The sequence below is a fragment of the Coregonus clupeaformis genome, chromosome 7 (genome assembly GCF_020615455.1).
Source record: "Coregonus clupeaformis isolate EN_2021a chromosome 7, ASM2061545v1, whole genome shotgun sequence".
In the NCBI taxonomy this organism is placed as follows: domain Eukaryota; kingdom Metazoa; phylum Chordata; class Actinopteri; order Salmoniformes; family Salmonidae; genus Coregonus; species Coregonus clupeaformis.
This window is the reverse complement of record NC_059198.1, coordinates 71,247,117-71,456,314: the sequence shown is the minus strand read 5'-3', so window position 1 is coordinate 71,456,314 and position 209,198 is coordinate 71,247,117. Positions and strand designations below refer to the sequence as shown.

The following is a 209,198-nucleotide window of genomic DNA, read 5'->3' as shown; positions in this document are numbered from 1 at the left end:
GCTGTGAAAAAGTATTTGCCCCCTTTCTAATTTTCTCTACTTTTGCATATTTGTGATACTGAATGTTATCAGATCTTCAACCAAAACCTAATATTAGATAAAGGGAACATAAGTGAACAAATAACACAACAATTACATATTTATTTCATTTATTTCATAAACAAAGTTATGCAACACCCAATTCCCCTGTGTGAAAAAGTAATTGCCCCCTTACACTGAATAACTGGTTGTGCCACCTTTAGCTGCAATGACTCCAACCAAATGCTTCCTGTAGTTGTTGATCAGTCTCTCACGTCGCTGTGGAGGAATTTTGGCCCACTCTTCCATGCAGAACTGCTTTAACTCAGTGACGTGTGGGTTTTCAAGCATGAACTGCTCGTTTCAAGTCCTGCCACAACATCTCAATTGGGATTAGGTCTGGACTTTGACTAGGCCATTCCAAAACTTCCAATTTGTTGCCTTTTAGCAATTTTCATGTAGACTTGATTGTGTGTTTTGGATCATTGTCTTGCTGCATGACCCAGCTGCGCTTCAGCTTCAGCTCACAGACGGATGGTCTGACATTCTCCTGTAGAATTCTCTGATACAGAGCAGAATTCATGGTTCCTTCTATTAAGGCAAGTCGTCCAGGTCCTGAGGCAGCAAAGCATCCCCAAACCATCACACCACCACCACCATGCTTGACCTTTGGTATGATGTTCTTACTGTGGAATGCAGTGTTTGGTTTTCGCCAGACATAATGGGACCCATCTCGTCCAAAAAGTTGACTCAAGTTTGCCCAAAAGCACCTGGATGATCATCAAGACTCTTGGAAGAACGTTCTATGATTCAAAAGTATAACTTTTTGGACGACATGGTTCCATTGTGTCATCTGTGGATCTGTTGGGGCGGTATGCGAATTGGAGTGGGTCTAGGGCAGGGCTCTCCAACCCTGTTCCTGGAGAGCTACCGTCCTGTAGGTTTTCACTCCAACCCTAATCTAGCACGCCTGATTCTAATAATTAGCTGGTTGATAAACTGAACCAGGTTAGTTAAAACTGGGGTTGTAGCGAAAACCTACAGGAGGGTAGCTCTCTAGGAACAGGGTTGGAGACCCCTGGTCTAGGGTTTCAGGCATGATGGTGTTAATGTGAGCCATGACCAACCTTTAGCTCATCTGGTAGGCTCGCGTCACTGGGCAGCTCGGGGCTGGGTTTCCCTTTGTAGTCCGTAATAGTTTGCAAGCCCTGCCACATCCGACGAGCGTCAGAGCCGGTGTAGTAGGATTCAATCTTAGTCCTGTATTGACGCTTTGCCTGTTTGATGGTTCGTCTGAAGGCATAGCGGGATTTCTTATAAGCGTCCGGAATAGGTCCCCGCTCCTTGAAATCGGCAGCACAAGCCTTTAGCTCAGTGCGGATGTTGCCTGTAATCCATTGCTTGTGGTTGGGAGATGTACGTACGGTCACTGTGGGGACGACGTCATCGATGCACATTTGATGAAGCTGGTGACTGAGGTGGTATACTCCTCAATTCCATTGGATGAATCCCGGAACATATTCCAGTCTGTGCTAGGAAAACAGTCCTGTAGCATAGCATCCGCGTCATCTGACCACTTCCGTATTGAGCAAGTCACTGGTACTTCCTGCTTTAGTTTTTGCTTGTAAGCAGGAATCAGGAGGATAATAGAATTATGGTCAGATTTGCCAAATGGAGGGCAAAGGAGAGCTTTGTATGCATCTCTGTGTATGGAGTAAAGGTGGTCTAGAGTTTTTTTCTCCTCTGGTTGCACATGTGACATGCTGGTAGAAATTAGGTAAAACGGATTTAAGTTTGCCTGCATTAAAGTCCCCGGCCACTAGGAGCGCTGCTTCTGGATGAGCATTTTCTTGTTTGCTTATGGCCTTATACAGCTCGTTGAGTGCGGTCTTAGTGCCAGCATTGGTTTGTGGTGGTAAATAGATGGCTACGAATAATATAGATGAGAAATCTCTTGGTAGATAGTGTGGTCTACAGCTTATCATGAGGTATTCTACCTCAGGCGAGCAATACCTCGAGACTTCTTTAATATTAGACATCGCGCACCAGGAGTTATTGACAAATAGACACACACCCCCGCCCCTTGTTCTTACAAGATGTAGCTTCTCTGTCCTGGCGATGCACGGAAAACCCAACCAGCTCTATATTATCCATGTCGTCGTTCAGCCACGTCTTAGTGAAACATACGATATTACCGTTTTTAAGCAGTATATCCTTCTCGTCAGACTCATTAAAGAAATAATCTTTGTCCAGTTCGAGGTGAGTAATCGCTGTTCTGATGTCCATAAGCTCTTTTCGGTCATAAGAGACGGTAGCAGCAACATTATGTACAAAATGAGTTACAAACAATGCGAAAAAACTAACAAAATAGCACGGTTGGTTCAGAGCCCATAAAATGGCAGCCATCCCCTCTGGCGCCATTATTATATCGCCTGTGATGGATCCCTGGCGTACACCTATCCAATATCTAATCCAAGGGTGTCAAACTCATTCCATGGAGGGCTGAGTGTCTGCAGGTTTTAGTTTTTTTCCTTTCAATTAAGACCTAGACAACCAGGTGAGGGGAATTCCTTACTAATTAGTGACCTTAATTCATCAATCAAGTAGTACAAGGGTGGAGCGAAAACCCGCAGACATTCGGACCTCCGTGGAATCAGTTTGACACCTGATCTACTTCAAGCAAGGGAGAAAGGATGGACTTTTAAGGATTTCAATTGAACTACCCACTCTAGAGTAGGTCTACTCCACCTTGACTCATCCTCTACTGTAGCATTCTAAACAGTCAGAAGGGGCCTGCTGTGTTTGCATTAGCAGAGAGCACTATGATTATGGCAGGCGCTCCGTGCTCCTTAAAGTGTAATGAGAATTATAGTTGGGCTTCACACGCAGTTTGTTCCCCATAGTCGAGACTACTTCTTCTGGTCGCCCAACCATGTCGCAGTACAGGTGAGCGACGACACTCGGCCTACATGTGTAAACCCCATTAGCCGAATTCGAGCTGTTTTGCTGCCGTATTGTAAGTAACCCTTTCCTTCAAATAAGTTTCCATGTATCCTGTGAGTGGGTCGTAGGCCTACCACTATAAAAGCGTAGGGAGGTCTTCCTGTTACAACAGTGATTATAATGGAGTACAGGATGTGACAGTTTGAATCCAGGTCTTGGATTAATCTAGGTGGGGCTGCAGAAGTTCCAAAGCGTGCTTCCAGCAGCTACAGTACACTCACATTTGTCATTGTTTTGGTTAACACATGCCCCCAGTCCAACATGGCTGTAGTAATATGCTATTGGAATAAAAGGCTGGATGGATGTAAATGTTATTAAAGGGATAGTTCATCCAAATCACAAATGAGACATTGGTTTCCTTACTGTGTAAGCAGTCTATGGAAAATTTATGACAGCAATCAATGCTTTGGTTTTATTTTCCTGTTACAGGGTAAGGAAAACAACGTCAATTTGTAATTTGGGTGAACTTTTCCTTTATGTTACAAACGCTAGAAAAACTGCCATGGGGGTTGAATTGGTTACATTTTGGTCAGAAGTATAACTTTAATCATTACTTTCTATGCCACAAGGTACATCACAAGTCTGTCTTTGGCTTCCACAATATGGCTGAGTTTACACAGGCAGCCCAATTCTGATCTTTTGCCCAAATATTGGCAAAAGATCTAATCTGATTGGTCAAAAGACCAATAATTGGGCAAAACATTATTGGGCTGCCTGAATTGGGCTGATCATTGCTGACCATCCAGGACACGTTGCTGTGCAAATCAAACACACTTGGTGCAGGGTGACATTTTGTGTGCAACGCAGTGGCTGCGTTTACACAGGCAGACCAATTCTGATATTTTTCCACTAATTGATATCTGACCAATCCGATCAGCTCTTTTGCCAATAATTGGGCAGAGTATAAGAATTGGGCTGCCTGTGTAAATGCAGCCAGGGAGGAACATCTCCTATTCCAGCCACAGTCTGTACTTGAACAGTCACCAAGCCCAGCTCTAATCGGACACAGGTGGTCTATGGTATCTTTGTATAAAGTATTCAATAGCATTTGCAGTTTGGGCTGCTCCTGGCACTCTTAAAGCACCACTTGAGACCTAACCTCATTCAGTCCTCTCACACATGGAAAATATTCAAACACTTGAATAACAAATAAGGCAATTTACTGGAAAACAATTGCTATTGTACCCACAAATTATTTATCCATGTCCATTGTGTGCCTGGATAAGCCAAAACATATAGGTCTCAAATGACACAGTCTGAACATCTGTGTGAACGTGACTGCTGTTTGCTTTCTCAGGAATGGGGAAATGTGGGGATTTCATTCACACCCATACAGTAAGCCAGATATCCAGACAAACTGACAGTGTGCCAGCAATAATAGTGGTAGAACTGCATGTACAAGTGCTTGTCATCACACTGTCTGTCTGACAGGTGGTGAAAGGGCTTGAGTTTTGCCTAGGGGGGAGACGGAGGACTGGACGGCCATGAACAGCTGAAGGACAGGCAATTCTCCCTTAACACATTCAGGTTAATCTCTCTCTCACACACACACACACACACACACACACACACACACACATACACACAAACACACACAAACCTGTTATTGACAAAACTTTCATTAAAACTTACTATGAGTCACACAGAAACGCCTAACCCATAATGCATGACTATTGAATATATAGTCTACAAAACATTAGGAACCCCTTTCTAATATTGATTTAGAACCCACTTTTGCTCTCAGAACAGCCTCAATTCATCAGGGCATGGACTCTACAAGGTGTCGAAAGCGTTCCACAGGGATGCTGATCCATGTTGACTCCAATGCTTCCCACAGTTGTGTCAAGTTGGCTGGATGTCCTTTGGGTGGTGGACCACTCTTGATACACCCGGTAAACTGTTGAGCGTGAAAAAAACAACAGTGGTGCATTTCTTAACACATTCTAACTACCATACCCCGTTCAAAGGCACTTAAATATTTTGTCTTGCCCATTCACCCTCTCAATGGCACACATACACAATCCATGTCTCAATTGTCTCAAGGCTTAAAAATCCTTCTTTAACCTGTCTTCTCCCCTTCATCGACACTGATTTGAAGTGGATTTAACAGGTGACATCAATAAGGGATCATAGCTTTCAGCTGGATTCACCTGGTCAGTATGTATTGGAAAGAGCAGGTGTTCCTAATGTTTTGAACACTCAGTATATGCCTTAGTGGTTAAGGCCTGTGTGAGAATGAATACACTCTGTTGTATCGTGTGTTTTTGTTTTGATTGTTTCTCATCAGATGTCTACACATCCAGCTTATCACGCTTCATTATGTTTTCTGTAGCCTCTCCCAAGCCTCATGTCATCCCTGACACACACATCATCAATAACATTCCACCATGACAGTTTCACTGCAGGAACGTGCGTGGGCCAACAGGAAAAGAGATGTTTGAAGAACATGTAGGGGCTGTCTGTCTGTCAGGCTTTTGTCACATCTAATTCCCATGTCAACGAGCAGACCGGCCCTTTTGTGTGGCATGGCAAACAAATCTGTCCATAGGGGGATGCCCCTTTTGACAGAAGTCAAGGGTCAGATGAATAGAACGATCACCCCGGAGCTGGGAGGATGTTAGGGGACTGGAGTCAGCATTGTGGCCCCTGGACATCCGTCATACCTCCACCACTGTCTGTCTCCCAGGGACCAGGGCACGGCAGGTCAGGGAAGTCATGTGACCTTTAAAGGGGCATGTTTAAATCAAATTTAATTTAATAGAACTTTATTTATACCACAATGGGCAATTGTACTAGGTAAAGTTCCCAAATGTAAAAAAAAAATTATGCATGCAGGACTGTAAGTCGCTTTGGATGAAAGCATCTGCTAAATGGCATATTTATTAAAGTTGTGTAACGATCCCGGCAGTCTGAGTCGGGTCCTGTCTGGTGACTAGTTTTTCCTGTTCGTGATCTCCAGTTTCCCGAGGGTTCGGGAACGCTCCGGGGAGCTCTCTTGTTTTCCGCACCTGCATCCCATCAGCAATCTGCACACCTGGTCCTGATCATCACCCTTCTTAGGCTCTGGCCAAACATCCAGTTCCTGCCGGATCGTTAGCCATGAACAGTAGGTTTATCAGAGTATCAGTCCTAGAGCTTCTAGCGTTAGTTTTGTTGTTTTGTACCTTGTTGGTTTATTGTTGACTTACCTCCGTTTTTGTTCCATCTCCAGTCACTCGTCCGGAACCCTCACCCTACCTCTGCCTGATGGTCGGCGGCTGCCGAGCCATCATTGGACCAACAACTGCACCCTCAACAACTCATCCACGCCGCCCGCTCTGTTCCCTGGATTATCCTGCACCGTTTTTGAATCTGTAATAAACCCTCACCTTCGTTCAACTCTCCTTGTCCTGGTCTGCTTCTGGGTTCTGTCTGAGGGAACCGTGACAGAACGATCCGGCCAGTAATGAACCCAGCGGACCTGGACTCTGTTCGCCATGCCATTACCCATCAGGAGAAGATGTTGGGCCATCATAGCACGGTACTACAGGAGATCGCGTTGTCAGTTCGGAACCTTTCTACCGGTCTGACGGAGGTCCAGAACCAACGCAAGTTTCCGGTGGAGGATCCACTACCGGTTTCACCCATCTCGCCTGCCGCTTCTGGAGCTGTGTCCTTCCGTGAGCCCGAGGTTCCGACGCCGGATAGATATGAGGGGGAGCTGGGAAGATGCCGTTCCTTCCTTATGCAGTGTGGATTAGTGTTCGATCTACAGCCCAACTCTTATGCCACAGACAAGGCTAGGATAGCCTTTGTGATTGCGTTGCTGCGTGGTCGAGCGCTGGAGTGGGCTTCAGCCGTTTGGGAACGACAAGACCCCTGCATGGCTTCATACCAGGGGTTCACGGCCGAGATGAGGAAGCTCTTCGACCATTCCGTCCGAGGAGGGGACGCAGCTAGGCGCCTGTTTTCGCTTCACCAAGGAACTCGCAGCGTGGCCGACTTCGTGATCGAGTTCAAGACGTTGGCGGTGGAGAGTGGGTGGAACGAGGAGTCTCTGCAAGCGGCCTTTTACCAGGGTCTGTCGGAGCAGCTCAAGGATGAGTTGATCTCCTATCCGGAGCCTAGTGACCTGGACAGCTTGGTAGCCTTGTCTATTCGGGTGGATAATCGAGTCCGAGAGCCCGAAGGAGGGAGAAGCAATGGGGTCCGTCCAATCGATCAGCTTCTCAGTTCCCAGTCGGGTCGGGTGGTGGACCAGAACACGTCGATCATTCTCCACCACAATGGATTAGTGGAGAGGTCCTCTCTCCCCGATTCTGAACCCATGCAAGTGGGGCGGCACGGGTTAACCAAGGAGGAGCGTCAACATAGACGTAAGACCAACTGCTGCCTCTACTGTGGTAGCTCGGGACATTACATCTCCACTTGTTCCCGGCGGTCGTCAAACTGCCCGGCTCGCTAAAGTTGGGAGGACTTTTAGCGAGCCAGTTTCAACCTCTCAGTACCTCTGTCAGACCCCGTTTCCCGGCTACCCTTGTGAACAGGAATCAGAGCTTAGCGCTTAACGCTTTTATCGATTCAGGTGCCGATGGAAGCTTTCTTGATGCCGAGTTGGTGGAACAGCTGGGGCTTTCCAAGGAGCAATTGCCGGAAGCCATTGAAGCGACCACTCTGAACGGCAGTAGTCTGGCACGTATCACGATGAGGACTGAACCGGTTAAGATGCGGTTGTCGGGGAATCATTCTGAGATGATTTCATTCTTCATTCTGCCGTCTTCCCATGTTCCTCTGGTCCTTGGATACCCCTGGCTGAAGGAACACAATCCCACGTTCGATTGGGTGACGGGCAAGGTAACGAGTTGGAGCCTTGATTGTCATGCTAACTGTCTCAAGACTGCCTGCCCCCATTCGGTTCCCAGTCAGGTGATTGAGGCTAAACCCCCAGATTTGTCCCTGGTTCCCGAGACATATCACGATTTGGGGGAAGTTTTCAGTAAGCAGAAGGCTCTGTCACTCCCTCCCCCACCGACCATATGATTGTGCCATCAACCTGGTTCCTGGAGCTGTCTACCCCAAGGGAAGGTTATACAGTATCTCCCGACCTGAACGTGAGGCGTTGGAGACCTACATCAAGGAGTCCCTAGCTGCTGGTCTCGTTCGTCCCTCGTCATCACCCCTGGGGGCAGGATTCTTCTTTGTGGGTAAGAAGGATGGCTCTCTTCGACCGTGTATTGATTATCGGGGGTTGAATGACATCACGGTCAAGAACAAGTATCCCCTGCCCTTGATGAGTTCTGCCTTCGACTCCTTACAGGGTGCTACGGTGTTCACCAAGCTAGACCTACGCAATGCGTATCACCTGGTCCGGATCAGAGAGGGGGACGAGTGGTTGACGGGTTTCAATACACCGATGGGTCACTTCGAGTATCAGGTGATGCCGTTTGGACTGACCAATGCTCCAGCGGTATTCCAGAGTATGGTGAACGACGTCCTGAGAGATATGATCGGTCTCTTCGTGTTTGTTTACCTGGATGACATTCTGATCTTCTCGAAGGAACCTTCCGACCACGTCCAGCATGTCCGGCAGGTTCTGCAGCGATTGTTGGAGAATCGCCTGTTCGTGAAGGCCGAGAAGTGCGAGTTTCACGCCCACACGACATCCTTTCTCGGGTACATCATCTCCAGGGGAGAGATTAGGATGGACCAGGAGAAGGTTAGAGCGGTTCTGGAATGGGCCCAGCCCGGTACGAGATTGCAGCTCCAGAGATTTTTGGGGTTTGCGAATTTCTACCGCAGATTCATCCGGGATTACAGCCGTGTGGCCGCTCCATTAACTGCCTTGACTTCCAGTATCAGGACCTTCAAGTGGAATCCGGAGGCGGATCGAGCGTTTCTGGATTTGAAGAGGCGATTCACCAACGCACCGATTCTCTCTCAACCGGACACGGCCCGTCAGTTCGTCGTTGAAGTGGACGCGTCTGATGTGGGAGTGGGCGCCATCCTGTCGCAGCGATGCTCCACGGACAGTAAACTCCATCCCTGCGCCTACTACTCTCGTCGCCTTTCGCCTGCGGAGAGGAATTACGATGTGGGTAACCGGGAGCTTCTCGCGGTGAAACTTGCCTTGGAGGAGTGGCGCCACTGGTTGGAGGGGGCGGAGCAACCGTTTATTGTCTGGACTGACCACAAGAATCTTGCTTACGTGCAATCGGCTAAACGTCTCAACTCCCGTCCAGGCCAGGTGGGCGTTGTTTTTCGGACGATTCAAGTTTGCCCTGACGTTCCGACCTGGATCTAAGAACGGCAAGGCGGACGCCTTGTCCCGGATGTTCTCCAAGACGGAGGAGAGTGGGTCCAAGACCGAGACAATTCTCCCCCGGAACTGCGTCGTGGGAGCAGTTATGTGGAAGATTGAGGAGGAGGTGCTGGCGGCCCTTCGGACTCAGCCCGGTCCCGGTAACGGTCCACCCGGTCGGTTGTTTGTGCCTGAGTCGGTTCGTCCTGCTGTCCTCAAATGGTCCCACGCCAGCAAGATGGCTTGTCACCCTGGCGTGGCTCGGACAATGGCGTTTCTTCGCAGACGTTTTTGGTGGCCTGCCATGGCCGAGGATACTCGGGGTTTTGTTGCTGCCTGTCCAGTGTGTGCGCAGAATAAGAGTACCAATCGGCCCAGCTCTGGACTACTTCACCCCCTTCCTATTCCCCGGCGTCCATGGTCGCATCTGGCCCTGGACTTCGTCACTGGGTTGCCCGCTTCTGAGGGGAACACGGTCGTTCTGACTATCGTGGACAGATTCAGCAAGTTCGCCCACTTTGTGCCAATTGCCAAGCTTCCCTCTGCCTCGGAGACGTCCGAGATCCTGGTTAGGGAGGTTTTCAGGGTCCACGGTTTGCCCAGTGATATCGTTTCCGACCGTGGCCCTCAGTTTACCTCTGCTGTCTGGAAGTCCTTCTGTTTGGCCATTGGAGCTACAGTCAGTCTCACATCTGGTTTTCACCCCCAATCCAATGGTCAGGCGGAGAGAGCCAACCAGAAGATGGAATCCACGCTACGCTGTCTGGTCTCTTCCAACCCCACCTCCTGGGTCTCTCAGTTGCCTTGGGTTGAGTATGCCCACAATACTCTCCCTACATCTGCCACTGGGATGTCTCCCTTCCAGTGCCTGTATGGCTACCAACCTCCCTTGTTCCCTTCTCAGGAGAAGGAGCTCTCAGTGCCTTCTGTTCAGGCCCATATTCGTCGTTGCCACCGGACCTGGCATCGGGCCAGAAAGGCACTCCTTAGAGTTTCGGACCGGTATCAGCTCCAGGCGAATCGTCGCCGGATCCCCGCTCCCACCTACACCATCGGAGATAGGGTCTGGTTGGCCACACGGGATCTTCCTTTACGGACTGAGTCTAGGAAGTTGTTACCGAAGTTCATTGGTCCGTTTGTGGTGGAGAAGGTGATCAATCCAGTGGCAGTTCGACTCAAACTACCGAGGACGCTCAGAGTCCATCCCACCTTTCATGTCTCCTGCCTCAAGCCTGTCTTCCTCAGTCCTCTGTTGCCTCCTCCGCCTCCTCCTCCTCCTCCTCGGATGATCGGAGGTGGTCCTGCCTACACGGTGCGTCGCATCATGGATTCCAGACGGCGGGGCCGGGGTTTCCAGTATCTCGTGGACTGGGAGGGGTATGGTCCTGAAGAGAGGAGTTGGATTCCGCGGCGACAGGTCCTAGATGCTGACCTCATCAGTGATTTCTACCGCCTCCATCCTGGCGCTCCGGGAGGTCCGCCCGGTGGCGTTCGTCGGAGGGGGGTACTGTAACGATCCCGGCAGTCTGAGTCGGGTCCTGTCTGGTGACTAGTTTTTCCTGTTCGTGATCTCCAGTTTCCCGAGGGTTCGGGGAACGCTCCGGGAAGCTCTCTTGTTTTCCGCACCTGCATCCCATCAGCAATCTGCACACCTGGTCCTGATCATCACCCTTCTTAGGCTCTGGCCAAACATCCAGTTCCTGCCGGATCGTTAGCCATGAACAGTAGGTTTATCAGAGTATCAGTCCTAGAGCTTCTAGCGTTAGTTTTGTTGTTTTGTACCTTGTTGGTTTATTGTTGACTTACCTCCGTTTTTGTTCCATCTCCAGTCACTCGTCCGGAACCCTCACCCTACCTCTGCCTGATGGTCGGCGGCTGCCGAGCCATCATTGGACCAACAACTGCACCCTCAACAACTCATCCACGCCGCCCGCTCTGTTCCCTGGATTATCCTGCACCGTTTTTGAATCTGTAATAAACCCTCACCTTCGTTCAACTCTCCTTGTCCTGGTCTGCTTCTGGGTTCTGTCTGAGGGAACCGTGACAAGTTGTGTGTGTGCAAATACATGAAGTTAATACATTAATCTATAACTTCATTCAAGCATACAGTACCAGTCAAAATTGCCAAGAGTGTGCAAAGCTGTCATCAAGGCAAAGGGTGGCTATTTGAAGAATCTCAATTATAAAATATATTTTGATTTGTTTAACACTTTTTTGGTTACTACATGTGTTATTTCATCGTTTTGATGTCTTCACTATTATTATACAATGTAAAAAATAGTAAAAAATAAAGAAAAACCCTTGAATGAGTAGGTGTGTCGAAACTTTTGACTGGTAGTGTACATTCTGGATAGCCATCAATATGATCATTGGAAAGAATAGTGACATTTTACCGAAAAAAACGCCGAAAGTACATTGTTACGTATGGATGGTCTCGTGAATCGAACCAACTACCCTAGCGTTATGCTCTATCAACTGAGCTACAAAGGAGCATAAATTAGAGTAAAGTTAGAAGAATCCCATGCCCACAGCACAGCAGACCTAGGCAAGGCAGCTGAGCTGAGGCAGTTCCTTTCATTGATTGATATGAGCCCTGGAGCCGGGGCAGCAGAGGATGGTTCATCAACTCAACATTGGCCCCTTTGTGAGCGCAGAGCGTCTGGGCGACCATGCTACTAAATGCAGTGTTGTTGTTTTTCATTATAACAGTTATATCTTATTATATCTCCGCTTACCAGATGTCTTTATGGATGACATGTTTGCTTCCCCAAGGCATTTAGGCTGCATCATTTGGGCCAGCAGGTGTAGGCTGTCATCGTTGATTTTGATGGTCAAACATACATTAGCCTATATAGTTCATTTGATATTTTTCGCTCACTGTATTTCCCGTTTTATAGTCTGGGATATTGCAGAATGGAAAGTTGCTTTGCTGGAGAACGATGACTTATATTTCCATCTTCTATATGAATAAATGTGTTGATGACGCTGTGTGAACAAAGACATTGTAATGGTTTGTCTGTGCAAGAATGAAAGAAAAGTTAACATTTTATGACAAAAAGATTTCCTAATATTTCTAGACATCACCATGATTCTAGTTGCCTAATTGGCTGACATCTCTGGAATTCAAATGAAATATTTTTAGGCAATAACACCGCACCCATGCATTAATAACGGTGTTATTATATTGTTCTCATATGTCACGGTTAACCCAGCCCTCTTCTGACCGGTAGGATTTTTCCTGTCTGCGCATGCCCAGTGTGAGCTGTGTGTGACCACCAGTTCTCCATCTCCTCAACTGTTCGGCCTGTATATGAGCGGATCACCGGAGAGAGCCGCATACGCTGATGTAGCGGACACAGAGGGTCTCATGGAGCTTGTCAAAGCGGCAGTGTTTTATTTGTCTTTTCGTTCACAATGCACTTTAGGATTTCAATAAGATGTATGTGTGTTTTGAGATAGTGACTTTTCTTCTCGCCTTCAACTTCTACGATTTGGTTCTTACTCAGGGTAAGTCTCCGGTTCGTTTTTCTTATTTCACGAAACATTACATACAGTAATTGATATGCCTGTATCTCTAAGTCAATTGTTGTGCCCTTAGGGTCTGTACATGATTCAAAACATGCAAGGTATACAATGATAAAGTTCGCTCAAGTGAGAACAAATCATTGTAGGCGACTCAAGTTTTCACTGCGCCGAGTTTTAACTTGTTGATTCACTTCCACGGTACGCATCCTGCAGTATGAGACCAATCAGCAGCCAGCAACCGTTGTAGGCTAGACTGTTTTATGAACAGACCAGATCATACTTTGTGTTTTCTAACGGTACTTTGTATTGGGACGGTTTAGGGGACATTTTTCTAGTGTTTTGGAGGGAATACAGTAGTGACTGCCCATATAGGTTTCCATTGTGAACATGATATCCGTAATTTTTCTCCACATTGTATCACGCTGGTTTCTTCCTCTCGTTTCTGACACATTGTATCACGCAAATGGGGAGGGTCCCTTTACCGGTGAAGGAACAGTTACCAGCCATAGCTTGTTGTGTAGACTATTATGTTCTGGTCATGACATTAAATAATTTAATACGTGTTATATTTGTTTCTCTTCGGTGTCTTAGAATATTCTGTTTATTAGGCTATAGTAGATGAATGCTCCTACAAGAGCACTAGCTAGATATTGTTGATGTAAAATCTCAACGTTTTACTTATTAGGTAATAACATGGTTAAACATTTGACACAACATGAAATGTAGCCTAAATCAAATCAAATTGTATTTGTCACATGCTTCGTAAACAACAGGTGTAGACTAACAGTGAAATGCTTAGGCTACTTAGGGGCCCTTTCCAACAATGCAGAGAGAAGAATATAATACATCATATAAATATAATAACACGAGGAATAAAACTGCATAGGCTACACAATGAGTAACGATAACTCGGCTCTATACACGGGGTACCAGTACCGAGTCCTATGATAATGATGAGCTGCTAATCCTTCACACCAGTCAATTAGCAAATACAGAGGTGTTTAGGCTACTTAGGCTACACTTTTATTGGTGTTAGTCAACTGCTCTTGACTTTGCTTTCTCATGCTAATGATTTGGCAATAGTGATTGTTTGTTGGCATTTGTCACACTGTTACAATTTGTTAACCAGTTGGCGCACCCCCGTTTCAATGTAACAACAATGTCTAAATGCAACATTGTAGGCCTACCCTTCTCATCAATAGTCATTTGGCTACATCATTCATTGGTACGGAATTCCTCAATCTTTACGGATGGAGTTAGGGTGGCAGCGGCAGCTATAAATTCGCATCTACCATGTGAGGACTTTGATGTTGTGAAAAGTGCTGTTTGTCCACATGCGCTCAGGATGTGGATTAGTTCGCTTAAATATCGCTCTAATCTGTCACACTGTGCATTGAACATGAAAGACGAGGCATTGCTTAGAACTTCAGTTAGGACCCACATTAGCCGGGTGGCATTATGAACTGAAGAGCATAACGTAACCTACACACATGGACCGTTTTGTGAAAAGTTCTACAATGGGAGTGATAGTGCAGGCCTCGCGCCTTGGGAACATCTGGGAAACAAATTTGGCCCCAATCCTGACCACTGCCGCAAGATAACGGTTTTCTCATTGTCCCACTCCCTCAGTTATTTCGTGTGAAAAATTCCATTAATGTTTTTCTCCCCACTTAGCTGAAACTACCTCTCACTTTCCTTTTTAGTTTATTTTCATGTATGGGCTATTCAGGCTAGTCATCCCTGTTTTAAGGGTATGCATCTGCAACCAATTTAACCTCTCCTCAAAGTAAGGCTGGTTTAGGAACATGAGGCAGAATAGAATGCATGGCAGTCTTTGCATCATCTGAAATGTGTGTCATTTCAAGCATGCATGTTTTTTTGCATCAAGCCCACAAATGTAGTTATTGTTTTGTTCTAAACAAATTAAAATAATAGGCAATGGGTATCATCATTTGAATGCAATGTTTTAAATATGTGATTATGTAGCCTACCAAAGCTATTAACTTGGTACGTGGTTATTGAACTGAAATAATGGTATTTATTTTGATCTGACTCCAATAATTGTTCATTTAGGAGAGTAAAGAGCATGTTTGCAAGAACATTGGTTGACATTTTATGTTTCAGATCTGAGACATAACTGAACAGTTTAAGTTATTAGATTAGGCTCTGTAAAACACATGTACTTATGTTGACACAACATTGAAGTTGTTACATTAAGGGCTACCATAAATGTAATGATTGCCAAATTATACCTGAATGTGACTGGGGAATACTACATAGGCATGGTTCCATTTCTGTGCCAACTTCAAATACCAATATCTGACATAGGATCAGTACAGGACTCACTTGAAAGTTACACACTATTAAACTCCATACCCATTTGTATAGCAAAAAGGCTGGTTTTGCATCTCATCAACAAAGGCCTATTCTTTATTTTATTTTACAAGTAGATTGGATTTTAAAGACTCTCTCATGCTCTTTGCCTAAAAGTGTGGTATTTCTTCAGAGGGAGGTGAGAACTTGGTTAATTTCAATATGTCCAAACTGTGATGCGTGGGATAGAAGGAGTCAGGCGCAGGAGAGTAATACGCATCCAAAGAGTTTATTCCGTCGATAAACAGTTGCGCAAGCATGCGACAACAAAACTCAGGCACAGGGGAAATATCTACCCTGGCAACAACAAGGTAAGGGTAGCTCAACCGAGCTACACACAGCTCACTACAAACAATCACCCACACAGACAAGGAAGCAGAGGGAACACTTATACAATGACTAATTGGGGATAAGGACCAGGTGTGTGTGATTAATTAGACAAGACAAGTGGAGTGATGATAAATGGATCGGCAGCAGCTAGTAAGCCGGTGACGATGAACGCCGAAACAAGGAGGGGAGGCAGCCTCGGCGGAAGCCGTGACAGTACCCCCCCCTTGACGCACGGCTCCAGCAGTGTGCCGACCCCGGCCTCGGGGACGGCCAGGAGGACGCGGAGCAGGGCGAGCCAGATGGCGACGGTGGAAATCCCGTAAAATGGAGGGATCGAGGATATCCCTCACCGGGACCCAGCATCGTTCCTCCGGACCGTACCCCTCCCACTCCACGAGGTACTGAAGGCCACCCACCTGACGCCTCGAATCCAGGATGGAACGGACCGAGTACGCCGGGGCCCCCTCGATGTCCAGAGGAGGTGGAAGGACCTCCCGCACCTCAGACTCCTGGCGAGGACCAGCTACCACCGGCCTGAGGAGAGACACATGAAACGAGGGGTTAACATGGTAATCAGGGGGAAGTAATAACCTACAGTGGGGAGAACAAGTATTTAATACACTGCTGATTTTGTAGGTTTTCCTACTTACAAAGCATGTAGAGGTCTGTAATTTTTATCATAGGTACACTTCAACTGTGAGAGACATAATCTAAAACAAAAATCCAGAAAATCACATTGTATGATTTTTAAGTAATTCATTTGCATTTTATTGCATGACATAAGTATTTGATACATCAGAAAAGCAGAACTTAATATTTGGTACAGAGATCATACGTTTCCTGTAGGTCTTGACCAGGTTTGCACACACTGCAGCAGGGATTTTGGCCCACTCCTCCATACAGACCTTCTCCAGATCCTTCAGGTTTCGGGGCTGTTGCTGGGCAATACGGACTTTCAGCTCCCTCCAAAGATTTTCTATTGGGTTCAGGTCTGGAGACTGGCTAGGCCACTCCAGGACCTTGAGATGCTTCTTACGGACCACTCCTTAGTTGCCCTGGCTGTGTGTTTCGGGTCGTTGTCATGCTGGAAGACCCAGCCACAACCCATCTTCAATGCTCTTACTGAGGGAAGGAGGTTGTTGGCCAAGATCTCGCGATACATGGCCCCATCCATCTTCCCCTCAATAAGGTGCAGTCATCCTGTCCCCTTTGCAGAAAAGCATCCCCAAAGAATGATGTTTCCACCTCCATGCTTCACGGTTGGGATGGTGTTCTTGGGGTTGTACTCATCCTTCTTCTTCCTCCAAACATGGCGAATGGAGTTTAGACCAAAAAGCTCTATTTTTGTCTCATCAGACCACATGACCTTCTCCCATTCCTCCTCTGGATCATCCAGATGGTCATTGGCAAACTTCAGATGGGCCTGGACATGCACTGGCTTGAGCAGGGGTCCTTGCGTGCGCTGCAGGATTTTAATCCATGACGGCGTAGTGTGTTACTAATGGTTTTCTTTGAGACTGTGGTCCCAGCTCTCTTCAGGTCATTGACCAGGTCCTGCCGTGTAGTTCTGGGCTGATCCCTCACCTTCCTCATGATCATTGATGCCCCACGAGGTGAGATCTTGCATGGAGCCCCAGACCGAGGGTGATTGACCGTCATCTTGAACTTCCATTTTCTAATAATTGCGCCAACAGTTGTTGCCTTCTCACCAAGCTGCTTGCCTATTGTCCTGTAGCCCATCCCAGCCTTGTGCAGGTCTACAATTTTATCCCTGATGTCCTTACGCAGCTCTCTGGTCTTGGCCATTGTGGAGAGGTTGGAGTCTGTTTGATTGAGTGTGTGCACAGGTGTCTTTTATACAGGTAACGAGTTTAAACAGGTGCAGTTAATACAGGTAATGAGTGGAGAACAGGAGGGCTTCTTAAAGAAAAACTAACAGGTCTGTGAGAGCCGGAATTCTTACTGGTTGGTAAGTGATCAAATACTTATGACATGCAATAAAATGCTAATTAATTACTTAAAAATCATACAATGTGATTTTCTGGATTTTTGTTTTAGATTCCGTCTCTCACAGTTGAAGTGTACCTATGATAAAAATTACAGACCTCTACATGCTTTGTAAGTAGGAAAACCTGCAAAATCGGCAGTGTATCAAATACTTGTTCTCCCCACTGTATATGTGACCTCGTTAACTCTCCTCAGGACTTTGAACGGCCCCACAAACAGCGGGCTCAGCTTCCGGCAGGGCAGGCGGAGGGGCAGATTCCGGGTTGAGAGCCAGACCCGATCACCCGGTACAAAGACGGGGGCCTCACTGCAGTGGCGGTCAGCGTTGGCCTTCTGACGACGCACGGCGCGTTGGAGGTGAATGTGGGCAGCATCCCACGTCTCCTCCGCGTACCGAAACCAGTCATCCACCGCAGGAGCCTCGGTGTGGCTCTGGTGCCACGGTGCCAGAACCGGTTGGTAACCTAGAACACACTGGAAAGGCGTTAGGTTAGTGGAGGAGTGGCGGAGAGAGTTCTGGGGTTATTCTGCCCATGGCAAGAACACCGACCACTCCCCCGGCCAGTCCTGGCAGTAGGACCGCAGGACCCTACCCACGTCCTGATTTACCCGTTTCACCTGCCCATTACTCTCGGGGTGGAACCCAGAGTTCAGGCTGACCGAGACCCCCAGACGTTCCATGAACGCCTTCCAGACCTTGGACATGAACTGGGGACCTCGGTCAGACACTATATCCTCTGGTACCCCGTAGTGCCGGAAGACGTGAGTAAACAGGGCCTCCGCAGTCTGCAGGGCCGTGGGGAGACCGGGCAAAGGAAGAAGGCGGCAGGACTTTGAGAAGCGGTCCACAACGACCAGGATGGTGGTGTTACCTTGGGAGAGGAGAAGATCAGTCAGAAAATCAATGCGTTGTGGAACTGGTAACGGTTGTAGCTTTCCCGCTAGGAGGTGCCTAGGTGCCTTATTCTGGGCGCACACCGAGCAGGAGGAGACGTACACCCTCACGTCCTTAGCCAAGGTAGGCCACCAGTACTTTCCGCTCAGGCAGCGCACTGTACGACCGATACCTTGGTGACCAGAGGAGGGTGACATTTGTGCCCAGAAGATCAGACTATCACGGATAAGAGCAGGCACGTACTGCAGCCCAGCTGGACACTGCGGTGGAGATGGATCTGTGCGTAATGCCTGCTCTATATCCGCGTCCATCGCCCATACTACCGGCGCCACAATGCGGGAGGCCGGGAGTATGGGGGTGTTGTCTCTGGGCCTCTCCTCTGTGTCATACAGCCGGGACAGTGTGTCTGCCTTCACGTTCTTCGTACCCGGAATGTATGACAATGTAAAATCAAACTGGGTGAAGAATAGGGCCCACCTGGCCTGGCGAGGATTCAGCCTCCTCGCTGCCCGGATGTACTCCAGGTTATGGTGGTCCGTCCAGACGAGGAAAGGGTGTTTCGCCCCTTCAAGCCAATGCCTCCACACGGTCAAAGCTCGGACAACAGCCAACAGCTCCCGATCACCAAGTCGTAGTTCTGCTCCGCCGGGCTGAGTTTCTTCAAGAAGAAGGCACAGGGGCGAAACTTGGGTGGCGTGCCCGAGCGTTGGGATAGGACAGCGCCCATCCCTACCTCGGACGCATCCTCCTCCACCACAAACAGTAGTGATGGATCGGGGTGGGCTAGTACCGGAGCTGAGGTGAACAGGCCCCGCAGTCTCCTGAAGGCCAGATCCGCCTCAGCAGACCAGCGGAGCCAGGACGGCCCACCCTTCAACAGGGATGTGATGGGAGCTGCGACCTTGCCAAAGCCCCGGATAAACCTTTGATAGTAGTTGGCAAAGCCAAGGAATCGCTGCACCTCATTAACCGTGGTTGGAGTCGGCCAATTACGCACGGCTGAAATGCGATCTCCCTCCATCTCCACCCCTGAGGTGGAAATGCGGTATCCAAGAAAGGAGATGGACTGCTGGAAAAACATACACTTCTCTGCCTTAGCATAAAGGTCATTCTCCAACAGTCGGGCCAGCACCTTGCGAACCAGGGACACATGCTCAGTGCGAGTAGCGGAATACACCAGGATGTCATCGATGTAGACCACTACACCGCGACCAAGCATGTCCCGAGGGAGCATTCATCAAACCATAGGGCATCACCAGGTATTCATAATGACCTGTGGTTGTGCTGAATGCTGTCTTCCACTCATCTCCCTCTCGGATACGCACCAGGTTGTACGCACTCCTGAGATCCAATTTGGTGAAAAGCGCGCCCCATGCATCGATTCAACCACTGAAGGAATGAGGGGGAGATGATAACTAAATCTGATTGTCTCCCTGTTCAGTGGTCGATAATCAATGCACGGGCGCAGACTTCCGTCCTTCTTCTTCACAAAGAAGAAACTTGAGGAGGCGGGTGAAGTGGAGGGACGTATATACCCCTAATGCAGGGACTCAGTGACATATGTCTCCATAGCCACCGTTTCCGCCTGTGACAGGGGGTATATATGACTCCTGGGAGGTACAGCGTCTACCCTGAGATTTATCACGCAATCCCCCGCCCGGTGAGGTGGTAACTTAGTCGCCTGCGTTTTAGAGAACGCTTGCGCCAGATCACGGTATTCGGGGGGAATGCGCACGGTGGAGGTGCTATCTGGACTTTCCACCGTGGTTGCACCAACTGAAACATCTAGACACCTACCCTGACACTCACACGACCACCCTGTGAGAGCTAATACCACAGGGAAAGCAGGAGATTCAATAATCGAAAAAATCACCTGCTCAAAATGATTCTCCTGGGTGATCATGGTGACTGGTATAGTGACTTCCATAACAAATCCGGACCCTAATGGTCGACTATCGAGTGCTCTGAGGGGACGTGGAATGGAGAGGGGAACCAATGAAATGCCTTGACGGCGTGCGAATGCCCTATCCATAAAGTTCTCAGCTGCGCCTGAATCGACTAGCGCCTTACACTGGGGAACTACCATGTGATCGGGAAAGTGGATAGGTAGGGTACAGTGCGCAACAGAGGGCTCTGAACAAGTGTGGGTGTTCGATACCTGGGGTGGTGCGTGAGTGCCCTGCCTGCCGCCTCCAGGCCCAAAAGAACGTTGACTACGACGTGTGGTGGATTGTCCCTTCGTGCCACCAGAGTGGCACTGTCGCTGTCCTCCTCCACTCTCTCGGCCGGTGGCTCCACCCACCTCCATCGGCTCGAGGTCCGAGTCTTCCGGGGTTGAAATGGACAGACCCCTACCAGGACGTCCTCTGGCTGCCAGCCAGCAGGTTGTCCAACCGAATGGCCATGTCCACCAGTTTATCGAAGGACAACATGATGTCCAGGCAGGCTAGCTCCCGTCGGATGTCCTCCCGCAGATGGCACCGGAAATGGTCGATCAGGGTCCGCTCGTTCCACCCGGACCCCGCTGCCAGCGTCCGGAACTCCAACGCGAAGTCCTGCGCGGTCCTCGTCCCCTGCCTCAGGTGGACCAGTCGCTCACCCGCCTCTCGACCCTCGGGTGGGTGGTCGAATACCGCCCGAAAGAGGCGAGCGAACTCCCTGTAGTCCTCCAACGCGGCTCCTCCTTCGTTCCACACCGCATTGGCCCACTCCAGGGCTTTCCCACAGAGGCAGGAAACGAGGACGGACACCTTCTCCCGCTTCGATGGTGCCGGCCTGATGCTGGTGAAGTAAATCTCCAATTGGAGGAGGAATCCCTGGCACAGCGCCGCTGTCCCCTCAAACGCCCGTGGTTGGGATATCTGGATCCCTCCTGGTGCTGGAGTGTAGGTGGCTGGATCCGGTTGGCCAGCTGGTCTCGACAGATCGGGTCTGCTCCTCTCCAGGCGTTGGACGACCTGAAGAACCCGATCCATCGCTTCCCCCAAGCTGGCCAGCATCGTGGAGTGCTCCTGGACCCGTGCCACTACTCCAGGCATGCGCTCTTCTCCCGCTGATTCCATAGCGGGTGGGTGATTCTGTGATGCGTGTGATAGAAGGAGTCAGGTGCAGGAGAGTAAAAGCATCCAAAGAGTTTATTCCGTCGATAAACAGTTGCGCAAGCATGCGACAACAAAACTCAGGCACATGGGAAATATCTACCCTGGCAACAACAAGGTAAGGGTAGCTCAACCGAGCTACACACAGCTCACTACAAACAATCACCCACACAGACAAGGAAGCAGAGGGAACACTAATTGGGGATAAGGACCAGGTGTGTGTGATTAATTAGACAAGACAAGTGGAGTGATGATAAATGAATCGGCAGCAGCTAGTAAGCTGGTGACGGCGAACGCCGAAACCTGCCCGAACAAGGAGGGGAGGCAGCCTCGGAGGAAGTCGTGACACAGACAAACACACACATACTCACACACACACACACACACACACCACTTCCCTCACTCCTCTTTCCCCTCTACCTGGACATATGCAGTTCATTATCTTTGTTCATACTCTAATTGTCCGCCCCCCCGCCCTCCCCATCCCTCCACCTCAGATGCATGTTCCCCAGTGTGTGTGGAGTCAGTGGTGGGATAGGCCGGCTCTGTGTCCCTTTTGATTTTCCTAATTGAATATGAAAAGAGGAGTGGACCAACTCCTTCCATCTGGAGGTTGGAGTACTATCAGGGTCTCAACATCTGTTGCTCCACACAGACTGATGGTGTTCAGGTGCTCCTCCAGGGGTTGGAAGAATGTACAGCGCCCTACGTGAGCTGCACACCTGGAGCGCACATGGACCTGCTGGTCACACTGGCTATCTTTACGTAACCACAACCACAGACACGTAGGTGTACTACCTCCATGTGATGGTAAAATAGTCCAAACCTTAGACACACTATGCATGATTATGTGCTATATGTAGATAATGTGGAGTCAGGCATGTACAGAAATGTTTTATATGATGTTGTTCGCAAATTATAGGTCAGGAGCACTTACTGTTGGGTCTTGGCTGAATTTTTTTGGGTTGTGGTGGGCCTTGTGGCTCAACACATTGATTGTGTTCGTTGAAATCCAGAATCTGGTTATATGACCCAAAAAGTTGGTCATCAATCATGGCCAAACATTAAGGAACCACCATGCTATGGCCATGTTTGGAGATAAATACTAAAAAGGCCTATTGTTTACTTTTTGAAGATTGTAATGTGCCAGCAGCAGTGTAATTGATAATTGCTTTATTGCTTGTTTGTTGCAATGAGGTTCCTAAATGGGAGTGTACTGGGGTTGATGGATTCAAACTGGACCCTGGTGTCGATCAATCATGCATCCAATTTTAGCTCTGAGGCTGCCCATCACCCTGTCTCTCTATTCCCTTTGGTTGTTTTATGAGTCCCTCAATCCTCACAGATGTCATTTAAAACAGCTGGAGGAAGATATTAGTGATGGCAAGAACTTTGTTTTAGATATCTAGCACTTCATCCATCATCATTTATCTCTTTAGAATATTGTGTGAAGAGTTTTTTTGAAGTATCTTCAATGGAGCAGACTTTTATAGATGCAAGAAACAATTTATGGCCTTTGATGTTTTCACGCCCCGAGTACATTCTCTTCTTTAGCTGGTTTCTTATGGATCTTGCATGATGGAGGGACACAGATTTTTGTCAAATAATTTGCCAGCACACTTCGTATTTTTATTTGATAGTTGTTTGTCCATTTGCCTTTCCAGTTACTCTGGGAAAGACACTTCAATGAGGGAATCAAAGAAACTCATTTGAGCATTAGTCAGTTGAATAAATACAAGGAGGTTATCTATCAACCATTGATGAAAGAGAGTTTGGCTTCCATGGATGAGGGGTTATAATAATATTCTCTATTCATTCACTTGTTCATTTGAATAATTTCTCACGAGTTTGCTGCTCCTGGTCATATAGCCTATTATACATACACTGAACAAAAATATAAACGCAACATGTAAAGTGTTGGTCCTATGTTTCATGAGCTGAAATTAAAGATCCACAAATTTTCCTTACGCACAAAACCTTATTTATCTTAAATTTTGTGCACAAATTTGTTTACATCCCAGTTAGTGAGCATTTATCCTTTGCCAAGATAATCCAGCCACCTGACAAGTGTGGCATAATAAGAAGCTGATTAAACAACATGATCATTACACCGGTGCACCTTGTGTTGGGGTCAATAAAAGGCCACACATTTTGTCACACAACACAATGCCACAGATGTCTCAAGTTTTGAGGGAGCACGCAATTGGCATGCTGACTGCAGGAATGTCCACCAGAGCTGTTGCCAGAGAATTGAATGTTAATTTCTCGACCATAAGCTGCCTTCAATGTCGTTTTAGAGAATTTGGCAGTACGTCCAACCGGCCTCACAACCGCAGACCACGTGTATGGCGTTGTGTGGGCGAGCGGTTTGCTGATGTCAACGTTGTGAACAGAGTGCCCCATGGTGAGGGTGGGGTTATGGTATTAGCAGGCATAAGCTACGGACAACGAATACAATTGCATTTTATCGATGGCAATTTGAGTGCACAGAAATACTGTGGCGAGATCCTGAGGCCCATTGTGAGGCCCATTTTTTAAAAGGTATCTGTGACCAACAAATGCATATCTGTATTCCCAGTCATGTGAAATCCAAAGATTAGGGCTTAATGAATTTATTTCTGTCACGATCGTTCATTAACGAGAAGGACCAAGGCGCAGCGTGGTAAGCGTACATACTTTATTTAACGTACTTAACGACAAAAACAACAAACAATACGTGAAGTCCTGAGGTTACAACAACACAAACCTATACGGATCAAGATCCCACAAATACTAGTGCAACACAGGCTGCCTAAGTATGGTCCCCAATCAGAGATAACGAGCTACAGCTGCCTCTGATTGGGAACCACCCTGGCCAACATAGATCTAAACGATCTAGAACGAAAACATAGAAAAACTAAACATAGAAAAATCCACACCCTGGCTCAACCTTTAAAAGTCCCCAGAGCCAGGGCGTGACAGTACCCCCCAAAGGCGCGGACTGCGACCGCGCCACACAAACACAAGAGGGTAGGGGCCGGGTGGGCATTCCGCCTGACCACCACTCTCTCTCCACCCCCCCGTTGCGCCCCTGATCTGGTCTGGCCCCGCTGGCCGGAGCTGGACTGGACACCGGTGGAGCGGATTGCTCTGGCTCCGGAGTGGAGCAGCTGACCGTGCCGGACTGGACACACGCACCACTGGCTTGGTGCGGGGAGCAGGAACGGGCCGGACCGGGCTGACGACGCGCACCACTGGCTTGGTGCGGGGAGCAGGAACGGGCCGGACCGGGCTGACGACGCGCACCACTGGCTTGGTGCGGGGAGCAGGAACGGGCCGGACCGGGCTGACGACGCGCACCACTGGCTTGGTGCGGGGAGCAGGAACGGGCCGGACCGGGCTGACGACGCGCACCACTGTCTTGGTGCGGGGAGCAGGAACAGGCTGGACCGGGCTGGCGACGCGCACCACAGGCTTGGTGCGAGGGACAGGAACAGGCCGGACCGGGCTGGCGACGCGCACCACTGGTTTGGTGCGAGGGGCAGGAACAGGCCGGACCGGGCTGGCGACGCGCACCACAGGCTTGGTGCGAGGACCAGGAACAGGCCGGACCGGGCTGGCGACGCGCACCACAGGTTTGGTGCGAGGGGCAGGAACAGGCCGGACCGGGCTGGCGACGCGCACCACTGGCTTGGTGCGTGGGACAGGAACAGGCCGGACCGGGCTGGCGACGCGCACCACAGGCTTGGTGCGAGGGACAGGAACAGGCCGGACCGGGCTGGCGACGCGCACCACTGTCTTGGTGCGAGGGGCAGGAACAGGCCGGACCGGGCTGGCGACGCGCACCACTGGCTTGGTGCGAGGGAAAGGAACAGGCCGGACTGGGCTGGCGACGCGCATCACTGGCTTGGTGCGGGGAGCAGGAACGGGCCGGACCGGGCTGTGGAGGCGGACTGGAGGTCTGGAGCGGAGAGCTGACACAACTCGTCCTGGCTGAATGCCTATTTCCACACAATATGTGTGAGGCATCAGCACAGGACGTACAGGGCTGTGCACTCGTACTGGCACTACAGCACGTGGCACTGGCGCAGGATATACGGGACCGAGGAGGGGTACTGGAGGCCACGAGCGTTGAGCCGGCACACCCCGTCCTGGCTGCATGCCCACCTTAGCACGACACGTGCGTGGTGCTAGCACAGGACGTACAGGACTGTGCCGGAACACTCGCGGCACAGTACGTGGCTCCGCCAACCACCCTTTTAGCCCCCCCCAAAAAAAATCTTGGGGCTGTCTCTCGGGCTTCCTCCCCGGCCGGTACCCTCTGCGTTGCCGCTGCTCCTCTCTGTAGCGCGCCTCCACAGTCTCAACATGATCATTACACCGGTGCACCTTGTGTTGGGGTCAATAAAAGGCCACACATTTTGTCACACAACACAATGCCACAGATGTCTCAAGTTTTGAGGGAGCACGCAATTGGCATGCTGACTGCAGGAATGTCCACCAGAGCTGTTGCCAGAGAATTGAATGTTAATTTCTCGACCATAAGCTGCCTTCAATGTCGTTTTAGAGAATTTGGCAGTACGTCCAACCGGCCTCACAACCGCAGACCACGTGTATGGCGTTGTGTGGGCGAGCGGTTTGCTGATGTCAACGTTGTGAACAGAGTGCCCCGTGGTGAGGGTGGGGTTATGGTATTAGCAGGCATAAGCTACGGACAACGAATACAATTGCATTTTATCGATGGCAATTTGAGTGCACAGAAATACTGTGGCGAGATCCTGAGGCCCATTGTGAGGTCCATTTTTTAAAAGGTATCTGTGACCAACAAATGCATATCTGTATTCCCAGTCATGTGAAATCCAAAGATTAGGGCTTAATGAATTTATTTCTGTCACGATCGTTCATTAACGAGAAGGACCAAGGCGCAGCGTGGTAAGCGTACATACTTTATTTAACGTACTTAACTGTCACGGTTCAGACAGACGACAAGAGGACCACAATTGCGTCACACCAGAAAGTTTATTTAAACTTAAGGGGAAAGGGATGTAGGGAGTGAGTGAAGGCTCCAGGGGTTATCCCGTCCGATGTGCTGGGTCTGTGCCTCCCCCCAGTGGCAGCGATGCGTCCGATGACGCCGGTGGTTGGTGGTCCAGAAGTCCTGGGGGGGGGGGGAGGAAACACAGACACAACGGGGCGGAATGAAACCAGGCAGCAGTACAGTTCAAGGGCAATCCAAAATACGTAGTAGCAAGGCAGAAGGCTGGTCAGAGTTACCGGGATTGAAGAGTAGTCAGGAGTCGTAATGGCAGAAGCAGGTCTGGATCTCCTGAGGCAGAAGAGTATCCAAAAACCAGGCAGGTCCGGGGTCACAAAACCAGGGTGAGCCAGAAGCGCGAGCAAACAGGTTCCGGGTGTGAGCTTTGCAGACGATCTGACAAAGGAGAGCTGAAAGACAGGGCTATAAATACTGGGAGAGGTTAGTGGGTAATGCAGCGCAGCTGGCAGAGTAATTAGAGCCGAGCAGAGCAGGGACAGGTGGAGCTAGTTAGGCTGAGTAGAGAGAGAGTGGTGAGCAGAGTGGAAACAACTTAAGGTGGTAACCCAGTGGAGTGAGAGGGCTCATGACAGAACCCCCCCCCCAAGGGACGGCCCCAGAAGTCCCAAGAGCAACACCACGCCGGGCGGGAGGAGGGGAGCCGGAGGAGGGCTAGAACTCCTCCGAATGGTCCGAGTGAACGTCCTCATCCTCGGAGGAAACCGGAGGGCCGTGGTCGGGAGATGGGACAGGTCCCGAGACCGGATCAGGCACAGGACAGGAAGCCGAGCGGGCAGGACGGTTAGAGACCCCTCTGGGGCGGCCCCTACGGATTGCAGGTTGATCAGGATGCCGTTGGTGGAAAGCGGTGATGAGAGTCCTATCCACAATCCGACTAGCTGGCACCCAGGTCCTTTCCTCAGGTCCATAGCCCTCCCAGTCAATGAGGTACTGGAGACCCCTACCCCTCCGTCTGGACCGAAGCAGGCGGCGGACGGTGTAAACCAGACCACCATCGACGAGCCGTGGAGGAGGAGGACAAGGCGCAGCAGGGACCAGCGGACTCCTGGGCACAGGCAGGGGCTGCAGCAATCCGGCTGGGGGCTGGCAGGACGACTTGTGTTGGTTGCAGATGGGGCAGGCTTGGACGAATTCCCGTACATCCTTCCTCAGAGAGGGCCACCAGAACCTCTGGGCGAGCAGGTTGTAAGTGCGGGTGGAGCCAGGGTGACAAGCTAGGCGGGAGTCATGTCCCCACTGAACGACCTGGGACCTCAGGTCTTCGGGGGACAAAAAGGCGGTCAGCTGGGCAAGTGCTGGGACCTGGCTGGTTACGGAGAGCCTCCAGCACCTGTTCCTCAACAGCCCAGGTCAGAGCTGCAACGATGCAGGGACTTGGCAGAATCGACACAGGGTCCTTGGAGGGGTCAGGAGCGGAGTTAGTAGGTACTGGCCGAGGGGGTAGTGCGGCGGCAAGCAGGCAGGTTCGGTGGCAGTCCTCTCCCCACTCCCTGATCACCCCGGTCACCCAGTCGAGCTGAGGGTTGTGCCGGGCGGAGCCATGGGTAACCCAGGATGAGGGGTTGGCCTGGAGAGGGGAGCAGGTGAAACTGGATAGTTTCTTGATGGTTTCCCGGACAGACCCATCGAGACCGGGGCCGTGACATGAGTGACCGATCCGAGTAAGTGTCCGTCCAGTGCCCGGGCAGGAATAGGAGGTGTCAAACGGAGGTTCTCCAGTCCCAGTTGGCGTGCCAGCTTGATGTCCATTATGTTGGCTTCGGCGCCAGAATCCACCAGAGCAGCCAGGGTGTGAGTTGAGTCAGGGAGGCGGAGGTGAACTTGCAGCAGGGGTTTGCGGTCGGAGGACTGGATGGTCATTGAACTCAACCGGACTCCCCCTATGCCCGGTGAGCTTCGGCCCTTTAAAGGGCAGGTTCCCACACGATGTCCATCACCTCCACAATAGAGGCAGAGGTTTGAGGTGAAGCGTCGCTGGCGCTCTGCAGGAGTGAGAGAGGCTCGCCCAATCTCCATAGGCTCAGACTGATCAAGCTGACCTGGGTGAGTGGCAGTAGATGACAGGAGCCCAGTCGGATCTCTCCGAATGCCGGTAGTAGGTGGACCTTGGCGCCCCCTCTCACGACGACGGGTCTGTATCCCTCTGTCGATCCTGACAGTCAGTGCGATGGCTTCATCAAGAGTGGAAGGCAGTTCATGGGAGACCAACTCGTCCTTGATATAGTCAGCCAAACTATGGAAGAACGCGTCCACCAACGATGGTGTGTTCCAAGAACTTCGTCTAGCCAGGGTTCGGAAGTCGATGGAATGGTCTGCGACTGTACGTCTGCCTTGTCGAATACTGAACAGTTCACGAGACGCCTCTGCGGTGGGGGAATCCAGGTCAAACACCTTCAGCATCTCCTCAGCAAACAGGTCGAAGGTTGCACATGCGGGGTTTGACGTTCGAACTCTGCTGTTCCCCAGAGTCGAGCTCGGCCCGTCAGGTGAGTGATGGCATACCCAACTCTAGCCCCCTCCGTGGCGAAGGTCCTTGGCTGCAAGGAGAACTGAAGTCGGCAGCTAGTCAGGAATGGCCGGACCTGGGTTGAATCGCCGTTGAACCGCTCGGGGTTTCCAATCTTGGGTTCGGAGCAGCGGCTGCAATGACCGGGGCAGGTAACTCGGGGGCAGGGCTGGTGGGCAGACTGGCTGGGGTCAGGTTGGTGAGGAGTTGAATGATCATGGCGAGTTGTTGTTGCTGCTGCTGGGACTGCTGCTGGTGCTGCTGGACCTGCTGATGCTGTTGGTGGCCGACCTGAAGCAGAGAGGAGATGACGCCGCTCATGCGGCCTAGCTCTCTCTCAATGTGTTCCAGGCGTAGCATGGCGGTGGGTTGCTCAGGCTCTTCGGTTTCCATGTCGGGGGAAGTGTGCGCTGGGTCCATGATGGTCAGATCGTACTGTCACGGTTCATACAGACGACAAGAGGACCACAATTGCGTCACACCAGAAAGTTTATTTAAACTTAAGGGGAAAGGGATGTAGGGAGTGAGTGAAGGCTCCAGGGGTTATCCCGTCCGATGTGCTGGGTCTGTGCCTCCCCCCAGTGGCAGCGATGCGTCCGATGACGCCGGTGGTTGGTGGTCCAGAAGTCCTGGGGGGGGGAGGAAACACAGACACAACGGGGCGGAATGAAACCAGGCAGCAGTACAGTTCAAGGGCAATCCAAAATACGTAGTAGCAAGGCAGAAGGCTGGTCAGAGTTACCGGGATTGAAGAGTAGTCAGGAGTCGTAATGGCAGAAGCAGGTCTGGATCTCCTGAGGCAGAAGAGTATCCAAAAACCAGGCAGGTCCGGGGTCACAAAACCAGGGTGAGCCAGAAGCGCGAGCAAACAGGTTCCGGGTGTGAGCTTTGCAGACGATCTGACAAAGGAGAGCTGAAAGACAGGGCTATAAATACTGGGAGAGGTTAGTGGGTAATGCAGCGCAGCTGGCAGAGTAATTAGAGCCGAGCAGAGCAGGGACAGGTGGAGCTAGTTAGGCTGAGTAGAGAGAGAGTGGTGAGCAGAGTGGAAACAACTTAAGGTGGTAACCCAGTGGAGTGAGAGGGCTCATGACACTTAACGACAAAAACAACAAACGATACGTGAAGTCCTGAGGTTACAACAACACAAACCTATACGGATCAAGATCCCACAAATACTAGTGCAACACAGGCTGCCTAAGTATGGTCCCCAATCAGAGACAACGAGCTACAGCTGCCTCTGATTGGGAACCACCCTGGCCAACATAGATCTAAACAATCTAGAACGAAAACATAGAAAAACTAAACATAGAAAAATCCACACCCTGGCTCAACCTTTAAGAGTCCCCAGAGCCAGGGCGTGACAATTTCAATTGACTGATTTCTTTATGTGAACTGTAACTCAGTAAAATCGTTGAAATTGTGGCATGTTACGTTTATATTTTTGTTTAGTATACATATATTTTCATATAGTGCTACATACATTATGTTTTCATATGTGCAGACATATATTTTCATGTAGTGCATACATATATTTTCATATAGTGCATGCATATACTGAGTGTATCAAACATTAGGAACACCTTCCTAATATTTCATATACAGATGTATTCCAATATATTGGCAGCCTTGCACTTTACAATGGAGTGCAATGGAGTTCTGTTTCCCCTTCTCAAAACGGGTTAATGGCGATTTTTACCCTGGTGGCACCTGCAACTTACCACAAGTAGGATAAATTACACTTGCAGAGAATCACTTGCCACCAACTTAATGAATTAGAACTTTGAATAATTTAGTCCAGGCCATGTTTTGACTTTGAAGTGAAAAATCTAAATTTCAGTTTAGATTATAATTTTTTGGGTCCTGAGCATTTGTAAATCAAACAAATACACATGTTAACACCAACGTTTTTTTCAATTTAAACTTATTTTAAAATAAATAGTGACTTGTGCATGGGTGCCAATATATTTGACTACATCTGTAGTACAAAGGCCTACATATCTTTTTAGTGAATCAGGACACAGAAATAATTTTGGTGTGAGGAAACGTTGGTGCCTCTAGTTTCTCCCCCATCTCTTCACAACACACTGATCCATTAATGCCTCCCTGCTTATGTCAGATCACAATTTATTAATGCACAGGAAGTCACCTTTGACCCAGAGGCATTAAACTCTCGCCTAAAGGGTTCAGGCTGCCAGAGAGGAATGCAGGAGCAGCCCAAACATCAGACAAGAATCCATGACTATTCACCATTGTGTTTGTGTGTGTTTATAGCCCCGATGGTGAGAGGAGGACATCCTAGGACAATAATAGGATAGAATATGAGATTAGAAAGTTCATTTTTGTCTGTTTGCTATATTATTGACATTTTTGGCTCTGAAATTGAGAAGTTTGATATTGTTTGAGTTGTTTGGAGAGAAATGACACAGAGCGAAAGACGAGGCAACCTCCACAAGAGCGTCCGCACAGGAAGCGGACTGGCAGGAAACGCGGAGCAGTTTTTTTGGGGCCCCGCACATTGACATTCCACACTTCATCAGCGGCTATACGCTTCAGCCAGGGCTAGCGCTGCTGCTATTTCCAGCTTTGTTTGTCATAGCATAAATATGACAAACAACCCCTCTCTCTCCTTTGAAGCCCGCCGTGTGTTTTGTGGCGAAATACGGGAAACGGCTTTCGTCGGACCGTAGGACGGCAGCGAGCAGAAAATACAGCCGTCCCGGGCCGGCCCGCATAAACACACTCTCTAACAGCAGGTAGTCTAGCGATTAAGAGCATTGTGCCAGTAACCAAAAGGTCGCTGGTTTGAATCCCTGAGCTGACTAGGTGAGAAATCTGTCGATGTGCCTTTGAGCAAGGCACTTAACCCTAATTGCTCCTTTAAGTCGCTCTGGATAAGTGTGTGCTAAATGACTAAAATGTAAAATGTCTAACTGTTAAAGCCTGAAGCTGCTTTGTCAAATCTCAGAGCCTGTATTCGCAGCATCTCAGAGTTGGAGTGCTGATCTAGGATCAGGTCCCCGATGCCTCATTCATTGTTATCTAAAAGGCAAAACTGACGTTGATCAGCACTCCTACTCTGAAATGCTTTGTGAATACGGGACCAGATATACAGTAAGCTAAGCAGAGAAAACAGCTGAATGAAGCAGCTGAACCAACCAAGGCCTCGGCCAGCCCACTAGATAAAGACAGACACAACACAACACTGGCCTGTCTCTGTCAGTGGCTGATGCCAAGACTGCAGGATCAAACCGATCTGTGGTGTGGACAGAGATATTTACTCCAACCACACAGGGCCACACAGCTACTGAACTCACACACACAGTTACTACAGAGGCTTGGGTGAGCACCATAGACATATAACACAGGGTTTGGCAAACACCGTTTCAGATGTTGACACCTAAAGACAAGAATGTCAATTGGATTGTTATTGTCATGGAGCTTTTGGAAGATAGTTTGCTGAACTCTAGCTACAGCCCTGGGCGAGGTTAGTTAATGTAGCTGTAGCCAGTCATAATAACTTAAAGATGGCCGTCCCACATTGCATGTCTATCAGCGTTTTATTTGACATATTTTACATTTCAGACAAATGTGGTGCAATACTGTTAAAAATGACTCAGCGGTTTGTAACTTTCTCAGTGGGACCTGATACTTACTGAACTATTGTAATGGCAGTTTCCCTCCTTACCCTCTCTGTCCTCTCTTCTTTCCTTCCATGCCTTTGTTATTAGCCGCCAGTCTGTGCATTTTATAGTTGGAATGTCAGGCTGCATCTGCTATGAGTGCTAAGTGCTGTGATCTTTCAGGCCAGTCATACGGTACATGTCCCTTTTTATATGCGTAGCGAGGCAGGAAATGGGATGGGTATGTCTTGGCAGATGTCTCTGTCCCGCCGATGAAAGCGGCGCGTCTGACATGATTGATTCCCGCTCTCGAGTCATGAGGAGAAGTAAGGGGCATCACACTGGGAGAAGAAGAGGCTGCTTTTGAGGTGTGAAGTGTGTGTCCCTCATGAACGTGCGTGCACACACTGACAGATGGGGTTGTAGGAGATACTGCACACACTTGCTCTCTCACTGTATTTATTTAATAATAAATTAATAATAATATGCCATTTAGCAGACGCTTTTATCCAAAGCGACTTACAGTCATGCGTGCATACATTTTTGTGTATGGGTGGTCCCGGGGATCGAACCCACTACCTTGGCGTTACAAGCGCCGTGCTCTACCAGCTGAGCTACAGAGGACCACATTTATCTCTCTCTCACACACTCACACACACACACACACACACACACACACACACACACACACACACACACACACACACACACACACACACACACACACACACACACACACACACACACACACACACACACACACACACACACACACACACACACACACACACACACACACACACACACACACACACACACACACACACACACACACACACACACACACACACACACACACACACACACACACACACACACACACACACACACACACACACACACACACACACACACACACACACACACACACACACACACACACACACACACACACACACACACACACACACACACACACACACACACACACACACACACACACACACACACACACACACACACACACACACACACACACACACACACACACACACACACACACACACACACACACACACACACACACACACACACACACACACACACACACACACACACACACACACACACACACACACACACACACACACACACACACACACACACACACACACACACACACACACACACACACACACACACACACACACACACACACACACACACACTGCCTGCATGGCCAGTAGTATGTTTCTCAGTCCCAGTGACCTGTTGAGTTCCAGTGTAAGGGTTCACTCATTCCTCAGGCCTTTACAGCAAACGGGACCCCCTAGCCCCCCTAAACCTGCCACAACATAGAGTGATGTGCCTGTCACCCACCCACCCCAGATGACTACCCCTTAAAAGCCCTTTCAACAGTCACCACCTCCATTGTGTTTGTGTAACCCTTCGATGAGGGACCATGTGTGTTCCCTCTGTCCCCTTGACAGTATGGATGGATTACCCACCACACCAGGCCCCATACCGACTCATCCCTTATCTCCTGGAGTTGAAGATAACTGTGTGTGTTGTGACTTCCCTCATGCTGTGCTCTCCTCTCCCCCATACAGTGCAGACAGACCAGACTCATTCTCTCAGAGCTGACTACATACATACATACATTGAGGTAGCTTAGTGGTTAAGAGCGTTGTGCCAGTCACCGAAAGGTCGCTGGTTCTAATCCCCGAGCTGACTAGGTGAAAAATCTATCGATGTGCCCTTGAGCAAGGCGCTTAACCCTAATTGCTCCTGTAAGTCGCTCTGGATAATAATAATAATAATAATAATAATAAATACCCAACTGGCTGTTCTGGCTGAGGAAACACTCTGACACCAATACAGTGACTGGAAAGTGTTGGGAAAACATGCTCTACTCTACTATTCTCTACTGTCCTTTTCGGTCTTGTCCTGTCCTGTTACTGTACATTATGTACTGTCTGTCTGTCTCTAGGCCTACTATGCTCATTAGCAGCTCCTGGGGCCTCTGACTCCCAGCTCTGTGTATTGCTGATGAGCTCTCCCCCACTCCGCACAGCCAGAGCCTGTCATTGTCTATTAAAGGACTCGCAGCGGGGCTCGACGTGCCTCACTGGCCAATTCATTCCTCCTCCGACCTCCATACATTGTACAACCTCATCGCACCATGCCCCCGTCCACTGCTGGCCCATTCATCCCAGTAGAAACATAAAGATAACAATGTCAACAACAAAAAAAGATAATGCACGAACAGTGCACAACTAGTGCCGTTGCCATGGCTTTTATCAACTGCCTGCCCTTGGCAACAAGTCATTTGTTTGGCCTCTCTCTACGGGGCGAGGAGTGAAAAGGGGGGCAGGCAAACAGCCGTAAGGACACAGGCGGAGGAGGAGGGCTGGAGGCTGAATGGTCCACTGGCCGCGCCAATTGTGTCATTAAAATGGCAGCTCGTTAAGAGAGGGGAGCGCAGACTGGCGGTCGCGACAATGCAGGCTGCTGCAGGGCTACTCGGGTTGGGTCGGCTGAGGCTCGGCTCTCTCCCCCTGCTGGGCTGCTAGCGGTTGCCGGCTAACGCTAACTCACTTTAACGAAGGATGACTGAGGCTGACGTGTTCCACACACGCCCAACCCTGTCCAGCCCAGCCCAGCCTGCCTCCCTCCCTCCCTCCTCTCTCCTCCTAAATAGCTGGCTGGAATCTCCTCCCTTCTATCCTCTCCACTCTCCCCTGTCCAGAAAGGTTTGCCATGTTAACCCTTTACACTTCTGGGAATTGGCCTATATGGATAGGGCTAAATTGAAATGTTTCTTACAGAAGATATATGAAATGCATATGTATAAGCATGGTAGCAATTTAAAGGGAACAATTAGGAGATTATGGGAAAATTATTAGACCAAATATGAGGACACAACAGTTCACCTGACACAAGACTGAATCCAAACATTACACTGTTGATTTTATGGGCATTTTACATTTACTATACTTTTCGTTGAATTTGTTGATAACAAAATCTCAAAATACGCTGGATACATTCAGTAACATGATAACAGTATGTGGGGTAGGCACAACATAAAGCAAATAAAATGACAAGGGTTTGAGTGAGAGGACTAACTGGTGTCTCCATGTGGCCCCACACCTCTCCAAAGTGTGCACAGTTCCTAAGTCATTTCAATGCACTTTTATGACTCAAAGAAGAGTCTTCATCTATAAGTTACTTTTTTGAGCTCTCCTAGCTGTGCCGTTGAGGAACTAGAGTAAGCACACTTGTAGTTGTTTTGTTTGGAACACAACCCTGCATCCCCGATATCACACAATTACTGTTATTGTTTACGCAATCCAAAAACGGCCCATTATAAATTACAAAATGGGTCAGGTAGGCATCATTTGAAAGACTGGTCTATTACCAACATGACTAGCTAAGTTATAAAATACGATCTGACAGTATTAGGCTTTCACAGGGCAATTCAGAGAAACAGATCGTAATTTTGGTGCACATAGAAAGTCATGCGTGCATTCAGGTGCGTGTTCCGCGGCAAATATTCTTCACAATAGACAAACATAGGCTCATTCTGTTCAGAAAAACCCATAGAAGGGTATGACGCCATGTAATCTTGTAACTGTACATCAAACATTGTGATCATAAATGTTGACACTGTATATGACATGAGTTTTATGATATGGAAATGTGAAGTGCACATTTGGACTCTCGGGTGTTTGGCTTGCTTGTATGACATCAAAGCGGACGGGGGCAACTTCTTGTCGTGTGCGGTTCTCAAGTTCAGAACAGTTGTCAGTCAAAACCCATACAGCGCTGTGAAGTGCAGAGCCTGAGCTCTGACGTCATGTATAGCATGTTACTGTACAGCCACTGCGTTCCAATTTAGGCGCTTATCAGTGCCCAAATCTGCAATTCTCAACTCGTATTCGGGTAGGAGTGTAAAGGGTTAACGACACCCCCACCCCCATGTCCTCTTGTCTATGGTGGAGAGTCATGTCTCTGGCTATGTGTCAGTTGAGACAGGAAGAGAGTAACGGAACAGTCACCACCGTGGGGATACTGTACTCCTCCACTGTCTCTCCCTCTCTTTCCTCTCCTCTGCTCTCCTCTACTGGACTGGGGAAGACAGAGAGTCACAGACACAGGGAGCCAGGGAGCCGAGGCCTGCTCTTCCTCACCACGACACCACGTCGGTCGGGGCATGAATGAATCCAGAGGCTGTTGTGGCGGCTCCATCTATGTGGAAGCCACGGGGCCACAGGGTTCCACAGCCCCATATTGTAAACTGTCCCTACTCCCTCCATCCCTCCCTCCCTCTGTCTGGTTCTCATTCCCGTTTGATCAGCTTTGCCGGGGCTGTCAAGTGCCGACCCTTTTAAGTTTTTTGCCTTAATTCCTGCCAGAGTTCCCTTTCTCTGCCTGTATCTCTCTCTCTGTATCGCTCTCTCTGTATCTTTCTTTCTTTCTTTCTTTCTTTCTTTCTTTCTTTCTTTCTTTCTTTCTTTCTTTCTCTCTCTCTCTCTCTCTCTCTCTCTCTCTCTCTCTCTCTCTCTCTCTCTCTCTCTCTCTCTCTCTCTCTCTCTCTCTCTCTCTCTCTCTCTCTCTCTCTCTCTCTCTCTCTCTCTCTCTCTCTCTCTCTCTCTCTCTCTCTCTCTCTCTCTCTCTCTCTCTCTCTCTCTCTGTCTCTGTCTCTGTCTCTGTCTCTGTCTCTGTCTATTTAAATATTTAAATATCTAAACATCAAATGCTGCCTTTTCATGTAACTCACGCAAGAGAGGAGAGCCGGGACAACATGTTCCTTCCCTTCGCTGCAAACAACTTTGCTGTGTGAAGTAGTTTGGGGAACAAGGCGAGAGGTGGGGGGGGGGTTGTGTGTGAGGGGTCCCGAGGGGCTGGTCCGTAGGGGGGCTGGTGGGTTGAGTTAGCGTGGGAGGGGGGCATTAAAAGGGTTGGGGTGGGAGTGTGTACTGAGAGAGAGAGGTTGGGGGGACTTGAAGAGGGGAATTCCTTTGATGTGGCTTGTGGGTGGCATTATTACTATTCCTCTGAAAACAGGGACACAGTAGCAGGGCTAGCTCAAAGTGCTAGCACATGTTACTGGGTTTAAAGAAAAGGAGAGAGAGACAGAGAGAGGTTGAGAGAGAGGGAGATAGAGAGTCAGAGAAAGAGAAAGTGAGTCAGCACCCAGAGACGCCTAGCTCTCTGACTCACTAAAAGGGGCCTTATGGTCGTGAGTGGCTAGAGAGAACACCAAGTCCCTGCCTACCTCTAATGACAGACCATCTCTGTCCAAGACCACTGAATCGCCAATCCACTTTATTGCACTCACTCACGCTCTGCAGTTCTATATATAGTTCATATGACCTGTTGACATTTCTTTTCTGTTAAGAGACGGCATGGTGAGTCAGTGTCAGCTACATAGTTAACCAACATGATTCAGGCCGGGGCAAGGTTTGTTTGTGGTGTCACTGGTGTGGTTTGCCGCTAAGCTGTTAGCCAAGCTCCCCTCGTATGACCCATGTCTTCCTCTTTGGTGTGTTTACTCCCAGGCCTTTATAGCCTCCTAATGAATATAGTGTCATTACAAGCCAATGGAAACCATCGCAACAACATGACAACAGCTTTTGTTTAGCGTGGCCTGTGAGACAGGAATGCTCTCTCACCTCAGAACAACAACAACGTGACGGGTGCGCAGAGAGAACACTAAGGGATGTCACACACTGATGCACATAGACACACACATAAACTCTCTCTTTCTCACACACACACGCGCACACCAGCACACACACACGCGCGCGCACGCACACACACACTTTAAAGGCTACTGCTGGGGGTCAAGCCAGAGAAATCTGTGTCTCATTACAAAGACAACTAGGATGGTTCTGGTTTCCATCAGACCAGACCCAGACCAGGACCCTACCCAGACCAGACCCACTCGGATACATCACAGACGGTCAACGATGCAGCACTTAGACCCTGAAACACTTTCATCTCCACAGACAAACCGCTGTGTTTGTTGTTCCTCCTTTAGCGTGTCGCCCGATACGAGATCGACATTAAGAAGACAAAAAGTTGATGAAAGGATTGAGCTTGGATCAGACATAAATGGAAGAGGAGGAAGAGAGGAGGAGAGGAAGATCACGTCTGGGCCGAGATGAAAGAAAAAAAGTTGGAGAGAGAGAATTCTGATAATTATGACATTTTCTCAAGGAGCATAAACAGATTATAATATGTTTTTGTAAAACCCTTTTTTCCCTTGTTGTGTTTAGTATTTGTAAGGCTAGAAGTCTGGTTTGAGCATGTGTGTGACTTTCCTCCATCCAGTCTTCTCTCTCTCTCCACCCCCTCTTCTCTCTCTCTCCACCCCCTCTTCTCTCTCTTCACCCCCTCTTCCCTCTGTCTCCACCCCCTCTTCTCTCTCTCTACACCCCCTCTTCTCTCTCTCTACACCCCCTCATCTCGCTCTCTTCACCCCCTCTTCACGCTCTATTCACCCCCTCTTCTCTCTCTCTCCACCCCCTCTTCTCTCTCTCCACCCCCTCTTCTCTCTCTCTCCACCCCCTCTTCTCGCTCTCTCATCCCCTCTTCTCTCTGTCTCCACCCCCTCTTCTCTCTCTCTCTCCACCCCCTCTTCTCTCTCTCTTCACCCCCTCTTTTCTCTCTCTCCACCCCCTCTTCTCTCTCTCTCCACCCCCTCTTCTCTCTCTTCACCCCCTCTTCTCTCTCTCCACCCCCCTCTTCTCTCTCTCCGCCCCTCTTCTCTCTCTCCACTCCCTCTTTTATCCCCCTCCCCCGCTTCTCTCTCTCCACCCCCCTTCTCTCTCTCCACTCCCTCTTATCTCTCTCTCCACCCCCTCTTCTCTCTCTCTCCACCCCCTATTCTCTCTCTCCACCCCCTATTCTCTCTGTCTCCACCCCTCTTCTCTCTCTCTCCACCCCCTCTTCTCTCTCTCTCCACCCCCTCTTCTCTCTCTCTCCACCCCCTCTTCTCTCTCTCCACCACCTCTCCTCTCTCTCCACCCCCTCTTCTCTCTCTCTCCACCCACTCTTCTCTCTCTCCCCCCCCTCTTCTGTCTCTCCACCCCTCTTCTCTCTCTCTCCACCCCCCTCTTCTCTCCCTCTCCACCCCTCTTCTCTCTCTCTCTCCACCCCCCTCTTCTCTCTCTCTCCACCCCTCTTCTCTCTCTCTCTCTCCATCCCCTCTTCTCTCTCTCTCTCTCCACCCCCTCTTCTCTCTCTCTCTCTCCGCCCCCTCTTCTCTCTCTCTCTCCACCCCTCTTCTCTCTCTCTCTCCTCCCCCTCTTCTCTCTCTCCACCCCCCTCTTCTCTCTCTCTCCACCCCTCTTCTCTCTCTCTCTCCGCCCCCTCTTCTCTCTCTCTCTCCACCCCTCTTCTCTCTCTCTCTCCACCCCCTCTTCTCTCTCTCCACCCCCTCTTCTCTCTCTCTCCACCCCTCTTCTCTCTCTCTCTCCATCCCCTCTTCTCTCCACCTTCTCTCTCTCTCTCTCCACCCCTCTCTCTCTCTCTCTCTCCACCCCTCTTCTCTCTCTCTCCACCCCCTCTTCTCTCTCTCTCTCCACCCCTCTTCTCTCTTTCTCTCCACCCCCTCTTCTCTCTCTCCACCCCCTCTTCTCTCTCTCTCCACCCCCTCTTCTCTCTCCACCCCTCTTCTCTCTCTCTCTCTCCACCCCCCTCTTCTCTCTCTCCCCCCCCTCTTCTCTCTCTCTCCACCCCCTCTTCTCTCTCTCTCTCTCCACCCCCTCTTCTCTCTCTCTCCCCCCCCTCTTCTCTCTCTCTCTCCACCCCACTTCTCTCTTTCTCTCCACCCCCTCTTCTCTCTCTCCACCCCCTCTTCTCTCTCTCTCCACCCCCTCTTCTCTCTCCACCCCCTCTTCTCTCTCTCTCTCTCCACCCCCTCTTCTCTCTCTCCATCCCCTCTTCTCTCTATCCACCCCCTCTTCTCTCTCTCTCTCTCTCTCTCTCTCTCTCTCTCTCTCTCTCTCTCTCCCCCCCCTCTTCTCTCTCTCTCCACCCCCTCTTCGCTCTCTCTCTCCACCCCTCTTCTCTCTCTCTCTCCACCCCCTCTTCTCTCTCTCTCTCCACCTTCTCTCTCTCTCTCCACCCCCTCTTCTCTCTCTCTCTCTGGGTTCCATTAAGCCTCATGTTCTGTCAGCTATATGTCCTCAGGTCATGGAATTGAGGTTATTCACTTTCATTTAAGACCTCAAATGTCTCTTTTGACAGTTTTTTTTCCATTTACCAGAAGAAAGCTTTCATTGACCTATCATATAAACTTATTTTTTTGTATGGAACTGAATATTGTGTATGTTTCCAGTCTTGAGTATCTTAAGATGTCCTGACAAAAATGATGCGGTAAATTTCATTGTTTCATGCTTCATTGTTAGGCTATTGATGTGTTTGCGTTGGTTACATTGGGGCAGAAGGTCTTGGTTAAGCAGAGACCAAAGCTTTCTCAAGAAGACACTCTTGTTGCTCTGAAAGGGTAAAAAAAATAAGAGCCTAATCCAGATCTGTTTAGTCTGCAGACATTGTTGACCAGACACACAAAGGATGAAATAGGTGTATTGAGACAAATACATAAGCTCAGCTGTAATACCATTATCAATCTATCACTCCAGCCCCAAAGCAGAGCTGTGTTTTTAAGCCACTGTGAATCCGTTATATTCATGGATGGATTTCAAGGTGCCACCAGCCTGGAAAGTCTCTCCGGGTTTGCCAGGGCTTAAGACGAAACAAGGTGGGGGAGTGAGTGAGTGCTACTGTATCAAAGCAAAGACTAACTCCGCAAAGACTAACTCCTCTGTGTCTGTCTGTCTGTTTCTCCTCCACAGATTCCTCCTGCTGCCACCATGCTGCAGAGCTCACACCATGTAGGGAAGCATGCGATCAGGTAAGGGAGGCCACAGACTGAACACACACACACACACACAGTTTAAAGTAGAGCACAAGAGTGAGAGAACTTTAGCCCCAGAACAATGGTCTCAGTTATATTTGTAGCTCATAAATAACGACTATTTGATGAAGAGCACTGAAATGTATTTTTTTCTCTCCTTTGAAGTGTAGCGATGAGCGCTAGAATAACAATTCTGCCTGTCTCCCATTTGAGTTAGGAGCAGGTGAGGGGTCAATCTTCTTTTGTTCCTCTTATGCCCTCTATCTCTCTCGCTCTTTCTCTCTCTCGCTCTTCAGATGTAAGATCTTAATTTGATCACTCTTTTGTTGCTGAGAATGTTCCTGCACGGTAGGAAATGCAAACTTTTCTAAAGTTTGCATTTCCATTTTGAAATTTCAGACTTGTCCTAACGAAAAATGTATCAATCCCTACAGAAATGTCCATTAATTATAATCCACATAATAATTCAAATTTCCTGTTGCTGCAGGATTATTTTCCTGCTGTAGCAAACTGGCTCAAATTAAGATCCTACATGTGTATCTCTGCATCTTATTTATTGTAGTGAAGGAATCTGCCAAGGCAGAGCACAATTTCATGGATCCTTGCCTTCTGTGTCTCACTAAGACATGAAAGAGACATCTGAAAGGCTTTTTCTTTTTTATGGAATCAAAAAGGGCAGACCCCTAGCCCATTTCAGTGGGCTATTATTGGTGGTGTACCACCAGCACCACTCTCCCCCTCCCCTTTACAGAGAGAGAGACTCATTGATGCTGTAGTGTTGAACCACACTCAGCAAGGTCGCCCTGTCCCCAGCACTGCACCTGCCACTGGGGGGATACAAATGATAGAGAGGGGAGAGAAAGTAAGAGAATGAGGGACAGAGAGAGAAAGATGGGGGGAGAGGGCAGAGATATAATGTCCGTCTTGTTCGCGTCCTTGCAAGCTGCTATGTTTCTGCAGAGAAAATGTTTTTTTCAGGGGTGTGCCACAGGGCTCCGTGTAAACACCGTTCCATTTCTTCTTAATGGATGACTACCTCTTTGATGAGGGGAGGCCTTCAGTCTCTGAAAGGACAAGGTCATTAGTCTTTGGATGTTTCTATCTGGCATCCCACATTTAATTATCTTTCAAAGTTGGAGAGAGGAAGAGAGAGAAGTTTTATATACTGAACAAAAATATAATATAAATATAAATGCAACAATTTAAAAGATTTTACTGAGTTACAGTTCATATAAGGAAATCAGTCAATTGAAATAAATGCATTAGGCCCTAATCTATGGATTTCACATGACTGGGAATACAGATATGCATTTTTCCATGTGTTTGATGCCATTCCATTTGCGCCATTCCAGCCATTATTATTATCCCCTCAGCAGCCTCCTGTGCTCTGTTCACAATGCTGACATCAGCATACCGCTCGCCCGCACGATGCCACTTGGTCTGCGGTTGTGAGGCCGGCTGGACATACTGCCAAATTCTCTAAAACAACGTTGGAGACGGCTTTTGGTAGAGAAATTAACATACAATTATTTGGCAACAGCTCTGGTGGACATTTCTGCAGTCACCATGCCAATTGCACGCTCCCTCAAAACTTGAGACATCTGTGGCATTGTGTTGTGTGACAAAACTGGACATTTTAGAGTGGCCTTTTATTGTCCCCAGCACAAGGTGCACCTGTGTAATGATCATGCTGTTTAATCAGCTTCTTGATATGCCACACCTGTCAGGTGGCTGGATTATCTTGGCAAAGGAGAAATGCTCACTAACAGGGATGTAAAAAAATGTGTGCACAACATTTTAGAGAAATACGCTTTTTGTGCATATGGATATTTCTAGGATATTTTATTTCAGCTCATGAAACATGGGACCAACACTTTACATGTTGCGCTTATATTTTTGTTCAGTGTAAATGGCCTGGGTACACTCTTAGAAAGGTGCTATCTAGAGCCCTTTCCACAGAGGGTTCTATATGGAACCCAAACTCCTGAGTGGCGCAGTGGTCTAAGGCACTGCATCGCAGTGCTAACTGTGCCACTAGAGATCCTGGTTCGAATCCAGGCTCTGTCGCAGCCGGCCGCGACCGGGAGACTCATGGCGGCGCACAATTGGCCCAGCGTCGTCAAGGGTAGGGGAGGGAATGGCCGGCAGGGATGTAGCTCAGTTGATAGAGCATGGCGTTTGCAACGCCAGGGTTGTGGGTTCGATTCCCACGGGGGGCCAGTATAAAAAAATATGTATTAACTAACTGTAAGTCGCTCTGGATAAGAGCGTCTGCTAAATGACGTAAATGTAAATGTAAAATGTAAAAGAGTTCTACCTGGAACCAAAAAGGCTTCTCCTAAGAGTGTAGGTTGTGCGTTTCCATGGCCCAAGCGAACCACGCCTTTGTAGTGTTCTGGAGATTTCTTTGATTAACGGCCAAGAAATCACCGCTCGACAGCTGCTTTTGTTTTTGAAGGTACAGATCTTGTGAATGTTGCGACTGTATGAAATTACCGTCCGTCAGTCCCCAGCGTATACCTCGATTTATTTCACCTCACAAATAAAGACTGTGTTATTAGTTTCAGGTGATTTATTCCATGTGCACTTGTTGTTCTGCGTAGAATGTTGAGTAATGATGATAAACGGTGATAATGCAGGAACAGAAAGCAGAACAAGCCAACTTTATCACCCTGGTTAGAATAAAACAATAGCAGACACCTGGTGATGTAGATGTCAGTATCACAGACCAGTCAAAGGGAAGATGCGGTTCAACAGTTTGGTGCTGAACTCCGCTTTAGTGTAGAAATACTTTACTGTACTCTACTACTACTGCACTCTCTACAACATATAATGCATAACCTCTCACGCTGAAACCAACTGTTGTCTTTTTTTGCAAAGTAAAACAATGAAGGAGTGAAGGAGACCAACCAGAAACAATATCAACTCCCAACTCCCATCATTTGTTTAGTCTTTTAGATTGCTCTGACTAAGTGGCTATAAATCTTCCAAAGCTAATTTCATGACTGTGCACTAAGCTAGAGAGTGTTGGCAGGCACAGGATTCTCCCAGACCGTGTGAGAGTCAACCAACAGCTCCTCACCCTGTGTTGATAACGCCACAGTTGGCAGCTGTCATTGGCCCTGTCATGTTTGTTTTATGTCGCAGGGTCACACGACCTAGAGAGCCACGCATGAGTGTGAATAGTGTTAAGATGAACTCTTCTGCCATTTGGGGATGATATCTAGTTTTCTCAGGCAAATGTTAGTCTTGTCAATAGATTGAAAAGTAAGGGTAAGCATACCAAATGGCTGTTGTTGTTACTATACTGTTGTTACATGAGCATGCATTTTACTCAAGATAGATAATGAGCATTTAATTATACAAAAGTTGTTTACCTAGATTACAGAGGTTTCAGATAAAATGTTTATATATATTATTTTTTTTTAATTGGGGGGGGGTAGGTCAGCTTTAATATTGCAGATAGATTGTGACTTCCATCAATGTAATTGTCTGCATCATTTCCAATCCCACGTATTATTTTGTTGTAAATATATATATATATAAATTATATATTTTTTCCTTTATTATTTTCCCCTAACCCTACCATCCCTCCCCTAATTGGAGTAAACTAATGGACAACAACACTTAGGCTTCTACTTCCAGCTTATACATACTATATACATTTTATGGACACAGTATATTTTACAATAGTTATCTTTTATTTGTTTTTAGTCCCGTCCTTCAGCTCCACTCAACCCCTCCCATCTATCTCTGAACACCATCCAGTTTTGATTTCTATTTGCCATATATTTTTCAACTGTGCTGTGATGTTTCACAAAAGTTCTGAACCTTTCTATTCTCATAGATTCTACATATTGTAAATTAAAGAGACCATTTTTTGCTAATAGTATTATTATATTATTGATCGATTGACTATGACTTTTTAAATCACCCAGCAGTGCGATTTGCAGAGTTAGCTCCAGGTAAATGTTGCAATTCATCAGCCATTCCTGAACCTGCGACCAAAAACAAGCTACATATGGACAGTACCAAAACAAATGATCTAATAATTCTGTCTCTTCGCAGCAAAATCTGCAGAGCTCGGATGGTTGTATATATATATATATATATATATATATTAACATTCTATTGGTTGCAAGAATTTTGTATAATAATTTAAATTGAAAAACTCTTAAGTTTTGAATCCGGCGTTGTTTTGTGTATCAGTTCATAAACCATGTGACATGGAATCGGTACATCGAAAATCTCTTCCCAACTATTTAGCAATCTATATTGCAAATGTTTGGACATTGTTCTTGGTGAAAACATGTTTTTTATTCATTATAACACACTGGTTTCTGTTTCCAGCTCGCCACCATAAAAAGTGAATCCCGTTTGAAGCACCTACTACAGCGACTACCAAGCTACTGCCCTGAGTCTATGGTAAGTGCCGATTTCTGATCTACAAATAGTCTTTGGTCAAATGCGTCTGTAATAAAGTCGGCTATGAAATCTTTCATTACGACACAGGAAATGTATCGTGGCCATGGCAAAGCTTATAAGCATTAATCACAAGTCTATTGCACCTGGTTTGGCTACAAGTATAAAATAAGTATCAAAAAGCGGAGCTTGAAACCAGGCTTAACGCTCCCCACCCGCCAACGTAATTACAAACCCTAATGTTTTTGATCTGCTCGAAACAGCCAATTAGGAACCAGTCTGTCATTAGCTAGAGTTAAGTACTTTATTTTATTTGCACACATGTCCTGCACTAATTTGTTAAAATGGATCAGATTTTTGGATTTTGGAAACGATTTCACCAGCATATTAGCACTGAAGTTCCAAGGTTCCTTTTACTCTAAGAACCCACAAAACATCTCAAAGCGGTTCTAAGGGATTGTTTCTAAGGGAATGTTTCTTGGCTCTGTGAGGTACAGTGGGGAAAAAAAGTATTTAGTCAGCCACCAATTGTGCAAGTTCTCCCACTTAAAAAGATGAGAGAGGCCTGTAATTTTCATCATAGGTACACGTCCACTATGACAGACAAATTGAGAAAAAAAAATCCAGAAAATCACATTGTAGGATTTTTTATGAATTTATTTGCAAATTATGGTGGAAAATAAGTATTTGGTCACCCACAAACAAGCAAGATTTCTGGCTCTCACAGACCTGTAACTTCTTCTTTAAGAGGCTCCTCTGTCCTCCACTCGTTACCTGTATTAATGGCACCTGTTTGAACTTGTTATCAGTATAAAAGACACTTGTCCACAACCTCAAACAGTCACACTCCAAACTCCACTATGGCCAAGACCAAAGAGCTGTCAAAGGACACCAGAAACAAAATTGTAGACCTGCACCAGGCTGGGAAGACTGAATCTGCAATAGGTAAGCAGCTTGGTTTGAAGAAATCAACTGTGGGAGCAATTATTAGGAAATGGAAGACATACAAGACCACTGATAATCTCCCCTCGATCTGGGGCTCCACGCAAGATCTCACCCCGTGGGGTCAAAATGATCACAAGAACGGTGAGCAAAAATCCCAGAACCACACGGGGGGACCTAGTGAATGACCTGCAGAGAGCTGGGACCAAAGTAACAAAGCCTACCATCAGTAACACACTACGCCGCCAGAGACTCAAATCCTGCAGTGCCAGACGTGTCCCCCTGCTTAAGCCAGTACATGTCCAGGCCCATCTGAAGTTTGCTAGAGTGCATTTGGATGATCCAGAAGAGGATTGGGAGAATGTCATATGGTCAGATGAAACCAAAATAGAACTTTTTGGTAAAAACTCAACTCGTTGTGTTTGGAGGACAAAGAATGCTGAGTTGCATCCAAAGAACACCATACCTACTGTGAAGCATGGGTGTGGAAACATCATTCTTTGGGGCTGTTTTTCTGCAAAGGGACCAGGACGACTGATCCGTGTAAAGGAAAGAATGAATGGGGCCATGTATCGTGAGATTTTGAGTGAAAACCTCCTTCCATCAGCAAGGGCATTGAAGATGAAACGTGGCTGGGTCTTTCAGCATGACAATGATCCCAAACACACCGCCCGGGCAACGAAGGAGTGGCTTCGTAAGAAGCATTTCAAGGTCCTGGAGTGGCCTAGCCAGTCTCCAGATCTCAACCCCATAGAAAATCTTTGGAGGGGAGTTGAAAGTCCGTGTTGCCCAGCGACAGCCCCAAAACATCACTGCTCTAGAGGAGATCTGCATGGAGGAATGTGCCAAAATACCAGCAACAGTGTGTGAAAACCTTGTGAAGACTTACAGAAAACGTTTGACCTGTGTCATTGCCAACAAAGGGTATATAACAAAGTATTGAGAAACTTTTGTTATTGACCAAATACTTATTTTCCACCATCATTTGCAAATAAATTCATTAAAAATCCTACAATGTGATTTTCTGGATTTTTTTTCCTCATTTTGTCTGTCATAGTTGACGTGTACCTATGATGAAAATTACAGGCCTCTCTCATCTTTTTAAGTGGGAGAACTTGCACAATTGGTGGCTGACTAAATACTTTTTTTCCCCACTGTATAATAGTAGTTGTACTTGGAGTGCTGCAAAAATGTGCCTTCCACCGCCTGTCGACCTTCATGTTACGAAATCTTCTTGGGTTTGCCCATTACAAATCATGTTTATACTTAATGTAAAGATATTGCTTCTCTCCGTCGGCCTCGCAAATTATAGTGATGCCTCCTGACAAGCGGCTCCTCTCTTCACGAGCCAACTGACATGAGTGAGTGTTTACACTGACGTACAGAGCTGAACCTCAGACAATGTCCAGTTTTTAAAGTTGATCATCTTGTTTAGGGCTAGAGAGAGAGAGTGCTCTCTGAGCCACTCACTACTCCTTCTCCATGCATCATATTCTCTATCGGGAGGAGCCTGGGATGTTTGTGTTTATTACTGTGTGTTATTTATCCCACAGAATGTTACCACAAAGCTCTTATGATTTTATACGTCTCTGTTGTTTTTTCTGCTGCATGAATATATTTTTTAATTAGACTGCAGTAATATAAAAAATGCAATGTTCTCTATGAAATTCAATAGCCTGTTGTTTCACGCAAAGAGCCAAGAGTTCTCTGAGGCCATTTTTTGTAGCGCTGAAAAATATTTGGGGACAGGATTTCTAGAAATGCACAGACATCCTTACTTTTACAAACCCCCGACAGAGGTCTTCCATGTGGTTCATTCATGCTCACTTATGTTCAACACAAAGCTCCTTCCTTTGTAATTTGTCCCAACTCCAGAGAAACGACGGTATGTCAAAACAACCTGTCGTTCTGTTATGAACTGGGCATTTTCATGGCATTTTCTTCTCTGGTTCTCTTGCTTGTTTTGGCATTGGTCCTCTGTTTATAATGCTATGACCTTTCTCTCTGTTTCACAGAATGAGCTTTGGATTTGCATCAACTCCACACTACCTGGTAAGATCTGCGGGCAGCGGTTCAAAGGGATACATTGCTGTTACAGACAAATGTACCTGTCAGAACATAATGCCTCCCAGATGCAAAAACATTGTTGATCCTTACCTACAGACACACACAAAAACGCGCACGCACACACACACACACACACACACACACACACACACACACACACACACACACACACAAAAACGCGCACGCACACACACACACACACACACACACACACACACACACACACACACACACACACACACACACACACACACACACACACACACACACACACACACACACACACACACACACACACACACAGCATTGCTTAGCTCAACACTGTATACCCATTGAGCCGACACTAAAAGTCCATTTAAGTCCACAGTTTAAAGCCAGACTCAGTAAGTCTCATGTACGTAATTTGTGTTTATGAAATATCAAACTGTCGGGGCGACAGTTTTACTTGTTTGTTAACAAACCCAGGCAAGATGTCATAACATGCTCTACCTAAGATTTCTCAAGCGGCCGCTGGGCCAGCTGCCCTTTGATCAGTATCAGACAGCTGGTGTTCTCATTTGCTTGTAGCCTACAACTTGCATGTAGGTTACTCTACTGTATTATAAAAATGAGTCAGCTATGAACGTTACAGCAGTATAATGTTATTCTAATGAACATAGACAACAATATACTGCGCTGCAACGGTAGGCTATATAGCGCCATTATCTGCTTGATCTCTTGCTTTTGCAGTGCAAACACCCTCAGAAACTATAGGGTTGTTATAAAAGAGATCATCCAAGAGGAAAACAACCAGCCAGCTAGCAACTCCAGCAAAGTTTGCGAGTAAGTGCATGAACGTTTATTTGGCTGTAGGCTAATCACACACCAGTAGGCTATGCACATTGCAAGCAATGCGTGTGTGAAAATATCTATTTGTTAGCCAGCTAAATTAGCTAGCTTGCTAATTAGCTTCACTTACCAGCAGACAGAGCTGGCTTTTGTGATTTTTATTGGCACTGTCCACAGTGTCCATCATGCTAGCACTGGTCATGCTGAGGAGTCTAAAATATGGTCCAACTAGCAAGTGGTAAACTAGGAAAATATTCCCAATCTATTGCTGAATGAAAATTGCCCACAATTCCAGTTTCATTCAGAAGCTCATTCTAGAAACATCAAATAAACTTTGTAACGACAGACCCGCCGGTGTTTTCAAATCTGCGCTCCTACACATCATCAGCTGTTGCACAGACAGACAGCTGCACAGACGGACTGACAGCCAGGAGCCAATATTACCTTTACGACACGCATTTGTCAGCTAAATTACACTTTTATTCTGTATCATTTAACTCTCATTCATAATGAGAGAGATACACAGTAGATAGGCCAATTTGTATGTATTGTTGATGTGTTGCTGTAGTCATGGATGGATCAGAGGAACAGATAGAATGTACGTGATAAAAAAAATCTATATGCATCATAATTACCTGGAGAAATCTGACCTGCAATTTGTAAACAAAACTGCTGTACTTATAATTAATAAAAACTTCATTTTAATCCCTTTGAAGTGACACAAATGGCCAAATAAGCTTTCATCTATCCATTTTGAGATATATTAAAACTGGAAAAAATATATATTTTATTTGGGTCTGGCTGAGTCTGGCTTTAATATGTTGCCCATTAAAAAGTATACATATTTTGCAAACCCCCACTAGAGGATAAAGTTAACCCATGCTTTTATTCTGATAATGCTACACCCAGCAAGGTTTGTGGGTAATGGTGGCCATTTTGGTTTGTCTACAGGAGCGTCCAGGAAGTCCGATGGTTGGGTGGGCCTTGGCTGCTGTGAGCTGGCCATCTCGGTCGAGTGCCGCAGGGAGTGCAAGCAGGTGAGAGAGGAAGTTAGTTTGGCCAGTTATGACCTCATCCATATGGTCTCACCTAATTCCTCATTCTCTGACCCTATAGGCATCATCCAAGAACGACATCACAAAAGTATGCAAAAAAGACACAGAGGTAAGTAACACAAGGTCATGTATTGTGTAAAATAATGTGCTTTGTTTAAATTGAGCAAATGCTGTTGACTCTGAGAGACTGTATGTATTCTCTGCTGCTTTTCCCTGGCCTTTCCCCTGGACTTTACAAGATAAAGGCAGTGTTAAGTCTTAACGGTCCATCTCAGTATCGTGCTCATCCCCACCCCTCTTTATGAGGTAATTTCCTGTCGTTGTAGCACTCTAGAGGGAGGTAATTATCTTAGCTCTGATTGGAGCCGCTCTCGTCAAAGGAAGAGAGGAGTAAGCTCATCCAGTCCTGCTAAGAAGACTTAGCTTAGCTATTAGCTTAGTATAGCGTAGGCTAGCGATGTGCTAGCAGAGGTCTCCTTTCATCTGGCTCACCTCCTCATTCCAAACAAACAAACAAACAAAGCGGCGGGCTTAATGTTTGGTTTGGACCACAACCACAACCAAACTCCCCCCACCAGCTTTAATTAGGCACTGGCCCCTTTCATCTTGCCCTTTCATGAATCCTTGAGAGGGGAGCCAAAGCACGCAGCAGCACTGGCCTTTATGTTCCTCTATAACGTTGATGGAAAGAAGCCAGTTAGTTTTCAGATGGAGTTTTAACAGTACTTAGGACAGGACAGTTTTTATGTATTTTAGTAAATGATTTTTTAACCCTTATTTTACCAGGTAAGTTGACTGTAAACACATTCTTATTTACAGCAACGACCTGAGGAATAGTTACAGGGAAGAGGAGGAGCGATGAATGAGCCAATTGGAAGCTGGGGATGATTAGGTGGCCATAATGGTATGAGGGCCAGATCTGGAATTTAGCCAGGACACCGGGCTTAACACCTCTACTCTGACGATGTGCCATGGGATCTTTAGTGACTACAGAGAGTCAGATCCAAAAGACGGCACCCTACACAGGGCAATGTCCCCAATCATTACCCTGGATACCCATTTGATGAGAGAGAGAGAGCGAGAGAGAGAGAGAGCGAGAGCGAGAAAGAGGGGGGAGAGAGAGAGAGAGAGAGAGAGAGCGAGAGCGAGAGAGCAAGATTGTTTATTATCTATTTCACTTGCTTTGGCAATGTAAACATATGTTTCCCATGCCAATAAAGCCCCTTAAATTTAAATTGAGAGAGCGAGAGAGAGAACGGTTGGTGTTTTCATTTAGGGAAAGGTCCAGAATATTGCTGAGTGAAATGTAATGAATAGAGCTGACACAATAATGTTTTTTCAATTATACTTTTGATCACCAAAATATTTTTCTTCTCATTTCCAGAAACCACTCTACAGCTGTATCATCAAAAATGAGAGTAAGTTTCCCAAATCTCCATGACAAGCTGCTAGCCCAAGTCCACCAATCAGAGCGTGACTTTCCAGTGTGATGCACTGAGAATTAAACATGGAGTCAGCTCGGGGCCCTTTGACCTCTTTGAGGAGGAAAAGAGTCGCCACTCTGCTTGACGAGCCGTGTTTACGTGCCTGAAAGGCAAGGTCTTGACCTTTGGTCCGCAGAAATGATTTCATCTGTCACGGAGTCAGCCAGCTGATGAAACCCTTATTTGTATTCGAAGCTGCAATGCGGTGGTGTGAAACTGCCTGCAGACAAGCCCACCACAGACGTGACAGACATGCCTTTGGGCGATTATGAGGATGTGAGGTCTTGGACTTCCCAGAAGTCTAGCAACTGCAGATAACCCCCAATGTTCACCATGCATATTTAATCAGACTATTCTCTAGGAAATCCTGGAAGTCTACTCTATTCTACTCTAATTCAGCGAAGAAGAATTCCTGATGCTTGAATGTCGATCGTTTGCAATGTCTGTCATATATTTTATGAAGCTAAAGGCTATTTAAAGACAAAATAGTCTAAATAGCCTTTATAATAATAGTAATAATGAACTATTTTCTATTTGATTCTGTTTACAATTCCATTGAAGTGAATGAGTGATGGAAAGCATGTTGTAACTGTGTTGTCTGTCTGTGCTGCCTCAGTGGGCTCGGTATGCTGCAGCTACGCAGGGAGACACACCAACTGCAGAGAGTACTGCCAGGCTATCTTCCGGACAGACTCCTCCCCCACCCTCTCTCAAATCAAGGCCGTCAAGGAATACTGCCAGAGCATCAGCCCCGAGCTCATTGGCTGTGTGGGCAACTACACCAAGTCTTACCCTATTAGGAGCCCCATAGACAGTGAGTATTTCTAATACTGACCTATCAGGAGCGTCGTAGATACTGAGTATATCTCATACTGACCATATCAGGAGCTTCGTAGATACTGAGTATATCTAATATTGACCTATCAGGAACTTCGTAGATACTGAGAATATCTAATACTGACCTATCAGGAGCTTCGTAGATACTGAGTATATCTAATACTGACCTATCAGGAGCTTCGTAGATATTGAGTATATCTAATACTGACCTATCAGGAGCTTCATAGATACTGAGTATATCTAATACTGACCTATCAGGATCTTCGTAGATACTGAATATACCTAATACTGACCTATCAGGATCTTCGTAGATACTGAATATACCTAATACTGAGCTATCAGGAGGTTCGTAGATACAGAGTATATCTAATACTGACCTATCAGCAGCCCCATAGATAATGAGTAGTCTTATACCCAAATAATTGCCCAAGTAAATGCCCCTCGGGAATAAAGAATAATATATTTAATTGAATTGAAATACTAATCTATCAGGACCCCATTTAATATAGCCAGTGTGTATCTTATGTCTGTGTTGCCTTCCTCCCATCACTGTCTATCACTAAGTGTGTCCGTCCATCTGTCTGTCCTTCCAGGCCTGTACTGCTGTGACCGGGCCGATGAGCCCCACTGCCAGGTGGCGTGCCGGCGCATCCTTCGCACCATGACCACGGAGCATGAGATCATGGAGGGCCTGATTGATGAGTGCGGCAGCCAGCCACTGCCCCAGGACCCGCTGTGGCAGTGCTTCCTGGGCAGCGCCCACCCCCCCACCAAGAGCGAGACGGAGACCTCCCCCACCGCCAAGATGGACGGCGCCAAGCTACACTGCTGCTCCAAAGCCAATACCTCATTGTGCCGGTTAGTTGGAGTCATTGTACTCTGATGAGATGCTTATAATAATAATATGCCATTTAGCAGACGCTTTTATCCAAAACTACTTAGTCAATTGTACGAACATTATATGTATCAGTGGTCCTGGGAGTCAAACCCCCTATCCTGGCGTTACAAGCACCATACTCTACCAACTGAGCTAGCTACAGAGCCTTACAGAAACCACTTGAATTTCAGGTGAACATGTGAAGTGTTCCAAAAACACATTTTCATGTAATCACATATGGCAACACGTAAAGCAACATGTGATAACATGAATCTAAACATGTGAAAACATGGTCACATGTGAAGTGTTCCAAATACATATGTTTTCACGTGTTTTTTCTGTAAGGGGAGGACCATAATATCACTTCTAGTCATTAGAACTGATTACAGTTACAGTATAGTGCAGAAAGTGCCTTACATTGTATGCAGGTAACTTCAACTCATAGGGTTGGTTTCCAGGACACAGAGAATCTACATTGAAAGTGATTTAGTCCGGGAAACTGGGCCATGGTATACAGTGTTGATATCCAGTTGAGCTGTGTAAATATTGATTGCATGTGAACTAGGCACAGTTTTCTACTGATCAAAATTAACAGGAAGTTTTAGAACACCTACTCATTCAAGGGTTTTTCTTAATTTTTCTTAATAGTGAAGACATCAAAACGATGAAATAACACAATCATGTAGTAACTACAAAAGTGTTCAACAAATCAAAATATATTTTATATTTGAGATTCTTCAAATAGCCACCCTTTGCCTTGATGATAGTTTTGCACACTCTTGGCATTCTCTCAACCAGCTTCATGAGGAATGCTTTTCCAACAGTCTTGAAGGAGATCCCACATATTTACATTGACATTTTAGTCATTTAGCAGACGCTCTTATCCAGAGCGACTTACAGTTAGTGAGTGCATACATTTTCATACTGGCCCCCCGTGGGAAATGAACCCACAACCCTGGCGTTGCAAGCGCCATGCTCTACCAACTGAGCTACACGGGGCCTGACCACTTGTTGGCTGCTTTTCCTTCACTCTGCAGTCCAACTCATCCCAAACCATCTCAATTGGGTTGAGGTTGGGTGATTGTGAAGGCCAGGTCATCTGATGCAGCAGTCCATCACTCTCCCTCTTGGTCAAATAGCCCTTACACAGCCTGGAGGTGTGTTTTGGGTCATTGTCCTGTTGAAAACAAATGATAGTCCCACTAAGCGCAAACCAGATGGGATGGCGTATCGCTGGTTAAGTGTGCCTTGAATTTTAAATAAATCACAGACAGCAAAGCACCCCCACACCATCACACCTCCTCCTCCATGCTTCACGGTGGGAACCGCACATGCGGAGATCATCCGTTCACCTACTCTGCGTCTCAGAAGACACGGCTGTTGGAACTAAAAATCTCAAATTTGGATTCATCAGACGAAAGGACAGATTTCCACCAGTCTAATGTCCATTGCTCGTGTTTCTTGGCCCAAGCAAGTCTCTTCTTCTTATTGGTGTCCTTTAGTAGTGGTTTCTTTGCAGCAATTCGACCATGAAGGCCTGATTCACGCAGTCTCCTCTGAACAGTTGATGTTGAGATGTGTCTGTTACTTTAACTCTGTGAAGCATTTATTTGGGCTACAATCTGAGGTGCAGTTAACTATAATGAACTTATCCTCTGCAGCAGAGGTAACTCTTGGTCTTTCTTTCCTGTGGCGGTCCTCATGAGAGCCAGTTTCATCATAGCGCTTGATGGTTTTTGCCACTGCACTTGAAGAAACTTCCAAAGTTCTTGGCATTTTCCGTATTGACTGACCTTCATGTCTTAAAGTAATGATGGACTGTCGTTTCTCTTTGCCTTTTTGAGCTGTTCTTGCCATAATATGGACTTGGTCTTTTACCAAATAAGGCTATCTTCTGTATACCACCCCTACCTTGTCACAACACAACTGATTGGCTCAAATGCATTAAGGAGGAAAGTAATTCCACAAATTAACTTTAAGAAGGCACACCTGTTAATTGAAATGCATTCCAGGTGACTACCTCATGAAGCTGGTTGAGAGAATGCCAAGAGTGTTCAAAGCTGTCATCAAGGCAAAGGGTGGCTACTTTGAAGAATATAAAATATATTTTGATTTGTTTAACACTTTCTTGGTTACTACATGATTCCAAATGTGTTATTTCATAGTTTTGATGTCTTCACTATTATTCTACAATGTAAAAAATAGTAAAAATAAAGAAAAACCCTTGAATGAGTAGGTGTGTCCAAACTTTTGACTGGTACTGTATATATATATATATATATATATACAGTGGGGAGAACAAGTATTTGATACACTGCCGATTTTGCAGGTTTTCCTACTTACAAAGCATGTAGAGGTCTGTCATTTTTATCATAGGTACACTTCAACTGTGAGAGACGGAATCTAAAACAAAAATCCAGAAAATCACATTGTATGATTTTTAAAGTAATGAATTTGCGTTTTATTGCATGACATAAGTATTTGATACATCAGAAAAGCAGAACTTAATATTTGGTACAGAAACCTTTGTTTGCAATTACAGAGATCATACGTTTCCTGTAGGTCTTGACCAGGTTTGCACACACTGCAGCAGGGATTTTGGCCCACTCCTCCATACAGACCTTCTCCAGATTCTTCAGGTTTTGGGGCTGTCGCTGGGCAATACGGACTTTCAGCTCCCTCCAAAGATTTTCTATTGGGTTCAGGTCTGGAGCCTGGCTAGGCCACTCCAGGACCTTGAGATGCTTCTTACGGAGCCACTCCTTAGTTGCCCTGGCTGTGTGTTTTAGGTCGTTGTCATGCTGGAAGACCCAGCCACGACCCATCTTCAATGCTCTTACTGAGGGAAGTAGGTTGTTGGCCAAGATCTCGCGATACATGGCCCCATCCATCCTCCCCTCAATACGGTGCAGTCGTTCTGTCCCCTTTGCAGAAAAGCATCCCCAAAGAATGATGTTTCCACCTCCATGCTTCACAGTTGGGATGGTGTTCTTGGGGTTGTACTCATCCTTCTTCTTCCTCCAAACACGGCGAGTGGAGTTTAGACCAAAAAGCTCTATTTTTGTCTCATCAGACCACATGACCTTCTTCCATTCCTCCTCTGGATCATCCAGATGGTCATTGGCAAACATCAGACGGGCCTGGACATGCGCTGGCTTGAGCAGGGGGACCTTGCGTGCGCTGCAGGATTTTAATCCATGACGGCGTAGTGTGTTACTAATGGTTTTCTTTGAGACTGTGGTCCCAGCTCTCTTCAAGTCATTGACCAGGTCCTGCCGTGTAGTTCTGGGCTGATCCCTCACCTTCCTCATGATCATTGATGCCCCACGAGGTGAGATCTTGCATGGAGCCCCAGACCGAGGGTGATTGACCGTCATCTTGAACTTCTTCAATTTTCTAATAATTGCGCCAACAGTTGTTGCCTTCTCACCAAGCTGCTTGCCTATTGTCCTGTAGCCCATCCCAGCCTTGTGCAGGTCTACAATTTTATCCCTGATGTCCTTACACAGCTCTCTGGTCTTGGCCATTGTGGAGAGGTTGGAGTCTGTTTGATTGAGTGTGTGGACATGTGTCTTTTATACAGGTAACGAGTTCAAACAGGTGTAGTTAATACAGGTAATGAGTGGAGAACAGGAGGGCTTCTTAAAGAAAAACTAACAGGTCTGTGAGAGCCGGAATTCTTACTGTTTGGTAGGTGATCAAATACTTATGTCATGCAATAAAATGCAAATGAATTACTTAAAAATCATACAATGTGATTTTCTGGATTTTTGTTTTAGATTCCGTCTCTCACAGTTGAAGTGTACCTATGATAAAAATTACAGACCTCTACTAGCTTTGTAAGTAGGAAAACCTGCAAAATCGGCAGTGTATCAAATACTTGTTCTCCCCACTGTATATATATATATATATATTCAGGTTTTTCCCACAGTTTTCAGATTTCAGATTATTACACATTTCAAGATTTACAATTACAGATTACTTTATACAGTTAGATGGGTCAGAAGGTTAGGTACACTCAAAGTCATGGAGATTTTTACGTTGTTCAAAGGTAGTGTTCATTTGAGTCTGGTTTTACACGCTTGGGTTGTGTGTCTGTCTGTATGTTTAACTCGGTTTTCTCAACCAAAAGGGACATGTGTCAGGAGATCAGCACCAATTGGGGCACTCAGACATGGCAGGAGTTTGACCAGATGTGCGAGTACAACTCTGTGGAGACGGACCTGATCACCTGTTTGGCCGACGTCAGGGAGCCCTGCCAGCTGGGCTGTAAGGACCTGGCCTACTGCACCAACTTCAACAACAGGTGTGGTATATACCTAGCTACTATACTAGATAATATACCTACTATACCAGTTAATATAACTACTATACCAGTTAATATACCTACTATACCAGTTAATATACCTACTATACCTGTTAATAATATACCTACTGCACCAACTTCAACAACAGCTATATAATATACCTATCTACTATACCAGTTAATATACCTACTATACCTGTTAATATACCTACCGCACCAGCTTCAACAACTGGTGTGTTATATTACTAGGTAATATACCTACTGCACCAGCTTCAACAACAGGTGTGTTATATTACCAGACAATATACCTACTATCAGGTGCGGACTTTGCTATGTTTCAGAGTTTTCAATTGAAATGGGCCCCTACTGACTGTCACTGTACTATTTTACATTTACATTTTACATATTGGTCATTGAGCAGACACTTTTATCCAGAGGCTGGCAGACTGCTAGCAAGCTGGCAGACCATTTCAGCCAGCATGTACAGTGTCTTCAGAAAGTATTCACACCCCTTGACTTTTTTCACATTTTGTTACAGCCTGAATTTAAAATGGATTAAATTGAGATTTTGTGTCACTGATCTACACACAATGCCCCATAATGTCGAAGTGGAATTATGTCTTTAGAAATGTTTACAAATGAATTAAAAATGAAAAGCTGAAATGTATTGAGTCAAAAAGTATTCAACCCTTTTGTCATGGGAAGGCTAAATAAGTTCAGGAGTGAAAACGTGCTTAACAAGTCACATAATAAGTTACATAGACTCACTCTGTGTGCAATAATAGTGTTTAACATGATTTTTAAATGACTACCACATCTCTGTTCCCCACACATACAATTTCCCACACATACAATTTTCTGTAAGGTCCCTCAGTCGAGCAGTGAATTTCAAGCACAGATTCAACCACAAAGACCAGGGAGGATTTCCAATGGTTCGTAAAGAATATAAAATATTCCAAAATATGCATCCTGTTTGCAATAAGGCACTAAAGCAATAAAGCAAAAAATTAGGCAAAGAAATTTACTTTTTTCCTGAATAAAAAGAGTTATGTTTGGGGCAAATCTAACACAACACTGAGTACCACTCTTCATATTTTCAAGCATGGTGGTGGCTGCATTATGTTATGTGTGTGCTTATCATCGGCAAGGACTAGGGAGTTTTTTTAGGATACAAATAAACTGAATATAGCTAAGCACAGGCAAAATCCTAGAGGAAAACTTGGTTCAGTCTGCTTTCCAACAGACACTGGGAAACAAATTCACCTTTCTCAGGACAATTACCTAAAACACAAGGCCAAATATACACTGGATTTGCTTACCAAAATGACATTGAATGTTCCTGAGTGGCCTAGTGACAGTTTTGACTTAAATCAACTTGAAAATCTGAGCCAAGACTTGAAAATGGCTGTCTACCAATGATCAATAACCAACCTGACAGAGCTTGAATCATTTTTTAAAGAATAATGGGCAAATATTGTACTATCCAGGTGTGCAGAGACTTACCCAGAAAGACTCACAGCTGTAATCGCTACCAAAGGTGATTCTAACATGTATTGACTCTGGTAGTTGAATACTTATCTCAAGATATATTAGTGTTTTATTTTCCATTAATAATAAAGAGTTCGCATCTTTCTTCTTCACTTTGACATTAAAGACTGTTTTGTGTAGATCGTTGACAAAAAAATGACAATTAAATCCATCTTTATCCCACTTAGTAACACAACAAAATGCGGAAAAACTCAAAGGGTGTGAATACTTTCTGTATTATTATTTATTATTATTATTATTATTATTATTATTATTATTATTATTATTATTATTATTATTATTATACAGTTGCAATATATGACACTCTTAACAGATGCTTTTATGCATACATTTTTGTATGAGGTCCCTGCGGCAAATGAACTCAAAACCTTTGCATTGCTAGTGCCACGCTTTTACGAACTGAACCACACAGGACCACACTGTACCACACTGTACCAGACCTACAATAGGTCTACAACAGGTCTGGTACCTACTATACTCTACTGACTAACTCAAAATCCAACATTTACAATGACTGCATACATCCAAAAGGAGTCTGTAGTGCTCTGTTGCATTGATGGGCCTTCTCATTTAGTCACATATCCAATTTCAACACAACAAGCTGTGTAAAAGATAAAAGCAACCCCGGGATATGACAATGAGTGTGAAAAATAAAAAGAACACGTAAAAGTCTAAGTGAGTCATCTCGTTAAACCAGAGTGTAACTCACAAATGGTCGAATGGTGAACTGGCATCCTGCAAACACGTCCTCCATCACCTCAAGCATTGGGCTGGTCTGACGCACGCTAGGCTAATATGATTTATTAGTCCTGGAGTGTCCCAGGAAGGTCAGGGGAGAAGGCAAGGGTGAGTAGGGAGGGAGTGAGTGAGTGAGTGCATCCACCCCACCCTTTTCCCCAGCCCCGTGGTTGGTGGGTTAGTGGCCTCCATGCATAACCCTATGTGCCTCTCAAAACCCAAACTGGAACCAACAGCCTTGTAACCACATTAAATAATACACTGCAGTTAACACAATGACATTGGTGCGTTTTATGTATTTATCTTTCTATTTAAACGTTGGTTGTGAAATGAATTGCTGTGTCTAGTCGATCCCATGCTAGTCATTATGGCTGGCCAACTGGTTGGGGCTGGGTGAAACCAAGACCTCTGGGGTCTCTTCAGAGAGACAATGACTAGTTGACGACGATGTTGCTTTATAGGCTCTGTGAGTGTTGTGGTCGCCTTCCATGACTTTGTACTATGTTGTTTGGAGGTCACCGAGAAAGAAGGAGAGAGAAAAGGATAGAGAGAATGTGTGTGTGTGCGTGTGTGTGTATGTGTGTGTGTTTAAGACTGTGTGTGTGTGTGTGTGTAAGACTGTGTGTGTGTGTGTGTGTGTGCGTGCCCGCCTGTCCACAAATCTCCATTCCACCACCACCATCCATTTGCTTTGTCCGGTTTCAAAAGCATTGTTTTTCGAGGCTGAAGTCAGGGACAGAGAAAAATATGATTGGATACTAGGGGATCTGAAGGACGTGAGCTACAGACTTAAATTTAATCTCATTGCTTGACCTCTCTTTGTCTGTGATATCGTTTTCTATATGTCTTTGTCGGTTGACTGTATCGGTTACAACACAATAATAATGATAACCATAACAACATGATTATCATAAAACATACTGTATCAATGCTTGAATTGCAGCCCAGCAGTCAAAGCGATGTAATCAATGTTCAATCAAACAAAAAAAGTCACCAAAACTTCTCATGGTAGGCCCTCTTAGAGAAGATTTGGAAATCCCAAGTATTCCATGTATTATTTTCATTGGAGAAGGTCAATGAATTCCTCTTTAGATGATGGCACCGCTGCTCCCCACTGTGGGATTTAGAGTTCAGACAAACAAACGCTAGCTCTCATTTCCTTTGAAGGAGTCCCGGGGCCATCGTACGAGAGTCTTCCCCCCCCCCCCCGAGGGGTTCAAAAGCTGGGGTGACCAGCGGCGTGGGGGCACAGTCGCAGTATGGAATTAAATAGGGCTGGAGGCTAAAAATACTTTGTGACCTCTGTCTGTCTGTCTGTCTGGCTATCTGTCTGTCCATCTACTCATCTGTCTGCCTGTCTGTCTGGACAATATTCTTATCTTGGCATGGCCCAGGGCCCACCAAAGCCCAGGGCAGGAAGTCTCAATCCACATGCCAATCATTCTGAGAGGAGGGTGGGAGAGGTCGGCAAAGCTAGAGAGAGGGAGGTTGGGAGGATAAGAGTGTGGGGGAAAGAGGTAATGTATACAAACCCAGGCCCTAGGATGTTGACTCTGGTTGACTCAAGTTATTAAGAAGAAAATATTGAGTTATATGAGGAATAGCTGACTCACGGACTGTATTGAGCCTGCATGGTGAAAATGACATTTATTTAATAACTATCCTAAATACTTATGCTTTAACTGGAGCTACTTTCCTTCCTTTCCATCTGGGTGGTTTTCAATGTGTAGAGAGACATAAAAGAGAGAGGCAGAGTAGGAACGAGTCACTGTAAATAAAAGCGAAGAGGTCATGAAAGTTGTGGAAAACCTCTGTGACCATTACCCACTACCCACCCATGGGGTCACGTTTGGTTCATGACCTGGAGCTGCGGTAAGGCTGTGGTCCCTCTGCTTGTCGTCAAGACCTCACTTTCCTTCCCCTCTCCCCTCACTCACACACACACACAGACACACCAGAGGTGTGGACTCCAGTCACATGACTTGGATTCACAAATTTGATGACTTGAGACTCGACTTGATATAAAATAAAATAACTTGAGACTTGACTTGGACTTGGACCATCAAGACTCGGGACTTTGACTTGAGACTGATTACTTGAAATTATCTGGCCAGGTTTTCTAATGTTTTGACACTCATTTTGTGGCACAGAGTCGCCGTGGATTACTCTCCACGCAGCCAGAGCCAGTAGCTTGCAAAAAATGGGCTAGTGAAATGCACACTCGGTCCTCTGATTGAACCAGCAAACTGTCAATCAACACAGATCGGGTGAGCTAGTGGTTCTCTTTTGAGCGGTGCGAGTATGAAACTGAATGGGAAGAATACATATTTTTCATAGGCCTACATATTTTAATAGATTACATAGGTAGGCTATAGTCTACCATTTGTATTTTATATTTATACACTACCGGTCAAACGTTTTAGAACACCTACTAATTCAAGGGTTTTTCTTTATTTTTACTATTTTCTACATTGTAGAATAATAGTGAAGACATCAAAACGATTAAATAACACATATGGAATCATGTAGTAACCAAAAAAGTGTTAAACAAATCAAAATATATTTTATATTTGAGATTCTTCAAATAGCCACCCTTTGCCTTGATGACAGCTTTGCACACTCTTGGCATTCTCTCAACTAGCTTCATGAGGTAGTCACCTAGAATGCATTTCAATTAACAGGTGTGCCTTCTTAAAAGTTCATTTGTGAAATGTATTGCCTTCTTAATGCGTTTGAGTCAATCAGTTGTGTTGTGACAAGGTAGGGGAGGTATACAGAAGATAGCCCTATTTGGTAAAAGACCAAGTCCATATTATGGCAAGAACAGCTCAAATAAGCAAAGAGAAACGACAGTCCGTCATTACTTTAAGACATGGAGGTCAGTCAATACGGAACATTTCAAGAACTTTGAAAGTTTCTTCAAGTGCAGTCGCAAAAACCATCAAGCGCTATGATGAAACTGGCTCTCATGAGGACTGCCACAGGAATGGAAGACCCAGAATTACCTCTGCTGCAGAGGATAAGTTCATTAGAGTTACCAGCCTCAGAAATTGCAGCCCAAATAAATACTTCACAGAGTTCAAGTAACAGACACATCTCAACATCAACTGTTCAGAGGAGACTGTGTGAATCAGGCCTTCATGGTCGAATTGCTGCAAAGAAACCACTACTAAAGGACACCAATAAGAAGAAGAGACTTGCTTGGGCCAAGAAACACGAGCAATGGACATTAGACCGGTGGAAATGTGTCCTTTGGTCTGGAGTCCAAATTTGAGATTTTTGGTTCCAACTGCCTTATTGCATAGTTTTGATGTCTTCGCTATTTTTTACTATTAAAATAGTAAAAATTAAGACAAACCCATGAATGAGTAGGTGTTCTAAAACCTTTGACCAGTGGTGTACATTTGCCTATTCGATCTGGTCACTAACATAGGCCTACTGCATTACACCAAATTATTGTCTCAAAAACATCTTATCTGTGCTTCAGAACCGAAGAGTTGCGCGTCCTGACTGTTGACCATTGACCAGTCATCAGCTTTGGCGCACATATCCAGATTAGTGACCAAAAAGCACTTGTTTTCTCCGGTTATGCCGGACAGAAATAGGGTAGGCTACGTTTATATTATCCATATAGAATAAAGTTTAGCAATCTGCTACGGATGCTTTTTGCCAGAACAATAGACTACATGGCAATTTCATTGATCATTTTCATATTTCAGATAGACCTAGTTTGGGTTATATACCTCAGTTCTGCTTACTGGCTATGTCTGAAGAGAGTTGTAACATCGCACTGCCTTCAATACTTATGGGATGAAGATGTAACATTCTGGCGAATTTATTACGATATTTGTGAGGAAGAAAAAGGCTACAGACAGACCATGCTTTCCAACCTCCGCCGCATACAGCGGATCATCAACCTCCGCCGCATACAGCGGATCATCAACCTCCCACACATACAGCGGATCATCAACCTCCGCCGCATACAGCGGATCATCAACCTCCGCCGCATACAGCGGATCATCAACATCCACCGCATACAGCGGATCATCAACCTCCGCTGCATACAGCGGATCATCAACATCCACCGCATACAGCGGATCATCAACATCCGCCGCATACAGCGGATCATCAACCTCCGCCGCATACAGCGGATCATCAACCTCCGCTGCATACAGCGGATCATCAACATCCGCCGCATACAGCGGATCATCAACCTCCGCCGCATACAGCGGATCATCAACCTCCGCCACATACAGCGGATCATCAACATCCACCGCATACAGCGGATCATCAACCTCCGCCGCATACAGCGGATCATCAACCTCCACCGCATACAAGTAGGCTGTATGATCATCAACCTCCGCTGCATACAGCGGATCATCAACATCCACTGCATACAGCGGATCATCAACCTCCGCTGCATACAGCGGATCATCAACATCCACCGCATACAGCGGATCATCAACATCCACTGCATACAGCGGATCATCAACCTCCGCCGCATACAGCGGATCATCAACCTCCGCTGCATACAGCGGATCATCAACCTCCACCGCATACAAGTAGGCTGTATGATCATCAACCTCCGCCGCATACAGCGGATCATCAACCTCCGCCGCATACAGCGGATCATCAACCTCCACCGCATACAGCGGCTCATCAACCTCCGCCGCATACAGCGGATCATCAACATCCACCGCATACAGCGGATCATCAACCTCCGCCACATACAGCGGATCATCAACCTCCACCGCATACAAGTAGGCTGTATGATCATCAACCTCCGCCGCATACAGCGGATCATCAACCTCCGCCGCATACAGCGGATCATCAACCTCCACCGCATACAATTAGGCTGTATGATCATCAACCTCCGCTGCATACAGCGGATCATCAACATCCACCGCATACAGCGGATCATCAACCTCCGCCACATACAGCGGATCATCAACCTCCACCGCATACAAGTAGGCTGTATGATCATCAACCTCCGCTGCATACAGCGGATCATCAACATCCACCGCATACAGCGGATCATCAACCTTCGCTGCATACAGCGGATCATCAACCTCCGCCGCATACAGCGGATCATCAACCTCCGCCGCATACAGCGGATCATCAACCTCCGCCGCATACAGCGGATCATCAACCTCCGCCGCATACAGCGGATCATCAACCTCCACCGCATACAGCGGCTCATCAACCTCCGCCGCATACAGCGGATCATCAACATCCACCGCATACAGCGGATCATCAACCTCCGCCGCATACAGCGGATCATCAACCTCCGCCGCATACAGCGGATCATCAACCTCTGCCGCATACAGCGGATCATCAACCTCCACCGCATACAAGTAGGCTGTATGATCCTGCTTGCTCTGGACTCTAGAGACATGACATCCCTAGTTGATCATGACTGTTAAAATCAATGACTTTCAGCTCAAAATGCAGGTATAAAACGCAGTTTATATCTGTATCTTGCATTTTGAAAATGCATCACCATTTATGGATGTAATGACACATTAATAGTCGCGGGAAGTAGGGATGCTGAGGGTGCTGCAGCACCCCCTGAAAAATTATTTTTTCACAAAAGTAGTGCACTGGGCCTTTACTATTAGCGGACTGATATAGCTGTCTGTAGCATGCCGCCATCCAACACAAGTCATTGCATGTATAGGTTTTTATATTTTACTTGAATTGAGACTTGACTTGAAAAAACTTGTGACTGGACTTGACTTGCTTTTAGAATGCATGACTTGGACTTGACTCGAGACTCGACCCATTCTACTTGTGACTCGACTTGAGACTCGGACCTTGTGACTTGAGACTTGCTTGTGACTCGAATAATAGTGACTTGGTCCCACCTCTGACACACTTACACACACACAAATAAACACACACACACGGCAAGGCAGCATGAGTGGCCAGTGGGAGGTTTTAAAGGCTGTCATTAAACCAACCACTGGCTGGAGATCAGCGCTAGAACACATCCAACCTCAGCCCCGGAAATATCCCTCCCTCACCCAGTGGAACCTACCAATCACCCAGCCCACACTGGACATATATGAATGACACTTCCTCCCTCCCGTAGATCATTAAAGAAAATAGTCCTTGCCCCAGCAACAGGTTTCCTCAAGAAGTAGTGCTTCTCAGCCCCAGCCGTTGGTCTTTTGTTCCTGGCTTGTATCTGGGATGTTTCTGCAGTGACTAATAGTAGTAAACCGTGGCAGTCCGGCTGGCCGGGGTGTGACATCACCACAGCCACATCCATGTGCTGTTGAGCTGTTGACACAACATCTGGACTCACAGGGCAGAGTGAACGTGCAACCCATTAGACAGAGAGAGGCAATGTTGTGTGTTATGTTTTGGTGTATGTGGACATTCGTTTTTGTCTTCTGTAGTAAGATTCACTTTGTGATTCACTTTGTGTCCATGTCCTAACCTCGAGTCTTGGCTCCCCTTCCTCTGCGGAAGCATAGTTCCCGCTCAGCCCAGTCAAAACTGTTCGCTGCTCTGGCACCCCAATGGTGGAACAAGCTCCCTCACGACGCCAGGACAGCGGAGTCACTCACCACCTTCCGGAGGCATTTGAAACCCCACCTCTTTAAGGAATACCTGGGATAGGATAAAGTAATCCTTCTACCCCCCCCCCCCAAAATTGTAAAGTGGTTATCCCACTGGCTATAGGGTGAACGCACCAATTGGTGAGTCGCTCTGGATAAGAGCGTCTGCTAAATGACGTAAATGTGCCCTTGAGCAAGGCACTTAACCCTAATTGCTCCTGTAAGTCGCTCTGGATAAGAGCGTCTGCTAAATGACTAAAATGTAAATGTAAATGAGTCGAAGCTACCTTGCACCCCTCCCAAAAATGTTACCCAATCCTCTGTGTTTCTGAATACATTTGTATTCATTCTGATAGGTGCATAGCTCTATTGAGTACATCTGCTAATTCTATAACGTCTCCCTGTCTTATTGACTCCAGGCCCACTGAGCTGTTCCGTAGCTGTAACGTTCAATCAGACCAGGGCGCCATGAACGACATCAAGCTGTGGTCCAATGGGACGATCAAGATGCCCTTTATGAACATCCCCGTCCTGGACATCAGGAAGTGTCGTCCGGAGATGTGGAAGGCTGTGGCCTGCGCCCTGCAGATCAAACCCTGCTACAGCAAGTCCCGTGGCAGCGTCATCTGCAAGTACGTACCCTCTGACTTTGGTGTAGTTTCCCAAACCCAGGTTAAGCCAACTCCAGGACTAAAAAGTGTCCATTGGAGAATCCCCATTGAAAGTGCTTTTTAGTCCAGGGATTGGCTTAATGTGGGTCTGCTGCTAATGCGTTACCATTTATCCTGCCTTTGAGAGAACATTCTATCTTGAAATCACCCACCTGGTAAAATAAAGGTAATAAATAGTTAAATAAGTACATACAGCATCCCACCTTCACCTTCAATCGACTCCCGTTATCAAAGTAAAAAGTCTCCCTCAGGAAACGACCGCCAAAGTACCAGCTGGAACTAAAAACCACATGAACCAAATACAGGTGATCTCATATAGAGCACTCTGGTGATACAACATGTAGTTAGACAAACTCAGGGTGGAGGATGTTGTGGTTTCTGCACGGCTTGACTCACTACCCTACCTCAGGTTATTTATGAGCAGATCCTTTGACTGAAAGCAAATCTTTTGATTGGAGTTTTTTCCCCTGAAAGCAATCACACCTGGGTTTCTGTCAGGCTGAATGGGGTAGTTAGCATGTTAGCGACTGTGGTTAACACACCAGTGTTTACCTGTACACTAGGCTAGCCCTCAGGGCTGTAACAGCCAATGTATGTGGAGGCCTTGTCAATGTGGTCAGGAGAGACGTTCCAGCTGACAGGCTTTATTCACAGGCGCTACACGTGTGTGACAGTGGCCTTTTGTTGCACCTTTATTTACATTTGCATTTCCAGGGGGAGCCCTTGGGCAGACACACACACACACACACACATATATAGACAGACAGACAGACAGACAGACACACACACACACACACACACACACACACACACACACACACACACACACACACACAACACACACACACACACACACACTCCTTCATTGTTCTGGAGGTAGGGGGGATTAGGCCTCCTCACGCTACCCCTTTCAGAGTCATTCTTCCTGGGCTGCTTTGGGATGTCAGGGGGCCTGTCTGGAGCTCTGTATCCCCCGCCCAGCCTCTCCCTCCCTCTATACCCAGCCACAGAGGACAAAGACAGGATGTCAGTGAGCGATGGCAGGGCAGAACCCCACATACATCAGTCAGGGTTTAGATTGGCATGTTGTATTGGCCCTGTCCAGTACAACTAAACACTGTGCCTCCACTGTTCATGTCTGAGCAATAAATGTGTGTGTCTGTGTGTCTGTGTGTGTGTGTGTGTGTGTGTGTGTGTGTGTGTGTGTGTGTGTGTGTGTGTGTACAGGAGTGTGTGCATGTATGCTTATGCCCATGAACAAATAATCTGTCTCTTTTAATCTCTTAATCTTCGGCTCTCGTTGAATGACATTTCTATCACACATAATTGTTTTGTCAATCCTATTTGGCTCAGTGTGTGGAATGCCAGGTGTACCATACTGATTACCTGCAATACAAAGGTACGTTATTACACTAGCCCACTCAAGGCAACAGAAACGCAACATGCATTCTTAGCTCAGTGTGGGTAAGAAAAGCTGAGACCGCAATAAGGACTAGAAAGGAAATTACACCCCAGGATGGCAAATCAACGGAGCAGACAGACGGTTGGGAATGTAACATATGGGCCAGTGGCAGGGCTGAGAGCAGCCAAAGTCACTTCAAACACAAGTCCAGCACTTTAATGTCTGCACCTAAGCTTTCCCGGCACGAGGAGGATGCTGTGCGATGTATGCAGGGAATAGGAATCTATCTCGTGTTTCGTCTGAGCTCACTTTCAATAATAGCCTTCTGCTGTGTCCGTCAAGCCAGACGATGCTACAGTACGTCTCTGTTTAGAAAATGTGACCTGGCTAAACTCTAAACTGGGTTAAGGTTCAGCATCTTTAAACTGTTTGAAACTGTTTTTAGATAGTGTGTTGCACTGAATGAAATCATTCACAGTCAAATACTAACTAGAAAGGAGTTTCAAGTTACATTGCATACGTTGCTGTAAATGTTGCATAGCCTTCGATCATTTCGAAACATCTTGCAACGCTGCAATTAGGGTTGCAAAATTCAGCGAACTTTCAATAAATCCTGGTTGGAGGATTCCTGATTGCCTGCTTATTCCCTACTGATTCCGGGAAAACCAGGGATTTTGCAACCCTTGTTTCGATAGTGAATGTTCCTCACCCTGTCCTTCACTGGCTGTTTCCCCTGCTTTTGACAAACCTTCAGGTCGGATTGTGTAGACATCCTGACACAGTGTGGCGACAACAAGCGCTTCCACGAGGGACAGACGGCCGAGCGCATCTGTGAGATCCTGTCCCCCATAGACGACCCTGAACGCTGCATCCCCCTAGAGAGATACCTCAGTGAGTGGGACTGTGTGTGTGTGTGTGTGTCTTTGAACAACTTAACACTGTTCCCTTACCATTACCAATTGAAAGGACTAATACATTTACATGATTCATATTCACACAATTAAAAGTTTGATTGTTGATTCAGCATTTGGTTAAGTCCTTTCATTGAATGTTGATTACACATGCAAGGAGTCCAATTATTACAAGGAGAAATGATTAATCTCAGAGCTGATCTCTAAAGCTTAAAATCAAATTGCTCATTGGTCTCCACACAGCTCCTAGCTCCCTGGGTAACATCATAGAGGAGGTCATCCACCCTTGTAACCCCAACCCCTGTCCCAGCAACCACCTGTGTGAGGTGAACAGGAAGGGCTGCCAGCCAGGACAGGACTGCCTGCCCTACTTCTGTGTGCCTGGTACAGTATAACAATATACCATACCTCCATGCAACCCATATCCACTGTATATAGAGACACACTGTTTTGAGCTTGTTCTACTAAGTAGTATTGCAAGGTATACCGAAACGTCAGTACTTTTTCGATACTACAACATGAAAAATGATTTGGTAATAGAATTTTGTTACTTTCGTTTCTTCTATCAAATGTGTCTCACCGACTAAATGTATTGAACTTATTAGAACATTCATTAATTAGCCCAAGTTTATCATGACATGAATAGAATGCTTCAGTGATTCGCATTCCCTGCAGCTTTCTGACCCAGATTATAATTAATAATGGACCTTTTTTGGATTGCGTAAACAACAACAGTAATTGTGTGATGGCGGGGATGCAGGGTTGTGTTCCAAACAAAACAACTACAAGTGTGCTTACTCTAGTTCCTCAACGGCACAGCTAGGAGAGCTCAAAAACAAACACCTTATAGATGAAGACTCTTCTTTGAGTCATAAAAGTGCATTGAAATGACTTAGGAACTGTGCACACTTTGGAGAGGTGTGGGGCCACTTGGATACACCAGTTAGTCCTCTCACTCAAACCCTTGTCATTTTATTTGCCTTATGTTGCGCCTACCCCACATTTTCCAGGAATATTGTTATCATGTTACTGAATGTATCCAGTGTATTTTGAGATTTTGTTATCAACAAATTTGACGAAAAGTACAGTAAATGTAAAATGCCCATAAAATCAACAGTGTAATGTTTGGTTTCAGTCTTTTGTCAGGTGAACTGTTGTGTCCTCATCTTTGGTCTAATAATTTTCCCATAATCTTCAAATTGTTCCCTTTCAATTGCTACCATGGTTATGCATATGCTTTTCATATTTCTTCTGTAGGCCAATTCCCACGAGAGTAAAGGGTTAAGTTAAGGTTTGGTGTGGACTTGTGTCGTTTTTTCTATTTAAAAAAGTGTGATTTTGAGAGTGAAAACCGCCCCCCAAAATACGGAAAAACCACAGTCCTTCTTCCTGGTTTCTTCTTTCAGTGGCATTGTTTTGTTATCGAGTATCATGATACTAAACCTGGTATTGTGACAACACTGCTGCTAAGAGAAGGCAATGTGTCATAGCATACCATACCGTCCTGTGCCCCTAGGAGGCGCCTATGTCCACTGTAAATACATGTATGTGTGTAGACATGAACAGTTAGTCTGACTGCACTGTGTTCTGGGTGTGTGTGCAGGCTGTAAACTGGGCGAAGCCTCAGAGTTCCTGGTCCACCTGGAAGCCCGTATCCAGGTGCCTATGCGTAATGAGCAGGCGGGCTGCTTCGAGGTGTGTACATGTGGACAGAGTGGAAGGCTGGAGAACTGTGCCGAGATGCCCTGCATAGACACCTCCAAGACCTGCATTGTTGGGGGCCAAAGAAAAAGTAAGCTACCGCTCCCTCTTTTCACTGATGGGGTGGCAGGTAGCCTAGGGGTTAAGAGCATTGGGCAGTAACTGAAAGGTCGCTGGTCGGAATCCCTGTGCTGACTAGGTGAAAAATATTTCGATGTGCCCTTGACCAAGGCACTTAACCTCTGGATAAGAGCATCTGCTAAATGGCTAAAATGTAAATATTGTTCTAAATGGCTCAAATTCATATGACACTTTTCAGTAGGTCTACTATTTTAAAAGCACAAAGCACTTTACATTGTGTGAGGGTAGTTTTATTTGCCCCATTCACCACCAATGTGTAGCATCCATCTGGTTTTTAGCTATAAAGGAATGATTTAGACATACATACATTGGGCAAATTTTTTGTTATACGCCTGAAGCTGACAACTTTGACAGTTGTTGGACCACAATTGTGTTCAGCAGGCATAAAACAGGAAAACATGGAAGCACAATACCTGAACTCAAAAAGGAACCCTTATTTTTATATTCCGCATCAAAACATTTTGCTACCGGTGCCCTGCTGAACACAACCCAGGAGTTGACTTGGGACTGGAGAGAGCTCTCTGTGGATGAGTTCTTGGTGCTGTTGTGCCTGGTTGTGAAAGTAAAATGCTTCCTGTAGTGTAAACATCACTGCCACTCTCCTTCTTCCCCTAGTAGCATGGCAACACTACATTAAAAAATAAGTTTAAAAAATAAGGCACCAAACCAACCGCATGTTGGTATTTCCTTCCCGCGGTCTCCCTCTTGCCGCCCTAAATGTCAATACTGTGACTTGAAAGGAGCATGCTGCCAGTCTCCTCTCTCTCTCTCTCTTCTCACACACACACACACACACACACACACACACAAACACAAACACACACACACACACACTCTTCTGTGAACAGCAGGGAGGAATTCAGCATAGAGTAACCACTTCCCCCTCTAGGCTACACATGGCCTTAGTCTCTCTGTGATGTTGCCCCCTAGTGGCCTTGTGACTGATCATATCCCCATAGAGAAACAACACTTTGAACAACAGGATTGTCTTTCATATCTAGGTTTTATATTTTTTCCCTTCCCCCCTTTTTTTAATGTACCGGCTTTGAATCTACATTTGTTTGAACCCAAATCAGTTTATTGCTTTTGCTTTTATGTTTGTTTTCGCGCCGCTTCAAAAGGGGGGTCAGACGTTTCAGCCTTATTTGACACAGATGTGGTTTGCCTGAGAGTGAGAGCGGTGGGGCTTTGGAGTGCTTATATCCAGAATTAGGAGAGGAACATGAAGTAATCCTATAGGTAAGCCTTAGTTTAGTTAAAGATAGTTTTTTATGTTTCAGATCCTAAAGAAATAAAGCTCAACCAGGACAGCCCAAACCCGAGGGTTGCTTTATCTTCTACAAAGTGTCTTGTAGATGTGGCCTGTGTGGTCTAGCGGTTAGAGCCGCAGACCCTGGAACACACATACTGTACCAGAGTCAGCATGGTTAGAAATTCGACCCATGCCCTTCTGACTCGCAATCTCTCCATTGTCCTATTTGTTCAATAAAAAAACGACTGACCCACTCCTTTAAAGAAAAATAGTATATTGTAGAAGGCAAGTCTCCTGAGTGGCGCAGTGCTAGCTGTGCCGCTAGAGATCCTGGTTAGAATCCAGGCTCTGTCGTAGCCGGCCGCGACCGGGAGACCCATGGGGCGGCGCACAATTGGCCCAGCGTCGTCCAGGGTAGGGTAGGGGAGGGAATGGCTGGCAGGGATCTAGCTCAGTTGGTAGAGCAAGAGCGTCTGCTAAATGACTAAAATGTAAGTCTGATATTAGCTCCCAGGGCTAATACTCTAGGTTTAATACCCAGTCTGTTACATTGGTGCCATGACCCAGATCACATAGTTTAAGTCTATCAGCTGCTGGAGGACTCAAAGTGTCAGATAACAGTTACATTTGCAGCCCTATAACCAATGAAATCAGACAAGGTCTCACATGGTGACGATGTGTCCTTGTCCTACAGACCATGGGACGTCCTTCAGGGTGGACTGCCACCCCTGCTCCTGCTTCGCTGGAGAGACCATCTGCTCCACCCGCCAGTGCCTCAGCGCCGACAGCTCAGACGAGGACCGCCGCCGCTTCACAGGTGTGTGTATGTGTGTGTGTGAGAGAGACAAAGAACAGTGTGTGTGTTGACGGTTTTATTGCTCTATTCTAATGTTTTTTTTCCTGACCCTGAAAGCATTTTTCTCTAATTGCTCTCTCTCTGCCCCTCTCTCTTTCTTCTCCTCTCCATAGGGCTCCCATGTGGCTGCCCTGACCGCTTCGTGCCAGTGTGTGCCCGTAACGGCCGCACCTACCCCAGTGCCTGTGTGGCCCGCTGCATGGGCTTCAAAGACAACCAGTTTGTGTTTGGCCACTGCCGCAGCAGCGAGCCCTGCTCCCCCAACCCCTGCCAGAAGAACCAGAGGTGAGATACTCCATCACTCCTTCCTTCCCTCCTTCTTTCCTTCAATCATTTGTTCATTGGAATAATCACTGATCCAACACAATTAGATTGGTGAGTGCAGAGGTTCCACTACGTGCATGCCATGTCCGATTAATGATTACTTCAAGGAAGGGAGGTAGGAAGGATGCATTTTCAAAGCATTCCATACAGCCTTAGTGGATAAGACTGGACACCTTCACTCTAGAGGATGCTACATCTCTCCTAACAGAGGCCTTGAGCCCTGATCCTATTCCACCTCAGTCGACTAGCAATGTTCCCTCAAATTTTTTTGGGAAACTGAGCAAATGTCAGGTCTGCTGAGCGCAAACTTGAACGTTGTGAAAATTCTGTGCAATTTCCAGTGCACGTTTACTGTGAACACTGAGGCTGTACCGCTTTAAGTTACAGTTTTAAAAGTGGCCAAGTAGGCTACTGTGGCTATCTGATCGTAATGTAGGCCTACCAGAGTGGCCTACCATCAAAAACAATGGAGAAAATGCATCCCATAACATTTTAATATGGAAATAGCTGTTCTATCATTCAGCCTACAGTAGCAGCCAATGTGTGGTGTTCAAAGTAGGCCTGAATTCCATGCAGGGCTTGACATTAATCTGTTTATCCACTTGTCCTTCAGACAAAGAGGCGACTGAAAATGTTGTTGTGTTGTTTGATGCAAGAAACCACTTATTACAAAATAAAATGCATTATTATTCCCATACCATTATTACAGAGAATCAGACAAATTATGCTACCCTCTGCCTATTGGCTATTTAGCTTATTCAAGCCTGTCTCAAAATACAACACTGCAAAAAAAAAGCTCTACCTGACTTGCTTTTCAAAGATGTCTAGAAATGTTCACATTTTGTGCTCTTGTAGGAAGCAATCCCTCCCCTATTGCTGACTACAAATTATCTATAACTGGGCTAATAACTTAGTAACTACTGTAGCAAAGGCTATGAACAAAATGTCCACACATGGCTACATGCAGCTCTCACTTTGATCTAAAAATAAGTGCATCTACTCACGACTGCTCATGCTGTAAACACAGCCCAGTTCAAAGTGAATGACACAGATCCATATACAGTTGAAATCGGAAGTTTACATACACCTTAGCCAAATGCATTTAAACTCAGTTTTTCACAATTCCTGACATTTAATCCTAGTAAAAATTCCCTGTCTTAGGTCAGTTAGGATCAGCACTTTATTTTAAGAATGTGAAATGTCCGAATAATAGTAGAGAGAATGTTTTATTTCAGCTTTTATTTATTTCATCACATTCCCAGTGGGTCAGAAGTTTACATACACTCAATTAGTATTTGGTAGCATTGCCTTTAAATTGTTTAACTTGGGTCAAACGTTTCGGGTAGCCTTCCACAAGCTTCCCACAATAAGTTGGGTGAATTGTGGCCCATTCCTCCTGACAGAGCTGGTGTAACTGAGTCAGGTTTGTAGGCCTCCTTGCTCCCACACGCTTTTTCAGTTCTGCCCACAAATGTTCTATTGGATTAAGGTCAGGGCTTTGTGATGGCCACTCCAATACCTTGACTTTGTTGTCCTTAAGCCATTTTGCTACAACTTTGGAAGTATGCTTGGGGTCATAGTCCATTTGAAAGACCCATTTGCGACCAAGCTTTAACTTCCTGACTGATGTCTTGAGATGTTGCTTCAATATATCCACATAATTTTCCTTCCTCATGATGCAGTCTATTTTGTGAAGTGCACCAGTCCCTCCTGCAGCAAAGCACCCCCACATCATGATGCTGCCACCCTGTGCTTCACGGTTGAGATGGTGTTCTTCGGCTTGCAAGCCACCCCCTTTTTCCTCCAAACATAACGATGGTCATTATGGCCAAACAGTTCTATTTTTGTTTCATCAGACCAGAGGACATTTCTCCAAAAAGTACGACCTTTGTCCCCATGTGCAGTTGTATACCATAGTCTGGCTTTTTTTATGGTGGCTTTGGAGCAGTGGCTTCTTCCTTGCTGAGCGGCCTTTCAGGTTATGTCGATATATAGGACTCGTTTTACTGTGGATATAGATACTTTTGTACCTGTTTCCTCCAGCATCTTCACAAGGTCCATTGCTGTTGTTCTGGGATTGATTTGCACTTTTCTCACCAAAGTACGTTCATCTCTAGGAGACAGAACGCGTCTCCTTCCTGAGTGGTATGACGGCTGCGTGATCCCATGGTGTTTATACTTGCGTACTATTGTTTGTACAGATGATCGTGGTACCTTCAGGCGTTTGGAAATTGCTCCCAAGGATGAACCAAACTTGTGGAGGTCTACAATTTTCTTTCTGAGGTCTTGGCAGATTTTTTTGATTTTCCCATGATGTCAAGCAAAGAAGCACTGAGTTTGAAGGTAGGCCTTGAAATACATCCACAGGTACACCTCCAATTGTGCCAGAGTTACATACACTCAATTAGTATGAGTGCCACTAGCAGTAGACCTCCAATTGATTCAAATGATGTCAATTTGCCTATCAGAAGTTTCTAAACCATGACATCATTTTCTGGAATTTTCCAAGCTGTTTAAAGGCACAGTCAACTTAGTGTATGTAAACTTCTGACCCACCGGAATTGTGATACAGTAAATTATAAGTGAAATAATCTGTAAACAATTGTTGGAAAAATTACTTGTGTCATGCACAAAGTAGATGTCCTAACCGACTTGCCAAAACTATAGTTTGTTAACAAGAAATGTGTGGGTGGTTGAAAACGAGTTTTAATGACTCCAACCTAAGTGAATGTAAACTTCCGACTTCAACTGTATGGCAATGGTCTATTTGCATATAGGCCTACTGTAGCTCTGATTGTTTATGCCGCGCCGGTCTGTGTAGAGTACGGGCTGAGTCGTATGTGTCAATGCAAAAGAATCCTACTCCGATGCGTTCTGTCTACAACAAAATCGCTTGCATAGTTTGGTTTGTTTCGGTATGTTGCATTGAAAGTGGCTAATATGGCGTTGATTCTATCACAATTGCCACAGTAAAGGGAAACATTGATAGTGTTAACAGGGAAAACTCTAGAACAGTGGTCACCAACCTTTTCTGAGTCAAGATCACTTTCTGAGTCAAAATGCAAGCCGAGCTCTACTGCTCAGATTTTTTTTCAACATTACTTTAAAAACGTATGCATATGCAACATTAACCAATTAAAAAGAGTACTGCAGCAACAAGGTTTGTGCAGTAAGCTATAGGCCCAATACATTATCACTGCATATTGGCTTTGCTTGAATTGTTGTTCGGGCCAGTTTTTTAAATTATATTTCAAAATTTGAGGTAGGCTATATGATCACACGGGTAATAGATCCATTGTTGTATTACTTGTGAGGCACAGCTGAGTGACAATACATTTAAATAATTTGTTTTTTATTTTTATTTTACTGGGCTGATGGTGCCTGCATCTGATGGTCAGTCTCAGCGGAGGGAGAGAGCAGTAGACTGAGGGTCCGCCTCTCAACGTCCCTCTGCTCTCCCTTTCCTCCACTGACACTGACCAAAAAGGGACACCGTCTTCCAGCTGATGGCGAAACTCGAGTCGCACCGCATGCACAAATTCATGTTGTTACTCCTATGAACAGAGAAAGTGAAATATTCCTCGAAATGAAAAAAAAAACAAGCCGCTAATAATAACAACAATGCAAGCCTATTGATACACTTTCCTATGCATTCATTACTGCTGCAGTGCTTGTTGTAGCGCTGAGTGGAAGTAGGAAGAACGCGCATTTTATGGCTTATAAAAGTGTTGAATACAATGTGTTGACAGTGCTGAGTAAGAACTTAAATATGAACTCACTCATAAAAACAGCAGCTCTTTGCTGTATTCGTTGACAGTCTCTCTCTAGTCATGGTTTTAAACGTTTTGAAATCTCACAGTATCCACTTTGCTGTAGCTTTCTTTTATGTCTGCTACGTTACTGCAGACATGGTAATCTGAGCCATTCAATTGGCCTGCGGTAGGCCTATAGTGCACTTGATTTGCTCTCTGGGCCCGCCGGGAAGGCAGAGTTTGTACCTTCAGACACATGACATGGTTAAAAATGGCAAGAGTTTGCCTACCCAGCGAGCAGGGCTGTTGAATCCGGTGCACCTACCGCAAACAGCCCAAGACAAATAAATTATTGTTGGGTTTTTTACAGAAATGTTTGGCGATCTACTAGAAATGCCTTGGAGATCGACCGGTTGGTGACCACTGCTCTAGAAAGTTGAGTGAAGTTCAATCTCGTGCTTCGCTCTGTGGGCTAACATTTCATCTGCTTGGCAGTCTCGGGGCTACTGCGCGCCTCTTAGAGGGAACATTGTCGACTAGTGTTATTTCCTCTCTTGATAAATCCTCTTTTCCTGCACCCTTCACCCTTCCCCTCTCTTCTGCTTTTTCTTGAAATCCCCCTCCCAAACTGCTTCGTATCCAGCAGTGACAGAGAGTCTGGTTGTTTGTTCAGGTGTGGCCAGGCTGTGTGTCCCCCTGTGGTTGCCGGCGGTAACTGTGTCATAAGGCGCGCCTGTATGGGGTTTGTTGTTGTAACCCTCCCCTCCGGAATGGCCTTGAGCTCCCAGAGCCCTGAGGATTACTCCTTCTTCCCCAGACAGCATCATCCATCTAACATCACTCCCTATTCCCCGACAGCGTCATCCATTTAATATCACTCCCTCTTCCCCGACAGCGTCATCCATCTAACATCACTCCCTATTCCCCGACAGCGTCATCCATTTAATATCACTTCCTCTTCACCACACAGCATCATCCATCTAACATCACTCCCTCTTCCCCAGACAGCATCATCCATCTAACATCACTCCCTCTTCCTCAGACAGCATCGTCCATCTAACACCGCTCCCTCTTCCCCTGGATGGCACAATGTTAGGACCATAGAGATCCTATTAAATTACTATTATTATTATTATAATTCCTAATTAGAATTAGGAATTGGTTAGGACACGTTCCCTAACTGCACATTGTTACAGAGGACACACTCGCTAACCACACGTGGCTCCGTGTTAACTCCTATTACTACTAACATCAGAGCCAGCCCCCATTTTACCCCCCTCTTCCCTCCACACAGTAAAGACTCATGTGTTTTGGCATCCTTCCTTATGTAATGCGCAGCACAGCAAACCCATTCCATAAAGTCTCCCCTTGGCCGTCTGTTCAAAGACACACAGAGTTGGTGGGCTCTTTCAAACGTTTGTTATTTTTCAGCAAACAAGGCGATAAAAATCTGATTGGGGCTGAGATACGGAGGCAGGGATGGTTACCTTGGAGATAGGTTGGCTGGGTTGGAGAGAGAGAGAGAGGGTCCCTCCTTTTCTACCTCAACTTTTGCTTGTTTTGTACAGTCCATCTCTATTGTGACCAACAGGGCAGGGCTCATTAGGTTTCATAGATTTTCCCATTGAAAATCAGCATTAATGTACTGATATAAAAATGTCAACACATTTACTACATTCACATAAAGATTGGGATTATATGATAATATAATGTGTTTTTTGTTTTAAAAAAGGAGTAAATGGTGTAATTCACATGGTAAAAAAGCACTGCTGTCTGCAATGAGAATAATACACTATTAAGGTACACTACTTCATAATAATAATAAGGAACATCAGTGCTCAACTCAAACCAAAGGATCTACACTACATGGGAATAATAGAAAGCGATAGCTGTAATGCGTCCATGTTTTTTACTTCTACTGCTTAAAACCTACTTAAAACAATGACTAAATTAACCCCCTTTCCTCTCCTCCTTCCATTGGTCCTCAGGTGCATTCCCAACCATAGAGTGTGCCTTACAGACATGATTGACTACCCCTGTCCCCAGTATGAGTGTATTGGTCGTCCCTCCGGCTGTGACAGGATTCACATGGACCCGGCCTGCGACACAGACAACGTGGAGCACCCCAACCTCTGTCAGCTCTTCCAGATGGGCAAGGCCCTGGCCTATATTGGCCACTGTCAGGTAACAGCTAGACCAGGAGTATTTAAATATGAAATATAGGTCCGGTCTACTGCTGGTTTTCTGTTCTACCTGATCATTAATTGCACCCACCTGTTGTCCTAGGTCTAAATGAGTCCCTGATTAGAGGGGAAGAACGAAAAAACGCAGTGGAACTGGCTTCGAGGTCCAGATTTTAATATGAGGGAGCTAGACCCTGTCCTGTATGGATCATTGTCGGGTAACAGTTTGACAGTTAGCCAAAGCAACTTGCTGAAGTAGAACATTTAAAAGTCATTCCCTGTCTCAATCAATTTATCTGCTCTCCAAGCTTCCATAACATCTACACCAACATGCGCTAAATTGACTGTAAATGTTGACAGTGTTTAAAGGCTTTTGGACATTTCAATACATATAATTCATTTGTGATGAAAAGGCATGTCAGAACTCATAGGGAGAGGTAGCAATAGGTAGCATTGTAACACCTGCTAGATAGCATTAAACAGTCAGCTATTTGAAAATCAGCCTGAAACTAAATCACCATACTGGAGGGAGCTGCACAGTATTTAGTCAATCACACAGAGATAATCCCTGTTTTTAGAGCCTCTGAAAAGCTTTGCTCTGTTTGTGTTCGTGAACACTTAAATGGAGAGCCTGCTGACAGAGGTAGGATAACACATCCCAGCTTTTGCAACACAAACACACACACAAATACTCAAAATGTGCATACCATACCGTCAGTAACTGATGGAGTATTTATCTTTTTGCCTTGACTTATGAGAGGAGGCAGATATCCCAGCCCACCAAAAGCTGAAATCCCCCATGGTATTGTCTAATCAACTCATATGTTGCATTTAGGTTCTTAGTCTGCCCATACACTTAGACATATACATCTCCTGTGTAGGACTGTGCTTGAATATGATATAGACAAAATCCCCCCATGTTTGTGTGTGTGTGTTTGTGAAAGTGGAGAATTCAAGTTGAAAGTTGTATTAAAGTGGTTTGTTAGTGTTTAGGGCCTGGTAGGATCATGTTTCTCCATTGCGGTCGCTCGCAGCGTCAGCCTGATGGCGTCTCGCCTCGGTAGGCCGGATTGGGTTTTATATCAGTTTAAGGCAGACGACAACCCATTAAAAACCCACTTCAGTCCTGGTGTTCAAGTCGCCAAACCAAGAGGCACGCAATCAGACCGTTTGCATCGATGTAGGAGAACTTAACTGCCCTCCCCCTCTCTGATAATATTGCTGAGATACAGAGCAATTCAAAGAAACCAAATACATCTGGTGTGATATATAAACAATGGCCTCCCTAGGTAACTAATTGGAGTAATTTACCTTGAGTAAGTTTATCTGGATGTGAGTGATGTATTATGAAGAGTAGGAAGGTGACGTGTATTTACATTTTAATATATGATATTTTCCACAAAATACATTAATAAGGGCTGAATCCTAACTCAAACTTTCTTGTGTCTGTGTATGTGTTTGTGTTCTGTGCAGGACGCCTGTAAAAAGGCGCGGCCTGTGTGCGGCCACAACGGCGAGACGTACAACACAGTGTGCGAGGCCTACTCGGACCGCGTTGCCGTGGACTACCAGGGGCGGTGCCACGCCGTGGGGGCAGTGGCAGAGTTTGCCTCTGACTCAGGCTGTGACATGATCCCCTGCCCCGCCCTGTCCACCCCGGGCTGCATCCCTGTCACACCACCCGGTCAGTACAATAAAGACAGAAATGATATAATATCTCATGTTTTATTTAATTCTGTGGTCAGTACACTCAGTGGCGCAACCACATTCACTTTGACATATAAGTCTTTCATGTTATACTGAGGATTTTTCCCCACAGGAACACAAATCTTATTAAGATAATGTTGTGATTGACTCCTAACCTCTGACCCCTGACCTCTTGGTGGTAACCCCTCCTATCACAGGCGCCTGCTGTCCTCTGTGTGCGGGCATGCTGCAGATCCTGTGGAACCAGGAGCAGATGAACAACTTCGCTAAGGTCAGCGTCTTCTGCTATGCTCCTCACTTATCTGGGTCCCAGGCTGTGTTCCATTTCAGAAAAGTTGTCCCCTTCCCTTTCACTCACTCACTTTTCCAACCAGCTGGCTGGTTTGTTGTATTTGTATGGATTTTAACACTATAAAGAGGATTGAAAGGTTCCCTGTTGTATTATATATTATATAGAATTCAATTCTCAATGTTGAAAAATGACGAACAAATTGTTTTGCTGCATATCTGAATCTAAACTGTGGACACTCCTTTGTGGATTGGAGACAACTGTCTACGTATAAGTAGGGTTGCAAAATTTAGGACAATTTCAATAAATTCCCTGGTTTTCCAGAAATCATTTTTGGAGGATTCCGGATTTCCTGCTTATTCCCTCCTAATTCCCAGAATCCTCAAAATTGAGATTTAGGAAAAACGTAAAAAAGTTCCCGACAATTTGCAACCCTAGGTATAAGCAATAGCTCCACCAAGTGCAGTATGCTGTGTGCAGGCTTTTGTTACAGCTTCTACACACTAGATTCCGCTAATCAAGGGCATAGAATCAGGTATGTTAGAGCAGGGCTGGAATAAAAGCCTGCAAACCCAGTTGAGTAGGTCTCCAGGAGAGGGATTAGCCACCCACTCTGCAACGACGGTTGATTTTGTACTGTAATGACACCAAATGACCACTAGAGTGAGGCATAGATCCAAAATACCAAGCATCAACATCACATGTCTTCCTCTGGAATTCTTCGCAAGTTCGAAATTACTTGGTCGGGCCACAGCTTAAGAGCAAATACCCAGAAATACCTTGTATACATGCTTATAACAGCTAATAAGCTAAAACAAACATGACATTCAAAGCAGATTAATTATAAACCTGGGCTATTAGTCTAATCTCAAACATTTTATTAACGTTAAGTCTAGACCATAAGCCTGCTAATTCCAAACAAATTACCTTTGGATTTGGGGCTAGACGACATGACTCACTCAGACAAGCGATGGATATACACATCATAGTTTCCCAACCTATCCTCCATATTGGTGTCAAACATTCCATGACAGCAGGCACTATACTGTAAGACATTCATTGCACTTTCAACTACTGTTCACAAAGGTATTTCATGTTTGTTATTAATTGGGAATGAATAACATGTGTTTACCACATACAGAACAAACATGAATAAACCTGCAGTTCAGTTTTCCTTTATCTGCAATGAATTGAATCTCAAACTCCTCCCCCTCTGGCTCTGGTTCTGTGCAACTGTGTATGTCCTCCTGGTTTGGTGTTGCAGTTGAACAGGAAGCAGCCAGTGACGGTCCATGACATCCTGAGGATCCTGCGTCTCCACATCTCCGTGCCGCAGTGTGACATCTTCGGCTACCTGAGTATCGACTCAGAGATCATCATCCTCATCGTCCCCGTGGACCAGCAGCCCACCCCGCTGCAGGTACACACACATACGCAGACACTGAGCTAGCTGGTTTGCAGTGCACGCTAATAGCATTCAATCGGTGATGTCACCAGCTCTGAGACCTTGAAGTAGACTTTCCCCTTGCTCCACAAGGGCTGTGGCTTTTGTGAAGTGAAAGGTAACGATGCTTTGTGGGTGTTCAGAGGGTCCCTGGTTTGAGCCCAGGATGGGGCAAGGAGAGGGACGGAAGAAACAGTGTTACAGGTACACCCGGAGACAGACAGTGGTACACTTATAGAAAGATTTTGCACAATTTCACTCTCACACAAACACACGCATGTTGCATGCACACACTCTCTGTCTCTCTCTCTCTCTCTCTCTCTCACAGAGACCTGTCGACTGTCCTTCATTCACAATAGATAAGCCTGGTTCTCTGGCTACATGAGCTTCCTCTCAGAATGACAACAGTTGATTCCCTGCTTGTAGGGCTATTCTTCAGTGTTCCAAAGCCAAGTAGTGCACTATATAGGGAATAGGGTGCCATTTGAGACACATCCTTTGTTTTACTTCCTGGTTAATGCATGACCTGGGGCCCAATCGGCATAGCATACAATAAACCTTAGGGCCAGATCATCCCATCATGGTGTTGTGAGCGCTTTTGTTTCCTACACAGAACTGAGCCCTCTGTTTCTCCACCCCCATCCTCAACCCACACTCCCATGCTCTTCTATGAGCACAGTGGATTTCACAGTGATTACAGCAGAAGAGAGGAGGCATTTGTTAACAAGCTGATCGCTCACACAGAGGATGCCCACAGGGCAGTGTTTAGAGACATGGGATATTCCGTAATGGGGGTGGAGGGCAGCACTGGTACTCGGAATGCAAAAAAAATTAAACTTTTGTGATTCTTTTCTCATAGATTCTGAAAAGAGATCATGGTTATTTTGATTTATATTGTGCTTATATCTCAAACTCAAAAAATATGTTTGGTGGTAACCGTTTCACCACCAATGTACCAGCTGGTGTGATGCAGGACCGCCTATTATCTCTCTCTCTTTCTCTCTCTCTCTCTGGGTCCTCCTGTTTTAAATGTAGTTCAGATAACATGTTTTGACATGCTTGTGGTTTGTCTGATGGGGTTAATGGAGAGGAGCGTAGTGAGTTGTGACACAGCCTGTAGACCAGCCTTCTGATGGCTCTGTAGGGAATATGAACTAATGGTTCAGTCAGACAGATGTCCCAGGGGTGTTTGTTCAGTACAGTGAAATGTTTGAATAGAGCTGCCTGAAACAACTCCCTATTTTACATGAGAGACAATCATATCTGTTCTGCAACAATACATCCATTGCTGTCTGTATGTTCTGTAACGTTGGGCCCTCCTGAACAGGGACTTTATCGGGAGGGCACAGGAGTCATAATAAACATGTCTGGGCCAATATTTCCCTGTTATTTATTCAACTGCCATCTCCAGTTCTTTCTAAAAATTGGTTTAATTTCAATGACTAAGCTGGATAAATAAAGGTTAAACACCAAGATTTTCAAAACGCCTCATGAGACCAGAGACTGCGATAATGAACGAGAGACCCAAACCCCCTCTTACTGAGGGACTAATCAAAGTCCTCTCTCAGAATCTCTCTCACTCCACTGGGACAAATCATCCGATTTCTCATCACTACCATCTAGGGTGAAACCCCCAATTAAGTTATTTTTCACACCCTTTCCACCCATTTTATTGCTATCTGCAAAAACAGCCCTGAGCGATAATGATCGATGCAAACCGGCAAATGGAGGTCACAGCCAGCCTTGCATCATTCTCTCTATGACTCTATTCATAGAAACTATTTGTCATTATGTGGGCTTTTAGGTGGTTCGTTAGGAATGTTTCATACACAAATAAAGAGCCTAGTTTGTCACATGTTTGTACCAATATAACATGTTTGTATCTGCCATTTTCAGAAGGGAATAAAGATACAAACAAAACAAAAGTATAAAAAACTATGGGAGGAGGACTGTGTGTCTGTAAACTTCACCTGATCATTGTTTGTGTGTATCCCGTCTCAGATTGAAGCCTGCAGTATGGAGGCGGAGAAGATCGACTCACTCATCAACTACGGTAGCCCCACCCTGGTCTCCCATGTTCCTCTGTCTGCCTTCCTCACCTCCGAGGTCTCCATATCCACCATCAGGTCTGCGGGCCACGCCAACTCCACACCCTCCTCCCTGCCCATCTTCTTCTGTCTCGCCCTGGGCCTCTTCTTCACTTTAGCACCAGGCCTGCCCGAGGCCTAGCTAGCCTCTACTAGCCAGCCAGGCCCCGCTGGCAGGAGACTGGGTGTGTTGCAGAGTATTCTGACCCCTTCTCGGGTCATTGCCTGACAGGAAGCATCAGCCTGTAAAAGCCTTGACAATCAATCCTATTAACTCTACTGCACCAGCGTCAACACAATCATGGACGAGAACCTATGAGATGAATCCTAATTGAAAGAGAGAAGTGGAGACACAATCACATTCCAGCTTTGGTTCCACAGAGCTCTATATATCGTTATAAGGAAGATGAGTTTTTATCACACAGTGTTTTGTATCCGTTTTATACTGCAACAGTAGCTCTCTCCTCCTCTAAAGCTGTGGAGGGGTGTGTGTGTGCGTGGGAGTGCGGGCGTTTGCCTGCGTGCGTGTGCGCGCATGCATGCATGGTGTGTGTGTGTGTTTGTGTGTATGTATGTGTACACACACGTGTTTGTGTGTAACACAGAGAGAGAGAGAGGAGCCAGGTGGTTGAGTCTCAGAGGGGGAGTCAGGTCTAGATGTCAGACAGGTGTGCTCCCAAACACTGATATTTGTCCCGACATTTGTCCCAGATGGTCTCAGAGGTCTAATTACCCCCCCCTCTCCTCCCCTCTCTCCCACTCCCGTTTTACATTTGTAGGATTGTAAATAGAGAGCGAGTGGAAAGGTGCTGACTGAGACAGTAATACTGGAACGTGAAACAGGTCAAAGGCAAGCAAGCATTCCCGCTCCGTAAGCTGAAAGACACACAAAAGGGATTCTAGTTGTTCCTCTAGTGTAGATAAGATATAAAATAAGGAACGACAGCCATGTTTTTCATGAAAATGACAATCATCACTTTACCCATGATGCACATGGGTAGAATAAAAAAACTAGCGACAACATGCTTTGCATATAGTTCCTATATGAAGTAAATGCAATAAACTTTATAATGTTGATAAGAATTATTCCGAAATTATTCCGAAATGTTCTATATTTGAAATAACAAATGGATCGAGATGTGATTCAATATGTGCCATTTTCTAAATGTTTTATTCTTGCATGATGACAATTATGAAGTGTTTTTACTCCAGAATGTATTGTACTATGTTTGTCCTGTCCCCACGTTTGATTTTATGTTGTCTCTATGCCTACGCAACACGAAGTGTCCCCGTTTTTTACAGTATTATCGTGCTAGGCAGCTTTGTAGCAGCAAACCCTTTTCAAGGGTCCTTGTAGTATTGTTTCCGAGTGATTTAAACTCTGTTTTTTGTTGTTTTTATGATATCAAGTGTTCATATTGCCAATGTTTAGAAAGAGTATAGCTGTAGGCACATAAGCATTACGTTAATCATCACTGTATTGCATCATTGTCTCGGTGGAGATGGCAGTACTTGCAATGTGTTTGTAAAATGCCAACAGAATGCATATTTTATTAAATATAAAATCCTACAATCAAACAGAAGGTTGCTTGTTGTTGTACATTTCATTTTAAAGATTCCACATTGAAGCAGAGTGCCAAATAAAATATATTGTATCAATCCAGTCACATTAATATGCTGTTCTCAATAGAGCATGAGAACTGAAAGGACACTGATAACGTTAAACTTTTCATTATCCTCAGACTATTGCTCTTTCTCATTTCTCTTCTTCATCCTCCCTCCTTCTCAAAAGGCGTTCCAAGGTCCCTCCTCTCAAATGCGTTGTGAGCAAGAGGCAAGGAAGGAGGACACAAGGAATCGAAGGAAAGACAATTGAGAAAGAGCCAAAGCCTTCCACTACTCTCCTCTAACATGCAATGACATACCATCACCACAAGGTGGTGTCTGGCTCTGACACAGCCTCTAAGGAGGTTGAGTGCCGTAGATAGTGACCTGTAATGATGTAGTACTCTCCCACAGGGCAGGCTGTGAGGGAGTAAGGAAACAAGTGTCTACTTCCTCAACATTTCCTAAGGCCCCTCGTATGTAGTGCTCCAGAGAGCGGATGTGGAAGTGGAAGCCCCTAGTGCCTGATAAAGGCCTTGGCGGCTCCCCTTTGATCCAACATTGATTTACCCGCTTAACTATCCACTGTGTAAATAATGACGATGAGAAGCCCTCCCCGGGTCCTCCTCTCTCAGTGTGTGTGTGTATGTGTATGTGACCTGCTCTTGAGAATTTGGGCTGGTGTGTGTGTCTGCTTGAAATGTGTTAACCTTTTATTTAGTGGGATGAACCAGATGTAGAATTGCTTCCTAAAACGTTTTTCCCTGATCCATTGCTGACCTACCTAACCTCAACACTCTTAGTTAAAAGCCAGTGGCTAGTACCTATTGACCATACAGTAATGTGTTGTGATGAGTAACGACACAAATCATGAGCTGGCTTGGGGAGTCGTGATGTAGATTCCAGTGGGGTCTAGGGAGGAGTGGAGATGAACTTGCCTTTCCAGGAATTTTCCTGAATGTGAAATCCCATTGAAGAAGCCTGAGCACCGGCGCCTGAGAATGTCTTTGGTTAATCCCTCAAAGGGAACGACCATGTGAACGCCTAACTAGCCTGCACCCAAGTCGCCAAAGACCACATCTGGAGACTCCTGGCTCTCTAACTCTAGCTTTTAAATGAACCTGTTGGCCTACTGCACGAGTGGGAACTCATCCGTTCTCGCAGGTTCTGTAAAGCAGTGTAGAAAGATGTTGTCCTGTAGTGCACTCTATTAAATTACAGCTAACAGAATTGATTCGCTACACAGTCACTTTCCTTTCCTCCGTGCTTATGATCGTAATGGATTCAACTAATGTACAGTATCTGCTTTCATTTACAGGTCCCAAGGCTCTTTACATCACTCATCACTGTATTTCACTGACATAACAGAACCCTTGGTATTTTGGTATTTTATTGCGATCCCCATTAGCTGTTGCGAAAGTAGAAGCTACTCTTCCTGGGGTCCACACAAAACATGAAACATGACATAATACATCCCATCTGGTTTGGGCTTAGTGGGACTATCATTTGTTTTTCAACAGGACAATGACCCAACACACCTCCAGGCTGTGTAAGGGCTATTTTACCAAGAAGGAGAGTGATGGAGTGCTGCATCAGATGACCTGGCCTCCACAATCCCCCGACCTCAACCCAATTGAGATGGTTTGGGATGAGTCGGACGGCAGAGTGGGAACTCCTTAAAGACTGTTGGAAAAGCATTCCAGGTGAAGCTGGTTGAGAGAATGCTAAGAGTGTGCAAAGCTGTCATCAAGGCAAAGGGTGGCTATTTGATGAATCTCAAATATAAAATATATTTTGATTTGTTTAACACTTTTTTGGTTACTACATGATTCCATTTGTGTTATTTCCATAGTTTAGATTTCTTCCCTATTATTCTACAATGTAAACTATTGTAAAAAAATAAAGAAAAACCATTGAATGAGTAGGTGTGTCCAAACTTTTGACTGGTAGTGTAGCTCCAAACAAAATGTTCCAACCCTGGTTTATATGAGGCCATAACACTCTCCAAATAAGTAAACACCAACACATTCAATTTCATGGCAGAAATTATAATTTTTTTAAACAGAGAGAGTGAGTCAGGGTTTACTAGTGTTCTTTTAAATGGCTCCTGTGTTGATTATACTCCACAGAATGCCACAGTGTCTTTGGTTTACAGGTGACAGGTTGGAGACACGGTGGTGGTGGCAGGCCCCTCTTTAAGTGGTAAATGGGAAGTCACCAGCTGTTCAGGCAAGTATATCCAGGATCCTGCTTGGGAGCCATCTGTGCGCCCAGCCCCACATCATTAGTGAAAGAGAGTGAAAGAGGACTGTAGGCTGTGAGGACCGGATTAATATTTACACCTGTCACTCACTCCTGAGATCCCCCCTTCCCATCACCACCTGGCCCTGTTTGTTCCTCTCCCTCTCTCTCACTCAAATGTAAAAGTGTGCCCCTTTAAATTGCCACATTATCGCCACGCATTGTCACAGAAAGAAAAGGAGACACAGGTCACGTTTGAATACTCTGAAAAAGCACCCTTCCTTCCTTCCATTCTTCCTTCCTGACAGAGAGAGACTGTTATCAGTGCTCCACCAGCTTGAGTCAACACATTGCTAATTTGCACCTCCACCTATCTGTTCCTCCTATTTACATGGCCATGTGTAGTTTCGTCCCACAACTAGCCATTTAAATTAACATTTATATGATCAATTTTGACTTTGACTTTTAATTTTACAGATGGCATTAATTTTAATGGGTAGTTGCGGGACAAAGCTAGGACATGAGGTGCAGTTGGTTTCCTTTCAAAGCGAAGAGTTGCGTTAACCACTTCAAACTGAGCCAGATACTAGATACAGAGACTTGGGTGGAGGGCACTGTATGACTAGATACAGAGACTTGGGTGGAGGGCACTGTATGACTAGATACAGAGACTTGGGTGGAGGGCACTGTATGACTAGATACAGAGACTTGGGTGGAGGGCACTGTATGACTAGATACAGAGACTTGGGTGGAGGGCACTGTATGACTAGATACAGAGACTTGGGTGGAGGGCACTGTATGACTAGATACAGAGACTTGGGTGGAGGGCACTGTATGACTAGATACAGAGACTTGGGTGTATGAGGCTATTTCTAATCAACCCTAACATAGTTTCTCAAGAGAAGCAAAAACAAAATCAAAACAAAATCAAACCATGGGAGCTGCTCAATTATAAGGATGACGTTATCTTCTCGGCTTAATTGCCTTTGTGACTCAAAGTGTTGATGCAATCCCTTTCCTGTGTTCTAATGAAAAAGTAGCAGCAGTCGAATCTGCCTTTGGATACCTCCTTGGATAAATTTTAATAGATTATAAAAATGGGGCCAGTCTCTCTCTCTCACTCTCTCCACTGTCAAACTAACACAAATCAAAAGGCTGCAAAAAAAAAATAGGAGGAAAATGCAAATTAGGGATTGGGGAGGAACATTTTTTTAAACAAAAAGGGATAATACAATTACCCCTCCAGGGCTTCTTCTTTGTAAGGCCTCACAACAAACGATGTGTTGCGGAAATAAGACACCGATGTGTGATGAATAATATCAAAGTGAGTGTGCCGTATTGTATTTGTATTGATGTAGCTGCGTTAGCGTTAGGTACAGTAAATCTGCAGGCTTTCAGCTTCGTTCTCCCTCAGCAGATGAGCAAGTAACCTAGCTGTTCCTGAGGCAGGGAACAAACGCGCACCACTTTTCATCAAAGGTGAATCTCAATGATAAGCTCCACTGTTGGTTTATTTGATAACTTTAGTGTGCTCTTTCCAAAAGGAACTCTGGAAAAACTTGCTGTATCTTGGTCTGCACACCAATGTGCAATATGGATAACAACCCTCTTAGTTATTTATGAGACACAATCATGAGCTTCAAATGTGTCTATTTTTTTTATCCAAAAGAAAAATTACTATAGTATACTGTGGTATAAATTCTATAGTATTCACTGTAGTGTTTTTACAGAGTATTTTTGCAGAGAATACTGTAGTATTTACTGTAGTGTTGTGGACATGATTGTAGTATAGTGTAGTATTTACCATTTTTTTGCAGACATTACTGCAGTATTTACTATAGTGTTTTGGTTTTATTACCTTTGACATAGCAGTGGGGCTTACTTCTTGATGAAATCTACTGGACAAAATATTCATGTTCCATAACCGGTAGGTACAGTCGGAAGTTTACATACAACTTAGCCAAATACATTTAAACTCTGTTTTTCACAATTCCTGACATTTAATCCTAGTAAAAAGTCCCTGTCTTAGGTCAGTTAGGATCACCACTTTATTTTAAGAATGTGAAATGTCAGAATAATAGTAGAGAGAATTATTTATTTCAGCTTTTATTTCTTTCATCACATTCCCAGTGGGTCAGAAGTTTACAAACACTCAATTAGTATTTGGTAGCATTGCCTTTTAATTGTTTAACTTGGGTCAAACGTTTCGGGTAGCCTTCCACAAGCTTCCCACAATAAATTGGCTGAATTTTGGCCCATTCCTCCTGACAGAGCTGGTGTAACTGAATCAGGTTTGTAGGCCTCCTTGCTCGCACACGCTTTTTCAGTTCTGCCCACACATTTTCTATAGGATTGAGGTCAGGGCTTTGTGATGGCCACTCCAATACCTTGACTTTGTTGTCCTTAAGCCATTTTGCCACAACTTTGGAAGTATGCTTGGGGTCATTGTCCATTTGGAAGACCCATATGCGACCAAGCTTTAACTTCCTGACTGATATCAGGAAGACATGATGTCTTGAGATGTTGCTTCAATATATCCACATAATTTTACTTCCTCATGATGCCATCTATTTTGTGAAGTGCACCAGTCCCTCCTGCAGCAAAGCACCCCCACAGCATGATGCTGCCACCCCTGTGCTTCACGGTTGGGATGGTGTTCTTCGGCTTGCAAGCTGCTCCATTTTTCCTCCAAACATAACGATGGTCATTATGGCCAAACAGTTCTATTTTTGTTTCATCAGACCAGAGGACATTTCTCCAAAAAGTACGATATTTTATCCCCATGTGCAGTTGCAAACCATAGTCTGGCTTTTTTATGGCGGTTTTGGAGCAGCGGCTTCTTCCTTGCTGAGCGGCCTTTCAGGTTATGTCGATATAGGACTCGTTTTACTGTGGATATAGTTACTTTTGTACCTGTTTCCTCCAGTATCCTCACAAGGTCCTTTGCTGTTGTTCTGGGATTGATTTGCACTTTTCTCACCAAAGTACGTTCATCTCTAGGAGACAGAACGCATCTCCTTCCTGAGCGCTATGACGGCTGCGTGGTCCCATGGTGTTTATACTTGCGTACTATTGTTTGTACAGATGAACATGATACCTTCAGGCGTTTGGAAATTGCTCCCACCTATTTCGATTTTCCCATGATGTCAAGCAAAGAGGCACTGAGTTTGAAGGTAGGCCTTGAAATACATTCACAGGTACACCTCCAATTGACTCAAATTATGTCAATTAGCCTATCAGAAGTTTCTAAAGCCATGACATCATTTTCTGGAATTTTCCAAGCTGTTTAAAGGCACAGTCAACTTAGTGTATGTAAACTTCTGACCCACTGGAATTGTGATACAGTGAATTCTAAGTGAAATAATCTGAAAAACAATTGTTGGAAAAATTACTTGTGTCATGCACAAAGTAGATGTCCTAACCGACTTGCCAAAACTATAGTTTGTTAACAAGAAATGTGTGGAGTGGTTGAAAAACGAGTTTTAATGACTCCAACCTAAGTGTATGTAAACCTCCGACTTCAACTGTAGGTAGGTAGGTAGGTAGGTAGGTAGGTAGGTAGGTAGGTAGGTAGGTAGGTGGTAGGTGGGTAGGTGGGTAGGTGGGAGGGTCTCAATGGAAAGTTCTGCACTTCTGCTCTTTTCTATGACCTGTAGGGAACACAATAAATGGTCTATCCTTGGCATATAGGTTCCTCACTTATGGGTGGCACAAATTGGGATATGGGGAAGGGGAATGGGCAGGGTATATGCAAATTAAATACTCTAGTATATACTGTAATATTGCCTAAGCGGATAACATACCACAGTGGACAAAATCCAAATGGCGGTGCATGGGGGGGATTTTTGGGGACCAGGTCACCCCCACCAAAAATAGGATTGGCAGATAAAGGCACCCAACCATTCCTGGCCTGTGCTGGCACCACACCATTCCTGCCACCAGAGCCTGGGCTGTTTCTGGTTAGATGACTCAAGGAGGGTACACAGTCCTCTCTGCTCTCTCTCTGTTGGGCAAACACTGGCCTGCCGGCTGTCGTAATATCCAAAGACCAGCGTTTTCACGTCGATTCCCCTTTGTTTGCTTCTTTTTTAGGAGGGGGTTAATGTATGCGTCTGTGGGGGGATGGGTGGCACTGAGTATTCAAGGTACACAAGGCTCAGACAGAGATCAAACAATGGACCATCATTAATCTCTTTCACCAACCACAGGTACGGGAGGGGAGGTCAGGGGCTTTGTCCTGTAGAGGGGTGCAGCCTGAGAGTGTGTGTGTGTGTGTGTGTGTGTGTGTGTGTGTGTGTGTGTGTGTGTGTGTGTGTGTGTGTGTGTGTGTGTGTGAAGGGTGGGGGGGGTGTCCAGCCAGACACAAAAACAGCCACTCACATCTGAGGCCAGAGCTAATGTCATTGTCTTTGAGGACAGCACCCTCAATGTTGGCCCATTGTTCATGTAATTGGAGAGCATATGTTTCCAGTGACAGTGTAACATGTTCTCAGGCCAATGGTTTCTGAAGTCATAATGCTTATTTTCAGCTTTCTGTCTGTTCTAATGAATGCACATACAGCCACAAAGTGACTATGGTCTGTCTGTTAGGTCTTTTTCGCTTTTCATGATTTGCATAGAGTAATGATTACTTCAATATTAAACATAATAGACTCTGATCTGTCCATACTGAAACAATAATTGCTTATTGTTTTGGTAGCGCACATAATTATGCTTTTAGATAACAAGAGTTATGAATCTTTTCTCAGAAAACTGTCCCTAGAGTTCTTGTGTGTCCTCACGACTAATTGATCAAACCCATTATAGAGCATGATTCATGAATGTACTCCAATTATCCAAATGTCATAGTATTTTTTTAATGAACAACATGGTTTTGATGAGTGGATTGCCAAGTCAGTGTTTCAGTTCTATATTTGGTTTATTCAAAGAAGTATTGGCCACAACCCTGTCTATTCATGACATGTTCATGCTTAACATTACTCAAATTGACACAATAAGCCTATCCTGCTGTAGGCCTCATTTAGTCATTTTAATTTCACCATAAGTGCTTTTTGCCTATAAAGACAAGCAAGTTGTAAAACTTGATGCGATAGGCTTGTATAAACTACACCGTATCGGTTAATTTAGTTAGTTTGAAATGATTTAATAAAACTCAGTCGCAAAAAAAATATTAAATGGAGAATTCTATGAATTGTCAGTAAATGTTTACCACCGCACGAGAAGGCTTGCATGGTCTGGGCGGAGTGTGGTAGCGGTCCCAGCCAATCAGACAGTTTTTTCTCAACCACGGAATATCGACAGAAGTTGAGACAGGCAGTCTGGAGTAAGTCTGAACCACGATGAATGCAATAAACCGTTGTCTCGTGTTAATAGTCCTGTCCATTGGGACTAGGATTGAAGAAAATGATGGTAAGTGAGCGAGGCTATGTCCTGCCAATTGTTTTTTTCCTCCAATATGTTCTGGCCACGAAGTTTGATTTCGGGGCGTCCGTTGTTGCTCTTTGTTTCAAGAAGCGCCAGCCTAAGACTCTTTCAAAGATGGCGCAGGTCAAAGCAAGCTGCGCTGTCATTGGAATGTTTATTGTTTAGAGAATGTATGCGAAAAAAAAGAGAACAAGAGGAAAGAGCTAAATGTCTCATGCACCTCGGAGGGCTTCGGCTTTAGTCCAGGATCAAAGCGGGATACACTCTGGTCAAGTCATTTGCAACCTGCTGTGCTCGAGCTTTGACTGATTTAAGTTAGATAGTATTTCTCATTTGAGAAAATACAAAGTTGGCATCCTGCACAGCTGTTTGTGTTATCGGCCTTAATCATTAATTTATTGTGCTGGACACGGACAGAGGAATGTACTGCGTGCTGAAGAAAGCCATGGCCTGGACAGTCCTGCCATGAGGCTATGTTTTGCATTTGTGTCCGTGTAACTAAATAGTCGCAGCTACTACGTTAGCTAACTAGCTGTCTATTTTGAGGGAGGATTCCCGTTAGATATCTACAAATACTTGTTCAGTCAACAGAGAAGAGATGGATTTGGTTTAATTTGAAACCTAGCTATAGTGTAGCTTTCCAGTTGGCTATAACTCATCTTCTATTTAGCTTGTCTTTTATTGTTGCTACAGTATGCATTCGCTAGTTACTCGTGCCTTTCTTGTAAAACAGATAGCTACGGTTTCAAAGGTGTTGACAGTTAAGTTAAAAGCAAGCTAGCTAATGCTAGTGACCGATCAAGGGGCTATTTAAAGTCATGCTCATTTGTACGAAGTTGCTCTCGTGTGAGCTTTGCTGAGAGCTGAACTTGCAACATTTTGTTCCATTTGCTCGTTCCATTTGACTTTCATCTCACTCGTGATGATACAAAATAGCCACTCTTTTCTTGACACACAAAGAACGAAGCAGTAAGCGATTGCTAGCAACATGTGGCGCAAAGGTTACTCGGACACCCCAAAGATAGCTAATATAAGGTAAATGTACTTCACCAAACATATGTGTAACAGCTAATCTATTTCAATTTGTTGATCAGTTTTATGAATTTTGCTCGAAATTCTAGACAAACTGAGCTACAACTATAGCTAGTGTGCTGGGCAGCTATCTTGCAACATTTGCCAACCAGCTAATTGAACATCGCGAGACAACCCACAATAACAAAGACTTTAACACCCATGTCTATGCTTTCTATATCCCTAATGTCGATTATTGTACATTTCATGACGGCTATATGGCTGACAGCATGTATTCACGCTTTACATGTTTCACGAGACTCTTGATTTCCTTCATCCTAAATATCGTTTTTGCTGCTTTGTTGAAAAAACGACTGTTCTTTGTATGAAAGTCAACCTGTGATTACCACAAACTTACTTCATTCATTATTACATTTTTACAAGAATATAGAATGATTCTGCTGGTTTGGAACCTCACAATATTCCTTTGTGTGGATGGAGGGAGAGTCGATGCAAGCATGAATACATCTCAGATCACAGTGGTTGTATCTTGATGATGTAAAGAGAACCATTGAGGTAAAAGGTTCTGATATGTTTATCCTGTGACCTTAAATAACCTTATTAATACTCAATTGGTATGTCGACCTGCAGAGGATTTGTCAATTTTTTTGAAATACCACTGACATGCTCTGGTGACATGGGAGCTGAAAGGAGGCAGGATAATTTGCATCAGAATGTAATGAAATCAATAACCTTGACGCGTATAATGCCACTGCTAAAGGAGCAGACCACTTACTCTAATTGAAGGTGTTGGACTTCTGTTTGTTTTTTCTACACCCATAAGAAGCTTAGCATTAGGCTATCTGTGCATTTTGTGGAAGTGTTTTTGTGTAAGATAGGGGATGAATCCTCACTTCCACACCCCAGAATATTTGATGCCGTCACCGCTGTCATCAATAATTCACAGCTTCAAGACAGACCAGATATGAAATAGTTCATGTAAATGCACACACTATAATTGTACATGTCCTTCGGCTTGTTGTGGATAGTAGCCTAGTGCTCACATACATGCTGTCGGTAACATCTATGACTCTCTGAAGTCAGACAATAATCCATCAATTGTCAATCAGATTGGTCCTCCTACCCATGCTGTTTACATCATGGGACCTCTCTAAACAGACTACAATTCCATCACCTTTATTTTAGATACATTTGTAGCTACATTGGATGGGATGTTAGTCACAAGCAGTTCATTTCACATCATCTGTGGAGACAGCTGGTGTTTGACCTTTGCATCCTCCGGTGACCTTTTGCAAACCTCATTACTGTCCAGCACAGAGCTCCCATGGTGCTCAACACGCTCACAGAATTCTGTGCGCCGGAGCCCCCTTTTCATTTTGGATCTGCATAAAACTTGCATTGCTTGCTCCCTGCAGACGGTGCAAGAAAACAGCACATTTTCGTCAGGGAAATAAAAAGATGTGCAGCTTAGTTTAAGTGACATCTCTGGGGTGCCATGTCTGAAAATAAGACTACATCAAAAGCTCTAACTGCCTGTGTTACCATGTCCACGCTGCGTCAGAATATCAAGTGGGGGATCAACTCCAGGCTTCGAATGACACAGAGCAAGACTTATGAAGCTCTGTCACATCATAACCTTTTTCCCCTTTCCCTCTTCTCTGAACCTCTATGGACAATTACAAGGCCCACGAACAGTGAGCTCCCCCCACTAGTCAAAGAGGGGTGTTTGCTACGGTCAATACAGTAACGCTGCCTTTTGGTCAGAGGAATCTGAAGCATCCGAGACTGCCTGTTGTCCTGGCTTAAGGAACCACAACTAATATGAGAAGTTGTCTTTGTGCCAGCTGTGATTGGATTCAGGGGCAGTGATGCGTTCAAACGGCCCCACTTTCAGCGGCATCGAGAATTCTGCTGGGATTGTGGCTTTTTAAAGAACAGAGTGATAGACAGCCCTATGATGTGCTGGGCTTTTGGTTTAGTTGTTTTTCTACTTTCTTATCCCTCCAATTGCCTGCGTTTAGGCTTACAGGTTTTGAATAAATGTTGAGGGAGCTGTGAGCATTCTTTTTCAGTTAAAATGCTCTAGCAATTCTGCCAGGAAGGAAGTACATTGAGCCTTCTCCTCACGCATTTCCGTTGGATATAGTCTAGGCCTACCTGTTTTTGTAATCCCTATTAATCTGTTACTACCTTTCTCTCCCCCAATTGCTCTACAGATACTCGTATCAAGCAACTCTATGCATTGCTTTTATGTCCTTTATGTCCTTAATGGCCTCCCGTCCTGGATTAAAACCAACCCGTTCCCTCAATTTCAGAAACGGTCAACTGTGTACATAGCCACATGAAACAGTAGCTCCACCGCACTGAGTAGTTCAATGTTTATCGTACTCATCTGCCTCACCTGCCTTGTCTCACCACTAGCAGTGTTGTAGCATAATTATTTTGTCTCCGGGTTTCTTCAACTTTCGTCAGTCTGTGTGTTTCTGCCCTGCAGTAACCTCTGTGTGGAGGCTCCACAGAAGAATGTGTGTCCAGTCCAGTGTGTGGCAACAGCCATTTGGTTAGCCTAATGGCCAGGGTGGGAAATCAACATTTTGGTCCACCAGCCACTGTGGCAGGTTGATAAAAAAGTGGCTGGTAGAATTTCATTTTCCAGCCAAAATATTATTTTCTTGTCGTTTCAAAAACAATACATTTATTACTAGTAAGAAGTAATGGGGTATATTGCTTCAATTCATTTTTGTTACCTGTGTATTTTAACCAATGAATGTTAAAATTAATAATTTTGATACAATAGTAAAAACAGATAAACAGTTCTACAACTGAACATCAAGAATCAACAAAGTGCCTGACCTGACACAATGCTGTACAAGGAGTACATGATGTGCTCCTAAGTACAAATGTAGAAGCACACAAATACATCTAGGAGAACATTGATTAAAAGGTCATGAATAAACGTTTTTGGGAGTGATCCATGCTCAATGAAGCACAATCATTAGGTGAGAAATGTTTTCAGCTGGCACTTTAAGGTGGGCTTTCCAAACTTTCACTCAGGCCCCCCTTCCAGGATTGGGGAACATCCCATGAGCACAAGCACTGTTCATGACACAAACTGTTCACACTCCTCTTGTTGGCGGAGAGAACATTTTTCAGGTTTAAAGATTATTTCCTGCAATTCTACCCATTTTGTCATGAGGTGCAGATAAAACCCTAGAGGGGCGTGCCCCCAGTTTGGGAACCACTGCTTTAAGGAACAGACCATTACAATGGTAACTTGGGCACTCGCTTGTGTGTGATTTACATTTGTCATTTAGCAGACGCTCTTATCCAGAGCGACTTACAGTTAGTGAGTGCATACATTTTCATACGGCAGGTTTACGACTCCTCCCTGTGCCTCCAAGAAGGCTTGGTTCGCTGGGTATTTATAAAGAACACTTAGTCTTGTGCTCTGACACACCAGCAATTAGTACAGCCTCCGGCAAAGAGAGGGACGAAAAAGTTAGCACTTCAGCATTGACTGGTACTCGCTGTGCGACTCTTATTGCTCCTTTGCCGTATGAAGTCTAATTAACACGTCAGGATAGTAGCAAACATCAGCAGAAATGCCATGGGCAGGCCAGGCATACACAAACAGACTTTTCAAATGGCTGTGAAGAGGCCTTGCAGGCTTGTGTATATATCTTGAACACTGTTGTAGGCTATTGTACAAGATATGGTCGCCCACAAACCCATTGCAGTATTGATAGTTGAAAAGTAGGCCTTTTTTACACATTGTTCGGATGAATGTGTTCAACCATTTATGCAGCAATTATGCTTTTTAAACACATTTAAGACATTGTCCAATCTCTTAATGAAACTAGATAATTGTGTATTTTGCTGTCAAATGTTATTGCTGTGATTAAAGCCTTTAAGCTCCATGCTCAGACTTGTAGCCCTTACCTGCTAGTTGTAAAATGTCACCAAATCGAGTAAGCCGCAGCAGCAACAAACCCATCTAAACCAGTTATTTTTTAAATTCAAGGCCAATTGTGTTTTTTTTTTTTATTCATTATGCAGATCCTACTACCTTGAGGTATTTTGTGGGCTATTTTGCGAAAACATTCATTGGTAACCGACTGTCACATCCCAGTGAGTCAGTGAAGCATCTGAGCTGGTAGAGCTGAAGGTCTCTGCCGAACAGCTTGCATCAACGGGAGACGCTTTCTCTTAAATCAACCTGATGCATATTCATAAGAGGACTCGTTCAGCCATTCTCATGTTTATGTTGAATGTCTGCTTGCTGGGAATTGGCCGTTAACTGTATTTAAACTCACTGCTCCCTCGATGCATCTGTGAAAAACGGCGTTTGACTTTTTATTTTGACTTGCTGTTTTAACCTACTAAGAATAATATTCGTAAATGATCATATAACCCATTTGTTGTGACACGTAGGTCTAATTGAGAGAACTAACGGATGTGCTTAAACGCTCCCTTTTGCCTCCAGTTCCTTTTTGAGAGTCCTACACCCTAAGCTTGTGCGTTTGTTTCTGCTTAAGCAGCCAGACAAAGCTGTGTATTTGTCCGTGAGGCTGCAGGGGGAGGTTCTGGTCTGTGTGGCGATGGTCTGAGAGGACGGTCCACCTCACCCATCCCCACATCTGGTCTGGACAAAAGCCCTGCCATAATGGAGGTGACGGGGGGAGGGCCGGGGAGCGGGGCAGGCCGTGACCTATGGAAATGACCCTGGAGAGCAGTGTTCGCTGAATAAGGGGAAAGAACAAACTGGCTGATTTTCTAAGGAAATTAGTGGGGGCAGGGGAACGTGCAGCCTGTATACTTGTGTGTATATGTACTCTTGCCAGATGCGTGTGTGCACCCTTTACTCCACGTGATACCTACATGCTGTGCCACACCACCTTTCAAGGTAACGCTGTACGGGGAGCCTACAGGGATTGCAGTTGCCAGGAGACGGGAGTAATTAATTTGATTGTGCATGAAGGTGAGCGCGAGCTGGAGTGAGGGGTAGCATTGATGATAGACCCACGTGACTTCGCACCACACCCCCCCTCTTCACCCTCTGCCACTCCTCTCCACCTGGCCTAGGGAATTAGTTGCTACTGCTTATTATCTATCCTGTTGCCTAGTCACTTTACCCATATTTACAGTGAGGGAAAAAAGTATTTGATCCCCTGCTGATTTTGTATTTTTGCCCACTGACAAAGAAATGATCAGTCTATAATTTTAATGGTAGGTTTATTTGAACAGTGAGAGACAGAATAACAACAAAAAAATCCAGAAAAACGCATGTCAAAAATGTTATAAATTGATTTGCATTTTAATGAGGGAAATAAGTATTTCACCCCCTCTCAATCAGAAAGATTTCTGGCTCCCGGGTATCTTTTATACAGGTAACGAGCTGAGATTAGGAGCACACTCTTAAAGGGAGTGCTCCTAATCTCATTTTGTTAACTGTATAAAAGACCTGTCCACAGAAGCAATCAATCAATCAGATTCCAAACTCTCCACCATGGCCAAGACCAAGGAGCTCTCCAAGGATATCAGGGACAAGATTAAAGACCTACACAAGGCTGGAATGGGCTACAAGACCATCGCCAAGCAGCTTGGTGAGAAGGTGACAACAGTTGGTGTGAGTATTCGCAAATGGAAGAAACACAAAATAACTGTCAATCTCCCTCGGCCTGGGGCTCCATGCAAGATCTCTCCTCGTGGAGTTGCAATGATCATGAGAACGTTGAGGAATCAGCCCAGAACTACACGGGAGGATCTTGTCAATGATCTCAAGGCAGCTGGGACCATAGTCACCAAGAAAACAATTGGTAACACACTATGCCGTGAAGGACTGAAATCCTGCAGCGCCCGCAAGGTCCCCCTGCTCAAGAAAGCACATATACAGGCCCGTCTGAAGTTTGCCAATGAACATCTGAATGATTCACAGGAGAACTGGGTGAAAGTGTTGTGGTCAGATGAGATGAAAAAATCGAGGTCTTTGGCATCAACTCAATTCGGCGTGTTTGGAGGGGGAGTAATGCTGCCTATGACCACAAGAACACCATCCCCACCGTCAAACATGGAGGTGGAAACATTATGCTTTGGAGGTGTTTTTCTGCTAAGGGGACAGGACAACTTCACCTCATCAAAGGGACGATGGACGGGGCCATGTACCGTCAAATCTTGGGTGAGAACCTCCTTCCCTCAGCCAGGGCATTGAAAATGGGTCGTGGATGGGTATTCTAGCATGACAATGACCCAAAACACACGGCCAAGGCAACAAAGGAGTGGCTCAAGAAGAAGCACATTAAGGACCTGGAGTGGCCTAGCCAGTCTCCAGACCTTAATCCCATAGAAAATCTGTGGAGGGAGCTGAAGGTTCGAGTTGCCAAACGTCAGGCTCGAAACCTTAATGACTTGGAGAAGATCTGCAAAGAGGAGTGGGACAAAATCCCTCCTGAGATGTGTGCAAACCTGGTGGCCAACTACAAGAAACGTCTGACCTCTGTGATTGCCAACAAGGGTTTTGCCACCAAGTACTAAGTCATGTTTTGCAGAGGGGTCAAATACTTATTTCCCTCATTAAAATGCAAATCAATTCATAAGATTTTTGACATGCGTTTTTCTGGATTTCTTTGTTTATTCTGTCTCTCACTGTTCAAATAAATCTACCATTAAAATTATAGACCATTTCTTTGTCAGTGGGCAAACGTACAAAATCAGCAGAGGATCAAATACTTTTTTCCCTCACTGTACATATCTACCTCAGTTACTGTTACGAGAATTTCTATCTCTAATTCAACCTAAGCTTGAAGGTCCACAACCCACAAGGATTATCTGTAGCTTTATTCATGGAGAGCTCTGGCGCCCAAAACACATACACTCCTGTTTTATACCTCGACACACAAAGGCACCCTGCTCCGCCCACCTCTAGGAGGCCCCCTGTAACCCGTTTCCTCAGTCCCCTTCACCCTGGAATGTTTAGTCCCGCCCCCCTCTGTTAGTAGGTTGACAATACATTATAATTCTAACACAGTTCACACATTTATACTGTATTTGGGGTGAAATCCTTTAGTCATTATTCTTAAAATACAAATTAATCTAACAGTTACCTCGTACCGCTGCACATCAACTCGGTGCTGGTACCCCGTGTATATAGCAAAGTTATTGTTACTCATTGTGTAATTTATTCCTCGTATTATTTTTCTATTTTTCTGTGTGCGTTGTTGGGAAGGGGCCGTAAGTAAGCATTTCACTGTTAGTCTACACCTGTTGTTTATGTTTTTATTTGAGCTGGGCTACCCGAAGGCTGGCTGGGTGAGGCAAAGCACACATACCCCAGCCACAAGCTAAGCTATGGATCAAAGCAGGTTACATTAGCCTGTGTGTGTGTGTGTGTGTGTGTGTGTGTTTTTAAGGAACAGCAGCGACTAAGACAATTTACATAGTAGCGCAGAGAGGATGAGGTGAATTGAGTTCGCACCGATTTGGCAACGAGTGTGATACTCAAACATTAGTCACATTGTGTGTAGCATGCTGACCCATCGCTCCACACGCGACACACCCTCTCCGATCTCCAAATGCGTTTTATCTTGCCCTCAGGTTTAGCCTTACTATCGACAGGTGTGTAACCTAAGCTTATGCTCATACCAGTAGGGCTGGCACAATTACAGTATAACCGACAGTTATGGATGAAGACGTCATGAAAATATAACAACAGTCAGACAGTGTGTGTGGAACGAACAGCTGAACAGGCATTCGTGTGATTGAGTCCGTTTCTGCTGTTACATGGACTCTACAACGTGATAACTTTGTTGCTCCTTGCTGAAACAAGCAAGGTGTTGTAGAAAACAAGTCTTCGGTTGCCTAGGCAACACTCCCATCCCTGCAGCAGCACATGGCGAGGAGAAAACATCATTATTTTGTTGCTATTTGAACGGTTATGACGGTGACCGCGGTCATTTGGCTGCCGATTTTAACTTGAATATATGTAACTACATTTGTGCGAAGACTGATGCTTTGTTTGCTGTTGTTTTAACCCACACGATTACACCAAGGAGAGTAATTAGTGTAGCCTAATTATTTATTTGAAGGAGGAAGTACAGGGCACCCTAAAACCAAACACCTTGCGCTTCCCTCCCTACAATACGGCGACTGCAGGGGGCACAGTCCAGTATTCAAAATGCATATGGCTACTTGACTTAGCTTTGCACACAGTAAGAATTGTTCAAATTATATTTTACAGGAGATGCGTTTTGAAGTGTTTATAGGTGATGATGAAAACCCATGGCGTTAGAATAGGAACATTTTATTCAAGCATCTAGTGCGAAGTGCTTTTGCTATGATTCCGCCACAAAATATAGCCTAGTTGTTTTGTGGTGAAATGACAGTCTCCTTTCCCACCGGCATGTAGAAGACATTTGTATTTCAAAGTGCTTAAAAGGTTTGTGAGCTCAAAAGACCAGCGCTTCAGTTCATTGGAGCCTAATCTCCCATGCAAAGAAACACTTCTGCCTGTAATCTTGTCATGTTTTTTTTTAGGCCTCTCCAAACATTGCTGAATCTCCTTGTAGTTATGACACTCATTAGCCGGAGAGAACTCTCAACCCCAGGTGAACATGTTTCAAGAATAGTGAGCTGAAGTAAAGTAGGCTATGTATAACTTCAGTGTTTATCTTGATAGCTAGATCTGTCTTGGTGCTCTCAGCAGCAGAGGGCTGATGCCTGACCAGGTTGGTCGGCGCTAGGGCTGGTGCGGTGACCATATTACATCCACACCGGCAGTCATGACTGCAGTAAAATTCCACGTGACCGTTGAGTCACGGTAATCTCCTCTTATGCACTCTGGACATGCGTTGGTAGTACCCAACTTGCTAACAACCATCAGGTCCTAATGGCCTGGTACTCAAGGTTCTATTGTCCCTCTAACCAGTCTGACATCAATACAAATGCAATTGAAAATCACATCAAACACTTATCAAAACAGTATCGTGCTTTTAAAACTCACCTCGCTGTGATGATCAATTTGAAGAAAGAAGTTCAACAACAGGTTGAAACGGAGTGTAAAACATGGTTGTTGTGGATGTTGTTTCAAAGTCTAACACAACGAAATGGACAGTGCTTTCTAAGGGGATGATTAATAAAAAACAGCCATATGCATATTTGAGCTTATGCATACGCAAAGGTTTATGAGCACAAGCCCCCACCCCTCCCAAATAATTGGTGTAGCCTATACTCCAAAGTAAAACAAATTAGAGGCCTTTGTGGACTGTATTATGCATACTGGATTGCATGATTTACCTTATGCTACGCTCCAACATTTCTATCCACCAGCCTAGTCATTTTAATTGGGTGACACATTACCTTTAGCTATACAGAATATTTTTCACCACCATGCATTTCCATCTACTCCTCTCTCTCCTTTATTCCTTTCTCGAGCGTGCAGAGGGGCTGTCAACAGTTTAGTGAAATAAGTTACGTTACTATTGAAATAAGTTACGAAAACATGTTACTATTGATGTTCCCGAACAGATTTCACTTGTTTTCCCAAATTAAGCACTGGGTAGCTGCAGGAACAGGGTTGGAGAGCCCATGGAATACGGAATATCACCTGTCGCGCAGCGAGAGCATGCTCCTCAAACAGTGGTTGATGCGTGGAATAAGTGTTCTTATTTATTTCTCAGCTGCTCATATTAAGTAAACACAGTTCCATTATAAAACCGAAGTAGCCTACCCTGCATCATTGAAAAACGGACAAGTTGGAAAACGTGCAGCCTCCATTTGCTATTTGAGTGCATAGCCTACGGATGACATTTGTTTTCCCTCCTGCTCATTTGATAATGTGCCATTCTCAATCTAAACTAATTTTATATACTATTAAAGACAAGATTAAATTGAGAATAGTCTGACATGCTGACCGTACGCACGTGCGTGTTGATTTTTTCCACCCACACCAGACGCGATCAGGACATGCAGGTTGAAATATCAAAACAAACTCTGAACCAACAGGTCGAAAAGCATTAAACATGTATGGCAATTTAGCTAGCTAGCTTGCTGTTGCTAGCTAATTTGTCCTGGGATATAAACATTGGGTTGTTATTTTACCTGAAATGCACAAGGTCCTCTACTCCGACAATGAATCCACAGATAAAATGGTAAACAGAGTTCAGGCTTCTTCTTCTTTGGACTTTATATGGCGGTTGGCAACCAACATTAAGATGCATTACCACCACCAACTGGACTGGAGTGTGGACCTCAGTTTATCTTTCAATCAGCCACGTGGGTATATGCTCCTAAAAACCAATGAGGAGATGGGAGAGGCGGGACTTTCAGCGCGTCAAGCGTCACAAATAGAACCAAGTTCTATTTTAGCGACTGGCTATGCAGACGCACGCGAGCAGTGTGGGTGCAATGATTGAATAACATGTATGTGTAAATGTATTTTGCAGCGCACGCGACGCAAGCGGTTTGGTCAGCAAGTGATGGGTGAAAATATGATCACTTGATGAGAGAACCGCTGTGCAGCCTGAGGCAAGGAATAGAGCGCATGCTTATTTTTTCTCGACTTTCTCAAATCATGCAGCCCATATATGTTTTCATTTCTAAGACAGTCTAAGGTTTTTATAATTCCCAACTAAAGTTGCCAAATAACTCTAAATCTAGCATATATGACCTGTTTCAAATGATCACTTTTACGCTCAACATAGCCACTTAATATGTGTGCACACTCGGTCCGGAATGGGAAAGATATCCTTTTTATTTTATTCAGCTAAGTTCAATTATATTCTTCTTACTATAAAAATAATATAAAATAATGTCACAGGACTTATAAGCATACCTTGTCAGCCAAATGAACAAGCCTACAGCCTATGGCATGGCGCATAGCCAGATAACATACAGTAGGCCAACTCATATTCTGTTTTTCTGAAATACATTTTCTTCATATTATAATGTTTCTTTAGACCTGACTAAAATAAATAATGGATTAATTGTAATGGTGTATATTACATGTATTTGTTTTATAGATTTTTTTTTAATGTAGATGTTCCAAATGCGGACATCACCGGTTGTATGCAGCTTTTATGCTTGGAGGCCTGGAGATGCTAAACTTGTTTATGTTAATTAACGGTCAATTACTGCAGACTTTTGCATGACAATAACCGGCTGACAAAATGTCTTGACCGCCACAGCCCTAGTCAGAGCCGATGACGCAGAAAGCTGTCAGTGGATTGTCAAGAGAACCCTGAGATTAAAAAAGAGCATTGGTACAAGAACCCCTGTAATTACAGGCTAGGCTGACTTGAAGAGAATGTCCTAAAAGAGAGTTAAAGCCACAATCTGGAAGATGGGCTGCATGTCAGTAGTGGACCATTGACAAAAATGTAACCAGTGACACCCCATGACATGGTCACATTCCAATAGCTCTTGATTTACATGATATACTGCATCTGTCAAGGAATAATATTCCATGAGAGCAAGGTGACTTTTTTACTGCATGAGTTACAGTTATAGTTATAATTTGTTTAGTCTCATGACTGTAAATCTTACTGCGCTTTAATGACTGAAGGAAATGCTGACAAAGAACTTCTCTGCAATTTGCAGGTAAATTCAAAATCTGCTTTATACATGGGTCACCAAAGACCCACCATTTTATGCTAGAAAACACTCTGGCTATGGATCGGCGCAGTCGATACACCACAAAAAAATGAGCAAGGAATCATTTTTTTCTTATCTCCTCTGCTCTCTCTCTCTTTGCTGCTGCATAGCCATTGAACGGGCCGCTCTGCTGTTGAGTGCAAGATAATTCAATTACTGCATTAGAGGTCTCCGAAGATGTGAAATCCAATTGCCATTGATTTCTGAAATATGAAGCGGTTGTCTTTTGCCTCGCTTTTTGCTGTGCACCGGGTATTAGATTAAACTTTCTACCGTCCGTTTCATTTGCAGCCTCTCTGGGGGCTCGTCGGTGCAGCAGGCACTTGAAGCCTGGTCTTGGCAAACTCCTCTCCCCCTCTCCTCTCCCCCTAATGCTGTTAAACAATTGCTTATTTAGTCGTATCAGATTGTGCTAGGCCTATATGGAATGAAGTTAATTGGAGGCGTTGGAGGACTTCAATGACTCCTCATGATATGGCTCACCAAAATGCCAGTGTAATTTGCAAAGGTCTTTGTTGCTCAAATTTAACGGGGGGGGGGTTCTTGATGACCGCATGTTGTTTCATTCAAATGTGGCGTCGCCCTCCGAAACAAGTTAACCCTCTGCGGCTCGCTGTTGACAGGCATGGACCCTTATCAGTGTGAAATAGGATCAACTTCGCACATTCTCAGCTTTATCTGGAATAATGATTTTTCAGTGTTGTGTTGCATAGGAAGGAAAGAGGAGAAATCCCTTGATTTGGTTCTGACAGTGAGTGACCTGAATGGCCCTAGGCTAGCCTATCCTAAACGTCCTTGCTGTCTGTCAGTACATCTCATTTGTACCTGGAGAGACCAGACGTTTCCTCAGTGCCTTCTACCTAGGACCAGCCCCAGGACCAGTCATGGCTCCACAGTGCAGACACCTGACGGCTGGTGCCCACTTCACCTGTCAGTCTGCTCACACACAGTCCTGTGCCCCAGGCCTACTACCCAGAGGACCACAACACTGGACGTTTTGAGGATGGAGAGAAGTCAAGAGTGTTTTGTATCGGGTGTTGTCTTCCGTGAAGGCTAGGACTGTCTCACACAACAGACATCTTATTTAACTTGCCAGTTCTTTCAATCGGTCCTACCGTCTCTTAGTAACAGTTGGAACATTGATGTTAATGTAGTAGATCAGCGTTTTGGTTTTTGCCCTAACACTTCATGTCATCTGTCCACTCTATTTGGGTGGTGGCGTTCGGCACTTGGCAGACTTCTCAGTTTGCTGACCCCTGTCCAAAAATGGTCTCTTGGCTTTGGGGCTCAGGCAGCAGTCCTCCCCGAAACCATTTTGGCCGTGCTCTTTGGCACTGTGATGTGACTATGCCAGCCTCCCCAAATATACCCCCTACCCTCATTTATCATCCCTCTGTCTCTCTTTCTCCTATCTTCTCACTTCTCCCGTGGGCCGGAGGGCACTTTCTTTACTTTTTGCCCTAATGTCTCAGGCAGCCTGTATCCAGCCACTCTCTCTCTGGGTCAAGGCCAGCATGCTTTAGCCTCAAGTCTCTTACACAGTCCACCTGCCTATGGTCTGGTTCAGTCGCCTTAGCGGGTTTAAGGCATGGTGGATGACTGTTGTTCCCTCTACCTAGTAGTTAACAGCGCTGAGACCGTGGGCTGTCCCCTGTGTGCCAGCTCCCTCTCTAAGTATACACTGCTGATAAATTAGGTTTCTTCTCTTCGGAAAGTAGAAGTGAGCCCACGCTGCCTTATTGGCGATGCAAAACTAAATTTCCACTAGACAAAATATCCTCTGGTGAAACCATCAATAAGAGATTAGGTGTGACGTGCCTGGGCCGGTACTCAGTGTCCCTGATCTCGAGGGCAGGCTGTGGGCTGAATCGTAAAGCAACGCACCACCACGCCCCAATGGGTACTTCGCTGCTACTACTCCAGCATAGCTCACCTAGAGAATCCTTGAAGCACCTAGCAAATGGGGTTGTGTTAAAACTCCCACTGTTTGAACACATCATTTTGTTCTATAGGTTGTTATTGAGACCACACAAGCCAGGTTTCTTATTTGATTTATTAGGATCCCCATTAGCCGACGCCAATGGCGACAGCTGATCTTACTGGGATCCAACACATAACAAAAAATACATTACAGACAAAATAATTTACAATTTACTTACATTTAAAATGTAATGTGTGTGGTTGTGTGTGTGTGGGTGTGTTTGTTTAAGTACATGTTATGTCAGTACATAAAGTGCCTTCGGAAAGTATTCAGACTCCTTGACTTTTTCCACATTTTGTTAGGTTACAGCCTTATTCTAAAATTGATTTAAATTAGTTTTTTTCCCTCCTCAATCAACACACAATACCCCATAATGACAAAGCAATACGTTTTTGAAAAAATATGTTTGCTAATTTATTAAAAATAAAAAACTGAAATTACATTTACATAAGTATTCAGACCCTTTACTCAGTACTTTGTTGAAGCACCTTTGGCAGTGATTACAGCCTCAAGTCTTCTTGGGTATGACGCTACAGGCTTGGCACACCTGTATTTGGGGAGTTTCTCCCATTCTTCTCTGCAGATCCTCTCAAGCTCTGTCAGGTTGGATGGGTAGCGTTGCTGCACAGCTATTTTCAGGTCTCTCCAGAGATGTTCGATCAGGTTTAAGTCCGGGCTCTGGTTGGGCCACTCAAGGACATTCAGAGACTTGTCTCGAAGGCACTCCTGCGTTGTCTTGGCTGTATGCTTAGGGTTGCTGTCCTGTTGGAAGGTGAACCTTCGCCCCAGTCTGGGGTCTTGAGCGCTCTGGAGCAGGTTTTCATCAAGGAACTCTCTGTACTTTGCTCCGTTCATCTTTCCCTCGATCCTGACTAGTCTCCCAGTCCCTGCCACTGAAAAACATCCCCACAGCATGATTCTGCCACCACCATGCTTCACCGAAGGGATGGTGCCAGGTTTCCTCCAGGCGTGACGCTTGGCATTCAGGCCAAAGAGTTCAGTCTTGGTTTCATCAGACCAGAGAATCTTGTTTCTCATGGTCTGAAAGTCTTTAGGTGCCTTTTGGCAAACTCCAAGCGGGCTGTCATGTGCCTTTTACTGAGGAGTGGATTCCGTCTGGCCACTACCATAAAGGCCTGATTTGTGGAGTGCTGCAGAGATGATGGTTGTCCTTCTGTAAGGTTCTCCCATCTCCACAGAGGAACTCTGGAGCTCTGTCAGAGTGACCATCGGGTTCTTGGTCACCTCCCTGACCAAGGCCCTTCTCCCCCGATTGCTCAGTTTGGCCGGGTGGCCAGCTCTAGGAAGAGTCTTGGTGGTTCCAAACTTCTTCCATTTAAGAATGATGGAGGCCACTGTGTTCTTGGGGACCTTCAATGCTGCGGACATTTTTTGGTACTCTTCCCCAGATCTGTGCCTCGACACAATCCTGTCTCGGCACTCTACGGACGATTCCTTCGACCTCATGGCTTGGTTTTTGCTCTGACATGCGCTGTCAACTATGGAACCTTATATAGACAGGTGTGTGCCTTTCCAAATCATGTCCAATCAATTGAATCTACCACAGGTGGACTCCAATCAAGTTGTAGAAACATCTCAAGGATGATCAATGGAAACAGGATGCATCTGAGCTCAATTTTGAGTCTCATAGCAAAGGTTCTGAATACTTATGTAAATAAGGTATATCTGTGTTTTTATTTGTCATTTGCAAAAATTTCTAAAAACCTGTTTTGGCTTTGTCATTATGGGGTATTGTCAAATCAAATCAAATTTTATTTGCCACATGCGCCAAATACAACAGGTATAGATAGACCTTACAGTGAAATGCTTACTTACAAGCCCTTAACCAACCATGCAGTTTTAAGAAAAATAAGTGTTAAGTAAAAATAAAAAATAATTAAAGAGCAGCAGTAAAATTAAATAACAGTAGGGAGGCTATATACAGGGTGTAGATTGCTGAGGATTTTCTGTTTTTAATCCATTTTAGAATAAGGCTGTAACATAACAATGGGGGGAAAAATCAAGGGGTCTGAATACTTTCCAAAGGCACTGTACGCACAACAAGTAGGTATAGTGAACATTACTGATTTAATGCATGTTGGTAGTACTCGCCTTCATTTAACCCCATATAGAAACGCTCATCAGTATGCATGGTCAGGTGCAGCATTGCTGGTCAGGACCATTTGCATACAGAGCTTCTAGTCTATACCCTCGGTGCCTGGCTGTCATGTGTGCTAGCTCATGTCTAATCAACATGCAGTCCAGGAAGGCAGTGAGAAAGGAGGGGCAGCTGAGTGGGGGGAGAGAGGAGGGCAGTGGAGTGGGGGATGGGGAGCTGTATGGATCCACTGTTCCTGGCCCGCTGCCAACAGGTCATTTTTAACAGCAGTCTGGAAAAACAAGGGGACCTCAGAGCGCGAGATGGAGAAGGAAGGGGTAGAAGGCTCAGGTCTACCCTGAATTTGAAACCTGTCTGGAATCCATTTAAGTGCACTAGCGACAATCCGGCTAGCGAGGCTACGTGCAGGGTGGCTGGCCACTCCTCTACCATTGTACAAGTCCTGTGCTTAGTCAGGAGGTGCTCTCATGCTATGCAGCATGTTTCTGCTATCAGCACATTCACACTTAGCTGTTCTCCTTTGGTTGGTACTTTAGACAAGGAGTTGTCAGGCTGATGTAATATATTCATTGATTTTGGAGGGTAGTAGGGTGAATTACTCATCAGCCCGGATGTGAGAGGTAATGCCCAAGCTGTCTGCTTGCTGCTGCCTCAGGTAATGATTAGCAGCGCTTGTCTTTTAACCGGCGGTTGCTGAAGGCGGGTTAATGCGCCATGGGAGACGGAACGAAAGGGGAAAAACAAGGAAGGATGTACCTTCTCTACTTTTCTACTGATCAGACAATCTGTTTCTCACTGTTGTTCTGCTGGCTCATTTGCATATTATTTTGATACACTAGATGCACACGCTGCTGCCACAGACTAAATTGTATAACCAATCGGAATGGGATATTAAATCCTGGCCTCGGTGCAAATGTGAATGCGTCGGAACTCCCGATGTCGATTACACCAAATTAATTTCATGCCCCCTGCTCAAGTATTGACTCGAGCGCCCGGGCTTGTCGCTAGATCTAGCCTATTTGTTCACCCCTCTTGCTTCTGTCTCTGTCGTCACTGTTACAAGAGGGGGTGCGGAGGGGACGAGGGACGGGGGGAGATTTTAGCCCCCTGACTGCTTACTGACAACTATGCATTGTTCGTGCGTTGCCTGGTTACGGCATGCGTGTGGATGGTCTTTTTAATAGATTTAAGGCTGCGGCTTGGGGCTCTCTGGGCGCTGGACTAGTGTGTGGAGGAACGTGGTGGGGCCACACAGGGCAGCCTCACTCCAGACATCAGCCTCTCTCAGCCTCCCTGCTTGCTTCTCTCTCTCCTCCCCTTGCGTTAGGATAAGCCTCTCCTTGAATACTAGAGGCTGATGACTGAAAACGCCCTTCTCTTTTCCTCAAGTCCTCTCTCTCCCTTTCTGTGTCTGTGCTCCAACCCCGTGCCAGAAAGCATTCTCTTGGCACCGCCTCTATGCTAGCAGGGGCTCAGTGACGGAACGTGTATTTACATATTTACACTCTTCTGGCCTCTCCCTCTCTCGCTCTTGCTTTCTTGTTCTCTCACTCTCCTCTCCTTCACTCCCTAGCTCAGCCAATCAGAGGTGGATTGTGCAGAGGCCCTCTTCCAAGTCCCCTTTCTCTCTCTGCTCTGGATACGGTGTGTTGTGTTCTGTACCGCTGACCTCTCCTCTCCCCATTTTCTCCTCCACGTTGAGGTTCTGTCAGACTTTGCCTCTCCTCTCTCCCCCACTTCCCCCTTTCTCTCTCTTTCCCTTCTGGGTCAACGAGCGCTGGATGAGATGTCCCTCATTCCTCACACAGCATCGTTGGTTCCCTTCCCTTGTCCTAGCCCAGGCCAGCTGAGTGAAAGAGCCATCTCATCCATCTCTGATGTAGGCTCCTACCCCCCTCCTCTGCTGGAACTGTCCCCCTGGCCTCAGCACAAACAGGCCTGTGTGTTAGTGTTTTCACACCACCTTCTTGTTCCCTTATAGGGACTTGAACGCCACAGCCGCTCACTCTCAATAGCTGGAAGAGATGGAACTATACTAACTACACAACAACTCTGGTTCATGTTTAGTTAATCTTCCAAAAAGCATGTTTGATGCTGATGTCATTGACCATGTGTTGGCCCATTGCCTCAGGTCATTACACATGGCATTGGGTTTTTAAATAACCTTTAAATATAAAGGAAAATTGCATATTTTCTAGTTTACAGAAAATATATGAGAAAAAAAGGTTTTCACTGGGATGTGACACATCTTAACCGTTGTGGATAGTTTTGTGGAGCATATCCTTAATGTTTGATCTGAGTTGTCTACCAGAGACTGTGACTAGTCCCTACAGTAGCTAGCCTCCATGTTACAGCCCTGTTCTCTAGTACCGCTGAACATGCTGCCTGGTCCATGAGCGAAGCAACGAGGGAGGGAAACTTTTTCACATGCTGCTGTGTTCCGGGACAGTGGAGGCCTCAGCACATAGAGCAAGGCCCACAAACAAACAAACATGTGACTGGCCACTGCCCGACACAGCCAAAAGAGAGCGAGAGAAAGGAGAGAATGAAGAGGAGGATGGAGAAAGGATATCAGTTGGCAGCGCTGCCAGGCAGTGGGTAGTGCAGGGCTCAGTCATTCAGGCTCTGCTCTACTCTGCTCTAGGGCAATTGTGGAATAGTGGGGAATCAGAGCTCTAGAGCAGGGGTGTCAAACTCATTTTAGCTCAGGGGCCACATGGAGGAAAATCTATTCCCAAGTGGGCCGGACCGGAAAAATCATGGTATATATAACTTAAAAACAACAACTTCAGATTGTTTTCTTTGTTTTAATACGATCAACATACAACATAAAGCTGGAGCCTGAGGACAGTGTGTCCAAAATAGTACAAGCACAACATCACTATTAATCATAAAACACGTCAAGTTTATTTGAAAATTCTAAAGAAAAAGAACACACAAACACACAATGCCTCAGTGATTAACAGAACTGTTTCACAGATCACAGAACTATATCAGGGTGTCATTTCTCAGGCAGAAATTTAGATACAAATAATGAAATCCTGTTCCCCAAACAAGTGCAAGAACCACAGAGTCAAGAATAGGTTAAATATACAAATAAAATCAATTAAAAACAATAGCACATCAACATAAAAACATAAAGCTGGAGCCTGAGGACAGTGTCCAAAAGCACAACATCACTATTAATCATAAAACACCTCAAGTTATTTGAAAGTTCTGAGGACAAAGAACACACAAACACACAATGCCTCAGTGATTAACAGAACTGTTTCACAGATCACAGAACTATATCAGGGTGTCATTTCTCAGGCAGAAATGTAGATAAAAATAATGAAATCCTGTTCCCCAAACAAGTGCAAGAACCACAGAGTCAAGAATAGGTTAAATATACAAATAAAATAAAATCAATTAAAAACAATAGCACATCAACATAAAAACATATAAACATAAATCTGAAAGCGTTGCTCAAACTCCCGTAACAGTCCCGTTATTTTATCTTTGAACCGCTTCATGTCTGCCACATGTTGGGTCGCGCACACATTTTTCAGACAGGGGAAGTGAGCTGCATCACCACCGGCAAGTTGCGTCTCCCACAATGACAGCTTCAACTTCAAAGAACGTATGCTGTCATAATACTGCGTGACAACTTTGTTGCGCCCTTGCAGCTGTTTGTTCAAGTTATTCAGGTGCTCTGTAACATCCACCATAAATGCAAGGTCCGGCATCCATTCTGCGGAATGAAATTCTAACACTGGTTTGCCCTTTTCTTCCATGAACTGTTCAATTTCTTCTCGTAAATCAAAGAAACGCCTCAGCACAGCACCTCGGCTTAACCATCTTACCTCAGTGTGGTATGGCAGGCCATAGATGTGGTCTTTCTCTCTGAGAAGGCTGTCAAACTGACGGTGATTCAGGCTTCTGGATCGGATGAAATTAACAGTTTGGATGACCACCTTCATGATGTTATCCATCTTTAATGACTTGCAACACAAAGCCTCCTGGTGCAAAATACAGTGAAAAGTCAAAAAATCACGTCCTCCATTTGCAGATTGCACTTTCTCTCTGAACTTTGTCACAACGCCTGCTTTTTTCCCGATCATTGAGGGCGCACCATCTGTAGCCAGGCTGACAGCGCGGGACCAGTCCACTCCGACCCTGTCCAGCGCGCTGACGAGTGCGGTAAAAATATCAGCTGCTGTCGTTGTATCTGTCATCGGCACCAACTCCACGAACTCCTCGGTGACGGTCAATGTGTCATCAACTCCGCGGATGAAAAAATGGCCAGTTGTGCAACATCTGTAATGTCCGTGCTTTCATCAATTGCAACCGAAAACGCAATAAATGACTTTACTTTTTGCTTCAACTGGCTGTCCAAATCCACTGAAAGATCGGAAATCCTGTCTGCAACTGTGTTTCTTGTCAGGCTGATATTTGCAAAAGCCTGCCGCTTTTCAGGGCACACAATCTCCGCTGCCTTCATCATGCATGTTTTTACAAATTCACCCTCACTAAATGGTTTTGAAGCCACTGCGATTTCATTAGCAATGAGGTAGCTAGCTTTCACTGCAGCGTCACTGATGTCTCGGCTGTGAGTAAACACAGACTGCTGTTTCTTCAGACCCGCCAACAGTTCATTCACCTTCTCTCATCTCCGCTGTCCTTGAAAGTTGTCATATTTGTCGGCATGAAGACTCACATAGTGGCGACGAAGGTTCTATTCTTTCAGCACTGCAACATGCTCTGAACACACCAAACATACAGCTTTCCCATTCAATTCCGTGATTAAATAGGATGACCATTTTTCTTGGAACACTGCACTCTGCGTCCACTTTTCTCTTTTTTGACAGAGACATATTGGGGCAATGAGGGTGCCAAAGCACATAATGTTAAAAGTAGAAGCCGTAATAAATATCGCGGGCAAAACAAAGTAGCTCATTGGCTGCACGTGCTTGACCTACTTGCTCTGCCCCGGTATAAACAGTTTGCTTGCTTAACACAATTGCTATTGCGCCATCCAGTGGACGCAATTGGAACAGCAGTTTATTTTATTGAAAATTTGCAGCGCATTTTTATACTTTACAAAAAAACTCCACTCTTCTGGGAAGGCTTTCCACTAGATGTTGGAACATTGCTGCAGTGACTTGCTTCCTTTCAGCCACAAGCATTAGTGAGGTCGGGCACTGATGTCGGGCGATTTAGGCCTGGCTCGAAGTCGGCGTTCCAATTCATCCCAAAGGTGTTAGATGGTTTGAGGTCAGGGCTCTGTGCAGGCCAGTCAAGTTCTTCCACACTGATCTCGACAAACCATTTCTATATGGACCTCGCTTTGTGCACGGGGCATTGTCATGCTGAAACAGGAAAGGACCTTCCCCAAACTGTTGCCATAAAGATTGAAGCACAGAATCGTCTAGAATGTCATTGTATGCTGTAGCATTAAGATTTCCCTTCACTGGAAGTAAGCGGCCTAGCCCAAACCATGAAAACAGCCCGAGACCATTATTCCTACTCCACCAAACTTTACAGTTGGCACTACGCATTCTGGCAGGTAGCATTCTCCTGGCATCCGCCAAACCCAGATTTGTCAGTCGGACTGCCAGATGGTGTAGCGTGATTCATCACTCCAGATAACGTGTTTCCACTGCTTCAGAGTCCAATGGTGGCGAGCTTTACACCACTCCAGCCGATGCTTGGCTTTGCGCATGGTGATCTTAGGCTTGTGTGTGGCTGCCCGTTTCTTTTAATCTTAAACTCCCTAGTCCTCGCTGATGACGAGCATACCCATAACATGATGCAGCCACCACCATGCTTGAAAATATGAAGTTGTACTCGGTGATGTGCTGTGTTGTATTTGTCCCAAACTGATAGATGAATTTGTATGTTTAATCATTTATGATTAAAACCAGAGCCTTACAACCTCTGGTAATGATACAAGCTTAGGTTGAATTAGAGATAGAAATTCTCATGACAGAGTGGTCCTTCGAGCCGGATCTTAAATACGTCTTTGTCGTTCTAAGAACACCGAAACCGTGCACGGGCGGATGATTGCATCCGTGGAGAATAGTCCTGGCCTTCGACGTTAAGGTTATAAACAGGCCGGTGATTACTCTTATGAACGATAAAGACGTTAACGAGTTTGAAAAAGCATTTAAATCCAAACTGCAAGGAAAAGGTCAGTAATTTTTATTCATGGATTTTGGTGAAATGATTTGAACTTGTATAAGAATAAGTAATTATTGTGAAGGGCAGAGAATAGTTACCAAAATCTCAAAGGAAGTAATAATTATTACTAAACGGGGAGGGTCCGTAATTGACCCTAGGTAAATAGCTATTACCAAAATAATCTAGTCCGAAATGACACGGGGTGAATGGCCATCACCAATGTAAACTAGTTTTTATTGAGATTGTACAGGGTACAGTGTTACGATAAACAGGGAGGGGGATAATTTTTCGTCGTGTGCTATGGATACATTAAACAGGTCAAAAGTCGCGTAAACAACTGGGGATTTGCTATAACTCTGTCTGTTTCATGAAACTGGAGCAGTTACGACCTCTAGGTTACAAATAGGTTTAGCAAATGATTGTATAATGTTGTGTACGTGTGAGACTTGAGAATCCATCGGAATACGTGATAATTGTTTCAAGGAAGGAGCTAAAAATAAGTTGCATGAGAAAAAATGGTTATCGACCCCTTTCATGAAACTGGAGAATGGGAAAAAGAACTCTGGGTTACGGGTGGATAATTTTAAATGGTTAATTACAAAAGCAGATCATACATTGGCTCAAGAGACGCACTAAATAATAGCTCCTAGGAGAATAATTCTGGATTGAATTATTACTAAAGGGGGGGATTTCTTATTTTTCCGCCATGGGAAATAAATCTTCTAAAGAGGTCAGAGAATTAACGGGGGATGAAAGATATATATGTTAGGAAGAGATTGAAGAAATATGTTTTATGGATCCATTTGGGAGAAGAGGTATAGATTTATTGGGCATCTAGATTAAAAGTTAGAAGTTATGATTAGGCAGATGCATGTAAACTGTGGAACGGATTTGAAAAAACAGTGAGGGGAGGGGCTAAAGACAGCGAGGGTTTCTTTTTTAAGCTCGAAGGAGAAAGGAAGTGCTTTAACTGTAACAAAGGAATATTTGGCTAAAGTGTATGGCCCCGTGTAGATACTGTAGCAGAACAGGTCATAACCATCGTGACTGCAGGGGTAAAGGAAAGGGCAGTGTCGGAGATAGGACAGTCTATTTTTTGGTTCAACTGGTAAAATGTTTGAAAAAATGATTCGTGTCGATTAAGAATTGGCTAAAAACACCACGAAGCGATTATTTGAGAGGTACCTATAAAATTCCAACGATGCATATGTATGAACTTTCTCACTCAAACGTAGACGTACGTCATGAGTGAGAAAGTAGAGAATATTTACATTTGCATTTTTGGTCATTTGGCAGACGCTCTGGTCCGGAGCGACTTGCAGGAGCAGTGGGGGTTGGGTGCCTTGCTTGGGGGCACATCGGCGGATTTTTAGCCGGCTCGGGATTTGGAGCCGGCGACCTCGGTTACTGAGACGGTGCTCTTGGTTACTGGGCTACCAGCCGGCGGATATGAGTTTTTAAGGTTGTGCCGTTGTTTGATTAGGTGATAAGGTTATGTGATAAGGTTTAATGGGTAATCGGACCATAACTAAAGTGGTTATAGAAGTAATGTATAAATAGTAGTGTTGGGCATTTGAATGGCATAAGGTGAAATATGTGTGTATGAGGGAATTCAACGGCGGTTATGAATGATAACCAGATACTACTTAGTATTTGGTTGGTTAAATGCTGAATAAAAGATTTGAGGCGTGGTTATGGGGTAACTAGGAAGACGCACTTATTCAATGGGGAATATATGGTGGATTCCCCAAAAAAATTAATTAGTTTCGTTACGTGAACAATGGGATATCGTTTTTACTATTAGGATGATGGATTGAAAAAAACATTGATTATAAGTATGAAGTTATTAAACAATAGGTTTACATTTTAAGAACATCAATGCAATAAGTTGCAATGAGGAAAGGAATAGTAAATTGGGGAGATAAAGGGGAAGCAGTAGTGAAGTTAGGCAGTATTTAGGTCATAAAAGGGAGCTACCAAATTAAGTTGAGCCTGGCTATCTTTGATTGTTGTTTTTCAATTGGGTTTTTCAAATAAAAAACAACACACCCATCATGATGTTTATAAAGGGTTTTTATGTTGAATTTAGGGGATTTTCAGCAGTTCATGGGTGGTGTTTGCTATGCTGTGGGATGGAATGGTTTGTTGGGTGATATTTGAAACTAAATTGATGCAATGAGCTGCAGTAATCAGAAGCAGGTACAATCCAAGGTGAAACAGCTATTGCATAGATCATTGATTTAGCAATAAGATCAGGGAGATAGGGACTAGATGGGGGGGGGAGCTTTTTGGTGATGATGGACTGCTGTAAAGCTTGGGTACTCCATTATGTACTGCATACTGGTAAATTAAGTGATCTTATCTATGGGAAGGCAATGGCAGCCCATGGTAAAATCATTTGGAACTCTAAGGAGGAAGAACAGTTTATGTTGTTGCTCTCTTCCCAAACAGTCTTAGCTTTTTATACATATATCAGGGATGTTACCCAAATGGTAGAGAGTAAAGAGGGATATGACATTGGTCGTGATTTAAAGATGGTAAGGTTTTTTTTGGTGGGCTATTAGATATAACTGGGTTAATCACGAACATAGAGGTTTTTATTCTTTGTTGCTAGGCAGAAGACTTAGGTGACCTAAATATGGACTTGTCATGTCCAACAATCAGTCTTCAGGTCAAGCCCGGGAGAGCCGGGGTAGAACAGAGTTTGAACTAAACATAAGTGTTTTTACAAGATAAGAGATTGATTGATTGGATTACTAATTGATTCTGAACTGAATGAAAGTCGAATTTAGCCGCCATAAAGACAAAGGAAATGGGAGGAGCAATAAAGAAGCAAAAGACAATCTCAAAAATGAAAGGCATGGCAATTGGTTGATAAATTACCTAAGGGATTGTTTAGGTAGGTGGTAATATTGAAACATAAGCAGAACTATGTCAAGAGGGGGGAAGAGGCTAATTGTAGGATTAAATAATATACGAAGGAGAGGACAAAATACTTTTTAAAAAAAACATTTACTTTTTAAAAAAAACATTTTTTTAGATACAGTCTAGAAAGAGAATGCAGTCAGAAATTGTTAGATTAATCTGAACATGTGTGAAGATAGTTTATTAACCACACCCGTATGTCAGAGGTTTTGTGCCCCACAGGTGAACTAAAGGAGAAGGTGACCCACTCTATCTAACCAGGTGACTGGTGAGCATCCATAAGATCCCATTGTATTTATGTTCAGCTCCCTCGGCGGATTGTTCCTGGGCTCAGGTATTTAGAGATACTGGGGGACGGAGAGATGAGAAGGGGTGGGGGGGCTGGACGTCCAGATGGAGGATAAGAAGGTATAACGACATCCCCATGGAGATAGTAGTAACAATAGTAAAGGTCACTAAAGAGGACATGAAAATAACTTACTGGGCTTGCGCAGACGAATACGGACGGGATACTTGTCTAAGATTACATTTGATGGAGTCAAAAGATATGGAGGGCACAGGTATTGTCATTAATCCATTAATAGCAATAGACAGAGTAGATCAGTCAAGGGATGACGGAGTCAATTCGACTAACCCGTCCACTATGAAAGATTTTCTCCTCCAAGAATGGAACCAAGGGGAAGTGGAGGGGGTCCCTGATGAGAATATCTGGTTAAAGTGGATGAAGTACACCGCTAGGTCCTTGGGGGACACCAATTGTTATGCATGCTCCATTGGGCGACCGACAATGTTGACCGCCCCAATGCCAAAGGCAATGTTTCCCTGTGTATTAGACCTGGGGTCCAATCAAAAAGAGCCCAATTGCACAGGGATTGGGCTGGCAAAGTCGACTTACTCGGCCAGCCCACCTAGATTCACTTTAACTCCTGGCGAATACCAGTGTTACAGACATAGAAATGGCACCTGTAACTTGGGTGATTTTAATGGCTAAAAGGAGAAAATTAATGTGACTGATTTAGATAAGGAAGGGAGGGGAAAAATTAGGAACCTTACCATCCCTCTGACTGATGTGTGGTGGGCATGTACTAACAAAGGGAGCATTCGACAGACATTACATTTTACATTTTTTTACATTTTAGTCATTTAGCAGACGCTCTTATCCAGAGCGACTTACAGTTAGTGAATACATATTTTTTTATACTGGCCCCCCGTGGGAATCGAACCCACAACCCTGGCGTTGCAAACGCCATGCTCTATCAACTGAGCTACATCCCTGCCGGCCATTCCCTCCCCTACCCTGGACGACGCTGGGCCAATTGTGCGCCGCCCATGAGTCTCCCGGTCGCGGCCGGCTGCGACAGAGCCTGGATTCGAACCAGGATCTATAGTGGCACAGTTAGCACTGCGATGCAGTGCCTTAGACCACTGCGCCACTCAGGAGTACTACCAGAGGGATGGGTGGGTACTTGTGCACCAGTATTGTTGGTCCAAACCTGTAAGAATTAGTCATCAAAGACCAGTGACAGGAAGAATAATCAGGAGGAGGAGAAATATAGGTCAGGAAGGAAATAGCCCAATTTGGATAGATGGTATAGGCATCCCCAGGGGTGTTCCAGACGAATACAAAGCTATGAATCAAATATGGGAGGGTTTTACCACAACATTTTTCTGGTGGGTGACAATAAACAAAAATATGGATTGGATAAATTATATCTATTACAACCAACAACGATTTATTGACCAGACTAGAGATGCAGTAAAGGGGATCTCCGAGCGATTATCCGCCATCCCGCTCATAACTTAGTAGAGGTTGGTTCTAGATCAGGCAGAAAGGGCCGGTGTCTATAGAATGATAAACCATTGTTGCACATTTATCCCTAACAACACCACACTGGATGGGACAGTCACCAGAGCTCTTACAGAATTAACTGCACTAAGTGAAGAATGAACTGAGAACTCAGAAGTTAGTACATCGTGGATAGGGTGGTTTGAGGAAATATTTGGTAAATGGAAAACCATAGCAGCCACCATCTTAGGAGCGGTCAGTGTTTGTATGGGTATTCTTGTATTATGTGGTTGTTGTCTTGTTCCCTGTGTCCGAGGATTGGGGAGTCAGGCGTTGGTGAAATGCAGTATCTAAACAATGATGAGAGATGGACTGACTCCGGACTCTGACCAGGGGAATGTGAAAAACTATCCTCCAGGCTTGGTGGATGACGAGGATTTGGACCCTGAAAGACCGCAATTGGATGAAATGTTTATTAGTTCTGACGTGATCTCTGAGATTAATCATGCTTGTAAAATACATTTATCCTGAATGTGAAGACCTTTAGTCAAAGGGGTGGATTGTTAGATTAATTTGTATTTTAAGAATAATGACTAAAGGATTTCTCCCCAAATACAGTATAAATGTGTAAACTGTGTTACAATTATCAACCCACTAACAGAGGGGGGGGGGGTGGGACTAAACATTCCAGGGTGAAGGAGAAAGGTGGAAACTGTTTAAGAAAGCCTCCTAAAGGTGGGCGGAGCAAAGTGCCTTTGTGTGTCAAGAGGTATAAAACAGGAGTGTATGGGTTTTGGCGCCAGAGCTCTCCATGAATAAAAAGACAGTTCATTCTTGTTGGTTGTGGACCTTGAATCATTTATGATTAAAACCAGACCCTTACAACCTCTGGTAATGATACAAGCTTAGGTTGAATTAGAGATAGAAATTATCATGACAGACAATAAAACCGCTTACAGGGAAGGGGGCTAGAAACTGTTAAAGATGAACATTCCATAGGAAGGGGGCCAGAAACTGTTGAAGAGAAACATTCTATACTGTGGAAGGTTACAGCCGCCTAAAGGTGGGCGGAGCAAGGTCCTTTGTGTGTACGCATATAAAAAGACTGTGTGTGCTTTTGAGCGGGAGAGCGCTCTCTGAATAAAGGACTGATCTATTGCAGACTGGGACTTTGTTTAATTCTTTATTAACCAGAGCCTTACAACCTCTGGGAATTATTCAAAGCTTGAGTGATAGTTGAGTTCAACCATTGAGATAGCAAAATTCTCGTGACACAAACATAACAATTTTGTATTCAGGACATAAAGTTAAGTTCTTTGCCACATGTTTTTGCGGTTTTACTTTAGTGCCTTATTGCAAACAGGATGCATGTTTTGGATTTTTTTTCTGTACAGGCTTCTTTCTTTTCACTCTGCCATTTAGGTTAGTATTGTGGAGTAAGTACAATGTTGATCCATCCTCAGTTTTTTCCTATCACAGCCATTAAACTCTAACAGATTTTAAAGTGACCATTGACCTCCTGGTGAAATCCCTGAGCGGTTTCCTTCCTCTCTAGCAACTGAGTCAGGAAGGATGCCTGTATCTTTGTAGTGACTGGGTGTATTGATACACCATCCAAAGTGTAATTAATAACTTCACCATGCTCAAAGAGATATTCAATGCTTTTTTTTTTTTTTTTACCATCTACCAATAGGTGCCCTTTGCAAGGCATTGGAAAACCTCCCTGGTCTTTGTGGTTGAATCTGTGTTTGAAAGTCACTGCTCGACTGATGGATATTACAGATAATTGTATGTGTGGTGTTACAGAGATGAGGTATTCAACACTTATTACACACAGTGAGTCCATGTAACTTATGTGACTTTGATAGATGAATTTGTATGTTTAAAGTAATGACTAAAGTATTCCACCCCGATACTGTATACATTTGTAAACTGTGTTAGTTATAAGACAATAAAACCACTAACAGGGAAGGGGGGTAGAAACTGTTGGAGACAAACATTCCGTAGGAAGGGGGACCTAGAAACTGTCAAACTTAAACATTCTATACTGTGGAAAGTCACAGGCCGCCTAAAGGTGGGCGGAGCAAGTTCCTTTGTGTGAACGCATATAAAAAGACTGTGTGGGTTTTTACCGGGAGAGCGCTCTCTGAATAAAAGGACTGATCAATTGCAGACTGGGAATTTGTTTAATTCTTCGTTAACCAGAGCCTTACAACCTCCGGGAATTATTCAAAGCTTAAGTGATAGTTGAGTTCAACCATTGAGATAACAAAATTCTTGTGACAGACTTGTTAAGCACATTTTTACTCCTGAACTTATTTATGCTTGCCATAACAAAGAGGTTGAATACTTATTGACTCAACACATTTCAGCTTTACATTTTATATTAATTAGTGAACATTTCTAAAAACATAATTCCACTTTGAAATTATGGGGTATTGTGTGTAGGCCAGTGATTCAAAATCTTAATTTAATCATTTTTAAATTCAGGCTGTAACACCAATAAATGTGGAAAAAGTCAAGGGGTGTGAATACTTTCTGAAGGCTCTGTATGTGGGCCCTGCCCTTAGTACCCCGATCCTGCCCCCTCTGTGTGTTTCTGTTTAGTCTGACTGGGACTGCTTCTACGCCACCTTTCTAGTGTGTGTGTGTGTGTGTGCACCTTTTTATATAACCATGACCCAATTGGGATTAGAGGTAGACATGGAGCAGTTTGCATGCCTTGGAGAGTGTTCAGTGTGTGTGTGGCTGGGAGTATTTTTATTTTTATTTAATTTTTTGGGGGTGTAGATCAGCTTAATATTGCATATAGATTGTAACTTCCATCAATGTAATTGTCTGCATCACTTCCAATCCCCCATGGTTTTTATATATATACTCCCCTTTATTACTTTTCAACCCCGCCATCCTTTCCCTACTTGGGGTAAATTAGTGAACAACAATGCTTAGGCCTCTACTTCCAGCTTATACTTACTATCTACATTTTATGGACACAGTCAATTTTACAATAATTCTATTTTGTTTGTTTTTGATCCTGAACTATTTCTACTCTCAACCTCTCTGATCATTTTCATGATGTCCATCCTGTTTGCTTCTATATGACATATCTTTCTAACTGTGCTCTTTCCCAAAAGCTCCCAACATACAACCTATATACTTATTATGGACACAGTATGCTTACATTATTAGTTATCTTGTTATTATTTGTTGTTATTTGTTATTAGTCCCATCCTTCAACTCCATTCAACACCTCCCATCTATCTCTTAACACCATCCATATAGGATTTCTATTTGCCATATATATTTCAACTGTACTGTGATGTTTTACAAAAGTTTTGAACCTTTCTATTCTCATTGCTTCTACAGATTGTGAATTAAAAATAAACATTTTTGCTAAAAGGATTATTATATTATTGATCGATTGACTATGACTTTTCAGATCACCCAGTAATGCTATCTGCAAGGTTAGCTCCAAGTAAATATTGCAATCCTTTAGCCATTCCTGGACCTGTGTCCAAAAACAAGCTACAAATGGACAGAACCAAAACAAATGATCTAATGATTCTGTCTCTTCACAGCTAAATCTGCAGAGCTGGGAAGATTGTGTCCCCTATTGGTAGCAAGAATTTTATATAATAATTTAAATAGAAAGATTCTAATTTTTGAATCCGGTGTCGTTTTGCGTGTCAGTTCATAAACACTATGCCATGGGATCGGTATGTCAAAAATCTCTTCCCAACTATTTTGCAATCTATATGGGACAGCTGTCAATCCTTTGGTCCTTAAATTAAACTGATAAATAAAAAAGTATATCACAGTTTTCCTTAACCAATTATGTTCTTTAATGCAAGGCCGACAGACAAGTTCCTTACTTTCTCCCCCTTCCACTTTCCTCTTCCATTTTTGCGGTAAGGCTGTAATTATTTGGTTGTAATTTTGGGTAGAGCAGACATTTCCATATGTTTTTGTTAGCTGCATGTGCGACATAACTCCACCAGTCCTACCGATGATATCATTTACGAAGATTATACCTTTTTTTAAACATTTTGTCAAAAAAGTAAGTTTTTTTGTCAATTAGTATATTTGAATTTAACCACAATATTTGTTGCATTATTTGTTCTGTCGTTTCTGGAGGATTAAATTGAAATTGCAACCAACTTTCTATGGCTTGTTTTAGAAATAGTGATATTTGGGAGATGATTTCCTTTTCAAATAACTGAAAATGAGTGGTTGTAATCTGAATAAAGGGAAAAAGGCCATTCTTGAACATTGGGTGAGAAAATCTGTCATGTGAATTTTTATCTCTAATTCAACCTAAGCTTGAATCATTACCAGAGGTTGTAAAGCTCTGGTTTTAATCATCAATGATTCAAGGTCCACAATCCACGAGTAATTATCAGTAAATTTTATTTAAGGAGAGCTCTGCTCTAAAACACCAATATCCTGTGTTTTATACTCCTTGACAAACAAAGACACTATGCTCCTCCCACCTTTCTTAAACAGTTCCCGCCTTCCCCCTTGAATGGTTAGTAACGCCCCCTCTGTTAGTGGGTTGACACTACATGATAATTCTAACATTTATACTGTGTTTGGGGTGAAATTCTTTAGTCATTATTTTTAATACACAAATTCATCTATCAATCCACCCTTTTGACTAAATGGTTTCATCTTCAGGATAAATGTATTTACAAACATGTTTAATCTCAGAGATCAGTTCTATTTATCTACATCCAATCATAGGTCTTCTTTTAGGATTTTCCCTATGACCTTCATACATCAGAACCAATAAACGTTTCATCCAATTGCGGTCTTTCAGGGTCAAAGTCGTCGTTATCCCCCAAGCCTGGAGGATCGTATTTCCCGCTCTCCTGGTCAGAGTCCGGAGTCGGTCCATCTCTTATCATTTGGTGAGATGCTGCATTCACCAACGCCTTGCTCACCAATCCTCGGACACAGGGAACAAGACAACAACCACATAATACAAGAATACCCATACAAACACTGATCACTCCTAAGATGGTGGCTGCTAGGGTTTTCCATTTACCAAATATTTCATCAAACCACCCTATCCACAATGTACTAACTTCTGAGTTCAGTTCATCCTTCACTCAGTGCAGTTAATTCTGTAAGAGCTCTGGTGACTGTCCCATCCAGTGTGATGTTGTTAGGGATAAATATGCAACAATGGCTTATCTTTCTATAGACACCGGCCCTTTCTGCCTGATCTAGAACCAACCTCTACTAAGTTATGAGCGGGATGGCGGATAATCGCTCAGAGATCCCCTTTACTGCATCACTAGTCTTGTCAATAAATCGCTGTTGGTTGTAATAGATATAATTTATCCAATCCATATTTTTGTTTGTCCCCCACCAGAAATTTTTTGTAGTAAAACTCTCCCATATTTGATTTATAGCTTTGTATTCGTCTGGAACACCCCTGGGGATGCCTATACCATCTATCCAAATTGGGCTATTTCCTTCCTGACTTATTTATTTTTCTCCTAATTATTCTTCCTGTCACTGGTCTTTGATGACCAATTCTTACAGGTTGGACCAACAATACTGGTGCACAAGTACCCACCCATCCCTCTGGTAATGTCTGCCGAATGCTCCCTTTTTTTAGTGCATGCCCACCACACATCAGTCAAAGGGATGGTTAGGTTCCAAATTTTTTTTCCCTTCCTTCCTTATCTAAATCAGTCACATTAATTATCTCCTTACAGCCATCAAAATCACCCAAGTTACGGGTGCCATTTCTATGTCTGTAACACTGGTATTCGCCAGGAGTTAAAGTGAATCTAGGTGGGCTGGCCGAGTATGTCAATTTTGCCAGCCCAATCCCTGTGCAATTTGGCTCTTTTTTATTGGACCCCAGGTCTAATACACAGGGAAACATTGCCTTTGGCATTGGGGCGGTCAACATTGTTGGTCGCCCAATGGAGCATGCATAACAATTGGTCTCCCCCAAGGCCCTAGCGGTGTATTTCATCCACTTTAACCAGAGATTCTCATCAGGGACCCCCTCCACTTCCCCATTGTTCCATTCTTGGAGGAGAAAATCTTTCATAGTGGACGGGTTAGTTGAATTGACTCTGTCATCCCTTGACTGATCTACTCGGTCTATTGCTGTTAGTGGATTAATGACAGTACCTGCTCCCTCTATATCTTTTGACTCCATCAAATATAATCTTAGACAAGTATCCCGTCCGTATACGTCCGCGCAAGCTCAGTAAGTTCTTCTCACGTCCTCTTCAGTGACTTTTACTATTGTTACTACCATTTCCGTGGGGATGTCGTTATACCTTCTTATCCTCCATCTTGACGTCCAGCCCCCCCCCGTCTCATATCTCCTTCCCCCAGTATGTCTAAATACCTGAGCCCAGGAACAATCCGCTGAGGGGGCTGAACATAAATACAACGGGATCTTATAATCCCATGTTGCTTGCTTATCCGCTCTGATAAGATCCCTAATCATAATTTTGAATCTTACTCCCCACCCTTCTCTGACTCCTATTTTGTAGATCACTCGCCCTTGATGGTCAGTATGTCGGGTCGCTTTCCCTTTATTTCTTAATAATGGTAAGGCCATAGCGTAATTGGTGCGAGGTGGTGGTGGATTTTGACCTACCACGACTATTGCCGAGACTATGATGCAGCTCAGGGTCACCCATATTCCCAAAACCCCCCAACCCTCTCCTGTCTTGAGTCCTTCTGCTCGGTACCACCCCATACTCACACCCTAGGAACACACTACAGTGATGATAGGTCTGGGTAGGAGATCTTCGTTGACAGAGGTGACCCCCGCACCCTGTGGCGCAGTTCCGCTCGTCAACTCTGCGTGTGCTAAGCGGTGCTTGTATGTGGTCTTACCTTCTTGCAGTGGGTAACATGGACCCAGGTTCCTCTCTCTGCTATTCTAATGGCCAAGGTGGTTACCAACATAACCTTTTAGGGCCCTTCCCAACAGGCCTGCTTCCAGTTTTCCTTACTGGATGCTCACCAGTCACCTGGTTAGATAGTGGGTCACCTTCTCCTTTAGTTCACCTGTGGGGCACAAAACCTCTGACATACGGGTGTGGTTAATAAACTATCTTCACACATGTTCAGATTAATGTAACAATTTCTGACTGCATTCTCTTTTTAGACTATCTAAAAAATGTTTTTTTTTACACTAGTATTTTGTCCTCTCCTTCGTATATTATCTAATACAATTAGCCTCTTCCCCCCTCTTGACACATAGTTCTGCTTATGTGTCAATTTTTTCCACCTTCCTAAACATTCCCTTAGGTTATTTATCAACCAATTGCCATGCCTTTCATTTTTGAGATTCTTTTTTGCTTCTTTATTGCTCCTCCCACTTCCTTTGTCTTTATGGCGGCTAAATTCGACTTTCATTCAGTTCAGAATCAATTAGTAATCCAATCAAACAATCTCTTATCTTGTAAAAACACTTATGTTTAGTTCAACCTCTGTTCTACCCCGGCTCTCCCGGGCTTGACCTGAAGACTGATTGTTGGACATGACAAGTCCATTTTTTAGGTCACTTAAGTATTCTGCCTAGCAACAAAGAATAAAAACCTCTATGTTCGTGATTAACCCAGTTATCTCTAATAGCCCACCAAAAAAAAAACCATCATCTTTAAACCACGACCAATGTCATCCCTCTTTACTCTCTACCATTTGGGTAACATCCCTGATATATTTATTAAAAGCTAAGACTGTTTGGGAAGAGAGCAACAACATAACCTGTTCTTCCTCCTCAGAGTTCCAAATGATTTTACCATGGGCTGCCATTGCCTTCCCATAGATAAGATCACTTGATTTACCCGTATGCAGTACATAATGACGACCTTAGCTTTACAGAAGTCTATCCTTACCAAAAAGCTCATCATTCTTCATCGAATTGTTTTCTTCTTTTCCTTATCTACCTGACCCTATCGCTAAATCAATGATCTAGGCAATAGTTGTCTCGCCTTAGATTGTACATTCTTCTGATTACTGCAGCTTATTCCATGAATTTAGTTTCAAATATCACCCAATAAACCATTCCATCCCACAGCATAGTAAACACCACCTATGAACTGTTGAAAATTCCCTAAATTCAACATAACAACCCTTTATAAACATCATGCTGGGTGTGTTTTTATTTTATTTGAAAAACCCAATTGAAAAATAACAATCAAAGATAGTTAGGCTCAACTTAATTTGGTAGCTCCCTCTTATGACCTAAATACTGCCTAACTTCATAAAATCCCTCAAAATTCCTCGAGTATACAATGATTATTTAATTGATTACTCTAAATCTGCTACATGTGATCTCATTCAAATGATCCATTATCAATTATTTGATCCACCCTCTAGTAAAATCTCTCAGCCTGCTTGTTTTTCAAACCTAAACAGTTTCCTTCTCTCTTTTTCTTTTATTCTCTCCCTCTCTAACTTCCTCTGTCTCTCTAAGTCTGTCTCTGCCTCTCCCTTTTCCCGCCAACCAGAGCCACAAATCATTCTCCTTGTCCTCAACTCTCAACCCTCTCAGCTCTATCGCTACTTCCCTCCTATCATTACTGAATCAGTGATAATACATTTACATTCTAGTCACCCAGCAGACGCTCCTATCCAGAGCAACCTAGTGAATACATTTTTATTATTTAAATCTTTATTTTTTTTTACTGGCCTCCCCCCGTGGGAATCGAACCCATAACCCTGGCGTTGCAAACACCATGCTCTATCAACTGAGCTCCATCCTTGCCGGCCATTTTCCCCCCTACCCTGGACGACGCTGGGCCAATTGTGCGCCGCCCATGAGTCTCCCGGTCGCTGCCGGCTGCGACAGAGCCTGGATCCGAACCAGGATCTCTAGTGGCACAGTTAGCCCTGCGATGCAGTGCCTTAGACCACTGCGCCACTCAGGATAATAATAACTGCAATAACTATCAATAATAATTATAATAACTATTACGAATTATATTGTCCTTTTTCTGATGTTCCAATTGTAGTCTATTCATTTTAGTTTAAAATATAAAGTTATTTATAACAAATCCAGAACCCACCACAGGCTGGCGCTATTCCCCCAGCACAACAGCCAATGCCACTTGCTTCCTTGTAACGAAAATAAATTATCGTTTTAAAATTTTCCAATTATTTGTATTCCATGCCTTTCATTTTCAGTTCGCTATTCAATATATTTAACAGTTTTCTCTGATTCGGCCCCAATCAATAAAACAAATGCTTGATATTATTTATCAGCATACACTTAATGACATTCCTACCATTTGAACGATGTCCTGTCTCTCACTCCCCCCCTCTCCTGCTCCTTCCTACATTATGGGGGAGGCGCGGGAAACTTCCCTACAATTTTCCTTCTTAGGAAATAATGTCATTAGTACTTATAACATATTTTCATAGACATATCTAGAATATTACTAAAGCTATCTAATGCAACTTTTAATACACGTAAAAAAAACTCTCTCTCTCCACCCATTCCTTTTTGAATAAGTGCGTCTTCCTAGTTACCCCATAACCACGCCTCAAATCTTTTATTTAGCATTTAACCAACCAAATACTAAGTAGTATCCGGTTATCATTTATACCCGCCGTTGAATTTCCTCATACACACATATTTCACCTTCTGCCATTCAAATGCCCAACACGACAGAATAGTTCAATTCAACTCTCTATTGGTTTTTCAAGTCGCTCCGGATTAGAGCGTCTGCCAACTGACCAAAAACGCAAATATTCTCCACCTTCCCACCCATTACGTACGTCTACGTTTGAGTGCGAAAGTCCAGACACATGCATAATAATATGCCATCTAGCAGACGCTTCCATCCAAAGCGACCTACAGTCATGCGTGCATACATTTTTTATTATGGGTGGTCCCGGGGATCAAACCCACTACCTTGGCGTTACAAGCGCCATGCTCTACCAGCTGAGCTACAGAGGACCACATCGTTGGACTTTATAGGTACCTCTCAAATAATCGCTTTGTGGTGTTTTTAGCCAATTCTTAATTGACACGAATCATTTTGTCAAACATTTGTTCGAACCAAAAATATTGACTGTCATTCTCCTTTTCCCCTGCAGTCACGATAGTTAAATATTCCTTTGTCCCCGTTAAAGCATTTTCGCGCTTAAAAAAAACACACTCCCTGTCTTCAGCCCCTCCTTTCGCTTTTTTTTTCATCTAATTTTATATGCATCTGCCTGCTAACTTTTTTACTTCGAGATGCCCAATAAATTCATACCTCTTCTCCCAAATGGACCCATAAAACATATTTATCCGATCCCTCCCTAACATATATCTTTCATCTCCCGTTAATTCTCGGACTTGTTTAGAAGATGTCTTTCCCATCGTGGAACAATAAGAAATCCCTCCCCCCTTTTTGTTTTTTAAATAATTCACTCCCGAATTATTTCCGTAGGAGCCAATCTCTTAGTGCGCCTCTTGCTTTTGTAATTAACCCTTTAAAATTATTTAACCCCTAACCCAGAGTTTCTATTTAAAACTCCGGTTTCATGAAAAGAGTAAGTTACCCAATTTTCCTCACGCGACTTATTTTTTCCCCCACCCCTGAAATAATAATCACGTCTCCTGAGGGATAAAGTCTCACACACACACGACCTTATCATCTGTTAAACTTGTTTGCACAGTTCTAGCAAATGCCCAGTCGCATATAGAACTCCCGACATATCCCTCTCATACGATGATAATTATTTCCCTGTTTATACTGAACATTGCAATTCGTACAATGACAATATTAACTTAGTTTACATTTGTGATTGCAATTCACTACCATGTCATTTCGGACTAGTTTTTTTTTGTAATAGCTATTTACCTCTAGGATCAGTTGCGGACCCTCCCTGTCGTAATAATTATTACCTTCTTTGACTTTGGTAACTAAGTTCAACTCATTTTACCAAAATCCATGAATAAAAATTACTGACCTTTTCCTCGCAGTCTGGATTAAAATGCTTTTTCAAACTTGTTAACGTCTTTATCGTTCATAAAGAGTAATCACCGGCCTGTCTTATAACCTTAACGTGGAAGGCCAGGACTATTTTTCACGGATGTGATCACCCGGCCGTGCACGGATTTCGGTGTCTCTAGAACGATAAAGATGTATTAAGCTCCGCTTCGAAGGACCAATCTGTCATGTGAATTTTTATCTCTAATTCAACCTAAGCTTGAATCATTACCAGAGGTTGTAAAGCTCTGGTTTTAATCATCAATGATTCAAGGTCCACAATCCACGAGTAATTATCAGTAAATTTTATTTAAGGAGAGCTCTGCTCTAAAACACCAATATCCTGTGTTTTATACTCCTTGACAAACAAAGACACTATGCTCCTCCCACCTTTCTTAAACAGTTCCCGCCTTCCCCCTTGAATGGTTAGTAACGCCCCCTCTGTTAGTGGGTTGACACTACATGATAATTCTAACATTTATACTGTGTTTGGGGTGAAATTCTTTAGTCATTATTTTTAATACACAAATTCATCTATCAAAATCGTATTAATTTGCTTGAGAACCAGTTCGGATTTAAGTATAACTTTTGTATGACTGAAGCTTTTAGTGGTGGGTCTAATGCTTTAATATTTAATAATTTCTGTCCTCCGTATTCATATTCATTATATAAATAGGCCCTTTTAATTTTGTCTGGCTTGCTGTTCCAAATAAAATGGAATATTTTTTTCTCATATAATTTAAAAACTGTTCGCTAGGCGTAGGCAAGACCATAAGCAAATAGGTAAACTGGGATAATACTAAAGAGTTAATCAGGGTGATTTTTTTTCCACAAATTGACAGGTATTTACCTTTCCATGGTAGCAAGATCTTATCTATCTACGTTGTTTTTCACCCAGTAGATAAGGGAGTTTATCAAAATTGGGTTTGTTTTCTAATTCTTTGTGGATCTCTGTAATCTGAGGGAAATATGTGTCTCTAATATGGTCATACATTTGGCAGGAGGTTAGGAAGTGCAGCTCAGTTTCCACCTCATTTTGTGGGCAGTGTGCACATAGCCTGTCTTCTCTTGAGAGCCAGGTCTGCCTACGGCGGCCTTTCTCAATAGCAAGGCTATGCTCACTGAGTCTGTACATAGTCAAAGCTTTCCTTAAGTTTGGGTCAGTCACAGTGGTCAGGTACCCCTACTCAGATGGTATTGCGCCGTCGCAACCTTCGCTCTCTCTCTCCCGCTACTCTCTCCTCTTCCATCCTATCATCTCTTCCCTCTGCTCAATCCTTCTCCCTCCAATCTCCTGATTCTGCCTCCTCAACCCTCCTCTCCTCCCTTTCTGCATCCTTTGACTCTCTATGTCCCCTATCCTCCCGGCCGGCTCGGTCCTCCCCTCCTGCTCAGTGGCTTGACGACTCATTGCGAGCTCACAGAACAGGGCTCCGGGCAGCCGAGCGGAAATGGAGGAAAACTAGACTCCCTGCGGACCTGGCATCTTTTCACTCCCTCCTCTCTCCATTTTATGACAACAAATGGTGCTTTGCCACAGACTAAAGAAATGACCTGCTACTTCAGTGCCAGCTACTCCTCCCCTGTTCCATGGTTAAATTGTAGCCGCTTTCTGTGCTATCTAAGGATGAATTCCTTACGCCTGCCGTTTACCACTTCAACATTCTGTCCAAAAGGACATTTCTTAACTTTAAATGGATGTGTGTGTGTGTGTGTGTGTGTGTGTGTCTGCTCTAGTCATATCTGAGGAATGATGGAAAGGGGAACAGGTGAATCCGCCGGCTGTTGGACAACTGCTCTGCTCTCCTGGCAACGGCTCTCATCTCTCTCTATCTAGGCCTAGCTTTCTTCTCTCGCTCTTTCTGTCCCTCTTCCTCTTTTCCCCCCGCTGTCTCTCTCTCTCTCCGCTGAAGGAAACCACAGATCTAATCAGACTCGTCCTGCCTTACTCATGCCCTCTGTTTGCCAGCCTTGGTGCCCACTGCCCAAGTACCTCCCAACTACAAAGGAATGAAATGTTCCCATGTATAAAGGGACGCTCAGCAGCCTAAAGAGACATTCTGCCCTCATGTTCTCTTTATCCTTCAATAACTGATATGAAAAGATGTGATGATGGAACAGTACAGTGGGTGAACAGGATGGCCATTCATATTAGAATTCTGCTTTCACCTGTTGATGGAAACCACTGTGGGATTTTGACAGCCCTCATACTGAAGAGTTACTTTGTTTTCTCACTACTGAACTTAGTTGAATGCATTGACTGTAATTCACTCTGGATGAGAGCGTCTGCTACTACCACTAGAGTCACTCTTATTAGACTGGTCTGAGATCAGATGAGACACTGGAAAAGTATTGTCCCATTCACATATGTGTTTATTTAGTCTAGTCGCTGCGTGTCTGTCTGTGATTAATTTTCCTATGCCAAGCAGGCGGTGAGTCGCAACCTCCACATCCAGAATAGGACCAGACTGTGACTGAGACAACTTGTCCCAACCACAGGCGGCTGGTGACACCTTAATTGGGGTGGACGGGCTCATAGTAATGGCTGGAACTGAATAAATGATATCGAACACATTATACACATGGTTTCCACTGATGGGCAAAATGATTGAAACCTAGATTTCCACCATAGTGATTTTACATGCCACGTTGGTTCAGATCAGTGCTGTTTGACTTTTATAACAACATTTCTCGTTCTTGGAAGCTTTTCTGGTCTAATGGGCTCTAGAGTCGAGGTGTCTTTCCCATGAGAAAGGGCCGGAGGCGTGGCAGCCTTCCAAAGACACACAGACAGTCACGCCATCAACCTCCTCTCCCTGAGGCCAAGCAATATTATTTAGGCGGAGGTATGGAGACTGTCTAGACACTTGAGATATGCGCCGCTGCCATAATAATTGTCTCTGGGTTTTGAGTGACTGTAGTGGTTTAGAGTAAACTGTGAAGGGAGGGCACCAGGGTTATGGGAGGGACATACTTGCTCCTCTCTAGGTTAGTCACAAAGGAATTTAGGCCTCTCTCTCGCTTCTACTTTGTCTCTTGCTCTGTTTTTGTCCGTTGCTCCTAGCTATATCTCTCCCTCGAGTTCTCCCTCTCACTCGAGCTCTCTTTTTCACTCTCCCTATTTCTCTTTCTCACTCTCTCTCAATTCAATTTCAATTCAATTTAAAGGGCTTTATTGGCATGGGAAACGTATGTTAACATTGCCAAAGCAAGTGAAGTAGATAGTAAACAAAAGTGAAATAAACAACAAATATTAACAGTAAACATTACTCAGAAGTTCCAAAAGAGTATACATTTCAAATGTCATTATGTCTATATACAGTGTTGTAACGATGTGCAAATAGTTAAAGTACGAATGGGAAAATAAATAAACATAAATATGGGTTGTATTTACAATGGTGTTTGTTCTTCACTGGTTGCCCTTTTCTTGTGGCAACAGGTCACAAATCTTGCTGCTGTGATGTCACGCTGTTGTTTTTCACCCAGTAGATAAGGGAGTTTATCAAAATTGGGTTTGTTTTCTAATTCTTTGTGGATCTCTGTAATCTGAGGGAAATATGTGTCTCTAATATGGTCATACATTTGGCAGGAGGTTAGGAAGTGCAGCTCAGTTTCCACCTCATTTTGTGGGCAGTGTGCACATAGCCTGTCTTCTCTTGAGAGCCAGGTCTGCCTACGGCGGCCTTTCTCAATAGCAAGGCTATGCTCACTGAGTCTGTACATAGTCAAAGCTTTCCTTAAGTTTGGGTCAGTCACAGTGGTCAGGTACCCCTACTCAGATGGTAACGCGCCGTCGCAACCTTCGCTCTCTCTCTCCCGCTACTCTCTCCTCTTCCATCCTATCATCTCTTCCCTCTGCTCAATCCTTCTCCCTCCAATCTCCTGATTCTGCCTCCTCAACCCTCCTCTCCTCCCTTTCTGCATCCTTTGACTCTATGTCCCCTATCCTCCCGGTCGGCTCGGTCCTCCCCTCCTGCTCCATGGCTTGACGGCTCATTGCGAGCTCACAGAACAGGGCTGGAAATGGAGGAAAACTAGACTCCCTGCGGACCTGGCATCTTTTCACTCCCTCCTCTCTACATTTTCTTCATCTGTTTCTGCTGCTAAAGCCACTTTCTACAACTCTAAATTCCAAGCATCTGCCTCTAACCCTAGGAAGCTCTTTGCCACCTTCTCCTCCCTGCTGAATCCTCCCCCCCTCTGTGGATGACTTCGTCAACCATTTTGAAAAGAAGGTTGACGACATCCGATCCTCGTTTGTTAAGTCAAATGACACTGCTGGTCCTGCTCACACTGCCCTACCCTATGCTTTGACTTCTTTCTCCCCTCTCTCTCCTGATGAAATCTTGCGACTTGTGACGGCCGGCCGCCCAACAACCTGCCCACTTGACCCTATCCCCTCCTCTCTTCTCCAGACCATCTCCGGTGACCTTCTCCCTTACCTCACCTCGCTCATCAACTCATCCTTGACTGCTGGCTATGTCCCTTCTGTCTTCAAGAGAGCGAGAGTTGCACCCCTTCTCAAAAAACCAACACTCGATCCCTCTGATGTCAACAACTACAGACCAGTATCCCTTCTTTCTTTTCTCTCCAAAACTCTTGAGCGTGCCGTCTTTAGCCAACTCTCTTGCTATCTCTCTCAGAATGACCTTCTTGATCCAAACCAGTCAGGTTTCAAGACTGGTCATTCAACTGAGACTGCTCTTCTCTGTGTCACAGAGGCTCTCCGCACTGCTAAAGCTAACTCTCTCTCCTCTGCTCTTGTCCTTCTAGACCTGTCTGCTGCCTTTGATACTGTGAACCATCAGATCCTCCTCTCCACCCTCTCCGAGTTGGGCATCTCTTGGATTGCGTCCTACCTGACCGGTCGCTCCTACCAAGTGTCGTGGCGAGAATCTGTCTCCGCACCATGTGCTCTCACCACTGGTGTCCCCCAGGGCTCAGTTCTAGGCCCTCTCCTATTCTCGCTATACACCAAGTCACTTGGCTCTGTCATATCCTCACATGGCCTCTCCTATCATTGCTACGCAGACGACACAAAACTAATCTTCTCCTTTCCCCCTTCTGATAACCAGGTGGCGAATCGCATCTCTGCATGTCTAGCAGACATATCAGTGTGGATGACGGATCACCACCTCAAGCTGAACCTCGGCAAGACAGAGATGCTCTTCCTCCCAGGGAAGGACTGCCCGTTCCATGATCTCGCCATCACAGTTGACAACTCCGTTGTGTCTTCCTCCCAGAGTGCGAAGAGCCTTGGCGTGACCCTGGACAACACCCTGTCGTTCTCCGCTAACATCAAGGCGGTGACCCGATCCTGTAGGTTCATGCTCTACAACATTCAGAGAGTACGACCCTGCCTTACACAGGAAGCGGCACAGGTCCTAATCCAGGCACTTGTCATCTCCCGTCTGGATTACTGCAACTCGCTGTTGGCTGGGCTCCCTGCCTGTGCCATTAAACCCCTACAACTCATCCAGAATGCCGCAGCCCGTCTGGTGTTCAACCTTCCCAAGTTCTCTCACGTCACCCCGCTCCTCCGCACACTTGTCATGAGAATTTCTATCTCTAATTCAACCTAAGCTTGAATCATTACCAGGGGTTGTAAGGCTCTGGTTTTAATCATAAATGATCTAAGGTCCACAACCAGCAAGAATGATCTGTATTTTTATTCATGGAAAGCTCTGGCTCCAAAAACCCATACATACTGTTTTATACCCCTTGACACACAAAGGCACTTTGCTCCGCCCACCTTTAGGAGGCTTTTTTAACAGTTTCCGCAGTCTCCTTCACCCTGGAATGTTTAGTCTCGCCCCCCTCTGTTAGTGGGTTGCCACTACATTATAACTCTTAACACCGTTCACACATTTATACTGTATTTGGGGTGAAATCCTTTAGTCATTATTCTTAAAATACAAATTAATCTAACAACACTCCACTGGCTTCCAGTTGAAGCTCGCATCTGCTACAAGACCATGGTGCTTACCTACGGAGCTGTGAGGGGAACGGCACCTCCGTACCTTCAGGCTCTGATCAGTCCCTACACCCAAACGACGGCATTGCGTTCATCCACCTCTGGCCTGCTGGCCCCCCTACCTCTGCGGAAGCACAGTTCCCGCTCAGCCCAGTCAAAACTGTTCGCTGCTCTGGCACCCCAATGGTGGAAGAAGTTCCCTCACGACGCCAGGACAGCGGAGTCACTCACCACCTTCCGGAGACACTTGAAAGCCCACCTCTTTAAGGAATACCTGGGATAGGATAAAGTAATCCTTCTACCCCCCCCTTACTCCACCCCAAAGAAAACAAAACAAAACAAAAAAACGTTATCCCACTGGCTATAACGTGAATGCACCAATTTGTAAGTCGCTCTGGATAAGAGTGTCTGCTAAATGACGTACATTTAAATGTGTACTCTCTGTTTAGGGCCAAATAGCATTCTAGTTTGCTCTGTTTTTTTGTTAATTCTTTCCAATGTGTCAAGTAATTATCTTTTTGTTTTCTCATGATTTGGTTGGGTCTAATTGTGTTGTTGTTGTTGTCCTGGGGCTCTGTGGGGTCTGTTTTTGTTAGTGAACAGAGCCCCAGGACCAGCTTACTTAGGGGACTCTTCTCCAAGTTCATCTCTCTGTAGGTGATGGCTTTATTATGGAAGGTTTGGGATTCGCTTTCTTTTAAGTGGTTATAGAATTTAACGGCTCTTTTCTGGATTTTGATCATTAGCGGGTATCGGCCTAATTATGCTCTGCATGCATTATTTGGTGTTTTTCATTGTACAGAGAGGATATTTTTGCAGAATTCTGCATGCAGAGTCTCAATTTGGTGTTTGTCCCATTTTGTGAATTCTTGGTTGGTGAGCGGACCCCAGACCTCACAACCATAAAGGGCAATGGGTTCTATAACTGATTCAAGTATTTTTAGCCAGATCCTAATTGGTATGTCAAATGTTATGTTCCTTTTGATGGCATAGAAGGCCCTTCTTGCCTTGTCTCTCAGATCGTTCACAGCTTTGTGGAAGTTACCTGTGGCACTGATGTTTAGGCCGAGGTATGTATCGTTTTTTGTGTGCTCTAGGGCAACGGTGTCTAGATGGAATTTCTATTTGTGGTCCTGGCAACTGGACCTTTTTTGGAACACCATTATTTTTGTCTTACTGAGATTTACTGTCAGGGCCCAGGTCTGACAGAATCTGTGCAGAAGATCTAGGTGCTGCTGTAGGCCCTCCTTGGTTGGTGACAGAAGCACCAGATCATCAGCAAACAGTAGACATTTGACTTCAGATTCTAGTAGGGTGAGGCCGGGTGCTGCAGACTGTTCTAGTGCCCTCGCCAATTCGTTGATATATATGTTGAAGATGGTGGGGCTTAAACTGCATCCCTGTCTCACCCCACGGCCCTGTGGAAAGAAATGTGTGTTTTTTGCCAATTTTAACCGCACACTTGTTGTTTGTGTACATGGATTTTATAATGTCGTATGTTTTCCCCCCAACCCCACTTTCCATCAATTTGTATAGCAGACCCTCATGCCAAATTGAGTCAAAAGCTTTTTTGAAATCAACAAAGCATGAGAAGACTTTGCCTTTGTTTTGTTTGTTTGTAAAATTAGGGTGTGCAGGGTGAATACGCAGGGTCTGTCGTACAGTAATTTGGTAAAAAGCCAATTTGACATTTGCTCAGTACATTATTTTCACTGAGGAAATGAACTAGTCTGCTGTTAATGATAATGCAGAGGATTTTCCCAAGGTTGCTGTTGACGCAAATCCCACGGTAGTTATTGGGGTCAAATTTGTCTCCACTGTTGTGGATTGGGGTGATCAGTCCTTGGTTCCAAATATTGGGGAAGATGCCAGAGCTAAGGATGATGTTAAAGAGTTTAAGTATAGCCAATTGGAATTTGTGGTCTGTATATTTTATTATTTCATTGAGGATACCATCAACACCACAGGCCTTTTTGGGTTGGAGGGTTTGTATTTTGTCCTGTAGTTCATTCACTGTCATTGGAGAATCCAGTGGGTTCTGGTAGTCTTTAATAGCTGATTCTAAGATTAGCATTTGATCATGTATATATTTTTTGCTGTTCTTTGTTATAGGGCCAAAAAGATTGGAGAAGTGGTTTACCCATACATCTCCGTTTTGGATAGATAGCTCTTCGTGTTGTTGTTTGTTTAGTGTTTTCCAATTTTCCCAGAAGTGTTTAGAGTCTATGGATTCTTCAAATACATTGAGCTGATTTCTGACATGCTGTTCCTTCTTTTTCCGTAGGGTATTTCTGTATTGTTTTAGTGATTCACCATAGTGGAGGCGTAGGCTCAGCTTTTCTGTGTCTCTATGTTTTTGATTGGATAGGTTTCTCAATTTCCTTCATAGGTTTTTGCATACTTCATCAAACCATTTGTCACTGTTGTTACTTTTCTTATTTTTTCTGTTAGATTTTTTGATTTGATAGGGAAGCTGAGAGGTCAAATATACTGTTTAGGTTTTCTACTGCCAAGTTTACACCTTCACTATTACAGTGGAACGTTTTGTCCAGGAAGTTGTCTAAAAGGGATTTAATTTGTTGTTGCCTAATTGTTTTTTGGTAGGTTTCGATACTACTTTCCTTCCATCTATAGCATTTCTTTAATATTATTCAGTTCCTTTGGCTTTGATGCCTCATGATTGAGTATTGCTCTGTTCAAGTAGTCTGTGATTTTGCTGTGGTCTGATAGGGGTGTCAGTGGGCTGACTGTGAACGCTCTGAGAGACTCTGGGTTGAGGTCAGTGATAAAGTAGTCAACAGTACTACTGCCAAGAGATGAGCTATAGGTGTACCTGCCATAGGAGTCCCTTCGAAGCCTACCATTGACTATGTACATAACCAGTGTGCGACAGAGCTGCAGGAGTTGTGACCAGTTTTAGTTGGTTATGATGTCGTAGTTGTGCCTAGGGGGGCATATGGGAGATGGAACTCTCTCTCTCTCTCTCTCTCTCTCTCTCTCTCTCTCTCTCTCTCTCTCTCTCTCTCTCTCTCGCTCTCGCTCTCGCTCTCGCTCTCGCTCTCTCTCTCGTTGTCCTTTTAGTTGCCCTTTCTCTCCCCTCTGTCTGGGTTGCATTTCATCACACTCGGTTGCCAACACACACACACACACCTAGACAGAGGTTAGGGCTTGGCGTCTGCCGGCCTTGGTGTTTGACTCCCAGGTGGGGAGTGTGTGTGAGCCAGGCGCCATAGCGAGTGTGTGTGTGTTAGGGGGCTAGGGGCCAAAGCCACACAGAAGTAGCCTAGTCAGATACCCTACCCCCAGACCTGCCAATGGAGAGACCAACACCAACCAGCCATGTAAGCATAGGAAGGCACCTCGTGTAACGACTGTCTATCTGTTCAGTAAATAATTTATCCCCCAATGTCTAGTAGCGGACTGACGGTTTAGACTGGCCATGCATGCTGTCTGGATGTCTCTGACCTGGTTCAGCCTCTATCTATCTGAATCCCTCAAGGGGTTAGAAAGCTTTGGACTGACAGGCATCCGTGCTGAGTTTAAAGAGCAATTTGTCTGTATCGAGAGGTATAAGTGAGGGCTGCAAAGTGAAAACCGATTGAATTCCAAGAACCAAGTTCTCAGTCTCATTTTGGAGCTGCTACAGGTCTCAGTCAGAGTGATAGGCCAGGGCTGCGCCATCCTTCTCCAATGTATACCCTCTCAGCCATAGCAACACAACCATACCATTAGACTAAACCTTTGGCAAAGATGGAGATAGGGAGACAAAGAAGCGTAAGAATAGAGATGGAAAAGGAGAAGAGAAAGAGAAAAAATAGAGAAAGAAATAAGTGTAAGCCTAGTGAGGGAAGAGGTAGCCTGGAGAAAGAAAGTCAAAAATGGAGAGGGGGAAAGAGGCTTTCAGAAGCAACTCAAACTGACCCAGCTAGGTTTATAGTAAATCTGTAGTTCTAAACCAGCACCAAGCTCTTAGGGGTGTTGTTGTGAGAAGGTGAAAGTCTGGCGCGCTCGCTCTTCACGACGTCTCACGTTTCATCTGCAAGTGTTCTGGCTGCAAACGGGGTGAGCAGGAAGGAAGCTGACTAAGGGGATGTGAGACCACTGATGGTGAGGTGGATCACAACAGATCACAAGCCGTTTGACATGTTGTTGACATGTTGTTTTTGATTAGTGTAGCAAACAGCATTGAGGATTTCTGTGTTGCACTGTAACTACTCATTTGTTGCTTTTATGCTAACTGCTACACACACACACACACACACACACACACACACACACACACACACTGTGTGAAATTGCACTCTGGTGTTGTAGGATGCAGTTTGTTCAGTTCCTTTTGTGGGGAAGAAAATAGGTCATTTATTTTGTTGGTGTTAATCTCTCTCCTTTGTCCTCTTGTTCCCTCTCCCTCTCTCTTTCTCTCTACCTGAATCTCTGTTCCCTCTCTCTTTCTCTCTACCTGAATCTCTATGTTCTCTTTCTCTCTACCTGAATCTCTGTTCCCTCTCTCTTTCTCTCTACCTGAATCTCTATGTTCTCTTTCTCTCTACCTGAATCTCTGTTCCCTCTCTCTTTCTCTCCTCCCACCCTCTAATAGCACTGCAGTGTTACTGCCAGCGCTGTCTCAACTCCACGTGCACCACGGACGGACTGTGCTTCGTGTCCGTCAAGAAGTCTGGCAGCAGCATCACCGCCGAGAGCAGTATGTGCGTCCCCGAGAACGAGCTGATCCCGCGCGACCGCCCCTTCATCTGCGCGCCCTCCACCAAGGACGACACTGGCATCTACCCTATGTGCTGCTCCACCGACTGGTGCAACAAGAACCCTGACCTCAGTGTCTTCCCAGGTCCGTCCCAAGTGTGTCTTTCTGCATGTCTCATAAATGCACATCGTAAACTAAGAACCCAAGCCTTTGCATTTATAAGGGCTCGACTGTAGGCCTCAGGGTTATTTATACATGGACTGTTCTGCAGTGCTGTGGGATACTATCTAGGGCCCTCATTCAATTCTGGGCCGCGAAGTAGAGCTGGGCGATATATAAAATAAAAAAATCCACACCGGAATAAATTGCCCGTATTAATGTGATAACGTTAACTAGAACGATGAGTTTATAACCAGTTTATTTTTTGTATAATCCTTTTAAACTTCTACTACTACTAGTTTGATGGTTGTAGCCATCAACTGTCCCATTAACAATCACCCATATTAGCAAACCTATTTCATTTCAAACTTCACATTTCTCTAGTATTAAGCTACTTACCGTAATGAACGATATCAGCAAAATGCCTGCGATAAGTGGTCGGTGTCGATAATGTTCGGCTTATTGTCCCAGCTCTACCTCGAAGCCAGTTCCACTGCTTCTTTTCGTTCTTCCCCTCTAATCAGGCTAAATATGGTTTCATATGGGCCTAGTGTGTTTCCCCTTACTACCGCAATGAAAATGCAGATGATTATTCATTTATATTCCTTACTACATTCCTCCTGCCCAATCAAAGGTTGGCAGTAAAAAGTGTGAAGTTAAATACAATGTGTTTTATTGAGTAGAGGTGTGAATATCAGGGACATGTTTTTGTGCAGCACACGTGCAGAACATATAGAAAATGGGGCAAACCCTGTGGTATCACGATACTACTCGGTATCGTTATACTTGGCCTGGTATCACATCGTTAGTAAAATGTTGGTATTGTGACAACCTCATTCTGAAAATAAGCGCACATTTTCTTTCAGTTTCCCCATATTTTTCACGTGTTTCCGTGCCAAAATATTCTGTCACCTTTTTGGGCCCTCACCAGATCAAATAAAATTGTATTTGTCACATTCAACGAATACAACGGCTGTAGTAGACCTTACCGTGAAATGATTACAAGCCCTTAACCAACAATGGAGTTTTAAGAAAATAAAGAGTTAAATATAATAAATATTAAGAGTTATAATAATAATAATAAGAGTTAAATATTTACTAAATAAGTTAAAGTAAAAAAAAGTTACATAATAAAATAACAATAACGACGATATATACAGGGGGTACCGATTCAAATGTGCGGGGGTACAGATTAGTCGAGGTACTTGAGGTAATATGTACAGTTGAAGTCTGAAGTTTACATACACCTTAGCCAAATACATTTAAACTCAGTTTTTCACAATTCCTGACATTTAATCCTAGTAACAATTCCATGTCTTAGGTCAGTTAGGATCACCACTTTATTTTAAGAATGAGAAATGTCAGAATAATACTAGAGAGAATGATTTATTTATTTCAGCTTTTATTTCTTTCATCACATTCCCAGTGGGTCAGAAGTTTACATACACTCAATTAGTATTTGGTAGCATTGCCTTTAAATTGTTTAACTTGGTTCAAACGTTTTGGGTACCCTTCCACGAGCTTCCCACAATAAGTTGGCTGAATGTTGGCCCATTCCTCCTGACAGAGCTGGTGTAACTGAGTCAGGTTTGTAGGCCTCCTTGCTCGCACACGCTTTTTCAGTTCTGCCCACATATTTTCTATAAGATTGAGGTCAGGGCTTTGTGCTGGCCAACACTTTGTTGTCCTTAAGTCATTTTGCCACAACTTTGGAAGTATGCTTGGGGTCCATTTGGAAGACCTATTTGCGACCAAGCTTTAACTTCCTGACTGATGTCTTGAGATGTTCCTTCAATATATCTACATAATTTTCCTTCCTCATGATGCCATCTATTTTGTGAAGTGCACCAGTCCCTCCTGCAGCAAAGCACCCCCACAGCATGATGCTGCCACCCCTGTGCTTCACGGTTGGGATGGTGTTCTTCAGCTTGCAAGCCACCCCCTTTTCCCTCCAAACATAATGATGGTCATTATGGCCAAACAGTTCTATTTTGTTTCATTAGACCAGAGGACATTTCTCCAAAAAGTATGATCTTTGTCCCCATGTGCAGTTGCAAACCGTAGTCTGGCTTTTTCTATAGCGGTTTTGGAGCAGCGGCTTCTTCCTTGCTGAGCGGCCTTTCAGGTTATGTCGATATGTGACTAGTTTTACTGTGGATATAGATACTTTTGTACCTGTTTCCTCCAGCATCTTCACAAGGTCCTTTGCTGTTGTTCTGGGATTGATTTGCACTTTTCGCACCAAAGTACGTTCATCTCTAGGAGACAGAACGCGTCTCTTTCCTGAGCGGTATGACGGCTGCGTGGTCCCATGGTGTTTATACTTACATACTATTGTTTGTACAGATGAACGTGGTACTTTCAGGCGTTTGGACATTTTTACCAAGGATGAACCACACTTGTGGAGGTCTACCATTTTTTTTCTGAGGTCTTGGCTGATTTATTTTGATTTTCCCATGATGTCAAGCAAAGAGGCACTGAGTTTGAAGGTAGGCCTTGAAATACATCCACAGGTACACCTCCAATTGACTCAAATGATGTCAATTAGCCTACCAGAAGCTTCTAAAGCCATGACATCATTTTCTGGAATTTTCCAAGCTGTTTAAAGGCACAGTCAACTTAGTGTATGTAAACTTCTGACCCACTGGAATTGTGATACAGTGAATTATAAGTGAAATAATCTGTCTGTAAACAATTGTTGGAAAAATTACTTGTGTCATGCACAAAGTAGATGTCCTAACCGACTTGCCAACACTATAGTTTGTTAACAAGACATTTGTGGAGTGGTTGAAAAAATGAGTTTTAATTTGTTAGCATCACCCTTTTCAAGATTAACTTTCAAACTTTGTTTACAAATGATCATCATCTGGGTAGTGGCGCTGTTTTTTTGTTGCAGCTCACTTGCTGTTAGTTATCAAAAACGAATGACTTTGAAACATTGTTGCATTTAAGCTTTAGATCACTGGTTAGTTTGATGAATGTGATAAAATAGATTTGCAATGGGAAGTAATAGCTGGTTTGTTTGTTTAATTTTGGACATGAAATTGTTGTGCTTTTGTATTTGTATAATTTCATGGGGCCTACTGGAGTGAATGGGCTGCTTGTTCTTTAACATTATTTGATGCTGTGTGTGACTGCTGTCACCTGTCTGTCAGCCGTGTCTGTGTTTGACCAAAATTGGCTCTCCTTCAGCACCATGGAGTGCACAAGTATTACGGTCGCTGTCCTTTCAGCACCATGAGCCTTTCACCTTTGATGTGACACTGTTGTTGTCGCTATTGGTGATAGTGTGATCGTGGTGTTGGTAAACATAAGTTGTGTAAACGGTGCATTGTTTTATGCTGTGTCCATGCCGGTTCTGTTCTCCACCGACTCTCGACAGCTATCTAGCTATGTTGTGCTATTGGCGATTCTAACCCTTTAGCTAGCGTAAGCTAGCAAGCGAACTGAAACTGGCAGTAAAGACTGGTTAGCTGACAACGTCACAAATGATGCGCACGCTTCAATGTGGCAGAAGTTTGTGTGTTGTGATTTTGGATGGTCAGATGGCTAGCAACAATGTCTAGAAGCTGCCATGTGAGGAATCGTAGGTGGCTCGTTTCAGCTAGCTTTATCTTGTTCTGTATACCGTGTCTTGTTTTGACTGTCACATCTATGCTAATATGGTAAACATTCGCTAGCTAGCTAACCATCACCTGTAATGATTTATTTGAAAGACAATTGCTCATTGTGCACATTTGTTTTCAGTAAACATTGGAGACGAAACATAGTTTACATGTTGTCAACAATCTAAGCCAACTCTGTCTGTTTTGCCCCATATTTCTGTACGTGTTGTTTTTGATGCTAAACAACCAACCCGTCTATGGGATAATGGAGAGTGAATTAAATGATTTATTCATCTTGCTAGATAGCTAGCTTGGCAAAGCATGTAGTGTTGTGTGCATTGTGCTGCACTTACCACCCCATTCTGTTTCATATGAAATGTGTGTGACTGCCTGGCTCAGTTAGCAAGCTAATGTTAGCTAGCTAGCTAAGTAATTAGCAGGTGCACGTTATCAAACTGAACCTAACAAAACAATCCTTCTTTAAACACAAAACTCCTTAGCTAGATGTAAAATACTTGTATTATGCAGCTTTATTGTTTTATCACGTGGAGGTTCGTGCTCTCTTATTGGCTCAAATTCAGGTTCTCGGCCACTGACAAGCATTGCGATTCTACAAGTATAAACGTCAGAGTCATCGGTACCGGTTCGGTACACAGCAGGGATGTCTTTTGTTCTAGCAAGAGAATGAACAGTCTCCTACTGTGCTAAGTATCTATCGGCAGTCAGATTTCTTGGTTTGTCTGTACCATTAATGGTGAATGAATCTCCCTCTCTGAACGTCATCGCACACACTCGCGCGCACACACAAAATCCTCAGCCCTAATTATGTTATTACCTTGCCAATCCTAAATAGCCTTACCCGTCAGCTATAATAACACATCATTACAACTGCCCTCTGAGCACAGAAATCATAGAATTAGAATTATGACAGAAATAACTGTCTGAGAATGCACTGTAGGTAGAGGAGAGGATTTTAACAATCCAAAACCCTGTGTTTAAAGGATTGACCTAGGTTAACCTATACCCGTCTAGCTACACTAAGCATTTCGTTCTGGCATAGCTTTCTGTATAGGAATTAAAACATTTTATATGCAACAGATGGTTTCTGCCCACGCAGTATAGTGGCCCTGTTTTTGGCAAAATATTGATTTTCTCCTAACTCCAACAATTCTCTATCGCCATACAAAGTAAGCCCACCTCTGCCCTTTTAAGTGTTGGCCGAAAGCCTTGGACCCGGGAGCGCGCTGCTCCAGGACTTTAATACACAACTTCAGCGCACCCCAAACTTGACCCTTTTCGTTCGATTATTTTCCTTGCTTCCCCTGCGATGTTTACAAAGTTGGCCGCTCATGGTGTGTCATTGAATGAGCACTTTCTGCTCTTTTTTTTGCTATTTTTCTAACTATTAGAGAGATAATACAGGCTATTGAGTGGCCAACACCGTTGGAGACTTTCAGATACAGTCTTGTGGTCAAAACAACATATTTTACTGTGACCTTCAGGCCAGGACAGTTTCTCTTCCAGCACTATTGATACAGCTAGAGCCTTGAGGCCCAGTGATTCATCCTATAGCTATGTGACTAAACTGTACGTATTGTATCGACGTATGAAAGCGTATTAACCAGTGACTTGGTGAAGACATTGGTGACACAGGCATATGACGAGCCATGCTATTCCTTCGGTCATCGCTTTCATATATTTGATGCCTTTCGAGGACAAGAACCAAAGAGCCAAGACCAGGTAATGGTCAGACGTTTTTGAAAAGGTTGTTGCGGGACACCGGTGTGTGGGTATTCTGTTTATTGTACTTATAGGGTTATCCGTACATGTATAACACAGCACTTGGGTAAAATAATGGGTGTACATCCAACATTAGGCTCACTTCATGCCATCTCAACAAAAGGCCCATTCGCCCACTCTATCCTGGACCCGTTTTCACACACAGCTGGTTTGAAATTCTCTTAGGACCAATTCAGCCGTTTTTATCTCAATATCAAATCATTTCTAAGTAACAATTAAGTACAGGGTTCAATTCTTGGGCCGACACTTTTCTCCGTGTATATCAATGATGTCGCTCTTGCTGCTGGTGACTCTCAGATCCACCTCTACGCAGACGACACCATTTTGTATACATCTGGCCCTTCATTGGACACTGTGTTAACAAACCTCCAAACGAGCTTCAATGCCATACAACAATCCTTCAGTAGCCTCCAACTGCTCTTAAACACTAGTAAAACTAAATGCATGCTTTTCAATCGAACGCTGCTGGCACCCGCCCACCCGACTAGAATCACCACTCTCGACGGGTCTGACCTAGAGTATGTGGACAACTACAAATACCTAGGTGTCTGGTTAGACTGTAAACTCAACTTCCAGACTCACATAAAGAATCTCCAATCCAAAGTTAAATCTAGAATCGGCTTCCTATTTCGCAACAAAGCCTCCTTCACTCATGCTGCCAAACATGCCCTCGTAAAACTGACTATCCTACCGATCCTTGACTTCGGCGATGTCATTTACAAAATAGCCTCCAACACTCTACTCAGCAAATTGGATGTAGTCTATCACAGTGCCATCCGTTTTGTCTCCAAAGCCCCATACACTACCCACCACTGTGACCTGTACGCTCTTGTTGGCTGGTCCTCACTACATGTTCGTCAGTCAAACCCACTGGCTCCAGGCCATCTATAAATCACTGCTAGGCAAATCCCCGCCTTATCTTAGCTCATTGGTCACCATAGCAGCACCCACCCGTAGTCTGCGCTCCAGCAGGTATATCTCACTGGTCATTCCCAAAGCCAACACCTCCTTTGGCCGCCATTCCTTCCAGTTCTCTGCTGCCAATGACTGGAACGAATTGCAAAAATCTCTGAAGCTGGAGACTCTTATCTCCCCTCAATAACTTAAGCATCAGTTGTCAGAGCACCTTACGATCACTGCACCTGTACACAGCCCATCTGAAATTAGCCCACCCAACTACCTCATCCCTATATTGTTATTTATTTTGCTCTTTTGCACCCCAGTATCTCTATTTGCACATAATCTCTTGCACATCTAGCATTCCAGTGTTAATACTATTGTAATTATTCTGCACTATAGCCTATTTATTGCCTTACCTCCATAACTTGCTACATTTGCACACACTGTATATATATTTTCTGTTGTATTTCTGACTTTATGTTTTTTACCCCATATGTAACTCTGTGTTGTTTTTTATTGCACTACTTTGCTTTATCTTGGCCAGGTCGCAGTTGTAAATGAGAACCTGTTCTCAACTGGCTTACCTGGTTAAATAAAGGTGAAATAAAAAAATAAAATAAAACCTTCATGTTATTTTTTTCCAATTAAAATGGTCATAAATAAACAAAAATAGCTTCTTAGCAAAGCACAATTTCTCAAGTAATCTATCAGTTTGAAACTCTCTTTGTTATTGGCCTATTAACTAATAGGCTGTCTTTTCAAGAACTGTTACACTAAACGGGCATTGTCATATTTTTCACAAATTCACAGTATTATTCCAACCTCAAAGTGTGGAAATATAAATTAAACACAGGAAAATCATATTTTTGACTGGACTGGGCCTTTAAATAGTTACTCATTTAGATGGAACAATTGAAAAGAATATGTCGATAGTTACCAAAATGAATGAACAAACTCCTATTCTTTGTGAACAAAAGTGAATTTCTATTTATTTTTAATTTTATTAATAAGTGAATTTCTGTGCCTGTGTACATATTTTTCTCTACGTCCAACCAGAGATGGGCCTAAAACCAAACCGAACACAGTCAAAAGAAAAGCAGCTGTGTCAAGCTCCTCTTTTAACCCCTTCTCTTCCCTCCTCCCCATAGTGCCAACAGTGAAGCCGGTGCCTCTGGGGCCTGTGGCGCTGGCGGCGGTGATCGCAGGGCCTGTGTGCGTGCTGTGCTTCGTGCTGATGCTGGTCTTCTACATCTGCCACAGCCGTGCGGGCATCCACCACCGCGTGCCCAACGAGGAGGACCCCTCCATGAACCATCCCTTCCTCAACGTGGGCTCCACCCTCAAAGACCTCATCTACGACATGACCACCTCTGGCTCCGGCTCTGGTGGGTTAGGTACCCATGGGGTGTGGGGACGGGGATGTGTGTGTGACTGTGTTGGGGGGGGGGTCTCTGCTCTGCCCATGCAGGACCGCTCATGTTTTGTTGTATTATTTAATCATTTTTTTCTGTATTTGTTTGTTTTAGTAGCATTAAAGCCTTTAGGTGTGTGCCTTTATCTGCTCAGGCATGGCTACTCATGTTGTGTTGCTTCTTTGTTTGGCTGTGTGTGTGCAATTGGTATGAGCGTGCAATTGTTCAGTGCGCTTACCAGCATGCGTCTAGGTGTAAGTGTGTGCCTGTGCTTGTGTGAATAACTCAGTGTGTGCGTAGCTACAGAATTTAGAGAGATACCCCGCTGTGAGATGACGGGGGAGATCAAGTCAGGGAGAAGTGACTCCCTCCCGCCCTCAGTGAGTGTGTAGTGAAAGCAGCGGTTATCTTATCGGTCTCTAGCTCAGCCTTAGCTGTGGCGTAATGGGAGCGGTGCGGGCCAGGGCTCTAATGACAGGATGGCGCTGACACAGAGTGGCTGTAAAGCTGCTCTCACCCCCAGACGCCAGCCCTGCCAGCCAGGAGACGTGGTGAGAGAACTGGCACGCGGACACCTTGTCGTCTTGTTCCGACCAGCAATTAACAGCTCACTATCAGGACTGGCAGAGAAATCCACAGCTCTAGGCTACCTGGATTTGATTCAGAATCAACTTCCTGGGTAATTTTTGTGCAAAAGTGTGAATAGATTTTTGGATTATGATTTGTAGGATTTTCCACTATAGGACAACGTTGATTTGAACTTTCTGCAAGATATCAAAAATGGCAGACCGGCTAAGTCCACAGTCAAACTGAATTTGACAAACTTGTCAGTGTTTCCTTTTTTCCGGCTTTTAGAGTGGATTTTTCATTTTGACAATGGGATCTTAAATTACCCTGCTTAATGTGTTGCTCTTTATCGAGGCAGGTGGATAAATCCACTGTCTGCCTGAATTAAGTACACATGAACATAAAGGATGTGGAGCACAGCACAGACGAAAGAGTTTCAAAAGTAGGATTTATATTTAGGGGTCTACTACACTAATGGAAAAACTAAGGCACTCACAGTCCACTCATGCAGCATGTAGACTAAAATATTATTTTCCAGCCCAGGATGTCACGGCACACGTCTACTGAACATCAGACCCTGCTAGGATCATAGTGACCCCATCTGTCTCCTCCCTGCTCTCCTCTCTCCACATACACCTAGCTATCCCACCACAACCTACGCTCCATTTGGCTTCTAACGGCCATGACCTCCGCAGCCTCTACAGCCTGGCTATTTCTGCTGCTGCTAGTACCAGCAGCTTTCAACTCCTCAACCCCTCCCTGCAGGCCCCACAGTAAATAACTGACTGTCCAGCTGGTGAAATAAAGAGAGCGGTAGATATATTTACCCAGGAGCACAACTCTGTCCTGTTTGTGAATTGTTTGAATATGTTTAAGATTTTTATTTTATTACTTTGATGAATATTGTCCGAAGAGCTGCAGCACAGACAATTAACCAATCACTTTTTACACTGACGTTTGTTTCAGGTCATTTTCATGACGTCGTCCTTTGGATTGCTTTTCATTTATGGAGTCTTTCTGTTGTTACTATGTACATTGCTAGCGAGTGACCAGTCCCTTTTGTAGGGCATTTCTAAACTATCTTTTTCCTAACAGGTCTGCCCCTGCTGGTACAGAGGACCATAGCCCGGACCATCATCCTCCAGGAGAGCATTGGGAAGGGCCGCTTTGGCGAAGTGTGGCGGGGGAAGTGGCGAGACGAGGAGGTGGCAGTCAAGATCTTCTCGTCCCGTGAGGAGCGCTCGTGGTTCCGCGAGGCCGAGATCTACCAGACAGTCATGCTCCGTCACGAGAATATCCTGGGCTTCATCGCCGCCGACAACAAAGGTACGACCAATCACAGCTCACCTCTAAAGAGTAGAATCACTTTTGAACGGGCACATTTATTGATTAGAGCCTCTTTTTTTTTTTGGGCCGGACCTTAAGGTTTGTAGCGCCTCTCTGTTAGGGTTTAGCATAAGGTAGACTGCTGGCATGTCAGTAAGGCAGATTGTTCTGGTGTGGGCTTGTAAGGGTTTAAGAACCATGAGAAGGGTCATACCAGCATATTTGGATGCAGTCTAGTGATCTCAGTGCAGAAAACCTGCTAGCGAGCCAGGGGTGTGTGTTTCTAGAGTTGGGGCGGTGGTTGTGCTCAGTCCAACTGCTCTGAGCTCTCTGGCCATCTGGAGGTAACATCACATTGCACTGAGGAGAACTCTCTGTCTCTGTCTCTGTCTCTCTCTGTCTCTCTGTCTCTGTGTTTTTCTCTCCATCACTCATCTTACTCTACTTTATCTCTCTGTACCTGTATCTCTCTCCCCTCCCTATTTCTGTCCCCCCCTTCTCTTTCCAGATAACGGGACATGGACCCAGCTGTGGCTGGTGTCAGACTACCATGAGCATGGCTCTTTGTTTGACTACCTGAACCGCTACACCGTCACCGTGGAGGGCATGATCAAACTTTCCCTGTCCACCGCCAGCGGCCTGGCCCACCTCCACATGGAGATTGTTGGCACGCAAGGTGAGTGACAGCCATGTTGACCAATCAGTGACTGGTGACAGCAACACCCACCAATCAGCGACTGAGGACTTTACTGTTTGTCAAGAGATGGGAGTCGGAACATTTGCCTTTTAGCTTCACGTCGAATAGTAATGTGTTACCAAATCATATGTTGTGTCACATATACTGTCTGTAACATATGTACCAATCGACATGCATACAATAATTCCATATGTACATTTGTACTCTAATCATAATGTTCACACATTAGGTTTGTATCAAGGACATGGAAAGGGGAAGTTGGAAGTTTGACTATGATGACAAGCAGGTCCACTCACCACCGTAGGGAAATTTACACAAGAAGCTTCCCTACTTACACAGGAACCACCCCCTGGTTATTGAGAGGAGAGCATATTCTCAGTAAAGCATATTCTCACCACCCTCTCTCTCTTCTCCCTCTCTCCTCCCACTCTTTCTCTTCTCCCACTCTCTCTCTTTTTCTCTTTCTCTCTCTCCCTGTTCTCTCTTTCTCCCTCTCTCTCTTCTCCCCTCTCTCTTCTTCCTCTCTCTCTCTCTCTCTCTCCTCCTACCACTCTCTCTCTTCTCCCACTTTCTCTCTCTTCTCCCACCCTCTCTTTCTTCTCCCACTCTCATCTCCCACTCTCTCTCTTCTCCTCTCTCTCTCACTCTCTCTCTTCTCCCACTCTCTCTCTCCCCCCATAAATTCCAGGGAAGCCGGCCATTGCCCACAGGGACCTGAAATCTAAGAACATCCTGGTGAAGAAGAGCGGGACTTGCTGCATCGCCGACCTGGGCCTGGCCGTGCGCCACGACTCCGCCACTGACACCATTGACATCGCTCCCAACCACAGAGTAGGAACCAAAAGGTAACTGGACCCCCTATTCGTGCTCCGCTGCCCTCTTATGCCTGTTATTTGGGCTGGCTATGTGATATGACTGAGCTACCATGCCGGCTCTTTGATGTGGTTAGTGGCGACTTCAAACTACTCCCCCCTCGACGATGGAACACGAATCAAAAGGTAATAGGAGCCCTTTGGCGGCCATTCCGGCTCCACGAGCTGTCATTGGCTGTAATGATGAGATGGGAGGTGGAGGTGCCTTTTAAACTGTTCGTCCATTCTGGCTCTAGAGTGCTGCCAAGCCCCCAACCACAGAGTGGGAAACTCAAAGGTAACTGGAGTCCCCTGGGGCGGCCTCTTTCGAGTCGTCATTCACAGTGACTGGAGACATCACCCCTACTCCCAGCTCCAACAGCTGCCACTGGCCGCAATAGGTGAAGGTGCAGTGAAATCGGTAGCAGGGAGGGAGGGAAGCAGCGGGGGAAGGGAGAGAAGGAGGAAAGGAGAGGAGGAGGAGTACACGGCGTGAGTAATCACATGGAAACACGCTGCCCATACAATTGCGCTGTCTCTCCCTAACTGCAGCAGCAACAATTAAGTTTTATGTCTTGTTTCAAAGTAGCCTAGCCAAAATACGACCTTAGAAATGTTGAGGGAATTATTTTATAAGCCCATAATATTGATGGGGCCAGGGTCGATGGCATTAGCACAGTTTACTATGGTCATTGTCGTTAGGTGGTGGATTGATTAGTTCACTGACACATTGGTGGTGGTAGATAATGTGAAGTGCATTAAAGCCTTTGAGTTTTTCTGGCATAGCGCGGGAGACCCCCTTCTTTCTCTTTGGGGCAGGCGGGTGGTTATGTTGTGTTGTGGTCCTGGCTGGCTCTGTGTGTCTGTGCTCGGCTGACCCACTGGAATCTGTGGGGCTTAATGAGGCTCACGGCAATGGGACTTCACCCTCCTCTGGAACGCCTCGAATCTGGGATTCCCTTCTTTGAGATTAGAGATTGTCCTTTCTCTATCGACAGGGTTAGAGATATTGCCCCTAGACACTGATCTGTCAGTTTTGTGTTTGAGGTCTAATGGTGCAGGTTAGAATCTGGAGGAGGGGAAACTGATTGTAGATCTGTGCCAGCAACTTCCAACTGGAGAGATTTGCTGGTTATCAAGAATGTTGTTCATCTACAAATGCTGAGGAGGATACTGTTTCATATCTCTCTGAAAAGCTGTGTTGGGAAATCACGCCTGGCTGCCTAGCAGAGGATGCAATCAGTTTTGTTGTGGTTTCTTTTTTTAAATGAATTAAAGACAGAGGAACGATTGCATCTTTGATGCCTCGGAGTGTGTTGGGCAAATATTGATTAACTTCAAACTGCTCTATGATATAAGCGCTTCCGAAATGCTCTCAATTGAGCGGGGTGTTTGTTGGCGTATTGCCACCAGATCTAATATTGCAAGGGAAGGACTTTGATGGTTTTTGTCAGTATGAAACTCCAGCTCAAGGAGTTCAATGAAGACATTGTGGAAGGTTGTGAATTAGACTTGTGAATGGAATGCTGCATAAGACGTAACGTGTGTGTGTGTGTGCGGTCAGTCTACTGTATTATCTAACCAACCTTGTCATCTCTCTCTCCAGGTATATGGCACCAGAGGTGCTAGACGACTCGATAAACATGAAGCATTTTGAGTCGTTTAAGAGGGCAGATATCTACGCCATGGGCTTGGTGTTCTGGGAGATAGCCAGTAGATGCTCTCTGGCAGGTACGTGTGTTGGTCCCCCTATAGTCACTCAGTTATGAACTTCCCTTGATTTAATAACTTCAGTAGTGGTAATTAATTATTGTCTATTGCCCCCGATAACAACAGTTGGTGAGTAATATGATGATGGCGCATAGCAAGTTTATTTGTTCATTAGCTAATTCTCTGGCTCTGTTGGCTTATCACTGTATATACAAATCACATACATATCATTGAAGTACATGAGCTACTTCGTCTATGATGTATACTGTGCAGAGGACAAACACATTTTCCCTTGAGGGATAAAACACTTTTAATGTAATGCGTTGTACTTACTGTCAGCGATTGTGATGTATTTTAACGCGTCTGACGTGATTTGCGTCAGGCATCGTTGAAGACTACCAGCTGCCATACCATGACCTGGTGCAGTCAGACCCCTCTGTGGAGGAGATGAGGAGGGTGGTGTGTGAACAGAAGCTACGACCCAACATTCCAAACCGGTGGCAGAGCTGTGAGGTACGTAACACGCACGCACGCACACACACTGGACCTTCATACCATAAAAAATGCTGATCTTTTGATTGCTTTGGTTTTTAAACCGTTCACATTCCAAGTTCTGAGGCACGACTTGCCTTAAGAAATGTGTAGTAGTCTTCTCTTTGTGATGCAGCCATAAAAACTAGCCAATTTCATCAACTGAAAATCCACGTGAGAGGATTCTCTCCAGATAGTCTTTCCGAACTACTATCTGTCTCTGTCTCACGACATGGTGCGTTTAAACCAAGAACAATCACAGCCCACAAACCTGAAACTCTCCCATGCGTCCATCTCAATAAGACTCAGGTGTCACAGAAGCTAGTGTTTCCCTCTCTCCTCATTATAACCACAGTCCCTCCCTCCTCAGAGAGTAACCATCCACCCTAAGGGGAAGAAAGTGTGCTGCGTCTCTCCCTCCCTCTCCCCCTCTCACAAGCTTCCCTCCTTCACGACATCACACTCTGTTTACAAGGCTCTCTTTCTGTCTCTTCCTTCCTTCCTTCCTTCCTTCCTTCCTTCCTTCCTTCCTTCCTTCCTTCCTTCCTTCCTTCCTTCCTTCCTTCCTTCCTGTCTTTACATCCTCTTTCTCTCCCTCTTTCTGTTTATAGGTGTCCCTGTTTATTGCCTGGAAAACTGAACAATTACATTAGCGCCAATCCACAGTAATACAATCTTGTAATCTAATCTGTCCAGTATGACCAGGCCTCAATGGCTGCCAAGCTGTTGTGACCGAGCTGCACCTGCCATTCAACACAACACAGTGACAAGACACTGATCGATCAACCGGAGAGATCTATGTCCCTGATACCAAAATAATAGTCTAATAGTCTAATATTTCTGCCTTGGCCAGAACAGGTTGTTTGCTGAGTTGTCCACCATACCTTTTTATTGAAAGATTCTTTATAATTTAGATGAATACATACATACAACCTATGGCAACACAAATATTAAGCAATGTAGCAAGTCAGTACCAATTGACCACACATACAGTACAACTAACACAACATGTCAAGACATACAGTGCATTCGGAAAGTATTCAGACCCCTTGACTTTTTCCACGTTTTGTTACGTTACAGCCTTACTCTAGAATTTATGAAATTGTTTTTTTTCCCTCATCAATCTACACACAATACCCCATAATGACAAAGCAAAAACATTTGTTTAGAAATTTTTGCAAATGTATTACAAATAAAAAACTATCACATTTACATAAGTATTCAGACCCTTTACTCAGTACTTTGTTGAAGCACCTTTGGCAGTGATTACAGCTCGAGTCTTCTTGGGTATGACGCTACCAATTGATCACACATACAGTACAACTAACACAACATGTCAAGACATAGATACAGGTCTGGTTTCCCAGAAACAGATTAAGCCAAGTCTTGGACTAAGAAACACTTTCAATGGAGAATCTCCATTTAACATGCTAGGCCTAGCATAAACCATCCCAAAATTGAAATATACACCCAGAAGAAAGTCATTCTCCTCTTCTCTTCTCTCCCGGGTGTTAATTGAGGCTAGCTACGGCTGAGGGGGCGGTGGTTTAATGTGCCAACGGGCAGATGGTGTCTCAGCGGCCGCCGCTCGTTCACAGGTCAGGCCGTAAACACAGATGCCTTTTGTTGAGACTGGCGTGTTGCACCGCCACGGTGAGTCAGCCACGCCCTGCCAACAACAATACGACCAGGAAGAGGGTAGAGGAGGACTGAGAGGAGGAGTGTGTCTGGTAGGATAGAACAGAGAACAGTGAGGGACCACCTTGTGCCACACTCTCCAAACAGACAGTGGTGTAGTTTATTATGAGCTCCACACACATAACAGAGGTACAGATTACCCTGTAATGACTTCTCAGAGGACTTCCGTCAAAGACAGACCAAACAGCTTCTTATGTTCATACAGGTAGTCCGGCCGTCAAGGGTAGCGTTGGTATTCTGTGAGAGACGCTTTGTTTTCACTGAGACAGGCAGAGCGTGACATGTGGAGAGCCTTCCCGGCCTTGTTTCGTGTCTGACAGCATGACCCTGAAAAACCACTCTGACTGTCTCACCGCAAGCAATCAGTTCAGGGAGTTGTGTGTTGGGTGTGTGTGTCTAGTCAGTTTGCACATAGTGTGTGTAGTGGTTGTGTGTGTATTCGGTTTGCATACTGCGTGTGTACGTGCAGTAAAGTACAAACACACACCCCTCGGGGCTCTTTAGCTAGCTATCCGCTAGTCACTGGGGCTTTCCTGTGGTTTCCAGCCCACAGCCCCACAGGGCCTTGTGAACTCACCAGATAACATCTCCCTTGTGCATTCTTCTCACATGACTCAACCCTCTCCTGTTTCCCACTTAGCCAGTCCATCTGTATCATCAGAACCACACGTTGGGTATGAAAAGTCTGGTCAATAAATCAAATCAAATCAAATTTTATTGGTCACATACACGTGTTTAGCAGATGTTATTGCGGGTGTAGCGAAATGCTTGTGTTTCTAGCTCCGACAGTGCAGTAATATCTAACAAGGAATATCTAACAATTTCAGAACATATACCCAATGCACACAAATCTAAGTAAAGCAGTGGAATTAAGAATATATACATAAATATATGGACGAGCAATGTCAGAGCGGCATTGACTAAGATACAGTAGAATAGTATAGAATATAGTATATACATATGAGATGTGTAATACAAGAAATGTAAACATTATTAAAGTGACTAGTGTTCAATTTATTCAAGTGGCCAGTGATTTCTAATCTATGTATATAGGCTAGTGAAGGCTATTTAACAGTCTGATGGCCTTTAGATAGAAGCTGTTTTTCAGTCTCTCTGTCCCAGCTTTGATGCACCCGTACTGACCTCACCTTCTGGATGATAGCAGGGTGAACAGGCAGTGGCTCGGGTGGTTGTTGTCCTTGATGATCTTTTTGGCCTTCCTGTGACATCTGGTGCTGTAGGTGTCCTGGAGGGCTGGTAGTTTGCCCCCGGTGATGCGTTGGGCAGACCGCACCACCCTCTGGAGAGCCCTGCGGTTGCAGGCGGTGCAGTTGCCGTACCAGGCGGTGATACAGCCCGACAGGATGCTCTCAATTGTACATCTGTAAAAGTTTGTGAGGGTTTCGCCTTCTTCACCACACTGTCTGTGTGGGTGGACAATTTCAGTTTGTCAGTGATGTGTACGCAAGGAACTTTACGCTTTCTACCTTCTCCACTGCGGTCCCGTCGATGTGGTTAGAGGGGTGTTCCCTCTGCTGTTTCCTGAAGTCCACGATCATCTCCTTTGTTTTGTTGACGTTGAGTGAGAGGTTATTTTCCTGGCACCACACTCACAGAGCCCTCACATCCTCCCTGTAGGCTGTCTCGTCATTGTTGGTAATCAAGCCTACTACTGTTGTGTCGTCTGCCAACTTGATGATTGAGTTCGAGGTGTGCTTGGCCACGCAGTCATAGGTGAACAGGGAGTACAGTAGGGGGCTGAGCACGCACCCTTGTGGGGCCCCAGTGTTGAGGATCAGCGAAGTGGAGGTGTTGTTTCCTACCTTCACCACCCGGGGGCTTCCCGTCAGGAAGTCCAGGACCAAGTTGCACAGGGCGGGGTTCAGACCCAGGGCCTCAAGCTTAATTATGAGCTTGGAGGATACTATGGTGTTAAATGCTGAGCTATAGTCAATGAACAGCATTCTTACATATTATTCCTCTTGTCCAGATGGGATAGTGCAGTGTGATGGCGATTGCATCGTCTGTGGATCTATTAGGGCGGTAAGCAAATTGAAGTGGGTCTAGGGTGGCAGGTAAGGTAGAGGTGATATTATCCTTGACTAGTCTCTCAAAGCACTTCATGATGACAGAAGTGAGTGCTACGGGGCAATAGTCATTTAGTTCAGTTACCTTTGCTTTCTTGGGTACAGGGACAATGGTGGCCATCTTGAAGCAAGTGGGGACAGCAGACTGGGATAGGGAGAGATTGAATATGTCCGTAAACACACCAGCCAGCTGGTCTGCGCAAGCTCTGAGGACGCGGCTAGGAATGTCATCTGGGTCGGCAGCCTTGAGAGGGTTAACATGCTTAAATGTCTTACTCACGTCGGCCACGGAGAAGGAGAGCCCACAGTTCTTGGTAGCGGGCCGCGTCAGTGGCACTGTATTATCCTCAAAGTGGGCGAAAAAGGTGTTACGCTTGTCCGGAAGCAAGACGTCGGTGTCCGCGACGTGGCTGGTTTTCCTTTTGTAGTCCGTGATTGTCGGTAGACCCTGCCACATATGTCTCGTGTCTGAGCCGTTTAATTGCGACTCCACTTTGTCCCTATACTGACGTTTTGCCTGTTTGATTGCCTTGCGGCGGGAATAACTACACTGTTTGTATTCTGCCATATTCCCTGTCACCTTGCCATGGTTAAATGCGGTGGTTTGCGCTTTCAGTTTTGCGCAAATGCTGCCATCTATCCACAGTTTCTGGTTAGAGTAGGTTTTAATAGTCACAGTGGGTACAACATCTCCTATACACTTTCTGATAAACTCAGTCACCGTATCAGTATATATATGTCGATATTGTTCTCTGAAGCTACCCGGAACATACCACAGTCCACATGATCAAAACAATCTTGAAGCGTGGATTCCAATTGGTCAGACCAGCGTTGAATAGTCCTTAGCACGGGTACTTCCTGTTTGAGTTTCTGCCTATATGAAGGGAGGAGCAAAATGGAGTCGTGGTCAGATTTGCCGAAAGGAGGGCGGGGAAGGCCTTGTATGCATCCCAGAAGTTGGAGTAGCCGTGGTTGAGTGTTTTAGCAGCGCAAGTACTACAGTCGATGTGTTGAAAGAACTTCGGCAACCTTTACCTCAAATTTGCTTTGTTAAAATCCCCAGATACAATAAATGCGGTGGTTTGCGCTTTCAGTTTTGCGCGAATGCTGCCATCTATCCACAGTTTCTGGTTAGAGTAGGTTTTAATAGTCACAGTGGGTACAACATCTCCTATACACTTTCTGATAAACTCAGTCACCGTATCAGTATATATGTCGATATTGTTCTCTGAAGCTACCCGGAACATACCACAGTCCACATGATCAAAACAATCTTGAAGCGTGGATTCCAATTGGTCAGACCAGCGTTGAATAGTCCTTAGCACGGGTACTTCCTGTTTGAGTTTCTGCCTATATGAAGGGAGGAGCAAAATGGAGTCGTGGTCAGATTTGCCGAAAGGAGGGCGGGGAAGGCCTTGTATGCATCCCAGAAGTTGGAGTAGCCGTGGTTGAGTGTTTTAGCAGCGCAAGTACTACAGTCGATGTGTTGAAAGAACTTCGGCAACCTTTACCTCAAATTTGCTTTGTTAAAATCCCCAGATACAATAAATGCAGCCTCAGGATATGGTGTTTCCAGTTTGCATAGAGTCCAGTGAAGTTTTTTGAGGGCCGTCGTGGTATCGGCTTGAGGGGGGATATACACGGCCGTGACTATAACCAAATAAAAATTATCTTGGGAGATAATACGGTTGGCATTTGATTGTGAGGTATTCTAGGTCGGGTGAACAAAAGGACTTGAGTTCCTTTATGTTATCACAATTACACCATGAGTTGTTCATCATAAAACATACACCTCTGCCCTTCTGCTTCCCGGATAGATATTTATTCCTGTCTGCGCGATGAACTGAGAACCCAACTGACTGGATCGACTCGGACAGTATATCCCAAGAGAGCCATGTTTCCGTGAAACAGAGTATGTTACAATCCCTGATGTCTCTTTGGAAAGAAACCCTCGCCCTGAGCTCGTCCACTTTATTATCCAGAGACTGAACATTAGCGAGTAATATACTCGGAAGCAGTGGATGATGTGCACGCCTCCTAAGTCGGACTAGAAGGCCGCTCCGAGGACCTCTCCTCCGGCGTTGTTTTGGGTCGGCCTCTGGAATCGGTTAAATTGCCCTGGGAGGTGCGAACAAATGATCCGCTTCAGGAAAGTCATATTCCTGGTTGTAATGCTGGTAGTGCTGGTGAGTTACTGCCGCTCTGATATCCAATAGTTCTTCCCGGCTGTATGTAATAACACAAACAATTTTCTGGGCTAATAACTTAAGAAATAATACATAAAAAAACGAAATACTGCAAAAGTTTCCTAAGATGGCACCGTATTTCCAGAGCCCCCTGGTCCAAAGTAGTGCACTATATCAAAAGTAGTCCACTATGTACAGTTGAAGTCGGAAGTTTACATACACTTAGGTTGGAGTCATTAAAACTTGTTTTTCAACCACTCCACAAATTTCTTGTTAACAAACTTTAGTTTTCGCAAATCAGTTAGGACATCTAATTTGTGCATGACACAAGTGATTTTTCCAACAATTATTTACAGACAGATTATTTCACTTATAATTCACTGAATCACAATTCCAGTGGGTCAGAAGTTTATATACACTAAGTTGACGGTGCCTTTAAACAACTTGGAAAATTCCTGAAAATTATGCCGTGGCTTTAGAAGCTTCTGATATGCTAATTGACATCATTTGAGTCAATTGGAGGTGTACTTGTGGATGTATTTCAAGGCCTACCTTCAAACTCAGTGCCTCTTTGCTTGACATCATGGGAAAATCAAAAGAAGTCAGCCAAGACCTCAGAAGAAAATTGTAGACCTCCACAAGTCTGGTTCATCCTTGGGAGCAATTTCCAAATGCCTGAAGGTACCACGTTCATCTGTACAAACAATAGTACGCAAGTATAAACACCATGGGACCATGCAGCCGTCATACCGCTCAGGAAGGAGACGAGTTCTGTCTCCTAGAGATGAACGTACTTTGGTGCGAGAAGTGCAAATCAATCCCAGAACAACGGCAAAGGACCTTGTGAAGATGCTGGAGGAAACAGGTACAAAAGTATCTATATCCACAGTAAAACAAGTCCTATATCCACATAACCTGAAAGGCCGCTCAGCAAGGAAGAAGCCACTGCTCCAAAACCACCATAAAAAAGCCAGACTACGGTTTGCAACTGCACATGGGGACAAAGATCATACTTTTTGGAGAAATGTCCTCTGGTCTGATGAAACAAAAACCGAACTGTTGGCCATAATGACCATCGTTATGTTTGGAGGAAAAAGGAGGTAGCTTGCAAGCCGAAGAACACCATCCCAACCGTGAAGCACGGAGGTGGCAGCATCATGCTGTGGGTGTGCTTTGCTGCAGAAAGGACTGGTGCACTTCACAAAATAGATGGCATCATGAGGAAGGAAAATGATGTGGATATATTGAAGCAACATCTCAAGACATCAGTCAGGAAGTTAAAGCTTGGTCGCAAATGGGTCTTCCAAATGGACAATGACCCCAAGCATACTTCCAAAGTTGTGGCAAAATGGCTTAAGGACAACAAAGTCAAGGTATTGGAGTGGCCATCACAAAGCCCTGACCTCAATCCTATAGAAAATGTGTGGGCAGAACTGAAAAAGCGTATGCGAGCAAGGAGGCCTACAAACCTGACTCAGTTACACCAGGTCTGTCAGGAGGAATGGGCCAACATTCACCCAACTTATTGTGGGAAGCTTGTGGAAGGCTACCCAAAACATTTGACCCAAGTTAAACAATGTAAAGGCAATGCTACTAAATACTAATTGAGTGTATGTAAACTTCTGACCCACTGGGAATGTGATGAAAGAAATAAAAGCTGAAATAAATAATTATCTCTAATATTATTCTGACATTTCACATTCTTAAAATAGTGGTGATCCTAACTGACCTAAGACAGGGAATTGTTACTAGGATTAAATGTCAGGAATTGTGAAAAACTGAGTTTAAATGTATTTGGCTAAGGTATATGTAAACTTCCGACTTCAACTGTAGGTAATAGGGTACCGTTCCAGACATATGCACACTTAGTCATTTCTAGGTGTCAGGATTAGGCCGTGTTCTGGCCTTGAGTCCATTCAGGCAGACAAAGCAGAGAGCGCTGTGAATGCTTCTTAAAGCAGTTGCCAGTGTGGAGACTAGCTGCTGAAAAGGCCCTGCTGGATGTGATTCAGTGTAATGTATGTTTGTCAACAGACTGCAACAGATTGTGGGGGAGTGAGGGACCATGGTGGGCTGCTCTGCTCTGCTACTACTGTGCCAGACTTCTCCCACAACCAGGCTATCACTAATACTATTACTGAATAGGGAAGAGAAGAGTTTAGACTATTAGATCAATGGGGATTTGTGATGTTTTGAGTCCCAACTGTATTGAATGTCCCAAGGTCTCATCAAGTGAACTTTGGTAATGCAACAGCTTCTGAAACAATGGTAGTTCATGCTGTGTTTCTCTCTAGCCTGTCTCTTACAGTCTTATCCATAGGGTATTGATTGAACAATTTATTTTATTTCCATGTCGGACACCAATTGGTGCCCATCCCATATGGGGTTATAAGACACAATATCAAGTATCTGTGCACAAAACTATTTTTTTTAAAACATTAAACAAACTGAATGCATTTCACAATTAAATGCATAATTAGCAATCATAAATATTTTAACGTCATTAAAATAATCTGTGTAAAATTGAGCATTGTGTAAGTGAAAATGTAAGTGTTTACTGTTGACATTGGTAGCGAATACAGTGCTAGAACAAGTGAGTAATCATGCTCGAACAGTTCCACACTAAGAATGACTTGGTCTCTGTGGTTAAACATGCCCATTCAAATTGCGAGCATCTCCCACAACTGGAGCATATACGAGAGACACTGATGTGGGTTGTGCTGGCCTACTTGTCAGAAAGCTTACTGAAGAGTATTTGTCAGCGTTAATCCAAATGACTGCGCTCTGTCTTAATAAGCACTGGTGGAAATCTCCAAGATTATGTCCTCGACAGGCTTCTGAGAGATGTAGACAAATTGTGGCCAGAAAACAGATGCTGTTTACAAGGCTGGTAGCAGAATGATTCAGCGTCTCATTCCAGCTCCCCAAAAAACAAACCCTTACTTTCTTAAAAGGATAGTAAGGGGATTTTGGCAATGAAGCCTACTTCCCCAGAGTCAGATGAACTTGTGGTTACCATTTTATATGTCTCTGTGTCCCTCTATGCAGGAAGTTGGAGGTAATTTTGCCCAGGACCCAGATTCACAAAACCTTTTAAGAAGACATTTCTTCTTAACTGGCATTTTTTTTTACTTAACTATAGACTTATGAAGGAAGTTAAGCAAAGTTGCTATTCCTCAAAAAGATTATTGGAAATGTACTTGCACTATTTCTTATGTTTCTCCTTAAGCAAAACGTGTTTTGTGAATCAGGGCCGTGGCCCCTCTGCGTCTGATCGGGGTGCGGTGAGGAGGGGGGACTGTCTGTGGTGCTGGGAATACAAAACCACACTGTTTACTAATATCATATTCATGATAAAAAATACTAATACGCACCTCTGTTCTAACACAATGCTTCAGTGACGTTTTTTCATCAAGTCAACCTTTCTCTCTCTCCCTCTCCCCCTCTCTCTCTTTCCTCCAGGCTCTGCGGGTAATGGCTAAGATCATGAGGGAGTGCTGGTACGCCAACGGAGCAGCCCGCCTCACCGCACTACGCATCAAGAAGACCCTGTCCCAGCTCAGCCAATCAGAGGGCATCAAGATGTAGACACACCCTTTCTCCTGTTATATTATTAATAATATTATTATTTTCATTATTACCATCAATAGTTCTCTTTCTGCCGCTCCTCCTCTTGGTTTGAAAGGAGAGGCGGTGCGGCACGGTGAAGTTTTACTCTGATACCCCCCTGACCCCTCCCTAAATGCTGTCATCGTTTCATCGTCGCCCCGCTGACTGGCGCGTGGATCTATTTTCTGTCTCATGGAGGTGGAGCATGGATCTGGTAGAGGGATGTTTGCCAGTGCAAACCCCACCCCACAGTCCTCATGATTTGGTGGGATCACATCCTCGAGTGCTCGTGAAAGACCTATCGGGGTGATTACAGACAAACGTAGTCCCACCATGCCACAGACCCATCTCTCAGTGCTGTTCGGCGGAAACCAGAGGAAAGGAAACATCAACAACCCATCAGAAAAGCCCTAAGGTTGCATGACTGCTGGTCATAACATTCAGGTGACAATGCCTCCATTCAAACAACAAATGTTCAATTCTGTCACTGGGCGAGGTGGCTCGGACTCGACGAGAACCACCCTAGAAAAAGATTGAACGAACTATAGTTAGTTTATTTTTTACCATCCGGTACTTAAAAACAAGTATTTTAATTGAGTTATTGTTTCTGTTTTTTTCCATGGAGAGATGCTGGTGTGCTGTTGGACTCGTCTCTCCAGAAAATGTTGCACCTTTTTTTGTGTTTCTCGCTCTCCTCCCTACGTATCACGGTACAGGGGGTCTACAGGTCAGTTTAACTTATTTGTTTTTGTTTGCAAACAAACTGGACATGAGCTCATTCAGTCTTGGCCAACATGCTATGGCATATGCAATATAGATCAAATGTATCTATTTTATATACTCTGCTCTGCTACTACAACAGCAACGTCAACGACAACAACAACAGCTCGACAGTCGCCACCATGCCTTCCAAGCCAGGTGATAACCGGAAAGTGCCACTGCTTTAAACCTACCCCCCTTCCCCTCTCATGTCGGGTACTGTGTGGGGGTGTTGGTGTGATTGCAAAGGTGTGTGGGTGTGTGTGTGTAAGATTTCATGGAGTCTTGACAGAAGCCCTCCCAGAGCTGTAGGAGCAGCAGGGAGTGTTCCTCCTCCTATGCACATGAAAGGACACACGTGACCTCGCCACACTTCCACGGGCAGCCACAACACCCCCTCTCTGGTGCCATCTACCCACCCACCTACCTCCCTCAGCCGGCCCACCCTCATAAAAACAGCAACAAGGGTTGTTTATCTTTCTTTCTCCCTTTTCCACTCTCTCTCCGCTGTATGGGAGAGCTCTCATGACTATAGAAACTGAATACCAGACTGATAGTGGGGCTAGTACCCACAGGCCTACACTAAGGTGGCTTTAAGGAAAAATAAAAAAAACTACGCAAGCATTACTGAAGTTGCCCTATAAACATGCATTGTTTGATTCTTTTTTTGTAAGGGGGTTCAGTGTGTGTGACAGCACACATTTATCTCTTTAAATAAAAACAAGGTAAATATAGCAAATGGATATTTACTAAGCCATAGGTTTTCCAATGTTTTTTTGTGGCAACTTTTTCTACTACTAGAAGAATGTACATTTACGGATAAAAATAATCTGTAACATTATGTAAACTGCTTCACATTTCAGTTTAGCAAGTCTTATGGGACCAATGGAGAGAGGCAGGATTGCTCTTGTTTTGTAAAAAGTAAGATTATAAATTACTATTATAAAGTAGGGTCAATATTCTATATAAAGGAAAAAAGTAAATGTAGCACCAGATTTTAAAGCTGCAATGTGTATCTTTTTGGGCAACCCGACAAAATTCACATAATGTGATTTATAGATCTGTCATTCTAATTTGAAAGCAAGTCTAAGAAACGGTAGATCTGTTCTATATGCGCTATTTCTGTGCTTCCTGTTTTTAAGTTTCGTTTTTGCTTTACTTTTGGTTTTGTGCACCAGCTTCAAACAGCCGAAAATACAATATTTTTGGTTATGGAAAATATTTCACAGCTGTTTAGATGGTACAATGATTCTCTAAACTATACTTGCTTGTTTTGTCACACAAACTTTTTTGCAACCAGGAAATGGCAAAGCGATTTCTGCATAGTGCATCTTTAACAATTTATGTTTTGGTTTGTATTTGTAAGGTACCCTATTGCCACACACCTAAACCTGCAAGCTGCATATTTATACCAATTTGGATTGTGCTCGTTTTGGTATGTTCATTTTCCACAGTCTTGATGTCACTGCAGTTTATTGCTCTATTTCAGCATACTGAGCAAAACCTCATATTGGAGCATGCATAAAAACAATTTAAAATATTTTTTTTGAAATACTGTGTTGTCAATCGTCACAAAAAATACACAGAACCCCAAAATATATGATTGTTTGGCAATAAGTGCACTTGTTCTGACTTAACTGCACGTTAACCTGTGTAGCAATAAGGTTGTCTTTTTAATTGTATTCTTCCTTTGGATTTCTCTAGAACAGTCTGCTGTTTGGATGCATTGTATTTATCTATGGGACGCTGTGCTGCTACAAAATGTCTGCCTCTGTTTTGAAACCAAGATGAGGTCAGAGATGCTCCGTGAGAGCCCTGATTGGATATGCAAACATATCCCACATGCCTCTTATTAGATCTGTGCCATGATGTTTTTGTCTACACGATTCACCGTTGGTGTTCCCCAAGGGTGAGTGCTGGGATCTCTCTCTCTGTCTCTCTCTCTCGCTCTCTCTCTCTCTCTCTCTCTCTCTCTCTCTCTCTCTCTCTCTCTCTCTCTCTCTCTCTCTCTCTCTCTCTCTCTCTCTCTCTCTCTCTCTCTCTCTCTCTCTCTCTCTCTCTCTCTCTCTCTCTCTCTCTCTCTCTCTCTCTCTCTCTCTCTCTCTCTCTCTCTCTCTCTCTCTCTCTCTCTCTCTCTCTCTGTGTCTGTCTCTCTCTCTTTCTCTCTGTGTCTGTCTCTCTCTCTTTCTCTGTCTCTCTGTGTCTCTGTCTCTCTCTGTGTGTCTGTATGTCTGTGTCTGTCTGATGCATCAGGTCAATCCTCATCCTGTAGAGAAATGCTGAAGTAGCCCTTTAAGCATTTCCTTATTATTTCTGATTAGGTGTGCTTCAGGAAATGAGCATTTTTACATTTTGTTGATCTTTACATTGTGTTGAACCTTGGAGATTGATTGTATGCTGTGCCATATAGTAGTCTGAATGATCCCTGCTACATACTGAAAAGGAAGTTAGTGGGAATGCGTGGACAGAGGGGGGAAATTGAATATATAAAACTACAGATGTGGGATCTTAATTTGATCACCCCATTGCAGGAGAACTTTCCTGCAATGCAGGACATTTTAAACTTGTAGTGTATTTGAGTTTAAAAAGACTAATGAAGTTTGTAATTTTCACTTATAAAAAATGTATCAACCCCTACAAAAATTTCCATTGATTATAATCCACCTAATAACTCACATTTCCTGTTGCTGCATGATTATTTTCCTGCTGTAGCAAACTGGCTCAAATTAAGATCCCACATCTGTATGTAAATATCTAAATATATCTCTTGTATATCTTACGCAGTTGGTCAGCAAAAAAAAAAGTTTGAACAAAAAAAGAATTAAAAGCTATCCTTAACATTAAGAGAGTAGCAGATATTGCTGCTATGATACATGGTGAACAAAAGAAAGAAAAAAGAGCAGGAATGTCATCATGCTGAATTTGGTCCCCTTGTGTACATAATGCTAGATCTTGAAGCGTGTGTTAGTGGCAAGGTCATCTCCATTCTCTGGGACATAACAACAAAAACAACACTCAGAAACAGCAGCAGTTCAGCTGACTACTTCGCTATCTATGCCTCCGTTGTCTACACTGGACCAACGTTCGTTCTGTGTCCGGACACATTTCTGTCTTAAAATCACCAGCAGCCTTTCTTTTCGTTTCCAAAATCAAAGGTGACTTATTCTTACATTAACTGTAAAAAAACATTACACACCCAGGTATTCCTCTTTCTCAGTGATATGCAGGTAATTCTTCCTGGCCATACCAGCTTACGAGTTAACAGAAACAACAACAACCATACCTTTGCACCATTTTATCCAAAATGGGGCGGAACAGTTAGTTGCGGCTTTCGGGGTGGTCTAGAGTGGAAGGGGTGGTTCTAGGACTCATAAAGCGCATTTAGTTCGCCCAGGGGTCTCTTGAGGTGCTACCAGTGTCCTTTTCAATGTTCCCCCAAACTTTTCTGTGCCTCCTTTCTGCTCATCTATTTCCACCCAGACACAGGAAAGGAGACACACAAGCCAGGAGGTCCCAGGCAGCAGACCGCCAGCGGCCATCTTTATTGCACCAGTTACAAGGGGTGGGTGAGGGAGGGAAGGTTGTTTGCTGTACGTGCCCTTTTGTGACCCAAACCCATATAATTTGGTAATTATACCACTAGCAGACGAATGGTGTTGAGGGCACCACTTGATATGCAGTCTGCTCAGACAGAAACGCAGCACGGTTGCACCAAGCAAGGAGCAACACTAATGGTTGCTATTGTGTGATCTAATTGAGGCCAGGGAGATATCCTAATGATGCCAGCATTGCCCCCCAAAATTTGAAAGCACTGAAATTAAACTGACGTGAATGTATAAACTCAAAAGGCTCGACCTTCCCCTAGATTGGCCGCAAACCGGAGCACAATTTGCATAATTTCGTCAAAGGTCATGCAGGTTCCTCTATTTACAGTTATGCAAATGTTTGGTCAATGTGGTCCCTTGGGATTCAATTTTTCACACCTGTCCTGTTTGGGCACAGTTTTATTAATCTTTCTATCTATGCTAATATCTGGACCTTTTTTGGGGTACTGTGACCCAGTAGTGTCAGAAAGCGCAGGCATCATCACTCTGGAGACATTTTTAGACTGCCAATTAATACCCATGGGAAAGAAAGAAATGGTTTGGGTCACAAAAGGGTCCTGCTTGCTAAATAAAAAGCCAACAGAGGTGCTCTCCACATGTTCTATGTGGCTGCTGTAGTGAGACCGTTGTGTAAAAGACAGCTTTATCGTGTTTTATTTGGTGCCTAAGTTAGACTCACTCTTCTGTTATTTTTCCACCTAGAATGACGAGCTGCATGTGATTGTGTTCCAATGTATGCATCAGTTGATTTATAAATAAACTATTAAAAAGCCGAAAAAATATATATAAAAAGTGTAATTAACAGGATATATAAAGGTCATACAAATCTAAAGAAAATACCTCCTCTGAAGACCAATTGTGTTTTTACCTCAGTGTATATATTCGATTTGTTTGCTCCAAATTTGCATTTTCTTTTGTTTCTATGAAATGCTAATTTGGAGAATTGAATTATTTGTCAATGGTACTTTATTGTCAATGGTATTATTTTTTGTGGTGTTCCCAAGCAGTATATTCCTCTATTTACCATTAGCACTATTTGACTTATGTTCTGTTCCAAATGTAAATGCTTTACCAACGTCAAAACCTTAGTCTTTTCCAAGCCCCTCTGAGCTGTGTTAAAAAATGACTTGTTCTTTTTAAGTGGTCAAAAAGGAGGCTGCAAGGAGAGACTTTGGAGACCCTCGAAATCGATTCAGAATCGCCTGTGCCCCCTTCTGATTATTTCTAATGCATATGTATTGACTTTTTTATAGTGTGCACCGAAGAATGAACGATCAACATAGGATAGCTTATGTTAACTTCTAACATAGTTGGAGTACAAAGTGGTGTGAATAAAAAAAAAATATGTTTCTGTAAGACCATGGTCTTGTCTGTTTTGTTTGTGGTGTTGGATTCACATTCACAAGGCAGTTATTTTATTTTATTTCACCTTTATTTAACCAGGTAAGCCAGTTGAGAACAAGTTCTCATTTACAACTGCGACCTGGCCAGAGTTACATATGGGATAAACACAACGTACAGTCAATAACACAATAGAAAATCTATATACAGTGTGTGCAAATGTAGTAAGTTATGGAGGTAAGGCAATAAATAGGCCATAGTGCAAAATAATTACAATTTAGTATTAACACTGGCGTGATAGATGTGCAGAAGATGATGTGAAAATAGAGATACTGGGGTGCAAATGAGCAAAATAAATGACAATGTAAATAACAATATGGGGATGAGGTAGTTGGGTGGGCTAATTACAGATGGGCTGTGTACAGGTGCAGTGATCGGTAAGCTGCTCTGACAACTGATGCTTAAAGTTAGTGAGGGAGATAAGTGTCTCCAGCTTCAGAGATTTTTGCAGTTCGTTCCAGTCATTTGCAGCAGAGAACTGGAAGGAATGGCGGCCAAAGGAGGTGTTGGCTTTGTGGATGACAAGTGAGATATACCTGCTGGAACGCATACTATGGGTGGGTGTTGCTATGGTGACCAATGATCTAAGATAAGGCGGGGATTTGCCTAGAAGTGATTTATAGATGACCTGGAGCCAGTGGGTTTGGCGACGAATATGTAGTGAGGGCCAGCCAACGAGAGCGTACAGGTCACAATGGTGGGTATTATATGGGGCTTTGGTGACAAAATGGATGGCACTGTGATAAACTACATCCAATTTGCTGAGTAGAGTGTTGGAAGCTATTTTGTAAATGACATCGCCGAAGTCAAGGATTGGTAGGATAGTCAGTTTTACGAGGGCATGTTTAGCAGCATGAGTGAAGGAGGCTTTGTTGCGAAATAGGAAGCCGATTCTAGATCTAACTTTGGATTGGAGATGCTTAATGTGAGTCTGGAAAGGAGAGTTTACGGTCTGACCAGACACCTAGGTATTTGTATTTGTAGTTGTCCACATATTCTAAGTCAGACCCGCCGAGAGTAGTGATTCTAGTTGGGCGGGCGGCTGCAAGCAGCATTCGATTGAGGAGCACGCATTTAGTTTTACTAGCGTTTAAGATCAGTTGGAGGCCTCGGAAGGAGTGTTGTATTGCATTGAAGCTCGTTTGGAGGTTTGTTAACAGTGTCCAATGAAGGGCCAGATGTATACAAAATGGTGTCGTCTGCGTAGAGGTGGATCTGAGAGTCACCAGCAGCAAGAGCGACATCATTGATATACACAGAGAATAGAGTCGGCCCGAGAATTGAACCCTGTGGCACCACCCCCATAGAGACTGCCAGAGGTCCAGACAACAGGCCCTCCAATTTGACACATTGAACTCTATCTGAGAAGTAGTTGGTGAACCAGGCGAGGCAGTCATTTGAAAAACCAAGGCTATTTAGTCTGCCAATAAGAATGCATGCGGTGATTGACAGAGTCAAAAGCCTTGGCCAGGTCGATGAAGACGGCTGCACAGTACTGTCTTTTATCAATCGCGGTTATTATATCGTTTAGGACCTTGAGTGTGGCTGAGGTGCACCCATGACCAGCTCGGAAACCAGATTGCATAGCGGAGAAGGTACGGTGGGATTCGAAATGGTTGGTGTAATGAATTAACCATGTATTTAATTTCTGCTGGGGGGTTCTGGTGTGCCAGTACATGGGGATTAGACCTTCCTATCAAACAGAATGGAATAGGCACTCTTGGTTTTGGCTGAAGGCTAGCCTGTAGCCCAGGGCTCTTCAACCTTGTTCCTGGAGAGCTACCCTCCTGTAGGTCTTTAGCTCCAACCCCAGTTGTAACTAACCTGAATCATCTTATCAACCAGCTAATTATTAGAATCGGGTGTGCTAGATAAGGGTTGGAGAGAAAAAATATAGGACGGTAGCTCTCCAGGAACAGCTCTGCATGCCTCACCGGTGACCAGAGTACTGTTATCTACCTTGAAGTTTAGATTTCTTAATGAACCATAAAATCAATAGTTATTTTTAGTTGTTTATAAAAGTTAGCTGGCTAACTCGTTGATCCTGCTTTGTAGTATACCACTCTGGTAATAATCACGTTATTTACTTGGAGATTATGCGCTATGAATGAAGACTTTCGGGTACTTCTGTCACGAGAATTTCTATCTCTAATTAATCAAACTTAATGCTCTGAATAATTCCCAGAGGGTGTAAGGCTCTGGTTTAATCATGAATTAAACAAAGGTCCACAACCGGCAAGAATGATCTATATGTTTAATCATGGAGAGCTCTGCCGCCAAAAAACACATATACAGCTTTTATACCCCTTGACTCACAAAGGCACTTTGCTCCGCCCACCTTTAGGAGACCTTTAACCAGTTTCTCAGTCCCCTTCACCCTGGAATGTTTGTCTCAGCAGTTTCTAACTCACCCCCCCTGTTAGTGGGTTCATAATGATAACCCTAACACAGTTCACACAGTCATTATCAGTATTGGGGTTAACAATTTTAGTCATAATCATAATTCCTCTATCAGTCCACCCTTTGACTCAATTTTTACACCCTTAGGATAAATGTATTTACAAGCATGACCAATCTGATCTTCATACGTCAGAACTAATAAACATTTCATCCAATTGCGGTCTTTCAGGGTCAAAGTCCTCGTCATCCACCAAGCCTGGAGGATCGTTTTTCCCACTCCCCTGGTCAGAGTCCGGAGTCGGTCCATCTCTCATCATTTGTTGAGATACTGCATTCACCAACGCCTTACTCACCAATCCTCGGACACAAGGAACAAGACAACAACCACATAATACAAGAATACCCATACAAACGCTGACCGCCCCTAAGATGGTGGCTGCTATGGTTTTCCATTTACCAAACATTTCATCAAACCACCCTATCCTCGATGTACTAATTTCTGAGTTCTCAGCTCATTCTTCACTTAGAGCAGTTAATTCTGCAAGAGCTCTGGTGACCGTCCCATCCGGTGTGGTGGTGTTAGGGATAAATGTGCAACAATGGCTTATCATTCTATAGACACCGCCCCTTTCTGCCTGATCTAGAGCCAACCTCTTTTCCTAAGTCATGAGTGAGATGGCGGATAATTGTTCAGAGATCCCTTTTACTGCATCCCTAGTCTGGCCAATAAATCGTTGTTGGTCGTAATAGATATAATTAATCCAATCCAAAATGTTGTTTATTGTCACCCACCAAAAGAACGTGGTAGTAAATCCTTCCCCTAATTCTTTCATAGCTTGGTATCCATCCGATACCCCCCTTGGTATCCCAATCGCATCCATCTAAATAGGGCTATTCTCCTTCTTGTTAAAACTCCTCCTACGTCTGTTTAACCCTTTCCTTGGTTCCTGGTGACTAATTCTAACTAGCTGAATCAGTAGAACCAGGGCGCACGTATCTAGCCACCCTTTTGGTATTCTCTGCCTTATACTGCCTTTACTGGCACACGCCCACCACCCATCGGTTACAGGGGCTGTAAGGTTCAGAATTCTCTCCTGTGCTTCTGAACTTAAGTCAATTACATTACTACTATCTCCAATTGATAATTGGTGATGTCTTTGTTTCTCTTTACCCCCCATCTGGATGTTCAGTCCCGCCCGGTCTCATATCCCCGTCCCCAAGTGTGTTTAAACACTTGAGTCTAGGAACAATTCGCCGTGGGGGCCGAACATGAATATAATGGGATTTTATAATCCCAAGTTGCTTATTGACATGTACCCCACCCGTTTGCTTCGTCCCTAACCTTTATTTTGAATCCTACAGTCTGCCCTTCTCTGACTCCCATTTTGTAGGCCACTCGTCCTTGACGGTCAGTATGTCGGGTCGCTTCTCTTCTCTTTTACTTCTTAACAATGGTAAGGGCATAGCGTAATTGGTGGTGGATCTTGACATATCAAGACCATTGCCGAGACTATGATGCAGCTCAAGTCACCCCTATTCCCAAAAACCGCCAACCCTCTCCTGTCCTCAGTCTTTCTGCTTGGTATTACCCCATACTCACACACTGAGAACACACTACAGTGATGATAGGTCGGGGTAGGAGATCTTCGGTAACAAAGGTGATCCCCAGACCCTATTGGTCCAGTTCTTCTCTCTAACTCTGCGTGTGTTCAGTGGTGCTTGTATGTGTTCTAACCTTTTTGCAGTGGGTAACGTGGACCCAGGTTGCTCTTTCTGCTATTCTAATGGCAAAGGCAGTGACCAATATAACCTGATAGGGCCCTTCCCAACAGGCCTGCTTCCAGTCTTTCTTCTTTAGGGTCTGGATGCTCACCAGTCACCTGGTTAAATAGAGTGGGTCACCTTCTCCTTTAGTTCACCTGTGGGGCACAAAACCTCTGACATACCGATGTGGTTAATAAACTACCTTCTCACGTGTTCTGCTAGGGTGCTCTTAATTTCTATTTCTGCCTTTTCCGGTCCTCCTAACTCGGGCATTCTGTATGGTCTACCAAATCCCTTCTCCAATGGCAATAACCCTTCTTCATCTGGAGTTCCCCTGATCGTCATTAATACTATCGGTAGACCTTGTACGCCATTTCTTCCTGCTCTCCTGTGTGTTTTCCTTAACCCCTCTCTAATCATACCGTTCACATCAGTATTCTCTTTCTAGACTGTATCTAAAAAAAAAAAATATGTTTAAGTATTTTGTCCTCTCCTTCGTATATTTACTATTTAATCCTACCACTACCATCTTCCCCCCTCTTGACACATGTCACTGCCCATGTGTCAATATTACCACCTACCTAAACAATCACTTAGGTAATATTGGTAATTTATCATCCAATTGCCATCCCTTATTTATTTTTGAGACTGTCCCTTGCTTCTTTATTGCTCCTCCCACTTCCTTTGTCTCTTATGGCGGCTAAATTTGACTTTCATTCAGTTCAGAATCAATAGTAATCCAATCAATCAATCCCTTATCTTGTAAAAACTCTCATGTTTAGTTCAAACTCTGTTCTACCCCGGCTCTCCCGGGCTTGACCTGAAAACTGATGGTTGGACATGACAGGTCCATACTTAAATCTTTCAAACCTAACACAACCCCCCCTTCATGCTGTAATTAATCAAGAAGATAGCAAAGGAGAGACAAAGGTTTTAGCCTGAACTCTGCTCAACCCTGGCAGCTTTTTCTTCTCTGTTTGAGGAGAGAAGCAAAAGGCTCCCTTCTGCTTTCATTCACTGATAACGTAGGACAGCGTAGGACAGCCTTAGCAACAAAGAATTCAAACTCTATGTTCGTGATTAACCCAGTTAATCTAATAGTCCACTAAACAATCTCCCTCATCACCATCTTTAAATCACGACCAATGTCATATATCCCTCTTTACTCTGTCACGATCGTCGGAAGGAGCGGACCAATACGCAGCGCGTGGAGTGAACATGATGACTTTATTAACTTAAAGCAACCACGAAGAAAACAACAAATGACGATCCGTGAAGTTCTATACTGAATACTACTAACAGCAACAAAGAAACAATAACCCACAACACAAAGTGAACTCACACAGTATAAATATGGCTCCCAATCAGAGATAACGAGCCGACAGCTGACACTCGTTACCTCCGATTGGGAGTCATACGACTAATCAAGAACAATTAACCAAACATAGAAAATGCACAACCAGAAATCCCCAACATAGAAATACACCCAAACAATGAAACTAAACAACCCTGGCTCAAATATCAAGGTCCGTGGAGCCAGAGTGTCACATTACCCCCCTAAAGGTGCGACCTCCGGCGCACCAGCATACAGTCTCGGGGAGGGTCTGGGTGGGCGTCTGTCCCTGGTGGCGGCTCTGGCCCAGGTCGTGGTCCCCACCCCACCTTAGTCACTATCCGCTTCCGTATTCCCTTCCTCATGACCACCCCCCAACTAAACCCCACTGGATTAGGGGGCGGCACCGACTACGGGGCAGTACCGGACTAAGGGGCAGTACCTGACTAGATGGCGGATCCTGGCTGGCTGGCTCTGGCGGATCCTGGCCGGGGCGGCTCTGGCGGATCCTGGCGGGACGGCTCTGGCGGATCCTGGCGGGACGGCTCTGGCGGATCCAGGCTGGACCGGCTCTGGCGGATCCTGGCTGGACGGCTCTGGCGGATCCTGGCTGGACGGCTCTGGCGGATCCTGGCTGGGCGGCTCTGGCGGATCCTGGCTGGACGGCTCTGGCGGATCCTGGCTGGACGGCTCTGGCGGATCCTGGCTGGGCGGCTCCCGGCGGATCCTGGCTGGACGGTTCTGGCGGATCCTGGCTGGACAGCTCTGGCGGATCCTGGCTGGAACGGCTCTGGCGGATCCTGGCAGGGCGGCTCTGGCGGATCCTGGCTGGCTGACGGATCTGGCGATCCTGGCGGGCTGACGGATCTGGCTGCTCATGGCTGGCTGACGGATCTGGCTGCTCATGGCTGGCTGACGGATCTGGCTGCTCATGGCTGGCTGACGGATCTCGCTGCTCATGGCTGGCTGACGGTCTGGCTGCTCATGGCTGGCTGACGGGTCTGGCTGCTCATGGCTGGCTGACGGATCTGGCTGCTCATGGCTGGCTGACGGATCTGGCTGCTCATGGCTGGCTGTTCGGATCTGGCTGCTCATGGCTGGCTGGACGGATCTGGCTGCTCATGGCTGGCTGACGGATCTGGCTGCTCATAGCTGGCTGACGGATCTGCGCTGCTCATGGCTGGCTGACGGGTCTGGCTGCTCATGGCTGGCGGAAGGCTCTGGCTGATCCTGTCTGGCGGAAGGCTCTGGCTGATCCGGTCTGACGGAAGGCTCTGGCTGCTCCTGTCTGGCGGAAGGCTCTGGCTGCTCCTGTCTGGCGGGAAGGCTCTGGCTGCTCCTGTCTGGCGAGAGCTCTTGGCGGCTCCCGGTCTGGCGACGGCTCTGAAGGCTCATGGCAGACGGGACGGCTTTGCAGGCTCAGTACAGACGGGCAGTTCAGGACGGCGTTGGGCAGACGGACAGTTCAGACGGCGTTGGGCAGGATCGGGCAGTTCAGACGGCGTTGGGCAGACGGGCAGTTCAGACGCCGTTGGGCAGAGCGGGCAGTTCAGACGGCGTTGGGCAGACGGGCAGTTCAGACGGCGTTGGGCAGACGGGCAGTTCAGGCGCCGTTGGGCAGACGGCCAGTTCAGGCCGGCTGGCGCAACGCACATCGTGGACCTGCGTCGTGGAGTAGGAACAGGCCGGACCGTACCGGGAACACCCACCACTGGCCTTAACTGGGGATCAAGAACGGACCGGACCAGACTGGGAACACACTTCCAGTCTCTCATGCCGTGCACAACAACTTCCCTCCCTCTACTCGCCAATGGCTCCCGTAATCCGATAGCCTTTTCTCCTTTTCTCCCTGTGGCAGCCTCCTGCTGCCCAGGCGCCTAAGCCATGTGCCCCCCAAAAATTTTTTTTGGGAGTAACCACGGGCTTCCAGCCTCGACTCCGTTCCTCTTCATACCACCTCCTCTCGGCTGCAGCTGCCTCCCAGCTCTTCACGGGGGCGGTGATATTCCTCCTCAGACCACCTCCTCTCGGCTGCAGCTGCCTCAGCTCTTCACGAGGGCGATGATGTTCCTCCCGGTTGTGCCCAAGGACCCTTTCCAGCCCGAATCTCCTCCCATGTCCAAAAGTCCTTAGGAGGCATCCATAACTCCTGTGTCCAGACCCCCTTGCTCCTGGACACGCTGCTTGTCCTTTTTGGTGGGTTATTCTGTCACGATCGTCGGAAGGAGCGGACCAATACGCGAGCGCGTGGAGTGAACATGATGACTTTATTAACCTAAAGCAACCACGAAGAAAACAACAAATGACGATCCGTGAAGTTCTATACTGAATACTACTAACAGCAACAAAGAAACAATAACCCACAACACAAAGTGAACTCACACAGTATAAATATGGCTCCCAATCAGAGATAACGCGAGCCGACAGCTGACACTCGTTACCTCCGATTGGGAGTCATCGACTAATCAAGAACAATTAACCAAACATAGAAAATGCACAACCAGAAATCCCCAACATAGAAATACACCCAAACAATGAAACTAAACAACCCTGGCTCAAATATCAAGGTCCGTGGAGCCAGAGTGTCACATACTCTCTACCATTTGGGTAAAATCCCTGTTATATGTAGGAAAAGCTAAGACTGTTTGGGAAGTGAGCAACTTTTTTATCTTCATAAATTGTTCCTCCTCCTCCTCAGAGTTCCAAATGATTTTACCATGGGCTGCCATTGCCTTCCCATAGATAAGATCACTTAATTTACCAGTATGCAGTACATAATGGAGTACCCAAGCTCTACAGTAGTCTATCATTCCCAAAAAGCTCATCATTTGTTTCTTGTTTACGGTTTTGGTACTTCAAGTATAGAAGAACACTTCACAACTCTTTCTGTATTTCGTCTCTGCATTTATTCCTTAACTCATCCTTCTTCATCTATTTCTGGACAGCTAGTCCCTATCTTAAATTCTCCTATCCAGCTTCCTATTATTACTATCTTCCTGATCTTATTACTAAATCAATGATCTAGGTAATAGCTGTTTCGCATTAGATTGTGCCTTCCTCTGATTACTGCAGCTCATTGCATTAATTTAGTTTCAAATACCAAGTTGTTGTTTATTAAAACATAATAAAAATGAAATTTAAATGACAACATTTGATAATATCTCAACTTACTTCTATCCCGTAAAAGTAATCCAAGATTAGTACAATAGTACAACAGGTATCCCTCATTCAGGGAAAGCTCTTTCTCTCTTCTGCTATTATGGTTCAACATAAATGTTACTTATCCCAAGTGTTCATTAAGTCCTCATGACATTTATTCTCATAAGAAATCATGTATACCCCAAACTCAGTAAAAAACCAAAAAAAACTCCATACAATTCACTGTGTGTGCTCCTTTAAGACCCATCACCTATGAACTGTTGAAAAAACCCTAAATTCAACATAACAACCCTTTATAAACATCATACTAGGTGTGTTGTTTTCAATTTGAAAAACCCAATTGAAAAACAACAACCAAAAATAGCCAGGCCCCACTTAATTTGGTAGCTCACTTTTACGACCTAAAAACTGCCTAACTTCACTACTGCTCCCCCAAGCCCTGGGCAACATTCCAATTAGATAAGCTAATCTCTTTCTCCTGGTTATACATTTTGTTAACCTTCAATTACCATCAGTAATCTAAAGATGGTAAGTACACACAAAACATGATACAGATATCCCCAGTCCTAACTCATCAATAATCGTTTGTATCAATCTAATTCCTCATAACTAATCTCACAATGATTATTGAACCCCTAAATCTGCTCCATGTGATCTCATCTCAAATTATCTATTATCAATTATTTTACCAACACCATAGGAAAATCTGTCTCCCCTTCTATTGTTCCTTTCGCCCTTGTAAATGTCATATCTCATTCATTAGCCAATACAATCACATACTCCGTGTAAGTAAGACATTATATTTTAACCCAGGCAGGCTCCTTAACATAATGCTATAGGAGACTTCCATCAATCCTGGAAGACAATATATAATACCACGTTTCATTAAGTTCACTACACCTTCTAATATAAACCTATAACCCCTTTCTATTAATTGAATCATCACAACCTGTTGCATTGATGTTTTTAAAATATAAACCTATTGTTTAATAACTTCATACTTATAACCAATGTTTATTCAATCCATCATCCTAATAGTCACAACTATATCCCATTGTTCAGCGTACCATAAACAGATTATCGTTTTAGAAATCACGAATTATTTTCATACACCACTGGTGTTACCCAACCTATACAATAAAGTAATAACCATTAGACTTTGTCAAATAAATGCTTTTCATTCAACTATTAAAACTTCTGCTCGATCTAGTCAAGCAAGTACAACTCTTTTACCCGGGAACTAGAACCATAAATTATTTTCCTTTGTCCTCAACTTAAATAATTTTCACAGCTCTATCGCAATTTCAGTTCGCTATTCAATTTCTTTAACTGTTCTCTCTGATTAGGCCCTAATTAATAAAACAAATACTTGCTATCGTTGATATGCATACATGTAATTATATTCCTATCATTTGAACTATGTACTGTCTCTCACCCCTCCCCCCCTGCTCCATCCCACACAATGGGGGAGGCACGGGGACCTGATTCCTATCATTTGAACTTCTTACGAAATCATGTCATTAGTACTTGTAACATATTTTCATAGACCTTTCTAGAATACTTCTAAAGCTATCTAATTCAACTTTTCACATTTCTCAATCCACGTAGTAATCTAGGTCCATAGCCACAATGTGAAAGCTTTACCCACTGTCTCTACCTGGGTTCGAACCAGGGACCCTCTACATACATTGCCAGTCACTCCACAAAATCCGCGATCTTTTCAAAGCAACTACTTCCAGTTCATAGAGCAAGTGACGTCACCAAATGAAAACCGCACTAGCTCTCACCTCATTCAGCAACACAAAAACTATCTCTCCCTGCACCTATTCCTGTTGAATAAGTGAGTCTTTCTATTTAACCCAAACCACGCTACAAATCTTCCATTCAACATCACCAAACCAAATACTCAGTAGTATCCGGTTACCACCCATACCAGCCGTTGAATTCACTCATACATACAGATTTCACCTTATGCCATTGAAATGCCCAATAAACCATAATAGTTCAATGGAACCCTCTATTGGCTCTCTACTATATTATACATTACTTATATAACCACATTAGTTATGGTCCGATTACCCATTAAACCTTATCACATAATCAAACAACGGCACAACCTTAAACTCATATGGGGCGGCAGGTAGCTTAGTGGCTAAGAGCGCCGTGCCAGCAACCTAGAGGTCGCCGGTTCCAATCCCCGAGCCGACCAGGCGAAAAATCCGTCTGTGCCCTTGAGCAAGGCACTTAACCCCAATTGCTCCTGTAAGTCGCTCTGGATAAGGGCGTCTGCTAAATGACTAAAAATGTAAATGTAAATATTCTCTACTTTCTCACCCATGACGTACGTCTACGTTTGTGTGAGAAAGTTCATACATATATATCGTTAGAAATGTATAGGTACCTCTCAAATAATTGCTTCGTGGTGTTTTTAACCAATTCTTAATCGACACAAATCACTTCTTCAAACATTTTACCCATGGAACCAAAAAATAGACTGTCATTCCCCGGACACTGCCCTTTCCTTTATCTCTGCAGTCGCGATGGTTATGACCTGTTTTGTTACAGTATTTACACGGGGCCTCACACTCTCTTGACTTCATTTTCTCTCTGCATAACTATTTTTTTTCCTTTTCTGTCCTTCCTCTCTCTTTCGAGCCTCCAAAAGCCATACTCTCGCTGTCTCTAGCCCCTCCCCTCGCTGTTTCTTCAAATCCGTTCCACAGTTTACATGCATCTGTCTAATCATAGCCTCTAATTTCTCTACATCGAGATGCCCAATAAATCCATACCTCTTCTCCCAAATGGATCCATAATACATATTTCTTTGATCCCTTCCTAACATATATCTTTCATCCTCCGTTAATTCTCGGACTTCTTTAGAATATTTATTTTCCATGGTAGAAAAATAAGAAATCCCCCCGTTTAGTAATAATTCAATCAATAATTATTTTCTTTGGGACTAATTATTTGGTGCGACTGTTGAGCAAATGTTATGATCTGCTTTTGTAATCAACCATTTAAATTATTCAACCCGTAACCAAGAGTTTTTTTAAGATTCCAGTTTCATGAAACGGATGGGACAACCATTTTTTTTCTCACGCGACCTATTTTAGTCCCTTCCTTGAAACAATTATCACGTATTTCGATGGATCATTAGGTCTCACACGTATACAACCTTATACGATTTTTTGCTAACACTATCCATAACCCAGAGGTCGTAACTGCTCTAGTTTACGACCTCTGGTCTAAATAGACAGAGTTAGAGCAAATCCCCAGTTGTATATGACTCTTGACTTGTTTAATGTATCTATCTCACACAATGATAATTATCTCCCTTCCTGTTTATATTGTAAACACTGTACCCTGTACAATCTCAACATTAACTAGTTTATTTTGGTAATGGCCATTTACCTTGAGTCATTTCAGACCCCCTTCCTTCCTTTTAATTCTCTTATGAGATTTTGGTGACTATTCTCTGCCCTTCACAAGAATTCAAATCATTTCACCAAAATCCATGAATAAAAATTACTGACCTCATCCTTGCAGTTGGGATTTAAATGCTTTTTCAGATCTCGTCAACGTCTTTATCGTTCATAAGGTTAATCACCGGCCTGTTTATAACCTTAACGTCAAAGGCCAGGTCTATTCTATACGGATGCTATCATCCGCCCGTGCACGGTTTTTGGTGTCCTCAGAACGATAAAGACGTATTTTGAGATCCGGCTCGAAGGACCATTTGTCACGAGAATTTATATCTCTAATTAATCAAACTTAATGCTCTGAATAATTCCCAGAGGGTGTAAGGCTCTGGTTTAATCATGAAAAAACACATACAGTGGGGGAAAAAAAGTATTTAGTCAGCCACCAATTGTGCAAGTTCTCCCACTTAAAAAGATGAGAGACAGACAAATTGAGAAAAAAAAATCCAGAAAATCACATTGTAGGATTTTTTATGAATTTATTTGCAAATTATGGTGGAAAATACATTTTTGGTCACCTACAAACAAGCAAGATTTCTGGCTCTCACAGACCTGTAACTTCTTCTTTAACTTCTTCCTCTGTCCTCCACTCATTACCTGTATTAATGGCACCTGTTTGAATTTGTTATCAGTATAAAAGACACCTGTCCACAACCTCAAACAGTCACACTCCAAACTCCACTATGGCCAAGACCAAAGAGCTGTCAAAGGACACCAGAAGCAAAATTGTAGACCTGCACTAGGCTGGGAAGACTGAATCTGCAATAGGTAAGCAGCTTGGTTTGAAGAAATCAACTGTGGGAGCAATTATTAGGAAATGGAAGACATACAAGACCACTGATAATCTCCCTCGATCTGGGGCTCCACGCAAGATCTCACCTCGTGGGGTCAAAATGATCACAAGAATGGTGAGCAAAAATCGCAGAACCACACAGAGGGACCTAGTGAATGACCTGCAGAGAGCTGGGACCAAAGTAACAAAGCCTACCATCAGTAACACACTACGCCGCCAGGGACTCAAATCCTGCAGTGCAAGACGTGTCCCCCTGCTTAAGCCAGTACATGTCCAGGCCCGTCTGAAGTTTGCTAGAGTGCATTTGGATGATCCAGAAGAGGATTGGGAGAATGTCATATGGTCAGATGAAACCAAAATAGAACTTTTTGGTAAAAAATCAACTCTTCGTGTTTGGAGGACAAAGAATGCTGAGTTGCATCCAAAGAACACCATACCTACTGTGAAGCATGGGGGTGGAAACATCATGCTTTGGGGCTGTTTTTCTGCAAAGGGACCAGGACGACTGATCCGTGTAAAGGAAAGAATGAATGGGGCCATGTATCGTGAGATTTTGAGTGAAAACCTCCTTCCATCAGCAAGGGCATTGAAGATGAAACGTGGCTGGGTCTTTCAGCATGACAATGATCCCAAACACACCTCCTAGCCAGTCTACAGATCTCAACCCCATAGAAAATCTTTGGAGGGAGTTGAAAGTCCGTGTTGCCCAGCGACAGCCCCAAAACATCACTGCTCTAGAGGAGATCTGCATGGAGGAATGGGCCAAAATACCAGCAACAGTGTGTGAAAACCTTGTGAAGACTTACAGAAAACGTTTGACCTGTGTCATTGCCAACAAAGGGTATATAACAAAGTATTAAGAAACTTTTGTTATTGACCAAATACTTATTTTCCACCATAATTTGCAAATAAATTCATAAAAAATCCTACAATGTGATTTTCTGGAGAAAAAAAATCTCATTATGTCTGTCATAGTTGACGTGTACCTATGATGAAAAGGCCTCTCTCATCTTTTTAAGTGGGAGAACTTGCACAATTGGTGGCTGACTAAATACTTTTTTCCCCCACTGTATACAGCTTTTATACCCCTTGACACACAAAGGCACTTTGCTCCGCCCACCTTTAGGAGGCCTTTAACCAGTTTCTCAGTCCCCTTCACCCTGGAATGTTTGTCTCAGCAGTTTCTAACTCACCCCCTCTGTTAGTGGGTTCATAATGATAACCCTAACACAGTTCACACAGTCATCAGTATTGGGGTTAACAATTTTAGTCATAATCATAATTCCTCTATCAACTTCAAATAATTCAACACAATTGGTATCCACCATGTCATTTCTAACTAAATACCTGGTACTTTCTGTACTGTTCTGCACATTATATATGCACAGAGATGTGCGGGTCTATTTAAGGCACCATCAGAAATAATTTGTTGTGACAGGAATAAATGATTACAGAGTCTTCTCTGTACCTGTGTATGGAAGTCATCTGTCTATAGTCTCCCATTTAGTTTCTATTTTCTATTTAATAATCTTTCTCATTACCAATTAAGCGACAATATAATGTGTGTACTTACTGAGATTCATCTTTATCTTAATTAGATATAGATGTTTCAATAGTTTAAAGGTTTTTATTGGGCCACTATTAGAATTGAATTATTTGGTATCGATCTCTCTCTCCCATTGGCTCTCCTGGACCCAATATCTAATTTGAGGCAAACTTGATAGTGTAGTGTTTTAAAGATGGCCAGGCAAGCAGTACTCAGTTAGTGCATAAGCCTATCAATTTGCCCCTCATTGATTTTTGTGACACTGACAAATATGGGCACCTACTCTCGGCAGGCCCACTAGAAACCAAGGGGCCAAACAAACTGACAATGAAAATGTGCAGGCTTTTTTTCCAATGCTCAGTTGGCTGCCACATCCTAGTTTAATGGAGTAAATAGTTCAGATCCTCTCTCTTTCTTTTCATTTGTTCTTTCTATCTGCCCCCTCCCTCTCTTTCTCTCTCTCCCTCGACACTCGTAAGTACGGAGTAGTGTACAGATATATTTCTCTCAATTGAAAAGATTGTTCATTTCAGCGCTGAGCATTCATGGATAAAGAAATATGAACGTTGACCCTCCGCAATGTGACTGGTTTGAACAGTATATAATTATGTTACTATGATGCAGTATATTGACATACTGTATCTAAAACCTTTACCTAATGTGCTTTCAATGCATAATACCCATTGTACCGGTGTTGTATGAGGTGCAGTACACTTCCTAGAAGCAGCCTTCGTGCAACTCTGCACTAGGGCCTCATTCTCCTCATGGCAGGATAACTATGTAGTCTGAAGGTCTCTGCTGAAGGTTCCTCCATCATAATCCCTGGTGTTTTACAATAGCTAATGATGTGCACACCGCTCTATCCTCTTTGTTTTATGTGTGGAGACGCTGGGGAGCTCCCAAGGCCTCTCAGAGCAAAAGGGTCAATAGCAAAATGAGGAAATCGATGGGCTGAATCATAAACTATGCTGCCACCGCCCCCGCACCACGATCTCTCCGCTACGCAGACATTTCACTGTGGTGCCGCAGCTGAAGCTCAGAGACCAAGCTGAAGACTTGTCAATGCAGAATGGATAAAGGAGAGGCTTGAATAATAGTATAACCGTAACAACAACAGACACACAGTACCATTTTTTTTCTACAGACCTGGGCTGTGTCTCAATAGTCTAAATGAGGTTTCCTCGTCTCTTTTTCTTCATTTACACTGATGTAGATTAACTGGATTGGTGATAGCAAATACTGTAGCTTGTGTAGGAATTCTCCACCCTATTGCTTTCACCTTTGCAGTGTTTTACAGCTCAGTGCAGGTTAAGAAGGGGAGACGAGGAGAGGAAGCCGCTTCAGACTATTGAGATGCACCCATAGAGATGCGTAATAGTCATGGCTAGTAGATTCCAGTCAATACTGCCTGCCTTTATTGACACTCAAAAGCTGCCTGAAATGAACCAATCTCCTGATAGCTGCATGGTGGCAATGGAAAATAACTCCTACAAAATGACTCTTTAGCAGCGTATGTTACAGCACACATAATACATACACTGAGTGTACCAAACATTAAGAACACATGCTCTTTCCATGACAGACTGACCAGGTGAATCCAGGTGAAAGCTATGATCCCTTATTGATGTCACTTCAATCAGTGTAGATGAAGGGGAGAAGACAGGTTAAAGAAGGATTTTTAAGCCTTGAGACAATTGAGACATGGATTGTGTGCGATTCAGAGGGTGAATGGGCAAGACAAAAGATTTAAGTGCCATTGAACGGGGTATGGTAGTAGGTGACAGGCACACCGATTTGTGTCAAGAACTGCAACGCTGCTGGGTTTTTCATGCTCAACTGTTTCCTGTGAGTATCAAGAATGGTCCACCCCCCGAAAGACAGCCAGCCAACTTGACACAACTGTGGGAAGCATTGGAGTCGACATGGGCCAGCATCCCTGTGGAACGCTTTCGACACCTTGTAGACTCCATGTCCGAACAAATAGATGCGGTTCTGAGGGCAAAAGGGGGGAGGAGGTGCAACTCAATACTAGGAAGGTGTTCCTAATGTTTGGTATACTCAGTGTATATTCATAATACTTAATTTTTAATGGAACGGCAATGATTGGCTGATTCTCTGCACACACAGAGGCCATTCTAAATGTCTCTAAACAGTCCCACTTTTCGCTGCAGTGACTAAAAAGAGTTCTCCCCTTTTTAGTAGTATAAATGCAGGAGCTGGTGGAGAAGGGAAGAACATGCTGACAAGAAGTCAAGAGTCGGACAGCATGTAGATGTTGTGTCCTTGAGTGCAGGTAACAGAGCTGATGCATCGTTTAATAGTCAAGCAGAATTGGAATGTATCCAGAATGTTTTATACAGGTAACTGGTTTGGAAAACCCTGTGTGTTTTCAAGCTTACAGTATCAGTATGTAAAATCAAAAGTGTGATTCACACTATTGATTGTTACAGATATGTAAATGTGCATTTCATCTACACATTAAATAAAAAGACAAATGCTGTGTTTTATGCAGGTAAAGAAAACGCAAGCAGGTGTCACGTCTCACCATCAATAAAACCACCAGAGGAGGGAGCTGTTGCCCACCAATTCAGCGTCTGAGCCACTGCTGTGTACGACTGGGTCGACAAGTTTCTTTCTAGTTTCTTTCTTTGTTCCCCATCTTCTGCGCTCTGCTGTGATGTGCTCCTTTACACGTATGTTTTCCACAAGCCCCAGCTGACTAAATGTTTTCAAACAGGATAAGAAAATTGGCATTTTAACAGGAGAAGTTGCGTCTAAGGGGCCTACAAACCGAACCATGCATAACCCAGGATATAAACATCTGGGGTAATGTGAATTTTAATCACATTCTTCTACATGTTGTCATTGTGAAATTAGTACATATTGGAATGCTGTGCTGCCTAATCTACCATGCTTACCAAATAGCCTATTAATTGTACAAACCAATAAGGGTGTCTATCAGTGTCAACACCTATGCAGACTGGAGATGGGAAACAAATTTAAATGTTCGGATCAGAGGGCCACAAATGTCAGTCAGCAAGATACAGACTGTCGTTCTACTGTCTGACTCGATATGAGATTGGATGGAGATGTTTTGAAAGTAAATTTATATTGGCAGTTATATGGACTCATATTGACTGGCTTCCTATCCACAAAATAAAGTAGGATATATTACATCTGTACAAGACCATTTTGGTGTTACAATTTTCATATAAAATCTATTGGACCTGAGGGAAGTCTTGTCGTCAATGCAAGTAATCTTTTCAGCGCCCAAGTTAGCCTACAGTTTTATACAGTTGATGAATATTTAACATTAAGTCAACCATAGATGTGGCTAATTTCCCCTTGAATAAATACTTTGTGAACAAAATATAGAAGATCTCCATGAAAAGAATCTGGCATTTACCAGTCCCCCTAGTAATTCCTTCCTTCCATGCATGATTGACTTGATCACTGACTTTTGTGAAAGCACTAAACAGGTGAGAGGAATAAAGACAAAGTGGAGGTGGGAGAGGAGATTCAACCAAGTTTGCTTTCATCCGTACAGCCTATTCAGATCTGTAAGATCAGCACTGCTGAGCCTCAAATAGACAGGGAGGCTGGGTAGGCATTGTTGGATCATTAAGACAGAGCCTGTCAATTTGGTGTGAGGATGCCTGGCCCCCCCTGGTGTTCCAATCATAGATTTACTCTCTAATCCACATCAAATGTTGTTAGGCATTTGAGGGTAATTAAGGATAATCAATTTAACCTCCCGGCAACATGTGCCCATTTAGCAAGCCACACTAGGAATTAGCACCCATTTGCACACGCTCAGGATGGTATCAGGAATTAAACCTGCTAAACTCTGTTATGATAATAGCACAACTCCCTGTTGTTACTGTTCCTCCATTGCCAGGCTTTGATATTTCACTAATTAAAGTGAGATCCACAGTAGATAAATTCCTGGGTTTACCTCAGAGGAAACTTCATATTATTATTTTTCTGTTGTTTACTACTGAAAAATAGATTAATTGAGATGCCTTTTAAGTGGTTTTAACACAAATACTTTTTTTAAAAGCTTAGTGCAGTGTTATTTTACAGTGTTTTACGATTGCTTACCCACTAAAATTAAACTTTTCCCACAATTAGCAAAACCTTACACTCAAGGAGCAAAACACAAGGCTAGATTTGCACAACTGTAAGCACATTGTCAGCTTCACACTATTTGCAAAACATTACACACAGTGATTTGCAAAACACTAAACACACAGACACAGAAGTATATCATGATGTCACTTCCTTGCAATTCCAAAGCACTGACTGTCAAATTACCACACCTATGAGCCAATCTGTTAAACACAGCCATCAGGTGCACAAACACATGATTGCTAAATTGTAGACACACCAATCAGGTTTAAGCACTATAAAAATGCAGCAGGTAGGTTCACCTGCCTTCAACCAAAATGGAAGGAGTCAGAAGAAGAGTGAGGGTGAGAGGAGGAGTACACGAAGGAGGTAGAGGAAGAGGCAGAGGCCGAGCCAGAGGTCAAGGAAGACCTGAAGCAGGAGGAGAACGTGCACAAAGAAGAAGAGGACCAAACTTATCAAATGACATTCGTGCAACACTAGTGGACCATGTTGTGAACCACGGATTGATGCTGAGGGAGGCTGGACTGAGAGTTCAGCCAAATCTTAGCAGATATACAGTGTCATCTGTCATAAGGACTTTTCGACAGGAAAACAGGTAAAAGAAGATCTGTCTACAGTTACAGTAATCAGCCGCTTATTGTATGCACCATATCAGCACTTGTGATACCCCTTCCTGTGACATTGTACAGTAAGTTACATGTATTATTCTCTACATAGGATTGAGGGTCGGGAACGACAAGGAGGAAGGGGGCCCATATTCACGCAAGAACAAGAGAGAGAGATAATAAACATGGTTTTGGCCAATAATGCTATCATGCTCAGAGAACTACAAACCAACATTATCGGTGACCATGCCATTTTCAATAATGTCCATCAGGTCTCTCAGTCAACACTGGCACGCATCCTGAATAAGACATCAGGTTCAAATGAAACAACTTTATCGAGTGCCTTTTGAGCGGAATTCAGAGAGGGTCAAACGGCTGCGGCATGAGTATGTGGAGGTTTGTATTGTTCACTTTAGCACTGTGACGTTGCATACTGCACACATGACTTGTTTACATTGACTGTATACTAGACCTATCCTGAACTACACAATCTTGTCTTTCACTGTATTTCAGAGAGTTTTGCAGATGGATGCTGAGGAAATCCTGCATGAATTCATATATATTGATGAGGCAGGGTTCAACCTCACAAAAGCAAGAAGGAGAGGCAGAAATATCATTGGCCACAGGGCTATAATCAATGTCCCAGGGCAACGTGGGGGTAACATCACCCTTTGCGCTGCCATTTCACAGCATGGGGTTCTCCTCCGTCATGCCAAAATGGGCCCTTACAACACACCTCACATTCTCGCATTTTTGGACCGATTGCACCACATCGTCACAGCAGGTAATGAAATGCACCAGATGCAATACACTGTCATCTGGGACAATGTGTCATTCCACCGCTCTGCTTTGGTCCATAACTGGTTTCAACACCATCCACAGTTAACAGTACTATACCTTCCACCATACTCTCCGTTTCTAAACCCTATCAAATAGTTTTTCTCTGCATGGCGGTGGAAGGTTTACGATCTCCAGCCCCAGGCTCAGGTACCCCTCATTCAGGCCATGGAGGACGCCTGTGACCAAGTCGACGCCGCAGCTGTGCAAAGATGGATTCAACATTCAAGACGGTTCTTCCCACGTTGTCTTGCTAATGAGGATATTGCTTGTGATGTTGATGAAATTCTCTGGCCAGAGCCAGCTAGGCGAAGAGATAATGCATAGTATGTTTACTGTAGTATTTTCTGTACAATATTGTCAGTTTTTTTTCAGATTATTTTTTATGTTTGTTGTTATTTACTGTAATTGTAACCTGTACTGGATACAGTATTTTACGTTTGTCTGTTTGCTGAGCTAACAGTGTTATGCACACTACTGTAGTAGCATGAAAACTGGGACATGTTTTGTTGTGATTCTCCATGTTGACTGATTTGGGTATATGGAGAGAAATAAATATTTTCCTCAGTCTGCAGCATTGGTCTTGTGTAGTGTTTGTATAGTTGCACTTTCTCTGTGTACTTCATTTACAGTACTCTAATCACTGAGAATTAGACTTGCTACAAGTGTTTTAGGTTAGCAACAGCAGTGTGTAACTGGTTCAAAAAGATTGAAGTCATATGAAATGTGTGTGTTTCATATGGTAACAAAATATTGTTTTTATGAAGTCCTGTATAGTTTTGACAAAAGTGTTCCATTTTGCAAATGATCTGAAGTGTTGTGCTACTTTGGTGTAGGGTTGTGCTAATTGTGTGTAGTGTTTTGACAAACCGGGCCCTGTTTTCAAAATTGTGCTTAAACAATTGAAAAAAACTGTAATGGCTCCTCATCCTCAAGAAGGCATAGGTACATGTAGGGGGATGTCTAACCAAAACAAGACCTGTGTGTGTGTGCTTGCAATTATGTAATACTAACCAATTAAATCCAAGCAGAACACACTGGTACCAACCAATCAGCTAAAGCCTTACAGACATGCACATCCTCTGTAGTGGTCAAACAACCTCACTGCTGAACCTTACAATGAGGGGTCATACACTATGTTGCACCATGGACATTACACTAATCACAGCTTGTTAACCTAATACAGTACATTAGTAAAAACCAACAGACATTTGCTTCAGCAAACATCATCTGACCCTGGAGCAGATCCAGGCTTTTGTCTTTGTGTGACCTATATTCCCTCCCCTCTCTGATTAATACCTGTGTGTGCATGTGCACGTGTTCAGCATTTAGCTATTCAATCTGTCTGCTATCCCCTGCTCCTGGCTGCCCTAGTATATTTCCTACATTTCTTCACAGAGCGCTGCATCGCCATGGCAAGCCTGTTACCACGGAGATAATCTCCCCCCATCTCTCACCTCCTGGGCGTGGTGGTGGTGCGGGTGTTGCCGGGCGGGAAATCACCAAATCAGAAGTAGTGCACTCTGCAGGCTCCCTCTGACGCTCTGGTGCCAGATGAGTGATGCATGGTAGTGCGCAGCATCACTGTCTGTTTGTAAAGGAGTCAGAGGACCCTATGGGGCTGTTGACAAGGGCAGGCAGTGGCGGGAGGCGTGCAGCAGCCGTACCATCCCATTGCTGCATTGCCTCTTAATCTACAGTGCCTTCAGAAAGTATTCACACCCCTTGACTTTTTCCACATTTTGTTGTGTTACAGCCTGAATTAAAAATATATACAATTTAGATGTATTTTGTCACTGGCCTACACACAATACCCCATAATGTCAAAGTGGAATTAGATTTTTAGAAATGTTTACAAAAATGAAAAGCTGAAATGTATTCAACCTTTTTGTTATGCCAAGCCTAAATAAGTTCAGGAGTAAAACATTGCTTAACAAGTCACATAATAAGTTGCATGTGTGCAATAATAGCATTTAACATGATTTTTGAATGACTATCTCATCTCTATGCCCCACACATGCAATTAAGGTCCCTCAATCTCCCAGAGAATTTCAAACACAGATTAAACCACAAAGACCAGGGAGGTTTTCCAATGCCTCTCAAAGAAGCGTACCTATTGGTAGATGGGTGAAAAAAAAGGACACATTGAATATCCCATTGAGCATGGGGAAGTTATTAATTACACTTTGGATGGTGTATCAATACACCCAGTCACTACAAAGATACAGGTGTCCTTCCTAACTCAGTTGCCGGAGAGGAAGGAAACCACTCAGGGATTTCACCATGAGGCCCAATACTAACCTAATTGACAGAGTGAAAAGAAGGATGCCTGTACAGAATAAAAAATATTCCAAAACATGTATCCTATTTGCAACAAGGCACTAAAGTCAAACATAACAGAAAATGTGGCAAAAAAATGAACTACATGTCCTGAATGCCAAGCGTTATATTTGGGGCAAATCCAACACATCACTGAGTACCACTCTTCATATTTTCAAGCATGGTGGTGGCTGCATCATGTTATGGGTATGCTTGTCATTGGCAAGGACTAGGGAGTTTTTTTAGGATAGAAAGAAACGGAATAGAGCGAAGCACAGGCAAAATCCTAGAGGAAAACCTGGTTCAGTCTGCTTTCCAACAGAAATTGGGAGACAAATTCACCTTTCAGCAGGACAATAACCTAAAACACAAGACCAACTATAGCAGGGTTCTTCAATTCCGGTCCTGGAGGGCCAAAACACTTCTGTTTTTTATTTCTACCTGGTAGTTAATTGCACTCACCTGGTGTCCCAGGTCTGAATTAGCCCCTGATTAGAAGGAGAGGATGAAAAACAGAGGTGTTTCAGCCCTCCAGGACCATAATTGAAGAACCCTGAACTATAGACTGGAGTTGCTTACCTTGACGACATTGAATGTTCCTGAGTGGCCTACTTACAGTTTTGACTTAAATTGATTTGAAAATCTATGGCAAGACTTGAAAATGGCTGTCTAGCAATGATCAACAACCAACTTGACAGAGCTTGGAGAGTTTAAAAAAGAATAATATGCAAATATTGTACATTCCAGGTGTGCAAAGCTCTTCGAGACTTACCCAGAAAGACTCACAGCTGTAATCACTGCCAAAGGTGATTCTAACATGTATTGACTCAGGGGTGTGAATACTTATGTAAATGAGATATCTGTATTTCATTTTCAATTAATTTTGCAAACATTTCTAAAAACATGTTTTCACTTTGTCATTATGGGGGGTATTGTGTGTAGATGGGTGAGATTTTTTGTTGTTGATTTAATCAATTTTGAATTCAGGCTGTAAAACAACAAAATGTGGAATAAGTCAAGGGGTATGAATACTTTCTGAAGGCACTGTAAGTGTCATTGTGCCTGGTTGATCCTTGGATGGAGGACCAAGATGTTGCTGGAAGTGATGTTGGAGGGCCAGGTAGGGGGCACTCTTCCCTCTGGTCTATGGAGACCCCAATGCCCCAGGGCAGTGCTGTGGATACTGTCCTGTAGAGGGTTACAATCCCATTTGCGCTGAGACTGATACACCATTAGGGAGCAATAGAGATGAGTTAGTGACCTGGTTATAGCCTTGTGGTTATACAGTAGGTCAAGGGGTGGATTGGGAAGGGTACTTTCAAGTTTCACATTTTATTAGTTGTATGTACGGGATACGCATGGTATACAACGTCCAACGAAATGCTTACTTACAGGTTCCTTGTTGACAATGCAACAACAATAAGAAATAATAAAAGATAAGAATACGAACATAAAGTAAATGGCTCAGTAGAATAGAATACATTTGTGAGCATAAGTATAATACAGGAATGCACAATTTATAGTCCAATATTTACACGTGTATTGGGGAAGGGGGGATAGAGGGCAGTGCATGAACTGAGCAGTATAATAAGAGTCTGGTAGCAGCAGTTGTGATGTGTGTGTATCATCAGCAATGTGTGTGTGGGTATGTCTGTGTGGGTGTGTGCATTAGTGAGTGTGCTAAGGTGCGGAGAATCAGAGCAGGTGGTCAATCCAGTTCAAGTGTTCAGCAGTCTGATGGCTTGTAGATAGAAACTGTCTCTGAGCCTGTTGGTATCAGATCTCATGCTCCGATACTGTCTGCACAACGATAAGGGAGAGAACAGCTCGTGGCTGGGGTGTGTGGGGTCCATGATGATGCTGCGTGCCTTCCTCAGGCACCGTTTCGATTAGATGTCCTGGATGGGTGGGAGCACGGTCCTAGTGATGTACTGGGCTGTCCTAACCACTCGCTGGAGGGCCTTGTGGTTGTGGATGGAGCGATTCCTGTACCAGGCTGTGATGCTACATTTTTGTCACAGTGTTTTGTGATGTGTTCTAATGTGGCTCTGCCTAGTAGCTCAAACAACCTGCAATAAATGATGTTAAATTGGTAATAATCTTTTTTTTCTTCTTATGTGTTTTACGGGTGAAGTAATCCAAAAGTAACTGAAAGTAATCCGATTACGTTACTGAGTTTAGGTAATCCAAAAGTTATGTTACTGATGACAATTTTAGACGGATTACATAAAAAGTTACCTAACCAACCCTGGCCATGACCAGCCTCTTGAAGCACTTCATGATGACCGAGGTGAGCATGGCGGGGCGATAGTCATTTGTCACTTTGTTTTTCTTGGGCACTGGGACGATGGTTGTCTCCTTAAAGCAGGTGGGGACTACAGCCTGGGACAGAGACAGGTTGAAGATGTCAGAGAAGACGCCCACCAGCTGGTCAGCATACACTCTGAGGATGCGGCCAGGGATGCCATCGTCAGCGAGTCTTCCTGGATGCCTTGAAGTGAGCATAGAATGTGTTACGCTCGTCTGGGAGGGAGGCTTCGGTGGGCACCGCACAGCTGGATTTGCCTTTGTAGTCTGTGAGAGTCTGTAGTCCTTGCAATGTGCGACGTGAGTCTGAGATGTTGAACATCAATTCAAGTTTGAGTCTGTATTGTCTTTTTGATTCCCTTATGTCTTATGCTAGGATTGTTCAAGGCTAGCATGGGTGGGTGGTGGTGGTGGCAGTAGCTCACAATGTGTCAACTTGTCAGTGAGAGCCATGTGAATGTCTCCCATGAGACCTTCAACTGTGGCTCTACCGCCAGGCAGCATCCCTTTTCACTAACCAGAAGAATTATGACTTATGGCCCTGGAGTAGAGCTTTAATAACACTTAATTCAATATTGTCTCTGGCAACCTCAGGATGCTCCTGGTTGTTTATAGAAAGCAATTAGACGCCATGTTGTATTTATACAACTGAAATCGCCAATGGAGACAGAACGGAGACAGAAGGTTTAGTGTTACAAATCAGTTGGGTTTACCGCAACAACCCATCGGCATACAACCCATCGACATATTGTTTTAAAAAGAGGGCTCCTTTGAGGTTTAAGGTTTGGAAGGAGTCAGGAGAGTTTACAGTTTTCTGGTTTTGTGCTCGATGTGGTGCTCAAACTTTGTGTGGTGCTTCATTGAAGGCCCTTCAGCCATGTTAAATCATCCAAATGACTTCAGAATGACACTGGCCCCCAGAGCTCCGCAGAATCTCATTAAGATGGGAATCCAAAGACTTAATTGCACAGTGTGTGTGTGTGTCTAAGTGTGAGTGTCTGTGTGTGAGTGTGACTAAGAGCTCACACAAGGGTGTGCTGTGCTTGCGTACTGAGGCTAAAAGAAATTAGTCTGAAATGAAGCGGGGCAATGAGCAAATTTAAGAGCAGATATACTGTATTTGGCGGCGTGCTGCCATTTGCAAATTGCAGAGGGCATGATTGGTCGATCGAACTACTGATGTGTCACAGGCTCACAAAGTGGAATAATAACTCAACTTTTCTATGTAATGCAATACCATCCTATCATTTTCACCTATGAAATATGAGAATATGGTTCATATGAAAGTGGCGAGATAGGCCCTGCCCGGTTCAGAGACCTTGCATTAATAGCATTCCCTGCGGAAATGTCTCTCCATTGTTATGCAAATCAAAGGCAAATTCAGTCCATTAAAAACAGTGATGGCCCAAAGCTCCAACTGAATTGATAACTTTGACCTTTGGGGTGTAGGAGAATTGACTGAAATACTGATATCTTGCAGGAATCATGAAAAAAAGACCATGTTATAATCCGAGGGTTGGCGGCAAGAGTGGGTGGCGAGATTCAACTCAGCGAGATAGAGACTGCTGGCAGAAAAATGACATGTAAAAAAAGTGTCACCAGCCACATCATCACGATGCAGCATCGGTAAAAAAAAGAAAATGTCCAAAATATGGTTGAAAGCCAGTAATATCGTCTTTCTCCAATGATGAGGTATATGCAGGAGAGGCAATTTATGTTATAGATATAAAACTCATATAGGGAGTACAGGTAGGTTGATTATATTATCTTGCCAAGCAAATACCCTCACCACATTGCATGTGTGTGCCAAATCACATGACATTTCATTGTCACGTACTGTATGTATATGAACATTTCATGCTCGGGGCAAGAAACAGTATTAAAACCAGCACTAGATTGAAGGGTTCTCTAGGCATCACAAGACAAGTTGAAACAGAGAATTCAGTTCAACGTGTTAGTATAGACAGCCATGCTGAAGAAAATAACAGGCCTGCTACTATACATGTACTACTTTATTGATCATTGCCTTTAAGAGCACTAAGATGTGTGTTTTTGCTTTAATAACCTATACTATACAACAAAGATGATAATAGCACCGATTCAGCACCATTAAAGTGGACAGCGACATAATTTTGAAATTCCGCAACTGGCCAGTGGACAGCGGCCATCTTATACAGCGACAACTCACCACTGAGGGAATCTCTGAGGATAAATGGTAGTAGGCTTATCCAGGATTCAAGAAGTCTGGAAGGGGAAGGCTAAAATGCTTCCCTACTTACTGTTTGTTACATCGGGGACTCAAACAGTAGCTCCCATGGTGCAGAGGCAAGCACCTAATGGACTGTACTATAAAACCCAGGCCACTAAGTAGAAGCAGTACACCGCTCACATACGGTGTGTTATAGTAGGCCTAGGCCTACTCTCCCTATCTCAAGAACCGTCATTATGCATGAAGCCCCACATGCCAACAAGCACACTTCCCCAACACCAAGAGGAAACACAGGGATAATCCCACTGCTGCCACCAATGTAGCAAGAAAGAGAGAGAGGGAGCTGCAGCGGGGACTCGAACCGCAGCTCCTATGTTGCAGAGGCAGTCACAATACAAAAATAAAATACAATACCTAATGTACTGTGTTACAATAGAGCGGTGTCTCCGTCCTCTATAGCATGGCCAGATAGTGACTAGTAGTACTGGTGATGCGCTGTGTCAGCATCTCCCATTCATGTTCTTGGTCGGTCTCTGCTCTCAGGGGTGCTGTCCAACATTTAGCTCACATTTCCAGTTGCCCTATTCACCACACTCTGGGTTTGAGGGGTGGTTGTTTATAGTGGCTTTAATGACCTTTGAGTGGTTTTTATTTCTGCTCGAATTTCTCCTGCTTGTTTGATGCAATGAGGACGTTGTTGAATTAATCATGACGGGCAGCTCTAGCAAGAGTCCCATCTCTCGACAGGCCGTTCGCTCACACGCATTATTACCATGACGATGACAATATTACATGTGTCAGCTGGAATGCCAACTTGGTAATATGTAATTTGTCTAGGATCATGATTCATGTAATATATCGAACCCTGATGTTAATGCCACATAATGCATATTGTATTGTGTATTTCTGTTTGAGCAATTAATGTAGCTAACCTTTAGTAGGCCTAGTCTTTGCAGTGGGACTACCACATTTTCAAACTTTGCAAATGTAGTATCATCTAGGCCAACACAATTCCCTCCAAGACACAGTTCCAATGTCCTTGAAATGTACCTACCGCATAAATGACAGCGAAAAAATTCAATTTACCATGAATAAGAGCATTTGCATAAATCCAAGCCTTTCTTTTTTCTCTTTCAGCAACTAAACTGACACATAAATACTGTGAGTTAAACTTATTTGATGTGACAAACACACCGAATGCTGATATCACACTGTGCCTGCTTCTTTACATTGTCCTGTTGGTTTAGTAAAGGTGTACACTACAGACCTAGCCTGGAACCCAAACGGAGCATATCAGTTTGGATTACAGGCCACAAACACCTAGCCTGGTCTCATATCTGTTTGTGCTTTTGCCTACTTCATTGTCAAGCCAAACATGTTTTGCATGTCAATTCCATATGGAGTTGGCAAGAGAGCAGAAACAGACTGGCTCCCAGGCTAATAAAGACCCACAACCCAAAACATTTATTGGCTTTTGTGGGGCACAGGTAATGCCAGTGCATCATGGTCAAACTTTGTGTTGTTATGAGCTTGGTATCAAATCCCAGAGGTACAGGAATCACTAGTAGATTAGTAATCCTTAATAATCTACACATTGATCACATTTAAGGGGCACCTGGTTCTTGTATTACCACAGCTGGTGCCCCTAAAATGAGGTGGGCATCCTGGCAGTGTGGCACAGATGAGAAGGGTAAAGCGGAGGGTGGCAGATGGTTGGATTTCAAGCAGGCAGTGCCCACTGGGCACCTTGGCAGGAGGTGGGAGGTTGGTATGAATTCAGCTCACTGTAACCTTTGAAAGCTAATGAGGGTGGACACACTGGCATGGGATTGTGTTAGCGTGCTGGCATGGGGTTGTGAGAAAAACATCCTCCCACCTATAGAGTGAAGGGGTAGACCATGATGTACATTGAGGAAAAAAAAGTATTTGATCCCCTGCTGATTTTGTACGTTTGCCCACTGACAAAGACATGATCCGTCTATAATTTTAATGGTAGGTTGATTTGAACAGTGAGAGACAGAATAACAACAACAAAATCCAGAAAAACGCATGTCAAAAATTTTATAAATTAATTTGCATTTTAATGAGGGAAATAAGTATTTGACCCCTCTGCAAAACATGACTTAGTACTTGGTGGCAAAACCCTTGTTGGCAATCACAGAGGTCAGACGTTTCTTGTAGTTGGCCACCAGGTTTGCACATATCTCAGGAGGGATTTTGTTCCACTCCTCTTTGCAGATCTTCTCCAAGTCATTAATGTTTTCGAGGCTGACGTTTGGCAACTCGAACCTTCAGCTCCCTCCACAGATTTTCTATGGGATTATGGTCTGGAGACTGGCTAGGCCACTCCAGGACCTTAATGTGCTTCTTCTTGAGCCACTCCTTTGTTGCCTTGGCCGTGTGTTTTGGGTCATTGTCATGCTGGAATACCCATCCACGACCCATTTTCAATGCCCTGGCTGAGGGAAGGAGGTTCTCACCCAAGATTTGACGGTACATGGCCCCGTCCATCGTCCCTTTGATGCGGTGAAGTTGTCCTGTCCCCTTAGCAGAAAAACACCCCCAAAGCATAATGTTTCCACCTCCATGTTTGACGGTGGGGATGGTGTTCTTGGGGTCATAGGCAGCATTCCTCCTCCTCCAAACATGGCGAGTTGAGTTGATGCCAAAGAGCTCGATTTTGGTCTCATCTGACCACAACACTTTCACCCAGTTCTCCTCTGAATCATTCAAATGTTCATTGGCAAACTTCAGACGGCCCTGTATATGTGCTTTCTTGAGCAGGGGGACCTTGCGGGCGCTGCAGGATTTCAGTCCTTCACGGCGTAGTGTGTTACCAATTGTTTTCTTGGTGACTATGGTCCCAGCTGCCTTGAGATCATTGACAAGATCCTCCCGTGTAGTTCTGGGCTGATTCCCCACCATTCTCATGATCATTGCAACTCCACGAGGTGAGATCTTGCATGGAGCCCCAGGCCAAGGGAGATTGACAGTTATTTTCTGTTTCTTCCATTTGCGAATAATCGCACCAACTGTTGTCACCTTCTCACCAAGCTGCTTGGCAATGGTCTTGTAGCCCATTCCAGCCTTGTGTAGGTCTACAATCTTGTCCCTGACATCCTTGGAGAGCTCTTTGGTCTTGGCCATGGTGGAGAGTTTGGAATCTGAATAATTGATTGCTTCTGTGGACAGGTGTCTTTTATACAGGTAACAAGATGAGATTAGGAGCACTCCCTTTAAGATTGTGCTCCTAATCTCAGCTCGTTATCTGTATAAAAGACACCTGGGAGACAGAAATCTTTCTGATTGAGAAGGGGTCAAATGCTTATTTCCCTCATTAAAATTCAAATCAATTTATAACATTTTAGACATGCGTTTTTCTGGATTTTCTTTTTGTTATTCTGTCTCTCACTGTTCAAGTAAACCTACCATAAAAATTATAGACTGATCATTTCTTTGTCAGTGGGCAAACGTACAAAATCAGCAGGGGATCAAATACTTTTTTCCCTCACTGTAGGTAGCCTCACATGCCAGGATTCTAGACTCTGATATAGACACACTGCTGTTGAAAGACACTAACATATACAGTGTGTTCGGAAACTATTCAGACCCCTTGACTTTTTCCACATTTTGTTACGTTACAGCCTTATTCTAAAATTTATGAAATAGTTTTTCATTTACATTACATTTACATTTTAGTCATTTAGCAGACGCTCTTATCCAGAGCGACTTACAGGAGCAATTAGGGTTAAGTGCCTTGCTCAAGGGCACATTTACGTCATTTAGCAGACGCTCTTATCCAGAGCGACTTACAAATTGGTGCATTCACCCTATAGCCAGTGGGATAACCACTTTACCCTTTTTTTTGGGGGGGGTGGTGGAGGCTGAAGGATTACTTTATCCTATCCCAGGTATTCTTTAAAGAGGTGGGGTTTCAAATGTCTCCGGAAGGTGGTGAGTGACTCCGCTGTCCTGGCGTCGTGAGGGAGCTTGTTCCACCATTGGGGTGCCAGAGCAGCGAACAGTTTTGACTGGGCTGAGCGGGAACTATGCTTCCGCAGAGGAAGGGGAGCCAGCAGGCCAGAGGTGGATGAACGCAATGCCCTCGTTTGGGTGTAGGGACTGATCAGAGCCCGAAGGTAAGGAGGTGCCGTTCCCCTCACTGCTCCATAGGCAAGCACCATGGTCTTGTAACGGATGCGAGCTTCAACTGGAAGCCAGTGGAGTGTGCGGAGGAGGGGGGTGACGTGAGAGAACTTGGGAAGGTTGAACACCAGACGGGCTACGGCATTCTGGATGAGTTGTAGGGGTTTAATGGCACAGGCAGGGAGGCCAGCCAACAGCGAGTTGCAGTAATCCAGACGGGAGATGACAAGTGCCTGGATTAGGACCTGTGCCGCTTCCTGTGTAAGGCAGGGTCGTACTCTCCGAATGTTGTAGAGCATGAACCTGCAGGATCGGGTCACCGCCTTGATGTTAGCGGAGAACGACAGGGTGTTGTCCAGGGTCACGCCAAGGCTCTTCGCACTCTGGGAGGAGGACACAACGGAGTTGTCAACCGTGATGGCGAGATCATGGAACGGGCAGTCCTTCCCCGGGAGGAAGAGCAGCTCCGTCTTGCCAGGGTTCAGCTTGAGGTGGTGATCCGTCATCCATACTGATATGTCTGCCAGACATGCAGAGATGCGATTCGCCACCTGGTTATCAGAAGGGGGAAAGGAGAAGATTAGTTGTGTATCGTCAGCGTAGCAATGATAGGAGAGGCCATGTGAGGATATGACAGAGCCAAGTGACTTGGTGTATAGGGAGAATAGGAGAGGGCCTAGAACTGAGCCCTGGGGGACACCAGTGGTGAGAGCACGTGGTGCGGAGACAGCTTCTCGCCACGCCACTTGGTAGGAGCGACCGGTCAGGTAGGACGCAATCCAGGAGTGAGCCGCGCCGGAGATGCCCAGCTCGGAGAGGGTGGAGAGGAGGATCTGATGGTTCACAGTATCAAAGGCAGCAGACAGGTCTAGAAGGACAAGAGCAGAGGAGAGAGAGTTAGCTTTAGCAGTGCGGAGAGCCTCCGTGACACAGAGAAGAGCAGTCTCAGTTGAATGACCAGTCCTGAAACCTGACTGGTTTGGATCAAGAAGGTCATTCTGAGAGAGATAGCAAGAGAGTTGGCTAAAGACGGCACGCTCAATAGTTTTGGAAAGAAAAGAAAGAAGGGATACTGGTCTGTAGTTGTTGACATCAGTGGGATCGAGTGTTGGTTTTTTGAGAAGGGGTGCAACTCTCGCTCTCTTGAAGACGGAAGGGACATGGCCAGCGGTCAAGGATGAGTTGATCAGCGAGGTGAGGTAGGGGAGAAGGTCACCGGAGATGGTCTGGGGAAGAGAGGAGGGGATGGGGTCAAGCGGGCAGGTTGTTGGGCGGCCTGCAGTCACAAGTCGCAGGATTTTATCTGGAGAGAGAGGGGAGAAAGAAGTCAGAGCATAGGGTAGGGCAGTGTGAGTAGGACCAGCAGTGTCATTAGACTTAACAAACGAGGATCGGATGTCGTCAACCTTCTTTTCAAAGTGGTTGACGAAGTCATCCACAGAGAGAGAGGAGGGGGGATTCAGCAGGGAGGAAAATGTGGCAAAGAGCTTCCTAGGGTTAGAGGCAGATGCTTGGAATTTAGAGTGGTAGAAAGTGGCCTTAGCTGCAGAAACAGATGAAGAAAATGTGGAGAGGAGGGAGTGAAAAGATGCCAGGTCGGCAGGGAGTTTAGTTTTCTTCCATTTCCGCTCCGCTGCCCGGAGCTCTGTTCTGTGAGCTCGCAATGAGTCATCAAGCCACGGAGCTGGAGGGGAGGACCGAGCCGGCCGGGAGGATAGGGGACACAGAGAGTCAAAGGATGCAGAAAGGGAGGAGAGGAGGGTTGAGGAGGCAGAATCAGGAGATTGGAGGGAGAAGGATTGAGCAGAGGGAAGAGATGATAGGATGGAAGAGGAGAGAGTAGTGGGAGAGAGAGAGCGAAGGTTGCGGCGGCGCATTACCATCTGTGTAGGGGCAGAGTGAGTAGTGTTGGAGGAGAGCGAGAGAGAAAAGGAAACAAAGTAGTGGTCGGAGACATGGAGGGGAGTTGCAGTGAGATTAGTAGAAGAGCAGCATCTAGTAAAGATGAGGTCAAGCGTATTGCCTGCCTTGTGAGTAGGGGGGACGGTGAGAGGGTGAGGTCAAAAGAGGAGAGGAGTGGAAAGAAGGAGGCAGAGAGAAATGAGTCAAATGTGGACGTAGGGAGGTTGAAATCCCCCAAAACTGTGAGGGGTGAGCCATCCTCAGGAAAGGAACTTATCAAGGCGTCAAGCTCATTGATGAACTCTCCAAGGGAACCTGGAGGGCGATAGATGACAAGGATATTAAGCTTAAATGGGCTAGTGACTGTGACAGCATGGAATTCAAATGAGGAGATAGACAGATGGGTTAGGGGAAAAATTGAGAATGTCCACTTGGGAGAGATGAGGATTCCTGTGCCACCACCCCTCTGACCAGATGCTCTCGGGGTATGCGAGAACACATGGTCAGACGAGGAGAGAGCAGTAGGAGTAGCAGTGTTTTCAGTGGTAATCCATGTTTCCGTCAGCGCCAGGAAGTCGAGGGACTGGAGGTTAGCATAGGCTGGGATGAAGTCAGCTTTGTTGGCAGCAGAACGGCAGTTCCAGAGGCTGCCTGAGACCTGGAACTCCAGGTGTTGGGTGCGTGCAGGGACCACCAGGTTAGAGAGGCAGCAGCCACGCGGTGTGAGGCGTTTGTGTAGCCTGTGCAGAGAGGAGAGAACAGGGATAGGCAGAGGCATAGTTGACAGGCTGTAGCAAATGGCTACAATAATGCAGAGGAGATCGGAATGAAATGAACTAAACATCTGGGAGAGGAGAGAGCAGGGCCTCCCTCACCAAAACTTCCACCTCAGAAACTATAATTGTTTCACTGAACCACCCGAACAAAAACTCTCCCAACTTCCACCTTTAGAAATCAGAATTGTTGTGAACCACAGCGGTTCAATGTTTCAAGGAATAGACTCAACCCACTTTATTCAGCTAGCTAACTATGACACCATAGCTAACTAGCATGCTAGCATCCAATAACACACAGTTTAGCACCAACACTTGGTCACAACAAACCACCAATAGTGTGTTAACACACTAAACAGATAATTCGTGTCCGTGTCTAGTTCCTTTCATAACGCAGCAATAATTAAACGTTGGCTAGCTAGCACAAATATATTGTATTTAGCTGCCACAGTACAGCACACAATGGCTACTGTGTTGACTCTGTTCGAAAAACGGCTAGCTAGCTAGCTTCGTGCTACACCCGGCCCCGCCTGAAAACAATGCTAACCTACAATAACTACCCACAACAGCCCACGATGCCTAACTATGACACCATAGCTAACTAGCATGCTAGCATCCAATAACACACAGTTTAGCACCAATACTTGGTTACAACAAACTACCAATAGTGTGTTAACACACTAAACAGATAATTCGTGTCCGTGTCTAGTTCCTTTCATAACGCAGCAATAATTAAACGTTGGCTAGCTAGCACAAGTATATTGTATTTAGCTACTACAGTACAGTTAGCTGGTCGTGTTGGCTAGCTAGCAATGGCTACTGTGTTGACTTTGTTTGAAAAACGGCTAGCTAGCTAGCTTCGTGCTACACTCCCGGCTAGCTAGCTAGCTTCGTGCTTTCCCCCTCATCTAGCTTCGTGCTTTCCCCCTCATCATTCTACACACAATACCCCATAATGACAAAGTAAAAACGGAAATATCACATTTACATAAATATTCAGACCCTTTACTCAGTACTTTGTTGAAGCACCTTTGGAAGCAATTACAGCCTCGAGTCGTCTTGGGTATGACGCTACAAGCTTGGCACACCTGTATTTGGGGAGTTTCTCCCATTCTTCTCTGCAGATCCTCTCAAGCGCTGTCAGGTTGGATGGGGAGCGTCGCTGCACAGCTATTTTCAGGTCTCTCCAGAGATGTTTGATCAGGTTCAAGTCCGGGCTCTGGCTGGGCCACTCAAGGACATTCAGAGACTTGTCCCGAAGCCACTCCTGCGTTGTCTTGGTTGTGTGCTTAGGGTCGTTGTTCTGTTGGAAGGTAAACCTTCACCCCAGTCTGAAGTCCTGAACGCTCTGGAGCAGGTTTTCATCAAGGATCTCTCTGTACTTTGCTCCGTTCATCTTTCCCTCGATCCTGACTAGTCTCTCAGTCCCTGCCGCTGAAAAACATCCCCACAGCATGATGCTGCCACCACCATGCTTCACTTTAGGGATGGTGCCAGGTTTCCTCCAGGCGTGACACTTGGCATTCATGCCAAAGAGTTCAATCTTGGTTTCATCAGACCAGAGAATCTTGTTTCTCATGGTCTGAGAGACCTTTAGGTGCCTTTTGGCAAACTCCAAGCGGGCTGTCATGTGCCTTTTACTGAGGAGTGGCTTCCGTCTGGCCACTCTACCATAAAGGCCTGATTGGTGGAGTGCTGCAGAGATGGTTGTCCTTCTGGAAGGTTCTCCCATCTCCACAGATGAACTCTGGAGCTCTGTCAGAGTTACCATCGGGTTCTTGGTCACCTCCTTGACCAAGGGCCTTCTCTCCCGATTGCTCAGTTTGACCGGGCGGCCAGCTCTAGGAAGAGTATTGGTGGTTCCAAACGTATTAAATTTAAGAATGATGAAAGCCACTGTGTTCTTGGGGACTTTCAATTCTGCAGACATTTTTTGGTACCCTTCCCCATATCTGTGCCTCGACACAATCCTGTCTCGGAGCTCTATGGACAATTCCTTCGACCTCATGGCTTGGTTTTTGCTCTGACATGCAC

The 209,198-nt window shown here is 44.6% G+C and overlaps 2 protein-coding genes across 5 annotated transcripts; both read left to right on the top strand.

The window, feature by feature from the left end:
• Nucleotides 1–12,594: 12,594 nt before the first annotated feature.
• Nucleotides 12,595–87,586, top strand: LOC121569134 (reversion-inducing cysteine-rich protein with Kazal motifs-like). Its single transcript, XM_041879797.2, has 21 exons — nucleotides 12,595–12,805; nucleotides 41,555–41,613; nucleotides 45,967–46,041; nucleotides 48,996–49,032; nucleotides 50,827–50,912; nucleotides 50,992–51,039; nucleotides 52,315–52,348; nucleotides 53,031–53,228; nucleotides 53,845–54,109; nucleotides 58,261–58,434; nucleotides 67,703–67,915; nucleotides 70,111–70,247; nucleotides 70,511–70,651; nucleotides 71,871–72,059; nucleotides 74,056–74,178; nucleotides 74,331–74,502; nucleotides 80,282–80,477; nucleotides 81,950–82,160; nucleotides 82,381–82,454; nucleotides 83,737–83,892; nucleotides 85,918–87,586. The coding sequence occupies exons 1-21, from the start codon at nucleotides 12,736–12,738 to the stop codon at nucleotides 86,143–86,145; spliced, it is 2,886 nt and encodes a 961-aa protein (XP_041735731.2). The 5' UTR covers nucleotides 12,595–12,735; the 3' UTR covers nucleotides 86,146–87,586.
• Nucleotides 87,587–95,110: 7,524 nt separating this feature from the next.
• Nucleotides 95,111–169,664, top strand: LOC121569133 (TGF-beta receptor type-1-like). 4 transcript variants are annotated; one of them, XR_006001333.2, is made up of 10 exons: nucleotides 95,111–95,258; nucleotides 144,454–144,702; nucleotides 152,171–152,416; nucleotides 154,097–154,327; nucleotides 154,836–155,003; nucleotides 155,713–155,869; nucleotides 157,482–157,606; nucleotides 157,968–158,098; nucleotides 167,550–168,423; nucleotides 168,559–169,664. XR_006001333.2 is itself a non-coding variant. In XM_041879796.2 (9 exons), the coding sequence occupies exons 1-9, from the start codon at nucleotides 95,189–95,191 to the stop codon at nucleotides 167,673–167,675; spliced, it is 1,491 nt and encodes a 496-aa protein (XP_041735730.1). In that variant the 5' UTR covers nucleotides 95,111–95,188; the 3' UTR covers nucleotides 167,676–169,664. The 4 variants fall into 4 exon arrangements, 3 of the variants coding, with proteins under 3 accessions (XP_041735730.1, XP_041735727.1, XP_041735729.1); XM_041879796.2 differs by having other exon boundaries at nucleotides 157,980–158,098; nucleotides 167,550–169,664; XM_041879793.2 differs by having other exon boundaries at nucleotides 167,550–169,664.
• Nucleotides 169,665–209,198: the final 39,534 nt, after the last annotated feature.

Coding starts and splice junctions, on each gene's coding strand:
- LOC121569134 (XM_041879797.2), top strand. CDS start 12,736: ATGTATGTGTGTTTTGAGATAGTGACTTTTCTTCTCGCCTTCAACTTC. Junction 58,435..67,702: donor TGCACCAACTTCAACAACAG/GTGTGGTATATA, acceptor TATTGACTCCAG/GCCCACTGAGCTGTTCCGTA. Junction 83,893..85,917: donor AGCAGCCCACCCCGCTGCAG/GTACACACACAT, acceptor ATCCCGTCTCAG/ATTGAAGCCTGCAGTATGGA.
- LOC121569133 (XM_041879793.2), top strand. CDS start 95,189: ATGAATGCAATAAACCGTTGTCTCGTGTTAATAGTCCTGTCCATTGGG. Junction 144,703..152,170: donor TGACCTCAGTGTCTTCCCAG/GTCCGTCCCAAG, acceptor TCCTCCCCATAG/TGCCAACAGTGAAGCCGGTG. Junction 157,607..157,967: donor CAGTAGATGCTCTCTGGCAG/GTACGTGTGTTG, acceptor GATTTGCGTCAG/GCATCGTTGAAGACTACCAG.